The following is a 275,491-nucleotide window of genomic DNA, read 5'->3' on the forward strand; positions in this document are numbered from 1 at the left end:
TGCCTGCCACCTTGCCTTGATGCTTTCCTACCTTGTGAAAGAAGACTCCCACCTTTCAAACAGGTGGATCATTCATGTAACAGCAAGTTGAAGTAAAAACTTAGCTGCTTCCCAGCAAGACATATACATGCATGACATACAAAGAGCATGATTTCTCAAGGATGATGAGTGCATAAGCCTCTGCATGAAAGACATTCAATATTATTTCAAATTATCTCTTCTTAAAAAAATTCCAAATATCTTTCCAAGATTCTGATCTGTTTTGTAAAAAGTAGACAAAAGAGTGTTACTGCGTAAGGTATGACAGCTGTGATTGTGCTTTGTGATATATGAAAAGTGGCATTCAGTCTTCCCTAACTGTTGATAGTTTAAAAAGCAGCATTTCATATCAAAATGGTTAATTTCAGTGACCTTTCCGCACTTACGAAGAAAGATGACAAAACCGACACAAATCATTCTCGAGGACAACTGACAAAATCAGGGTGTAAGTTTTATGAAACTTCAGTGGCTTTCTTAACATGCAATCCCATCAATAAGGACATGAAACTCAAGACATTTCCTGCAAATTCAAGACTGAAATGACAGCAACTATGGAGACAATGTCTGTTTCTATACCTTACTAAGGCCCAGATCTAGAGCTGACACACTGCAGTAAGCTCTTAAGACACAAAATTGCAAGTCTGTGCCAACCAAAGCACCATATCTGCTTTCTTCATTTTTCTAGGGACAGCTGCTGTCATGAGTAGATCACTTTGCTCTCCTATCAAATTAAATAGCATTAGGATGCCTGGTTTCATCTGTGGAAGATGTACACGCTGGGAACACCAGCAAGTCAAGCTGAGAAAATATTAGCCCATACAAAGGTGACAAAGAAGCCTGGCAAAAAATGCTACTATAGTTTTTTAATAGCTACTGCATATCAGCAATGAAGGTGATTCCAGCTTATTGATGGATTGCACAATGTAACAAGACAAATTCATTACTTAAGTACACCCTTGGAACTAAGTGAAATAAACATCAAACTGATGATGTGTCCCACTCTATTAAAAATAAAACAAACAAAAAAAAATGCACATTGCACATTTGTGCATCTCAGTCATGAAATCATCTTAACAATTCCAGGTGTAAATGCAGAAATATTAACAAAGGAAGGAAAAGCCTAAGACTGGAAAACAGTTACACACACACACACACATATACATATGTATGTGTGTGCATACATAAACACAGTGTAACTGTGTTGACTCATGTAAAAAAAACCCTATCATTCATTACAGTACAAGAACTAGTACGACTGAGACTTTCTGCACCATTAGTAAATCAACAGGTGATACATCAGAGATGGTTCGTCCAGTACAAATTTCATCTGTGATTGTTGCTAACCCGTAAATGTCCCCAATCCCCCAATTCAGGAACAAAAGCTGTGATTAAGCTCCCCAAGAAAGACAACCATGTCTGTAAAAGCAATGTACAGCCACTATATTCCAGAAACCTGGAAATCATTCAGGAAAGAGAAAGATGTATCTCCTACTACCTAAGAGAAAAGTCTCAATAGAAAGAGGACAAAAAGAAGTGTATAAGCATTTCCTTTTCAATACAAAAAGATGACTTTTATGAACATGTCCTTAGTGAACTTCTATGTGAACATCTATCTCTAAACATTTGTTTGAAACTATAATAAAAAAAAAATCTATATTTACACTATCTTATACAGTTCTTTTGAAAATCTGGCAGGAACAATGCTAAAGTTTAGCTTGCATGCCATGGTTCCTATAGTGCAAGCATCTTCCCATTTTTCTTTTAGTCGCTGCTACCAGCTAAACAAGCATAAGCATCACTGTGAAAGCCTTTTTAAAAATAATAGCTAACTGGTACTTTTTTCCTTCCTTCTTCCTTTTTGGTTTGTTTTTTTTTTTCATTTTTGCTCAGAAAGGAAGCTTTCAGACATTGAAAGCTGACCTCTGCTGCTCCCCTCTCAAGTTAACATGTACCAACTGTCATCTAGCTGCTTATTTTGATAGAGCCAAAGATTATAAAAAAATGCTGCAGACTTTGACTGTGGAAATAGATGGAAAAGGCAGAACAACACCTGGCATTTACTTTTCTTCCTTGGATCCGTTCTGCTGATCAGGTAAATAATTATTTCACAGAAATTGCTGGAACCAAGTATAAAACTGGTTCCAATTAACCATTCAACCCCCCTTGTCACTGATGACATGTTTAATTAGGTCATTCTCATCACAGGTGAAAAATGTAGTCATTTTGTCAAGATTGCATATAGCTCAGAAACATGTTTGTTTCTTGCATTTTCTACATAAATGTCTTACTGCAAGGAATGTAACCAGCAACAACATCAGGGTTTTGAAGTAAGATGTGGGAAACATTTCAATACAAAACAAAAAAAAAAAAAAGGCAAATGGCCTACACACATAATTAAAAAATTAAAAAAATAAAAGGAAGAGGTAGGGGAGATCTTCAAAGAGATGATGTGCAAAGTAATTAGCATGTAAAACCACATAAAAGCTATAATCAATCACAAAACTCAGCTGTAATACATTCTGATATTTGTATCATGTGCTGAGTGTACCTGTACCTCTGGGGTGCCCCCTCCTCAAGATAATATGACCTGTTATTAATTGTTCTTGCAGGTGTTTTAGGCTTCTTAGCTCTGTTCTTGTATAGCCTTCATTCTCCTGTACAGTCACTGATAGAACTGGGATATTGCAGTTCTACAATATCTCCCTAAGGACACAGACAAACAGTAAATATCTGACTTTTCTCATGTCATTTAAGTCATTTACTAATCACTACCATAGCACTCCTGAGCATTTTACAAATTCAGGGGTGGTAGTTTCAGCTTCACAATAACATCTGGAGGTAACAAAAGAGGACAAGAGGTATATCATTTAAAAAAAAAAAAAAATAAAAGGTTTTACCTTTGAGACCATCCATCTTTTATCATAAGCTGTACTTCATAGGGTGATTTGTTTTCAATAGAATTAATATAAACAAGATATGTTATATGAGCATATGTGGAAAATATTCTTCCATTCTCTCACTGAGCAGCATATTCAATATCAGACACAAAGTTGTTACGGAAGACAATATAATACACTGTATTATTTTGAAGAGATTGATTTCACCAACATGTAAGAGACCCCTGTAGCAACTGCAATTCTGGATCTAGGGTGAGGATGGAAGACTAGGATGCATCTTTCACTGTTCAGCCTTATAATGTGCTTATGATGCACAGAATTGAAGCCATACTCCCAAATGCAAATCTATGCAAGACGTATTTTTAAAAGTTACATATGTGCCCCAGAGTTTGTAAAACAGTTCTTTAGCTTCTTCCTTGGAATACCTATTAGGATTATACTAAATTAGGAGGACCTGTGGACTCCTTTAATGTTAGAAAGGCCTTATAGCGAAATCTGGATAGACTAGACAGCTGGGCAATCATTCATATGACATTTAACAAGAGCGAGTGCCAGATTCTGCACAGGGGAAAAAGTAATCTTGGTTATACATGCAAATTGGAGGATGAGAGGCTGTAGAGCAGCGACACAGAAAGAGATCTGAGGTCTGGGTAGATAGCAAGTTGAGTATGAGGTAACAGTGTGCCCTGGCAACCAGACAGACCAGCCATATCCTGGGGTGCATCAAACACATCATAGCTAGGTGGTGGAGGAAACTGATTGTCCCACTCCATAGTAGACTAGTGCAGCCAACCTCAAGTACAGTGTGCAGTTTTTGGACCCTTAATACAGGAAGGACATCAAACTATTAGAGTGTTTCCAGTGGATGGCAACCAAGGTGGTGAAAGGAAAGACTTAGGAGGAGAGGCTCAGGTCACTTGGCTTGTCCAGCTTGGAAAAGAGAAGGCTGAAGGGTCTGCCTCATCACAGTTTACAACTTCCTCAAGGGGGTCAATGGAGAGGGAAGTGCTGGTGTCCTCTCTGGTGACCAGTGACAGGACATGAGGAAATGGAATGAAGCTGCATCAGGAGAAGTTCAGATTGGACATGAGGAAAAGGTTCTTCACTGGGAGCGTGGTCAGTGAAGACCAGGGAAGTGGTCATGGCTCCAAGCCTGTCAGAGTTCTGGATGGTGCTCTAAGTCATATGGTTTAGTTCTACATAGTCCTGCAATGAGCAGGCATTTGTACTCCATGATCTTTATGGGTTCCTTTAAAACTGATTCTATGATTCTAATTAATAACTAGTTCCAATTAATTTAAGAAATGGACAGAGATTAGCTTGCAACTTAATGTTAAGCCATTGTGACAAGGAAGGAGTTCAAAATTAGCTCAGATGAATTAGCATGAAATGGTTTTCATCTTGACCTAACCTTCTAAATTTAGATATCTTCAGGGTTAGGATCTCCTTCTAGCATATAGAGAAAGTGGAACCTTCTCCATAGGAAAGTGATCCATTATATCCTAGAACAGGTGACGGATCTCCATCTGGAGGTGCATTTCTCTCTAGCAGACAGTGGAGTCTGGATGACTTTCTGATATTAAAAAAATAATCTTACTCAACTAAAAGTAGGTAAAATGAATCCTAGTTGGATAAAAACTGGAAGCTGTGTCAGTTTAGAACAGGACAGGAAATATCAGTTCAGTGCAAAACAGGCTGGTTTTCCCCATCACAGAAAAAAAGCATTTTCAAGGGACATTGACACTACATGAAGCATTTTGAAGGAAAAGCAATGGGACACAAGTACCCTAAGAGTGTATTTACATTATCATTTCAGATGAGTTCAAGATCATGCTTTTGAAACAAATCTGACTGTGCCCACTTTCTGTGCCATGCTTCACATGAAGTGCAAGAGCAGCATTTCTTTCAGATGAGGCCAAACCAGAAGGTGTAGTCCAAGCTCTAAGGTACATTGAGTCACTAGGACCAGACTAGGGTGAGTCCAAGGTAAGTCCCCATAATGCATCTAGTGTGGGCTTCCAGTCTCAGTGCCAGTCCTTTTTTTTTTTATACAGCACCAGCTTTTTTTTTATAAACCTAGTCCCATAAAGATGTATTAATGTTAATTAATGGCTTTTCAACTGAGTCTGAAGTGAGAAGGTCCTCACGTTTGCAAGATACAAAAAAGTTCACACTGCTGCCCTCTGTATTTGTATAGTAGACATGTACAAGTCAAAAGTGACAAGGCACAATTACAGAATAAAAGGAAAAGCTATCAAAATGTTTATTTCAGCTGTACCATACATTACTCACACTAAGAAGACATCAGAATGCTTCCATCTGCTTTTAAATTGCCTTTTTCTCTAACATCAACTTTTCTACATAGCAAGAAAGCTTTAAGTCATTATGAATGGACTGTTTTGTTTACAAGATTTTTAAGACCTGAAACTGTCAATCTAGAACACTATACTTAGGCAAACAATTTGTTTCTCAGACTGTTAAAAATGGTTAAATGTAGCAAATCTATACTCCAGACTTAGTATTTAACAGCAGCTTACAAAATATTCCTCAAGTTACACAGTGAAGGTTTGAAAAATATTCATTATTCATATTTCTGAAACAATAGAAAGGATTAGATGAAATGAAACATACAGTTTAAAGTGCCTGTAAACCCCCATATATTTAGAAACAGATTGTGCTTTGCTACATATTTGCCCAGCTACATGAGTGCTGATTTACTATATTTATTTATGCCTCAGTTAACATTTTTAATGTTAACATTTGGAAACAGTGTATAGTTAAAACTGGGGAAAGAGTGAAATCACTGAGTTTTCCATATAGAGTAAAAATCAAATATTTAGTGTGGTTTTGTTCCAACCCAAGCCTATTCTTATTAAAAAAATCAAAGTCTTAATCTTGGAAACACTGAAACTCTATGTATCAGGGAGATAGACATAACTTTTATTTTTTTTTTCCCCTTACAGTATAGCCTGATCAGAAAGCTCTCCTGAAGCTGAAGTTTCCAACCTGTAAGTCTGGTGGCTATTACTTATCCAAACCAAAAATAGTAAATGAGTCAAAGACTCATTGATATGCTTGGGCTATCAGCACTAGAAATCTTTCCCAGCACTTCCTCCAGTTTCTCAATCCTATTTTGTGAAGCTGGGGTAATAGGAAGGATGCTTCTGCCCTGTTTTTTATTAACAGTCTTTTCTGACATTTATGTTTTACCAGCCAATTCCTAGCCAGGTCTACTGCTCTTTGATTTTCCATGACATTCCTTTGATGAAGTTGTGCCTAATACTAAAAATGCTGATTTGTTTCATTAATGTTTACCTTAGATTATTTCCAGAGAAGCAAAGACTGGTGCTGGACAAAAATCTTTAAAATAGAAAGTAGCTTCAGTGAGATTTCTGGTGATCTCTGCTCCATAGAAGGCAAGAATATAAAATTCCTTGGCTAAGCTAAGACGTATCCAAGACTTGCTGGCAACTAGTTGTCCAAGAACAAAGAAACCTGCATAGGCTTTGATGTTTGATGTATCTATTCCATGAAAGTTTGTTTTATTTCTTAAAGAAAAGGAAATGATTTCACTGTAAAACAAAGCTGCATACAAATAATAGTAATCAAAGCTTATGGATGTCTTCTTCACAAAATCATTGGAAAAATATTTTGCCTAAATTATAGGGTAGAACACTGTCATCTGACCACCTTTGTGTCCCTATCTAGCACTGTATACACACGTTTAGAAGTCTATTATGGCTTAAATCTAATGATTGCATCATTTAGTACAAGAGCTAAAGCCAGCCTACTTTTTTTTTTTCATTTTTAAATCTCACATTCACACTCTCCAGTGGCATAAGTGGAACAATTATAATGAAGTTTCAGAATGAGTTGGTTTCAATCAGCTAGCTGGCGTAAATCTATGACAAAAAGTTATCATTTATCTTTTAGGTTATTAAAGGTTAAATCACTCTGTTTAAATAGCATCCTGTTAAGGCAGACACTGTGCTTGATTTATAGAAGGAAAAGAATGGGACTTTGAGTTAGGCATGGACATATAGGTACTGTTTTGATCTGTAGCGTACTGTTGATATCAGCTGCTGGCTAATATCAACAATGTCCTTCCCATGGAAAGTTTGACTTACTTTCACATTACTGTTTTGCAGTAGTAAGACCTCCTAGAGAAATTAGAGGTTGTATAAAATGCAATTTTAAGAAAAATGTTAATATATATCAAGATTTTCAGGGAACAAAGGTATGTTTAAGTCATCAGATGACTATACCTCGCCCAATGGGAAAGATGAATTTGAGGAAATACCAGTCTTTGATATGTCTTTTCTTTGGTATACATTTATAGTATTTTTTGCCTTGGTTAATACTTTCCAAGATACACAAACTTAGATTTTATGTCTACTACCAGAAAAGTAAAATCTTTTTACATTTCATGAGAGTAAAAAAATGCTCTCAGACAATACTCTATAGAGAGACTGAAGGGTTCTCTGTCAGCCCATACCATTTACTGAATCTGAAATGTGAAGAACAGGATCAGTTGACCAGTTATTCAGGAAAAAACCCTATACAGCATTAGAGAATTACTCAAGTCTCAACCAAATCAACCCCAAATCTGAGTGTATTATTTACAGGGACTTTCAAATGTTACAGCTATGAAATGGGCAAATATTTTTATTTGGTTTTAATAAAGTATGACAGGTTTAGCTTGTATCCATTCATTATGTTTTATATCAGCTTTGTCTGTATATTCTTATTCTTCTGACTTGTAAGAATCAACAGGAGCAGAAATACCCAATACTATAATCCTATCTTTACAATAGAACTCCCATTTGCAATTCAGGCATAAGCCTGGATATGAGCAAGCTAACTTACTGAAGCACAGTTATTACAACTATATATTTTTCTGGTACTAATAATGTGAAGGTCAGCAGATAGTACTTTAATTTAGACTTTGGCATTCAACATCTTACTGCAGTTGCTGTTCAGGCATAGAATACTGTCTCATTATACACTTGAAAACAGCATATTATATGGAGATCTGTTTGTTTGGGGGTTTTGTGGCTTTTTTTTTTAATTCAGTAACAAAAAAAAAGTATCTTCTTTTTTTTTCATTTGCACCTGTAATGAGCCTTTACCGACTAAGCCCCTAATCACTATAGCTTCAGTGTAGCGACAGTAATGAGAGAGCAGTCGAATACCAAGTGCCAAAAATATACCCAAGTATAGCAAGTGCTATGATCATTCATAGGCCTTTAAATCTACCAGGTACCCAGGGATTTAAGCAATTCTGCTTATAAATGTAGAACACTGTTTTGGTTTTAGTTTTTTAGTACATATTTTGGTTTTGGTTTTTTGTTTTTTTTTTTCCAGAATTGTTTTAGGGATGGGCTGTGCTTAACTTACCGGTTTTTAAATACCAATACACAAATAATTCTGTGAATTATCTTTTCTATCATTGATTAAAACCTCTTACATACATACTTAACAACACTTACCTACTTTCCTTAACTGATTTAGGTTTCAACTCCTTAGCATAATCCCACACATACTGGGAAAAAGCCCCACAGAGTTAGGATTAATATAATATCTTGTTTAATGTAATTTCCCAGTGAAAGATCAAGGAAAAAACTTGCTTCTGTCTTAAGTACTGCATTCAGTATAACTTCTGACCCTATTAGTTTGAATGAGATAAAGAACACATACTTGTTTACCAGCAGTCTTCTAACCCATTCTCATTCTCCCCTTTCCCACAAAACACACCTGGATACTGATCATATCTACGAAAGTGAAACTTGACTGCAGGCTCCTGGTAAGCTCTCCCAGCCTTCACTGCCGATTCACACACCCTGTCCAACATCTCTCTGACTCTGGGCTCTTACCACATTTTAGAAATTCTTTAAGCTGCAAGTTGTTAATAACCCATTAAGAAGAAGCAAGTGATGTTATGCAGCTGTTTTGGGTAAATGAAGATTTCTTTTCACTGCCTGTTATCCAAGATAAAACTGCTTGGCTGCAATATGCATTTCCAAATTCTAACAGTGTTGTCACAGAACTGCTCTGGCTGTTCTGCAGAATATATTTGAATCATCGCTCCATTCATTTCTGTATTCTACTTTTCTTTCATGTGTCCAATATTCTGTTAGAGGTAACTGTACCCACTGGGGACTGGTCTTAAGGGATTTCTCCTGTCTCAGAGAGGCTGGTGCAGTTCTGTGCCTACAGGATATAATGAGGCCAAGCAAGTATTCTGCATAGGTGCAGACACACACTCCACGGTGTATGTATGACCAACCACACAAATAGAGACAGAGAGCAGTACCTTTAGGTGCACCAACACAAACACAGGACTTACAAAAACATCAGTGATGGATGACTTGATCCTGTGTTTCTTCTTCAGCTGATCAAGACTGGATTTTGCTAGCTGGTACCCATATCCTTATGTCCTGCAGTTGTCATTCACAAGGTCCTCAAATTCCTCATGCCAGTGATCCAGCTTTGGTAGATGGTACTCAAACCTCTCAACCTCCTTCTCTGCTAGTCTAACTAATTATTTCCTAGTGTTCATGCACACATATAGAGAGGATAGATAGTATACCACCACAGAATATAGAACTAATATTCAATATGAATATAGGACAAGCACAAGAGCTCTGTCACACAAGGTTACAGACCACCAATCTGTTTGAACATCTCTTCTTCCCACTATTTTCCCAAGCCTGTTCCTCCCCAACCCACACGGACCCCTCCTTTTTCCTGCCTTTGCTCTTTCCCCTAAGTATCCCATAATACACTACACATACCCCTAAATCTCCTTCCATAAAATCCCAAAAGTATCACTGCCCCATTGCAAATTGCTATTTCCTCTGCATACTGTAGTAACACCTAACCCTGTTTAATCAATTAGCCCTATCAGTTTAAATAGTAATCTAGGGAGAGCATTTCTGTCCTTGTGTCAACTTGGTGGGTTTCGTACCAGAAGCAGTGGTCTAGCCTCTCTCCTTGGCTGACTGCAGGAGGAGCCAACTGAGTGTTCTCCATTCTCCCCAGTTAAAAAATACTGTACCTTTGATCCTTCCTGGGTGTCTAATTTGCTAAGTATACAGTCAAATAACGTAAAATACCTTACCGCCACTAAACTGTATAACTTTTGCACCACAATCACCACCTTTAAATATGCCTATGTTAACCCTGCAGCTGGTGGAAGGTGCAATTCCTGTAAACTGAGAAAGCAGCTCCTCCTCCTGTATGTGCTGGTGCTATAGTAGACACAAATTAACTCAACAGACTATTTTTTCCCAGGGCTTCTTAATTTTACAGATCATATACCAAACACCAAAAAAAAACCACCATGCTACAGGACTCTACTAACCCAGACTTCTTACCTCTTGACATATCTACCTGATACACCACAGCACTATAGCTGCAAGTGTGGAAAGGGTTATGAAGGCTCTCAGCGCTGGCTGCAGCCTTTCAGAATCAGTTTAACAGGACTTAACATGAAATCCTGTTAAACTTCAGGAGTTTTTTAAGTTTAAGCTTTACGTTTTGACTGACCATGATTATTTATTTAAGATTAAAATTAAAATTTGTTTAACAGAAGATAATCCTAGCACTTCTATTTTTAGTTTGGCCAGATTTTGTATGAAAACAAGATCAAACAACTACAGCTGTTCACTGTCCTACCTAGAATCTTCCTCTTACACTCTGTCTTTTATTCCTAATCTACTTTATTGATCAGGATAATTATTTCATTGCTAAGGAGTCTGACTCTTTGGCAGAGCATACATCACCAAAGCTACACAAGTTTATGGTTTATGAACAACTAAGGGACTTTATTTAACTTATTCCAAGGTTGAAAAAGACATTGTGAGAAGGTCTTTTGCATTTATTTTCATGAACACATCCTGGAATAAATTACCTATATCTATCTAGTGCAGACAGGGCTTTTGGCTTAAAAATAGTTCTTCAAAAGCAATGTGCAAGAGCAAATTAACTACTTACTTTACATATTTTTTTTTTTATTTCACAGTGGGTATTTTGCTTTTAAATAATCGTTATAAAAAATGAGATTGTTTTAGGTTGGGGTCTCAGTATTTACTGTCTCCACCAAAAAATAAATAATTGACCATATTTAGAATAACATATAACATTTATGATTCATTCAAGTAAAATCCTGTGTCTAACTCAGTTTATATAGCATTGTATGGACAGATTTGCAATTAAAAAAATAAAAAAACAAGTTGGTGCAAAGACTATGAGAGTGGTGAGGCACTGGCACAGGCTGCCCATAGAAGTTGTGGATGCTTCCTCCCTGGCAGTGTTCAAGGCCAGGTTAGATGAGGCTTTGAACAACCTAGTATACCGGAAGGTGACCCTGCCTATGGTAATGGTGTTGAAACTAGATGATCTTTAAGGTCCCTTCCAACCCAACCCATTCTGTGATTCTATGAATTATGTTTCACCAGATTCAATATGATACAATGTCCACAGCACTCCAAAAAACTTTGAGCTAGTGCTGAAAGTAGCAAATTTTACTAAGAAAATATTACATACATACAGAAAATATTAAGAAAATATAAGAATAAGTAGCAATTTTAAGATGATGTTACCAATTATGTGGGTTAAAAAAGCAGAAATCAAAAGCTTGAAGGATTTACCCAGGGTCTAATTTCATATTTAGATTTTTTTTTATAAATACATGTAGATCAAAAAGTCCTTGTTCCAAATAGACCATCCATCCCATTTTGTTCACAGTTATTTCACCTAGAAAATAATGATGGTATAAATGGTCATTCTCATCAGGTCTGCATGAGAAGAATACTTTATTTGGCATATACAGCTAAACTTTTCTAAAACACTTGTTTAAATTTGCATATAATCAAAAATTAAATATTTTTTTACTTGCTCTTTTTCATGTGGTTCTTTTACGGAGTGCTTTTTCTTCAGTATCTGCAGCAGTTTTTCTCACAGATAAATGCATATAAGTGTCCTGGTTTTGGGCACAACAGCATGTAAAAAAGACAGTGGTGCCTTTCCTTTCATTCTCCATTTCACTAATCCTGTTGAAGACACACTTCCAAAACTGTAGAGAATTGTATTGCTCCCTATAAAACAGAAATAATGTTGCAGTTTAAAAATGAACATTCAAAATAAATATTCTATACAGCTTTTAAGCAATCAACCAAGAGGATGTTTTTATCATACTTGTTTCAATGTTTTAACTACTATTAAAAGGGAAAAGATTCTGAGATGTGATTCAGAAAAATGTCAGTCAAACTATTCTTACTGCAGAGACTGCCAAAACCACGTTCAGATGTTCATGGTCTCTACTGAAGGTAACTTGCCTTTCACAGAAAAACAATGCAAAAAATACTTATAGCATTAAAATGTACATTAAATCAGATTAACAAGGACTTGTTTTTCAAGCACCAAGCACACATGCAAGGTTTCATCCAGAATATGCCTGTTATTCCATAATATGACAATGAAATGCACCAGGAGTTAGAGATCTCCACCAGGAAAGTGGCAGGGACAGTAGCCAGTTATAAAAATGCTTACGTTGGGGAATTCAGATGCTGTATTTTGCCAACTTTAAAGGTGTCCAAGAACAGCATGTAGAAGGCAGCTCTATGGTGGAAGGAAAGTTACAGTCATAAGACGGCATTTCGGAGTAAGCTACCAGTGCTATCATTATTGCACAGCATTCTGTTGGCAACTGCGATTATGAGTCTGCACATGTTAAGATTCCAGTAAGCAAAATATATTTAAGCATTTGATGGCCATCTAACAGCTGGTGCAGTTGAGTGGTGCGAATAATTTCTCAGCTATACAAACACAGCATATAACATACAAAACTTTGCCCAGCATAGCCTTCTGCAAAGATCTCCCAGATCAATAGGGTAGTAAAACAAAAACAGAGGAAATTACATTCCCATGGGCTTCCAGCAGGCCACTTTAAATGAGTGATAGTGCCTGAAGGTGGTCAGGCCAAGAAGCTGAGTATAAGTTGCTTCTACAAATCCTCTGAGAAACCATTATAACTTCCCCAGAGGCATGATTTCAAAGTGCTGTTGTTCCTGCTATCAGCTGTGGGCAGGAGGTCATTTTGCACACCATGTTGCCACTTTGTTGAGTGAAACAGCCTTAAGGCAAGTTCACCCATAGAAAACATTCAAAGTTCATGAAAGCATTAAATATGGTGTCAGACCAGCACTAACTGAATCCAGAAAACCTTTCATTCGGGTTTACCCACTGTCCTAGCAACCATCATATAGAGACTTTTTAATATGCATGATTTTCAGATCTTTAGTTCCCTTAAAATATCTTTTTTTTTCTTTTTTATTTTGTTTCTTTCAAGACATTTGCACATCAAAACAAAATGTGTAGAGCTTAATAAATAAAAGGAACATATAAAATTTCAAGCCTTGATTATAGATATTTCAACAGATATTTAATGGGAAAGACATCACATAATAACTCTGTGCCTTAGTTTTCATGTCAGTGTATTATTGTTTTCAATTTTCCTCAGAAATCACAATACTGCACACCTACGAGGTCTCATCATTTGAGCCACAGATTCATTCGGTCGCCCCTTATGCTCCCACACCCTCAACAGCCCACCACAGCTTACACCCTTTTTTAATCCTGCACAAGATGTGTAGCTAAAAACCACAGTAGTAACCAACATCCAGTTCCTAGCTTTGCATGGCTAGGATTTGACAAAAGCAAACACAAACACAAAACTCAGTGAGCTCTCTAATATATTTCTCAAAAGAGCTATTAGTACATGGGAATATGTCTTGTGATGGAGCTGCGGGTTCTAAATACTTCTAAAGATGTGAGCAGCCTCGTCTCAGCTTGAGAGACACAGGAATAACAAGACTATGATAATTATAGTAATTTTAACTGCACTGTTGCATGTTAGTTGGTATTTAGATGATATTTCACATTATCTGCTGATACAAGAGGACTTAGGCACTTTTATTTGTATACATTTCTGACTTTTATTTTATTAAGTAATACTTTTATTTCTCTGAGATTCTTGGATCCAAGAATTATCTATAGCTCATGAAGTCCTAACTGCTCACCAATTATAACTGCCTTAACAGTACAAAGTACCCACTGAATATTGCGCATATTCCCCAAAAATAAAATGGGAGGGGGAGAGGAGGGAAGAAAAAAGAGCCCAGGATGCATAAAGGAGAAAAGGCTTGAAGAAAGAGGCAAGCAGAGCATAACCTTCACTGCCATTTATCATGAATTGGACAAATTCATGGGAGGGTGGGACTAGGTAGAAGTTAAACACATGCAACACACTAAAATACTTACACTTACTACTTAGCACTTATTACTTTTCCCATGTGATAGCCTCAAAATGTTTTATTTATGGGCAAAGAGGAAGAATGTAAAGCATGACCTCCATCAATTATAAACCCAGCTAAGCTTATCTCAACGCAAGGGGAACTGGAGGATCACCTTTGTTTTGAACATACAACCTTTTGTATGGCTGCTACAATGTATCATCAACTTGTATAAACAGCCTTCCCTGATATAATTAGTAGAAACTGATGTCTTCCCAGTGTGTTACCAGCCTGGTGTGTGGAGGCGAAAGTGTGTACATGGCTCAACCCAACATAAAGCATAAAACCGAGGAACTAATACAACGATCTTTGAAAAAAATACAATAAATTTGAGCTGACTTCAACCCACATACTCCTTCCTAGTGACTGGGAATACCCGTAATCGGGACACAGAGACCTGTAATAGGAGTCACATTTCTACTGTGATTCAAATACATAGTGCAATTGCTGTATTATGTAATATATTGCTGTATTACTCTGCTAAATAAAAATCCCATGTAATTGCAAATCTATCACATTAGTAAATTTAATACCCTCCTTGTAAACCCATATACATATTTATATATATATATATATATATATATATATACACACCTATATACCCTATACAAGTAAAACCTCCTCGTGGAATATCTCAAAGAACCTAATTAGAGATAATTGTCACTGAATGACAACAGCTTACTCCTCACCTGAAAAAATTCAGACAAAGAGGCAGGGAATCCTGAAAAATGATGGGAAGAACAAACAAGGGCCCCTGAAAGAGAGAACCAGGCCAGCAGCTTCTGCTCAACAGGTCAGAATCCTTAGGCAGAAGTATCACAAGACTTACCTTTCGCAGGATACTGTGGAACCCATCTGCTGACTCAAGACCCAGTCACAGAAAGTTTGTTGCTTACCTGGAGCCAAAGCTCAGCACATCATGGAGGGACTGCCAAAGCTGATCCAACCCACTCTCTTCTTCTATGTGGGCACCAAGGATTCTGCAAAACATGAGCCAGGAAAAAACAAGCAGCACAACAAAGTCCCAAGGGGTAAAGGAAAGATAACCAGAACTAAGGTTGCTTTCCCCTCAGTCTTGTCAGTGCTGGGCAAGGTTGCAGGCAGGGGCAAGCATATTAACCAGTCAGCACCTGCCTGCATGGTTTGTGTCACAGGCAGGTTTTTGGGCCCTGTGACCACAAGATGCTTGTCGAAGACTATTCGAAGTCTTCTAAGAAGAATGGGATCTGGTTACCAAGATGGGACAAGGACATTGTCAATGGGCTGGCTACCAACAGAGCTGGTTAATAGTCAAGGAGGAGTGCTGTCTAAAACCTGGATATGAGTGTAGCCAGGGAGGACAAGATGAAAGCAGGCATGGAAATGCTGGGAAAGCAACATAGACCACTGACCATATGGCTGGCTTCATTAGAAAACACTCCCTCTCATGTCTGAAAGGTCACTGGTATCAAGGGAAGTCCAGATGCCCAGAAAAGAGCCATTAATTTTCCCATCTGCAAATAGAGCAAAAAGAAAGATCCATGAAACTAGTCTGTCAGCCTTACTTCCTTTCCTGGGAAAACTGAGGAAAGTTCTTCCAAAAAGCTACTGCCAGTAACACAATGGACAAGAAGGTGACTGGGAGAAGACATATGGATTTACCAGAAGTAAACTGTGCTTAACAAATCTGGATGCCTTCTATTATGAAACAATTTGCTGAATGGGTGAGGGGCAAGCCATGGATGTCATCTGCCTTGATTTTGGCAAGGCTTTTGACACCTTCTCATACAACATCCTTGTGAACAAGTTGACAGTCTCTAGACTAGACACATGAAACACAAGATTGGTTGGAAAAGGACTAAAATACTTAGCCTAAAGTGTGGTGATGAATGGCTCAAAGTCAAACTGGCAGACATTAGGAATGGAGCCCCAGAGTACAGATGCTCATATTCCTAGTGCTCAATTTTTACAAATCATCTGGATGATTGGATCAAAGGTGTGATCACAGGTTATGTGGATGACACCAAAATGGCAGGAGAAGTAGGTATGCTGGAAGGATAAAACACTATACAGAGAGACAATAAGAGGCTGGATGATAAGAACACAAGGAAAACTGTCTTTCAAGCAGCATTTAAACCCAGGAAAGACAAGGTCAGCTGGGCCTGCTGCTCATGAAGCAGACAACCCAGGGACAAAGGATATGGAGGAGGCAAAGTGCTCCAAGGAGATCAATTCTGGGACCTTCCAACTGCAGGGGACCATAAGGGAAGCTATCAATGCTGAGAGAGCTGTCACGCTGTACTGTAAGGATGTCATCTAGCATCATGGAAAACCAGCTGAGAGATACAGCATTTTGGGCAGTCATTTCTGGGCTCAGCTTATACATCTTCTCCATCTTATGGGAACCTCTGTGATTGTCAGAGGACTTCGAGGATCTCTTCAAGGTTCAGGGTGCCTGTTGCTATTGGTTCACACGGGAACATGGCTGGGTCTAGAAACTGCCCACGACAGGATACAAGTACCCAGCAGAGCTGGTGTAACAACATGGTCCCAGCAGCACCTGGAACAGCTCTCACAGCACACCAGAAACTGGACCCAGAAGGATGATGTGGCCACCAAGTGCTTCTGGTTTCTCCCCACAGTGGAGGCAGATATAGGTGGTATCCTTGCTTGCAGGAGCTATGGGCTTGTGGAGGAGCTGCCTCACCAGGGTATGGGGCTGTAGGAGCAGGTGAGCAGGCTGTGAAACATCAGGGAGGATGAAGAGATCGGGATCAACACAGAAGCCCTGCAGACACAAACACCTTAACTCCCAGCTCCACAGCAGGAGGGCAGACAGAATCTGCAGGTTAGGTTCCTCATGCCAGCAAGGACATACCAAGCTGCAGTGAGTGCCCAGGTAGGCTCCCCCAAGTAGACAGGTGTAGCACAGGACCTATAGGGAGATGCTGACATAGCTGGCTCAGGTGACTCTGAAGAAGAAAGTTCAAAGGAGGCTTTCTCAGCTACTTTCTCCCTTCAGCTACCCTGGAAAGTCCAGGAGAGGACACAGCCTGGATCTTCTTGAAACATGATATTGAAAGCATAAGAGACATCAATCCTAACTGCACCAAGGGCAGGACTATGTTTCTCATCATTAGCCCAGGAGATAACACCCTGTTATTTGACAATAGTCTAAAAATCACTGTAACTTCAGAAAAGATGCAAATGAAAATGGTGAAGGTGTTTTATTCTCTAAAACATAGAATGAAGAAACTAATTCCCTTACTTTGAAAAAATGAACATGAAGTAATCAGGAAAGAATACATGTCATTAGGTACATTTGGGTTTAATTCCCAAAGTCTTTTCTGTGCTTCAATCAACTATGAGCTGACATGAGGGAGTCTGAGTTTCTTAGATCTGAAATCTAATTCATCAGAAAATATACATCCTTCTATAACTGTCTTCTAGATTGTAACCTCTAACTTGAAGAATCTTTGGTGGAATTGTATTTAATGTAAATATATCTATCAGGATTTCCTCTAATCCAGAGTACCCTTGATAAATGTTATCAGGATATTGATTTATGAATCTCGTGCTAATGTAAGGCTGCCTAACAAAGTGCTAGTGATATGTAGATATATTTTTGAAGTGTTAACTACCTGGATAGCTAGCTTCTATTATTGTTTGGCTTCCAGGGTGCTTTTCTTAAGGGGCAGATGTATTCCTTCAAGATAGACTGCTGAGGAGACACTAATCATGTGAGTTTATGACTCTCAATACATTCACTTTTTATGTTGTAAAACTCCACAAGTAGTTATACAAACAGAGCATTGATATGAAATTCAGCTAATTACTGAAATACAGTGGCGTGCAAATGGCTTATCGTGTGGGGTGACTGAATCATGGAAATAGCTGCTTAGGACTCTCCAACTAATTAAAGAGCCACGTCTTTGGGAAGACATGCCTGGGAGTCAGGAACTGGATCCCTGTGTAGTTAGCTTCACAAAGAAACAGAGTTTTGGAAGGACTCTCCTGTGCTCCTGACAGCACCAGGGGTACCATGCCATAAAAAAATAAGAAACAAAGCTGGCTGCCCACTTTCTCCCAAGAGCAGAGACAAAAATCAGTATGTTCACATCAAAACATTTCCTCTGACTGAGAAAGTGTTTTCCTTATGGAAGGTCATCAGTAGTTCTCCCTAAAGTGTGAGGCTATTAATAAATTTGTCAAATGTGTCCTTGGTATTTTCACAAAAACAAGCTCCAAAAGCCTTTATTATAGTTATTCCCTTATTTCCTTCTTGTTTTAGCCTCTCTTCCTGGATCTTGAAGTTGAAAGAACACCACTCTGTGTAAAATTATGCATAAATGTTAATCAGAGGAAATACATGGGGAAGGAAAGCTTAGTTAATTATTGCTTAGAGAAAGATCTATTTTATGGGAAAATTATTTTATTGTTATTACAAGTTAAAATTATAATTAATTTTCATAAGTATTGTAGCAATACTAAATTAATGTCAAAATGTTTTCACTTTGCAGGATTATAACAGAATAAAAACTATATCCCCCCAAAAAAATGGTCTCTTCAAATATCAAAATGTGTTTTTTTGCTAAGAGAACCAAAATCTTTACATAGACACTCATTGAAACATAATGATGTCCAAAAGTTAGGAAAATTCTTAAAGTATATTTGGCTTTTTGCCAAATGGAAAGAGAGACATATAATTAATAACAGCTTGCCCAGATTGATACATAACAGCAAACTACAATGTTATGTAATTTGGTCCCAAGAGTGCTTTATTACAGCTGTCTGAGGTGTGGAAGTCCTGCAATTAGGGGGTGTAGAGTCCCTCCACTTTCTAGGACTATCTTCCAAGTATACGAACACTATTATTAATATATATATATTACATACATACATCTAAATTATTATAGCAATAAGTAAGACCCTTGGGAGCTTGTTTGATGTTTTATGTAAGTAAGCTCCAAAAACTGATGGCAGAGTTAAACATTCAAGGTGAGATGTCAATGTGTTTCTTTATCTTCATCTTCAAATATAGAACTAGAGGCAAATTAAGAGATTGCGCAAAAGGATCATGCTAACAATTCAGGGGACGAGACAAAAAAATTCAGTTTGAAGTTGCATTCCCAGTATCAGCTGCAGGGACAACCATACCAATTCCACTATAAAAAACATCGAATACTGTATTATAGCCCCTTCTACACAGTGGGCTAAAATAAAATCTTTATCAACGTTCTAGAAAAGAACAGTATCAAAAATATTATAGAATGACGCAGCAGAAGAAATACAATATACTATTTTAATTTATTAAAAGTGGCAACTTGGAAATCTTGAACAGGGGAGGAAAACAGCTAAACAGCAAGAAACATTTTTTTTTTTTACTAAGTCAACGATCAAGCCAGGTCATAGCTAAAATTAACAAGCGCACACTCTTCTCATCCTTATACAACTACTGCAGCCCTAAAGAGGGAAAGTGCTTTTTGTATCTGTACATGGAAAATAGTGTTCCTTTACACTGCTATGTACAATAACCTTGTTCATACTGGGAAATTAATCTGCAGAGAATACATGTTAGGGTACACAGCTAGAGAAGAAAGAACATTACACATCATCCTGAAATATTACTGTAAAATTAGGAAACTCTTCTATTTATAGGTGGCATGGTATTCATTTTTAGAGCAGAAAGTAAGAAGCACTTCTAGCAGGAATATCTGCCCAAGATTTGTATTTTCATTATTTGCTGACAGAAAGTACTGAAAGAAAGGGAAGGCAGAAGAGGATACAATATTCAGATATGTTTAAAAGTTTAAAGCTTGGGAGAAAGAAGAAAAAACCCCAAGAATGCAGAGGTAAAGAGCAAGAAGAGATGCATGGGTGATTTTAAGGAAAAAATAACAAGGACAACTGTCAGCTTGTTATGCTACTGTAAACAGACTATTCTCAAGCATCCAGGCTGAAAATCCAGTTGCTTTACACCAGCACATGCTATCTACACGCATATTTTGCATTTCCAGTGGAACCAGACTCCATTTTTTTGTTTCCTAAACTTAATTTTAAAAGCTGAAGTATAAATCCTATGTCATAAACAATATTCTGAAGAAAAGCATTTCTAAGAGAAAGGCTTATGCTTGCATAGTTTGTTGTTTCTTTTTTCCAATTTAATAACTGAAAATTATCTTCCAGCAATTTCAGCACTGCGAAGTCATCTTATAAAATCCTTCATTATCTGATGTGTGATTGGACATGTGGTAGGAGTACAAATGCAGTCAGTTTAAATCAGGTCATCATCTCAGCTCAAATCAGTTAATTCAAGTTCACAAGCTGTTCATCTGACCTTAGAATAGGATGACAGAATAGGGATGACCTTAGGATGAAACATTTTATGGTTACTTCTCAGTACATAAGTAGTACTGTCTTTGAAAAGATAACAGCTTGGACGCAGCACACAAGGACTATTTATGTTTTGCATATAGTCCCTGGAACTGGAATTAAGCAGACAAATCCAGGAATGATTAAATTAGTCTCCGATGCAGATGTGCTTACATCAGCAGTTAAAAGGACTTCTGTTACTAGCATCTGAAGTCCTGTGACTTTTATGATTCCCAATGCATCAAGAAGTTTTAACAACTTTTATCTAAATTCAAATTGATTCCCAAAATTACCCACTCCAGCTGTAAGAAAAAATCCCTCTGTTCCCAGGCAGTACGGAACCTTTCATTGTCTGTCAAAATGTACATTGGGAGAGAAAATACTTTGTGATGCAAGTGTCATTCATTCTCACAGGATATAATAGGAAACAAGTGCAATACCAGAGTCACTTTATGATGGTAGTCCCAGTTCCATCACAGAGATGCTTAATGCCTACCCACTTAACTAAAGCAGGTTAAAGGAGTAAAAAAAGAAAAACATGGAGAAAAATGCCCATTTTCTCTGAATGTTTTTCTATGTTTCAGCTGATCTAAACAAAAGCTGGAGAAGTTATTTTTCATTCAGTATTCTGAACATAAGAACTGTTAATTTAATTGTCTTAGAATTTAAGAGTTCAGAAAAACAGTTGCATCTTACAAAAGCAATGATTTTATGCTTTTTTTTTCTATATTTAATGCAGTGTAAAGCATTGATACTATCAGGTTATTTAGACTATCTTATTCGACAAGAATTTCAGGGAGTGAACTCTTTGTTCTAATTTCATTCTTCTAAGCCTCACTAGCACTGAATTCTTTATCCAGAACCTTATCTGCAGAATTGTTTGCTAAGTTTGATGTAATTTATTTATTTATTCTTGATATTTTGGAAGAAGAAATCAAAATGAATGCAACCCCACCCAAAAAAATAACAAACCAAAACTTTCTGGTTTTGAAAATTTAGAAGCAAGTTGATTTAATAACCAGAGTTAAATCTTCCCCTGTGTCAAAATAAAATACCTTTGAAAACACACTGCAGAATTTCACAGTTCTGGAGAACTCTTTTTCTTTAAGAATTACAGGATATTCATAAAATAAATTGTTTACAGAGGAAATAATCTTAAGCAAGAAAATTCTCACCATAATTTTAGGTTTAATTTTATATCCACTATAAACCGGTGAAATTTTGGAGCTCTATATACCATCTTTGAGTTCCAGTACGACAAAAGTATTCTATTTCAGTATCTCTGGAGTCACCTTTCACTCAAACCTAGAAATACAAGACAGAAAAAAAAAAAAAAAAGCAAAAATTACACATTTACTCTATGCATACACAATACATTGGTACTGCAACAAGGCAGCTGCTTATTGCAGTATGGCTTACTGTAGGGAAATGGCTATCAGGTGCCTCTGATGTGAATCAGCTCCATTTTGACCAAGTAGAATGGTTTTGTTTCAATTTTTAAATAAGTCAGTATGCCCTGAGGAATACAAAAGGCATAGAAGTGGGAATGCACAGAAGTAGACTGCAAGAGCTGCTCCAACTTTTGCTTTCAAGCTTGAGACCTTTTCAAGGAAAAAGCACTTTGCACAGCTACTGTACCACATAAAGTCATTTCAGTTCATTGAATAATATCATTGTTTTCCATTTTCTCAAAGTGATCTTTCATCACTCTACATCATTCAGAGTAGAATAATGGTAAGATTATCCACACTTCATTGTCTTCTAACCATGAGCATTTCTGAAATGTGAACAATTCAGTTAACCATTTCACTGCAAAAACTGCAGGTGTGCTCTTTGACTTGTCTAGGTGAAAACTGTACTCTCCTGAGCCAAAAACTTTTTTGTCCTTCAAACCAGGAGCTTGCAATGCAGTTTCCATCAAGAACAAAACATTATGAAAAGGGGTCCATGGATGACAGGATGTCTTTTGAATATGTTGACATCATTCTGTTCAACTCAAAAGAAAATTACTGTTCAATGTCCCTCTAAAAACAGTCTTCTAATACCGAAACATATCTATTTCTATTCCACAGAAGAAAATTCTGCATGGCTAAGAACTACTAACTATTTTTGATACTTTTAAATAAATTTAAGTCTTTTGTAATTAGTGAGCAAATAGAGCCACATTTTGCATCAGGGTTTTTTGCATATTTATTAGATGACTTACAGTAGTATTTTATTATAAAGACCTACTCAGAAGACTTATTCATATGATGAACTCGATATACGTGGGACTGACTCCACTCATAATAGCAAACACCGCAACAGTTGCTATCAAAGCAGCAAAAACAGCAGTCCAGAAGGTGGAGTCTCAGAAACCTGAGCAGTTTGGTCAATAATTTTATACTTTGAATTACCAACTGTGTCGACACACCAGTTCTGCAGGAAGGAATTGGTGTAATGGTTAGTGGGTTTAGCCCTTTAATAACAAGTTAACATTGGAACATGCTTGTTTAGCTGAAAGAGTATACTCTGTAAAGTGGGCTGCACCAAAAGGAGCATGACCAGCAGGTCAGAGGAGGTGATCCTCCTTGTTTTTAATTTCCCCTTAAGAATTTTTTATTACCGATAACTGAAAGACATTCTATTTCTTACCCGAAACCAGACAGTCCTCTCAATGCTTTCTAAAAGTCTCAGAAAATCATAGACAAGCTTAATTTAACTAATAGCAGAGCATGTACCCAAGCACATTGAAGTTTTTCTTTCATCAGTAAAATACATCTCAACACTCAATTCACTCCATCCTGATAAAAAAAAACCAGGAGAATTCATGATATATCAAATTCTTCAGCTTTGCGTGGTGACCTAGTCAGCTCAAGGAGGCAGAAAAATTTTTGTGAAGATTAACCAAATTGTTATGCATTCCTAAAAGATGTGCCTTTAAACCCAGAAATCATTTCAGGATCAGGTGACCTGGTAACACAAAAGTGAACTAGGTTTGTATGTAAAATATCTAATAGGAAATGAAATGAAAGTAGGATCATTAAAAAAAAAAAATGACTAAGTAGGGTTAGATTCAAATAGACACTTATTTCCACTTCTGTAAAGCTGATCATTAAGCATGTGCTGAATATGAAGCAAGTGGTGCCTGAATAATACAAAATAGTCTATATAGTATTATTTGATATTCTTTCCTGTATTATTATATCCTATAGTATGTTGTTATATTAAAAAAAAACCATTCTTTAATTGCGTTGCTAATATGTGCCAGTATGAAGGCATGAGCTAATGTATACTGGTAAACATCTGAAAATAACCAGCATAAAAACTGCTATTATGGTTAGTAAAGATTATACCTAAAATGGATGTATATAGATAATTTTACTTTTGATCCCACAAACAAAATGTATAGCCTTAAAATCCTATTGAATTCCAGCTGGGAGAAACTCAAAGCACAGGGAAATACCTTGTTCTAGAGTGACGACATACTTTTGAACTTTTTCTGAACAAAGAACCATCAGGTATCATTTCAACAGATGAGGGCACAGTGTGTTACAGACTGAGGCTCTCAATGGGAGGTGGGGTAATAGAGGTTCCAGCCAATGCTCCTCTGAACAGTTATATGCTGTATATCAGACAGTCATTTCTCAGAGTGAAGCTTGACTTTTTAATTTTTTATTTATTCTGAAATAAATACCAGAAGGAGCACTGTAACCCTACTTTACACCTCTCACTGGTATTTATTAAACCTATCTGAGGCTTCACAGTAGATAGCTGAACACTGAGTACGTTTCATTTATTCCCCTATGCTTATTGATTAAAAATTAAAAATCACATCTATGCAAAAAAAGGTAAATTATGTCTTTCAAAAGCAGAATAAAAAAGGCAACTTCATAATGGATTCTGGCTTAAAGAGTAATACAGATGGCTACTTGTAGACAATCTGATCTCCACAGTGAAATTTTCCATTCTTTTCCTACAATCTGCCAAAGTATTTAATTTTAATCGTAGTTATTCAAACTTACAAAAGAGTTATACTGAAAGATATTAACTGACTACTTGGCCACAAACAGTCAGCACATGATAGTCACCTCCTGCTGCACAACACTTCAGGAACACTACACTGAATTGTCATATTGAATTCAAGATGGACTCAGCATAAGCAGAAAGAAAACTGTGCCTCTGATTAGCATGCCACCTCATCTTCAGCTAACATGATATGACTTAGTAATAAACTCATATTGCATTTACTGAAACATCACTTTAGAACATGACTAATTTGAAATACATAAGACTTGTTTGCCAAATTATGAAAGTCATATAAAATTTTTGTCTCAATAGGCTTATTTGAAAAATCTGGAGTAACTCATGAATGGCATAGACCAGTTGACAGCAATTTTTTTTTCTTCAATGAGGTAGTCCACTTGAAAATAATGATTATTTAATTAAGAAAAAAATCCCAAACAACAACAACAATACCCCCCCAGCCACTTCAAAGGCAGTCAAAGACACTAAAGGAGAAACCAGAAGAGATTCACTAGTAAGTATGGTATAGTCACTGATACCTATACTGCAAATAGAAGACTGCATATAAGGGAAGTATGTATTTCACTAAAGCAGAAGATGCTAAGACAAACTGACAGCTCATTTATGTAATTCTTCTATGAATAGAAAGTGTGCATTTTGGCAGGGAATTAGATGCAATCAAGTGCTTATAAATTTTAAGTGCTCAGAAAAACATTTTTTTTTATTAAATCAATACTCCCAGAAGGTACTTCCCCCTCTTTCTTATTGCAGGCTCTCACTCTTCTAGTCCGTTATGCGAGATAAATGAAGCAGTCCAAAATAAACTTACACGGTGATTGAAAACATAATGGCAAGTATATACCTACAAATCTCAGAAAGCTGTGCCAGACTTCAAGTTGTTAATAACATGTTCTTTACAGGATGAGACTTGAAAGAAATGTGCCCTTAGTAAAGGGTTTTACTTATCTCAGATAACTGTATTATGACCACTTTGAAAATGGGGAAGAGGGCAAGAGAGAAAGCAACTCAAGACTGTAGCTTGAAAAGACATTACTTTCAACAAAGGGTAGCAAATTTATTCATGCACTGCATCTTTTGATTTTGAGGGATATTGTAGGAAGATACTACTCAGAAGCTCAGAAAACAAGTTTTCAAAAAACTGTCTATATGAATGTAAAATTGGAATTTACTTCTTTCACTTCAAATAGGCCAGATAGTCAGGGGATTAGTCAAATTGAAGTTTAGAGAATTAAGCCTCTTATCTTACACAAGCTGCAGCACAGTGCACAAATGTAGCAAGTAACATGAGCTCAACTACTCAACAGTCAAGGTTCAGTGTCAACCTTCTGGTTCATGAAGATTTTCTTCCCACCATCCACATAAATGACAGAAATACAAATACCATGTCCCTTCATCACTGCAGTCCACAAGAGCAGTTCGGTAGCTTTGATATCAACTCTCCAGTCACCTCCTTAGTTCCCTTAAAATATGAGCTAAAACATACAATGATGTTTCATTCATCTGGGCTTCACTTAGACCACAGGGTTCTTTGTAGCCACTACAGAACCAGCCTAATGGAACAGATAGGAGTTCTATTTATCATCAGCTTCTGCACAACATCAAAGCTGCTGTTCTCAGCTCCTATGTTAGCCCTTTCTCCATTCAAATGTAAGTCAATATTCATATAATGTAAATCTTCAAATACACGTATGCAACCAATATACAAGGTTTACTTGCATTTTCTAAATACTTCTCACACTGGTACCTACAGAATTCCTCCATATACTCCTGCAGATTCCCCAATGTCTTGAAGATTTTAGCACAACATCTTAGTAAAACGTGTTTGCATAATAGTCCTCCAAGGTCACAGACTTGGACATATAGTTTGCATTCTGAGATCACTACATCAAAGAAACCTTTAAACTGATTTTTTATATGTCCTGGCAGAAATAACAGGAAATTTTCAGCTTTATTATTATCTAGCCATTAATCTCATAGAATTATTCATCTAAGTATGCTTTTTTTTTTTCATAATAAATCAGTTTACTGGGTGCCAGTTTCCAAATTAAAATGAGCAAATGGTAGATCACCTGGTAGGCTTATAATTTGCTCATTTCCTAATGTACAAGTGTCTACTGATTTCCTCAAGGTCTTCCTCTTCCACAGCTAACAGAGGTCTGTCAATTACACCTGTTCATGTAATAGGAATACTGACCACCTCAGGAAGCTCTTGAAGAAGAATTAAATCTTGTTTTTTTTTTCCTTTTCCCTTCAGTACCAGGAAACATCTCATAGCTCCACTTACTACCTCTTAATCCTGACTCTGAACTGCTGAATTTTGCTTTGATTTTATATTTATAAATCTCAATATATAATGTTTTATTGTAACATTTGGATTTACTTTACCAATGGCAGAACCAGGGCATCATCAGCTATCAGTAATTTAATCTCTTTTGTTACTGATTGATTATGGTCTTTCCAATATCCTCAGAATTTTATACCAGAAGCTAGCATGATTTGAGCTCCAGTCAGAGTTCAGACCCTTAAAATTCTACAGTTTTCAGTTTTCTAATATATACAACATAATTTTTTTATATAAATTTTACAAACATGGAATACACAGTACGTTTTTGCAATGCCCACAGCAATTTCCTTCACTTCAGTAATAGTTTCTTTGTTAAGCTACCTGAATATTATTCAAAATAAAGTGTTTCAAAACTTTGTTCTTGTCACTAATTCATCTTTTGGCTATTTTCCTTCCTGCTGAAACCTGTTGTTGGTTGCAAACACAGTATTTAAACCAGCTTCAGTTCTGACCCACATTTTAAGTAAGTGAACTGCTGTTCCAGTGGGACTATTAAGAATAATATTCTTCTGATTGAGATATTTACTTCATTTATTTTATTAGAGATAATATAATTTGTTGAGAAATAATTCAGAGAGAAGAAATCTGTCATGTCTCTTACACTTTCTGGGTTTTTATTGATTATTTCAAGTCTGCATAACAACAACTTCTGGATAGCTCCTACAAGCTGCTTTTATAGATACAGTATGAAATTACTACGATTTTTTAAATTAAAAAAGCAAAAAAAAATAATAAGAGGCAGTGATGGTAGTCTTTCAGTAAAGAAAAAAATAAACCCTAATATTTCTGTATTTCACTGCTTGGAAAGAAATAACGCAGGTGAGGATGCTGCTGCTGCTGCTGTGGAGAAAATTAGTTAGAAACAGTCTGCGTGCACATTCTGTACCAGCACAGGACAGACTCTTTTGCTGTACTGAATCTGGAGAGCTGCACTGACTCACAAATGGTGAAGAAGTCAGGCAGACGGTCACACAAGTTGTCTCCATGGAGAACCAGTACAAATTTTATACTCTGTCACTATCCACGTATATTTTAGAGATATGCCTTCTGAAAATTATTTCATTGGATAATTAAAAGCCAGAAAGTCTGATACCTTTACAAACTCGATTTTCTTACTGAATGAAATCTGACTTCATGATACTCAAAGGAAAAATAGAATACATTAAAGAAAGCTCAAACTGATAGTCAGAGTAGGTGTGGTAAACATAGGAATGCCATCATCTAAGATTTTGGACTATTATAAAGTAATTCTCAAATTCTGACACATAAAAAAACATATGTGGGGACTTATAGTGTCCCCATTGATGAAGCATGATTCAATACACCTATTTCTGCTTTTATGCCACAAAGTAATTTGGAAAATACACTCTTTCAAGGAGAAAAAAAAAAAATCTCCTGAAACAACTTATTGTTGAGAAGTAGCACTTCAGACATTCATGGCATACCTAACTGTGCTTTAATTGAGACTGATCTATAAGTGAGGCACTGGAAAGCAGCCAAAAGGATCAAAATGTATGATAAATACTTCTCAGGTTTACTTCATACCTATTAAAATAATACATACTCTGAGACAGAATGTATGACATATTTTTGTAAATATTATTTAAGAAATCAATGATAACACTTAGTAGACATATATTACTATTTCTCTATCTTAGTCTGTTCCTGAGTACCACAACATGAAATTTAGACAGCTTTGGAAAAGAGGCTATTGTAAACATACACAGACTGAGAATGTAGTTTCCCTGGCAACCAAAATATCTGAGATCAACCCATTCCTTCAGGTTGCAATTCAATTTATGAGCTTCCACATCTGTTTACATAGGAATGAGACACCTGGGTTTACATTTCTAGAATAAGTGAGAAATTAGAGAATAGATATTAAATGGCTAATTTTGTGTTGTGATGAAAATAAGTCTTCTAATGTTCACTGTCATGGACCACCCAGAATATCTGTGGACACTAGGATTCACACCCTAATTAAGCTTCCAGCCTCTTCCCTACTTATCTTGACAGGAGTCAGGACCCATAAGAAAACCAAAGAGGATGCTCTCCTGCTTTGTGCTAACATGGGTTAATGGACTGTTTTAAATAGAAGGTAAGCATTCCTGTCTGTTAAGGAAGAATATAAACCAGAAGAAAGAGGAAATATTGCACATTAGATGGTGATCAGGGAAGAGCAGGCAGTTCTCTTTGCTATTTGCAAGAACAACAGGTGCAAAAAAAGTCATTTACTATGCAATTTTATTTTACTCTCAACATGAACAGTTACATATACTCTACTGGTTTGGATGGAGGAAATTACTGTGGCAGAATATTTTCATTTCCTAATGTCTCCTCTGTAAATAATCACTGTTTGCACTCCTTTTGTATATGCAAATGACTTCAAATATATGCTGTCACTCTAGTAGGGTTATTTCATGCAGCCCAATGTCTACACACAAACTACATCAGCTAGGCTGCAATTACTATGTCTGTGAAATAAGTGATTTTTCAAGACTTGTGTTCAACAGATGTTACTCAAGACTAGACTCAGATGGTCCTACATTAGTTCAACTGAAATTATTGGGGGTTTATTATAAATATTAAGTTTATTATCATTAATGGTTTTGTGGACTAACCAATTTTTGAAGGGTTGTGATTTTTTTTTTTATTTATATTAAAGCCATTTAATATTCTTTCACCAGGTAAAGTGAATGCAAAAATAACTGCACTATTGCTCCTTTCCCTAATAAATGTGTTCTGCTTCTGTCTGAACACCTTTTTGTTGTAGATTTGTAATGCTTAGAAATGTTCAGTAGGGTGTCCATAGTATATACAACCAGAATTATACAAAGAAACTGTAGATTCAAAGATACTTGTGAAGACAAGTATCCCTAAAAATCATTATGGCTTGCTTTTTAGTTCTTTGTTTGTGGTCTTTTTTCAATCCAATATATAGATTTTTTTCTAGCAGTCCTTTAAAAAGTGAGGCTCAAGAATATTTAGAATATCTCCTATAGAACTTCAGTACCAAGTTTTCTAATATAGCCTTCCATGACCTCTACCAAAAAAAAAAAAAAAAAAAAAACCAACCAAAAAACCCCAACAAACCCAACGAAAACCCAACCAAAAAAAAGCCCTCAAAAAAATAAAGCACCCCCCAAATAACCCGCATAGCTTTACAGTCTGATTTAAGGTTGTTTTGAATTTTATTCAAGTGATAGCGTTCCCTCAGTTTTTGACCTACTGCATACTCAGGCTAATTGATTGAAAAGTTCAGACTTCTCAGGGTAAAAAATACATTTGATTTTTAGCTATCAATACTGGGAAAGTTTTTAGGTGAAACTCCGCTCTTAAACTCCTGATATGAGCACTTCATCTGTGACCCCTCTTAACACTCTACTTGATGGGCACTTGTAGAAGCTGAATATGGAGCACCTTTTCATGCAGCAAATGCAGGTGAAACCTTCCACACAAAGCCCAGCTTTAATGCACCTGAAGGTGAATACAAAGTGGTCTTTCTTTCCACTGTCGCTAACACAAATTAATTTTTTCAATGAGAAGTGCAGCTTCCTATTACATAGGCTGCACATCAGCACTAACAGAACCAAGCAAAAATATATTTCTCCCACAACAGAATAAATATTTTGAAAATTTAAGTACTTCACTTTAAACATCAAACTTTGCTGAACCTTTTCATGATTTGGATATCCAGAACCTGTTTCACAGCACCATGTATGAGAAAAAATTACTAATTCTAAAATGTTGCGTTTAAACCGATCTTTGAGAAACGAGTGTCAAGACAAGCAGCAGTGTCATATAGAAAGAAACACTGAATTTTGGAATGGTTTCATAAATCTGTTACATTTTTATTTTCATCTATCAGCAACTTCAAATCTTTCTGCAAGGTTTATCCTCCCAGCATTAAAGCAGTTGCTTGCTTCCTTACATCACTGCCTCCTGTGAGAGACCCTTTATCAGAAATCCTCCACTTTCCACCTTTTAAACTACATCTCTTTACACTGTGCAAAATAAGTAACTAAATTGTAACCCTTACAATTCCTATGGCAGAACAAGGCTATATATGTTCAAAGTAGCTACAAAGTATCTTTCTATCCAGAGCTGATAATTACCCAAGTTTGTCCCTGGCACCATTTCTAGACAGGCCTGGCCCAATATGTCTGTAGTCTCCCATGCTGAGCCCTCTTACACGTCACTTAAGTATTACGTTATAAGCTATAAACACTTACTCGTTATTTCCCATCTGTGTAAATCCTGTTCTGGGCTATACTGTCCACAGTTGTAGGCAAACTTGAAAAGAGGAAAAAAGTGATTCTGAATAGAACTCCCTTTAAGGAACAGGAAGCCTGTTACGTTAACAAATTAAGTACCTTAGATGGAAGAAAAGTTCACATAGCTGGGACTGACTAAGGGTGCTGTCAAAGATTACATCTTTGGCTCAGATCATATGGAAAGAGGCAATTTCATAAAACCAAACAAATAAAGAAATAAATATATGACTGCTTTTCAATGGACAGACCTTTCACTAAGTCTGAAATTAAACCAGGGACATGTAATGCTAAATATAGATTGAGAATAACTGCTCAGAGCTCACTTTGATCATATTAATTAATCTGAGATAAAAAATTATTGGTACCATCAGGACAGAGAAAGAAAACACTAGTAAGGGGACAGATTATAAGATTCTTAGTACATTAAACAGATGGGCACATGATTTCCTGGGGAACATAAAGGTCTAAGTTGATGGTGGGAAGAATTACAAGGTATTATAAAATCAGTAAATGTTAGGATGGCAAGAAGTCTCCTCTAGGTGTTCCCTTGCCAGCAGTAGAGAAAGCAACCCAGGCACCCCCAGCCTTGTGAGTTATTCACAATTATGGTTGGAAAAAACCAGATTTACTGTTCTGCTGCAAGCAGCATTTGTCAGACACAGAGCTGCTCAACAGAGACTCTTAAACCACCCTGATCAAAAGGTTTACTTAACTCTATAGTGCTTTTCCTTCTGCATCTCAAATAATTTCTCATGTTGCCTGCATCCCTCCTCAAATACAGAGCATTCCTCTTTCACTCTTCCCCAGTGGCCTCCCTTCGATTAATTTGCTAGCATGATCTGGTATTTACTATTGGATACCCAGTTAATAATCTGTGTTGGTTGTTAATTCTGTTAAGCTAAATCTCACCTCACTCCCTCCCCCCCCCCCCTTTCTGTTGTCTACAGTACCCTGACATTTTTATGTCACTGTCTTGTTAGTGATGCCATAGGTCAGGGTTGGCCATCTGTACAAATATCACTCGCTTTTTGTAATCCACAGCATCCTGAAACTCCTCATGTTGCTACCTTGGAAGTGGTGCCATAGGTTAGGGTTAGCCATCTGCATAAAAACCCTAATCCATAACCCAAGTGAGTTCCTGAATTTTAGAAACAAACAAACTCAGGCTTTTCAGTGCCCAGACTCATCTCTTTGTACATGTCCCTGAAAATGGGAACTTAAAGGTCAGCAGTGAAGGAGCTGTTTGTGAAAAATGCTCAAATATTGATAAGTGAGTGTGCTGAGCATCATTAATAGCCTTATGCAGGTTATATCAATGGATTTAGCACCTCTGTGTAGCCATCTCAACTTTTTTATTTATTTATTTTCCTGCAGATTGGGCTTGCTTGGTCTTGCAGAAAACAGTTTTCCAGTTTCCTGGTTAAACACAGCTTCCCTTAATTATACCCAGGCAAGGACCCATCTAATCCAAAGCTCCACCCACATCTTGTGAAGAAACAGTTACACCACCAGCTGATCCACTGAACTGCTGATAACTTTACCTAAAACAAAGGTCACCCTCTGGTCCTGTATGTTGAGATACAGACATCTTCTGTATTTCAGAATATCTGTATCACAGCAAGAGCTGTGGTCCAGTTACACCCTGCACTATTCCCTGAGCTTCATGGGCACATCCTCCTCACTCATTTCCTCTGAGCCTTCTTCTATTCAAGGGGTTTATTCAAGGAGTCACATTCTAGCCCTAGGGTTCAGTCAGTCACATTTTTTGTACCTCTGCTTAACTTAATATTTTTTTCTTTTGCTAATGTCATAATGATCATGTGAATTATATAAACATTCACTTGTTTAGTGTACTGTAATACTACCTGTTGTTAAAACGTTGTAGCTTGGTAGCAGGAGGGAAGCTGCCTGTTAGCTTTGTTCTAGCTACTGCGCTCTGGATTGAATTGAAACTTCTGCAAAAGCAGGAGACAGTAACTTGCTTGAGATCAGCTGAGCACAGGTAACTGCAATATATTTGGAGGGAATACCCTGCAAAAGTCAGGGGAAGAAGAAAAGATAGTCGGTGGTAGTCCAAGTGGAAGGCCACATAGAACTAGCAGAAGTTATACAGACTTGCTTGCTCGGTAACTGTAACATTCACTCCAGAACAGCTCTATAAACTTTAACTTTAGTATAAAAGAACTTACCCATTTCCCTCCCCTTTCCACTGACAGTGTTTCCAAAGATGAGTTGGCCACTAATCCTTAATATTTCCATTCTCAAATTGTAAGATCTTTGAGCTGACAGCAGTCCTTGCTAAAGACTGATTTTGGAAACTTACATCAAAGCTGGTGAGTACCTAAAAACAAGCTTACAATGTCATACTGGGTGCTCAGTCATTCCATCAACTCTACAACTGTGAGTCATCTCCTATAACTAACATTTTTTTCTTTGAGCTCTATATGGACCAGTTTCTCTAGGCTTTTGTTTTGAAAGCTTCCTCACTCTGGTTGGAATTGTGGTTTACAGCTTCAGAAAAAGACACAGAGCATGCCTAGTACCTACCATCTCCTTCTCTATATATATACATGCCTGTGTTCTTCTAGATAAAACTAAAAAAATTGCATTACTTATGATTCAGCGAAGATCTATGACCACTGCAGGTATTTCTGAGTCAGTGAACCTCACCACATCATGCACAGAAAGCTAGCCTCTGTCACTGCATTCAACTTTAAGTACTCAGTCTGAAATCCAAAGGTTAAATAATATTTACATTCTTTTACACATATTCTAAAACAAGAGAGTCATATTTACTCACCTGCTGTGCTCATCAGCATTTCCCAAGTCTTATAGAATCAAAACAGGTATGATTACGCATTTATACGCATATATTCTGAATATAATTAATATTTTTTCAATGGAAACTACACAGCTCTGTACTATAAAGTTTAAGCGCCATTTTTTTGAGAACGCATGTTAAATTTAGAAATTGCACTGTTATCACTAGTTTTAACTTTCTGGTCAAATGATTGCTGTCACAGCTATTAATCAAGGTAGGAACAACTGCACTGTATAATTACACAAGGGTTAGGTGAAATTTTTGCTTTATTGTATTTTTTTGCTTCAAATACTGCAAGTGACAACATGTATCACAGCACATATAACTGTGTAATTAAGTGATTTTGAGGGCTTGGTAGCATCCCATCTCTTAGGAAGGGAATTAGATGACCAGCTGATTTATTTTGTGGTTCTTCACTGTGTACACTACTTTCAGTGCATCCCTATCAAAAAACAGCAAAATCCAATGGTAATGAAATGGTAATTTTTACATTGAAACAAATGAAAGATATTTCATTGAAGCAGGGGCTGTAAGTGCCACCTGATGAGGTATGAAAAGGACTACAAGATTCAGTCTGGCTGCATACAACCCTGAAAAAGACAGGAACTGCATTAGAAAGCCAAGACTTTTGGCTGGTTGGTTGTTTTTTTTTTTCTCTTTTAATAAAGCTCCATCTGTACAAAAGCTTTAGTGGTTTCAGGGGTCATTTCTAAAGGGACAAGAATACCACATACACTGGCAAAGAAAAACACAAAATAACACCTGGAACCTTAAATCCCACTCAGGTCTGAAGCACTTCAATAGAGGTAACCTCCCTAAAAGGAAAGGCAATAGAACTAGAAGGCAAAAATATGCAACAAAAAAAAAGGGAAAAAAAATAAAGCTATATATTGCTACTTCCTTAATAAAACTGTGTATTCCTGCATGCCCATATTAAAAAAGTTTCAGTAACAAAGAATAACTTGAAAGAACCAGAACTAAGATATTGATTAACCAAAAGCAAGAAGTTAATGGAGCAGTTTGAGGAACCTTGTTGTCTCCAGAATTCTTTGTGGTTTATTTCAGAAAAAGTTATCTGGTCTCCTGTTGATACTGATAGCGATCTTTCTTCTCACATTTAAAAGTCACAAAACGAGGGTTTTCCTCCATTTCTTCTGTGAAACACAGAACCTGCCCATTTACTGATTCTAATAGAAATATGCATTTTTCTGCTCCCAGCTCCAAGACTAGATAATGATTAGTCTAAAAAAAATATTTCAGAAGTAAAATAAACACAATTTTCCAAATAAATTAGGGGCTTTATATCATCTGGGCAAATTTTTTACGGTTAAAGACATTTTTTTCTTATGCAAAGAAACGTTTTGCTTATTAGAAATCTCTATTTCACTCAGAATTATTTCAAGGATTCGTATTACACAAGTTCTTGCCAGAAATCAATTTGTGTCTTCATTGTAGGTTGCTATAAATAAGTATATTATGCATATATATAATTACTTCTACAGAGCTTAATATTTTATATGCTGTGTTTGTCATCACCTCCAGGAGGAAAGGGCTGTTATTTAGGAAAAGGATGAGTGAGACTGTGGACTCTGACAATTCAAACACTTTATCTCAAGACAAATAAGCTAGATTTTCTCTCATAAGTCACTTTTACAAGGAGTTGTTTATAATATTATTATCAGCAATACAATTTCTGTGAGTTTTTCATACAAATTTTATTTTTCACTTTCACTGATTTAGTTAGCAAATCTGAAAGCTGAATATTAAACTGAATTGAAGAAATGAGTAAATGAATACATGAGTATTCTGTACAGCAAAGCTGTTCAAACATTTATTCATCTTATTCATAGACTCCTAGAATCTGAACCATAGTTTGTCATCGCAGCTATTAAAGACTCTGTTTTACATCTGTACAAATATCAGTAATCTTTTATTGAAATTTTTTTATTCTTGACAGCACTTTTTATTATATTAAGAACTATTTAATGCATTCAGCAATATTTTATGAGTTTTACAATAATTTTTACTGATTTCTGATTTCTTATGTGCTCTCCATGGTCCCACAAAGCTTTTATGAAGTATGTCATAGAATCATAGAATATTTAGGTTTGGAAAGGACCTTAAGATCATCTAGTTCCAACCCACCTCCCATGAGCAGGGACATCTCACATTAAACCATGCCACCCAAGGCTCTGTCCAACCTGGCCTTTAACACCACCAGGGATGGAGAATTCACAGCTTCCCTGGGCAACCCATTCCAGTGCCTCACCACCCTAACAGTAAAGAATTTCTTCCTTATATCCAAACTAAACTTCCTCTAAGTTTGAACCTGTTACCCCTTGTGCTATCACTACAGTCCCTAATGAATAGCCTGTCCCCAGCATCCCTATAGCCCCCCTTCAGATACTGGAAGGCTGCTATGAGGTCTTCACGCAGCCATAGGTGCAGGCAACTTACAGTTTGTTTCATTAGGTCAGTAGCTATTTCAGTGCAGTATTCCACTAAATGACAGACTAGGATGTATTGATGTCAAATTATTAGATTGGAAACAAGCCTGAAGATGCCTAGAGAAAATTTATTGTGCTACATCTGGATAATTGCTCTGTTGAGGAGAGTTACTTGACAACCCTTTAATAGAATTGTTGCTGGAAACAGCTCAAATTTATTAAGCAGAACAAACAACACCCAAACCTCCATGGGACAGAGCTTTTTGTTTATTGTTTTCCTTCACTCTGCAGACATGGGAAAAGAAACTACAGCTTCCCAGGTGGAATATATGGATGCAGAAGAGAAAAGATCTAATAGATAAAGATTTTGTATATCTAAACAAGGTAGGTCTCTATCTTGGCACTGGCATAGTTAATTTACAAGTAGCAGGAACTGTGAGAAAGAGGCAGTATGGATTCTGTCCAGTTTAAAAACCACTGTCAAATGCCAGTTTTATAGAAAGACAGCTTTAGATTCATCAAGCATGAAAATCATAATCAAGCAGAGCTCTCCCTTCAGCAAGCATAGCCATAACTTCCCTGAAAGAAGTAGATTTGTTTTTTTTGTTTCAGTGTTTTAGAAAGTAGGTTTGAACTGAAGCAAGGAAGAAATTCTTTTCTTTGTCTTAGTGATTTATTATTATATCTTTTTAAGTTTTCAACATTTTCAGCTGTTCAACATGCAATTCTTTATGGGACTCTGTTATTCTCTAAGAACATTATGTCCTTAGTATGTATCACATGGTCCTTCATGTCTTATTAACTGGAGATACTTGGCCATCACTACTTGGTGCATTTTATCTGCACTCTGCCCATATCCGTTCCAAACTGAGGCTAACACAGGAATGAAACCAAACTGAGGCTAACATAGGAATGAAATGTTTCTGTTTGTGGAGTATGAATGAAAAAAAGATATTTTCTGAAACTGAAAGCATCGTTATCTGAATTGTAGAAGTTGCCATGGCTTGAAGTGTTACTTTTATAGCAAACGTAATATTCATGGGGAAATCTTAACAGATTTTATAACAGCATTTTGTGATGGAAAGTGACTAGTAACTACCATGGGATAGCAAATACAAAAGAGTAGTAGCATCTAAGACTCACACTATGTGACAATTGCCACATGAAGAAAAAAGACTTCAAGGCTTTCCAAAGCTCTTTTTTTACATGTTCGAGTAGCAGGCCACACAAATGTGGATATTACAGCTCAGAAATATGCTTCAAATACATTCTGAAGCATGCTTGAGATTAGGGTTAATATTTACTGCTCCAATGATGTCCTGGGTTCAGCAGTAGCAGTCATTTTTCTCCTCTTAGTAGCTGGTGCAGTGCTGTGGTTTTGACTTTCAGCCTGGGAACAGCACTAATAACACCGATGTTTTTATTTGTTGCTAGGTCATGTTTACTCTGACCAAGGACTTTGTGAGTCTCATGCTCTGCCAGGGAGGAGGGGAAGCCGGGAGGAAGCAGAGACAGGACACCTGACCCAAACTAGCCAAAGAGGTATTCCATACCACAGCACGTCATGCCTACTATATAAACTGGGGGCAGTTACGTGGAAGGGCTAGATCACTGCTCGATTGGGCTGGGTATCAGTCAGCGGGTGGTGAGCGGTTGTATTCTCTTCCCTTATTGTTTCCCTTATCATTATTATTATTGGTGGTAGCAGCAGCAGTGATCTGTGTTATACCTTAGTTATTTAACTGTTCTTATCTCAACTCGTGGTGGGAGTTACATTCTTTCGATTCTCCTTCACATCCCTCCAGGAGCTGGGGGCATAGGGAGGGAGTGAGCAAGTAGCTGTGTGGTTCTGGGTTGCCAGCTGGGCTTAAACCACGACAAATGCATTTAAATACTGTCTTGATAGAAGTCTGAACTAATCAATGCTGTGGCTCACTCACACTCGTAGACATTATGAGTGACATAAGTAACAAAGCTGAAATAACAGTTGGTTTTCCAGCACACAGGTTTTCCTCTTTATTCAGGAGCCAATAACACTTACTTTCATATGCTCTGCACTTTAGAGTAAGTAAGTCAAGTTCAAAAGGTACCATCCCATTCTTCTAAAATTTGTGACTGACCAGAAAGAGGTTCACTGGAAAAAAAAAAAAAAAATCTAGAAAAAATAGCATTGAGGCAATGAAATTTAGCAGCTATTTGGACAAGCAGAGGCCTCATTCTGCCCCAAAAAATGCCTTAAGAAGTTGTTGGAGTCCAGCTATAGTTTTATCTCAATAGAGTAAATGCTACTGTTAGGGAGCCAAGCAACAGGTGTGCTGTAACCTGACCGGTAGCAGCAGAGATCACATTGCCCTAGGGTGTAACATTTATCATCACAGAGCTGCCCTTCACCTTTCTTCCTCATGGGTTGAAAATTCTCTAAAGCAGTCTATGGGATGGTGGGGGGTTTTTTCCCCTTTTTGAATGGTGAGGAAAAAAACACCTGTATTCACATGGAGTGATTCGGTATTTTATCTCTGTCTTCCATATTTCATTCTCTGCATCAAGCTTTCAATTAAAAATTAACCTATCAAACTTTTTAAAAGTTTTTTTTTTTTTTTATGACATATTGAACAGCTTCTGCTAAAATTGTGGCTTTAGTAAGTAATTCTGACCTAAAATTGACAGAGGTGGAAAGAGGGTAAAAAGAAAGGGGGGGATTTAGCTGATTTCATATGCAGACCTTTCTTCCATACATTTACTTTAATATTAATCCCAGTTTGGAAAAAGTCTTCAAAAATTTTACTAATTCAGAAGATCTCAAATCAGAGCTTTGACCAATGTTTGCATGCCTTAGCTGTGAACAAAAAGGAAATTATCTGTCATTTGATTAATTAAGAGCACACTATCAGAGAAAGCCTTGTCCAGCAATGCAGTAGGCAGAATGTTCATAAGATTTAGAAATCTCTGTTCATAAGATTTAGAAACATTTTTTGTCATCAGATGAAGTAGTAATAATGAAAGCAAAATGCACATAATCATAACAATATTATTTATAAGACACCTCTAGAATCTCTAGTCCAGCCTCCTGCTCAAAGTTGGTCTATCAGCAACTCATGTCACCTGAGAATTTATTTAGCAGTCTCAAAAGGCAGTAGGATCAAGATACCACTACCTGTTCCACTGCAGCGCTGGTTTACTAGTGCAAATATTTTTTCTACTAACATGAACTTCCCAAGGTGCAGCCTGAGGCTATTGTCTCTTGCCTATCCCCTGCCACTGAAGAGAACAGTTTGTCCATCACTTTTGTTACACTTTCAAGTAGCTGTAGGCCACCCCTTAAGGCTCCTTTCTTGTAGACTAAACAAGCCCACTTTCCTCAACCTCTCCTCATGGGACATGTGTACCCCAAATAGCAGTATCTCTCTGACCTTCTCCAGCTACTCGAGATTGTTCTAGAAGTAGACAGCTGAATCTGGACTCAGCAGTCTATGCGCGTCTTCACAAGTTCCAAATAGAGGAAAGTCTTTCAAATCCATTAGCCACACTCACCCTGAGGAATTCCAGTGCATGATTTGCCTTCTTTAAGGTGAGAATACATTGCTGATTCATATTCAGTTTGACATCTACAAGGATATCCAGGTTCTTTTCAGCAGGGCTGTTTCTCAGACAGTCAATTCCCAGCCTGTAACACATGGATTACGCCTGGTACAGACCCTTTCATTTCTTCTGTGCTTAAATTAATAGCTTTCTGTTGCCCCAACCCTCAAGTTTCTCAAGGTCTCTCTGAATTGAAGTTTGACTTTTTGGTATGTCACTTCTTTCACCCCATTTGCTGTCATCCACAGATCTGATGAAAGTGGAGTCTGCCTCATGACTTAGGTCAGTGATTAGGATATTAAATTACCTGGGTTTCAGTATTGACAGCTGGAGCACTCTGCTTCTTACCATCAACCAAATAGATGCTCATCCATTGGTTACTACATCTTAAACATGAAGATCCAGCCAATATTCTGTCCACTTAATTATCCATATTTCCAGTCCATATTTCATGAGCTTCAAAGTGAAAATACTGTGGCAGATGGTGTAAAAATTGTAACTAAAATTAAGGTATATTGCATGTACCACTCTTTCTGCTTTCCCATCCTCATTTCAATAGCAATTATGTCAAGCATGATTTAACCTACGTAAGTCCATGCTGACAATTCCTGACTATCTGTTTTCCCAGACAGCCAAAATTCAGACCGATATTAACAGTACGTGAAACCACTTCATGCAGAAACTTACTAAAGCTGGGAAGAATTTGCCAAAGAGTAGACAATCCAGACGGGTTCTAAACACTGAGAAGAGATAATTAAACCATGAAATCTGTAATGGACTTGTGGGATGTGACTATTAATACAGGATTGTTAAAATATATATCACTTGAGAGAATACTTTTATGCTAATTAAGGTTTATAGCACACTATAATTCTAATGACTCATGGGTCAGTTGCAAGAAGGAAGAGCGTTTGCTAACACAGGCACTTACTCATGCTAAGTCCATCACACAGATAAGAATTAGAAATCATTTACCTCTACTATTAATTATAAGCTCAATTCTATCTTTTCACCCTAAAACTCTCTTTTAAAACTCATTTTCATATATATGGCTGTATGGAAGGAAATTTTTTCCAAACATCGTATCTGCCATTGCCAGATAATGTTATGTCATATAATTGCATTCATATTCTTCTGCATGAAAAGCTATTTTTGTCTTAAACCAGGTGGTCTACCCTCTAAGGCTACCATTTTTCCTATAATAGGGAAGTTAATGAGCAGCTATTAGAAAGCAGGTGTTCAAGTACAGCTTTACTAAGCTTTCTGACTTTGAACACAAAACTTGCTAGCTCATGCTGCTCCACAGACTGTTCCAGAGATTTTGTTCTGATTTGACAGTGCAGACCCTGAAGCATCTTCGTTTTTGCACTGTTCCATAGGTAAGACTGCATATGGCCAGGATTACATCACAGGACAAAGTAATCTCCGTGGGAACTGCAGAGATGGATCTCTTCCAAACGGCTTAGATATTAATCTGATTATGCACACACTTCTCTACAGCCCAGTGGTAAAACTCTCTGGTAGCTCACAGAGGAGCTAGCATTTTGCTAATTGATAGTAGACCTGGGCAAAATCTGGGATGGGCAATTTGAAATTGTCGTGGTTTAAACCCAGTCAGGTAACTCGTTCACTCACTTCCCCCCCTTTCTTGCCCTCCCCCTGCTCTCGGAGGGACGGAGAGGAGAATCAAAAGAATGCAACTCCCACCGGTTGAGATAAGAACAGTTTAGTAACTAAGGTATAACACAAATCACTACTGCTACCACCAATGATAATAATGATAAAGGAAATAACAAGGGAACAGAATACAACACCTCACCACCCGCTGACCGATAACTCGCCCCCCAAGCCCGACCAAGCTCCGACCAATACCTCCTCCAACCCTGCAGTCTCCCAGCCCTTCCGGCTAACTCCCAGTTACATCCTGGGCATGACGTGCTGTGGTATGGAATACCTCTTTGGTCAGTTTGGGTCAGGTGTCCTGTCTCTGCTTCCTCCTGGCTTCCCCTCCCCCCTGGCAGAGCATGAGGCTCACAAAGTCTTTGGCCAAACCAAAACATCTCTATCAGCTCTGTTCCCGAGCCGAAAGTCAAAACACTGCACTGCACCAGCTACCAAGGAGGAGAAACATGACTGCTACTGCTGAACCCAGGACATTATCCACCCCTTATTCCATACCATTCATGTCATGCTCATCCCACATTTTCAATATACCATCACTCTTATCTCGGTGCACTCTTATCTTAGTGCATGGACCAGTCCCTATAAAGCTGCTGCGTCCATCTGGTCCATGTCAGGCTCCATCTCTTGTAACAGTCTTCCAGAGCAGGAGAGACTGTGTGCAGTGTTCACACTCGTGAATAACCTGGGCAATAGTGTCCATTGTTAAGTCCACCCCTCGATCATGAGTCCATCTCTGTGTTGCATCTCTGCTCTGATGGCCTGAAGTGCCATGGGCCCACCAGGCTTAAAATAATTCACTGTCCCCTTAAGCAGTTTCTGCAGCTTGTTGCTGGGGACTCCATACAGCTGCCTTCCATCTCCCACGCTTCCAAAGCACTGGAGGGGCCCAGTGGACTAGATACTTGCCCATACTGTCCCACACACCCTGTCACTCATGACTGTCCAGCCTTGGGGAAAATCTCTTGGTCCCCCTATATTGTCGTCTAACCCCAGACAAGACCCAAACCTGACTCTGCTTAACTTTTGAGATCAGACAAAATGGTTGTGGGTAGAACACAGTCTGTGTGTGTGCCAACATGCTGATCCCCATCACAATCAGCAGGCAGGTCCCAAGGATACCCAAAGGCCATTCAAAACCTTCAGAACTCTCAAACGATGCTGCTGTACTTGTCACTGGGGCTGGTGTAGCTGCTGTGCTTGCCGGCTCTCCCACCACCAGCTTCTCTTTTTCTGAGTCCAGCTCTTCCTCCTCTGCCTTGCTGGGAAATGCTGCGTGGTCTCCTGCGTTCTCCTGGGGCTCGGCGGGCGGCTTCCGGGGAATGCTCTCGGCCGTCGCGGGGCTCGGCTCGGCCGCGGGGCTCGGCTCCTCCGCGGGGCTCGGCTCCTCCGCCGCCTTCTCCCGCTGCTCGGCAGCCGCCTCCTTCTGCTCCTCGACCGCCCCGACCTCCTCCACCGGCAGCCGTCCCCGCACGGCCTCCGGCCCCGCTCCCGCCGCCGCTTGGTCCCTGGGGCCGCTCTCCTGGGCCGCTTCGGCTGCCGCCGGCTCCCGGGGCCGCTCCCCCTCAGCTCCCCGCAGCCTCACGAAGATGGAGAGTAGGGTGAGGGCCAGGACGGTGAAGAGCAGCCGGACGGCCAGGTACAAGTCCACAGCCACGTCCGTCCCGCCCTGCTGCTGGAGCCCGCCCGTATTACAAGCCATTGCCATAAAGCACAGTGAGACAAGAACCTTAGCCCAGGCCCCACACTTGATAAACACTCTCACAGCAAATACCGGCTCTACGTAAGTTACAACATTCTGAAGCTGTGAGATCAAGAGAAACAACTCTGAGAGCCAATAAATCGTCATTGTGATGAGTGACTATTAATCCAGTCAAATCTGTCGTTATCTCAACCCTTCGTGCCCCACGTTGGGCGCCAAAAAGAACTGTCGTGGTTTAAACCCAGTCAGGTAACTTGTTCACTCACTTCCCCCCCTTTCTTGCCCTCCCCCTGCTCTCGGAGGGACGGAGAGGAGAATCAAAAGAATGCAACTCCCACCGGTTGAGATAAGAACAGTTTAGTAACTAAGGTATAACACAAATCACTACTGCTACCACCAATGATAATAATGATAAAGGAAATAACGAGGGAACAGAATACAACACCTCACCACCCGCTGACCGATAACTCGCCCCCCAAGCCCGACCAAGCTCCGACCGATACCTCCTCCAACCCTGCAGTCTCCCAGCCCTTCTGGCTAACTCCCAGTTACATCCTGGGCATGACGTGCTGTGGTATGGAATAGCTCTTTGGTCAGTTTGGGTCAGGTGTCCTGTCTCTGCTTCCTCCTGGCTTCCCCTCCCCCCTGGCAGAGCATGAGGCTCACAAAGTCCTTGGCCAAACCAAAACATCTCTATCAGCTCTGTTCCCGAGCCGAAAGTCAAAACACTGCACTGCACCAGCTACCAAGGAGGAGAAACATGACTGCTACTGCTGAACCCAGGACAGAAATAAAGGTGACAACTTTCACAGAAAGCAGAAACATGAAGCAATGTGAGAAAGAATAGAACAAAGTACAGGAGAACTACATTAATACAAAGCTGACATGCTCTTTTTCTAAGGGGGGGGGAAGTATTGAAATAAAATTTACATTTTTCTTATTACAGAATCGCAGCTTCACTGTGTGAAGTGGTTTCACATAAAGATTCACTGCACTGTAAGCTGATGCAGAAATGAACAATCAAGCATCAAACCTTCAGCACAGAGTTAAAATCTCTTAGTCTTCATGTATGAGCAAAACAGGTGTAAGTGACTACATGACAAGGCCAGCCAGGTCAGAATACACAATACAGGAACAGCAGCAGAACAGCAACATGCTGAGCTCCAGAAGGAGAATTTGCAACATTAGGCAATAAAGGGCCTTATGGCAGAAGCTTTGTTTTCATAATTTTTTGCTTGAATAATTTTAAGAATTTCAAACTTTTTTCTTGGTTGGCAGAGGGAAGAAACTATGGCAATTTTAACAAGAGTAATCTGCAGCACTAACAGAAAACTTTGCAGAATGGATTTTGGGAGTGTCCTGGGTTCAGCAGTAGCAATCATTTTTCTCCTTCTTAGTAGCTGGTGCAGTGCTGTGTTTTGACTTTCAGCTTGGGAACAGAGCTGATAACAATGATGTTTTGGTTTGGCCAAGGACTTTGTGAGCCTCATGCTCTGCCAGGGAGGAGGGGAAGCCGGGAGGAAGCAGAGACAGGACACCTGACCCAAACTGACCAAAGAGGTATTCCATAACACAGCACGTCATGCCCAGGATGTAACTGGGAGTTAGCCGGAAGGGCTGGGAGACTGCAGGGTTGGAGGAGGTACGGGTCGGTGCTTGGTTGGGCTGGGGGAGCGAGTTATCAGTCAGCGGGTGGTGAGGTGATGTATTCTCTTCCCTTGTTATTTCCTTTATCATTATTATTATTGGTGGTAGCAGTAGTGATTTGTGTTATACCTTAGTTACTAAACTGTTCTTATCTCAACCTGTGGAGTTGCATTCTTTTGATTGTCCTCTCCGTCCCTCCGAGAGTAAGGGGAGGGCAAGAAGCGGGGGGGGGGGAAGAGTGAGTGAACAAGCTGTCTGGCTAGGGTTTAAACCACAACAGTTCTTTTTTGGCACCCAACTGTCCCCTTCCCCGCTCTCAGAGGGATGGGGAGGAGAATCGAAAGAGTGCAACTCCCACGGGTTGAGACAAGAACAGTCCAGCAACCAATGTACAACACAAATCACCACCGCTACCACCAATGACAACAATGATAAGAGAAAATAACAAGGGAAGAGAATACAATACCACCAACCAAGAAAAGAGTCCCATCCAGAAGCCCGTGTCCTTCTGCGTAACTCCCCGTTACCCCCTCCCCACGCATGACGCGCTGTGGTATGGAATACCTCCCTGGCTAGCCTGGGTCAGGCGCCCCGTCTCTGCTTCCTCCGGGCTTCGCCTCCTCCCTGGCAGAGCATGAGCCTCACAAAGTCCTTGGTCAGGGTAAACATCACTTAGCAACAACTGAAAACATCGACTTCACCAACATTGTTCCCAGGCTGGAAGTCAAAACACAGCACTGCACCAGCTACCAAGAAGGAGAAAAATCACTGCTACTGCTGAACCCAGGACAGACAGATATGGAAGCACAAAAAAAAATTGTATTTCAGAAGCATTTCTACATTTGATCTTCAAGAATATATCAAAATGCACCACCGCATAATCTTTGATTTTCAGCTTTGTAATCATTTCAGAAGAAAGTTTTACATGTCTACATATGATAGTTTCTCTTTCAAATAAATCCAGAAGTTCACTCATTTTCTTCTGAGGATTTAAATATACAGTTCCACTTCGCAAGACTTTGGCATTCCAGTTGCAATGATGTTACAAGATGTTCCTGTGAACAGGCTGTCAGGAAAAAAAAAAAGAATGATAAATAAAACTCAAATAAGAGATGTGATGAACAGGTTGAGACAGAAATCATCCAGATTTGCAAAAGGTCTTTCAAATATTTGTGTTCTTTCCAAAGACAAGGAAGTCAATAAAAGCCTAAGTGAAAGAGTGGCAGGGAAATAAAAAAGTTTTACTGTTTCTTTATAGAAAGAAGCAGTCTCTACCTATGAGCTGTATGCTGCAGTTCATTCTAAAGAAAAGAAACACATGAAATTATGTGCATTCTGCCATCTGCTTAAAGTAATGATGAGTCAAACATGAAACACTGTATCAATTGTTAGTCTGACAACTCTTAGTTAGACATTCAGATTTACATCTGTTACCTTTATCAGAGACTCCAAATTACACTAGAAAATCATAAAGAGGACAGAAATTATCATTAAAATTTCAACTGTAATGGTAACAATGTTTATAAATTTAGATAATAATAATGCAATCAGTTGTTTTACTGATGTTAACACACGTATTTAAGATAGTTGACACCATTTATATGACTCATCAGCATGTCTATTACACATTTTAACAATAACAAAAAGACATTGTTCAAATAAGTACTTTCATTTCACATTTTAAAATGCAGGCCATTGATAGCTAGCCTGAACCAGATTCTGAAATTGAACACATGCTTTTGGACATTTTTTTCCTCAAATGACTGAGATAAGATTCCTCTTCCACATCTCAATCTCTTCTCTCCTCTCTCCAAAAAATGAAAAAATTGGTGGGAAAAAAAATTATAAGGAAAAATATATAATTTTCCTGAAGAGTTTCCTCCATACCTTCTAACAGAGTAGGTATATTTCATTGTAATAGACTTTGGGGAAACAGACTTACCCTGAGTTTTGTGGAAGAGATAAGACACTTATTTCCTGGATGCCACTATGCCAATTACAATTCTTTCCACCACATTGTTCTACATTGCTCTCCCATGACTTACAAGTGGCCATGACACGAGTACATCTTTATCACCTCCCTTTCAATTGCATTTGAACAATTTCCTACAATAATACTTCTCAAGGACACTTCTCAGCAGAAATTCGCTTCACTGCTCTTTCAGAAGAATTATTGCCATTACATAGATACTTCTTTAGAGCAACTGCAAGGTGTACCTGCACAGGCCTATGGTTTTCATCTAAGAAACATGTGCTCTAGTACATTAACCTTTTTCATACTTCATTGCCATACAAAGGACATTCACTTGGAAGAAAACACTTTATAAACATGGTTTATAACATACACTAATGATTGGAATTGTTTCCAAAAGCTAGAGTGTTTTAAACATATTAGACAACATCTGCCAGGAGAATTGAGGTAGTTGACATGTCTTTAAGATTCTACTGTACAGGGCTTTTTTTATTATTATTTCATTTTATGCTTTGATGGCTGCATGAAAGAACAATAATTTCTTTTATGTGGTTTAGTTTTCACTTTCACAGGATCAGTTGACCTCTCAGTTCACCTCAGAGATTATACTGTGACCCCAAAGCCACCTAAATAAAAAAACATACTTACAAACAACAACAACAAAAAGCCCACACATGCATTTTGCCCAGATAAAAAACCTGGTTCTCCTAAGGTGAGAAAAGTACTAGGATGTAGTAGAAAGACTAATATCAAAAGCATCAAATGATACCTCATTTTTGAAAAACAGCTAAGTGATGCCTTAAGCACTTCTATCCCAAACAGCCTCCTGTGTTCCCAGGTGAGCACACCAAAGAATCACCTTCACAAACTAATCAAACACCACCCTAGAAGTTAATATTGCACCTACAGTAAAATTCATTTCTATTATTAAAAATTGATGAGCTTCTGGTTAGTAATATGTACCGTAAGAGCCCAAACTACTTTTTTATATTGTTCATTCCTTCTATTATTCCAATACTTCATATAATTTACTTTCTTCTGTATGAAATCGTAGCTTATTAATGTACCCTCTTTCCTGTCAAGACAGTAAAGCAAGTATTAAATAATTCCCAGAATGGTCACAAACAAACTTTACTAATCACATCTGTCAGTTCTGATACTTAATTTCTACGAAGCTTACAACCTGTTAACTCCATTGTAGTCAATTCACTACCCATTTTAAAAACAAAGTTGGGATGCTCTATATCCAAATATTAATTTAGAAGCTTCAAAGTTACCTGTGGGCTCTGTGTATTTACAGCAGTCACATAATTTTTTGAATTTGAAAGACAGTAAAACTTAATTATCCATAGATTAACATATTTTACCAAAAATTTCTTAGTTGAGTGTATGTCACAGGCTTTTTCTTTGTTCCGTATTTAAAAAAAAATTAAAATGTTATGGATGCAAAAGTGATGCAGCTCCTTTAAAAAGCTTCACAATGTATTTATGGTCATCTGATCTGCTGATAGCAATAGCTAAATCCATTTCAGGTAGCAACAAATAACACAAAACCAGTCACCTTTTGGGAAGATGATAAATGAAATGGACAAATTTAAGTCTGAAGAAATGGTTTTCAAATATATTTACTAGGTTTTGCGTACATTACATAAAATGATAAATTGAACTTTTTAGAAAATAATTTTGGTAGCTTCATACTGAGCAAAAATCTGTTACAACTTAAGATTAGTTGCAAAAAGGTATATAAGTAGTTTAGCTATAGCTCTGTCATTTTACTACTGGAGCAGTTGATTACTGGGTTTATTCTCATTCCAAACTTCTGATCCAGTCTTCAGTCACTGTTAATAGGCCAGTACAGTTCTGTACATTTTTTTAAGACTTAATTATCTCAAATTACCCATCACTATTTTGAAGGAAAGAATGTACAATGTAATTTCAACTTGCATGTATTATTATAAAACCATTCAAAATAAAAGGCCCTGTAGTTCGTCACATAAAATGCAGCAACTGCTAGTTGCTCATATTTCTATAATTCTATTAGACACATCAAAAACAGCAAGTCCAGTGTAATGATGACATTTAATGAGTGACTCTTCACTCCCATCTGTGCATGTTGTTTTTCCCACACAGTAAAGAAGGAAGATTGACATGTCTTCACTTCCTGACCATTTTGTTCTGATAGATGCAAATAGTTTTGAAGCGGAAAGGCCAAATATCATACCAAATATTTCAGCTATGATGTAACATTCCTATATTTATACAATATGCAACCTTTCTTTGCCAATCACTCTTTTTTTTCTATTACTAAGTAAGTGCACAGAAAGAATCATCAGGTTGATTAAAGGCATACTGTTTTTTCGTCTTTCTGGACAATTTCCTTTGCAAGCCAGGTAAAGAAAAAATTTAGGTAATTTTCTTAGTCTGAAGAGACCAATAATATCTTATTTTGCTATTCAGCCTATTTCCAATTTTAGTGATATTATTTTATTTTAAAGAACCATAGGTTGAAAAAATGAGTAAATAAGGTGGCTGTCTCCCAATCTCTACACTGTACCGAAATAGCTACAAGACTTGATTCTAAATCTCCTCTATCTCCTTGCCTTGTCAAGAGAGTACTAAAGCTGCCATCAGTTTACTTAACTCCATTTAATCTGCTAGTCCATACTTCCATTAGATGGTATTTAAGGCTCTGTGTAGTTGTGTTTACATTGCTTCATTGATTTCCATTAGCTTTAAGAAAGTAAACTTACAATAAATTTTACATGTTCAACATTTTTATTTTAAAATGAAACCTAGAGTTTTGGTTAAAAGACTCAAGAAAACAATACTAATACAACGAACAGGACATATTCTATATCCACCAAAATTAAAATAAAAAGGAAAAAGCTGGAAAGAAACTGAAGAAAGTTGCACAGACACGATTAATAATAGAAAAGAATGCTTGATCAATCTCATAGTGTACTATTATGTAATGAATGGCACAGAGGATAAGGGAAGAGCAATGAGTACTGTTTATGCCAACTTCAGGAAGGCATTCAGCGCTGCATCCCAGAAAGCTCTCACTGAAAAACTCATGAAGTACAAACTAGGTAAGTAAATGGTGAGGTGGGTTGAAAACTGACTGAATTGTCAGGCCAGGAAGGTGGTGATCAGTGGCACAAAGTCCAGATGAAGGCCCATCACTGTGTGCCTGTCCTGGGTTCAGCAGTAGCAGTCATTTTTCTCCTTCTTGGTAGCTGGTGCAGTGCAGTGTTTTGAATTTCAGCTTGGGAACAGAGCTGATAACAATGATGTTTTGGTTTGGCCAAGGACTTTGTGAGCCTCATGCTCTGTCAGGGAGGAGGGGAAGCCAGGAGGAAGCAGAGACAGGACACCTGACCCAAACTGACCAAAGAGCTATTCCATACCACAGCACGTCATGCCCAGGATGTAACTGGGAGTTAGCCGGAAGGGCTGGGAGACTGCAGGGTTGGAGGTATGGGTCGGCACTTGGTTGGGCTGGGCGGGCAAGTTATCGGTCGGCAGGTGGTGAGGTGATGTATTCTCTTCCCTTGTTATTTCCTTTATCATTATTATTGTTGGTGGTAGCAGTAGTGATTTGTGTTATACCTTAGTTACTAAACTGTTCTTATCTCAACCGGTGGGAGTTGCATTCTTTTCGATTCTCCTCTCCGTCCCTCCAGGAGTAGGGGGAGGGAAAGAAGGAGGGGAGTGAGTGAATGAGTTACCTGACTGGGTTTAAACCACGACAGTGCCCCACTAGTCATTAATAAGGCCAATACTGTTTAACCTCTTCATTAATGACTTAGATGATGGACGACAGTGCACCCTCAGCCCATTTGCACACCAAATGACTTTGTAGTCATTCAGGGGACCACAACAGGTTGGAAAAATACTTCAACAAGAATCCCTTGAGTTTCAACAAAGGGAAACACAATGTGCCACTCCTTCAGGCCCTCAGTGCTACCCAAACCTTGACACCTGCATTCAATACAATGGCATATGAGCTGTTTGTTAGCTATCAGTTTTTTCTGGAAGACCTTAGGTCTCCAAATACTAGCTTGCAACTCAAGCCCCAGCACTCCTAGGGATTCATTACAAGTTTACAATAGAATACTGTCAAAACCAATCCTTATTGACTTTATTTTGAAAAAAGTGATTATATATCATCTCAAAGTACACACCACAGAGTCATTTAGTTAGCTTTTCTAATTCATAGCAACATATTGTGAGTACTTCTAAGTAATTATATTTCATAATGGTAGATTAGACTTCCAAGACACTTTGATCACGGAACACAGCTTACTCCTTTATACACCTATAAACCCTTGTCAAGGTGAACACTCACACCTTCACAGATATTATTTAAAACCTGCAAAAAGTGTATTCCACTTCAAACATCAAAGGTAAATTTATGTTATTTCAAATCTGCTCTCTTCCCTTAGCAGGTAGTAAAATTCAAATTACCTAAAGGATAAACATAAATTTTATCTAAATCCTATATGTTTTATACCTAATACATAAAAAAAATAAATTTGCTTTAAATATGCAGTATGTTAAGGAAAGTATCTAGGACTATAATACTAAAGAGGAGAAGCATCAGCTGTTATCTATTCTCCAATTTTAAATTCATTATAAAGGTGTAGTCCAATATTTACACATAATTGAAGAACGATTGTTTACATGCAGTAGTAAAAAGCATCATTCAGGGAGATGCTATATTTTTCATAAAGCAGGTTAGAAGCATGTACACAGAAATATTTTTAAGTACTGTCCTAACGTTTAATTGTATTCACATTGCTATGCAGCTGAGGCTCTTCTGTCACCTCTCACTTGGATGATCTTTTACTTGAGGACATCATACCTATTTCATTAAAATCAAAACAAAACAGAAAAGCTTTTATAAAAATTAGCCTACAAACAGCTCACTAGTAAATGATCTTCAGTATACTTGTATTTGGGAGTCCAAATTTATTGTTTATTATTATTTTAGTCTGACATTTAATTACCACAGTTTATTATCACTATTTTCTGTAAAACACAAATGGTAGTCAAATTTTTTAATGTATTATTCTACTATTATTTTACATACAAATAGCTTCATATCCACATATGCACAGAGAAAATTAAGCAACAAATGTCTTCACTTCTCCTAGAAAATCAGCTGGAGAGTATAATCGTTTTTCAGAAAAATAAACATTTAAGTACCCCCTTGTAAGGGTTATGAGAGTCTACATTTTCTCACCTAAGATAGCTTCAAAATAATAAGCATTATAATATAAAAACTATTGACATGGAAAAAAATGTGGATTGATATATGTCATTGCTAAAAATACTGCGTAGAATTGAATGAGACTCAAAACCATTAATTCTTTTCCTGGCACTTTGTCATCACTATGCAAATTTGGGGTTGAAATCCACTGCAATTTCTTAGTCTTGGTGCTTTGGCAATTTCTTGATAAGGAAATTTTTTCTGCCACTTTCATTTAATCCATTACTTTAACAGAAAATGTTTACATAGATTTTTACTATCTTCCACATAAAAAAATAACCCAAACTTTAGACTCTATATTGTGCAACAAGAAATTAAGAGATCAAGTCAAATGTAAAGAGAGTTACTGAAGTCACAAATAAAATGCGTAGAATCCCATAACCTTTAATGGCTATCATAAAGCTTTGTATGTGCTCACCTTCTATCTCCCTACATATGCTTATAAATAGTTGGGTCTACCATGGTGTCCTAACTATAAAACAGTGACGTAAAGTAATCCACCAGTACACTAGTCCCAAGCAAGTCAATTTATATTTACCATTACTTCCAGTAACTTTCCTGGCTTTACTTATTTTATGAGTCCATAGAACACATCAAATCCAGCTTTAAATTAAAATTAAAATTCTAAGTACCATAAATTACCTTTTGTCATCTGGAATGACATGAAGAAAAAACAGAGAAGCAAACTTTTGAGCAAGATCTCTTCAGAGGCAAATACATAAGGTTGGTCAGCAGGCTGCTTTACATATCCCACCTGCCAAAGTGTTATATCCCACCTGCCAAATTACTTGCCTTTTCTCCCATTCCTTATAATTTCATAACAAAGCCTCAAGAGTAGATGAGAGATCTTGGGACTCTCTCTAAGGTAGATAAGGACAGACAGGGAGGAAAACTAAGGTCATTAGAAGTATCTGGTCTTTGCAAGTGTGCTTTCAAGGAACATACTGCCAAGGGGTAACATGTTTTTCGATTCAAATGTCATGGTTAACACAAAAGTTAAAGACAGATGGACTACTGTATTAAAGATGAACTCATCAGCTTGCTAGGAGGATGGAGGCAGGTCACTTCCAAAAGCAATCACAACCACGACATGACAGATATTTTTGCCTTACTATGGGGCCAGTCCATGTAATGTAGTTTTGGCCCTAGCAAGTGAATACAGCAACTTGCATTTTGTGGCTAGTTACCCTCCTTTTTCAACAGTTTACCACATTGTTCTATGTGCATGTTCTGACTTACAACAAATGCAGTGTTTCTACTAACTTATACAAACACCTTATGCTTACCTCACAGCAGTCTCTGAATCCTCCATTTTACCCACACGTTAAAAGCCCTGTTAGCTCTTATTTGCTAACTGTTATACTGGAGCAGTCTTAGAACAGCACCACTTAGCAGGAGTTTAATCCATCATTGGCTTCCTAATGCTTTTGAAGAGACCCACTATATAGAGGCCCTTTCAGGCCTTCCCTTGCAGCTGACATTAGACTGCCATTACCCTTTCAAGTAGCACAGTACTGTCTTAGGTAGAGATGTAAACAATTGGTAAACAAACTAACAAAATTACAATCATCAGAGCATGACAGCACATTCAAAATCCTCATGACTACAAGTGACCACTGTGATATCATTTCAAACTTAGGTGGAAACTTGCCTATGTGTCTACTTAATATGGTGCCATATTGTCTCTTTGGCCTCCCTAATCAATCTAACACTTTACACTCCTGCTCAAAATCTTGTAACACCTGCTTTATCTCTCTTAATAGAAGACTTTTTAACTAGCAAAAGGAATTTTTATTCTAGGTAAAAATATACCCTGTGCCATAGATTTTTTAATTGGGCAAGACCAGTTGACTGAAATCCAAAAGCAGTTCTTTCCAGGTAAGAGGCATGTCCAAATTTTACTATAAAGGTAGAATCTAAACATGTATTCATGTGTGCAATTCATACTGACACAGTAGAAAGATCAGGTACTAAAATTTTGCAAGTTGTGACCTTTATTTCTGAAGTGTATAGGAAAAGAAATAAAGGTATCTCTGGTACCAGCAATCAAGGCAAAAATTTAGCATATTGAATTAAAAGAAACCCTTATTTGAGCAAAACCAGAAAAAAAAAAAAATCTGCTAGCTGGTAGCTATGTTTTCCTTGAAACTCTCAGTACAACTAACCTTACAGCACAAGCACTTCAAAATCACCAGTGTATCTCCGTGCATACGCTATATGAAAAAAAAAAAGTCCCTCAAATGTTATTCTCCCTTAAAAGAGGAAAAGTCAATTAAGACGAATCATTAACGGAAAATACAAAACTGGAAAATTGAGCAAGCATGCGAAGCAATCACCTTGGCCCATGTCAAAAAATAACTTTAACCCTTCAGTGTTCCAGCTCCACAGAACAGGAGATTAACAGTCATTTAATGGGACATACCAGAAGAAACAGAAGGCGTTTCCTTGTGAAGGAAGTCCAAGCACCACAAGATTTTGAGTGAGAACATGGGGTGCTAGGAGATCAAGACAACCAAGGAGACAGATGCAACAGTGTTGATGCAGAGAGTTGACCAATGTACAAGGGGGTTGTACAAGGGGGTTAGAGGAATTTACTTGCTTAAACAAAAGTACTGTCTGTTGTAAATGCCTGCTAAGCAGAACAAAGGCACCTGGTCCTGTTGATAAGGAAAAGCAGACACTTGGTCCTATTGATAAGCAGCTATTGATAAGGAAATGCAGACACTTGATCCTATTGATAAGCAGCTATTGATAAGGAAATGCAGACACTTGATCCTATTGATAAGCAGCTATTGATAAGGAAAAGCAGATGCCTGAATCTACTGATAAGGGGGAGAAGCAGATGGTTTATGGCTGGGATACCGACCAAACCCTAAGGCCATATGTGAAGACTGAAAGGTGAAAAGTGCAAGAAGAGGAAGACTCATTTACTTCATCTTGAAGACCCCTACCCACAGGAAGAAGACTCAGTTACTTCATCTTGAGACCCCTGCCCATGACCAGAGGGGGCACTGCGCAGGAGCGGAGGACCTTCTGGCTCATTATAATACGAAGCGGGGATAGGACATGAATATGTATAGGCGTGTTCTGCAACCTTATGAATATATATAACTTTAGAGAATAAATGTAGAGGGAAACAACACTGAGGTACGCATGACTTTGAGGAATTATCCCCGTGCGTCTCAGCGCTGAATAAAAAGCACACCTACTTTACAACTTTAACGAGTTGTGGAGTCAATCCGAGCATCAGTGTCAGATTCAACAATGAGCAGTTGAAAGCTATGAAAAATATGTGAAAATCTCTCATTTTCATTTACCTGCAGGAGCCAAAAGAAGACTGGATAGTGAATCACTGCAGAGTCATAAAATCTTAACTGTTCTTGAACATCAGACTCTCAGAGATAATACGGGTTTTGAGACTGGATATTCACCACCTGAATAAAGAAAAAAGAACTCAGATTATCTACTCTCAAATTTGAAAATGGTGCTTTTCAGTTTAGTTGGAAAAAAAAAAAACACTACATATCTACCAAATGTTTCATATGCAGAAAAAAAAAACAAAACAACCAAAACCAAACACAACCCCTGCAAAAAAAAAAACAAAACAACCCAAAACTAGTAAGTAACTAAGATTTGAATAATTCAAGTGATTTTCTTGCAGAAATAAGAAAAATTGTTGAGTGAATACTAATTAAAGCTGTGCTTAAGCCTTAGTAAATTTTGTTTTGCTGAAAATGTTGTCATGCATGTTGCCTGAGGTTATAATCACTCCTTTCTTTCTCTCTAATCATTTGTCACAAACTCTGATGGGGAATGAAGGGTTAGATTCTAAAAGAGTTCCCAGCCAAAGTTTTAGAAGTTTTTTTCCACAAATAAACAGCAATAAGCCAGCAAATTAAGCGCAATACAATATATATAATGAATGTATGAATGTACATAAACTGTAAAAAAAGAGATTAGCACTTAAGGGAAAACAAAATTTGGCAGTGGGTATTGAAGAATTCCCAGTTTTTCTACCAGAAATGTACTTGAATGTGTAATATAAATATGTTTTAAATTATTTAAAAGTATTACAGCATTTTGAGAAATGCTGAGTTATTTGAAGAGATATTGAAGTTCATCAATAATTACACAACTCTTTAGTGTGTTATATTTATCCTAGCTTAAAGAATCTACCAAGTGTAGAATAGTTAATACCTACCTAAACAAAATAAAAGCTTGTTAAGTAAAAGTTCAGGTCTGGAAATTGCTACATTTGACAGCAGCAATGGAATTGTAGATTATAACAAAGTTGTAGATAGTGATTATATAAATAGAAAAATAAGATTTTGGGGTACTTTTTTATGAAACATTTCAACAGAAGGAAAATGGTAATGTTTTTCAAAAAAGCCATTAACAACTCATTAGACTACATACAGTTTATTATTGCTTCTTCCAATATCTAAAAAAACAATAATGACAAGAACCCAACACCTGATGATATTGGTCATAAAAATAATATTTTCTCACAAGGCACAATTTCAACATGAACACAACACTAATATTCAAAGTCTGAACCAGAACTGAAAACCTGGTGAATTTATAAAAAAAAAAACCAACAAAAAAAACCCAAAAATAGAAACCAAAAACAAACCAGCATTGAAATGCTTATAACTATTAAATAGGAATAACTAATAGTGTTTGCTTTAAAGTATTATTTCTCCTCACAGTTTAACTTAGCCCAGAATACATCATCTGATCCAAGGGTAGTTGACATATGCCCTATCAGAGGAGAATACTCTTGGCCAGGAAAAGCCTTATCTAGTCTTCAACATCTCTAAGCAAAGAGAAAATGATGAAAATTTGAAATACTTGATAGAAGCAGATAAAGCAAACAGTTATTGTCAGTTTAGTTCAGACTACTAAGCCAGTGGATCAAACAAACAAGTTATTCCATAGTGAAAACATATGTGAACTCTACCAAAACCTGTTCTAATATTCCTATATAGTTAATTTCGGTAAGTCTTTCTAGTTGATTGCTTTTCTACAGTTTTTGATTAAATTACAGCTTACAAACAAGTAGAGTACAAAAAATTCAAAAAGGTATACCATATAATCAAATGCATTTTTGTTTCAAATATATTTTCAATATGGTTCTGATATATCTTGCAGACCCTGACAAATGCTCTAGAAGAAGTGTTAAGATTTTACTGTCATAATGCCAGCTGAAAAATTGAGGTATAAAGCTGTTTTTCTTTTTTCTCCTCAAATGATGAAATGAAACATGAATCCAAATCACATTTAAATGTGTTTAAAGCCTGGATTGCTATCAGACACTCCAAAAATCTGTAATAAAAGCTCTATGTTAAGCATGATGGCTAGCACACAAGAGGAGGGAGCAAGAATCAAATCTAATCTGTACCAGACTTATTCTTTCTGAAGTGCTGAGTGGTGAAGTTAGGAATGTCTAGATAATCTTAAAAAACAGAAATTAAGCAGTCAAAAAAAGGTGCATATAAACATGAAGCAAAATCTTCTGATACAGAATTCAAAGTAGTCTCCTTCAAATATCTAAGTTATTAAATAAGAAAATAATAAACTTTAAGGTGAATAGCTACCAAAGGTTTAGGAGGACAATAAGGAGAGTTTAGGTTAACTACCCACGGTGGAAAAAATGTTTTTCATCTGAGGAAGAGATGGAAAAAATAACAAAAGCAACATCTAATGTTTTGTGTTCAGAATAATGTTTGACCAATTGTGTTGTAAGGAGAGGCGTTTATTTAGCCAATGAGAAGATATCCTACTAAAGGCGACAATCTATGCTTTTCTTCCCAACACTTTTCAGAAAAACTCACATCTTTATGAATGCCATCATATTAGCTGATCGATGTGAAGCATAAAACGACTTAGAAGTGCAAACATCTTACTCTTTACTTCCATACTATTTTCCCTCTTTTCACTCACATTTAAGCTTCTCATCCCCAAAACATGCAGGATGCATTTTAATTTAAAGTTTGCACAGAATTTATTTTGCTGCTCAGGGCAAAGAGCATGTACCTACTCCTCTTCCACTGAGTTGATAATTTAAATGTCTTTTCTCGGGCAGAAAGGTCACAAAATCCTTGACAATATCACCAGAAATATTTGACCTCTTTGAATTTTTTTTGTTGCTACAGCACATACAATTTACTTTCAGAAGAACAGTTGTACATTTTAGTTTTGGCACAAAATCACTCTATAGTAAAGTTTCTAAGGTATCATATATTTAATATCTCTTCGTATGAAGATGCCAAAATAATATGTATAATTAGCTGGAAAATAACAGTAAATTTATGGAAAGAGAACTCCTAATATTGTGTTCCAGTGATAAAGATTGTAGAGAGCTGTAGATGCACTCTCAGGGTTAATCCCCTGCATAATTGTCAAGCTTCCTATTTCCTGATGTAGCAGCTTTCTACAAATTCTGCAAGAGTGCATATTACTCAAGGCTTTGTTATTTATTCACACTTCTCCCTACCATTCTTCATGACACAGTGAAGAAAAATATATATATAAAAAAAATATTATTTCACACTGCTCTACTTCAATAGAATTAACCCGGTTAACTCTTTTAAATCTAAATTACTTGTAAGAGTTGCAAAAATATAGCCAAAAAAACATGATTGTGTTTGTTATTTTCTGTTAATTGATGAAGACTTTAAAAATAATAAAAAAAAAAGAAAAATAAAAGGAATATTTGACAGTATTTCAAAATTTAGAAGATAAAAGTTACATTCATTGTCACAACTTATGAAATTAGTGATAGGCCAGAATAAATATGCCAGCCTAAAACAGTAAGTAGAAAACAATATTTCCTCCCTGCAAAACACATTTAAATTCATATATTTTAATAAAATACAGGGATTTTTTCCTTTAAATGACATTTGTCATGGTTTAAACCCAGTCAGCCATAAATCAGCCACGCAGTCTGTCTCTCACTCTCCCCCTTTTCTTCCCCCCTGCTCCCAGAGGGATGGGAAGGAGAATCAAAAGAACGTAACTCCCACATGTTGAGATAAGAACAGTTTAATAACTACGGTATAACACAAATCACTACTGCTACCACCAATAATAATAATGATAAAGGAAATAACAAGGGAAGAGAATACAACACCTCACCACCCACCAACCAACAATACCCAGCCCGACCGAGCACCGACTGATTCCTAGTGCAACCCCACACTGAGCTAGCCCTTCCAGGTAACTCCCAGTTACATCCCGGGTATGACGTGCTGTGGTATGGAATACCTCTTTGGCTAGTTTGGGTCAGGCGCCCCGTCTCTGCTTCCTCACAGCTTCCCCTCCTCCCTGGCAGAGCATGAGGCTCAGAAAGTCCTTGGTCAGACTAGACATTTGAACAGTAACTAAAACCGTCAGCGTTATCAGCACTGTTCCCAGGCCGAAAGTCAAAACCACAGTGCTGCACCAGCTACTAAGACGGAGAAAAAATGACTTCTACTGCTGAACCTAGGACACTATTTATGATTTATTATTCTCATTTTCAAACAGACCAGAATAATCTGGAGACACAGAAAATTAATTTCCATGCTTATTCTTAGCTTCTAATTTAAGAAAAATACACCAGTGCCATTAAGCTTATGCCAATAAGTTGACTAATGCTATTGACATGAGAAAGCAGTATTCTGAATTGTTTTCTTCCACTAAGAAAAATGATCAATTCTATTTTCCCATTTCTAAAGACTGCTTGCATTGGAATTGGATCTAAAATCTACTCCAAATGTGACTTCCAGACATGCATTATTTTCGAAGGATGGAACCACATTTTAGAAATCTTTGAGTAATTTTCTTTAACTTTCAGAGCTGAAAGAACTTACATGAAATCCAGTATATTGAATTTACATTACATATTATATTTACACAGAGACTAGTTCATCTGCCTAACAATCTTTTAATTTTTTGAAAATGTCAGATTTTAGCAGGAACACCAGTGTCGTTTCAGACTTAATATGAGGAAGAAATTATTTTGAGGGTGGTGAAACACTGGCACAGGTTGCCCAGAGAGGTGGTAGATGCCCCATTCCTGGAAACTTTCAAGATCAGTTTAGACAGGATCATTGATTTATTATACACTATTTGTTATTGAAATATGTTTTTACTTTCTTTGGGAACATGATGCATCTGCAAACATGTTCCTTGTTTCTAATTAAAACATTACTACTGCAACTGCATGAACATTCTTTCGGATCACTTGGAAGTAGGAATATAATTTTGTGCACATTTACAATATATGTAACATATGATTCAGGCATAGCATGTGTCCCATCTCTTTGAGAATATATAACAGGTATGTACTTACCCTTTCAGTCTGCTATGGGACCTGCTTCATTTCACAATGCCCTCACTTCACATATGCTACATCTTTCCTTGATATATAGCTGGAATAAAAAAAAAAAAATACATTTTAGGTAAAACTCTCATATGGCAGAAAATGAAGAGGGAGCAGAGAGGAATGATCTGTTGCCTTCAGACTCCACCTGGGAACACTTGTCCCACCCTACCAGAAGGAAGCTTTCCCATGGTTATGTGTTACCTCAGGTAAAAGGAAAAGGAAACTAAGAGAGCTCTCAAGCATCATGAGATTCATTCAGCAACATGTTCCCAAGCCCAAGTTTCTCTGCTATTCTTTCCACTTTTTACCATGCTAGCGGCACTTTTTCAGACCTTTTTCCTTCCCTTTCTTTTGCTGCCTTCTCCTCTTTTCACCCATCCTTTATTTTAACATTTTATTCACTGATTCTCCTTTCTCCTCCAGAGAAGCAGATGTGCTTACTTTCCCTGAGTCCTGCAGGAACCAGCTGTGCAAGTCAGACTGCACTAGGAAAAGGCCCCAGTTTTGCAGCTGAGAAAATTAGGCAGGGAGTAACTACCCACACCTTGCTCTGCAAGCCTTGAAAGGACCTTCACATTGAAGAAAATTTGCCGCAGCAAGTTTCTTCAGACATATTCAGGTTTCTGCTTATTAGCCTCCTACTTTGGAGCTGCCACCTCCATAGAAAGAACGATGTGAACACCAGGGTAAAGAGTTTAATTTCTAACTTTATCCTGGACAAGTCTCTGGTCCCCTACTACAAGTTTTTACTGCAAAGTCCTCTCTCCTGTGATACGCGGTTGAAGAGTCTTGTGTGGATGCTGCAGAGCACCTGCCTGCTCTTGACAAAGAGAGATCTTGAAACAAGACTCTCTGAATTCACATTTTGGTGCTTTCTTCTATGGCTATAACCTTTTTCTTAGCCCCAAGAAGAAGATGGTTGCTACAAACAAAGCAACACCAAGAGATCTTCATCTTTTCCATCTGGAAGTCTTCATTCAGATGTGCTTGACACACACACACACAGAGAGCAGTGCAGTTAAGAGTATTTCTAGAGCAGCACTTGATATATGCAAGGGTTTTATATACCACCTCCTGAAAAACTTATATGATCCACTGTGGGGAGTATTGTGGTACTGTGATCCACAGAACAGAAGCAAAGAGAGAAGGAAGTAATGGGCACAACTTACTAAGATGACAGTAATAGTAACCAATGGCAGAAAGGAACACCTTAGTATCACTCTTATGTGGCAGGCACTGGTGTGGTAACCTCATATTTGTAAGACAGGTAGAAAGAAAATACAGCATTTGCCCACACTATGGGGATGCAAAGGTTCATGGGATACCACTGATATATGGACAGCTTACAGACAGCATTGCAAACTAATACCAACCCAAAGTAGTACTCAGTGGGATATGAGCAGTTAGTCAATAATTGTTTTCAGCTCAGTGATTCACCTTGTAAAGAAAATGTGTAAGGTAGATACACCTGAGAATGTTATAGTTGCTGCAAAAATAATGAATAGGCTTGAAAAACATCTGCATTTAAATCCTGAAAGAGTTATTAATTTGTCAGCAGGCAGCATATGTGACAAAGTGAGATATGTTTGTGCTGAGCTACGATTTCTATTTGCATTCTGCTGCATACTAGTCTGACCTTGTCTGAAGAATCTACTCTACTGCAATGCAGTCACCCTGACTGGAAATTCATTGAAGGAGTATAACTGAGAGGCTTCTGGGACTCTCAGATTCACTACTGGCCTACCTCCAAGAAACATTTCATTTTATCATCAGAAGGAGTCAGTAGGGGGAAAAGAGAAAATACAATTAGTGAAGCTGTTGTTTCTTAGTCCCAGCATGCAACACCGAGAGGACATAATATCAAGAAGTACAGTTCTTCTGCAATAGGGGTAACCATTGTAACAAGTGAAAAAGACATGAAGGAAAGTGGACAGAGGAATGAGCTCAAAGCCCAGATCAACAAAGCAATTCCTGCTAGAAGGCAGTATCCCCCAAAATTTTATTAGTTTTCAAGTGCACGTATGAGCATTTAAGTTCAGACAGCTATGCCAGTGACTTATTTGCTCAGCTTTAAATTACATCAAATTTGTCACACTTTTCCAAAATAGATTGTACTAGACATGGAAAGTACCAACACACTGAGTGAAACAGTTTTAGTCAACGTAAAGACTGAGGAGCTTGCACACCTTATTTTCAGGGGCTGGTGTGGGTTTGGTGTCAACATCCAGAGGCAGATACCAGCCAAAAATGCAAAACCTGTGTATGTGCTAGAGTCCTGAAGCTATTGATAGTGCGTATACTTTACCGCAAGGGTAAGAAAAAGGGGACAGATTATACAACTAGAAAAATGGAAGGCAGAAAACATAGAATCGTAGAATCATAGAATAGTTAGGGTTGGAAAGGACCTTAAGATCATCTAGTTTCAACCCCCCTGACATGGGCAGGGACACCTCACACTAAACCATATCACCCAAGGCTCTGTCCAACCTGGCCTTGAACACTGTCAGGGATGGAGCATTCACAGCTTCCTTGAGCAACCCATTCCAGTGACTCACCACCCTAATAGGAAAGAATTTCCTCTTTATATCCAATCTAAACTTCCCCTGTTTAAGTTTTAACCCATTACCCCATGTCACATCACTACAGTCCCTAATGAAGAGTCCCTCCCCAGCATCCTTATACCCCCTCTCCAGATACTAAAAGGCTGCTATGAGTCTCCATGCAGTCTTCTCTTCTCCAGGCTGAACAGCACCAACTTTCTTAGCCGGTCTTCATATGGGAGGTGCTCCAGTCCCCTGAGCATCCTCGTGGCCCTTCTCTGGACTTGTTCCAACAGTTCCATGTCCTTTTTATGTTGAGGATACCAGAACTGCACACAATACTCCAGGGGAGGTCTCACAAGAGCAGAGCAGAGGGGCAGGATCACCTCCTTCGACCTGCTGGTCACGCTCCTTTTGATGCAGCCCAGGATACGGTTGGCTTTCTGGGCTGCAAGAGCACACTGCTGGCTCATGTTCATTTTCTCATCGACCAGCACCCCCAAGTCCTTCTCCACAGGACTGCTCTGAATCTCTTCTTTGCCCAACCTGTAGCTGTGCCTGGGATTGCTCTGACCCAGGTGTAGGACCTTGCACTTGTCATGGTTAAACTTCATGAGGCTGGCATCAACAAGCATGTCAAGGTCCCTCTGGATGGCATTCCTTCCCTCCAGAGTATCAACCGAACCACACAGCTTGGTGTCATCGGTAAGACTGGTCCCAACACCGAACCCTGAGGGACACCATTCGGTACTGGTCTCCAGCCAGACACTGAGCCATTGACCACAACTCTCTGTGTGCGGCCATCCAGCCAGTTCTTTATCCACTGATTGGTCTACCTATCAAATTGATGACTGTCCAATTTAGAAACAAAGATGTCATGCGAGACAGTGTTGAAAGCTTTGCACAGTTCCAGGTAGATGACATCAACTGCTCTACCCCTGTCCATCAGTTCTGTAGCCCCATCATAGAAGGCCACCAAATTGGTCAGGCAGGACTTCCCCTTAGTGAATCCATGCTGGTTGTCATGTGCCTTAGCATGCCATCCAGGAGAATCTGCTCCAAGATTTTGCCAGGCACAGAGGTGAGACTGACTGGTCTGTAATTCCCAGGGTCATCCATTTTCCCCTTCTTGAAAATGGGGTCTATATTTTCCTTTTTCCAGTCTTTGGGAATTTTACCTGACTGCCATGATTTTTCAAATATGATGGCCAGTGGCTTAGTAACTTCATCTGCCAGCTCCTTCAGGACCTGTGGATGGATTTCATCAGGTCCCATGGACTTGTGCACATTCAGGTTCTTCAGATGGTCTCGAACCAGATCCTCTCCTACAGTGGGCCCAAGGTCTTCATTCTCACAGTCCCTGCATCTGCCTTCCAAGACTTGGGTGGTTTGGTCAGAGCCTTTGCCAGTGAAGATGGAGGCAAAGAAGTCATTCAGAACCTCAGCCTTCTCCAAATCCAGGGTAGACAGTTCTCCGAATAGCTTCTGGAGAGGGCCCACATTTTTCCTAGTCTGTCTTTTACCTATAGAATCTCTTCCTGTTATCCGTAACATCCCTAGCCAAGTTTAATTCTAACTGGGCTTTAGCTTTCCCAACATGGTCCCTAACTTCCCGCACAACATCCCTGTATTTTTCCCAGGCCGCCTCTCCTTGCTTCTACCTTTTAAAGCCTTTTTCCTTAGAATTTTCCTCAGCAGCTCCTTATCCATCCAAGGAGGTCTCCTGGCCCTCCTGCTGCACTTCCTTCTGGTTGGGATGCAACACTCCTGAGCTTGTAGCAGGTGATACTTGAATATCAACCAACAGTCTTGGGCCCCTCTGCCCTCTAGGGCTGTATCCCATGGAACCTTACTAAGCATGGAACCTTACTAAGCAGGTTCCTGAAGAGGCCAAAGTCTGCTCTTTTGAAGTCCAGCACAGTGAGCTTGCTGTACGCTCTTCTCACTGTCCTGAGGATCTCGATTTCAACCATCTCGTGATCGCTGCATCCAAGGCTGCCCTGCAGCATCACATTTCCAACGAGCCCTTCCCTCTTGGTGAGCATGAGGTCAAGCATGGCACCTCTACTTGTTGGCTCCTCTATTACTTGCAGAAGGAAGTTGTCTTCCACACAATCGAGGAACCTCCTGGATTGCTTGTGCCGGGCCGTACCGTCGTTCCAACAGATGTCAGGGTGGTTGAAGTCACCCATGACAGCAAGGGCCTGTGAGCGTGAGGCTTTTCCTATCTGTCCGTAGAGTGCTTCATCCACAGATTCCTCTTGGTCACGCAGTCTGTAACAGATCCCCACAGTAATGTTTCCCATCACTGTTCTCCTTTTAACCCTGACCCACAAACTCTCTGTTGACTGATCACCTGTCCCCAGACAGAGTTCCATACTCTCCAGCCTATCCCTAACATAAATAGCAACTCCCCCTCCCTGCCTGCCAGGCGTGTTCTTTCTAAAGAGCCTGTAACCTTCCATTCCAACACTCCAGTCATAGGAGCCATCCCACCATGTTTCTGTGATGCCTATTATATTATACCCCCGTAGATGTGTACACATCTCTAATTCCTCTTGCTTGTTCCCCGTACTACAGGCGCTTGTATAGAGGCATCTGAGACAAGCGCTAAATAAAGCCAGCGCATTGGCTGGAGCAGCGGGAATATCTTTGCATATCATGTAATATCATGTATCAAATCAAGTGCCTAAAGCATGCAAGTATGAATTTTCCAGTGTTTCAAGGGATGAAAAGGAAGTAGTAAGGGAATATGGTAAGACTGACAGCCTGAGCTTTTGAAACACTGGACTGGATGAAGTAGTAGGGCTGGCAGAGGTGGGACTGAACTATGGAGTTTAAATGAGTAGTGGTGGCAAGGTCTAAGGAGGCCCTGACACAGAACATGAGGAACTTAGAGGTACTTACTCACACCTATTAGAAGCCACTGGATTTCATCATACTACTTGATTTCTGAGAATCAAAACAATTTTTGACCAACTTTACTCTCTGTGCCTAAGCTCATTTAGGCCTAATCAACAATTTCATCCATAGCTGCTCAGCTGTTTTACTTTCTAGTGTTCAAATGTAGGCTCAGTTAGGTTGGTAATTCCACGTCTTACTTCTTTTGCTGTTGTTATTTAAGCTCATAGGATTCATTCAGTTCTCCTTTAAGGAGAAAAATTCTAAAACCATGCGAAATATCAGACTGACAGGTCAGCCCCTTCATTGAGTGGATAATGTTCATGCACAACAAAGATTTGACCAATAGATGAATTACATTTAATTTTCTCCTCCATGCGTAATAACATCACAAGCTACTGTATACCATTAGAGGAATATTGGTGAGATTTTTCCATAACGCAACAGAAGCAGGGGAGGAAATCTATGGAGGAATGAATGCACAGTTGTGCTGGTTTTGGCTGTGTCGTGGTTTAAACCCAGTCAGGTAACTTGTTCACTCACTCCCAGTGAGTGGTGCCGAGCTGACAACAATCGAGGTCCGTGTCCCCCCCCACCGGGGTTCTCCCCCACTCCCGGAGGAACGGGGAGGATCGAAAAAAGTGCAACTCCCATGGCTTGAGACAAGAACAGTCCAGCAACCAATGTACACAAATCACCACCACTACTATCAACTACAACAATGATAAGGGAAAATAACAAGGGAAGAGAATACAATACCACCGGCCAACAAAACGAGTTCCACCCAGAAGCCCCTGTCCTTCCGGGTAACTCCCAGTTACCCCCCACCCCAGCCATGACGTGCTGTGGTATGGAATACCTCCCTGGCTAGCCCGGGTCAGGTGCCCTATCTCTGCTTCCTCCCGGCTTCCCCTCCTCCCTGGCAGAGCATGAGCCTCACAAAGTCCTTGGTCAGGGTAAACATCACTTAGCAACAAGTGAAAACATCGGCTTCACCAACACTGTTCTCAGGCTGGAAGTCAAAACACAGCACTGTACCAGCTACCACAAAGGAAAAAAAAACTGCTGAACCCAGGACATTATCCACCCCTTATTCCATACCATTCACGTCGTGCTCAGATCCCACATTTTCAATACACCATCGCTCTCCCATATATATACATCCATATACATACAGACCAAGAGGAAAAGATCATTTTCTTAGTGCATGGACCAATCCCTATAATGCTGCCGAGTCCATTCAGTCCATGATGTTCAAAGTTCATTCTCTGTTGGGATGATGGCTGGAGGGAAGTCAGGGCCTGTCGCTGGTGACCTGGAGACATCTAGTTGAAGGGCTATAAAAGCATTACACAGCAGGCAACAGCATACAATTGAGTTCACTGGCTGTTTTCCCCTAAAATCAAATCCCCTTGAGGTATACATCGGACTTCCCCATCTTCCCGCATTACCCACCAAGTATATCCAGGTCCCTGAGCAAAAGCAATCCCACGAGTGGGTTTGCCTTTACCTGAAGCAGGAATTACCCAGACTGTCTTCCCCAGTAAATTCTTCATATACACCACGGGAACTTTGTCCCCCTCTACAATATGTAAAAGTTCTGACTGGGCTGGGCCAGCCCTGTTGGCAGATCCTCTGGTGTTGACCAACCAGGTGGCCTTTGGTAAGTGCGTATCCCAATGCTTGAAAGTTCCCCCACCCATCGCTCTCAGTGTAGTTTTTAACAGCCCATTGTACCGTTCGATTTTCCCAGAGGCTGGTGCATGGTAGGGGATGTGATATACCCACTCAATGCCATGCTCTTTGGCCCAAATATCTATAAGGTTATTTCGGAAATGAGTCCCATTGTCTGACTCAATTCTCTCTGAGGTGCCGTGTCGCCACAAAATCTGTTTCTCAAGGCCCAGGATAGTGTTCCGGGCAGTGGCATGGGGCACAGCGTATGTTTCCAGCCACCCGGTGGTTGCTTCCACCATGGTAAGCACATGGCGCTTGCCTTGGCGGGTTGGTGGCAGTGTGATATAGTCAATCTGCCAGGCCTCCCCATATTTATACTTCAACCATCGTCCTCCATACCAAAGAGGCTTTAACCGCTTGGCTTGTTTAATTGCAGCACATGTTTCACACTCATGAATAACCTGGGCAATAGTGTCCATTGTTAAGTCCACCCCTCGGTCACGGGCCCATCTGTATGTTGCATCTCTGCCCTGATGGCCTGAAGTGTCATGGGCCCACCGGGCCAAAAATAATTCGCCTTTATGTTGCCAATCTAAGTCCATCTGAGCCACTTCAATCTTAGCCGCTTTATCCACTTGTTGGTTGTTCTGGTGTTCCTCAGTGGCCCGACTCTTGGGTACATGGGCATCTACATGACGTACCTTCACCACCAGGTCCTGCACCCTGGCAGCAATGTCTTTCCACAGTGCAGCAGCCCAGATGGGTTTACCTCTGCGTTGCCAGTTGCTCTGCTTCCATTGCTTCAACCACCCCCACAGGGCATTTGCCACCATCCATGAGTCAGTATAGAGGTAAAGTACTGGCCACTTTTCTCGTTCAGCAATGTCCAGGGCCAGCTGGATGGCTTTCACCTCGGCAAACTGACTCGATTCACCCTCTCCGTCAGCAGTTTCTGCAACTTGTCGTCCAGGACTCCATACAGCTGCCTTCCATCTCCGATGCTTTCCCACAATACGGCAGGACCCATCAGTAAACAAGGCATACTGCTTTTCACTTTCTGACAGTTTATTATATGGTGGGGCCTCTTCAGCGCGCACCACCTCCTCCTTTGGTGACATTCCAAAATCTTTGCCCTCTGGCCAGTCCATGATGACTTCTAGAATGCCTGGACGACTGAGATTTCCTATTCGAGTTCGTTGTGTAATTAGTGCAGCCCATTTACTCCATGTAGCATCAGTTGCATGATGTGTAGAGGAGACCCTGCCTTTGAACATCCAGCCCAGCACGGGCAACCGGGGTGCCAGGAGGAGCTGTGCTTCAGTGCCAATCACTTCCGAAGCAGCTCAAACCCCTTCCTAGGCTGCCAGTATCTCTTTCTCAGTTGCGTATAGCTGGCCTCAGATCCTTTGTATCCCCGACTCCAAAAGCCGAGGGGTCGACCTCGAGTCTCCCCTGGAGCTTTCTGCCAGAGGCTCCAGGTAGGACCGTTCTCCCCAGCTGCAGTGTACAGCACATTTTTTACATCTGGTCCGGTCCGGACTGGTCCAAGGGCTACTGCATGAACTATCTCGCGTTTAATTTGCTCAAAGGCTTGTTGCTGCTCAGGGCCCCATTTAAAATCATTCTTCTTCCGGGTCACATGATAGAGAGGGCTTACAATCAAACTGTAATTTGGGATGTGCATTCTCCAGAACCCCACAGCACCCAAGAAAGCTTGCGTTTCTTTCTTATTAGTTGGTGGAGACATTGCTGTTATCTTGTTGATCACATCTGTGGGGATCTGTCTACGTCCATCTTGCCATTTTATTCCCAAAAATTGAATCTCCTGTGCAGGTCCCTTGACCTTACTCCGTTTTATGGCAAAACCGGCTTTCAGCAGGATTTGGATTATTTTCCTCCCTTTCTCAAAGACTTCTTCCGCTGTATCGCCTCACACAATAATGTCATCAATGTATTGCAAGTGTTCTGGAGCTTGCCCCTGTTCCAGTGCAGTCTGGATCAGTCCATGGCAAATGGTAGGGCTGTGTTTCCACCCCTGGGGCAGTCGGTTCCAAGTGAACTGGACACCCCTCCAAGTAAAAGCAAACTGTGGCCTGCACTCTGCTGCCAAAGGAATTGAGAAAAATGCATTGGCAATATCAATCATGGCATACCACTTGGCTGCCTTTGACTCTAGTTCATACTGAAGTTCTAGCATGTCCGGTACGGCAGCACTCAATGGTGGTGTGACTTCATTCAGGCCATGATAGTCTACTGTTAGTCTCCATTCTCCATTAGACTTTCGCACTGGCCATATGGGGCTATTGAAGGGTGAGCGGGTCCTGCTGATCACCCCCTGACTCTCCAGTCTACGGATCAGCTGATGGATGGGAATCAGGGAGTCTCGGTTGGTGCGATATTGCCGCCGGTGCACTGTTGTGGTCGCAATTGGCACTTGTTGTTCTTCAACTTTCAGCAACCCCACAGCAGAGGGATCTTCTGAGAGACCAGGCAAGGTGGACAGCTGCTCAATTTCCTCAGTCTCCAAAGCAGCAATACCAAAAGCCCACCGGTACCCTTTTGAGTCTTTGAAGTACCCTCTCTTGAGGTAGTCTATGCCGAGGATGCATGGAGCCTCTGGACCAGTCACAATAGGGTGCTTTTGCCACTCCCTCCCAGTCAGGCTGATTTCAGCCTCCAGCACAGTCAACTCTTGGGATCCTCCTGTTACTCCAGAAATATAGATGGGTTCCACCCCTTGACAGCTTGATGGCATCAGGGTACACTGTGCACCGGTATCTACTAGAGCCTTATACTTCTGTGGGACTGATGTGCCAGGCCATCTGATCCACACAGTCCAGTAAATCCGATTGTCCCCTACCTCCACCTGGCTGGAGGCAGGGCCCCTCTAATGGTCGTCACAGCATTGGACACTTAAGTCGTGTTGAAAGGGATTATTCTTCGTTATCACAGGAGCTGGAGTAAAATCAGCTCTTCCACTCCATCTGGGAAACTGCTCACCAGAGACTGAAGCCGTAGCTCTCATGGGACGATCAGTCTTGGCCCTTGCTCCCCTCTTCAGTTCACTCACCCGTTCCTCCAAAGCTGAAGTAGGTTTTCCATCCCACTTTGTCATGTCTTCTCCGTGATCCAGCAGGTAAAACCATAGGGTACCCCGTGGCGTATACCTTCTGTATCTCCTCTCTTGAACAATAGGACGCCTTTTGTTAATAGCTCAGACGTGTGTTGGTACACGTGAGGAGCTGGATAAATCAGATACATCGTCCCTCAATTGTTCGAGGTCCTGGGACAGTTTTTTCACAGCTGAGATGATGGAAGGGGTGAGATTGTCTTCGAACTCTCGGAGTTTATGAACCATTTCATCCACTGTTAGTGGTACTATGTCATTCCAGGTTACTGTTGCCAATGAATGGGCATATGATGATGGTGCATTCCGTGTAAGTTTTCGCCACATGGGTCGTGTACATTCAACTTCATCTGGATCTATAGGTGTATCCCCGTTATTCGGCTTGATGTAATAGAGCATCTCTACGATGGCCGATTCCCCCAGAGACTGGATGCCTTTGTCTATAGTAGTCCACTTGGCCGAACAACTCGTAACATCGTCCTTGTACGGAAACCTTTCTTTCACAGCTACCAAGAGCCGCCTCCAAAGGCTGAGGGACGTTTTCTCTCTTGCGATTGCTTTGTCAATTCCCCCTTCTCTAGCAAGTGATCCCAGCTGCTTGGCTTCTGTACCTTCTAGTTCGTGACCATCGGCCCCATTGTCCCAGCATCGGAGTAACCAGGTGATGATGTGCTCCCCTGGCTGACGGGTAAAATCTTTTCGCATATTCCGCAGCTCGGTTGAGGTCCGAGGTCGAGAAGTTACCTCTTCTTCTTCTTCTTCGTCATGTGATGATGACTCCTCATCAGATTCTGGACCGGGTGGTGAATTCATTGGTTCTTCATCTCGTTTCACCCTTTTTGCCTCCTTTTTACTTGTTCTCTTGCGTACAGGGGCAACCGATATTGGTACAAAGTGGTCCTCTGGTTTGGCTGCAGTGATTATCACTGTGGTTTGAGTAGCAACTGTACTTGTTGCTGGGGGTGGTGTAGCTGCTGTGCTTGGAGCTGGGGTAACTGCGCTGTCTGTTGCAGTTGAAGTTTGAGCAGCTGCTGTACTTGCCACTGGGGTAGCTGCTCTGTTCATTGAGGCCAAAGTTTGAGTAGCGACTGTACTTGCTGCTGGGGGTGGTGTAGCTGCTGTGGTTGGAGCTGGGGTAACCGCGCTGTCTGTTGCAGTTGAAGTTTGAGCAGCTGCTGTACTTGCCACTGGGGTAGCTGCGCAGTTCATTGCAGCCAAAGTTTGAGTAGCGACTGTCGCTTTGCCCTCAGATCCGCTGACATTCTTTTCCTTTTGAAGGTGCTGGATAGTGTTGAACAAGGCCCTGTAAGCATAGGCCAAGCCCCAGCACGTTGCCATGATTTGTCCATCTCTGGTATGGCCAGAATGACCACACACCTCATTTAAGTGTTTTACTAATTCTTCTGGATTTTGCAGTTGTTCGGTAGTGAAATTCCAAAATACTGGAGGGGCCCACTGACCTAGATACTTGCCCATACTATCCCACACACCCTGCCACTCATGGCTGTCCAGCCTCTGGGAAAATCTCTCGGTCCTCCTACATCGTCGTTTGACCCCAGACAAGACCCAAACCTGAATCTGCTTAACTCTTGAAATCAGTAGTGGGCAAAACACACTCTGTATGCGTGTTAGCATGGTGATTCCCATCACCATCAGCAAACAAGTCTCAACAGCATTAAAAGGCCATTCAAAAAATTCAAAACTCTCAAATGTAAATGGTCTGGGGAGATGACTAGGAGGGTAAAAGGATGTCTCCTTCACAGGTTGGGCACCTGAGAAGGAGAAAAAAGATGTGTAATTGCTAAGCACCTCCATCATATACCTCCCAAAGTATAAAGGTGGTGACCACACTGGGAACATAAGCCAGATCAGTTTCATGATCAATGATTCTATTGTATTACAAGTCATTACCATAAAGTACAATGGGACAAAAACCTTAGCCCAAGCCCCACACTTGAAAAACACTAATACAGCCAATACCGGATGGACGTAAGATACGATACACTGAAACTGTGAGATCAAGAGGAACAACCTTGAGAGCCAATAAATCAGCATTGTGACGAGTGACTATCAATCCAGTCAGATCTGCTCTTATCTCAACCCCTCGTGGCCCCACGTTGGGCGCCAAAAAAAGAACTGTCGTGGTTTAAACCCAGTCAGGTAACTTGTTCACTCACTCCCAGTGAGTGGTGCCGAGATGACAACAATCGAGGTCCGTGTCCCCCCCCCACGGGGGTTCTCCCCCACTCCCGGAGGAACGGGGAGGATCGAAAAAATTGCAACTCCCACGGCTTGAGACAAGAACAGTCCAGCAACCAATGTACACAAATCACCACCACTACTATCAACTACAACAATGATAAGGGAAAATAACAAGGGAAGAGAATACAATACCACCGGCCAAGAAAACGAGTTCCACCCGGAAGCCCCTGTCCTTCCGGGTAACTCCCAGTCACCCCCCACCCCGGGCATGACGTGCTGTGGTATGGAATACCTCCCTGGCTAGCCCGGGTCAGGCGCCCCGTCTCTGCTTCCTCCCGGCTTCCCCTCCTCCCTGGCAGAGCATGAGTCTCACAGAGTCCTTGGTCAGGGTAAACATCACTTAGCAACAACTGAAAACATCGACTTCACCAACACTGTTCTCAGGCTGGAAGTCAAAACACAGCACTGCACCAGCTAGCACAAAGGTAAAAAAAAAACATGACTGCTACTGCTGAACCCAGGACAGGCTGTCATAAAATTAATTTTCTTCTTAGCTAGTATGGGACTGTGTTTTGGATTTATGCTGGAAACAGTGCTACTAATTCAGGGATGTTTTAGATATTGCTGAGCAGTGCTTACACAGAACCAAGGCCTTTTCTACTCCTCACACCACTCCACCAGTGAGTATGCTGTGGGTGCACAAGAAGTTGGCAGGGAATCCCACCTGACCCAAGGGATATCCCATACCATATGACATCTTGCTCAACATGCATATAAAGTTGGGGGAAGAAGAAGAAAGGGAGAAGGAGGATGTTCAGAGTTATGGCATTTGTCTTGCCAAGTAACAATTACACATGATAGAGCCCTGATTTCCTGGGCATGGCCGAATACGTGACTGATGATGGGAAGCAGTGAATGAATCCATTATTTTGTTTTGCTTGCATGCACAGCTTTTACTTTACCTATCAAACTGTCTTTATCTCAACACATGAGTTTTCTCTCATTCTTCTGATTCTCTCCCCCATCCCACTGTAGGGAAATGAGTGAGCAAGCAGGTGTGTGGGGCTTAGTTGCCAGCTGGGATTACACCATAACAACAAATGGGGCCTTGAGTAACCTGGTCTAGTGGAAGGTGTCAGTGGCCATGGCAGGGAGTTGGAGCTAGATAAACTTCAAGGTCCCTTCCAACTCTAACCATTCTATGATTTTACAAATCATCAAACCTGCAGGAAGGTTAACTAATGGTGTAAATGAAGTTTGTGCCCTGTGCTGCAACAGCAATTCTGTGAATAGGGAGAAACAGTAAATGATGAAAGCTTTCTATCCTTGTTTCCATGCAAGAAAATTTCACATTTGCAGACTTTCAACCATTATCCAGTAGTACAGTATCTCAGAAATAAGGTTCACAGAAATCATCCATATCCATGTTATAGAATTATGTATTTTATTTTTTTTTTTACTTCATATACAGAAAAAAAAATAAAAATGAGAATCCTATTAACATTTCTGTTTAGCTGGTCAAAAACAGTATAGCTGAATAATAATAATATAACCTACTGTAACAATCTCTGATATATTCCCCCGCTAAGATTCAGAGCAAGTTCTATAGAAGGGCTTGAATACTACAGTGAGATATATAACGCAAATATGCATCCCTTTTCTGTCATAATGCACACTCTACTAATGATTCTCACATTCATATGTGAGACTTACAATACCAGTGTAGATGCCTACTCCATAAAAAGATGTAACAGTAGATGTCAAGGTAAGTCTATTCCACATTTATGTTAGAGATGGTCTGCTTTATCTAGTACCTGATTTTAGGATGTAATCAGACAAGAACTCATAATAAAATTTAAGCATTTTCAAAACTTATTGCCACTATCTTCACATAATTTATGCACTTATAGTGTTAATATAAAATGAAATAAGTTTTATTTTAAAAGCACTGGTTTACAGAATAATTGTTATATTTTTATTTGAGGATTAAATACATTTTATTCTTCACTACACTAGTTAGCACAAGAACACAAAAAAAGCAGAGGTCTGCAGAGATGTTAATCAGAATGTAAGGATTAATATAACACTAGTCCTGCATTCTGCTTACATTTCAATGGATGTCTCTTCCTTTTGAACAACAAGATTGATTTTGAAATATTTCAGAAAGCTGTAAATTTCTATTAATTTGTCCATGTAACAGCTTGGAGAAAGAATGTGTTAGAAAGTAGAGTTTACAGCATGGACTTCAGAGGTTGCATTCTGAATCCTTTTCTGCTCCTGCTTTCCACACTTGTAGGCATAAATAGGCACCTGCTATTTTTTGTTTTCACAATTCTCTAAAAATTGCCATAAGAAAGTATTTTTTGGACATTGCACTCAACTCTCTTTAACTCTTAATTTAACAAGTCACAGAGTCAAGAGCAGGATTAGCTACAGTATCTAGCACCATTTTGGCTCTCCATCTGTCTTAAGACGAATTATGAGTTGATAGTACTCTTTCCACTTTGCATTACCAGTCAACTCAGATATCAATACAGTCTCTTTAAGCATGCTTGAAGTACAAAGGTTAAAACTTCCTGGCTTCTGCAGAAGGCAAATCCAATTTGTCCCTTATTTTTCTCCATGGCTAAGAGCCATAAAAGTTTTTCATTCTATTTTACAATAAAAGCACAAGATCCTGTCAGTGTCACTTGACAGTAGTTTATTTCTCCGTGCACATGTGTGATTTCAGGTATGTTAAATAATTTCCTTTCCCATCATCATGCTTCATCTACAACATTGCCAGATGTCATTATGATAAAAAAAAAACCAAAACAAAAACTTCAAAAAGAACCAGTTCTCCCAGGTAAGGTAGGAAGGTGGAGAGAAAACAAAAATGCAAGCAATTCATACAGCACTTAAAATACTTGCAATATTTTATGTTTGTCCTGTATCACAGCTGTTCCTATATAGGGTAGTGTATAATTTTTCTGGAGGAGGATTTTCAAGGCTGACTGTGTTAACTTTGAAGTATCATTCCCTTAGGTTATAAATTTCTACACATCCAAAGCATGAAGCTGTTTGAAAGAAAAAGAAAAATCCCAGAACTGTAAGCTGTGTAGTAGTCAGGTAGACTGCCATTTGATACTAGCCTTGAGCACACTGTACAGACAGAAATACATCCTAGAACTAAACAGCTCCATTACAGTCTTGAACGTTAAGTCATACATTTTGCATTAATGATCTCCAGGTATTAATACCAACATCACTTAATGCTACCCTTATGATGAACAGTCTTGAATGGGAATCAAATGAACATACAATTGGAAGAGTTCTCCAAAAATCAGAAATGAGAGAGGTGTTTGAAAAAAAAAAAATCTATATTAGTAATCATCCAAGATATGAGGACACTCAAGATATGAAGACACTGAAGCAAGAACAGTCCTTACCTGGTACTTTTTCACCTTCCCTGGAAAGTTTTACTCTCAGGAATCTTTCTGCTTTTTGTGAGCTAGATACAGTTTCTCTCAAGACACTCAGAAATGTTTAATTTTATTAATAGCTTTACTGATAAGCTACCATGGAACTAACCTCTGGAAGACACAACTAATCTAATTTGTCATTTGGCTGAGGTTTAGGGGAGTGAGAGGGGTATGTGGTATTAAGGAACACTGATGTACAAACACTCTACATCTTTCAGAGACTAAAGGAAACCTGCTCTCTCCTAGGCCAAACAATTTATGGCAAATCTACTTATAAACTGTTTTTTCCTCATTTATCCCCACTACATAGTTTTATCCTTTCCACCTATTTTTTCTGATAAAAAGAAAAAGGCAAAAATCTTTATAACCCCAAGCTCAAGTTCTGAGTATTTAATCTCTTTTTCATATCTCTGAAGGATTTATCAACTCCACATTTAATTGTTTGTTGAGTCTTTTTCATGTTTGTTTTCCTCTATGTGTCAACTAGTAACATCTGTTAACAAAAGTTTTAGTCCACAGTATATTGCAGTGCCCCAAAATGCTGCCTTTAAGTAAAGAAGTGAAGCTAGCACTAAATAACTAAAGCCAGGTTTCACATGCAGACTTAAATGACTGAAAATCGGTATTTGGCAGGGGACTGTAAGAAGGACTGTCCTTCAGAGGTAGTTGATTTTGTCTTTAATCAGACCTCTGCATGTATAGTCTTATTCCAAATGTTTTCTTTACACCTCCATAATACTCTATTCAATATCTACCCAGAGTTGTACCCATCATTCAGAAGATCCTCCTTCTATTTTCAAATGATCATAAAGTGTTATTATTAAGCAAATGTGGAGAACCAAAAAGGTCTTCCCTCAGGGAGTCTTGACTTCTTTTTTATCAGGGAAAATTGCTTCTTTTTTCTTTTTCTTCTATTTCTGTAAAGTGAAGAGAATTTTAATAAAATGACGCAGTTCTGTTGGAGGTTAAAGAGCTATTTTTTGACGTATACAGTGCCTGGGCACCTTGCAACTGAATGCTTGGAACTTAAAGACATGTAAAATGACATTTTTAGGATGTAAAAACAAGTGAGACAATTAGCAGATAATAAAGGATTTCTGCAGTCTTGATCTCAGCAGGCCCAGTCAGTAATGACCACTAATATATCCCTTTCACTCTCAGTGCTTGTAGAAAAGTCTTCATCATTTCTTTTTTTGCAAAACAATTACCTATTTTTACCCCCACTGCTTGAAATGTAGGTCAAGACACCATCCCTAGGAATCTGATTTACAAAGTACTTAAAGAATCATCTGAGATCAAATACTGTTAGGAATGTAATCAAGGTAGCAGCAATTCAGCTTTCTTCTTTAGTTGAGAAAGCAATTTCAGTGTCAGAAAAATAAGTTTCCCTTATAGTTTCTTTTAAAATGCAGCTTACATGCTGGGGGGGGGGGGGGGGGGGGAGGTGGAGGGGGTGGGAAGAATGAATAATTAAAAAAGAGGAAAAAAGAATGACTTCTTTAAAGAATGGCTCCAGGAAAAAAAAAAGAAAAAGAAAAAGAATAACTTGAAATAAAAAACGGCCAGAAGTTTTAAAATCAAACTAGTTTCAGCAGCTGTTACATCTTTAATCTTTTTGTATGAAATAAAGGATGCTCAAGAAAAAGATAATAAATTCACCTGAAATGCTCTTCGGCTTTCATAACAGAAGCATCATCAAATAAATGCATTGCTTTACAATCATAAAGTATTAATATAAGCATTTGCCAACAATTTATTATAATTTTTAGTTTGAAACAACTGAAGACCATTCCAAAATCATCCACAATTCATATCATCAGGTAATATTTTAGTTTTATTCAAGTACATCACACATCAGACACAAAGTCAGCTATCATAGTATTATGCAAAACACAAATAACTACAGTAAAAAAAAAAAGTAAAGGCTTATGAACTGTTACATTTAGGAAATGGGAAATTGATGTTCTTCTACAGCAAGCAGACAAATAAGAACTAAAGAACATATAAAACTGATGAAAGACACAGATACAGGACTATAATCAAACGTATTTTGCATGAAAATGTGACCTTGCTTCCTTAATTCTTAACAGAACTTCCATGTGTAGGTTGCCAGAGCAAAAAAACACTTTCACTTCTGATTTCCAGGTGATTGAGCTAAGAATGAGGGCATTCAGAGAGCAACTGTTTTAAAGCCACCTGGTAGCTCCCTGCCTCACCGACCTTTGCAGAACCAAATTTCTGTTAGAAGTGTTACAATGAACACAGTATCACAGTGCATTCTTAAGGTTAACATGCTAATAATTGTTAGAAAAGGACAGTTAATTCTTGTCTAGGAAGCCCTGGGCTAGTCTTTCACTCCTCTAATTCCTTCAGTGTCAAAATGAAATTAAATGTGGAAAACTTCCAGAGTCTGATTTCCTGAGAATATTGGCTTCATCACAAGAAGGATCAGCACCTGGATGTTCTTTGGAGAATATTTTATTTGTTTATGACTATAGTTATGGAGTAAAAAATTGAAAGGCCAAAATGGTTATAACTAAGGAATTTATTTTCAATTAGCTCCTCATAACAGACTGGGTGACCTTTCCTAACAAAAATACCATTAAGTTTATCTCATTGTAGGCCACTGATTTAATAATTTAGTAATGGCTACTTGGTCACACACTGTGTCTTAGCTGAAAAAAAAAAAATACTGCAGACAGTGAAGCTAAACCAAGTAGCTATACCCAACCTCTTTCGTATGACAGAAATACCCTAACAGCAATGTATTTGCTCTCAGATGTCTCCAATGTATACCTGTATAACCACTGATAATGTTTTCAGTGATTAAGACACATGTATCTGTGGAAAATCTACCAGCATCCACCAAAAAAAAGCCCTGCTTTTCAAGTATAGTAAAGCCTTTAAGAAAACATTTGGGAATAAATTAGAGTTTTCAGATGGTGAATATCAGTTATAAAGTTAACTAATTTTCAGATCAACCACAGCTGAACCACAGCACACAATCTCATAATTAATGTTTTAGTCACAACTGGAATATGGTATTATTAAGATGGGTATCAGTCTTCAGTTGCTTGAAGCATTGTCAGTCCTGCACATCCTGCTGAAGTTCAAAAAATGTATGTTCCAAAATTTCTCTCTGCATCAGATATATTTTAGCAGGTTATCCGTCTCTCTCCCACTGCTGAAGGCAAAATAACACATAGGAAGCTTCAATACGAAGGAAAGCATTAAACCTCTGTGAAAAGGTTGGGGAGGTAACAAGGATGAACAGACAGGAGGAATACTCATGAATATTAAGGTAGTGGGGGTGAGGGAAAATGGGTTTCCATTCTGAGTTAAGTCAACTGTACATTAGTGGGACAAGAAAATAGGTAAAAGGAGGAAGATATAACTTATCTTGTGAAGAAATGGAGTACAGATTAAGTGAGAATATTGTGAGATACCTGAACTCTGGGAAGTAAGAAGGATTTGACCATGTTGGAAGCAGAAGTACAGGTCAGACAAAAGGAAGAATGTGACAAAGAAAGTGCATGCAGCAGTCCAGTGCCTCCAGAGTCATGGCTTCCTCCTCAGTCTCAGCACTTTGCCTGTGCTAACAAACAGCAGTGAAACCTACCAGCTCTCCCACTCTGAGGGAGCTTTGATACCACCCTATATTCGATAAAAATATCTGCCACTGTATATTGTGAAGCAGCAAGTAAGAAAGGAAAATTCACTGCTTTCTTAATTACATTGTCATGCCTACAAATCTTTGCAAAGCTCAAACCAAAGACTTTTCTTTTTCTAACATTGTATAATTGTAATACAATTATAATACTATGGTTTAAGCTGACAAGATTAATAAAAATGTCAAGGAGGTTATTGCTATACCAGTACCCTCACACTGGCTGCTTCGTTTTTCTTTTTGTGTGTTTTATTCTTTTTTCAGCATAATATTCTCAGAAGCTGCATTGTGTTTGTTACCATGGAAAATAAAACTGTTTTCAGCACTTTATTTACCTACCCACCCTTTTATTAGTTTCAGTCTAACTAAAATCACTCGCAAACTCACATATCTTAAGTATTGTAGAATCTACTTTGTGAATGTGGCTATTCTAGCTCATATTGTTGATGTTCTCTTTTCCATCCAAGGTAGGTGAAGATGAAAATTTGTTGACTGAGTCCAAATCATTGGATCTGACTTACTGAAGATAAAGCTAGCATAACCAGATGCATAAGTGAGAAGGTATGTATGGATCTTTTTCAAATATGACAGTAACAACTGAGGACCAAAACTTAAAATCTGGGTGAGAAAAACAGGCATTTATATGGTGTTTTACAACTGTAGAGCCTGAAGATGCCCATGACCTCTCTAAATAGAGGGCACTCTTATGTACATACGTTTAACAGCCTGTTTGCCATATGTAGCCTTCTTTTTCTTCATTCTGTGTCTCAGAAATGCTGGAATAGTATTTGCAGTTTGTTTCCGGTTTTAATAACCCAAGAGGGATTATTTTGTGTTTCAGCATAATCTTGGTTAAAGTCTGTAATGATTCCAAAATCATAATGAAAAGTATCCCACTAGAGACTCAGTAACATATTATATTGCAATATTTCAAAGGTAAACTTTGAAAATGTTATACCAGATAAAACTGTATTTCTAAAGTGCAGCTGACAAGATCAGCATAATGTCTTTCCACCTTGTTTTCATTAACTGCTCAAGTTTAACCTTAAAAGTGTTCCAGCATTTACTTTTCTTCTCTTACCAGAAAGAATTTTATTCATCCATCCGCTCAAATAGCTAGCGACTATCTTCAGTTTCCAGGCTAAAATTATTCGTGATCACACAGAACAGTGGGAGTTGTAGAGCTGTCTGAGAAACTGAATTAACACCTGGGCTATTTTCTTATCCTGAACTCTGAGATGCTCCTACAGCACCAACCTCCAACATTACTAAAATTTGTGCTAACTAGCATGTGCCTACGAAAAGCCATATACACAAATGACAGAAGTATATCTTCAGGTTCCCCATCCTAAACCTTTCCTGAACCTGTTCCAATTCTCTTTTTTTATTTTTCAGTATTCCAGATAAGGTCTCCTGACAATGCCTTACATAATGTCATTAATATTTTGCTATTTCTCCTGGAAACATCATTCCCTATATAACCTAAGGTGACAACTACATTTTACAAAGACATCACATGGACAATACAGACTCAGTAAGTAATTGAATAAATGCACACACATTTTTATGCCTTTAGTTATTTCCAGTCTCTTTGTCTTCATATGTAAAAATTCTCTGTCTTCATAGGAATGACCTTGGATTTCATGCCATTCAGCTTCATTTAATTTCTAATACCCAGTTCCTGAAAATTATCCAAGTCATCATGTCAAAAACCCAGTCCCATTCTCTATACATGAGCTTTCTAACTCTACTGAATCAAAAAGTTCGATTAACCTATTGTTAATTTTTTTTTTTCTCTCTCTAATATGGTCAGCCTGCAGTTATTAAGGAATTCTGCTTATAAGTCACGTCCAAATCTGCCACATGCTCTTTTTAGCAGTTTTCACATCTTCTCACCTGCACTCACTAAAACAAAGTTCCTAACAGCCTTCACGTCATCAGACTTGAACTACCATTTTTGCTTTGTGATGCTGTATGATTTGAATTATTGAAATCTTTGTGATTCAGTTCCACCACATTTCTTTCCTCCAGACAATCAGTTATATAACAGATCCCAGATTAGTCTCATACAATCTACATTTGAGTGTATTTAATCAGTTTGCTCCTATTTCTCTTCTTCCTTGCTCTTCCATTATACTAAATTGCTCTAATTCCTTTCACTGCACTGCTCCTACTTAAATATAGTTACCATATTTGTTATTTTGCATTCATTCACCAACACCTGTGACAGGATCTAAAAGTAGCTACAGTAAGAACTATGATTTCACATATTAGTAAATAATGCATTTGCTGAAAACATAATTCATGAGCTAATAGCAAAAATTTAAATGTCTGGCAAAGGCATTCTTAAAGTGATTTGCTGGCACAGACTGGCATTTCTGTTCTTGAAACTAAAGCTTGGAGATTTGGCTAAGAATCAATGGAAGAAATTTAAATTGTTAAGAAATTTTTTTTTAAGAAATTTTGGCAGGTATTTTTCCAAGCTGATGAAAGTAAATTATTCCAAATAAACACTGGGCCTTGTTGCAATTAGCATATGATGAAGACATATACAGGCTTCATGGTTAACATATACATTAATGTCACATGCAGGAACAGTGAAGAGCTCCATACATATTTACCTTGAAGATCAAAATTCGTTTAATGCATTTCATGGCACAGTATGCTGTTCTCAATATCTTACACAAAAAATAACAAATAACACAAATTTCTAAATCTGCATCACAGAGAACTACATACATCCAGATTTTGTAAGCAGGTGACTTCATTTCTTATTCAGATTCATATTTAGATCATACATACTTTCATCAGTGCTAATAAGGCCTAAGGCCACACAATACTAAAAATTTCAAGACTGATCTCTTCATGTGACACATCAACAAGGCAGGTTAAAGGCCAAAAAGCATAGCAAACTTAATAATGATATAATGGTGTAACTCTGTCAGAATGTGTCTCATACCCACTTATATGAAGAAGGTCTTAGTTGCACTTTTCGTTAGCTGTTTGTAATTAAGCAGTGGAGTGCTTAAGAGCATAAACGAAATAAGCAGTTTGTTCCATGCTCAATATTCAAAATGTCTGTGATTTAACAAGAAAAACTTCATATAAAAGAAGGACTTGAAACTATTCCTTTCCTCTCAAGACCTCTGGTAAGTAAAAGCTCTTTCCGCCAGGTCAGTCCAGACAACAGTATTTATGATTGTTCTGCAAACTGCGTTTATGTATATGACTTCAAATATACACTTGTTGAGTCACACGAACCAGACTACAGCTTGAAGTAAAGGAATGTCAAAGTGTTACTGAGCTTAAAGTTTTGACTTTCAATTGTGAATATCAATTTGTATGCCTCTCCTTTTTTGATCTTGTGCCCTTTTCCCTGCTTTAAATGTGGTCACTGAATTTTTCACTGAAAGCAAAGATATCTCTCCTTGAACCATTGAGAAGGAATATGTCAGTGAAAGCAAGGAGAAGTACATCCTTCTGGATGGAAAAGGCCAAATGACATGAGTCAATTTTCTTCTTTAACACACACGCACACACACACACGCACACAAACACACACACTCACACACACAAAGTCTTTAGAAAGAGTTCACATAGCTCCAGGGCCTGTTTCAAGCTTTTCTAACTTTATTACCAAGGTCAGCATTGCATTTTTCATTCCACAAATCCTGTTCCCAGCCAGAATGAACACTGACGGATTTTGTATCCTGCAGTATCCTCATGATTTATTCACCACAGTCTTCCTCTCTCACTTACCTAGGCTTAACTGGCAACATGACTAAGCACTGTGTTTATGAATTTTCATAAATATGCAGACCTTTTTATCTCTAGGGTTTGTGGTGAGTGTCCATGAGGCACTGGGGCTCTTGACAATGGATTGTGAGTTCTGATGATTTAGTCAAGTTTGAAGTAACCACCCCATCTGTTATTTCTGTTATTTATATATAAATGCTTTTATTTGTCACTGTGACTATGAACAAGAAGATACTGACTGAAAAAGAGAGCATGAGGACACATCATTCTGGCTTTGATGATCAGTTTGGCTTCTGTGCTGACCCACATGTACTGTTAAATTTGAGATGGCTTTAGCACAGATCAAATGATTAGTATATTCTGAATGACAAAGGTTTGTAGAAATCATATCTGTCTAAATTATGGCACGACCAAAGGCAAAAGTAACATAAGTTGTGTCCAATTTTCACAAGGGTGAGAGTCTGAAACTTGCAGATTTTGAATTTACCTCAAAGTGGCTAAAACTAGCTTATCGTACTGTACTGAGATCCAACAGCAGTTTTTCTTTTGGGGTTAGTGGAAATAGGAGTGAAAGAGATAATGTTAGACTTAAATACAGAATACCCTTAAAAAGGTTTTGAAGATAGATTGAGTAAATTAATCCAACCATAAAATTTTGGTTTGTTATTTTGGCTAGAAAATTCATTTCCCATTGACAAGGTCAGATTGAAATACGAAACAGATGTTGGACCTTTTTGTGAGTGTTGTGGTTTAAACAAAGTCAGCCACAAGTCAAGCAGTTGCTCTCCCCCCCCCCCCCCTTTTTTTTTGGCCTCCCCCTGCTCCTGGAGGGATGGGAAGGAGAATAAAAAGAATGCAACTCTCATGGGCTGAGATAAGAACAGTCCAGTAACTAAGGTATAACACAAATCACTGCTGCTACCACCAATAATAACAATGATAAAGGAAATAACAAGGGAAGAGAATACAACATCTCACCACCAGCCAACCAATAACTCACCCCCCCCAGCCCGACCAAGCACTGACCGATACCTCCTCCAACCCTGCAGTCTCCCAGCCCTTCTGGGTAACTCTCCGTTACCTCCTGGGCATGATGTGCTGTGGTATGGAATGCCTCTTTGGTCAGTTTAGGTCAGGTGTCCTGTCTCTGCTTCTTCCCGGCTTCCTCTCCTCCCTGGCAGAGCATGAGGCTCACAAAGTCCTTGGCCAAACCAAAACAGCATTGTTATCAGCTCTGTTCCCTGGACGAAAGTCAAAACACAGCACTGCACCAGCTACCAAGAAGGAGAAAAATGACTGCTACTGCTGAACCCAGGACAGTGAGATAATACAAACACAAACAAGGTCCCAGCTCTGATGTTGAAAAGAAATACCAAAGTGGTGTAAATAGTGATCTGAAAACTCCAAGCTGAGTCAAAGCTTCTGCCATCAAAGCAAAGTCAGATATAATTCAATTGGTCAAAGTGTTGAGTTGACTTTCCAGAAATCAGCATTTGACAAGTACTACATAATGCAAATAAATCTATGAGAAAATAATAATAATTAAAAAAATCATTAATTTGAAGGGCATAGATCTACTGATAGATTTTATTAACAAAAATCCACTCTTTTGCAATTATCTTCTTAAACATTAAAAAAATTAAAAAAAATAAAAATTGCTAACATAATATTCAACTCTTTTCTATGACAAAGAAGAGGAACTGGCAAAAGAGAGCAGAGGGACAAATCTGAAATGCTGAATTCTACTCCAAAACCTCTTATCCTTTACCTAATAAATTTCTGCAACACTGGCTGATATCAAATTACTTTCCATTCATTAAAATAATTTATTCTCTTCACTTTAGTGACCATCAAAAAAACGCATCACACATGGATTTTTCACTGGATATTCTTCAGGAGAAAGCAGTGACATTACAAAAAAGATGAGCTGGATAATTTCCAGATGTCTTTTTCTTTCTTTATGTTATATTATAGATTCTTTTTTTTTTTTATTTCATGCTCTGGATAACCTTCAATTTCTCTTCCCCAGAAGTTTAAACTGTGATTTCTTTCATGTAATAACACTACCACTAACGGTGAGCACACATTTCATTCCCTGAAGAATTTTATGCCTCACTCCAGATTTGTACTTCCCAGTCAGCAGTACCGCTTGCTTATGACCAGAAATGCATTAACTCATTTTCTATTAAATGAAGGTCTTGTATAGTCAGGTTAGGGAGATGAAAGATCAGGTAGAAGAAATGAAGAAAAACACCCGGATAGCAGGCAGCTACTAATTATTAAGACCAGAACCATACATAATAATAAATTTCATACATTCCTTTTCTGAGTAACATGGATGCAAGGAAGTTTCTGGAAACCTCATTGCCAGCAGGATACAGGCCAAGCACCTTTTTATGAATCGGCCTGCACATCAGTTTAGAGTGAGTTTGACACTGCACTGTTTGAATAGGCTTTTATGTCACAGATAAATATTCCACGTTTGTAGTATGAGGTAGCCTATAAAGAGAGAGTTATTTCCTTCTTCAGTGAAAAATGGCCAACTAGACCCCATCATTCACCATTTAAATGGCCATCAGCCAGTGACTAACAGCTAGTCCATTTGATCACAGAGCTGTAGCTTACTGATATGAAGTCATATTTCATGGCAGCTGTTGACTGAGAAATAGAAAATGCAGGGCTCACAAGAGGGCTTTTGACAGTTGCTTCCAGGAAATGCTTTCATTTGTCACTGTGACAATGAACAAGAAGATACTGACTGAAAAAGAGAGCATGAGGACACAGCTGTCCTCACCTTTCACTGAGACTTGATCGACAGACACACAAGCACACTTGAGGTTACTTGAATTTTCCTGATTGTCCTTGATAACCTTATTGATCATTTACATTTTAGGCATAACAAACAGCTAACCATATGTCACTGACACTGCAGTCATGCTTACCAAGAATGGATGCATTCCCAATTTCAGTAAAATCTGTATAAAGAATCAATATTTCTTTTAATCACAATTTTGATTAGGACTTTTAGCTTAATTATTTCCCACAGACAACAAAATTTTCCATAATCTTTCTCTGATTTTTCCTACTGTTCCAAGACATTTCCTAAGCTTCTTTTTTTTTTTAATGAAATTCATTTTACATTTCTAAAGAAAACCTCTTTCCCATTCAAGGTTAACAATGTTTTTTTGTTTTTTTTTTCTACACCTGAAGTTGTTACTAATGCAATTTATTCTCCAGATAATGTTTAAATCAATGAAGTAGTCATGAAAGCACTAACCTTAGCCAGGTATAATAAACCTATGGAGTTAAACATGAGAAAGAAAGCATATTATCTCTTAAGTGTTGTTAGCATCATGCCAATAGCAGTATAATACTTACAAATTGCCTTACATGCTCATTCAATTATACTTTGCATTATGCAAAACACACAGCTACTGTAACCCTTAAATTTTCAGTAATATGTCATTGAAAACATTGGTCAAGGTAGCAATAGTCAAGTCCGGTTTCAAAACAACAAAAAAAAAACAAAACAAAACAATTCATAGGCCATTCTTGTTCTGTAAAATTGCAAATAAAAATATACTAATTTTCGTGAAGACAAAAGCCAATTTCAGATGTCATGCTGAGCAGCCCTACTTCTAGAATAGCTTTTACATCCATCAATCTACCACTAACAGCAAGCACTTGCCTATCTCCCTACCTATTTTTTTCTTTTCAAACTTTTTCTACCACACAGATATGATCCTGTTCTAAAACTGATGATCATACCTGATAAGCATTCATTGCTCATCACTGGTATTGAATGGTTATAAACAGCCTTCTTAATTTTCCTGAGAAACAGTAAAAAATGTCATATATTAGCCTGGTAACAGAGGCCTAGGAAAGAAAAAGTCATATGCAGAGCAATTGAGATGGTTATGATGACATGAAAGGGAAATGAATAGACTAATGAGCAGGTCTGAAACATGCAATTAGGTTGTTTTTTTTTTACAGTGTTTCAGGAAATTTCAGTTTTAAAAAAATAAATTAAAAGGAAGTTGTTGCTAACCACTATTATTGTAAATATACATGAACATCTGAGTATTAAATTTACCCAACTATGTCTAGGATTAATATTTGCCCTAATCTACAATGCAGCTCATAGTCATGAAAGACAAAAAATCAAACTGAAAAACAGCCTGGTTAAGAGATGGTCTGGAGGAGCTGAGGCTTCCTTCAGGTGGGATTTTCTTTGGCTGGGGAAAATAATCAGGGATTGTATGTGGTCTTCTACACTACAGCAGCTGTTACTAACACCAAATAATTGAAGAAGTGGAGTTGTGAAGCCTGTCTAAGCAGCTAGCTGAGCATGGCCATAGCCAGAAGAGACAAACAGAGCTCAGACATTAGTAGCTAGCTGAGTGGCCAGCTACCTCTTGGTGCAAGTGATACCTTGGATAAAAGGTAGCACCAGCCAAGAGGATTTGGGATCCAACAATCTCAAGAAGTGAAGGGAAAATATACTCTCCCAAAAGAGTTGATCCATGGCAACACACCTGTAGTGTTGCATGTCACTGACCTAAACCACTTTTCAAATTGTCATCATTACTCTGCCAATGAAAAATGTGGTCATCTCTATCTCTTCATATATTTGCATTTTATTTTCCCATTTCTTCAGATGGTTTTACTCTGCCTCCTGTGCCTGCCTCTGCCATACCTTCATCAAAAACTGTTTTGTTCTGCACTCTTCATTTTCTTGGGTTGTTCACCGTATTAGAGTAGATTTCCATTCTAAATGGAAAGAATATGGGGAATAATGTCTCCATTTCAATAAACACTTCAGAGAAAGCCATTTTAGAATACCAAATTGCTCCCAGGAGCACAGACCACTTTTCCCGCAAATAAAATCTGGTTTAGTAAAGGGACTCGATTTATCTTTAATAACTATATTTATCAGCTGATATATAGAAAAGAAAAAAAAAAGAAAAAAAAAGTTATGCATAAACTAAATATATCTGTATCTTGATTTTCATTTATCTTACCTCCATAAAGAAACTGTGCTTGGTGCCAGTTTTACTATGTGACATGGCTTTTCTTCACATTCAGCAAAAGCTCTCTTGATACAGAGTCCCAGAAGAATATAATATGAATTCAGCTTTCCTCAGCCATGTTACTCATAAACTGCAGGTATTTCCTTTTAAATAGTGTCAAAATCCAATAACTCTAATAAAAGGTGTAAATTTCCAGCACAAACTTATGTGAAATTTAAAACACACACACAAACCCAGCCAACAATACTGTACTGCAAGTTATGATCTGTTACTGGACTCTCTGATTAGTCAACATCTTCCTGTGAATATGGTGATTTTCTCAGTTGTGCAATCAAAAGCACAGATCATTCTTTGAGATTTCTCATTCTCAGCTTAAATGACAGTAGATCTCAACAGAGAACTGTGCTCTGGTTTACTGAATTATCAAAGTGGGGAAGACCTTGAGACGTTCAAAGCCTTGAGAACAGTCAGGGAGTTTCGTGCTGCTAAAGCGACTGAAGACAACCACTTTAAAACTACTGAACAGCCAACGGCCTGACTCAGAAGCTGCATTCCTAGTGAGCAGATTCAGTGACAAACCATTGCTTTGCTGGTCAAGAGCCTGCTTACTCCAGCAAAAAACTAACCCTGTGTTTCCCACTGCAGGGTCCAGTGACTCCCCGCGACCAAGAATGCAGGAGGCTCCTCATGGTGGGTCTTGGCTGAGCCTGGCAGGCAACATTATAATCCCACCGGGATGTTTTAAATTCTGACAATTGAGTAATGCTCTCCCAGTTTCCCTCTAGCTTCCTAGAAACTGGAAAATGTATAAGGTAGCAATCTACTTTTTGCAGTACCGAACCATAGAAAATACTTTAGATATCTCACTGATAAGCACATCAAAACAGATTCAGTATCTTCTGTCATGCAAAAACACGTACTTGGATCACAGTTCCAGTTCATGATATGTCAGCACCAAACTGCATACTTGGAGACTGTGAATGTAGCTTCTCTTTGAGACCAAACAAGAGACACATTTCTTGTTGTTAACACATGATACTTCAAACTTCTTGAACATTATCCTCAGAAAATTAAGCAACAGTCATTACTCATCTACAGCTGCCTAACTTCAGTTTACACCTTTGCTTTATTTGTTATTTTAAAAATTTGCCTTATTACTGGTGTCATTATCAGTGCTGGTAAAAAGAAAAAAAAATTCAAACAAGTACTCAGTCCTTAGAAATTAACTACATAGATGTAAGCAATGGTCATAAAGCTGACAGCAAATCGAAATTGCTTCACTAGACTTAGCCTCATAACATAGTATTTAATCCAATTGCTGTATTCCTTGTGTTGGCCACATCTTCTGAGACACCCACGTCTGCATATGAATAAAAACATTTTGACAAAAGACATCTTGAAATAGCAGGACTGAGAAGCTAATGGAGTTGTAATGAATAGTGCAAAGCACAGACTATTCCTCCAACTGTTTATTGCTAGCTAGAGAATGTAAACATATTTAGTACTGTCCATCATTTTTTTTATGTTCACTGCCAGTCTATTAGGGAATGATAACATTTTTATTAGCTTTTACTCCTGCATTTGTATTTCATTTTAAAATACATATGCCTCATTTTTGGTGTTACAGGAGAAGTGAAAAGTGTCAGTATGTCATTTCTAAAAGGTATAGCTAAACATATACTCTGTTCTTTTGAGGAATGAAAGACTTTTGCTTAAGCCTCAGCTAAAGCTTCTTTTCTTCTGCACTGCAGTGTAGAAGCAATACAAGAGGATAATCTCCATCACAGTCAAAAGCATGACACTCTTAATACTGACAGAAGTACTTTTCTTTAGCTACAACACCACAACCCAATGACAGAGGCAGAATTTCTTAACTTCTGATTCAAAGACGGGGTACTTACAGCAGTCAGCCTGGGTGTTCTGGATGTGTGATCGTGCACCTGTGTTATGAGCAGAAATGTTAAATCAGGAGCTTAATGGTTTTAGAGGGATTTCATTCACTTTGGTTAGCTTGTTGAACTAGATATATGTAAGCTCTGAGGTTAATAAATTTTGAAATGGAGCTTCATACCACTCAATAGACAATACTGTGCCTGTTAAAGCTGCGCAAGAATTACTTCAATACATAGCACATTTTTCCATTTTAGTATGTTTTATTACTACTAAAAGAATATGCTCATTATTGTAGCTTGCTCTTTCCAATTGTAACTGATTATACCTCTATATCTAAAGTGATGGTGCAGTGTCTATATTTTGCCTCTAAACCTGCAGAGCCCAGATCATCAGAAATTCAGCCACCCCCTCTCTGGGGTAACACTACTGGTAAAACTCAAGGATATACATCCACATTTAACATACCCTCCTTGATACAGTAAACTTGCAGTATACTCTTGCTTCTCTCTTTCAGAATCTCTATCATTTAATTATGTCTGTCCTACAAGATAAACACGTATCAACTGCTTTTGCCCCAGTCATGCTGGTTTCTTCATATTCTACTGATGCTGAAAAATGAAAAGATGAAATTTTGTGAAGGACAAATAAATATAAACCAGCTCTGATGAAATCAAAACATCAGTACATGAGGAAGACCATTAGGTTACTGAAGAGTAAGTCAGCTTTTGAGAACTGTGCCTTGATTTAAAGTCTCTCAGTCTCACTCCCACCCTTTACTTGCTTTTTCTTGCAACAGAGTAACATAAGCAAGATTAAGCCATTCTATTTGCTGCTGCTACTCTAGTGAAGGTTTTCCTGTGATTAGTCTTTAAGACAGACTGCATGTTTTCACCAGCCTTGTACTAAAAAAGGAATCGATATAGCTGTTTCCCATCTTTTTAATATAACCGCTCACGTAACCACACACATAAACGACTCCTAATCAACCAGTGTTTGATACTGAATCACAGCACTAATCACTAGCTTTTTAAAACCCCTCTCTCACTCCTGAGTTAATAATTAACGATGCTCATGATAGCTTAATTCATATGTTATAAAGATTTAGCAACGTAACTATCTCAAACCTTTCCTTTTTCCTTGTGCCAATTGAGGCCATCATTACACTCAACATCTGTATCAGTGTTCAGCAGCACAAACAGCAAGAGGCATATGTCAGCAGCATCTGATTTTCCTTACTGCACACCCCATTACTCAGTTTGCTGTACTTGCATCTAAGCCTTTAAATTTGCAAACTTGCCTTTCCCTCTGCGAATTCATTGCCTTTTGCTGTCACTTCAGCCTTGTTTGGTAATCCTCAGCACTAGATAATTGATTACTTTCTTCACTATATCTTTGTACAAAGAGTTATACTTAATCGAAACTGCCACGTGTAAATTACTGTCCAGCCTTCACACTTAGGTACTAGCAATATGTTAAAGTGCTATCTCCAATCTATACTATAAAGTTTATTGTTTTAATTAAAATGCTCTCTGTGCTCTCTAAAGGAGATGATCCTTGCTTTACCCTGGCTGCTCACTCATGAATCATAAAATGTTTCTAATTATCTCATATGAATTTTGGAATTAATTCACATAATTTTAATTGGTCTGTGTACGGTGACTTCATGTATGTACATGTTTGCAGATGGATGCACTTCATCAGTGAAGTGTATTTAGTAGACTATGCCATAATTTACTTTTCCAGAAAGAACCTCAACAGAATGTGCTATTTATATGTGCTGGCATTACAGAGTTCATAGTGATTTTTCACCATGCCTTTTGTCTGGTGCTAACATTTTACTTGCTTTTCCTGGAACTCACTGGCTGACTAAGTGAAATGAACAGAACCAAGGATTAATCAGGATTTAGAAGGAATATTAGTGGTAGTCAGGATTATTTAGTATGCAAATAAGAACCAGGTACCAAGTTCCTGGTGCAACCTTAGTACAGCAAAGAAACATCTTTCATCACTGAGGACTCATATCTGACTTTCCAAAATGACCAGTGTAAACTCTATCCAATTGTTTACATGAGTGTCTGGCTGCTCAGTCTAAAGCAAGATGAATTACATATTAAACAGGTTAAGAATCTATCTATAGTGGTGAGTCCATCAGGATTAACCACATATGCTTAACTGTCAACTGCTGCTGTTTACCAGAGAACTTGAGCAACGAAGGTCCAAAACAGACCAATCCAAATCCTTGTCTCATGACTTTGAATGTTAAGGTTGTAAACATCATCATAATGCAAAGACGTCTGATGAAATATTTTTCTACAGAAGATATCAAATGGACACATTTAAGAGCCTTGGCTGTGGTATACATTTTAGTCTGGTAGCTATTCCTTACCTATTTTTAAGCATTGTGTCTTTTTCCACTTGTTAATATCCCAATAGCACATTGTACCAGACCCACAAGCAAGCACCTGAACATCAAGCCTTGTAAAATCTATTCAGGAGTTTCCCCCACATGAACTCAGGCCCTCACCACTGCAAATGAAAGTAGCGTTTAGAGGACACAATATTAAATTATCAGAAATGGCTTACTTTCAATTGCTGAGATGAGTAGCTTGAGAGAGGACGCCTGCAACACCGAAGTAAAGCGGGGAGAGATCAGCGTCCAAGAGCCTCAACTCGGAGCGACAAAAGCCATTGAGGAGGGAGCCTCAAGTCCTCAACAGGACTTGACCAGGAGCCGGCAGCTCAGCTCTCGCGAGCAGCTGACTCACCGGGGGCGGAGCCAGCAGGCTCGGCGGCAGCTGCGAGCGGTTAAAAACCTGCTCGGGGAGCGCGAGCGACCCGGAGGGCAGCGAACAGAGCGGGCTGAGGCAGTTTGTGAGGGCAGGCGAGTGGGGTGACCGCCTGATCAAGAGGACTCGACTGGAGCGCAGGAGGAGGAAGGACTGCTTGCTTGTGCAAAGAGGCGTAGACGGACCGATGGACCAGATAGATCATGGTCACCACTCGATCAAAACCTGTAGTGATGAATAACGTGGGTACCCAGACTGAGCCTTCCTGCAGACGTGCGGCCGTGCAGGTCTCTGGCTGCAGTGAATGCCTGAGCCTGGTGCTTGTATCAGAGAGAGCCAGTGACACCCCTTGTGTGCGGTGTCAGCAAGCAGATGACCTGCTAAAGCAGGTGGTTGAACTGAGGGAGGAGGTAGAAAGGTTGAGAGCTATCAGAGAGTGTGAAAGTGAAATTGATTGGTGGAGCCACAGGCTAAGGCAAGGGCAGAGGGAAGTGGTTGAACAAGTGATAGATCCCCTTCCCTCCTACCATCAGACAGAAGGAGTAAACTTAAGGGACAAGGAAGTATGGAGGGAGGTCCCTCCTCGGAGAGGTGAGTGAAAACCCTCACAATCCCTTCCTTCCTCCCAGTTGCCCTTGAGTAACAGGTATGAGGTCTTGGAACTACAGGGCCAGGTAAATGGAGATGGAGGGGTAGATCCATCTAATGAGTCACCTTGTCACTCACCCCCATGCCTTAGAACTTCCTCAATGAAGAAGAAAAGAAGAGTAATTGTGGTGGGTGACTCCCTTCTGAGGGGAACAGAAGGGCCCATTTGTCGACCTGATCCATCCCACAGGGAAGTCTGCTGCCTACCTGGGGCTCGGATTGGAGATGTTAAAAGGAAACTCTCTGATCTGGTGCAGCCCTCTGACTACTATCCACTGCTGGTTTTTCAGGTTGGCAGTGATGAAATTATTACAAGCAGGGTAAGGGCAATGAAGAGAGACTTCAGGGCCCTGGGAGGGCTGGTTAGAGGGTCTGGAGCACAAGTGGTGTTTGCCTCCATACCTGTTACAAGCAAAGGTGAAGAGATAAATAGGAAGAGACTGCAGATCAATATATGGCTATGGGACTGGTGCCAAAGGCAAAGGTTTGGGGTTTTCAATCATAGGCTGCTATATGAGACACCTGGTTTGCTGGTGGCAGGTGGGATACATCAGTCCCAGAGGGGGAGAAGGTTTCTGGGGCAGGAGTTAGCAGGGCTCATTGACAGGGCTTTAAACTAGGTAGGAAGGGGGAAGGGGAGATAACTGTTGGGGACAAGCCCAAGAGAAACATGCTAGGGCTTGAAGAATGGCAGACTAGTGAGAACTCTCAATCTATTGTTTCATTTGAGGGAAAGCGTAGTTGTTTAAACCCTGTCCTGCAGGGGAAAAAGGGTACTTGGGCAAGAGTTAGCAGAGCTCACTCACAGAGCTCTAGGTTAGATTCGAAGTGCAAGGGGGTCGTAGCTGGGTTTGAACTAGTGGGGCAATGTTCTAGTATGAATGAAGACCAGAAGGCGTCCCGCCTTCCAAGGGTGCCACTAGCGTGCTCTGCTCGCTCCCTGAAATGCCTGTACACCAGTGCATGCAGCATGGGGAATAAACAGGAGGAGTTAGAAGTCTGTGTACGGTCTAAAGGTTATGACCTGGTGACAATTACAGAGACATTGTGGGACAGTTTCTTAAAGATGATATGTCCTTAAGCCTTTGTTTTCTCTGCTCCATTCCTGTGCTCTCTCTAAAGTCCCTCAATGCAGCAGGATTCATGCAGATGAAAGATAGCTATAAACATCACTGAAATCTTCTTTTACTTCACAGTCTGTGCAGCTTCTTCGGTTTGTGTAGTACCCCAAATTGCTTTAAAATCTCCTATCTCTTCCACAAAGAGTTTTCTTTCAGAATACAACTTCTGCTTGATTGTTTGATTAAACAGGGCTGTTATTGACATCCCAGTAATTTAAATCCTGTCATTTCTCACTATTTTCCCTTCCAGACCTTCAAATACCTCTGATTCTAAAGCTGTCAGGCTGCCTACATTTCCCCTTATACTCCTACAGTGAGTGTTTAGTTGGTTAGGTAAGTCAGGCTGATTAGCCTTTGGATTTGATTTTTCTGTAGCCCAACTTATCACAAGATTTGTACTGAAGAACATTTAGTTTTCATCCAAACCTCATCCCAGGACCCTCTACCATTATCATTAAAGTGCCAATGCATATTAACAGGGTACCTGTTCTCTACCTTTCATCCTAGTTCTGAAAGAGCTCATACAACGGAGAAAATTTTATACCTTAGCCATTTATCTGCGCAAGAAATCAACTATATACTTTTTAAAATGCCAAGATTAATTTAATTCACAGTTTGTTCAATCATTTCTGTATCTATCATCATAACAGAGGAACCTTCTCACTAGTTCGATTAGTTGAAACATTTGCTTAACCTATCACCTAATATCACTCAGCACACCCAGATTAACTTGTAAAATGCTTGGCACTAGGTTAACAACTTAAATCAATTCTCAGAGTTAAAATTCTACATTTTCAACAGCATAATCTAGAGGCAAATTTGCTCATTATGCTATTTTGATGAAAAGCATCGTGCTAATAGAAAAGGTTTCTCAAAGTTGTCAAGAAAAACTCCAGTGTTTCCTCTAGGTTGGAAATAAGGTTTTTACATAATATCAGCATCAATAAAAAAATTATTTTCCTTTAATTAAGAACATCTTCAGAGTTTTGATTTCTTTATATCAAACACTAACCTACTAGAGACTACCACCAGCAAAATTCTTCTGTGGCCAGTAATGTATCAAACATTAGAAGAACAACATAACATTATGATTTTAACATAAGACTTTTAAATAAATATCACTTTAACTTGACAGTAGGTTTCTGAAATAGTGCTGCAGTGAACATTAATTACTTACAAATATTATGCAAATATGTATCTTACACTCTTATAATTTAAGTTTCCATCAAATTTCTGCAGGATTTCTTCAAGTTTTTAAGATTTGAGGAAATGAAATTTGAAAAGACAGACAAATATGGATATCTTTGTGTGTTAGCAGCACTTGCAGACATGGATTGTTTTAAATAAGCAGTAGTACAACACACCTGGAAACTGTTGCCACTATGAATTTGTACAAGAGTCTAGGTATATTGCATAACTCAGAAGATCTGGGTTCACACACCATCTTAATCATGCTTTTACTTCAGAAACGTAGGTAATTCATTGTCAATGTTCCTTTATTTCATACTGTATTCCATGCTAATGCTTTATTATTTCACATAGGTTTTATAAGGATAAAAGCTGATTAATAAGACATTTCTATGGAAAGAAGCAGCTTTAAATACATAACATGCCTTTTCATACTTTACCACACTTGTAGAGAATCAAACATCTACTTCCTAAAATGCTGACTCTTCCTATTGCGAAACTGTTCATACATGCATGCAATATAACATTATCAGAAACTTACAGGAGAGAGGAACTGTAGCATCTAAAAAGGCTGACAGTGCTATTTCCAGGCTCTTGTCCTTGCACATTATGCCACAACCTCATTTTGATTATGATTTCATGTTATTTTGTCAGAGGGTCTGTCTGCCTGTCAGCAGAGGGTTGGGGTTTGGAAGTCTATTAGGTGAACACAAGATATCCATAGTTCATAGAGGAGAAGCATAGTTCATAGAGAATTTCATCAGCGGGCAAGGACACAACAAGTAAACTAACACGTAGCAAGTGAAGTCACACATTGTGATGCCCAGTGATGTTGTGAAGAAAAACAAAAATAAATAAAAAAAATCTGTCCTGCACTACCTCAATAATGGAGATATTGCTGACCAAAAAAAAGAGCACTGAAGAAAACTCTGTCAAAGATAGCAGCTTTGGATGCTATCCATGTGGACAGTGGATGAAGTTATGAACCAGATGTTTGAAAGCTGTTGCTCCAAATTATCTATCTCAACCACAAGTAGAGACATTTCTATGTGAAGCAAAATACATTTTTGTCATCGAGAATGGTGAGCTTCCATTTTCATTATCATCACTCTGAATAAAAGGGCATCAACACAAAGTATTGCTCTCACCAGGACACTGCTATTTCCAAAAGGAACCATTTTAGGTAACAGTGAAAGATTTTTTGCTGACCTTACTTTAGCTTCTGCATTGTAAACTCAGGATTCATTTCATGGCTTATGAATTTCTATTCTTTTCAAGTATTTTCTAAAGCACATTTTAAGCAAAGTATGATCATGTCTTGACAGTGGTTTTAGTGTTTCTGATTAATGCTAAGGTGTCTTCCTAGTTAGTGTATGTACACTCCTTTTCACAGTGTGTCCAATTATTCTGGTTATAATGCATGGTGAGGGTGTCTCTTCAATCAGGATTACAGTTAAGATGCATGTTCATAGATTTTCTAACTTTCTAAACAAATATCTGTCATCTTTTGGTTTACAGGAGCTAGGACCTATGTGTATTTGCTGGGTCCATAAAACTACAGCACATTTTTAAACCTGCTTCTGGCAACATATTTGTTCACATGCATCATGACAACAGGCTTGTCCATATTAAAGCCTCTTCCAAGCTTAGACCTCATTTGAGAAAAACTGTCAAAATATTCGAGTTATGTAGCGCATCATGCTGCTCAAAAATCTAAAGGTCACATTGTAGCTTTTTAATGAACTTCTAAGCCCAAAGCAAACGAGCAACAATAAGCAGTGGATATGGAGTATTCATAGTTCAATAACAATCCTCAGATGCCCATAATCTCAGTGCAATGTGGTCCCTGTATCACTAGGCGTTAATTACACATTTGGCGCAAGATGGCATACTGGCAAGGCTTCCAGTGGGCATTTGTTTCAACTCCTTTGCCGATACTCCAGAACTCTGTTATTCCTAGTTGATCTTACACAGTTATTTCTATTGTAAAACTTTGTAGTAAGAGTTGAGTTTTCATCCTGCTCTAAAACTAAAACAATCTGGGCTATAAGCACCCTTTTCCATGACATGCTTACCCTTCAATCTCTACTCCCCTCTCGAGGTGCTACATTTTGTTTTACATCCTGTCTTCAGAAATGGTGGTTTCTAGTAATTCAGAAGCAAATCTGTATTTTCAGAAGCCACCCCTAAAATGAACACCACAAGTATGACTTCTTTCTGCTGACGGGAAATTCTTGGCATCCCTGAAGTTTCACTGGGCTGAAACTGTCCCTGTGCAGGAATCAGAAATGAGCATGGTGCAAATCAGCTCCTTTCACTTTTGTGTTGCTTCTCCTCTATACTACATTCTGTCTTGGCTCCGCTAGGAATTTTCGTAAGGCATTTTCTCTGTCAGCATGATATTCAAGATGACAAAATTCAGTTTCAGGCTCAAGAACGTTCTAAACTGCAACACTGTGGAATTGACTGATTTAGAAATTCTGCAGCCTGTAAAGAAAACTTGTATAAAAAATAAGAAGCACAACATTTCTTTCTGCTAGTTTGTAAGTTACATTCAGCTTTTCTTGGAATGATAGGCAACATGCATGGCCAAAAGTCAGTGACTGAATACAACACAAAGAGGGAGAAAAGGATTTAGCATGCCAGGTTTTGGTTGTGACACATTCTTCATTTTCTCTTGAAAAACAAGCCATTAACTGTTGAAAGTTTCATGACTCAAAACACTTCCCAAAAGCTTCCTGTCAGGTGTCTGCAAGCCCTTTAGGTGAAAGTACATCCACCTGAGTGCACCCCTGAGAGCACAAGCTAAGAGAGTTCTTTTAGTCAAGATTATTCAGCCATGGCAGGTAACTACTTAACCTGTCTGACTATATAATATTGATTAAAATAATTAAAGGATCACTGCTTCATTTCTCTAGAGATTTTAGATTGATATGCATAAGTGCACACCGAGCAGTAGCAAAGCTCAGGACACAATATTGAGTGCTGTCAGATTTACTTCTCCCCCTCCTTTTTTCCAGTATAGATGTTGGTACCTCATCACAATTAATTGTGCCTTGTTTAGTTAATTACTCTTGATTATGCCGTTGCTAGAGAAATTTAAACACTACAGGGATTTTTCTAACTCAGAAAGCTGTTTCTAAGATACATTCTCTAATCAAGCAGCAATTATGTTATTCCCCACTAACACCATGAGCATGTTGACCTAGCTAGTCATGTTCTGGTAACTACAAAAAGAAAAAATACATAGCAACAGTGACTACTCCATAGAAACGACAGGAACAAAAGGAAAATAAACAGAAACATTTTAAATGCTCACACTTGGTCATTTCAGTGCTTTGAGTCCTACCACTTCAGCAAAAGACGTTCTAGGGGAAAAAACAAAACAAAACCCAAACATAAAGATAAAAAAAATCCACAAAGGTTTTGTCAGAAATAATAAATACATTATTTGTACAAAAATGTTTAAAACATTACAAAAAAAGAAAACTAAAAAAACAACCAAACACAACCCAAACAATAGAACCTTAAAAACGTGAAGCCAGATGATAATAAATTGGGAAACTTGCCAGGGATAGGTTGTCTGGAAGAAACAAAGTGGCACAGAACTCATTACTGGCTCCCAACTGAGACTGCAAAACAGCAGCAAACACTTTGGTGTGACTAACTACCTAGAAATTAACTTTAGGGAATTCTGTAGTATTACAACATTTGGATGTGTATACTTAGTTATAATTGTACTAAGTCCCACTTCCACTCTTCTTCCAATAAATTAGTACCAAGATACAGGAATCATTGGTTCAGACCCACACTTTGCAATAGAATCCTACTGATGCAAATGGCTGCTCTTGTTTCTAGGCTCTTACGCCACTTTTGTAACCTCTTTTATCCACCTGGTCAGCCTCTGTTATCTTCTTCCCTGTTCTTGTCTTAAACCTCTACATTCTCCAGTCAGTTCATAACCTTTCTTTCTTCCCCTACTCCCATCTGCTTTTAATTGTACCTTGGCTCTTTCTTATACTGTTCTCTACCTTTTCCGTATGTCAATCTTGGCTTTATTCCCCAGTCTTTTATTCTTTTCTTTCTGAACATTCTCAGCTGCTCCTTTCTCAGCTGGTACATGTGTTGTCCCACACATGGCCAGAGTACCCTACAAGGAAGCAGCACACAAGGAAGGAGTCACAAGGAATCATTGCAGATAAAGTGTCTTCAGTAAGCATATTGGAGAAGTCAGGGGAAAGCTGAAGACTAAATGGTGCATAAATGCTAATGACAGCCCTGACAACTCAATGCACTGCACATGTAAACCAGTTTCATCCTCAAATGTAAAAATGTAGCCAAGATATCAGCAGCTGCGAAACTAATAATCTGCATAAAATATCAAATAAATTTTGCTATGTGCCTCTTATAAGTGGCCTCTTATAAACTGAATGAAAATATGTTTGCAAGTCAAATTGCCAGTGTCTTAAGAATTTCCTATCAATCAGCACAGTAGCATAATACGCCCCTCAAATATAAGTTGAGACTCGGCTGTACTGCACTTGTTTGAAAATCATATGGGTTTTTTTATTGATTCAAACACATATCCCCCTGATCCACCAGGGTGACCCCACCAGGAGTACTGACTGAACTCTGGAGTCCTCAGCACAAGACATGGACCTATTGGAGAGGGTCCAGAGAAGGGCCACAAAGATGATTAGAGGGATGGAGCACCTCTCCTATAAGGAAAGGTTGAAAGAGTTAGGGTTGTTCAGCCTGGAGAAGTGAAAGCTCAGGGAAGACCTTATTGAGGCTTTTCAATACTTATAGGGGCTTATAAGAAAGATCAGGACAGACATTTTAGTAGGCCCTGTTGTGACAGAACGAGAGGCAATGGTTTTAAACTAAAACAGTAAATTCAGACTAGATATAAGGAAGACATTTTTTACAATGAGGGTGGTGAAATAGTGGAACAGGTTGCACACTGAGGTGGCAAATGCCCCATCCCTGGAAATATTCAAGGCCAGGCTAGATGTGGCTCTGAGCAATGTGATCTAGTTCAAGATGTCCCTGCTTATTGCAGTGGGGTTGAACTAGATGGTCTTTAGAGGTTACCTCCAACCCCAACCATTCTGTGATTCTATGATTAGAGACCATCCAAGGCAGAAGTTGGACTTATTTTTATATATCATTCGAAAACACAAGATGAATACTTGAATTCAGCCTCACTATAAATATTATCAATTTCCAAACATATAATGATTAAGAACTTTCATTTTTTTAAAAACGCTTAAATGTGTGCCTTTCAAGCACCCATTCAAGAAATGGTGAGATCAAGGGGTTTGCCTTTTTTTTTTTATTTTTTATATAGAAGCCATAAAATGATTTAGAATCCTCTATGTATGTTTATTTAATCTGTTACTATATTTCCTTTCACACTCCTGTATCCTATTGTCAATAAAAAAGGGACTGAGAGAAATACGGAATTCTGAAACTTTGCTTTAAAAATAAGATTTCATACTAATCTTAGTGTATACAAAACAACAGCATATTCAGAGGTTTTAGAAACCAGCAACTTCAAGGAACCCTTTCAGGTCAGCATCTTCAATGCAAGCAGGGTTTTGGCAGGATTTTTTTTTTTTTTTTTTTTTCTCTAGAAAGTTCTGCTGCATTCAAAGGTTGTGTGATTTGGGATTTTTCCTTTTTTTTTTTTTTTTTAAAGGAGAGGAATTCTCTATAAAAATATAAGTTAATATTATGCCCAGGAAGCAATCCATGATGTTGACACTGTTCTTCCCTAATCGTCTAGCTTTAGAAAACTATTTTACATGCAATTCAAAGAAATAGCAGCAGAGGCATGAGCCATGCTCTTAATTCACCTCAATATATGTTTTTATGAGCAGAGGTACACTTGGAACACAAACCCTAAGGTTTTATTCTACTATTGTCATTTTCCATTATGACTGTTTCAGCTAAAGCAACTAGACGATCTTAAGGTCCTTTCAAACCCTAGTTATTCTATGATTCTAAGTCAGAACATGCAGCATTTAAGACATATTTTGCATGCAAAAGTAGTGCTGAAAAAAATAAAGAAATCAAGATATTAAAAGCAAGTCAAAGCTTTACAACTCATTATTGCTACCAGTTTATCTGCACCCAGCTCTTCCCTTCTTCCAAAGCTTACCTGCTACAAAGTTACACACACAGGACAAAGCTCAGGTGCCTTTAGCAGCATAAAAACCCTGAAAGGGGGTGGAAGGCTTCTCACCTCAAAAAAATACATTTTGTATGGGATGCCACTCTGTTCATCATGCTCCTGAAACTAAACACTGACTGCTTCATGAATGCATACAGCAACGAACCAAATTCACGAATCCCTGAGAAACCTTGCTAGTGCAGTATGCCTGGTTTCAGTGACAATTATACTCTTGCTTGGGTACTCCTGCATCTTCTGTATAATTAATGATATTACCTCTGACAGCACAGTGTTTCTATGCATCAAAAGCTCAATGGACATCATGCAGCAATCATGCTGCACCTGCCATCTGTTGTTCCTGTTCTCTATTTGTCAGCAAAATCAATTTCAGGCTTCTATAATAATCCCTAGAATATTTTTTACAGTATTAGACATTATTTTCCATGGTGTTCCAAAGTAACTATGGAAAGATAAAGTCACTGCTATTATTCAGGGCACTTGCATCAAAGCCAGATTTAAAAAAAATAAAAAATAAATAAATTACTTTGTGGCATAATAAACAGTGCTAACATGATTTGAAGCCTAACTCATACACCAAAACACTACCTTAGGCCAGAGGAAACAGTGTACTATCCAGCAATTGAGAGGTCTGCGAAGGATACTTAACGATTTTTGTCATTAGTCACATCCCCTTTAAATCTCATGGAGATTAATTTGAAGGTGTCGTGGTTTAAAGCCCAGCTGGTAACTCAGAACAATGCAGCCGCTCGCTCACTCCCCGCCTCCCGCCTCCCTCTCCTGGAGGGATGGGGAAGAGAATCCAAAGAATGTAACTCCCATGGGTTGAGATAAGAACAGTCCAGTAACTAAGGTATAACACAAATCACTGCTGCTACCACCAATAATAATAATGATAAGGGAAATAACAAGGGAAGAAAATACAACTGCTCACCACCTGCCAACCGATACCCAGCCCGACCCAAGCCCTTCTAGGTAACTGCCTCCAGTTTATATACTGGGCATGACATGCTGTGGTATGGAATACCTCTTTGGTTAGTTTGGGTCAGGTGTCCTGTCTCTGCTTCCTCCCGGCTTCCCCTCCTCCCTGGCAGAGCATGAGACTCAAAGTCCTTGGTCAGGGTAAACGTTATAGACCAGCAACTAAAACATCGGTGTTATCAGCGCTGTTCCCAGGCTGAAAGTCAAAACCACAGCACTGCACCAGCTACTAAGAAGGAGAAAAATGACTGCTACTGATGAACCCAGGACAGAAGGGGCCTGAAAATAGGTACACTTGATCTACACAGAATGCAATATGCTACATACAGCTACTTATTTGTTAAGCCTAAAGCAGGAAGTGTCCATACACTATTCCAAACCTGAGAAGATAATTAATTTTTATCAAAAGCTAACGTAGCATGAAAACATACCTCTTGATAAGCACGTTTATGAGCAAGCAAGCAATTATGCAGTCAGATAACAATGCTTTCAGGATACTTAAAAGATATTTTTGTAAAATGAGAAGGGTTTGTTTGGAATTTTTTTATTACCATATTGTTGTGCACACCTAGAGGCACAAATTTATAAGAAAACCTACAGTTCTTACGAAATACACTTATCCACTTTCCCAGTTGCAACTTAAGATCTAGAAGATTTTCTCTCCTGTATTATTGACACTGAAGCTCACATCATTTTTACATTCTCAATAATTACATCACTCATTTTGCATACTGTTTTTTTTTTAGCATAGATGATATTTTTGTCAAAATAAAAGAATTAAAAGAATATCCTACTTTTTTCCATGTTAAAAAGAAAAAGTTAAGTTATGATAAACTTATGAAAACAGAAAACCCATGTATTTCTTCACTGAATTATGATCAAAGCAATTATAGTATCTTGGGGTTCTTCAGTTTCTGGACGAATGTTCCAGACATGGGAAAGGCAAAAGACAATATTTATTCTCTGTCCTATGTACACTAGGACACTTACAACAAATTTTATATGATACATAGCTTTTAAATAGGTCTGTTCCCTCTAATGCAGCAGAAGTTAAACATTGCAGTAGCCTTGTAGAACACTGTCTTCAAAACTGTCTCTTCAAACGTAAGTTAAAATCTAAATATCACGAATTATCTATGATGATAATGAACATAATGAATGAGAATGAAATCCAGTGCTTTACTTCTTTAGAGGATGCATCCTCATGAACATTTGCAGTAGCTTAACATTAAACTGCATACACTTAGATTTGTCCAGCTAACCTTTATTAGGACTCTTTCTTGAGCCTCAGAGGGCATTACTTCTTGCCTTACAGTAACACGTATCTAACTCCAAAAATTCTACCAGACACAGAGGATGAACTTTTCAGCCTCCTCAATAAGCCAATATATATGCTTTCCTGCTTAGACAGTGGCTGAATCAGTTCCATAAATAAATGCAGAAATAATCTCCACTTTCCAAACCAAATTCCCTAAGCCACTTAGCAATTGATTCTACATGGATACCAAAACATCTGTTAGGAAAAAAAACACCCACAAACCAAATAAAAAAAAAAACTCACAAAAAAGTCACTTGAAAGTGTCATATACCAAGTATTTTAAAATCTTAAAAAGTCAATACTTTTCATATACTCATATACATATGAATGTGTATATACTGAAATATATGCAACTATGCACCCTATATGTGGGTTGTATCAGTTACATTGTATTACGTATCAGGTAGTAGGAGCTGCTTGCTCTTCAGGTGAAAGCTATAGCCAGTGCTACAGTAGCTCCAGGTAAAGCTAATTAATGATGATTATAAAAGAGCTTTTCTGAACTGTTTGCTTCTGAACTTTTTGTGTGGCAAGGAAAACCTTTGCAACACCCACACACATACCCATTTCTCCTCCCCCCTCTCCCCAAGAGGAGGCCTAAATGTTAAAAGGCATTGGGAAATAAAGGCAAAGTCTGAGGAAGGCTGATCTACCAGATAATATTTGTCAAAGAATAAAATAAAAACCCACTGTTAAGCCCAGTGTTAGCCAGGGTGTAGCATGCCAGTGGAAGATGACTCCTGAATAGCTGGCAAGCACAATTGCCCTGAGTGCTAAGACAGATGCTATATTCTGTGGCAGAGGCTAGCTGAAAACCAGAGAAAACACAGAAAGTTTTATCAAATAGTGAAATCCAAAACCCCAAAAAACAGGGACATAATTTCTGTGCATCTTTAGATGAAACCACGGAACCTAATAACCCACAGAAAATGGAAAAGAGCTATTCATTACAGACTGCACACCTCACGTCTGAGCAGATAGGGTATTTTGTAAAGCTTACAGAGAGATCACTTTTCTAACTCATTAGAGTATTTCTCATTAACTGTCTGAAACGCAGCACATCATAGTCACTGTTCCCTAGACACAAAGATGATACTTTCAATGTACGGAAAGCAGTAAGACCATGAAATAAAACACAGCTAATGGCATGGAAAGCACAATAACACTGGTTTTCTTAGGTTAACTTGAACTAAACAACCAAATATGCTTTAGAATTTCTTCTACATGCATGAAGTTTTAACTGTCACTTCCTTTATAATTCTCTGGGAAAAGCTCTTTTACTGGACTACTTTGCTGACACCTAGTGAGCCTCTGCTCAAACAGCTTCAGGCACACGAGTTCCTAGGAAAAAAAAACTAAGAGAGGTGATAACAGAGCAGGTGTTCCTTTCATTCCACTTGCAGTAAAATATTTTATACGGCCATGTCTGCAATTCAGCAGAGTGCAGAATCATATCAACTCAGAAAACACTGTAATACTGATGAGATGTAAAAATGAGGAAAGGTGGTAAAAGAGGAGAAGTGATGGTCAGAGTCTTTCTTTCTCAGCCTAAATACCTTTTACAAAGATGCCTGACTCAAAGAAACTTGCCACTGGTTGTGATTTCAATCTTTCCGGTTTTGTGCCTCACATATTTAACTGGAATAACTCAGTGCCTGTAACTTCCAGTTAATGACTATTTTGTTGTTTGTTTTTAATGTAAAATATAAACTACAAACAAGTCCTTATAATTGTCTTAAAATTAATTCTAATCTAATCCTATTAATACAATAGTATAAACACATCACTTTATCCTTGGCTTAGTTTGGGAAAATGGCAATTTCATATGAGATTCTCAGTTTCACTGAAGTGGGTTAATATTGCCTAGGAAACAGGCATCAGTTAAACTACATGGCATTTTCTGACATCAAGAAATTCTGCAACTTACAGTGAACATAAAAGCAGTTTAAAAAAAAAAATCAACCTCCTTTTTTAAATTGAAATTGAACAGCTGAACCTAAATGGTGCTTACCCGTGATAACAAAGATGGATAAAATCACATTTAACTTCCCTGAAAAGGGGCTCCAAGAGTTCATGATCATTAGTCTTGCATAGAAAATAAGACACCACCTACTGCTACCCACTGCCATATAAGTTAGTCTTGCAAAATGCACAGAAATCTGGATGCTTAAAAACACCTATGCAGAGAGAGCTGGACCGCTGTAAATTTTCAATAGAACAAACTTAGGTTTAATTAGAATAACTTCACTGACATAAAAGAAGCCACTAAAATAAACACTAAGTAGTTCTTTCTGTCATAAATAGAGATGCTAAGGAATGCACAGGCTGAATATGACTACAAAACACTAGAGAATACATTATTTTGTAATGAAAGAAATTAACTAGTGCCTGCAGAGTGTGCTTTTCTTATAATGCTCATGACAGTAGATGTGCTGTCTCTCTTCAGACAATGCTCAAGCTGTCCACTGTGCTGCCAAAACAGTCACTGTTACTTTCTTTTCTCATAAGCCTGTTATCTTGGCTTAGGCACTTCAGCCAGTCAGAACTTAGTCTTGCATTTAAATAGAAAGTTCATTCAACTTATTTCTTTCTCCAAGGCACAAAAATCAAAATATTTCCAGCTAGAGAATATACTTAAAATTCTCTGAGATTATCATCTTAACTCTCACATTCTGGCTGCTGAACTTCTGACACTAAAAAGCAGATTATGTCTAAACCAGTTATAACTGTATGTCTATAATTTGTATTTTATGCACATAAGATTACCAATTACCATTGAAAGATAAAACTGTTCAGGTAAAACATCATCTTTCTATATAATTTTATTTTGCAAATATATTGGGGATAGTATATTTGAGCATTAGAAGAGAACTTAATAAAATCTCCATGGTTAAGCAGCTTTTTGAAAACTGAAATTAATTGTTCGGTTAGCTACATCTATGTGTGATTAATTGAACCTTTTGACTTATAGGGCAGACACTACCACATGATGTATTTTGCCTTCATCCATGGTAAATTTCAGATTCAAACTCTACTACATGACTCAATAAACAATTACCCTAAAGTTCCTAAATAAATTCTTTTTCTGCTGATAAACTTCAAAGAAATATCTCTGTTTTCCAAAGGCAAATTAAAACTTTCATTTGTGAAAAAAAAAAAATTAAATGTATACTTTATACACACTTAGTATTTTTCATAACTCACTTGGTTTGGCCTAGGCTGCAAAAGACATGTCTCTTTTTAAAAAGATTGTTGTGGTTTAAACTCAGTCAGCCACGCAGTCTCTCTCTCACTCCCCCGCTTCCTCCCCCCAGCTCCCAGAGGGATGCAGAGGAGAATCGAAAGAATGTAAATCCCATGGGTTTAGAACAGTCCAATAACTAAGGTATAACACAAATCACTACTGCTACCACCAACAATAATAATGATAAAAGAAATAACAAGGGAAGAGAATACAATACCACCCGCCGACTGATACCCAGCCCAACCGAGCAGTGATCTAACCCCTCCAGGTAACTGCCCCCAGTTTATATAGTGGGCATGACATGCTGTGGTATGGAATACCTCTTTGGCTACTTTGGGTCAGGGGTCCTGTCTCTGCTTCCTTCTGGCTTCCCCTCCTCCCTGGCAGAGCATGAGACTCAGAAAGTCCTTGGTCAGAGTAAACATTACTGGGCAGCAACTAAAAACATTGGTGTTATCAGCACTGTTCCCAGGCTGAAAGTTAAAACCACAGCACTGCACCAGCTACTAAGAAGGATAAAAATGACTGCTACTGCTGAACCCAGGACAAAGATGTTATTAGTTCATGACAAAAAGTGGACTATTCAATTTGTTATTTACTAAGATATGTATTAATTATAATTGATATATCCAAAATTATTACTTCTGCATTTACTCTTTACAACAATAATTACTGGTTTTAAAAAGTGTAATCCAGGAAATAATATATTTCCACTAGAAAAAAACAACAAAAAAAAAAACAACAAAAAAAAAAAGAAAATGAGAAGAGAAACAGACCAGGCAAGATTATTTTATCAAACGAGTTCAGGAGCAGAGTGCTTTTATCTGAAATGCTTTCACCCCTTAGCCTTAACCTGGTTTAGATGAATGGCAGAAACTGCTTTGTTCTCATTTCAGTTGTCTTAAACCCTGTTTAGATCTCTCTTATCTCCACTTAATGCAAGGAACAACTTGTTGAGAAAAAGCACAGAGGTTTTCATTGAATGTCACATTGCCATCGTTTGGCTTGTAGAACCCACAAGGTGCAAGATACAGTAACAAGCACCAACGCCCTGAACTGTCTATATATATACATGCCTTTCACTGTCAGAGTCTTTTGTAAATACCAACAATTTAATCCCTGAATATACCTACCATATTCCCAACGTGCCAATACTAGAAAAACAAAACCAGTATGATTAAATTCACTGAGAACTGCATTCAAATTCCAAATACTCTCAGTTCCCCAATATAAAATGTTAAGTGCTCCCACTTTCTGTACTGCCATAGGCACTGTGAATCTACCACACAATAAAGCCATTGAGACAATTTGGAATGGTAACAGAATTCTCAAAGATTTGATATGATAACTGAAAACACATAAGCCTGAAGCTTTCCTGTCTAGTGTGAGAAAAACACAAGTACACTATACATGTCTAACAACCAGCACTTTCATAACATATTGCCAGTCTTAGTAATTGTCTTATAGTTCAGTATATAGGTGGCATAAGGCATAAAGTAATGTATTTTAATTTTATACCAAAAAATACATGGGAAAATTTACAAATTTTCATCACAATGCAGCTGACCACCAATGCCTTAACTACACTAAAGAGACAGGCACACCTCCTCTTTGTACAGAATACATTTTTGATTCATTTGAATAAAAGCTTCTGGTAAAAGCACAACAGTGTAAAGCTGGAATTGCAAGCCACTTAACCCTGACATATTTAAAATATATGCTCTTAAAACACACATACATAGTTAGGGAACCAAATGTATGCCACCTTTTGTAAAAGAAATCTAGCAGAAATAAATCTACAGAGATACTGGAGACAATACAGTGAAGGGCCACGAAGATGATGATCTGGAGCATTTCTCCCGTAAGGTAAGTCAAGTCTGAGAGAGCTTGGACTGCTCAGCCTGGAAAAAAGGCCAAGGGGGGATATTATTTATGTGTATAAATACCTGAAGGTAGAGTGCAAAGGCTGAGCCATTACCCCTTGCCTTGCTGCAACAGACCCTGCTAAAAAGTTTGTCCCCATCTTTTGTATAAGCCCCCTTTAAGTAATGAAAGTTATTACAAAGGAATTGATTTTTGCAAATGATAACTCAGAAAATGGAGATATAGTGAACACATCTTTTTTCACAAAGCATTTCTAGACACTGTTTGCAAACACATTCTCTTGTCACAATCTTATACAGTGCCAGCAGGCTTCATCAACAGTCAACACTTACTTTCTGAGTACCTACTGATCAGATTAGAAAAGATAAGGTGATCCACTTACAGTGTCCTTTCCAAACTAAACTACTGTTACTTTGCTGGAATCACAGTTCATTCAGAGCAAGTGAGGTATATAGGAACTAATTCAGTTATGCAAGTCAGTAGGAGAGAGGCTCTGGGGGAGGAGTTATATATATTGGCTGCCATACCTGTGACAGTTTATCAGTGAAAATGAATGCTCAATTATTTGCAGGCAATTCATGTAAAAAGAGTGTCTTAAGTTACAATGCCTTCTGTTAACCATGTAAAGCTCTTTTCACAGAATGTTACAGTTTTCTAACTTTTTTTTTTTTTTGGTGTAAATTTCTTGTTCTAAGATAATACTTTTTGGAAAAAAGATAGTTTTACATCAGCAGTCAAACATCTGCTGTTTCTCTTGACAAAACCCCATATCTCATGCCCTCTGACAGCAAAACCTAAAATAACTACTTCAGTTTTCAGAGTGAATGCAACACAAATAATAGCTTTACCAAAAAGTTAAAAGGTAGTAACCATTTCAAATCATAGCTCTAACTGAAAAAATTTTAACCATGTTGTTCTTCCCACTGATTCTTCTGCTAGCTTTTCCAGTGTTGGTTTAACAGCTTCTCAGTTTGGTTATTTGTTTTAAAAATTGAATATGCAAGTAAGTACCAAGATATTTCTATTTTGATGTGCAGACTTCACAGGCAAATTTAGATTGGCAATATGTATTTGTTGTTTAGTTTAAAACCCCAGATTTTAATTTCTCTTTTTCTATATTAATATATAGACATGCATAATACATAATCATTTACACTAGGTGCTTCATTATAAGAACAAAAGGTACAGAAAAAGGTAGTTGGAAAAGACTGAGGGAAAGTGCATATTGCAAATTAAGAGATGCCAGAAGTTCCAGTAAAATGTCTGTGGATCCCAAGGTGTACATATCAAGAACTATGCCTATTTTCTTCATCTGTTTAATAGACCTTTAATTTTATGCATCTGATATACAACCTGTCTCCTATGAACCATCCAGCATTGTTTTTTCAAGCCTTAAATATGACTTGAATGCTTTCAAGCCTAAAACCCTTCAGATATTTGTATACAATTAAAAAACACCTAATAGGGAAACATATCAAAAGAATTTAATGAAGATAGTTCAAAATAAGAAATACTTCATAATCCAATTTGTATATATACCATAACAATGTACTTTTGATTAAAAAATCCTTTTCAATAATTACAGCTGTACTTACTATTAATTTGCAACTGAACTGCCTACTGTGATAAAAACTTGGCCTTTTCTCCTGCTTTATAATCTCTGAAAGTGAAATAAATCACAACGAGAATGAAAAGTTCAGTGCGAATGACCTATGAGCTAAAAGTCTTTCTGAAGAGAAGTTCAGAAAACAAAACCTTTCTACACAGTATAGCCTACACAGCATAGTGTACATTTTGAAAGATTAGGTTGCTTACTTAAAAATCCTTACAAAATTTATGAGGAATTTCAAAGGATTCTGAGGACACATTGATATCTTCCCCTTATTCAGAAAGTTATTTTACTATTAATTTCTAAGATAAATTTGTATAACACTCTCCAAAATAGATGTATTTATCATGCCAAATATCAGAAAGAAGAGAATACTTTCTGTATTCCTGCATTTTTCCAGACTCTCGATTTTATAGGGCTGCATGCTTAATAATAGTACAATTCATGTCCGTGAATGATTATTCTCAGGTAATCCGTTCAGTACCAATAGCAGAGCCAAACATGGAGAAAGTACAACAGTTTTATGGCATGTCAGGGCTGGTTATCTTATTGATACTCCTTTCAATAGAAACATTTTATTACCCACTTCTGCTATGAAGATGAACAAAAACAGTTCATTTTTTCAGCTGTTTGAAACAGTATGTCAGGGAGCAGCAAGGGCAGGCTCCTTGGAAATAAAAGTGGAGCTGGGAGCCAAGAGTCACAGCAGGGTGGGCAGGGCCAGGCTCTCTCTGACAAGGGCACAGTCCCATGGCACCTGAACAAAAAAGGAGAGCAGGTCCATGACAGCAGCCAGGGCCAGCAAACATATCGGTGACTGTCAGATGGGACTGTAATAACAAGGCAGATCTGAGGGCATGCCAGAAAGTTTAGTCAGCAAGCCAGAGCCTGACCTGATGACGGTAACCAGAGTGTGCCACAAATCAGTGACTGCCAGGGAAGTCTGCAGTACTGAGGCAGGTCTTATTCCAGCTGCACCAAGTTGGCTCCCAGCCCAGGCAGTGGGATCCCTGGGCCTGTTGTTCACTCTGGCCTCCAACATGATACTGCATGTCAAAAGAGTTTTTCATTGAACTTTCCCTTGCCTCACCAGTCCATCTTGCTGGTGGTTTTGCAGACACCTAAAAAGCCAACGCCAAGCCTCTTAAGAAACCCAGCTAGTGGGACAGAAATAACAGTTACTGCTAACATTAATTGCTTCACTGATCTAACGGTCTTTGGCATAATTAGGATCACCAGTGTGTATTTATTTGGGGGTCTACCCCTTTCTCAACTACCCTCATAGAAAAATCACACTGTGGAAAATAATGTGCACAGTTCACCCATTGAAAATTACCACATGGTTTGACATCTCCACTGCATCTACAACAATAATGGTACAACAAATCCATTGTTTCAAAGGTGGCATTTGAAGTTTATGTGGCTTGAGAATCCTCAGTGTGAATGACTTACACAAGGATGAAGTATGTGCATCTCCTTCAGAGAGGAAGGTCCTAGTGAAAGACACAACTCCACAGCAACTTAGAACTCCACTGAGCATCTGGAGGATCTCCTGGAAGTCTGTGTATGGTGCTCCAAGGTCCAATCATACATTTATTTATTGCCATGACTACACTAAAAGAAAATTCCTAAAGGAGATTTTCGTGCATTTCATTAGCTTCACTGTGAATTATTAAGAAGAAAAAAAAAAAAAAAGAAAAAGGAAAAGAATAATACCAAAATGAAAAGATAATTGAAAGATCTCTACACCTAGAATCAATGTAGCTGGTCTGACTGTAGAAATGAATGCTGAAGTCTCAGTTAAAGACAATTATTCTGTCATCCTTTATTTTTACTATTTTCTTGAACACTAGCTTTGGAGAAGAGATATATTAACATGTTTACTTAAGAAACTAATTGATGCACCCTTCAAATTCCACCTGTCAATTTGACATAAAATAGAAACCAGCTTCTCTGTTATGTTTTGTTCAACATCTTTGTCGCCGACATGGACAGTGGGATTGAGTGTGCCCTCAGCAAGTTTGCCAATGACACCAAGCTGTGTGGTTCAGTTGATACGCTGGAGGGAAGGAATGCCATCCAGAGGGACCTTGACACACTTGTGAGGTGGGCTGATGCCAACCTCATGAAGTTTAACCATGCCAAGTGCAAGGTCCTACACCTGGGTCAGAGCAATCCCAGGCACAGCTACAGGTTGGGCAAAGAAGAGATTCAGAGCAGCCCTGTAGAGAAGGACTTGGGGGTGCTGGTCGATGAGAAAATGAACATGAGCCGGCAGTGTGTGCTTGCAGCCCAGAAAGCCAACCGTAACCTGGGCTGCATCAAAAGGAGCATGACCAGCAGGTTGAAGGAGGTGATCCTGCCCCTCTATTCTGCTCTTGTGAGACCTCACTTGGAGTATTGTGTGCAGTTCTGGTGTCCTCAATGTAAAAGGGACGTGGAACTGTTGGAACAAGTCCAGAGGAGGACCACGAGGATGATCAGGGGACTGGAGCACCTCCCATATGAAGACAGGCTGAGAAAGTTTTGGTTGTTCAGCCTGGAGAAGAGAAGGCTGCATGGAGACCTCATAGCAGCCTTCCAGTATCTGAAGGGGGCCTATACGAATGCTGGGGAGGGATTCTTCATTAGGGACTGTTGTGACAGGACAAGGGGTAAAACGGGTTAAAACTTAAACAGGGGAAGTCTAGACTGGATATAAGGAAGAAATTCATTACTGTAAGGGTGGTGAGGCACTGGAATGGGCTGCCCAGGGAGGTTGTGAATGCTCCATCCCTGACAGTGTTCAAGACCAGGCTGGACGAAGCCTTGGGTGACATGGTTTAGTTTGAGGTATCCCTGCCCACGGTAGGGGGGCTGGAACTAGATGATCTTCAGGTCCTTTCCAACCCTAACTATTCTATGATTCTAGCATTTACGTATGGAAGAATGCAACAGATACATTGGTTCATTCTGCTTCTTCTTCTGCAGTACCTGTTACTGCAAATGACTAGTGGACCTCTAAGATATGTGACTTACTGGACTCAGCAACAAAAAATACCCTAGCTTTTTGATGATCAAATAAACATGCTTGATGTGTGAAGCCAATAGTGTTCAACTAAATGGAGTTGCTAACATTTCTTCCTTAAGATGGGTTTCTACATGAAGTTTCCCATCAAGCTGACACACCCAAATGACTGCAGCACTAAAAGCACAACACCGCAAAATTAGAGAAGAAACAAAGTCAAAATTAATATCATAAAGCCTTCATAGCATAAACCTTGACAAATCTGATGTACCAGCACATGAAAAACTATCCAAGCATTCTTACTGAATATTTTCTTCCGATCCATTACATATTTATAAGTCATAAGCCAGATAGAAAGGAATTTTGGCAGCTGTCAAATGTTTGTTTTCCTACAGAACACCATGAAACTGTTCTCCAAATGGTGAAAGAGGTGTAACATTTTTCCAGTCTCACCTTCTTTATTTAGACAGCAAGCAAACTAGAAGCTATCATCTAGGAGATAAATCTTAGGACATCATCTTGAGGTTTATTAACTAATATGAATGAGCAACTGGGCTTAGCTTTCCAAAGATATACACACATGCACACACACACACACACACACACAAAAGAAAAGCTTTTCATTTAGCAGGTTGAATGTAAGCCCTGATACAAGGATATTTATCACTTAAAAGTAACAACATTCGAGTCAATGAATCTTTATTCAAGATAAAATTGAGCACACAATAGTGAGATGGGAACACTAAATATTTGTCATTATTTTTGAAGACATCAAAGGTAACACTTCAATCTTATTCACCAAAATTTATATCACTCTAAGATTTAGCATTCATAAGCCTATTGTAGAGGTTTATTGAGAACAGTTTTCTAAAAATACTATAACGGAGTCTATGCCTTAGAAAATATATTTTTAGAAGTGATCCGTTATACAGCTAACTACATATTGATGTTTATATTTAAAAAACAGAAAAGAACCCTTAGTAAACTTTCTTTTACTTTACTTGACATCACACAGAAGTGCTACCCCACGCAGTACCCAGTGCTCTGGAGGCTGAAGGGTTTTTAGATCCACAGCAGCAATGTAATTCATATCTGTTCTAATGGTCTTTTTGTAGACAGGACATGAATAAAGACGTGGATCTTTTGAAGCTAAAAAGACAAAAGAGACATAAAACTGAATGAAATTAGGTTGAAAAACCAGAGCCCTAATGGACTGGGCATAAGGCAAATGTAAATTTGAACTAATTCTCTGATACAGAGATTACAGAGTTTAAGTATATAAATATTGATCTTCTCAATCTAGGACAGATATTGTCAATGGAAGACTGAATGTAAACATGTTTTTTTCAGAGGAGCCAGGGAACAGCTCATCTGTAATAGGTTTAAAAGGTTGTTAACACCATTAGGACCAGAAGGTAGAGACTTTTCTAAATATTAGGTAAAAAAAAAATGCCAATTATTAAGGAAGGTTGAAAGCTTATTTTACATGGAAGACTCATAAGTCTCCCCCATTGAAAAAGATGCACTATGTATACAATGAACAGCAACAGCCTCACAAATCCCTAAAGCCCAAAAGTCTTCCATGCAGTTGAATAAAAAGTTGTTCTACCAAAATAACACCCTTTACAATACAGTTACTTACTGTTATTCTCTGCATACATCCTTATAACTGGCATCATCTCAAACACCACCTTGGGCTTTGCTTCAGTCAGTCTCATGTTTCTTCTGTCCCAGCCAGCTCCTTCCAAATACAGCCCATACACATATACACCTTCTGAAGGAGGACTTGTGATATCATCCTTCATCCATTTCGTGACCTCATTGCACAGCACTACACTGTCAAGAGCCCATCCTTTGTTAGCCCTTGTTATTTCCTGACCAAAATGAATGAAAGTATGGAGGTTACATTTTTTCATGAGCCATTTTTCCACAGCATTTATTAGGAAAAAAAGAAAAAAAACAAAAACAAAAACAAAAAACCTCCACACAAAAAAAAACCCACCAAATGCAAACTTCCTATGATATCCATGTTTACAGAAGTTTGACTTCTAAGCTTTTGATGGCATAGTACTACAAGAAGACTTCCAGTACTTCATCCACTATATTTTATTTTCAATCTTTCTATTATATGCAGTATCTGAGGAACATACCAAGTAACACAAACTCTGAATGCCAATGGTAGCTGGCTTTTGCAAATATGAAAATTTCAGTTTTCATAAGATGATAAAACATTAATTGGATGTGCTAAGTAAAACAGTTCCAGTGAGAAAACCAAGATGTTTAATTTGATGCATATTTTCTAGGGTTACATTCCTCTTTCTGTACTTATACTTTCATTAACTGTATCTTTAACAATGAGTAAGAGCTTGCTCAGCTCCAAAGCTACATATAGAGACTGCAAATCACCAGAGAACACTTGAAGATAGATATGCTTAAGATTCAACATATACTTCAAATTTAGTCAGTTGGTGCACTGAACAACACTCATTTATCTTAGAATCATAGAACAGTTAGGGTTGGAAAGGACCTTAAGATCATCTAGTTCCAACCCCCCTGCCATGGGCAGGGACACCTCACACTAAACCATATCACCTGGCCTTGAACACTGCCAGGGATGGAGCATTCACAGCCTCCCTGGGCAGCCCATTCTAGTGTCTCACCAACCTAACAGGAAAGAACTTCCTCCTTATATCCAATCTAAACTTCCCCTGTTTAAGTTTGAACCCGTTACCCCTTGTCCTGTCACTACAGTCCCTAACGAAGAGTCCCTCTCCAGCATTCCTATAGGTACCCTTCAGATACTGGAAGGTTGCTATGAGGTCTCCATGCAGCCTTCTCTTCTCCAGGCTGAACAGCCCCAACTTTCTCAGCCTGTCTTCATACAGGAGGTGCTCCAGTCCCCTGAGCATCCTCGTGGCCCTCCTCTGGACTTGTTCCAACAGTTCCATGTCCTTTTTATGTTGAGGACACCAGAACTGCACACAATACTCCAAGTGAGGTCTCACGAGAGGAAAGTAGAGGGGCAGGATCACCTCCTTTGACCTGCTGGTCACGCTCCTTTTGATGCAGCCCAGGTTACGGTTGGCTTTCTGGGCTGCAAGCACACACTGCCGGCTCATGTTCATTTTCTCATCGACCAGCACCCCCACGTCCTTCTCCACAGGGCTGCTCTGAATCTCTTCTTTGCCCAACCTGTAGCTGTGCCTGGGATTGCTCTGACCCAGGTGTAGGACCTTGCACTTGGCATGGTTAAACTTCATCCCTTGCTATCCCATGCCATTAAGTTATGCCAGACCTGAGACTTATCCCAGTCTTGTAAATGTTTTCCAAGGTCTTTATTTGAAGTAATTTGAATTAATATTTTTCCCCTACTGCACTTAATTAGCTGCTCTAAAAGAACAGGAATCTTCTCAGGAATATCTCAATGGTAACATTAGACATTGCCTCCAGTCTATCTTCATAATGTTATAAGGTAGCCCTTAATATAGTAGCTTGGTCAAAGCAGGAAATATATTTTAATATGTTGGTCATTGATATACAGAAAAATATCTGGATATTTCACTCAGGAAATACTAGACTGTTATGCAGTCATGTATCTTCCCCCCTGACATGATGGAGCCATGTGTATAACTCAGCCTTTATCTCAATATTTATTTTTGTTTTTTTAAAGTGTAACAGAATAAGTAGAGTGAGACTTGAAACACAATTTACCTGTCTCATTGCAGTTAAAAATCCCTGAGGATTAAAAAAACCCGTCATCCAAAAGCAGTTTGGTCGGCTTTCAAAAATCCACTTGTAAAACTGGTGGTTTCTTTCTAGAAGCTCAGTAAACCAGAAACCAAGAGTACTGGAAGCCCAAGATGCCTAAAAATAGTAAACAGGATATTCATTCTTTAGTTTTATTTGAAAGTTTAAAAACATCAAATTCATCTCAAGAAAAGGTAATTCTTCACATGGCAGTAAATATCAATCTTAATAAAGCATATTTAAAGCTAATTTTTCATATCTTAACTTTTAACCAGATAAATGTTGCATCCCACTGAAACCTGAAAGAACTTCTTGTTTTGTTCAAATTCATGCCTACCTTTCCATTTAGCCATGCTTAATGCTTTGTGTGGTAATTGTCCATTTAATGATGTTTTTGCAAAATTAGATACCTATGTAAACTAAGAAAAAATACTATATACATGTCTTTCTAAAGCCAAGGTCAATGCATCAAGATAACAGGCTTTCTGCCAAAACTATTCTGCTCTTTCTGGAAAAATTAGGTAAGGAAAATTGAGCTTAGACTATGTGAAAATTTATGAATATTTTTCTCTTTGAATAGTTGTATCACACTTGTGCTGTGAAGCATCTGCTTTGGTCTATGTTTTTGTACCATTTTATTTTGTCAATAAAAAAAAAACAAGCAAATGCCAAAAAAACCTCCCCATTTTTCTTTTCAGCAGTTGATCTAGTTGTTCCTGAATACAATTTCCATGGGGAGAGGCTGAGAGAGCTGAAGGAGAGAAGGCTCAGAGGAGGTATTATCAATATTTGTACCTCATATGTGGAAAACTGAAGAAGATGGAGCCAGACCCTTTTCAGTGATAGGAGAAGAAACAATGGACACAAGATGAAATATGCTAATTTAATTTAAAGTTAAGATTTTTTGGTTGCTTACTTGCTTGCTTGATAGTCATTCGGGTTTTTTGTTAGGAGTTTTTTACTGTGAGGGTGTCCAACACTGCAACAGGTTTCCCAGAGGGGTTGTGGATTCTTGATTCTGAAGAATCCTGGCAAACCTGGTCTAAGTGACCCTGCTTTCAGAAGTGGGGTTAAACTACACTATCTTCAGAGGTCCCTTCCAGCCTCTACTGCTTTCTGATTCTATGACTACAAGTTGTAATCTCAAAGAACAGCAACAATGTAGTTCACCAGTATGGGTGTTATTTTTTAAAATCTATCATCACATTTTAAGTTATTCTCTACTCTCTAGTTTTTTATCCTGTCAACACGCAACAAGCTGTCAAAATGGGAAATACCTGCATGTCCCACATTCATTTCCATTTTTATAAATGAGAGAGGGCTTGTTTTGTCTGTGTTTATTTTAGCCCAAAATCTATTCCAGCGGTTGCACAGTCCTGGTTGACACTTGTGTTTGAGAAAAGTATTTACTGTGTGCCAAGTAGTTTAACAGATTCATTTTGTAAGGAAAAAATAATAGTTATGTACACTTACTTTTTTCCAGCTAGCAGGAACCCTTCCATCATACATGCAATCTAAAGCATCCCTCAGATTTTCACTCATAACAATTGTCCCATCAATTGCAAGTTTTAGATCATTCAGAGTGCATCTCACTAAGGTAATAACTCTTTGCATTTGCTCAATCTCTTGTCGCAAAAATATGTTCATAGGCTGAAATGGTCCCATGTTCTTTAGTTTCTCTTTTACCTGTAGGTAAAAAAACAACGATCCTTCAGCAGAAGCAAAAGACAAAGGTGGCTTTATGCCAAGGCTAGGCCCCAATACAATTTATAAGACATAATACTTTTATATAGGTAGTTAAATGGTCAGTTTGGCATCTTCCTTGAATAATCTGCAAGACAGATATTTTCCGAGAGAGATTTATGACACTGAGACTGGCTATGGTTTTAGTCTAGCTCACAGTTTAGAGTGTATACCTTTCTATGAGCTAACATTGCTTAAACAGCACGTAGGCTATACCCCACTTCAAGGATTTCAGCTTTAATTCCAACAGACAGTTCTCAAGGTTCACTTTCCACAAACCGATCAAGAGCAATTGCCCCAGCCACTTTGCCTCAGCATAGTAGTGCTATTTATCAGCAATGCCTAAGAACTATCACAATTCCAGGCAGTCTTGTATTCTAATAAAACTTGCTAATATATTTTTAATTAAAAGTGTAAAGTTAGCAAATTAACAACAACTGTATGGACAGAACCAGAATTTTTTGTGGTCAATATGGTCCTTCAGGAAATAAGTGAAAATATGATATGTAACAGATATTGAATCCTGTGCAGGGTAACAGCCTTACTATTATAACTAATTATTACTAAGAACTTAGTAATATGCATAACAAAAATTTATCAGTATCCTGCTAAACAAAAGTAATTTAAATAATTATCACCCTGTGAAACTATTTAGTGCTCCCCATTTGTTTTTATTAATATAAACTGAATTTCAATTTGTCATTTCTGATCAGAGCTGATCTGCCCAAAAATAGCTCTTGTAAACTTAACAGAGTTAAGTACTCCTACACAGTGATACTATATAATATATCTTTATTAAGCCACATATCTATTCCTGGAGATGTCAAGTAGAATTTTAAGAGTTGAACTAACAGCTACCAGGAGATTTAGCCCATCACTGAAGCAGTACCCTTCTGAGAAACTCAGCAAATTGCAATCCTTTGCAGACACCTGGTTAAGCCCTTTGGAGGGTCATAAAGCTCAGACTTCTAGAAGGACAGTAGGTCAGAAACTTCATCAAGTGCAAACTTTTGGAAGACTGCTAGATAGTCAGTATTCCCGGTTCAGATAGATTAACTGACCTGTTTGGATAAAATTTATTATTATTATTCTATTTGAGGGAAGAAAGTTTACATAATACAAAACAGGGTACAGAAAACATAAGACAGATGTAAAACATTAAGAGAGTTCATACTCATGAGCATACCACACATAAGGGAAACTTACTACTCTGCAAATACAGTAAAGAGAGTGTTTGATTGTACAAGCCTTCTTTCTCCTTCTCATAGCTCAGCATCCTGACAGAAGAAATTTGGCATTTATAAGCCACCTAATCCTTGTACAAAGGTCCTCATGCTAACTTCCATTAAAGTCTAAGTGAAGTGGCAGAAGACTAAGGATAAGAGATTAAATTCTCCTCAAGGAGATGGCAGGCAAATTATCTAATTAATAATACATCTTACTGCCTAGATGAGCAGACTACTCTGAGTATCTGTTAAAATACAAACATGGGTGTGAACCTTTTCGCTAATGACTTATTAGGGTGATTCACATCCATTTCCTAACAAAAGTGTTGTAAATGCTTTATTACTGACATATCTAATCTTATTTATTTTCAAGCATTTGTAAATATAATGAAACACAACAGTTCAACATCTGATACAGAAAATATAGGAACCTTAAGTAATTTACTAGCATTTTCTTCTTGCTTATTTGAAAGCCATAACCAGGCTCACCTGGGAAATAACACGGTGGATGGATGATGGCAGAGCGGTGGATGTGGTCTACCTTGACTTCAGCAAAGCATTTGACACAGTCTCCCACAGCATCCTCACGGCTAAATTGAGGAAGCGTGGACTGGATGATCAGGTAGTGAGGTGGACTGCGAACTGGCTGAAGGAGAGAAGCCAGAGAGTTGTAGTCTATGGGGCTGAGTCTAGTTGGAGGCCTGTAACTAGTGGAGTGCCTCAAGGGTCAGTACTGGGACTGGTATTATTTAATATATTCATCAACGATTTAGATGAGGGAATCGAGTGTACTATCAGCAAGTTTGCTGATGACACTAAGCTGGGAGGAGTGGCTGACGTGCCAGAAGGCTGTGCTGCCATCCAGCGAGACCTGGACAGGCTGGAGAGTTGGGCAGGGAATAACTTGATGAAATTTAACAAGGGAAAGTGTAGAGTCCTGCATCTGGGCAGGAACAACCCCAAGTTCCAGTATAGGCTGGGGAACGACCTGTCAGAGAGCAGTGTAGGGGAGAGGGACCTGGGGGTCCTAGTGGATGACAGGATGACCATAAGCCAACACTGTGCCCTTGTGGCTAAGAAGGCCAATGGCATCCTGGGGTGTATTAGAAGGGCAGTGGTTAGTAGGTCGAGAGAGGTCCTCCTTCCCCTCTACTCTGCCCTGGTGAGACCGCATCTGGAGTATTGTGTCCAGTTCTGGGCCCCTCAGTTCAAGAAGGACAGGGACCTGCTGGAGAGAGTCCAGCGAAGGGCAACTAAGATGATTAAGGGAGTGGAGCATCTCCCTTATGAGGAAAGACTGAGGGAGCTGGGTCTCTATAGTTTGGAGAAGAGGAGACTGAGGGGTGACCTTATTAGTGTATATAAATATATAAAGGGGGAGTGTCACGAGGATGGAGCCAGGCTCTACTCAGTGGCAAACAATGATAGGACAAGGGGTAATGGGTACAAACTGGAACACAAGAGGTTCCACTTAAACTTGAGAAGAAACTTCTTCTCAGTGAGGGTGACGGAACACTGGAACAGGCTGCCCAGGGAGGTTGTGGAGTCTCCTTCCCTGGAGACATTCAAAACCCGCCTGGACACATTCCTGTGTAACCTTATCTAGGTGTTCCTGCTCCGGCAGGGGGATTGGACTAGATGATCTTTCGAGGTCCCTTCCAATCTCTAGCATACTGTGATACTGTGATAATGTCAGCATTCTAAAAATTCTGGAGCCCTAAAGGGTAATTAAGAACTATAGAAAGAGCCAGAAACACCACAAATTGTCCAAACACCCAAACTGTAGTCTCCAGAATGAGGCTACAGAATACAGTCAACTGGAGTGTCCATGTATTTAGCCATTAGTAAATGTATTCTAACTGTAAGAAAACCCCCTCACCTTGAGAGACATTCTATCTTCAACACAAACAGATGGCAAGCTGCTCTTTCAGACAAGAAATGACTGCAAGGCAGCAGGCATCCATTACAAATATAGTTACATAGGCTGTTGTACGTTAATAGGGATCCTGAGACACTAACACTAGGCTTCAGTCAATGAAACCTGCCACTTGACAAGCTTTTCGGCATTCACTTCACAGACAAAGAAAGCAGCCTAAAAATATCTCCGGCATACAACCTGAATCCCAAAGTAATACATATGCTAAAGCTGTAATACTTTTAGAAACTCAAATACACTTGCAACATGATCTCAGTTCTTTACTGCGTCAACACCTTTAGTTAAAAGCTGGTGATGCTACCTCCCCCATAGTGCAAACGACAACTTAAGCATTAAGTGGTTTAATATTTTGAAAAAGCTCTTACAGAAGCACTTGAGTGCACATTTAGTGACTTCATCATAAATGTTAAGAGTCTAGTCAGACTTCTTTAAAATGCAGTTTTGAAGCATTGCCAGTATAAATGGATTCATGCATGGTTTTAAAAAAATAATAGTTGCTTTTTTTTTTTTTTTTTAATCCACACAAAACAAGATGGAGCAAATGTTTTTGACAGAATTTCATTAACTCACTTCAAAAGGTACATAATCAGCTGGAAGCTTTTCTAGCATATCATCAGCCAGTCTGGAGACAACTGCCTCTCGGGTTTCTCCTCCTCCACCAGTACTATCTTTAGGCTGAATGTTGAGGATGATGTCCAATACATCCTTGGAAAGTTTAGTTTGGTAAGTGATATCCGCATTGGGGTGCAAACCAAACACCTCTGGTGTGTCATAAGCAGGAAGGCTCTACACAGTAAAATATAAAGAGCACAACTGGAGATAGACTTATAAGCTAATTATTAAAAAACAGACAAAAAAATTGTACACAAACCCCAGAGAAACAAAAAACAAACTACACAAACAAAGCCAACCAACACACACACAAAACACATTGTAAAGAGACTAGATCTCTTCAAACAGTCTTAGGACAACTTGCTGTAATCTGTTCATCATATCACAGCCCAAATCACAGCAAGATGAACAAAAAATTCAATTTTAATCTCTATATGCTATTTTAATAGTCATCTTGTACTTTCATATATTTATATCTCTTATTTCTGTGAGGTTGTACCCAATGTCTAGAGTCCATTCTTTGCCCTCTTTATTAAGGGTGTGCCTTCAACTATGTCTCTCAAGCAAACCATATGATGAAGGAAAGATTCCTGTCATGGCAATGATAACATTGATGACAACAATAAAGTGTGACTAATAGATACATAGACTATTAGAAAGTAATAAACAGTTTGTGAACAAATGCCAAAACACAGTCAGAAGAAAAGTCAAAATACAAAGACTCAGGAACTTGTAAGATTCAAGTGAATTGGGGGGGGGGGGGGGCGTTTTGAAAAGCTTTCATTTACCAACCTGTATGTACTGAAGGTATTGATCCACCATAGTACATTTAGGTATGTTGTATCCTTTGTAGAAGCTGAATTCCTGACTGAATGTGTTTTCATTGAACCAAACCTTTACAAAGGTATTCATGAGTCTTTTGTCATAGTCATCTGTCACACGACCACCATACTGGATCTCACCTATCATGTAACAAACAGTACTCCAGGAGATCCCCTAAAAGCAAGCAGAAAGCACTGACTTCAGCTAATCTTCTTCTCAACCATTTACATCTCTGTTAGTAAGAACAGCTTTCATACCAAGTCCTGCATCTCTGTCCCTTTTGGAAGAAAGTTATCTTCCTATTACTCTTTTTTCCTATAACCCTCAACTCCCAAAACACCTTCAAGGATTTATCAAAATAGAGTTCATTGACAACTAATACAGGAGGCTATTCTGGCATTTGGGCAAGAGTGATAGAGCTACATTCCAATCACGCTTTCAACTTCACTTAAAATGCCAATCACAAAGTGATCTTCCACAGACCTCTATATGACAACTAACTATATGACAACTAACCATATGACAGTGAGAAATGTAAGAGGAACTCTTATGCAATCATTTAAATCCACTTTCTATTTCTTTGTGCTGCCAAGATAGGTTGGAGGAGCCAAATCTTATTATTTTTACTCAGATTTAAACAAAAAATATTTTAAATACCGTGGTCCATTTTAGACTATTTGACTGAATTAGCATTGAAAAGAAGGTCTCTGCTTCTAAAATTTATACTTCTGGTGTTTTCAGGGGAGATGTGTGGGAGGGATTTTTTTTAAATGTGCAAATTAATATAAAAATTTAACATGCACAGGATTAAAAATCTAACCTAAGCCTGTTCTTCTACAGACACATATACTTCAAATGTTAAATGCTTGTGGAAAGAAACAAAAGACTAATTCAAAATCTTGGTTGTGTTTCAGTTATTTGGAACCATGTATATACATTCCACTATTAGAAAGATTCATCACCCTAATCTACCTTCCCCACAAAAACATTCATTACCTTTTTGGCATTCGTGCCATCCAAGTGGTTTTGAATGAATTGCACAGTAGCATTGAAATCAGCTTGATTAAACTCATAGGGTATATTCCAACCCAGAGATCCAAACTTGCGTCTTTCTTGAACAGTGGAGTGTAGAAAGGCTACAGCATACAACATTGGCTTCCATTGTACCATGTCACTGACATCTAGTAAATCCTGGCTGACACCTATTGATATTGTAAGCAGACTTTATAAGAAACACAATAAAAGTACTTTTCAAAACTACTTCAAATCAGAGCTAAAACATCACTCCTAAAGATATTCAGTTGGCTCTCTACTTCTCCCAAAAGTAAATTATTGTCCTACAAAGTGTTCAGTGCTGAAAAATGTTTATTAAATCTCTCAAATTAAAAGAGTAAATTTAAGGGAAAACAAAACCAAAAAACATTCAGTGATAGATGAATTCACATTAAATTGCTTTTTGCACTATTATAAAATAAAACCTTTATTTTATACAATGTAAAGATCACTTAACAGCCAACAAAGATTAATATGTTGCTTTTCTGCCAAAAGACAAAAGAAGATTAAAAATGTAAACACTTTGAATTGAGATATGAGAAGGCAACACTTCAGAAAAGAAAAAGCATTTCCTGTTTTACTGTCCAATTAGTTCTGGCAACAGAACTTCATCAGATCTTATCTTCCTTTTAATTTTCAAAACTTCTAACTCAAACCAAGGATCAAGAGGTGTCCTGGCATCACTGTGATCAGTTCCTCATACTAGTTTACATCTACTACCAGTGGCTACAATGTGACCACACGTAACACCAGAGAGTCCAAATATGGACGAAATTAAATTTAAATTATTACCACTTCAGCACTCACCACTGTATGTTCTCCTTAGTCCAGCTCTGAGTCCTTGTGGTGGTTCATTGGTAAATTTTATAGACATTTGAAGAAGGGTGATGGGGAACTGTTTATGAATGTCAGTTGTCATCCACAGTCGAAAGCTTTCATTGACAGTCTCTGTCTCTATCACAGTGTCCATCAACTCATCCAAAAAGTCTAGTCCAAGGTGGCAGTTTTGTAGAAGTGCCCAACCTCCCTAGTTTAAAAGAGCAGAATATGAAATTATCAATGTTTACAAATTTAAAAACCACCTAAAAATCACTCTATGTTGTAGGTTAGGAACAAAGCAAACACATCTAATATATAACGAAATATAGCATGTTTAAGTGCTTATCGGAGCTGTTACAAGAGGAAATAATCCACAGTCGATTTTGGACCACTAGCTCACCAAATCAAAACCAAGGCCTTAGTCATCTGATTTCATGTACATTTCATGCACAAACAGGGAGCAGTATCAATAGTAAAGGTACACATGCAAATAAAAATATTTTTTTTTTTCCAAAGAAAGCTTATGTGAGCTAAGATGTGGGCCGTTCCTTCTGGAGGTGTTGTTAGCTTGCTTTATCATCTAAACAAATGTTCTTCACTTATCCCACCTGGTCTTCTCAAGTAGTCCCTACCTTTCCCATTTCAGTACATTTAAAACATGTCTGGACATGATTATAGTACTGATAAAAACATAAATGTTGACTTATATAAGGAAGCTCAGAAGTAGTTCCATACAGCAGGCTGCTAAACCGTGTTCCTCACAAGGGTCACAAGCTTGGAAAATAACCAAACATACATACTTAATTAATGTATTGCTATTGATAAATAGATACCAGACTTTCTAACATGAATTACCATACTTCATATAGACATCTCTCATACCTCTTCATTAAGAGAGTATGTGAGACAGTGAGGGAAAGTACTGCATTTCTCTTAACAAAAGGAGCTCCTCTTCCCTGTCTTTTGCTAATTAGCTCTCAATGTGAAGTTGTCAAATGAGAATCTGAAGCACAAATCAGAGGAAAATTGGTTATACAGACAGGAAAGAAGCTCATAACATGGAAGTGTAAGTTTTAAACTGTTCACATGAGCAGGCATAGCAGTACTACCACCTGATGGGCAAAGCTAAATTAGGATATCTCGGTTTTTATCCTCATACAGGAAATTTTATTCTTTAATCCCTACATGTTTCACCTGTAAAATGCTTGTGCTGTCAGATTGTCTATCCCAATTTAAAATCCAGACTATTGAAATTCAAAATATTTTGCTATACAACCAAGGTTATGTAGCTATCAATAGTATATTTGGAATTAATCTTCTTCAACAAAATATGTTTCTATTACTAAAAATAGAAAACTAAAAAAATGTTGTGGAACACTTGCTGAAGAATATACACTATCCATGCAATCCAAGCAATTCAGCTATTTTCATCAGTCAACAAGCTAGAACAAAAATTCCATTTTATGTGAAAAACACTATTTGCTGCACAATATCAAGAAGTTTGTTATAGCCAATTAAATGACTATGAAAAGACGGTACTATTGCTGAGGACATTTGCTTACACAAATAAATACAGCATTAATTACCCACCAAACCTATATTTCATGACAGGAATTTCATTTCTAAGTGTTTAATACAGACAAAGAAAAACATCCAGATTTTTGTTCCTTACATGAGCCATGGTCTGCTGTAGAAGTTTACGAGCATGAATGTCTTGCCCCTGGCCCATGGAAACATAACGTGTCTCTATCTTCAGTCTTTTTCCCAAGGCGATAATTGAGTCCGTAGGATCAGAACCCATGGAAAGAAAGCATATTAGAGGAGTACGTGGATCTGACTCTTCCCATGTTTCCTCCAAGTCCAAGATGACTCCCTCCGCATATTTCTCCCCCATAGTGTCAATAATGTATTTTCTTGCCTACATTAAAAAGGATAAATTTAACCCGTGATACAATCATTTAATGCTGTTTTCTTCCCAGTGTAAATACAACCAATAAATAAACTGACACTACTATAAATTTATATCAGAAATATAAATATGCAATGAATTTATTTTCACATGTTAACATACCATAGAATCTTAGAATCATAGAATAGTTAGGGTTGGAAAGGACCTTAAGATCATCAGGTTCCAACCCCCTGCCATGGGCAGGGACACCTCACATGAAACAATGCCACCCAAGGCTTCGTCCAACCTGGCCTTGAACACTGCCAGTGATGGAGCATTCACAACTTCCTTGGGCAACCCATTCCAGTGCCTCACCACCCTAACAGGAAAGAATTTCTTCCTTATATCCAATCTAAACTTCCCCTGTTTAAGTTTGAACCCGCTACTCCTTGTGCTATCACTATAGTCCCTAATGAAGAGTCCCTCCCTAGCATTCCTATAGGCCCCCTTCAGATACTGGAAGGCTGCTATGAGGTCTCCATGCAGCCTTCTCTTCTCCAGGCTGAACAGCCCCAACTTCCTCAGACTATCTTCATATGGGAGGTGCTCCAGTCCCCTGATCATCCTCATGACCCTCCTCTGGACTTGTTCCAACAGTTCCATGTCCTTTTTATGTTGAGGACACCAGAACTGCACACAATACTCCAAGTGAGGTCTCATGAGAACAGAGTAGATGGGCAGGATCACCTCCTTTGACCTGCTGGTCACGCTCCTTTTGATGCAGCCCAGGATATAGTTGGCTTTCTGAGCTGCAAGCGCACACTGCCAGCTCATGTTCATTTTCTCACCGACCAGCACCCCCAAGTCCTTCTCTGCAGGGCTACTCTGAATCTCTTCTTTGCCCAACCTGTAGCTGTGCCTGGGATTGCTCCAACCCAGGTGTAGAACCTTGCACTTGTCATGGTTAAACTTCATCAGGCTGGCATCAGCCCACCTCACGAGCATGTCGAGGTCCTTCTGGATGGCATTCCTTCCCTCCAGCATTATCAACCGAACCACACAGCTTGGTGTCATGGGCAAACTTGCTGAGGGTGCACTCAATCCCACTGTCCATGTCACCGACAAAGATGTTGAACAAGACCGGTCCCAACACCCATCCCTGAGGGACACAACTCGTTACTGGTCTCCAGCTGGACACTGTGCCACTGACCACAACTCTTTGTGTGCGGCCATCCAGCCAGTTCTTTATTCACCGAGTGGTCCATCCATCAAATTGATGTCCCTCCAACTTAGAGACAAGGATGTCATGTGGTACAGTGTTGAATGCTTTGCACAAGTCCAGGTAGATGACATCAACTGCTCTACCCCTGTCTATCAGTTCTGTAGCCCCATCATAGAAGGCCACCAAATTGGTCAGGCAGGACTTCCCCTTAGTGAAGCCATGCTGGCTGTCACCAAGCACCTTGTTGTTTTGCATATGCCTTAGCATGCCTTCCAGGAGAATCTGCTCCAAGATTTTGCCAGGCACACAGGTGAGACTGACTGGTCTGTAATTCCCCGAGTCATCCATTTTCCCCTTCTTGAAAATGGGGGTTATATTTCCCTTTTTCCAGTCATCGGGAACTTCACCTGACTGCCATGATTTCTCAAATATGATGGCCAGCGGCTTAGCAACTTCATTTGCCAGCTACTTCAGGATCCACGGATGGATTTCATCAGGTCCCATGGACTTGTGTACGTTTAGGTTTTTAAGATGATCCCGAACCAGATCCTCACCTGCAGTGGGCGCAAGGTCTTCATTCTCACAGTCCCTGCGTCTGCCTTCCAAGGCTTGGGTTGTGTGGTCAGAGCCTTTTCAGTGAAGACTGAGGCAAGGAAGTCATTCAGAACTTCAGCCTTCTCCACATCCTGTGTAGCTAGTTCTCCCGATAGCTTCTGGAGGGGGCCTACATTGTCTCTAGCTTCCCAGACAACAACCCTGCATTCTTCCCAGGCTGCCTGTCCTTGCTTCCACCTTTTATATGCCTCTTTTTTTTCCTTAGAATTTTCCTCATTAGTCCCTTATCCATCCAAGGACGTCTCCTGGCCCTCCTGCTGCACTTCTTTCTAGTTGGGATGCGACACTCCTGAGCTTGTAGCAGATATTTTGAACCTTATAAGACCAGTTAAAATTTCAAAAATAATTAGTCTATTAAATATACCTGGATGCATGTTTATATATAATACCTGTAATTACAGTATAATAAAAATAATAACCTTAGTAAACCTTTTGAAAGGTTTTAATGATTTAAAAATTGTATCTCCACTAGGCAGCAAAGCTTCTAACCTTAAAAATCTAGCTTCCCTTTCCAAATACTTAAGAAAAAGGGAGGAAAGCATGGAAGATATGCTTCCAGGACCTTTCCAACCTTCATGCTTGAACAAACAATGAATTGACAGTAGCAATGATGAAAATAACTGCTGCTAAGTAGAAGATTGAGCGGAACATATAGAAGCCATCTCTGTCTTTTCTTATGTATTTCAAAAATTGTTATTGCTCCTGAGAACTGAGAAATAGAAAAAGCTCTTTCAAACAGTCTGAGGTTATATTTCTTGCACTGTTTCCCACTACATTGCTTTTGTCTTAGACCAATCTTCCCATTATTAACTCTGGGTTACTTCTCAGAGACAGAAGATATTTAGCAGTTGTTGTTTGATATAATACCAGTTTTCATAAAATCATCATAGATAGAAGTGTGTCTTGCCCCCATTAACAAAACTGAGGAACTAATTTTGTATGTTCCACTTCAAAAACATAGCACACGTCTGAGAAATTCATCATAGAGTACCATTTACCCTTCTGTTGACTACAGTTACACTAATTGCCAAGACTTTCTCTGACTCTAGTTACAATATCTTAAGTTTTGCCTCCATAAAATTAATACACTTTAGTGACACATTCTGACATGAGTAAATTTCCAGCCATTGCTCTGAAATCGTCAGAAATTGCATAATTCATACTTTTTTTCACTGAAGAACATGAAGATTAAAAATAGTCTTCTAGAAGCTGATTTTTCCTAAAAGTGGATCTAACCATTTAATAAACTTTAATTTTATATTTCTGTCCTTTCTAAATAGCCTTAAACTAAACATTTTGAACAGACCGTAGTGCAGACTTTTAAAAAAATATTTTACTTCAGCCTAACAGGAAGACACTTCTATAATTTGAGTATTATCAGCAAGGACAGTAAAAAATAACTTCTGAACTAATAAAGCAGAACTGAATAAACACATACATTTCCAGATGAAATCCTATCTCTCCATAAAATCACTAGCTAATATATGTTCAATATATTGGGATACTTTTACTAACACTGCCCTTGAATACATTAATAGTCTGAAAAGGATTTCAGAAAATGTAATGTAAAGGTCCATTACAAAAAGGAGTTAAGGAGTTTAGCATTAAATAAAAAAGTACTGAACCGCAATCCTGTATCTATTATTCTAATGACAATTTAATAGACTATGTTGGCTACATATATTTACCTGAGCTATAGTCCTGTCAGGACACCAAGATCTGATAAGAAGAAGATGTCTGAAGCAGTCCAGGGATTCACCATAGCCACTAGGAAGCAGTTCTTCTTCAGGATTCTCACTATCAAACCAGATTTTCCACTGTTTCTCTGCTCTGGAAATCTACAGTTATACCAACAAAGGAGTAAATCTCACTAAATAGATAAGTCACACACACAAAAAAAAAAAAAAAAGAAAAACGAGAAATTTTCATATTTTAAGTACAAAATTGTAGAATGCAACAATGCCCTTAAATATTCATATTCTGAAAAAACTAGCTACTACTCAGTGTTTTCTATTAATGATGTAATGGCACAGCAAGCTAGGCTCAGACATAGCTTTGAGAACACTAGGTATCTATTTACTCCCCACATGACTGTACAGAAAGTATTCTTCACATATACCAATTGCCATTTACTTGATCCATTAACTACCATACACTTAAGTCTCCATTAAGACTATTCATACAAGTGTTGAATTTACTGAACACACTTTCCCTAACTCTTACTCCATATAATCAGACAAATATTGGAACAAGCATCATAACACATAGTGTAAGAAAGCACAGCAGGAATGGAAGACAGTTTAACAATTGGAAGAAGGTTCAAGTTGCATTATGTGAACTGAATAATAGCAAGCTATATCCCAATTTTGAAAGTATTATATTACTATGGGGTGTGAAATGTTGCACTTTCTTCTTATTTCCAGAGGGGAGGGAGGGAGGTGTTAAATTTTTTTGTCAATACAGGTAGCTAAGAAGTTGGGGCTACAGCTGTGGGTATCTGCTGTCAGTTTCATTCTGTTCTGTAAAATAAGGCAGTTTCCCACTACATGCCTTGACCATTACTAGACAATCACTGTCAAACAAAAGCTTTTACTTACTTGATCAAGAATATCTGAAAATTGTTTAAGCTTACTAAGCTCCACCAAGTTCAGCCAAGTCATATCCAGAATCCATTTAGCTGGTTTAGGAGGACAAGCTTTCAGGTCTAAGGAAGCACCACCTGCATGAAATTAAATATCTTGGTAACGTAATATAAATTAATCTAAGCTTTCACATGAAGATATACTTGCATGCAGTGCTTGCATGCAGTTAAGACTAAAGCCATGAACTTGTCACATTTAGCTAAGAGTCTAATATTCTTTTAAACTGTTAGCATCACTTTTATGTTCCTATTTGCTTGCTTGTCCTCCTGCAGTTACCAAATAAACTCTACTCAAAGCTGTATTGTTAGTAAAGTTCACTGCTACAAATCAGAACTGCTATACAATGTGCCGGTCACCAGAACAGAATAATAAACATGTATCCTTTCAATTGACTAGCTTCTCATCTGCAAAAGGAAGAAGCAAGTGGCTAGGAGATAAAACTGCAGCTCACAAAATAATACATATCCTCTACTTAAAATTGCTGTGTATTCCCAACCTTTAATAAGCGTCAGAAATTCTTCGTGTTTTACTCTGTTTCTTTGTATATCAATCTTCAGTGTAAGTAGTAATGTGAAAAGAAATTTGTGCTCTTCATAAAGTCCTCTGGCAGTGTATTTGAACACTTCATATGTCATATGTTCAATAATATTAGTAATCCTCTTGCTTGTTATAGGGCTTTTAGTAGACCTGTTGGAAAAAATGCCTGCAGTTGAATGCCACTATACATAGGTTTCACTAAAGAGAATATTATATAAAAGACAAAAAGACATATTTTAGAACATTCAAAACATGAAAAAGTAATAGGCCTCAAACAGAGAATACCAGATAGCAAGCTATCAACAACTTTTACATTGAAGGAGCAACAAAAACAAATTCCTTTCTAATCAAGGCTTCTGCATAGCTGAAAATCAGAATAGTATGTTTTTTAACTATCTAATTCTGAAGGACTGTAGGTACATTTAAAGTTTCTTTGCCTTGATAACTAACAGACAAAGGCTTATAGGTATTTAAACTGACAACTGTCAAGATTGTAACAAAGAACATGCTTTTTTCTGACATTAGGAACAAACATTTGTGATACTACAACTACCTCCAGGACTGGGTAAATACGAATCCTACTTATTGTTAGCTAAATTACCTGACTAGTGAGTGGTCAAAAAGCACCAAAAACTGCCGAAGTGAAGTCTGGTACATCACACTGACCATGCTCATCTCAGTAATAAGGAAGTACAAGATGCTACCTCGAGTTGCAACTGAAGGACAGGAAAAAAGACTGTGTTCAAAGTAGAAATGCAAAGCAGAAAAACCTCAACTCTTTACAAATACAGTGAGTTTAACACTAATGTTAACTGAAGATCCTTGAGTTGCTCCATTCTTTACCGGACAGAAAAATAATTGAAACATTTATTAATCCTCATTTATATATCAGAAAGAAAAATCTTTTCTATAATTAATACATACTATGTAAAGCCCAGATTGAAAGTATGAACATACCTGGAGAGCATCTGGATGGCATACTGCAACATTCACGTCATCAGTAGAACATATAAAAAGTATGATGGTTTGAAGTACTGTTTGAGTATTCAAATTTCTCTTTACAGACTTTTACAGGGGTCATATAAAATCCAAATGAACAATATTGATTTAACTTAGCCAGAACTGATTTAATTTACTTTCAACAATCATTTAGCTTTAAATACAAATGTTTTACAAAGTCTGCAATGATTTTTGGTATGCTAACTGTACCATTTTACACAATTCATAAAATGCAGGTGTAACATTTTATTCCAGAAAGCATTTTTTCTTCTTCAATTTTTTCATATTTTCACTTGTCAGTTAAAAGCCACAAGACTAGTGAAATGTCTTATAATAACTTAAGGATCTATGATAGAATAACCAAATCATTCATCCAAACAGATATAAAAAGTATTTACAATTACACTGATGCCTGAAAGAATGTCAACATGCGAGCAATGGGAAGCCTAGGGAGACAACAGAAAATCCCATTTTATAAATTCCACATGAAGCATAATATTGACTATTTTCTCCACTGTAGCTCAGTGTGCTGTTTGCAAGATACGTTTTACTTACAGGAAAACACAAATCCTTCCCACCAGTATTATGGTCTTCCTGATCACATCTTACTATTTCTCCTGCTCTAAGTATTGCTGTTTTAACCATATGCTCCAGTCATTTGACTTTCATTACTACCTTCACTCACCAGGTCTGTACTCTTCCCGGGCCGAGTTGATCTGTACTTCAGTGTCAGCAGAAATTTGCAGCTTTTGTGTTACTTCCTCGGCAGTCTTCTTAGTGTTACTCAATGCAATTATTAGACTCTCATCATCTGCCAGAGAACCCTTAGTGCTTGTAAGTCGGAACAAGAGATTATCTTCTAGGTCTTTAATCCTCTTTTTGTTCATAGTCACATCTTCTATAAGATCTGTTCTTTCTTTCTCTAATTCCTGTTGGAACACATGGTAATATTTGGGAAACAGAAGAGTAATTGAAAATAAAAACAAAATAAAGCAAGGTATTTAGTTCTAAAAGTACTTATCCTACTAAAACAGTGTAGAGTCTTTGGGAAAAGAATTCATGTGGTTTTTCTAATGGGTATTTCTGAACCTACTACATAAGTATGCATTAACAAATCTTTTCAATAAATACTATGGAACGTGTTCATATCAGAATTAAAAGTTCAGAATAGTGATTGCTTTTCTTCTTTCCATTTCAGAGAAAGACGAGTGCAAGCACCTTTCCAGATGCACAATTTTATTTCCCTCCATCTCATTTATTTCACATCCTCATTTATGCATTTTTTTCCAATCATCATGTTGAAAAATATAGTCCCAATAACAATGAGCATCCAGAGACACCAAATCAAGCACCAAATATTTCAAGAAATACATCTAAAGGTACTCCTCCATCAAACAGGGATAACTCCAGTCTCCCACTGAAATGCTTCATTGTCTAAGAAAAGAAAGAATGTAGAACTCACACCGAGTTGCTTCACTAGAAGTATTTAGTTTGTTATTTTTACTAATACAAACTGGGTGGTTTATATATCTACTTTGTTTCCCAGCAGTCATATATGAAAGGTGAATACCTGCTAACAGCTTTTCAGAGATTAAAGGCTTTTCAGTTCATTCTTATGCTACTCTTCAAATTAAACTTCAAAACTCATTGCAAATGAATCCCACGGATATAAAACTACTCTGTTAAAACAATACAGAATGTTTTTATACAGCAGAAAAGCAAGAAAGAGGGAGGGGATGGGTTAACAGTCTTTCATAAGATAATATGCATCTGATGAATCAACAGTAAGTGAGCCAGTTGGTAGAAGTATTAGCTATGTCTACAGGAGCATTCCTTCACTGTTTACAAAGGGCTGGTAGATAGTTTTAACTAAGCTGGAACTGCATGTTCACTCCTCCTTTGCCAATTCCACTTCAGCAGTGCAGACAGGCTGTTACTATTTCAAAGAAACAGAAACAACACTAAGAAATATATGATAGCACTGGAGGCATTAAGAACCTCAGACCTTAGCAAGGCTCAAGGAAAGGTTTTACTCCACCATTTGAGTTGCCTTTATACAGATTTGGAACATTGTTACAACTTTTTGAAATTATTTTGTTTTCCCACACTCTGAACTAGTGATTTTCTCACTCACACATACTGCTGACGTTCCGAAGTATTTCAAACATTTAGTATTTGTAAAGAAAGTCCTTCTATCTTAGAAAGGAAATTTTAAAAAATCGTCTTCATCTCATTATTAGATTTAGGTTCTTATCTTGTCACTATACAAAAAGCATATTGAAACATCATCATCAGCTAGAAAAGATTTATTGGACTGCTGTCATAGAATAATGCAAATGTCATATAACTTAGAAGATGTGCATACAGGTTCAAAAGATTCTGAAAAAAAAGATGAAAAAAAGACCAGTAAACTACAGGTAGCTCCACCTCAGTCAACTGATGCCTAATGGAAATAAAGAAAAGTGGGTGGCAATTATGAAGCAACACAAGCATTATGCAAGTTTGACAAAGCAGAAACAATTTTTAAAAGTATAGCATTAAAAGAATGTTAGCATACAATTAAACATAATAATTATCATGTTGAGAAATCATTCTGAGCCAAATTAAATTTCATGTTTTGCTAAGTTCACTTTAAGAGGTTAAACATATTTTAGAGTGCAATGTATTTAAAAAACAGAAAGTTAAGTTTTCCTCACAAGAAGATCCTGAGAAACAAGTTGGAAACAGAATAACCAAACTAAAGCAAGTGAAATATCTTGAGAAGAAAACCTTAGTGAAAAATGCATCTATTTATCTTTTAGAATACTTTTGCAGATCAGGACGAGTACACAGTTGGAATTTTTCTGCAGATCTTCAAAACCTTCCAGTCATAACATCAAGAATAAAAAAAAAAAAAGCCAAAATTAAGCCAAGTTACAATACATATAAATTCAAGAAATTTGCACCAAACAGGCTATTTCAAATCCAGCTTCATGGAATTCCTTTCACAAGCTGATTTCATTTTACAGGCTGTACGAAAGAATGCAAGATCTTGTTAATTTTCATAAAATGTATGTCCTGTTTTCAACTGGGATAGAGTTATTTTTCTTCTTAGTTGCTACATAACTTTTATGATTCTATCCCAAAATTATTCACAAGTACAAGAATTTGTATCAACTGTTTCTTACAAAACTTGAGCCTTTTTCCACCAAAATTTTGAAATATGAATGTGAAACTCAAAAAGCCAGAAACAGTTCTTCTATAACTCCACTAGTAACCTGACATACTTGTTTTTACAACACTAAATAAGCAAGTTTTTGTTAAATTAAATAACAGTAAATGCATCAAAACCATCATATCATTAAAACAGTCTAAGTTATACTATATTCAGACATAAATCAAGTCCCTTAAATCAAGCTATTCCAAGAAATATAGTAGCATTAAATTTATACAGATATACCAGCTACCCTTTGACGTTTTTATGCTTAACCCACATCTTGCAGATTGTTTTAACATTCTGGTGGAAAAGAAGTTAGCACCAGTATTCTTATTCAAGTCCAGAGAAGGGCCACGAGGATGATCAGGGGACTGGAGCACCTCCCGTATGAAGACAGGCTGAGGAAGTTGGGGCTGTTCAGCCTGGAGAAGAGAAGGCTGCATGGAGACCTCATAGCAGCCTTCCAGTATCTGAAGGGGGCCTATAGGGACGCTGGAGAGGGACTCTTCATTAGAGACTGTAGTGATAGGAAAAGGGGTAGCGGGTTAAAACTTAAACAGGGGAAGTTTAGATTGGATATAAGAAGGAAATTCTTTCCTGTTAGGGGGGTGAGGCACTGGAATGGGGGGCCCAGGGAGGTTGTGAATGCTCCATCCCTGGCAGTGTTGAAGACCAGGTTGGACGAGGCCTTGGGTGATATGATTTAGCGTAAGCAGGGGGGTGGGTTGGAACTTGATGATCTTAAGGTCCTTTCCAACCCTAACTATTCTATGATTCTATGATTCTAATCAGTCAATTCTTTGAGATGTATGTCACACAGAATCTACCAGTGGGCATACCAGACAATACAGGTACAGAAACTTAAACTTTGCAGAAACTTTAAATGATGTGCTGTAAACCCTCCTTATTGAATAATCACAATAAAGAGACTCAGAAAGTCATCCTGTAATATGGGATTACAGAGTAATAAATTGAAATTAAACTAAAACCTTCTACAGGTAAATTAAGATATGTAGCCAGGAAAAAAGATACAATTAGTTATTTTACCTGTTTCTCTGTGAGAATGACTCTGCCTAAGAGTTGATTTTCTAGACCTTTCATGGTCACAGTAAAGTCAATGATGGATGTTCGAGCACTAATTTCAGGAGAGTAACCTGGATTTGGCAGTTTTGTAGTGATGTAAAGTCTGAAGCCTTTCATAACATCTACTTCCTTATCACCAACCTTCACCTTAAGAAAAATATGAAAAAGAAGTCTTGACATATCAAGAACCAGCGCACACTCTTTCAGGTGCTGCATGTAGAAACAAAGGTTACAATTTCTGTTAAAATGTGTAAAAATCCAGTGTTAAATTATATGTCTGATGCAAAGTATTTGTTGAAAATATCTATGGATCACTTTAAATTACTCATTCACAGATAATTTTCATCTTTAAAACTCAGCATAATCAAATGGATAAGGAACTCTGTAGATTAAATATATTTACTATTTGATATCTTAAACTCTACTTTTTTTAGTATTCACATTAATCACAATTAAATATTACTTTAATCTTTCAAAGTCATATATTTATAGGAGGTTTTTTATTGAGGGCAAAGGGGTTATATCTGTTTCCACTTATTTCTTCATTTGTTCTATTTTTACCTTATTGGCTGAACCTGTTTTAATGAAGTTTCTTTCCAAAACATTATCAAGTGCTGGGTCTAGCTCTTCTCCAACATCTTCTATCAAAAGAGGTCTTCCCAAAGAAAGGCTGTCTTCTAAGTGATTTCTAAAATACTTGTGATTCAAAGAAGTGATCTAAAAATACAATTATGGACCGCTATATTATATTATGCCCAGTTACCAGGATTTTTATTTTATATTTAAAACTTATTTAATTTTATTTATATTTCTAATAAAAACAATGATCCTATGGTTAGACTAGAATAGAGGCAAAGACTGTGTATACAAGAAAAGACAGCATCAGACTGATGTTGTTGGAGTACTGTCTTCCCTGTAGATTTGCAAAACATTTAGCACCTGAAATCCATGTTAAGACAACACAAATTATCAATAATTCTGATTAAAAGATGATAAAAATATGTTGTGCATCTTCAGTTTCAAACAGTTATATGAACTTGTACTAGTCACTTATTTGGGGGTTTGTAATGCTTATTATATTCTGTAAACATGCTTCAACTCTTCCCAGACATTACCCATCCAGCCTATTTTCCAAAGGCTTATGTTTCATTAAAATAAATTCATTAAACAAATCAAGACATTAGAAATAATAAGCTTGAAATGTACATTTTCATATATAGCCAAATGTCAAATCTAATATATACCAAATATATCTGAAATATCATTCATATCCAGCCCAGGCAATTTAAATAAAAGGCATTTGTTAAGAATTACTTGAATCGTTGAATTATAATATTTTGTGAGGTAAGAGTTTCTAGGGATTATGAAAGCACCAGCACTCCTATTACCTGAAGTTCATTTCTGCCTTCTTTATTTTTAATCCAAATTTTACCCTGTGCCTGTGGATCAATTAATAAAGGATAACGAGATGCTTTAGTGACAATGATTCCATTCTGTATGGATAAGTCATCATTTGGTAATCCTTGTAGGTTCCATTCACTGATAGTTGGTGCATCAGTCAACATTTCTATCAGGTTCAAGTTGCTACTAAAGGGGATTTTCCGGCTTTTCATTTCCTTCTGCCAGTCATTTAATAGCAGGCTGCGGAACTCCTGGTTAAAAGGACCAGAATAGGACAGAAAAGCTGTAGCCAAGAGTGCATCACCTTAAAGAGAAAAAGTGAAAAAAAAAAAAAAATAAATAAAACATTACAACTTTGCCTATTCTCTTAATGAATGAGCTGCTTCCTTCACTAGTTGTATCATTTGGCTTGTAATTGAAGAGCACATTTTGACCCACAAGACTGAGTTGTCATCTCTTTCCCTAAGGCTCATTACATAGGAATAGAATGTTACATTTCAGTAGATGTCATGTCTACTTCATGTTACTCTTTTTACAGCGCAACTGTAGTAATAAAGAGACGGGCATCTGGCAGCCAGGCAAGGTCAACCCAATACACACATAACACTATTCCAAACAACAGATCCTGCACAAACAGGACATGGCAGAATAAACTTACTCATAAATTTCCAATTCCATCATTTCCTTGCACAATCACAAGAGCCAGCTTAAACCATATTTTGGGGGGAGAAAAAAGCCTTTACTTAGGACTACTAATTAAGAAAAAATAAATTGAAATTATTACTACTAGTAATAAGAAATTGTAATAGACATCATTATAGAGGTATTAAGTGTGACAAGTTTTAATCTGAAGCTGCCCCCAAGTTTCATAACAAGTTTGGGGTTTTTTTACCTCTGAAGTAAGAATGCAGGATTCAAACTGAAGAAGATACTGTACTTTTACAGAGTACTAATATTTTTTAGACTTTTCAAGTTATCTATAAAAAACCATAAGTATACGTGGAAGGTATCCTGTAGTTTTAGCAAGTTAATAATACACATATACATCTTATACCAGCAAATAAAATATATATCTACTATAATGCAACCTATACAACCATATATGCTTCTTACAGCATTTCAAGACAAAAGTGAGAGAAGAAATTTCAGTCCACATTAAAGGACAAGATAAATTTCATTTACCTGATCTAACTAATAAATTATTTATTACAAAGTACTTTAGTTTCCAAGTGCGTATTTACAAAATAAAAATTCACTTCTAGGAAACAAGTTTGATGAACATTAATAACTGCATTTAAAAATATTGATTTCTACATATAAATGTCACTGCCTGAATATCAGTCTCATCCATGTATGTTCTCAGTTATAGACATTTTATTGGCACTTGCTAACATAACACTCTCTTTGGACTGCTATCTGCAAACATAAAACATCAGTGACCCAGGTACGCACTGCATGTTATACATGTCAAGTGGAAGCCCATGCATAACATATGCAATTCCTGTATTATTTTTTTTTAATATGAACTTACCCACTAGCCTCTTAGTTTGCATGGCAAATTCTTTACTCTGCTCTGTCCACCTCTCTTTTTCACCTGCTAAACCACTTATCAGACTCGAGGCAGTTTGCATTTTATGACGACAACGCTCAGCGTCTTCAAGCAAAGTCTAGGGAAAACCATAAACCAATAAAAACGGTTTACAGTTATGTTCTGATAGGCCAGAAAAACCTTTACATCTAATTAAGCCAGTAGTTAAACAACAGCCTAAAATTATATTCTCTCATATCACCATGCATCAGGACAAAATAGTAACACTTGCATAAATGTGATTCAACTTGTTAATCTATCTGCTCTTAACTTTCATGTTGGTACACATGTTAAAAGATATGCAAACTGCCTGGTACTTATTAAGCCTCAGAAATTCTGCCCAGAATTTCAAACACATTATACACAGATAACATACATTAATGAAATTTGATGTTACAGTAGTAGACGCTACACAAATAATCTGAATAAAAAACATATTAAGGAGGTAGAAGGGAGAGGATGAAAGGATCAGAGATAAAAGAGAGAGATGGGATCCAAAGAGTCAGTGTCCAAATAATATCGCTCTCTTATCCTTCATCCCTCAACATCCTTTTCAAGAAATAATAGTGAAAATGAGAGAATGCATTCAGTTTTCCTTAAAATGGCAACTTCTTTAGTGTAAAGAGCAGTTAACCTGTTTTTCTCTCATCGCTTTTTCATACTCTGCCTGTACAATATCTAATTCTTCTTGCTTGGCAGCCAGTTCTTCTTGAGCTTTCTGCAGATCCAGCAGAGCAGTGGTTAGCCGATTCTCCTGGATTGCTAAATTAGCCTACAAAACATACAAATATAAGTGTATTCATACATACAACATCTCAAAACAGTTGATATAATGTATCTCAAAGAGTTTTACTGTATTACATTTCAAAATCAAACTGCTCAAAAGAGACTTTATCATGCATTTGAAACCTTTTATTTGAATTTTACAACAAACTGACTTCTTACTGCAGGTAGCTGCAATCAAGCAGTTGGTCTAACATCAATTAGAAAAAGTAATTAGAAAAGCCTCTGGGAACACCAGCCATTCTCCATGTGACGCAAAACGTGAGTCTGCAAAAGAGACTGGTGCCACTAGAAGCCTGTTTGATTTCTCCAACCAATTTGCTTTGTCTAATGAAAAATACTACCTCTAACTACAAATCTCGCTACCCTTTCAGTCATTCCTCTTTATTCTGTGTTAAAGTCACGTTTGACCATGTTCTTCCTGACTTTCATTCTTGCCTTTTAACTATTAATGCTGGGGTTTTTTAACAACACTGGTACACAGACTCTCTGTACAGTCAGTCTTCTTGTGAACTGAGATCCAGGACATTAAAAGAACCAGATGTTGAGTTTTTGCCTAATTAAGTTAAAGCAACTGCAACAGTGAATTAACCTAGATAACAGCTGCCCCAGTAAGAAGACTCCCAGAGGCATAAAACTGCACACTCTTTCATAATTTTGACAACTTACAAGTGGTAGCACATTTCAAATATATTTTATTGTAGACTTCTTATTGTCAGGATAATAAATTCATACAGAGGCATGCACCATATAGAATAAGGCAGCTGATGTTTCCAGTAGACAAAATCCTCAAGTGCACACAGGTGGGGAGAAGGAGCTAAGGGAAGTTGTATGCCTCCCATTGATTAACAGACTTACCTTTAAAGGCAATACTTCTTTGTTGATTGAAAAAAATACAGCCATAGCTTTGGTCCATGAGCAAAGGCCAGCAACATTCCCACATACTCTCTTAGCTGTCTCAATGTTGTAGTCAACCATTTCAAAATAAGGGCTCAAAAGTTCTACCACTTCTTCATTAATTGTGTCCTTTGGAAATTGCTGAAAAAAAATATATATATCCAAAATATGTTTGGTATGCTGCTTGAAATTACATTTTTATTAAGACTGACTAAGTAACTATCTTCAAAAAGAAAAAAAAAACAAAGCTTAGCTCTCGTTCATAAACATACATTCTACAAGACAGTCCTTTCCAAGGGCAAGCCAGCTATCTTCTACTTAAATTAACTTATCTCATTATTGGGGTGTTTCAATTTTAAGAACTTATTTTGATTCTCTCCTTAGAAAAGCATTTTTTCCTTTTTCATTCCTGAAAGCTCATTTTCTCACTCAAGTTCATTTTAATGGTCAAATATTCATTATAAGTTTGCTCTTTAAAGATTTATTTAAAAGGTATAATGAAAGGTCATCACTTACAAATTCAAAACAATAGTTCCCTTAAGCACAAATACATTTATTTATGCACAAGCAATGAAATGCTGAAGCAATTCAGTAAATTAAAAATCCTTAAGAGTGGATGCAATGTGAACATTATAATAAACGGCATCTATGACACTACCAACTACACAAAGTTGGCCAAGCCTGCCATCTGTAATTTCCTGTGGGACAAGAGACAGATTAAACAAACTCAGAAATCAGAACTAATAACATCCAATGGAGCAGGACAAGGTAGGATTTATTCTGAGTAAATTAATCATAATATTATTAGTTTAAATTTTGAGCAGGTATTTATTCACCAATTACTTATCCTGTTTCTCTAGATGCATGCTATGGAGCTGAAGTTCCCAAATTTAAAAAAAATCTGATTTCATATATCCTGATAATTAACTATACTTTTGCAAGCCACTGCACAAGTTGCAATGCTGAAACTTAATTGAATGTTAGGTACCAGAAAAAAAGATGTTCTCTATCAGATTTAATGAAACAGATAAGTAATGGCTATTCAAACCAAATGCTTAAAGCTTTGAATCATTTTGTCACTGAAAGTAATTTCATTGCATTACTTAGGAGAAACTATAATTGATTTATGGCCTGACTTTGCCAGAAGGATTCAAGTTTATTTCATTATGATATACTTATTTCTAAGCCCTTAACATTTCAGATCTATTACATATCTGACTCCCCTTGCACATTTATTCTCCTGTGAATACCAGTAAAAAACTGTCACCTATTTCCTAGTATTAAGAAAATATCAAAAAGGTTGCACAAGCACCTGCAGGTTCTGTAAGAAGTTCCCTGCTGTCATCAGTTTCAAAGATTCTTGCCACGATGGGATGGTACAACATTTTTCCTGATTAATTTTCACGTTGTTCACTTTCCGCTGGAAGAGCAGCAACACACAGTCCATGATACGCATAATGAGGTGAGGAGGTCGACCCAGCGTGCGGACAGTAGCAATATCTGCAGGTTTTATTGTCTGTTAATTTAAAACAAAGAATAGCAATAATTGCTTTACCCTTTAATAAGACATAGACACAATCTTACCAACTGTATTAATCTATTGGAGAAGAAAAAAAATATATATATTCATATTATTTTTTATTGAAACAATGGTAATTGGTGAGGGGCAGGCCTGGTCCTATAACTTGGATTAGAAGCTCTGTTTATTCACAGGCAGTTTAATCAGCCTGAGTACAATAGTGACAAACAGTAAGAAATAGGCTATTGCAGGTGTTATGACACCATGCTTCTAGTCTAGCACATGCCTCCCTTAGAATTCATAAAGGAAGATTATTATTATTTGTATTTATACTTCAAGAAAAGGACTGTAAATTATTGCAGATCATCTTGATCACCTTCCTTCTGCCTGCCTTTTTTTCCCTTCCAATATTTTGCTGCTTGCTGGGTTCAGTGTGGACCTGATAATTCAGCAGATCTGTGTGGAAAATTTAACCAGTGTTTCTTTGTGACCTTTTGGAAGTTGAGGTACATTTAATGTGCTGTTTTTAATGCAGGGTAAAGTGCGACTAGTTTTATTGAACTTTAACAATTCTTACTCACACGTTAAAAAAGTAATCTCACTATATGTTTAAAAATACTTGTAAGCTGTTCTGTACCTACATACCTCTCATAATGTCACATTTAGTAGTCTTAAAATATGTAAAAATTGAGTGAAATAACCAACCACAGGTTTTCTTAGTCTGGGGAGTGACCTTTATATTTATGAAATATTTTAATAGATATTTGTCTACACTGCAAACAGAATTCCATTACAGGAATCCCTAGCTGGAAATTTGTAAATCTGTAATTACCACAATTTCATTTTTTGAAAGATACAATCCTTCACAGTCTCATAATTTTCTCACTTAACGGAATTCCTGAATGAATTAATGCATGTTGAGAATACAGATATGTATGCTGATAGGCTTGCTTTTATGATAATTTTCCCCTTTATGCACAGACAAAGCAATTTCTGCAACAAATGTCAATACTAAAAAGCAAATGCACAAATTTCAATACTAAGCAAATAATGCTAGTGTAACTTTTCATTAAAATCAGATTTGCTTTTCTTAGAATCTTAAATTTCAAGAAGAGCAGTACAGTTTTGGTTCATAACTTTAGCCAAAACCAGAAAGCCAGCAGGACAGCACACTGGTATTTTTTTCATACTTGAGACATTACACAGTTAGTATTGCTTGTTTATGTGCTTGCCAGAATGCTTGTCCACCTTTGGGGTTTTTGTTGGAGAGGTGAGGGAGGAGGAGGTATGTTTCTCCTGTAGCTAAGTATCAGGAACTTATGATCCAGACCTGTTCTCTTATGGCACTTTTATTAGCTGTCATATCATCAGCCTTCATTTAGACATTTCCCCTCTGCCCTTCAAGAATCATGGCAGGCAGAGTTGTTAAGCACCTCTCCCTCGAAGTGAAGTCATACATTCAGATGATCCATGAAAACTTACTTATACTAGATTTTGAAGACTTTGATTTGAAGGAACATCACAATAGTCTTTAACTACTACAATTGTTGGCAGCCCCTCAAGTGGAAAGGAAAACTTTGCAATAAATCTACGTAACCACCTTTGAGGTTTTTGTGGCATAGAATCATAGAAGAGAATCATAGAACAGAATTATAGAACAGTTAGGATTGGAAAGGACCTTAAGATCATCAAATTCGAACCCCCTTGCCATGGGCAGGGACACCTCACACTAAACCATGTCACCCAAGGCCTCGTCCAACCTGGCCTTGAACACTGCCAGGGATGGAGCATTCACAACCTCCCTGGGCAACCCATTCCAGTGCCTCACCACTCTAACAGGAAAGAATTTCCTCCCTATATCCAATCTAAACTTCTCCTGTTTAAGTTCTAACCCGTTACCCCTTGTCCTGTCACTACAGTCCCTAATGAAGAGTCCCTCCCCACCATCCCTATAGGCCCCCTTCAGATACTGGAAGGCTGCTATGAGGTCTCCATGCAGCCTTCTCTTCTCCAGGCTGAACAGCCCCAACTTTCTCAGCCTGCCTTCATACGGGAGGTGCTCCAGTCCCCTGAGCATCCTCGTGGCCCTTCTCTGGACTTGTTCCATCGCTTCCATGTCCTTTTTATGTTGAGGACACCAGAACTGCACACAATACTCAAGGTGAGGTCTCACAAGAGCAGAGTAGATGGGCAGGATCACCTCCTTCAACCTGCTGGTCCCACTGCTTTTGATGCAGTCCAGGCATCATGCAAAGATGTGGGTAGAGCATTATCACTCTCTTAAAAAGCTTTACAAAAAGAATATGTTGAAAAAACATGAAGTCCCCTGATGAACACTAGAAATCTGAGTAATGCCACAATGCATAAGAAAAAAAGAAATTTTTTTGAAGATGGCAGAGAAGAGTGGATCAGAACACTTATTCAAAATGCAATTCAGTGATGAAAACTTAAAACAGGAGGCTTAGATTTGGATGGAATAACAAGTGTTTATATATGGAAGGCACTTCACTCACTGAGCACAAGTTGTTTTATAATGCTATCATCAGTTACTGGTCTAATGACCTGCAACACATCATATATCAACTATAGTTTCAAATGAAAATTAAAACTTGCCTTTTTCTGAAAAAAAAAAAAAAAAAAGTCTATTTTGGGCTTGGTACTCAGGTGGAAAAAGAAAAACAAAACTGAACCTAAAAAGCCTCAAAACCTGTATATTTATTTGCCTATATTTTCTGTCAACTGATGAGTTATGCAACCTTATATTTGTTTTTAAAGAAATCCATCTTCTTAGCAGTAAAATAATGTTACACAGGGTCCAAGAACTAACCTGTAAGGCTGCTTCTGCCTCTTCCAAAGCAGGCTTAGCAGCTTCCAACTTCTCTTCAGCAATGGCTTTGTCAACTGAGATACTGTCTACAATAGCTTGAGCTTTGTCTTTCACTTTCTGAACTTCACCCTTTACCTTCTCAGCAGCCTGTGCTTTCACAGTAACTTCTTTCAATACCTAGAACATGAGAAAACCCACATTCCAAATATTAAAGAAAACACTTAGTTGGAAGAATGTATTCATTTCTGTTGTAAAATTTTATCTGTTGAATTTCAGAACCAGAAAACTCAAACAAGATTTCTTTTGTCCCTGTTTTAAGTTTCTAAGATACATTTTTTCCAACACTTAACTTTTCCTTTAAAAACAAATAAAGGGGGGGGGGGGGGATCAAACAGCAATACACTTTGAAGACTGCACATACCATGTCAGCTTTTACATTGGCAATTTGAAGTTCCTTTTCTTTTACCTCCAGCTCTCTGCTTAGAGCAGACACTGACTCAGAGGCCTCTTTCAATTTTTCCAATCCAGTATTCACTCTGGAGTTGAAAAGTAAAATAAGAAGCATGTAATCCCCCATGTAATTTAACCTCCACTTTTCAAATTATACCATTAATAGAATAAATCAAATCAAGCAAAGACCACTAACAAAAGATGTTTTACACCAAAAATGAAACTTGGACAGTAACTTTCACACAAGTGTCTGATGTCTTCAGAATCAGAAAGTGAACAATAAAGATGAATATGAAGAGCATCTGTGGCTTGAAATTTTACCCACTTAAGCTCAAATAGTATGCCTTTATCACTGCATAAAAATCCTATATGTTGGCTCCATATATGCCATCATCCCTGCTGAGCTCCAGCCTGATACTCAAAGGACTGAATTTGATAACTGCAGAAAGCATTTTCTGCAGACTAGAATGCTGAGAAATATCTAAAAATTACTATGTTATGTTTGAAAATTATATTGCAAAGGCTAATAGAATCAAAATACTGAAATTGAGAGCAACCAAGAACAACAGAAAAATAGCATGAGAAAACAACACTTTTCTCATTCAGCCTTAAAATGCCCCTTCCTTTTAGTCTACCAGAAAGTAAGTCTTAGGGCTTTTCAGACAGCTTTAAGTGGGTTATACAGAGGTTGATATTGCAAAGACTAAGCAGCACTTGGACAACTAAGCAAATACAGGAGGACAGAGTAACACCTGCCAAAGCAATTCAGACTAAGCAACTAAGGTTAAGTGAAACAAGTTGACACACATGAATTAAACTAGTACATTTAAGGCATCAGAAGGTAGAAACAAAGACATTCAAAACTGAGAAGACAGTTTTTCTTAACAGTGTTACCAAATGATACACTAAATGTTAATTTTACATTCTATTTTAGTATTTCTGACATGAAGATAAATCAGCAAATAGACTTTATTAGTTTAATAAAGCATCTGAAAAGGAGAAAGGATATATCAAAACCACTTTAATGATCTACAGCTAAAAAGCTCAGCAGCCTAAATTGGGCTCTATGATCACAAAACCAAAAATGCCAAGGGTGTTTATCAGGAGGATAAAACTCCTGATACAAAAACCAAGTTACTCTCTGGTACAGTAAAAGCTACTGTGAATACATTATTAAATTACATGTAGATGTTTTCTTTTACTCATGAAAAATACATAGAAATAATTTATATTCACCTTTTTCCCCACCACCTTTCCTTTTCATAAATAACTGCCTTTTTTCCCTGTCCACAAATACAGTCTTTAACTTATATACCAAGAGCAACTATAATGTTTGATCAAGTTACACCTTTACACCATTTTAGAAAATAAAAAAAAAAAAAAATCCTTTTGCTGTGCAAGGAGACAAGCCATGCATTGAAACGAAGTATATCAGAATATACCTATCTGGGGAAGAAAACTACCAAAAAACAGTAGTAAACTGAGCAGTTTACCTGTTTGCTAACGTATGCACTTCAACATGCTTTTCTTTGTATGTGGCTTTATATCCCTGAATAAAGGACAGGTAGGATTTAGGAGTCACATGTGTAGAACGTCTGTATCTTTGAAAGTAATCAGAGCACTTGTCTGCCACTCCATCCTGGAACGAGCCCATACACTGCACAATTTCCCTCTTTGTATCAGCAGTGCAGTCCATACCAAATGAGGACAGGAAATGCTCAGATACTTAAGAAAGAAAAACATAAGTGTAAGTAAATATTCAGGAAAACTTCTTAGCTATATTACTATTATATTCCATTATATTACTATATTATTATATTTATATTACAAGGTAATATAAAACATGTCAGTATGTATTATGTCAGCTTTCACCAAGATTCTGAAACCCCAATCACCTTTATTCCCCCACTGTCAGATTACTAACATTATTCCATGTTCTCAGTAAAAGTATAGACAAGGATCTGGTATTCTTTCACCTCCAAAGGGTTCAACTACTTTCTCTCTCTCAACCCATTTAACTGCTAGCTACCAGGGACTGGGTGATCACAGACTTCCTCTGTATGCCTGATCACAAGCACTAATAAATTCTTTCTTTTGCAGTAATTTGCCACCTTTACTAATGTCTTTAAGCCATCTTCCAGGGCATTTTTCCTTCAAACTGTGTTTGAAGCCTTTCTTCTGTTAGAAATATTGAAGCTTTTCTTCTGTTAGAAATATTTCAAAAGCCTAATACAGCAAGATCTGAAGAAGAAAAGAATCTAGAGCAAATTTTAGAACCAAATAAATTTCTTCTGCCTGTGCGTTGGTAATTTAAACAAGTTCCAGAGAATTAAGTATCTGCAAAGACAAAACCGACACATACCTTCCACTAGAGCATCCTTCGGCCATTGACTAAACCAATCTACAGTGCATCCAGAAATAAGAGCAGGGAACTTCAGAGCCCTATTACGGAATTTTTCACCTACTGGTGAAAAGCAAAGAACCACATGAAGGTTCTGACGAACTCTGGTCATGAAGTAGTCATAAAGAACGTCACTGGTTGGAGGTTTACGTGAATGTTCCTTTCTGAAGATGGGCATGAGGTCACTAATGATCTCATCTACTTCATCATGTGCAAATAAGTTTGACACCTTTGAGAAAGAAGAAGATTTTTTCACGCTTTATGAGATGATCCAATAAGTATATAGAATAAGGTTCATTTAATACATAGCATTTCAGGAAAGTACATACATTTCAGACACTGAAGCTATTAGGGCCCTCCCCACGCCCTTAACCAAGAACTTTGACTGAAGTTATTCCATCAAAAAATACTGAAATCTAACTTGCTGTAAATGTAAAACCCACTATCTTGAGCGAAAAAAAATCCAAACCAGCAAACAAAACAGCCACAAAACAAAAGAATCCACATACAATGGTTTTGCTTTCTCCTCTTCTAATAACTAGCAGAAATTACTCTGAAACACACCCCTGACATAATAAATAAATAAACAAACAGAAATTATTAAAGCCATCCCATCCATTCTGGACACAAATTTACCATACAAAACTTGATTGTATACTAATGAAATATTTAACTTAAGAGACAATTTTATCTTTTTTTAAAAAGCTATTCTCATGTCACTAACAGCTTGTCAACACATTCAAAAGGGTCTGACTTCGACAATTTCTCTGTATAGAATGATGATGCTCATTCTTAATTTTACAATACCTTTGACTCACTCTAACCTAATATAATTGATCAAGCCCCCTTTTTATAATACTGTAATGATGAAAAGCACTTGTGTTTTAATGTCTGTCCCTTGAGATATAAAAGAATATTCAAATAAATTTGATTACTTTACTTCAGAATTATAAAATTTTAAAAGCAGAAAAATTACCATGAGAAGGCATCTTACCTCTCCGGATGATAAAACATTGTTCAGGTATTCCAAGAAAGATTCATCTTTGATATCATTGTCTGTAAAAAGAAAACAGATGCCTTTGCCTTGCAGTCCCGCTGTTCTGTACAAGAGTTTCAGATCTTCCATCAAGTTTAAACTGTTGTACGATCTACAAGAAAGGACAGTTGTACTCGCATTCATTCCTTTTAAGAAGGGTTTCCAGTTAAAAGAAAAAGAACAGGCAAATTTAAGTAAAAAACAATATCTTGGAATGTAGGATAAAATGGTACCAAAGTCTGGGAATTTTTATTTAGCCACCAAAAAAGCCAAAACCAACAACAAAAAACACTCCACAAAATCTGAAGTCTTATCATGCTATTTATTTCTCCTTTGCTTGAAAAAGTGAAAACACAGGTATTGTCTCACAGGATTGTGTCAAGTGCTGGGTTCATTAACATCATAGAATAGAATCATAGAATCGTTAGGGTTGGAAAGGACCTTAAGATCATCTAGTTCCAACCCCCTGCCATGGGCAGGGACACCTTAGACTAAATCATGTCACCCAAGGCCTTGTCCAACCTGGCCTTGAACACTGCCAGGGATGGAGCATTCACAACCTCCCTGGGCAACCCATTCCAGTGCCTCATCACCCTAACAGGAAAGAATTTCCTTCTTATATCCAATCTAAACTTCCCCTGTTTAAGTTTTAACCCGTTACCCCTTGTCCTGTCACTACAGTCTCTAATGAAGAGTCCCTCCCCAGCATTCCTATAGGCCCCCTTCAGATACTGGAAGGCTGCTATGAGGTCTCCATGCAGCCTTCTCTTCTTCAGGCTGAACAGCCCCAACTTCCTCAGCCTGTCTTCATACGGGAGGTGCTCCAGTCCCCTGAGCATCCTCGTGGCCCTTCTCTGGACTTGTTCCATCGCTTCCATGTCCTTTTTATGTTGAGGACACCAGAACTGCACACAATACTCCAAGTGAGGTCTCACGAGAGCAGAGTAGAGGGGCAGGATCACCTCCTTCGACCTGCTGGTCATGCTCCTTTTGATGCAGCCCAGGATACAGTTGGCTTTCTGGGCTGCAAGTGCACACTGCCGGCCCATGTTCATTTTCTCATCAACCAACACCCCCAAGTCCTTCTCCTCAGGGCTGCTCTGAATCTCTTCTCTGCCCAACCTGTAGCTGTGCCTGGGATTGCTTCGACCCAAGTATAGGACCTTGCACTTGGCATGGTTAAACCTCATGAGGTTGGCATCTGCCCACCTCACAAGCGTGTCAAGGTCCCTCTGGATGGCATTCCTTCTCTCCAGCGTATCAAGCACCACACAGCTTGGTGTCATCGGCAAACTCGCTGAGGGCACACTCAATCCCACTGTCCATGTCAGCCACGAAGATGTTAAACAAGACCAGTCCCAACACCCATCCCTGAGGGACACCACTCGGTACTGGTCTCCAGCCAGACATTGAGCCATTGACAACTCTTTGTGTACGGCCATTCAGACAGTTCTTTATTCACCAAGTGGTCCATCCATCAAATTGATGTCCCTCCAATTTAGAGACAAGGATGTCATGTGGGACAGTGTCGAACGCTTTGCACAAGTCCAGGTAGATGATATCAACTGCTCTACCCTTGTCCATCAGTTCTGTAGCCCCATCATAGAAGGCTACCAAATTGGTCAGGCAGGATTTCCCCTTAGTGAAGCCATGCTGGCTGTCACCAAGCACCTTGCTGTTTTTCATGTGCCTTAGCATGCCTTCCAGGAGAATCTGCTCCAAGATTTTGCCAGGCACAGAGGTGAGACTGACTGGTCTGTACTTCCCAGGGTCATCCATTTTCCCCTTCTTGAAAATGGGGGTTATATTTCCCTTTTTCCAGTCATCGGGAACTTCACCTGACTGCCATGATTTCTCATATATGATGGCCAGTGGCTTAGCAACTTCATTTGCCAGCTCCTTCAGGACCCGCGCATGGATCTCATCAGGACCCATGGACTTGTGCACATTCAGATTTCTAAGATGGTCTCGAACCAGTTCCTCTCCTACAGTGGGCCCAAGGTCTTCATTCTCACAGTCCCTGCGTCTGCCTTCCAAGACTTGGGTGGTTTGGTCAGAGCCTTTGCCAGTGAAGACTAAGGCAAAGAAGTCATTCAGAACCTCAGCCTTCTCCAAATCCTGTGTAGCCAGTTCTCCCGAGAGCTTCCTGGGGCGGCCTACATTCTCCCTAGTCTGTTTTTTATTTGTTATGTACCTGTAGAATCCCTTCCTGTTATCTTTAATACCTCTAGCTAAGTTTAATTCTAACTGAGCCTTAGCTTCCTAACCTGGTCCCTAGCTTCTCAGACAACATCCCTGTACTCTTCCCATGCCACCTGTCCTTGCTTCCACTTATTATAATAAGCCTCTTTTTTCAATTGAATTTTCCTCAGGAGTTCCTTATCCTTCCAAGAAGGTCTCCTGGCCCTCCTGCTGCACTTCCTTCCAGTTGGGATGCAACACTCCTGAGCTTGTAGCAGGTGATACTTGAATATCAACCAACAGTCTTGGGCCCCTCTGCCCTCTAGGGCTGTACCCCATGGAACCTTCCGAAGCAGGTACCTGAAGAGGCCAAAGTCTGCTCTTTTGAAGTCCAGGGCAGTGAGCTTGCTGCACGCTCTTCTCACTGTCCTGAGGATCTCGAATTCGACCATCTCATGATCGCTGCATCCAAGGCTGCCCTGGAGCATCACATTTCCAACGAGCCCTTCCCTGTTGGTGAGCACGAGGTCAAGCATGGCACCTCTACTTGTCGGCTCCTCTATTACTTGCAGGAGGAAGTTGTCTTCCACACAATCGAGGAACCTCCTGGATTGCTTGTGCCGGGCCGTACCGTCGTTCCAACAGATGTCAGGGTGGTTGAAGTCACCCATGAGAACAAGGGCCTGTGAGCGTGAGGCTGCTCCTGTCTGTCCGTAGAGTGCTTCATCCACAGATTCCTCTTGGTCACGCAGTCTGTAACAGATCCCCACAGTAATGTCTCCCATCACTGTTCTCCTTTTAACCCTGACCCACAAACTCTCTGTTGACTGATCACCTGTCCCCAGACAGAGTTCCATACTCTCCAGCCTATCCCTAACATAAATAGCAACTCCCCCTCCCCGCCTGCCAAGCGTGGTCTTTCTAAAGAGCCTGTAACCTTCCATTCCAACACTCCAGTCTTAGGAGCCATCCCACCATGTTTCTGTGATGCCTATCATATCATACCCCTGTAGACATGCACACATCTCTAATTCCTCTTGTTTGCACCCCGTACTACAGGCATTTGTATAGAGGCATCTGAGCCGAGCTCCAACTGAAGCTGGCTCACTGGCTGGGGCGGCTGGGATATCTCTACATTGCTCCAAGCATTTATTATAGGTTCTGGCAACTGACTGAGTGTGTTGGAATGGAATGATGCCCCCCTCCCCCAACACATCTAGCTTAAAGCCTCCTTGACCAGTCTGGCAAGCCTCCTACAAAACTGCTCTTTCCCTTCTTTATCAGACCAGCTCCACCAGCCCCCACTAGACCTGGCATACAAACTTCGGTCCCGTGTTCAAGGCACCCAAACCCCTGACTATGACACCACCCTTTTAACCAATTATTAACCTGGCTAATCCTCCTAGCTTTTTTTAGGTCCTCCCCTGTACCCTGGAGAATTGATGAAAAGACCACCTGAGCTCCAGAGCCCCTAACCACCTCCCCCAGGGCTCTGTAGTCCTTTATGCTCCCCAGGCTACTACTGTCTATATCCCTAGCACCCACATGTATCACCAGGAGTGGGTAATAGTCCGTGGGACTTACTAGAGCAGGCAGCCTTTCTGCCACATCCCTGGTCCATGCCCCTTGGTAGGCAACACACCTCCCTTGAGACGGGGTCTGGACAGCAGACGAGTGCTTCTGTCCCTTTCAGTGTAGGGTCCCCTACTACTACAACCCGCCACTTTTTCCTAGCAGCACCAGTAGAGACCTTCTTTACCAGGGCACCAGCTGGCTGCTTCTGGCTCGAGTGCGGTTCCTCATCAGCCCCCTGCAGGACAGCAAAGCGGTTCCGCGTGGGGACAGGGGATTTAGGGGGAAGCCCCTCGCTTTTGGTTGCCCTTTTCCTTCTTTTTTTTTTTTTTTCTTGTCTTTTTGTCACTAATTCCCAGCTTCATGAGGTAGAGGCGAAGCTCGAGGCCCCTGCACAGTTTGGGCCGGGAGCAAGCATTCCTGTTTCCTCTCAGCTTCCCTGAGATCTTGCAGCCCATTAATGGCATCCCGCAGCTCAGCCACCTGCTGCAGGAGGACCTCCACCAGGGAGCACCGAGTGCAGTCCTGCCCATTGCGCTCCCTCCCCTCACCAGATCGGTGTAGGCTGTCTACACCCCGAGCTCTGCACTGCAGCCTCCCCTCTCATCGGCTCTGTCTGGGTGCCTACGCTGGACACCGCCGGGGCAGCCAGAGCAGAGCCCCCAGACGGCGCCCTGCCTCATACGACGAGTGCTCACCACACCGCTCGCCTGCCCGCGCGAATTACCTCACCGCACTCCTACTCGCTCGCACTCCCTGGGGCAGGTTTTTAACTAGACAGGGACGGTGCTGCTCCTCCTGGCTCCGCCCCCTGTGAGTCAGCTGCTCGCTCTCGCCAGCTGAGTTGCCGGCTCCTGGACAGGTCCTGTCGAGTACTTGAGGCCCCCTCGGTGGCTGTCGCCGCTCTGAGTTGAGGCTCCTGGACACTGATCTCCCCCCCGCTCAGGTATTGAAGGCGTCCTCTCTCGAGGTACTCACCTCAGCAATTGATACTTTAGATTTTATTGACTGATTGAAAAACTCAAACTATTTTGGCCTTTGGTTAAAGTCATCAGTTTAACAGCAAGGAAAGACAGAAGCAGCAAAGATAAAAGAGAGATTAAAAAAAAAAAAAAAACCACATTAAAAATATTAGACAAGGTGTGGTGTGTTGACTTTGGTGTCTGCGTAGCTGTTACTCTCACGTATTCTCACTCCCTTCTTCCAGCTGCTGCTCCTCAGCAGGTTTGTTTCCTCTTTCTTAACTATGTTACCCCAGAGGCACTACCACCATCACCGATAGGCTCAGCCTTGGCCAACAGTTCGTCCATCTTGGAGCCAGTTGGCATTGGCTCAATCGGACATAGGGAAAGCTTCTGGCAATTTCTCACAGAATCCACTCCTGTGGCTGGGCTGCTACCAAAACCTTGCCACACAAGCCCAACACACATTGTTATACTGAAATGATCTCTCTGGCTGCATAAAGGACTGCAATAAAAGCTGAGGTTTCTAGGATCCACACTGGGAATTAAAGCAGAGAACTGGCTGCATGCAACTTCATTAAGAGTTTCTTGTGTAACCACAGAGATCTCATGGATGACCTGAAATATCAAAACCTGCATTGCAGCTGCTCATTACTAGACAGGAGCTCAGGAAATAAATACAACTGATTTACAATATTTATCTTGATGATTAAGAAGATAATTTTTATACATTTCCACAAAGTCGCCACAATCACCAAGATAAGGTTCCATACATGTGTTTGTAAATAAGACACTTCAAAGACACTACTACAATTAGAAATAGACACAGAAAAGACACAAATATTCTATGTGCTTTTGTTTCAGCTGCAGGGCGAAATAATGATTGGAAGAGTTATTCATTTAATTACTCAAAATTAGACAAAAATACTAACCCGAAAAAACATACTTATAGTTGAGTTAGCACTATGACTATCATCTACCTTGGTAAACTAAATGAAACCATTTAAAATCTTACAACTATTATCTTCTATCTACTCTATCAACTATTATCAACTCACCAATTAACAGAGGGAAAATAAAACATCTATCCAAAAAAGGATTCAAAATTTTTCCCAGAGGCATTTTGGCACAAATGATTAGATGTGTTTCAGATAAATAAGGTTAAAAAGTACAGAGTAAACTCTTAGCAATCAGATGGGATTCTGATCACACTTCTACATTTGCTTGTTGACCCTGAAGAACTACACCTTGAGAATTTGAAGTGGTTTGCAAGGCAGGATTATGTTTTTTCAGAATCTTTGATGAGTCTTTCTTAAAATCATGTTTACTCAAATCTTCACTCAGTCTATTCTTTATGATAGCTTCTTGAAATCATCTGGTGCACACATGAGATTTACAAGCTTTCCAGTTCAATGATTCCCCAGATCTTTTGTGGACTTTTTTTCTTTTCATGGGCTTTATACAGATCCTCTGGCAACTTGAAGTAGAAAGCTACACACCACTTCAATATTTCACCCTCTTGTGGTTTCATAAGTCTTTGTGAATGATACACAACAATTTATTGCTGCTTCTTTTGTGAACTGTACTGTAATCTCTCCTGAAGTCATTCTTATTTCTCAACAAGGTCCTCACCAAAAGGCATTCCTACATGTGAATCTACAATTTCTACTGCAGCCAACATTGCTGCAAAAGAACTAAAAAAATTAGCTTCTCTACAATGACACCATATTTGAGTGCTGAAAATATTTTCTGCACATTGACTTGTCCTACAGGCAATTTGGGAGGCACCCATCCTAAAATATTCAGAGGAGTTACAATTTATTTTTTATATCTTTCATAAGTTATTCTGCAAGAAACCACATTTGGTTGAACAATATTAAATAAAGCAAGATACACTTAGAAAAGACTGCCAAAATACTGACATATACATGAGATCTACCAAATTAATGGGCAGGGATGAGGATTTCATCTCCTCACACAGACATTATTTCAAATATTAAAAGATGAACTCATAAGGCATTATGGATAGATGCCACCTACAACTACTTTCAGTACAGTTTAGTGTACTGTGGAAAAAGACATAAAGTTAACTTGACACTGCAAATAATCCTTCCCATTCTGTGAAACACACAAGACAGTTTATTATTCCAAAGATGGTAATGGCTCAGACTTAATGTAGAAAATCACAGAATTATAGAATAGTTCTATGATTTTAAATCAAGCAAAATTAATAAGTCTCTAAGGATTTTCACATCTTTCCACTCTAGGTAACAGTGCTCAGCCTGTGTTAGCTTGTTCTTTCTCCCTTTGCAGAGACTGGAAGCCTGTTTCATTCTTAGGAAGAATTTAAACACAAAGTACTTATCTACTTACAGTTTGATTAATGCTCACCTTGTTAACATTATCTGGAATGTATCATAGCCAGCTATGAAAGATGCCAATCTTGTCAAGCTCTGTTTTCCTGATCCACCAACTCCTACTAAAAGAGCATTTCCACGAGGAGTGCGAATCACCCGAGAAATCTGTGTAAGATCAGTCATTTATTTCTGCGTGTAAAATTTACACACCTAAAAATCCTATGCTACTGCAGTAATGTATTTACATTAGAAATGTAGAACAAATTAAATTTTCAAGGTTTAATTAAGGGAATCTATATTATTAGTAGTATATTCTCTGGACACTTCCACCTTGCAATATTTTCTGTAAACCTGTCAATAGTATAGCAACCACTTGATACGATCCCTGTGAACTTTTGATTAACAGTGGAATTACATCTCACACTTTCACAAAGCACAAGTAAATCTCAACTGTGATATATTAGTGATGTGCTGTCATAGCATGACACATTATAAAAATTGGGAAGGAAATAATTTTCCCAATACCATACTCTCTTAACAGATTTTAGTAAGCCTCATTTCTCCAGGCCCTTTCATTGTGACCAGGTAGACAAGCTGTCCCAGGCATGTTAAATTCAGAACAGTCTCCCGTATTCTCTACAGCAGGTAATAATACTGCCTTTATAATCAAACTTCTTAAGCTTCTGGTTTTCTTGATTATAAAAATGCACAATATCAGTATGTATATTTGATAACAGCAGAACGTCTCCCAAGTACATCTCCCTTTCTTCTCCAATTCATTATTTCTTTTTTAGGAAAAGGCAGCAGTTACTTCCCGCTCCACATTACAATTTAGAACAGCACAATGTAAACAAAAAGACCCTTTGCAATTCAGAGCAAAAAAAATTTCAGCACTGTGAACTGCATGCAGCACCTGTCCCACTGTCCACAACTAAAACAATGCCAAGAAGTCTGGAAACAGCTAGATGTTGTTACCTGATACTGAGAAAATATGCCTTTAAGCACAGGAGACTAACTTGCTCCATATCACATCAGTTGCACATGGATAGGTACTCATACAGAAAAAACTACATTAATTTCCAGAGCAGCATGGAGCTACTTGACCTTCAAATGCAAGGTAATACCAAACAGCTGGTTAGCAGTTGGTCTCTTCCGCACAAGTAATGACACAGAGTACTGGCTCCTGTTCTCTTTGTTATCTTGAATATCTGATGTCCCCAGAGTTACATTATGCTAATAAGCAGCCTAGGATACTTATTTAGTTGCCTTTTCTCTAACGTACTTTTTTCACGCTTGTAAAAACTTGAAAAATGCCAGTTTCTGCAGTTGTAAACACGTATATTTTAATATTGGGGGCAATGTACTAGTTATTTTTCGTAAGTCAATATTTTATAAGCAAAAATAAAAACAAGTATGAAGGTTTACTCTAAGCATACTTAGTATTTAATCAGAGAAAGAAAATAGGTTTGCACAGCTCCCTTGGAATATTGCTGATCACTTCAATTATGGCTATTAGATGTTGCCAAGCAGAGTAAATAGGCACATTTTCTTTATTCTCTGAGTAAGATATTTCTTAGCTTTAAAATTTTTCCTAAAGAAATCCATAGGAGAGCATGATCCATTCTGGAGGGAAGAACTTCAAGGAAAGGGACTAATTTTTGAGATTACAAGTATCTATGACCAAAATTTTGAAAACTGAATATGCAATATGTTTGCCAACTATAAATAAATTTTATTTGCTTTGATATTTATTATATTGTTAGGAGAGTACAATCCAATATTCAGTTTTTAATAATTTATGATAAGCAGTACAGCTAAGAAAATTGGGGCTGTTTGGTCTGGAGAAAAGAACGCTGTGTGGAGATATTACAGCAGCCTTCCAGTATATGAAGGGGCTTACAATGATGCTGGAGAGGGCATCTTCATCAGGAACTGTAGTGGTAGGACAAGGGGTAATGGGTTTAAACTTCAACAGGGAAGTTCAGGTTAGATATAAGGAAGTTCTTTACTGTAAAGGTGGTGATGCACTGAAATAGGCTGCCTAAAGAAGTGGTAAATGCTACATCCTTGGCAGTGTTCAAGGTCAAGTTGAACACAGCCTTGGATGACATAGTCTAGTGTGAGGCGTCCCTGCCCAAGGCAGGGGGCCTGGAACTAGACGATCTTTAAGGTCCCTTTTAACCCAGACCATTCTATGATTCTATGATAACATCATGGTGTAACTGAGAAATAAAAATTATTAAAAAAAAAAATTCTTCTCCTTTGTATGAAGCCTATTCTGTGTTGGTAATCATATCAAGCTGTGCTATGCTAAAAATTATGATCAGCTCCAATCCACATTCAAAAGAATTTTAAAGTAAACACATGATCTATCTACAAAGGAAATTTGGACTAACTTTATTCCCTTATTTATACTCAGCTGTGCCTACCACTTCAAAAGCAACCAATTGAGTTCTAACCTGAATTTCATTTGACTAATTTCAAAGAGAGAAAGGGATCTCAGAAGAATTAGCAGGAAGAAAAGTTGAAATAGTGTTATAATATTGAAGACCATGATCTCACCGGACATAAAATATAATTTTAAAAAAATAGTTCCATCCAGTACATTTTCAGAAAAGCTGAGTTTTAGAGTGACAGACAAAATATTTACTAGCAATAAATAACTTGCTTCAGTTTTAGAAGTAATTTACCTGGATTTGTGCATACTTCCACTCACAGGTGTTGAGAGCAAGGGAACAACAACAACAAATGGCAATCTAGTAAGCCTGTACCTTGACTAAATGAATCATAGCATCTTCAAAGAAAACCATGTCCATCCCAGCACCACGGACATTCCCATTGTATGCTTGCAAAAACTTATTTAAACGATTCCGCAGCTGATGAAAGGAATAAATTGGCTCATATACTCTGGGAATATCTAAATTAACTTCTTCCGATTTTTCACCTACAACAAAAAAAGAGGTAATAAAATTTTAACAGTTTAAATGATTGACAAAGGCTCAATGTGGGAATGAGTAAGTGAAGGTAATTAGAATTCTCTTTAATCACCCAGAAGCAGGATTATTATACATAACATTACATATTAAATGTATATATGAGAATGCTGCCTATACCCTACCTACAAAGAATGGCAAGTTCAGCTGCTTGATTCTCAAAGACAAAACCAGAAGAAAATAAGGAGCTTTCTTTACATCTGAAATCTGAACGATTAAAAAATGAAATTAACTTAAATGGTAGAAGCAAATGTAGACCCAGTGAATCAATGTAAGTAAATACTGCAGTTAAAAAAGTTTGTGAAGGAAAAACACTCCAAGTTGTTTAAATGATTTCACTAGTGGGGAAAAAAAAAAAAACAAACAAACGAAAAAAAAGAAAACAACCCTACCAAAATGAATGACTACCCCAAAAAAAAAAAAAAAACAAACCAAAAAATAGTATATTCACTGTGAAAAGGCATACATTTGTTTCAGCAAATTATGTGAAAGCAACAAGGAACTCCTAAATCCTCACCACCCAAAGGAAATGAGGAAATAGTACCCTTGTCTCATCTTTCCATTCATAAGCATTAATCATATTTAAAAGACACCACTGAGAAGAGCCCAGCTCTGTCCTTTGTACTCTCCTTTTGTATTTATACATATTGAGAAAATCTCCCTAAGCCTTCTCTTGTGCAGGCCTAACAGTCCCAGCTCTCTCAACCTTTCCTCATGCAAGAGTCCTTTAGTCATGTTTTTGGCTCCTCATTGGACTGTCTCCAGTATGTCCCTGTCTGTCTTGTACTGAGGGGCACAGACCTGGGCACAGCACTCCAGGTGTAGCCTCACCAGTGCTGAATAAAAGGTAAGGTTCGCTTCCCTCAACCTGCTGGCAGCATTCTAATGTAGCCCAGGATGCCACTAACTTTTTTTTCCCTCTAAAGACACATCAGTATCTTATGTTGAACATGGTGTCCACCAGCACCCCCAGGTCCTTTTCTGCAAAACTGCTTTCCAAATGGGTGACCACCAGTATATACTGGTGCATGGGATTTGCACCTCCCACTGTTGAACCTTGTAGGATTCTTGTAAAGGTCTCTCTGGACGGCAGCACAACCTCTGACATAGCATCCATTCCTTGTCCCAATTTTGTGTCATCTGGGAACTTGCTGAGGATATGCTCTGCCCCATTATCCAGATCAATAATGAAGATGCTGAGGATGACTGGACTCAGTATTAACCCCTAGGGTACACTACAGGTTTCTGGCCCTCTGTTAGTCTTTCTTCCAGTCTCTGGGCTCAGCCACTCAGCCAATTTTCAATCCATCTCACTGCTTATACAGCCCATGTATCCTCAGCAAATAACTGACAGACTTCACTGGAGGAGTGCCACAAGCAGACATCATGGTGGCTTTTGATTGGTTGGTTGGTTTGTTTTTCCTCAAAAAATTAGTACACACAGTACAATTTCTCTTTTATTTACATACAAATAGCTCCATTATTTTGAAGACTTCATGATCTATATGTTGCAGGATTTATTTTTCCAGTTACGAGTTGCCATAGGTCAGTCATTACTAACAATCAGCTTCGCTAAGCCTCCTCTTTGTTATCGAATAAATATGTTAACTATTAAAATAAATTAAGTCCTTCCAGTAAAATAAACATTTCCCTGATCTTAGTAAATCACTGGAAGCCAGTGGAAATAGAAGAAAAGGGGCAAAAGAAGCAGGAAAAAAAAGCAATCAAACTGTGTTGTATTTAGAATAGGATCTGCAACATTTTTTTCATTTTAATTTTTCTCCATTTCCCTCTTGCACATTTTACTTTTACAAATTAGCAGTGGTCCAAAAAGAACCCCAAAACAACCAACTAACCAAAAAAAAAAAATTCCAACAAACCCCAAAACTTTTATAGAAATGTTTTTTTTTTCCTGTAGAACAACCAAACCTCTCAATATTAGTTGGTTGTTAATTGTCACTCAGCTGTCCTTTGTATTGCATTCTGTGTATGCCTGAAGTCACCTTAATTTTAGAATTCTCCAGTTCTGTATTGCTTCTGCATGTATGAACACCCTTTTTGATTTAGATCAAATAAAATTAACCAACTTCTTATCTTAACCTGCAAAAACACTGGTTAAAGAAAAGGAGTATTCCAGGTGGAAGTAAGTTTCTTACAAGTTGAATAAGACACTTAAACAACTCAGCTACTGAGGGGGAACTATTAAGGAATACAGCAAAAAGAGTTAAATTGCGGTGATGTTTTTATAGTCTCAAGATACAGAATCACAAGCATTAAATAACAATGGCAAAGCTGATAAAAAACACCTTTGAACACTTTGATGGTCTAAAGAACACTAGCACAACTAAATTTCTGTGAAGCTAAGGTCTATAAGTTGATGTTAGAGGTACTTAATTTCAAGTCTTTGTGTATTTATCTCAGTGACAAATATGTTATTACTGTACAACCCAGAGACAGAGGGGTATATGTAAATGTATCACTAACTTCAGCAGAGGGTTATTGGAAATTAATGTCAGACGTAATTTTTTAAATAATTAAGAGCTCAGATATCCAGTTCCCGTTCTTACACTTCTATTGTAATAGGCAATACTAAATTCCATTAAAAGGACAACTAAAATAACACTTGTTATTCTTTTCACTTATAGCCAAAACAGAAAGGGGTTCTCAAGGCTCTGACAAATATATTGAGGACAACACATACCCTTTCTAAATGAGGGTTAGATAAAGTTTCATGCTAAATGACACATTACACAGCAGGTACATTTACAGTGTAAATAAGAAGCAAGTTAATTGGAAAAACACATACTTCTTTTAGCACTTTTCACTTCAAAACAATGGTTTCCAGTGCTTCACTATTGAATGGATTTAAGGATCTATTTTACTACTTTCTCACACCACTTTGTTTTTTGCTTCTATTTTATTTCTTCCAGTCAAACATTTCCTATCCTTTACTCTCCTTTGTCACTGCCTTCTGACTACTGCAATTATCCAAGAAGATATTTAAATAGCTTTTGATTACTCATGCCAACCTTTTATTGCCTCCACTATCCACCATTACAGTGACATGAATACAAATAATTGAACCATCCAATAGCTTAAATTAATGACCTTCTCCAGAAGCTAAAAAGGCGTTTTATGTTCTTTTTCATCAAGTGACAAATATTCCCAGGTCATTTAGCAAGGTTAATGACACAGCGTTTTTATTTAAAAGACACAAAGACATTGTTGTAAGCCATATGGGTAATTCAAAAGGTTTTAGTAACATTCAGGAGATTTTGAGATAATACTCATTTGTTACGAAATCATGCATCAAGTATTTCCTTAAATACTGGATTAGCCCAGAGCCCGTACTCTTTTACCAGGTTTCCAGGGGATAGTAGTTAGAGTGTTATTCTTTATCTAGTACTGCAACCCTACCACTTCGAGTAATTCATACCACACTCTTTCATAATTTTAGAATAATTTAGACTTTTGCTCACTATTTCACAGTTCTTTCTACCTACCACATTGATGGAAATGGAAGCAAGACTCTCTGATACAGATAACCTGGATATAAATATGGGCTTAAGAATCCCATTAATATAAAGATGTGCCACAGCTGGTAACAGACTACCTTCAAAGTCACTGGACGGAACAACCACCTTTAATGCATAAATTCACTAAGCATTTTTGAAGACATATTTCTATTAATGTCTATTTTATCATATCCCCTACCCTATTCTTGCCATCTCCATGGTTATCAGAGCCCAACCTTACCAGTTCTTTCAGGAGCATCCCTTAAGAAGTCAACAAAGAATGCATCAATGTCAGAATCCAGCAACGCTTTTGATTCTTCAAACTCCTCCTCAATAAGTTTTACCACAGTTGCATCAAACCAATTTACATCTTCTGAAGTTGTAAAACGATCAGCAAGAACACATTTGCATTCATGCTTCCACAGTTTTATCAGCACCTGTACACATATATAAAAAAATTCAGTCTGACATTTTTATTTATTTTAAAATCATACTAATGCTAGAAAAGAAACCGTAGTATGTTGGGGTTTATGTAGGAGAGATACCTTGAGCTTCTCATTCTGACCAACAGTATCTTAAACTAACTTTCAGCTAATGTGCAAGAAGCCTTAATCTAGCATTCTGAACTGGAACGTATTTACTAAATTAAGACTTCACTTCCCTAGCCATATGTATACTTGTTAACATATATTTATGCACTTATCAACCACTTTTTTAGCTGGTCATTAAGCAGAAGGTGGGTGGAAATAATAACATCATGGCATGAATAATTTCATCCCAAACATAGATGTCAGTCCCAATAGTATATCTGAAGTAGTTAGAGAGCAGAGAAAAAAAAAAACAAAAAAAAAGGCATAGGTGCTCATATTATTCTTTCTCCAAATACACCTTTACAGCCCTTCAGTTTGGTCAGAGGATGGAGAAGGAAAACCTGCCAGGTTCTTAATCCTGACAGCACAGGTTTTGATCCTGCACTATCACTACACAGTCATAGAAAAATTTCCAAGTACTCTTTGAAGGCCTCTTGTTTAAATCTACAGCAGTTTGTACAAATGACACATACTACGTCAAGTCTTAGAACTAATATGTAAATTTATACAAATTTTGAGCAACTGTTTATTATACTCGGAATGTTATACTTGGAACAGAATTAATTTAGAATTTATACGCATAATTGTCATGATGAATATTTTTAGCTTTGGAAATGAAAATAAATTCTAAAACACAAATTTTAGATGTAGTAGAATTCAGGAGCTTATTCAACAAGGGAAGCACATTAACCACGAAGTGATTATACAACTCAAATGTATAACAAATTTTCCATCATTATCATAAATGTTGCTTTTCCAACACTTCATGTTTCAGTGCTGAAAACACTAAATGACTTTTCCTTAAAACAATTAAATGAGAAATGATGCATAAAAAGTTGAGCTTTTCTGGAAGAAAGGTTGATTATGAAAAAAAAAAATAATAAATAAATAAAGAGGAATAACTATAACTCATTACTACTATTTCCTTTTAAACTGTAAGTCAGAAATCATTTATTAAGCAGCTACTAGGCAGTGATTGAAAGCCTCAAGACACTAGTGGAGAGAGGGGAACTTTTAATCAATGTATACACGTTTTCATTATTTTAAAATAAGTTCACTGCTTCTGTTTTTTATTTTTCACTCACTTCTTTCAAAAAACACCTGGAATTTGTCAGTGTTCTGGAGTCTCAGTGTTCCAGGTTGAGAGAGAAGTGAGACACAATGTAGAAAAAAACTGTTTATTACTATAGGAAAGGATAGGGAGGAAGAGCCAGCAAAGCGTAAAAGAAACAGTGATGGGTATTTTTGGTGAGTGTTTGTCTTACCAACCCTTAAGACCATGTGATGACAATCAGGAAACCAGCTCCAAGAGATATCATTGCAGTGAGAGGTAGCAGGCTCAACCTCAGCTGGCGTTCCCTTGGAGGCAACACTGACGTTGGTGGTATGAGGGTCTGCCTCCCTGCATTGCATGAGGCTCAAGCTTTTATGCTAGCCAAAGGGCACACTTGTTCCGACGCAGGGTGCCAGCCTACTTCAGAAGGAATAGCCAGCTATACAAAAAGGGCCTCTGGAGCTGGGAACTTTTAGGGGATTTTCGGGGAGGAACCATCACAGACCATTATCTCATGTGTCTTGCAACTGGTATGAGACTCCCTTTTGCTAACAGCAGTGTTAACTCCCCTGTTTTCAAGGTTATGTTCCCACAACCCGTGTCAAACTACTTTTCTATTTTTGTGTGTTTCACTACGGACCATTATCTAGTGTCACTGATGCAGTCAGTAATAGAATGAGCAGATAGAGGCAGTATATAAATACAGTTGTATTTATGAAACACAGTTGTTTCAGTTGGCACTGTAAAAGTTGAACTAAAACACTTCACCTCAAAACAAGCCGAAAAACTTTTTAACCAGAAATGCCAAGAAGATAGACTCTCCACCCTCTTTGCTACACTAATTATATGCTAATTATAACAAAACCACTTACCTTCGGTTCATTGATCACTTCTGATGTAGTATTTAGCATTCCTTGCCAAATCCTTGAGAGGTCTCGAAGGTTGAAGATGTAATGAAACTTGGCTGGCGTGGGCAACATTTTTAGCTTGGTAATCTGCCACAGCCTGCGTGTCAGTGGAACCAGTTTGGCTACTGTTTCATTCACATCTGCTGAAAATCCCCGCTCACTACAATAATGCCCTTCTCCAATTACACCTGTGGGCAAAAAAATTGCCAACTGAAAGATTAGTGCACATTAGTGAAAAACCAAAAGCAACATTCTTAAATTTCCTTTTCACTTTTAATCCCAAACCTTTTTCTAATTTGTTGAAATGGCTTTTCAGTCTTTACTCAAACCTTGATTCACCTGATCTTAACACCATTCTGCTACCAGCTCACTGGGTATTTATCTCTGAATTAACTGTTAAAAATGGTCTTTTTTTTTCTCTATTAAAATATCTTCCCCAGCCTTTGAATAGCCAATCTTTTCTTTGAGACCAATGATCCTGTCATTTGTGAAAGTCTAGTCATTAGTTAGTCACTCTTAGCAACAGTAGACCTTAGCATCTCTCCAGCATCCTCACTACAACTAGGAATGGCCTTCATGCCACTTTTCTAACACATTGCATACCAATAGGTTCAAAGACGTGACTGGACCTGAAAAACTTAAGGATTGATGAAATTGCAGGTGAATAGTGATTACTGAATGAAAATATGCTGGGAAACAAATCAGTGGGGTATTAAGCCTCAAATTTAATCATAATATTTATAAACAGAGGGATAAGGAAAAATCAACTACCATTTTCAAAAATGGGATGGATACAAAGCTAATTTTCCTTTACCAAAAATTTTGTCAATAGAAGAATTAGAAGGCAGAGTACAGTTGAATACAGAAAATTGTCTCTTGAGCCTCTGTGGAATGTCATTGCGACCTCCCCCAGGGTGGATCATGGCAGCCAAAAACTGAATGTCCACAATGTTGGTAAATTCACCAGGCTTTTCCAGGTTATACAATCCTTTCTGTTCCATCAGCTGCCTAACTATCTCATTAGTGACCTGTAAAATAATCAGGCATTATATAGCAGAATATTATACACACGATTAAATGAAATACAAACCACATTTATGCACTTGAAAGACCTAATAAAGACTGTAATATTATTTTCTCACACAAATTCCTGCTTATTTGCTTCAGGAGGAATATGTACTGCTAGGAGTAAGCATATTTAGATTGTCTTCTTCATTGGTAATACCTGTGGACAAAAATCCTGGAGTAGAGGGTAATCCCTAGCTTAGAATTAATCCTTCATACTTCAAACTATTCTTGCTTGTATGCCGCATGATTTCCAATACTGTTATATTGGAAATACTTCTCCTTTTTAGCACAAAACTTCCAGTTGTCCTAAGCAAGCCCAAGATAATACATCTTCAATAGTTGCATTTGCTGTCAAATATTTTTATGAAATTTCCATGTTCAGCAATCACAAATGGTTTTTCAAGCTGCAAACATAGAATTATTTCCATAGAATTCTGTAAAATTACTTTCATAAAATTATTACTATTTCAATTATTGTCCACACACCCAGTTTGTTATCAAAATTTATGTGCCAAATGGGGTTTTTTTGTATTATTTTTTTATTATTAAAAAATGAGTGTTTGTTAGAAATATCATTAAAGTCATACAGGCTTGTTTTAAGGACCACTAAGCTGCTTCTTGTAGTTGGCATGTTTATTTTGACTGAACTCAGGACAATATAAAACTTGATGGGTTCTTTTAGAAGCTTTAAAAATCAAGCACTACATACGAAACTTACCCCTGCTGCCTGACAGAAAAGAGAAGTCATTTTTAAAGCTAAGGAAGGAAAGAAAGAAAATAAGAAAATCTTTGGCCTTCTTTTTCTTTTCTAACAAACTAACCTGATCTCCCCATTCATTTATTATGGGCATATTCACATCATCAATGAAGACTGTCATCTTTTTGCCTGCAGGTGGACCATAAGTTGTGCCCATGCGTTTCTCCACATAACTTTCTATTGTACGCTGTTAAAAAGCAATTATTAGCATAGTTACTAACAGCTCTTCTTTTCATACAAGATTCAAAAGTTTAAACATATTGATGATTTTGCTGCACAGAATTTTACTAAGGAAGGTTTAGACAACACATCTACTGCAGTTAATTGCACTAGTTCAACTAGAGTGCCTGAAATATCATACTATACAGTATTAGGTTGGTAACAGAACAAATGTCTAATGTAGGTGTCTAATAGTTTCATAAATTTGATACCATTTCAATTTATCTGAAAAACTGATAACTACTAGCAATAATTATTAATATTTATTTAATATTTATTAAATTTTAAATATTAATATTTATTTACCAATAATCTGTCAGAGCTGAAATACATGAATCTTGAAGACCTTTCCAGCATACATCAATGTACTTCATAAAAGCATACAGTGATAAGTAAATTCACAAACATAAATACACTTGATGAAATAACTTTACTTAATGCTAGACTTACCACCACTTTTCTTCCCATCATCTTTCCATTAACCCATTTTTCTTAAGGTCCAGGTATTTATTCTATACCAGGTATTTATACTATACCAAGTGAAGGCTCACTTAACCAGGTGTTGTTATTCATTATTGCAAATGTAAATATCTGCATTCTTACACTGTGCTTAAGTTACTGTACAGCAGGTTGGAAAGCCTTCTTACACAAATGGCATCAGTTAGGCCAAGAAAGTCAGAGTAATTTGAACACGCATGTGTCGAAACAGACCGTGCTTCAGTCTAGATTGTTGTCAGATACTTGACTGTTAGACTTGCACATCTATTTCAGATTTCTTTACCATCAACAGACTATCTGCTATCATCAACAAATTTGACATATATTTTATAAAAATAGAGGTACTGACACTAGGTTTTGTTTCTATAGCCCATTCAATAGAAGCAAAATCACTAAGTAAAATAAGACCAAAATTACATGCTCAAATATTAAATGTGTTAACAGTTTCTACTGTGCTATAGAGCCAGATGATACATGATGCATCGAGCCTATAGACAGCACTTCTGATTACAACATAGTCAGTGCATCAGCTTGGCATACCCATCAGGTTAAAAAACCCTGAAATAGCTCAAACTACCTCAGTAGAAATTTGGATAGGCAGCACTGTTCAGGATTTAAGTATTTATAGTTCTATTTAGAGCAGCTGCACTGCATGTGTTACTTTTTTAAGGAGTAATTTACTGAAATTTAAATTGCAGATGGCACACAGTTGACAGATTGTTGTGGGTAGCACTTATTTTACTCAGGGCTTCTAGTGAAATCTGAGGGAAGTCACCAACAGCTCTACCCAGTTAGCGAGAACTGATACTTTTGGCATAAAAACATTAAATGTGATGAAGTAAATAATATGCGTAGTATTGTACTAATCCAAGAACAGCTCAATAACAACTGAAGAAGTTGAAGAGAACATGGTTTTTACAGAAGTCTTAAATCATGTCTTAGGACACTTAGTCGTTTTGAACAGATGCTTTTTTAATTTTTGTACTCATTCTCAATTAAATAAACTGCTTTCAGAGGCATTCCTCTGGCAAATTCTCAGAACAATGTCTGAATCCAGTCACATTGTATTAAAAGGTGAATGACTACTATACCTGGAAAATTAATGGAGTAGTTGCAGATGAAAAGTTCAAACTCTTAGCCATGTGGCTTTCAGGGTTATATTTTGACATAAAACCTTTAATTATAACCGTCTTTGCAGTTCCTTGCTCACCAATAAGTAGGACAGCCTAGACAAAGACAACATCGAAATAATAAACACAAGAGCTGGGTGTCTTGGCAAAGCCTCAGCAATCCCCTTTAGCTTTAAAACTGAAATGAAACTAGAAAAGTTATGAAAAGTGAATTCTCAACAAGGGACATGTGGAAACAAAACAGTTAATGTCTCATAGGCTTTTGCAGGCCTCAAGTTAAAAATATTTACAGTGGTCAAGTCAGTCAGCACAATTTAACTAACCGAGAAGTGGATTATTCATAAAAGGAGTTGATTGTCTGGAAAAGGATGTACTATCGAGAGCCTTCAGCTTCTTTTGGATTGTGTTATTTACCACATCCTGCTTACTGGACACAGCTTTGGTGCATAAGTTGCATAACCTAAAGGTACATAAACGCTGTAACTGCCCCATGTGGAAGGAGTTCATACCAGCAGAGTCTGGCACTCTACTGACCTGTCTGCTGTCTCCTCTCCAAGCTACATGAAAATGTTACTTCACTTCTGACCTGATCTCAGCTGCAATTATGGTTATTTCCACTACAGAAAGGATGGGTGAGTGGAAGACAACAAAGTCTGGAAGCAATGAGTATTCAAGGCTTCAAGTATATTCACATGAATATACTTGAATGGAATCACCATTCTCTCTTTAAAAAATTACTCTTTCCTTTCAACAATATAATACTTCACTTTTTAATTAAAAAACCTGATAAAAACCTGTTAGCATTATTTAGATGTGAAATATAGAAGTACCTTGCCCTGTTTCTCAATGGTTTTGATAAGGAAATCCATTCTCACATTGTCAACATTAGGCACAAGTATAGAGCCATACTCTGGAGTGCTGCTACTGGGATATACATACTCTTCAACACATGTATTCCAGTGTACCCATTTACCTAGTAAGAAAGAAATGAATGTTTTAGAAATACAAGGCATCATCACTTCTTTTATTTTCCACTGAGTTGAGTCATCTGTCAGTGCCCATCTCACATACTGTAATACCACTCTTAAATTCAGACCAAAATTATAGAATCATATAATCAAAGAATCTCTCAAGTTAAGGCTTACTCCTTTTTCCTACATAAATTATGACAATGACAAGGCTTGTCTCTTTTAGTCTATTAAAGTCCATGAAACTTTCTGTAGCAATATATCTACATTCTGATTTCTCACAGGAAACAAGGAAAAAGCTCTATACAACATCATCAGTAAAGTGTAACTGTAAAACAATACTTGCTAAGGAGCACAAAAGCAGGTAAGCTACAAGAAATTTCTAAATTGATTCTGTAAAAGAAGCATAATTTTAACATTACTTTTAAGTTTCACCCCATACCACCCATATGGGTTACTAACCATCAGATGCCACATAATAATCAAACATGGTATCTTCACTGCCTTCTGGGATATAGGGAAGATCAAGTTTTATTGTTGCGTGTTTTCGAAGCCAGTGCTCCATTTTGCATCTGTCTTGCAGCTCTAGTAATGCTCCTACACTCCACATAAGAGAGAAGATGTACAGCCTTTCCAAGTATTTTGGAGTCAGTTCTCCTCCTTGCTCCTGAAGGATTAAGGTTTTTATTTTCAATTGCCTGAAAATTCTACTTGATAATCATAGCAACATCACGTTAAAAGCCTTCGGTCATGTTTAAATTTACTGATGTCTTCATCAATATACAGATTGAACCAATATCAAGTAGACCACAAAATATAGAAAAGTACCTTATAAGCATCACTTTTAACCACCCATTACAGCATTTAATCTGTTTGAATTCCAGTTTATAATCTGATAATAATCCACAAAAAAAAAAAAAATCTGAAGGAAAGATGCAATCTGATGCATGCTACACGTCAGCGCTTAACATCAAAACCAAATATGGAAGAAGGCACATCATAGCTATTACTTTCTAAAGAAGAAGAATTCCTTACTAACCTGCGTATTCATTAATATTCCAAGTTGTCAAAGAATCGCCTTTCTACATAACCTCATGACTTAAAATTATCTCCATTCAATTAAGTAAATACAGAAAAATAATCCACACTACCTTAGGTGGGATAAGACCCTGCAGCATATTAATGCTCTGCATAATCACAAAGACTTCCAGCATTTTAGCCTTGTATTGCAAACACTGAGTGCTGAAGCGGTATAAGTCTGGGAACGAAGAAGAATACAGCTGACGTAGAATTTCAGCTTCTTGGAATGAACGTCTTTTCAAAAATCCCTGTCACAAAGCATGGTGAGAAAATAAATTTAGTTCCCAATGCAAGTATCAGTAAATTTAACTCTAGTAATTAAAAAGGTCCAGGGAGCATGGAACACTGATTTTGGGGGGGGGGGGGTGGGGGGGTGGAAGCCCAGATTCCTTGCCTGTTGGTTAGTGTTTGGCTAGCAGAAGATCAAACTTTACTCAAGTATGTATAATTCCTACTGGCTCTTAAACATGGACACTGGAGAAAAAAGTACTTTAAAGTACTTTTCCACAACGCAAAAATAATTATTCTCAAATATTTTTTTTAATCACAGTGGCTGTTTAATACTGCAAAGAAAGAATTTCATATTCATCAAACACAAGTTTGATTCACTGTGTACAGTGTTAGTGTCTAGTAGTGGTACAGGGTACCCCAGAAACATCTGGCTGTTGCAGAAAAAAGGGATTTCAGGAGGGGATGTCTGCTGGTATGTGTCTTTTTTATTGCGCATCTCAGTATCTGTAATGCTGGATAAACAAAACCCAGTTAAAATTACCTATTTCTCAAAATCATAGGACAGGATTTGTTGTTTCATGTCTTTAGCTCAACATAGTAACCTGCTTCTACAAGTTACCTAGAAGCTTTCTCTCATTTGTGTGGCAGAATGCTTCTCGTTTACATCCCATGAATGTATTTCTTACATGAAATACGCTCATCAGCAAAAATGCTTGTAGATTCTCAAGCTTCAAAATAAATTTGGCACAAATCTAAATTAAATAAATTCCATTTAAACATAAGAAAAAAAAAGGTGGTTGTTTTCAAATGCAGGAACAGGCTTCTCAGTGAGCTTCTGGTGTCTTCATCTCAAAATTCAATAAGACATAGTACTGAGCAACCTACTCTAGCTGACAACGCGCGAGGTGTGTTCAACTACACAGTCCCTAAAGGTTCCTTCCAACTTCAAATATTTCGTGTTTCTGTGATTCCTTTATACACTTTGACCTTTATAATATTTTGAAACTTATCTTTTACTGCCCAAAATAAAGAAGGTCTAGGACTGATTACAAGTAGTTAGATATACAGAAAAGGTTTCTAGAAACAGGTAGGTGGGAAACAAAGTGCCAAAGAATGAAAGGCAGAACTCCTTAAAATAGACATCTGGAAATTCACCAGCTATTCATAAAATATTAGGGGTAGAGTAGAAAAGTTTGTAAGGTCCAAAATAGACTTAAAGAGAGATGTACTGATCAAGATATTTTATTTAGTAGTTAAATGAAACAAAAACCAAATAAATGTTTTTGGCTCAAATGATAAATCACCATAGGTTGCAATTTTATAACAAAATATTATTTGGGGGGGGGGCAAGGGAACAAGAAAGTGACATTGGAATGGTTGTTTCATGGCTGAAATGAGTAAAATTTGTTTAGTTAATCAAAAGCAAAAAACAAAACAAAACAACCCATGATCTGTTTTCCTTTTGACCGTTGCTGCCACCAAAATAAATTAAAAGCATAAAGTCATGGATTAAGTGAAACTACTTGCGTTCAACACTTACTTCAACACAACTAAATTTAGTCTGCATATCGCTTTAAAGTGAGGAGGTAAATCATGAGTGATAAGGCAAAATAAAATGTTTTTCTTTGAGGATTTCTATATTCCTGAATCAGCCTGTAAGAGTAAATTCTTTCTTCTTCCTTGGTCTGAAGCTGTACTGGAGGTTGCAGCGTAGTTGATATTTTGACAACAGAGTTGATCTTCAAGTGTATAAAATACCTTGAATTACAAATGTTCCGTAAAGTGAGATGTCTATGTTTTTAAAAGCGTAATATGTTGACAATATTCCTGAAAAAATACATTATTCACTCTTGTATAAACTAATACCAGAAACATTGCTGTATTAAATGCTGACCTATAAGTTTATACAGTGTAAAAGGTGTTTCGTAGCAAAAATTCACAAAATTAGGTCCTAAAGTAACAACAGTGAAGTGTTGAATAAGTAACCAGTAAAACTTCCAGTACCTAATCACTTAGCTATCATACCTCAAGGATAGGGCTCCAGCTGAGAACTGATGAGCTCATGAATACCATCCCATTCCTTGAAACTGTTGCTGGAGAGGCATTATCAATATTATGAGGTTCAAAGACTATTTTGCAATTTGGTGCCATAGGTATTCGATCTCCATTTGCCAGAGTTAGTGTTCTGTTATCATCCAAAACAGAATTAAGGTTCTCAATCCAAATAGCATCAACTGGACCATCAAGAACTATCCAGATATGGTCACCTATAATAAATAACAGATGAAAATACCTATTGAGGAAGTTTTAGTTTCTTTCAAGGACCAGTTTGTCTCTCTGCAGACAAGTTTTGAACTAATTCCAAATTCATGCACACAGCTACAATCTCATCTTTTAATACAATTACCATTTCCATTCCCAATTTCAATTACTTCATTTCACCACCCACTGATAAAAATTATCCATTGCCAGTACATAAAAGTTTTATCATCATAAGTCATCAGTTTGCAATAGTTTGAAGCAGTTTTATGGATCCAGTCTTCAACATACTAATAAATCAAGTTTATTTCAACTTACACAAAACAACATAAAGAAGACAGAAACTACAGGACTATTTAAAACCACAATTTGTTTGTTTCCAAAGAGGTGGTGTATTGTAGTGAGATTAAATGAAAGGAACTCTTGAAAAAATCACTTTCATAAGTAAGAGATCTGTAAGGGGAAGATTTTTGCTGTTCTTCCTCCTGCTTATAAACTTGATCCAACTTCCTTTGCTGTGCATTGCTAGATAGCCCTTATTCAGAGAGAGTCTCACTCTCATCTGCCTTTAGAGCAAGCCCTTATCATCTAGGTGTAGGTGACTTGATGCATTGCTGCATGTGAACCAAGAAGGTTCCAGATGAGAAACTTTCTCATTTCTGAGGCAAGTAGTTTTATATTTGGAGGTTTTTCATAGCTACAGTCGTGAGATGTTCTGGAATTCACTTCATAAGAGACATTACAGAAGTGTTACAAATAGCGAATCTGAGGAAGTCACATGGTTGTGCTAATTTTTATTTCACATTAAAGGGAAAAACAGAAAAATCAGCAGTTAATGCTATGCTACATTATCAAGGGTGCTACAATTTCTAGATTTAAAACAAAACCAACAAAATCAAATCCTAAAGTATTTTCTATTTTAAAAGTATCTGTATCCTTAAAAACTAGAAAAGACAACATAAGCTAGGATTTTCATCCCTTCTTTTCTTAATTTTAGTCCTTCCTTAAAGGCCTAATGATAAGGTCACATATTAATATTCAGACAATACAAGGAAGAATCCACTAGCACCCAACTATCTTTTAGTTAATGTATCAATCTAAGAATATATGCTAGCATTACTTCAGGCAGAAATTGGTTGCCTAAATAGAATTGTCTAGTGCAATTTGACATGGACTATGGCATGTGCAGGGCTAGCAAGTATGACACAAAGGAAATTCATACCCTTCTAGTACAGCACCTGAATACCAGGTAGAAATCTTGACAGCACCAAAATTTTTTTATAGTATACCATTGTTGGGGAAACAGGCACTCACATTCCCTGTGTTTCCATCAAGGGCTTGTCATTTGAAAAACAGGGATAAGTAAAGCAGTATTTGCTACAATACACAGTTTGAACACAAAGCATTTAAAACAGAGACTATACAATAGACAGAAGGTTTTGCAGCAATTTGCAGCAATATATCCAATGCTTCCATGTATGTACAAAAAAAAAAGTCTGCTAATATGCTTTAGAGAGATGTCCTGAAGCTTGATTGTTTCGTTTGTTTTGAAGAGAACTGTTTTTCATTCTACCTTTTTTGGCTTTTAAAGTTTTTCTCCAGAGCGTTGAAAAAATTCCATCTGTCCAATCATTTGTTGCCACATCAAGACGACCAAACATTTGTGCAGCAGTTATAGCTTTAGGATTCATTCTCATTTCACGATGTGGCTGTCCACAGTCTAAGAAGGCAGATCATTAGTTAGTTTGTGTTTTATTTTCAACAGTCAGAGAACTTTGACAAATTCAAAATCATTACACCCAGATGTACATTTTAATATGCATTCATCATTATAAGAGGTTATGTATTTACTTGGAAAATTTATCTTTTGCTATACATCAATATTTGTTAACTGCAGCCATCAAAATTTCAAGTACAAAAAAGTTCTGAAACTTCTGAAAGTACAATTCATGTTTCATAGATTAACTGAGAACAACAAAATAAAATTGATTCAAGGTTTTGTTTAATATTTTTCAGGCTTACCAAACAATAGAGTTTTAAAGCCTTTTTTTGGATATATATTTTTAAATCCCAGTGACTAAAAACCAGAGAAATGCTCCACATGGTTGACTGTTGTTTCTTCCTGTTGTGTATCTGTATACATTTTGGAATAGAAAAAGTATATCATATTGGCATATCCCTCTGAAGTCTCTTAGGCAGCCAACTTCTATCTAGCCATATTATGATCATATAGCCTTTATATTTGCCTCATTAAGAACAGTTTAAAAAAAATCCTATGCCAGACATCTTTAGAAAACCTAATATTAAAACTTACACAGGAACCAATAATGTTAAAAGAGCAAGGGTAAAAAATGGCTTATCTTAAAATCTTAATTATAATCACAGCTCACTATCATGCAAGAGAGAAGCCTGGCAAATCACTGTAGTTTTACAGTTCTTGAAGTTATACTAGAAGATCAGCTTGAAAAAGAGCATTGTGGCAGCTTTATCTTGGTAGTAATTCACATCTCAGTGTTACAAAAATATAGGAAAACAGTATAACACTACTATGTGTTCTTTCTGTTTTTTTTCCCAAAATGGAACAGTTCTTTACACTGCAATGCAGAGCTCACAGTGTTTCTTAAGCACACTAAGTTACTGCACAGATGAGAGACTGGCAACTGGCTGAGTAATATTTTGCAGAAACTATCCATTTCTGGAAAATTGTATAAGCAGCCCACTGAAGCCTGTGAAATGGGGTAACACAAGCTTACATCAAGTGATGTGTTTTTTCTCCCTCAGCTATGAGCTTTTAATAAGATCAAACAGAAGTTCTTCTACTAATATTTTTGGTTAGAAATACAGAGGACAAGAAGACACATTCCTCAAGCCTCCAGCCAGGACACAAAATTAATATCCCTGAAGATATTGTCACTGCCTAAAACAGGATCTCTTAGCAGCAACACAGGACAGAAGCAGTTGTTTTTTACTGCAGATAAAAACACTGTCTTGTGAATCATGTTCAAAGAGGGCTAAATACTTATGATTAGGGGAGGGTTTCAGCATTACCTCAGCCAAACCTGGGAGATGTTTAATCACTTGCCCAAGCTGTCTACCCAGAAAGTGCGCATCTTTCTCAGTGTTTCTAGAATAAGAACTTCTGATATAAGTTCATAACTTGGAATATAGGATATGTATTGTACGACTTCCAACATCAGACATTTTCAAGCTTTCAAAAGGTACTACCACAAAAATTAGTATCATACAACACAAACAGTTTCTTCCAGTAATATGTTCTCACAGTGAAGTAATTTAGGCTTTCTATGAAAAAACAACATGGTTTAAAGTTTAATAACAGTTTACAACATAAATATTCACATACCTGTCAGGGCTTTCATTAAAGTGTGGATGCAAACAGTTTTTCCTGCACCACTAGGTCCTAGTGTCATCAATCCATGCCTTACTTTCTGGGTTTCAAAAAGTTGGATAACTTTCAGTTTCCAAGGAGGATGACAAATAAGCCCAGCTTCCTCCACCTATAGAAAGTGACAGAAAATCAAATTACTAGTAATTCAGAGCACAAGATATTTTGATGCTTTAAAAATAAATAAATAAATACATAAATCTTCAGCAGAAGACTACACTCGTTGTAAAGTTTTTGTGTATATTAAAAAAAAAAATGGAAAAAGAAGGGATAGATAGAATCAGCTAGGTTGGAAAAGACCTTTAAGATCATTAAGTCCAACCTTTACCCCAGGACTGCCAAGACCATCACTAAACCGTATCACTGAGGTCCTCATTTACATGTTTTTGAACACTTCCAGGGACAGTGATTCCACTACTTCCCTAATCCAACTTCCAACACCTTGTTACCCTCTCTGTGAAGAAATTTGGTACTCAAACATGTATTCAGAAAAATAAAATAAGAAAAATTTTTTTTTTTTTTTTTTTACATCTTCTTAGGGTTAAAACGTTATTTTTTTTTTAGGATTAAAATATAATTTTAAGGAAAAGCCAAGAATTTTAGAAACACTTTTGCTACCAATGTCTTCCATAGCTATACAGCATTTTCAGTTGTCTCTCAGAACAGTTGCTTTTTTATGATGATGATTTGTGTTTCTAAATTCTTACAATAGTCAAAAGTTTATTGTAAAGCATTTTGTTAATTCTCAGTGTACAGGCAGAGCTTTGAGTAACCTTTTAATATTATACTTCTAAGAAAAGACATGATGCTTTAGAATCAGGTATCATATGCTTGTTTACTAATTTTTGCTAGTTCCAAGCTTAAAGAAGTTGTCTCACTGTAATGATATTGCTGTTGCTTGTGAAAGTGACTCAGCTGGAAGTGAAAAAAATAGATTTTAGCCAGTAGAGAAAAGCTAGAACTATTTCTTAAGGATTCATAGAGCACTATATGTTTTTTGACAGTCAAAAATATACTAAAAGCTCAAGATCATGTTATAAAAGTGAAGCTCTCAAAATAACAACTATATTTTAAGTATGATTTCTGCTTTTAATTATGCTTCAAAAATAATCTCAGAAAAATATTATCAGTAAAAAAAGGACTAACTTTTTACCAATAAGACAAAACAGTTTTTAAAATTACCGTCACAGTCAATTGTAACTATGTAACTGGCACTACCACTTCTTATATTATTCACTTATCAAAGCTCATGTCAGTTCAACCTATTTATCTCAATCTGCAAGGAAGCCAAGAACAGAAGGCAGCACAAGATGAATTCACCAACACCAACCATAAAGTATATGCTGTCGCTAACTCCTCATCGTCATGAAGAACACAACTGCTGAAGCAATGGAGCTTGCAAAGCACAACAAAGACATCAGAGGCACCATTTCCATGGATACATTTACATCTTAACAGATCTCACAGCTGACACCAAACCAGTCAAGCTGCCTATCTCTCCACTATAGAATATAGCCTTCTGAATTTTTTCCAGAGACCACATATATACAGTAATATATATCCAAAATCTAATGATGCTACTAATAGAATGTAACTGAACTGATTTCTTTCTTTACATAAAACAAGGCAGTTCCATGCCATCACTGGAGATTTATCTTCTCTTGACAATTTCTAACACTCATGGATTCTACGATAAATGTATAGACTAGATATTTCCCTTATCAAAAAAGATGTTCACAAGTAGACCTGACAAAAGATCCTGTTAACAGTTGTACATATGTACTGGATCTGGTTGGGATGGATCTGGGTTGTTTCTCCATTTTGCCATGTTTTATAATTGTGATCAAAACAATGTTGATAACACACCAGTGTTTTGGCTATTGCTGAACTGTGCTTACACAGCATCTAGACCTCTGTTTCTCACACAGTCCAGTCAGCTAGCAGGCTGAGGTGAGCAAGAGTTTGGGAAGGGATACAACTGGTACAGCTGAGTCTAAATGGCCAAAAGGATACTCCATACCACAGAATCATTGTATGGTTTGGGTTGGAAGGGACGTTTAATGATTGTTTAACTACACTGATAACACCATGCTTAGTAATAAAACTGGAGTGAGTTTTCTCCAAAGTAGCCATTACTCAGAGACTATCTGGGCATTGGTCTGCTGTGAGCAATTGCTTTTGCATAATTTGCTCTTCTTTTTTCTTTTTTTCTTTCATTTATTAAACAATATATTAAACTAAATAATAAACTAACTAAACTGAACTAAATAGTTTATTAAATGATCAAGACCCCTTTCTTTGCTCTCTTTTCCACTTCCCCCCCAACTTGCTAGGGAATGTAGACGTGTTTTTCTAAGTGGTCACAACAAATGACTCACAAGAAAACCACAGGACACGACAATCACAATTCAGTGACACCTTTAAAAACAAGGTTAATAATAATCTACCAGTGGTAAAGATTTATGGAAAAGTTTACTTTTCCTCTAAAGAGTAAAACATATTATTACCAGCTGGGTAGATTCAAAAGCAATGATTTTCTTAGATGTCACATACTGATAGTTATGCCACAGCAGCACAGATCAAGACAAACATTACCTGTTTATCAATGGCAGCTTCCAGTTCAGGATAGCCTACTTTATCAAGCTGGATATCTGGAAACAGATCTTCAATTAGACTCAGGAATAAGGGTTCATCTTCATCAATCTAGTGAAAACCAGGGAGTGGGGTGGGGGGGAACACAGATTAAAACATTATTTATTATAGCATGTTAAAAAAAAAAAAAAAATCCCTAACTATATCAAAGCTGAAGAAATATTTGAAAATGAAAGAAAACACCTATTGTAACACTCCAGGTGCTAAAGACCTAGCAGGAGATGTGATGTTTCCAGTAATCAAAAGTTACAGAAAATAAACCAACTGAATTTATTAAAGTAGATTTTAGCAACAACATTTATACGAATAGTAAGTTATTTGTCTAAGGTGTAGAAAAAAATTATAAAGGAGATGAAGTAACACAGCAACAGAAGAGGTTTTGTTAGCTATTTAAGACAAATATTACTCATTACTATGAATAACAGATTATTTCAAAAGAATTATTAAATACTTTAGGCTAAAAGTTCTCAAGGGGTTACTCCATAAACTTTTGTTTGGTTGCTTATTTCTGCAGGTAGCAAAGGCAATATATTAAAAAAAAAAATTGAACAACTCAAGCTGTTCCCAGGTAGACAACCAAGCACCACAAAACCTCTTGTTCACTCCCTCCCAGCCCCATACAAAGTACAGCAATGAAAATTAACCCAAGCCCAGCCAAAACCAATACCCAACACAGAGAGAATGGAACATTTCCAAGCTAGCTTCAGTGTAAAGGCCGCATCCAATCTTCTAGTGATCATCTCAAAAGATTTAAACAGTATTTCAGAGAAAAACATGTTGTTCCAAAGTGCAAGTTAATTAATTTACCAGGTGCCCTGGGTTCAGCAGTAGTAGTTATTTTTCTCCTTCTTAGTAGCTGGTGTAGTGCTGTGGTTTTGACTTTTAGCCTGGGAACAACACTGATAACACTGATGTTTTTAGTTCTTGCTCCGTAATGTTTACTCTGACCAAGGACTTTCTGAGTCTCATGCTCTGCCAGGGAGAAGAGGAACCCGGGAGGAAGCAGAGACAGGACACCTGACCCAAATTAGCCAAAAGGTTATTCCATTACCACAGCACATCATGCCCAGTACATAAACTGGGAGGAGTTACCTGGAAGGGCTAGATCACTGCTCAGGTCAGGCTGGGTATCGATTGGCGGGTGGTGAGCGGTTGTATTCTCTTCCCTTGTTATTTCCCTTATCACTATTATTACTGGGGGTAGCAGCAGTGATTTGTGTTATACCTTAGTTACTGGACTGTTTTTATCTCAACCCATGGGAGTTACATTCTTTCGATTCTGCTCCCCATCCCTCCAGGAGTGGGGGGAAGAAAAGGGGGGAGTGAGAGAGCAGCTGCATGGTTCTGAGTTACAGGCTGAGCTTAAACCACAACACCAGGACCTTGGAACTTACTAGTTTAGACAGGTTCATGTCTCTTAGCACACGCATGACAATGGTGGACTCAGTATCTGTGGGATTTGCTCTTTTTGCTGCTCCTAATGTTCGTAGCACTGACAATATATTCCGCAAGCCAAAATCATAATGCACCTAGAAGATATGCAAAGTTTGGGAAAATTTTCCCTGCATTAACAAGGATCAAACAATTCTTATTTATCATTTAAGGTGTAGATATGTATGAGAAGTGGTACATGTGGAACAAATGCCTCTTAGAATCCTACTCTTTGGCTGTATGACTATGGGCAACTTCATTCCCCATCTCTGTTAAACAGTAAGGTGTGACAGAGAAAAGAAAGGTAATCACAAGTCTTTGAACCAAGATAAGGTTCTCAAGGACTATTAAGAAGTAAACTAGCAGCATTATTATGCATCATCTGTGGATCTTGGAAGGTGCCTTTATTTGAGAAACATCTAAACAAGCACAGACAGCACAAACCAAATGCCTCAAACCACTCTAGAAGACCAACCAGCATATAAGAGCTTTATTTGCCCCAATCCTCACCATTCATTAAAGATAAATCTTAATAATAAACAGTGTTTTGAATGACTGACCCATTTTGTACAGATAACCTGTAGCAGGAGTTAAACCTGTAGCAGGAGTTAATCCTCCACAACAGCAGAAGGCTGCACTACTAAACCACAGGTGTCATTTAGCTTATTTAGTGGACATGAACTTTTTCATTTTCTTCACATAGATACTAATAAGTCATGACATCATATACAGATTTTCCCTAAGATATTTTTCTTCATATGAAAATAATCACCTGCTTTGACAGTTGTTCTTCACACAGTTTGTACAGTGTAAAGAATTTCCTCGCCAACAAAACATTAGCAATGAAACCACAACTAGCCAATTTGACACGAATTATGATTTGACGATCCGGAACCATCATAGCCACTGAACGGAAGTTGATCTTCAAGTTTTCAGGAAGCTCTTGTCTTCCAGCATATCCTGGATTCTGGAGAGAAGAATGGATTATGAAGTTGACTGCACCTTGCAGAAACAGAAAAATCAGCAAAGGAATGTGTAACCTGGTTTGACAAAAAGCTTTTTGGCTTTGAATCACACCTACATTTGTCTCATAGGTCCCGTTTTTACTGACTACTTTTCCCTATATCTCTTTAGCCATTTTTCTGTACTTGTAGGAAAAAAAGAATACTTTGAGAACTAGAACATAGCATGCAGAATTAATTTAGCATTTAGTTAAAAACTTGTTTTTACAATTTGTTAATTGCATGTGCTTGATGTTGTTGAAACAAGACCCTGCAAACTATCTGTGAAGTAATGCTCAGTGATCTCAAACAGTCAGTGAGTTCTAAGAGCTGAGTAACAAAAGAACTGGCAAGTACATGTAACATACCAGGTTAGAAACAATTATTCTGCAATCATCACTGGCATATTAGAAACCTAGTGAATACCTACCATAGTTAGAAAGATGCCAAATTCAGGATTCATTTCCAAATTATCTCCATCAGTAAAAATAAAGCTTTTTCTACATTCCTTCTTGCACGTCAACACAATTGCAATTTGCTGTGCAGCTACTGATAGTACTGGTAAATCAATACGATTGAATTCATCGAAACAACCCCAGGAGCCAGACTGAGCAAGACCTTCAAAGAGAAAGACAATGAAGCATCTGACCATTATGTTGCTAACCCTTTTTTTTTTTTTTCAATTCATAAGCCAAAATTCAGGGTAATCTACCTTGTGGGTAGGGTGGGGAAGAGGTTTATTTTTGAGGATTGGAAAAGGGACAGGAGAAGAGTTTAATTCTTTTTCAATCAAGAATTCACAAAGTTCCAGAAGCCCTTAAGCTTGTCTAGTACACTATATCCATCATTTTCTTCTCCTTCTCTTAGTATCTTTAATATTTTCCTGTTCCTCTTCAGCCCCTCAAAAAAAATCCCTGTAATCAGTCTGAAAATATGATGGGTTGTCAATAGCTGATTGCAGAGTTTAAAAAGAACAATAGTGCTGCTTTCACCTGGAAAGAAGTTAGGAGTCAGTCTGTGTCAGAACTGCATTCTTCCACATATGTGGGGGAAAACAAAACAAAAATCATCAACACAGTCACTTGCAACAATACAACAGTCAAAGACCTCGACTTGATCTCCAATTCAACATCTGCCATAACTGACACATATTGATTTCAGGCACCAAAAAAAAATAAATGTTGTCTGAATCTAACTTCAGTGAGCTGTGCCAATTTTTTTTAAGATATATAGTGCTTGTCATGCACTTCCTTCAACTGATAAGAACTTTGATATTTGAAGGAGACAAAATACTGAAATCAGAATCAAATGCATACTACTAGTTCAGCAATAAATTTCACAGCTTTTTCCTCTTGTACTGGCAGTAGTCCTTGATTATTTTAAGTGTCTTTATGTATCTTTTCATAAACTGCCTTATGTTTTCAGACATTTACCTTTCTTGGAGACAGTGTTGCAAATATATTTTACATTCCTAACAAGATATTAATTATTTGCATTTATTAAAAGGCTGAAAACCACCTGCTGTTCTTACACTTTTGACCCCAAAACTCACCTTGTGGTGAGGCCACTCCAATGCTGTAAACAGTGGGACAAACATCTTTTCACTGGTTAGTTATACTGCACTTAATGCACCCCAGAATACAGTTGGCCCTTTTGTCAAATATCTTACCTTTGAAGATTCTTCCAAGTCCTCGGAAATCCATCTGGTCTGAGCAGTTGAAGACCACTACATATTTTCCAAGGCACCGTCCCATGTCTTTGATGGTTTCAGTTTTTCCAGTTCCTGCAGGTCCCACAGGCGCTCCACCCATGTTCATGCCTAAAGCTTGAGCCATAGTGATATAACATCTAAAAGGCAACAGTCTGTCATCACTTAATGAGGCTGCAGCACAGAGTTTTCCGTATAGCAACAGGGGAACTTACTCAAGTGTATTACCAGAAGTCTGGTTTTAAGGAGTCAAGAAAACTACCAAAATGACATGCCTCTAATTACGATTTAAGTCAGTAAGAAGGAAAACCCTTCACTCTGCCTTTGATGTAGATACTATTAAGGTTTGTCTCTTCCTACATAAAATGGAAGAGCAGATAATCTTCAATAATCAACCATGTGAACCGTCACAAGAAGGGAAGAGAGAAGATACAGAGATGCTGACTAATCTACTTTGGTTAGCTTAGTTCCTGAATTACTTTAACTGAAGCAGTGCTGAACTACATTATACTGTGGAGTACAGTAATGAAAGACAGCTAAACCTTCCTTTCTCAATCACCTTTAAAATTTGATCATACAGTGCATTCCATTTTCATAAATGAAAATTCTATGTGTAATGCAGTAAAACACCAGCTAACAGCTGTATCGAAAGAGAAGCCCTGGGATTTTCTGTAGGCAATAATTAAAAACAAAACAAAAGGAAACAACCAATGCCCTTATTTTCCAATAGTAGCTTACAAAGTATTCTTTGTGTTATTCCAGTTGGGTAGGTAGACCTCTGTGTTAGTAATACTACAATTCTTTCAACATCTTTCTAGATCAAAGCTCTCCTATCCACTGCAGCTGTATAAAAGTTTTTCCTGTCTATTCTTTCTTAGCTATTCTCATTAGTTTGCCTGTAAACGCTGTATCACTCTCTGCATATTTTATCTGTTGAATGCACCTGATCCTCAGGTACTAGCCTCACATACATGAGAATCAGGGTCCCATACATCACATCTGTGGGGATCATGCAAATATGTGGCAAAAATTAAGCTGGAATTTATTCATGCTGCAAGGCACAGAAACAAAAACAGTCACATATTCCATGCAAAATTATTGTCTTTGCTAAGACTGTGAAAGATATACTCTGCAGAGATTTATTTTGCATCCAATAGGAATCACTCAACTGCTCTTGTTTTGGCATCAAAGAATAAAGAAATAAAATCAGTCTTTTTCACCTGTCTGTAAGAGGCGTTATGACAAGCCTCTCAGTACAGCCCAAGAATTCATTCTGGTACGTGAAACCCACATCAGTGATCTTAATCATCATTTTATCAGAGTCTTCATTAAAGTAAAATCTACATTGTTTCAGCCACTCGAAGTCTGTAGGACTCTTGATATGCATGCAACACTAAGAAAAGAGGGGAAAAAAAAGTCTCTGGTATTCATGGTTAACATTTACTTTTCCAATTATCTCATCTAAGTAGCACTGCAATCACAATGAAAAGCATAAAGAACAGCTCCACAGAATAGTGGAGACCTTATCTATCTTGATTTTTACCACAAAAATCAACCTTTACTCTGGTCTTGTGAGACCCCACCTGGAGTACTGCATTCATCTCTGGAGCACCCAGCATAAAAGAACATAAGGGCCATGAAGATGATCACAGATCTGGAGTAACTCTCCTACGGAGACAGGCTGAGAGAGCTGGACTTGTTCAACCTGGAGAAGGCTCAGGGGAGACCTTATAGCAGCCTTCCAGAACCTAAAGTGTACAGAAAAGCTGGGGAGCAGCATTTTACGAGGGCATGGAGTGATAGGGCAAGGGGGAATGGCTTTAAGCTTAAGGAGGGTAAATTTAGATTAGGTATTAGGAAGAAGTTCTTTAGTGTGAGGGTTGTGAGGCACTGGAACAGGTTACCCAGAGAAGTGGCTGCCCCATCCTTGGCAGTGTTCAAGGCCAGCCTGGATGGGACTTTGAGCAACCTGGTCTAGTGGAAGGTGTCTCTGCCTATGACAGGGGTGTTGGAACTAGATGATCTTTAAAGTCCTTACTAAACCAAACCATTCTATGATTATACGATTTAAAAAAATGCCCTGCAGTTTGTATCTAAAAATTACAGTTTATGTAAGATGATTGTAACTAGAAACAACTCTTTTTAGAAAGAAAATATAGATGCCTGGCTATCAGCAATGGCAGCAATTCTCACTAATTACTGAGGAAAAATAAAACAAGATAAAAATCTCAGTAATTCTTTTTCCAGACAGCTAAATCTCAGTTAGGTCCAGAGCTTCCTATAGGTAAAAGGGCAGTAGCTTCAGCCAACTTCAAACTTTTTCCTGTACTATAACTCTACATTCATTCTATTTACTCTTTGAAACTCACAATGTAGTCCAGAGAAAGGATAATCACTTGTACCACAATGTATGAGGCCAAACAAGTCCCTTAAGTGATCGTGCAATAGAGGCATCTAACTTAAGTGGGCCAACACAAAACACTATAAAATTCTGCTGTTGCTTGTGGGGAGAGAAAACACTGAATTACATCAAGAGAAACCAAGACATGGATTGAAGCAACAACATAATTTTTATAATACAATACTCAAGGTCATATAATCATAGTAGCCCTGAAATTAAATGTTTAGTTTAAGAGTCACGAGTTCATAGGTATAGTAATATTTTCTTCTTGTCCTTTCACATTGTTTATATGTGAAAACCACCTCATACCTCATTGTAAATTTTTCAGTACTTACCAGACCATCAAAAATGTCCCTCTGATGCACATGAATAGTGATTAATGTTTCGTATTTAACTCGCTCAACTGAGCTAAGGTCTTTTGCAGTCGTATCTATCAGCATGTTCAGAAGATCCAGGAAAAACTTGTTCGTCTTTCTCATAATTTTTTTATCATACCTGGCATTAGTCAAAGCTGCTTCTGAGTCTCTTGTCCAAATCATTTGGATCCCCAATAACCCAACCTTAGGAAACATAAAAGTATATGCTTCATAATCTTTTCTCTTTCACCTAAAATGTACATTCACAATCACAGATAAACTAAAGAAAGTGTCCCTCTACTATTCGTAAAAAATTATATTTTCATGCATCCACCACCGTGAGGTCATTCACCCCATGCATTTGTTTTGTGTCCCAACTCTGTTCATAAACACATAGTTAAGAACACACTTCAGTCTTGTATTAGCAGAGCATTGGAGACAGTATCTACAATTGTTCAATATAATTTACAGCATAAAAATACTATGTATAATTAATACACTTTATAATTAATTAACTAGTGAAAAACTAATGCTCTGATTTAAAATTTTTATTTTAATAATTCACAAACTCTTTATTCTCTCTCCATCAACATTCCTGATCAGAAGTGAAGAATCTTCTACCAAGAATACAATTTTCACTCAACAGTACAATCAGCTCCAAATCTTTACCAGTAAATATATTGTTTTCCTGAATATATAAACAAACATAGAATTTTACTACTTTTCCTTCATTAGTCAAGTATTAAGCTTGTAAAAGTGTTAACTCCATTACATTAATTTATTGCATTCAACATTACTTTGGGGGTAAAAAAATAAAAATGAAAAAAAAAAAAAGGAAACAAAAAAACCCTTCAGAGTAAGTTTTCTGCTTTTGGTTTCAGATATGTGAAGTGTAATTTAAAAGGCTGAGTTGATTGAGATTAATTTAAATGTCAGGTTTGCATTTATAACACTGGCTGCAATTTCGATTGCAAAACCAAGAAAAAACTCCGTTAATGGGCTACATATCTGTGACCAGTTATCCACTGATTTAACAATGATATTACCTGGGATGGGTAAGTAGAAAGAAATTCAGTCAGCTGGAAATTACTTTCCTCAATGTGCTCAGCTGCTTGGCGAATAACATGATGCAGGGACAGCTGAGATTCCTTCAACAGAGAATTGAGCCAAACTTCTACATTACCTTCAGCCATTACAGGTTTAGTCAGCTCTACAGTCTCACCCTCTCGTGAATTGATCGACAGTATGCGATCATATATCTGATAAAAGCAAAGCAAGAACATCTTGTGATTGCAGATTTATTGTTAGCTTTACCATAACTATTTGATTTTCCTGACATCATTTCATCAAACTTATTTAGGTAACTAATAAATTATACCAACCTTTTGAAGTGAAATGTAAAAACAAATAAATTATTACTTTTGGTGTGCAGAAAGGCTTTAAGCAAAACACTGTCATCAGAACAAGGAAACAAACCTCAATATGTTGAAAATTCCTGAACTTCACTTAAGTTTCAATGACAGTATCTAACTTCCAGTCACAATAAAGGAAACCTTCCCCCATTACTGGTGGTTTAATATCCTAACAAAATTTGCAGCCTTGCAATGGAAAATTAATGGAAGCACAAAAGGAACATGATCAATTACAGGAATTTCAAATGAATGGAAGTGTTGACATACACAGGAAAAAAAAAGAATTTTTTTTTTTGCTGCTTTCTGTTCATGTAAAAGGTATAAGAAAACGTTCTTCAAGCAGTGGGTTTGAAGGCAATATTAAGAATAACCCAGAAACAAGTGAGAGACTAGGTACTTTTTTGTTACAATCAAAAAATGAATGAAAGTACAATACAGGCAATCTAAAGACACATATCCACATAAAGAGTCAGAAGCTTATTTGAGAGAATGCTAGCCTACATTAAGCCACAGAATGCAGTTCAGTATTGGGTGGGGTTTTTCCGAAACCTAAGCACTGGGCCAATTTTTTGTTTGTTTTGCTATTCTGTATAGAGTTTTCCTATTATGTAAATGAGAACATAAAACTAAATCTTCAATTTCATTTTATATTAAATTGAATAAATAAACAGCTGATGAGCTTGTTAAAACAGCTGAATGCCCTATGCACCCAGGTAGCTTTCTTATTTAACAAGTATCACACATTGTTAATTTGAAAGGATGAAACACTGAGGTATGAGCAGTACATACCTTTTCATGGAACCTGACAGTTTTAATGTTGTCAAAGATATTGAGGAGATGTGCCTGTATGTTGTGAGAGTCTGATGCCTGGCCAAGAATTTCTAAGAGAGCAGGATCTGACACAAAGAAGAATCGCGGAAATAGGAGGCGCTTTTTCTCCAGGTACCTGCATTTAAAATCAAAATTGGTAGGAAGGGGGGTGGGACGTTTGTAGATGGTAAGTGAATTCAATTAGCTTGTACATCCTTTCCTCTTTAAAGCCTGCATTTCTCACAATGCATAATTGCAATTTTTAGCAGTGGTAATGACAACAGCTCTTATCCATCATAACTTCATGTTAAGCATCTGTTGTAATGCTACTCTTTCAGCATCAGAAGTCATTTAATGGAAAACTTTTATTATTTTTTTATTATGTAAGTACCAATAAAAGAAAAGAAACAAAACCAAAATAAAATGCTTTTACATTAAGTCTGTTACATGCTATTTAGGTCTCTTAAACTGAATTTCTCACAGATTTGTGAAGGATCTGAATAGGACATATAAATCCTAGGCTGTCTCCTGGATTGAAACCATGCTGGATCATGCTTCAGTTTCAGCAGAGATAGAGTGATAGCTTAGTTACAAATTAAACATTTCTTTATAGTTGCTACACAATGTCTTTGGAGGATTTTGTATCATTTTGCTAACTTGTTTACTCAGTTCAATTGAATTTATACTAGAACATGAACATCTTTGCAAAGTCCATGGGACAGTATTCAAGCAATTGCTCTTTCCCTAGTTACACAATTCACAATCATCTGCTCAAGACTGCAGTCATGTTGTAATCTTACCCTGTAAGTGATTTCTGACAGATTTCAAGCTGTTCTAGTAAGTGTGGTAGTAACTGTCCCATGATTTCATCTCCAATACAGCATTGAACAACATTGGGTGTTTCATGAGCTCGGGTCATGATCCTTACCCAGGATTTATCAATGTTAGAGAAACGCTTTGCTTCCTGTTGAAATATGACAATGAATGTGGAAGGAAAGAAAGAGATGGAGGCATGACAAGAGAAAAGGGCAAAGGTATTTGCTTGCAGAATTGGCACCCAGTAATTTCAACAGTAATCTTATTAGTAATCTAAAGCCCAACTTCTAAGGATTTTTCAGCTTAGAAAAACACAAATCTTACAGCTTACACAATACAGCTTTATACTTGACTGCCAATCCTGCTGTTTACTTTCTCTTTAAATCATTCTTAGAGAAAAAGACAGAAAACTCTTGCTTGAAGTGCATTCTTTAAATTAGAAGACTTTTTCTCTAAAAATAAAAGTTAATTTTCAATTTTAAAAGCTATTTATGAAAGTTCAAGATAAGGATTCCTATGTACTGCTAGGCACAAAACTTATTGGTTAACAATTTTACAATACAGAAACAAATAGGCCAACTACCTCACACAATGTTATTATTCTAACACAATATTTTTTACCTAATTTCTTAGCAAAGCCAGTTTTGTTAATTACCAAAAAAAAAAAAAAAGTAGCTTATGTTACTGCATGAATTATGACTACAAGGTTAAATTTCATACTGTAGAAAATCAAACTGAAAAATGCATGTCTGAAAACCTTTGGAAGCTGCTTTGCTATGTCACCACCAACAAAAACAGCTTCTAAATAAATCCACAAGTTCTGTACAGTCATCCAGTTCTCAATGATATCTGTTGTGCTGGAAAGATAGTGCACCCATTTCTGAATCTGTGTCTTGAAGGGTGTGTTATATCTAGAATAAAAAGAAGACACTTGTTTTATTTCAAGAAGGAGCAAATCTCTTGAAAGCCAGCATATTATTCATAAGAATGAATAATTTTGCTGCTTACATCTTTGTCTAGTGAAAATATAAAAACCTATACTTAATTCAGCTAGTTAGCAGCTGTAAATCAAATCTGCTCCAACTTTCTGCTTTGTACAGATGGTGTATAGTGCAGGTCTGATCCAAAAGAAGCTAAATAGAAGCAAGATTTCAATTTTAAGTCAAAGTAGTTTCATAAAGGGGCTATACAAGACTCTTGAAAGCTGCAAGACTCCTAGAGGTCCTTATCAACTGAACTGTTGCTTTTGAACATCTGCCTGATGATCAGGTTCTGCGTGCAGGCTTTGGCATGTTGAATGAGACAAATTGAAGCTCATTTTAACAAGGACTTTCAGCATGTTCAGCATGAGACAGTGACCTGTCACAAGGCCAGAGTAGCAGTGTCTGTAATGCCTGTAGTATGCCTTCCACAACCAGGAAATATTCCTTCTTTTGCTCATGACCACTTTCTTCATCAATGAAAACTATCCAGTTGATTATTCAAGAAGTCTGAACTGCATCTACATGCTTGCAAAAGAAGTTACTGGAAGTATAAAGACAATAAGAACTTGCCCATGAGCATTTCAAGGACAAGAAAGTTCTTAGTTTTTATCTAGATATTTATTTACCTTCTCCTCTGTGAAATATATGTTTGTTTAATAAAACAAAGCCTCTTGCTGATATTTTTATCTCCCCCACTTTTCATATTACCTGTTATTCAAGAGAGAGCCAAGAACCATCAAGCTGTCCTCTATGGTGGCAATTGTTTCTGACGCATTGTCACCTCTTAAAAGAAGTTCCCCACGGGTTTTAAAATTTGTGAAGACAAATGTTTTGTTGTCCCATTCAGCTATCACTTGTTTTAACTTCTGCTCAATGTCTCTCTCCTTCACAGCACTCATGCAGATATCCTTTCAAATAAAAAGGATGTCAAAACAAGCCATGAATCGTTCATGTCTCTAATATACAAATCTAACTCATATTTCCTTTAATCCTAGTGAGGCTGACGAGCAAATATTTATTAAGTGGAAAGATCTACAGACATACAAACACCATAGTTAATAATTTGTATACTACATGACCAGCTTTGGGGAATGAAATATTAATATAGTGATTACTTTTAATATCTTTAAGTTGCAAATCAAGGCACCCTCACAAATCTATTCCTGGGCCAAGTTACATGATTTAAAAAGAGGAGTTGACACCACAATTTATTTGTGTCATTTTATACAGGAAGCTGAAGTGATAGTCCATTTCTCTGGGTTTTTTTTAGAAATACTCCATTTTCCTTCTTACTACTATTACTCCTATACTATTCAAGCAGATTGTTTTGTTTCCTGCATCCATTTCTTTTCCTTCACAATACCTCTATTTCATCTTTATATCTTAATAGTGGAGCTTCCATTATATTCCTCAGTTTGAATGTTTCGCTTTCCACATCAAAGTTGTGTTCAGTGAGATCTGCAATCTGCTTCCAGTGCCGAGGCATCATTGCTTTACTTGACATACGCTCAAGCAACGGGCAGCATTCACTGAAGTCCTCAATGGTCTTCTCTAGGTCGAAAAAAGCCTGCCATTCCTTTACACCACGAGGAAGCTTATGGCATCTATGTAGAAATAATGAAATCTTTTTCCACAAGTTTCAAATATTTTTTCTGTTACACATTTAACCACAGACCAACCACATATCTTTCAAATTCAGGTTGCCTGTATTCTGAAAATTCTGTATGTGATTCTGTATGCAAGAAAATCTGTTTCCATACTATTTCATTGACTGGTAGCTGAGCAGCAACCTACATGCTAACCTTTAAAAAGTGTAAGTGCATAATTCGAATATGCTTTGTCCAAGCTATCTTCAAAAATTAACTGAACTGCTTTATATCTTGATTTCACCTTTTTTTAAAGTTTGTGATATGCCCTGATCTGTACTCTAGGGAAAAAAAAAAAAAACAAAAACAAAAAAACAAAACACATGTTCCTCAGAATATGAAGGTTTAATTCTTTAAATCATCTGATTACTGGTTTGATGAAAAGTTCAGCTTCTATGAATGCAGGTATGCAATACATCAGATTTTGTAGGAAAACTTCAGCAAGTCACTAATGTGCCTTAGATATCTATGGTGAATCTGCCTCATGAATAATACTGTTACAACAAACAAGTGAAGTTTCCCTTCAGGAACAAAATAAATAGCAATTTTAACATATATTCCAAACTCATAAAAATAAAATAAAATAAAATAGCCAAGAAGGTCTCCAAGGAACAGTACCTCTCAAAACCTAGAGTCAAAAACTAGCTCCTTTATTTTACGAAGTTGGTAGTGGATGTGTTTATCAATTAAAATTCCTATTTTGCATTATTTTCATATTCCAATGAATAGATACATTATTGGTGTTAATTATTATAATCATATATCAGAAGTAACAAAATTATTTTAGGCATCTTTACCACAGCAGCAGTTTCTCACCTGTTCTGAAACTCCAGGAGTTCATTGTTAATTTTTCCAGTGTCTAATTCTGACCAAAGAATATCATAGTAGCCACTGACTGTGTCAATTACATTGTTATACAGATTATAAAGTTTCTGTAATAGATTCAGTTGCTTCTTTATTTCAAGCAGCTGAGGATACTGAGTTACAGGCAAACCAAAAAGATCTTCTCCACCTGTGTAAGTAATATATTTCCGAAAAAGATGATCAAAACGATTCTAGGAAAGAATAAAAAACAGATTAAACTAAATTAAATATTCAAGATTTGGCATAATGCTTAAAGCTGCATTAGTGATTAAATTCTAGCAAATACTAGAAAGGTATACAGGAGATACTAACAACTTACACTTTTGACAGCTTTGTCAACGATTTTCATGAGAAAAGTAACATTTAGTTAGCTTGGAGGCACATTAGAAGCTGACAGGGAGGCCATTTACTCCCTGTGGCACAGCGATAGAACAATAAATGCTTGCACATTGAAGAGGTGGAGCATGGCATGCAAAGCAAAGGAAGGTGGATGCAGCAAACCCTACCCCTTCAAGTATGCTGTGCAATTCTTTTACTGAAGGGTTGAAGTAAGGGTTGCTACAGTTTAAGCAGCAAAGAATAACAAAATTTGTCAACTGTAATGTGAGGGAATATAGTAGGAAGCCAAATGAATAGCACTATTGGAAAAGAAAAAACATTAGAAGCCATCATTACAGTGACAGAGATTAATCATGGTACAAACAAAACATTTCGACAGGAAAAATAATGAAATAGGCAGTTTAAATGGAAATCTTTAATACTATTAAAAAAAAAAAAAACAAAGGGAAGGGAAGATGGGCAGAGTTGTACTCATGACAAAAAGACAATAATGAACACAAAACCAGTATATAGCGAAATACCCTAAACTTGAGAGTAGGCTGTTATCAAGATACTTAAATCTAGTAATTATTACTCATCATTTAGCCTTTTATTAGCTCCTAAAAAAACTAATTTTAACTAGCATCCCTTGCAAATGCATAGAAAAAAATACCAAATCAGCTCTCAGTAGACCTTGCCTAATCAGTAACCCAATATATCAATGAAAATTAGTTCAACTGCTCTGATTCATTCTCAGAGCCTACAGGTGTTAATTTACTTGCAATAACTGTTAAACAATGCCTTAGAATTAACAGTACCTGAAACACAGTAAGCCTGTCACTGGCTTCCTGAGGCTGTAAACCAACCATCATTGGCCCATTCTAAAAATAAATAAATAAATAAATAAATAAATTATAAATAAATAGAATGTGAATTTAGAGGGTGAATATAGCCACCACTTTCTTCTATTCATCGTTTTCTAAATGCTAAATTCAGAAATCTTTGTGGCTGCAGGATTACATCCCCATGTCAGATATAACTGACACTACAGATCATATTTATCTACTAGAATAAGCATTTTTTTCTTTTTTAAAGAACAAAGAAGGAAATTTATTTCTTCTTTTAATGCAGAAGTTTTCATAACAGTGTAAAGGCTAGGCAAGTAAAAATCAGCATTACTTAGAAGATGATACAAGAGTGGTTCAGCTTGACTCATACCTTACCGAGAAAGAATTTAAGAGTTTAAGTCATTCGTACTTCTATCCGACATCAGAAAATGTTTCTTGCATTCTAAAACAACTTCTCATTAGTCCCAATCTTCACATTTGCTCCTGACAACTAGCTGTTTATCATAAACCCTAAATGTTTCAAGTCTTAATCTTTAAGAACTGTTGCTAGCATTACATACTTTAGTCACATATAAAAAATAAGCAAAGCCTGCCCTACTTTGAAATTCAAATACCACATTAACAAGAGCAAATATAATCTTCAGACAGATGCATATCCCTTTCCCTTTAGTCAACTCCACAATGTCTCCATGTTCCCACTGCTCCTCAAAAGCTCCTCTAATACAGTAAACCACTTGCCTGATTATAATCTGAATAGAACTGCACACAGTCTTCAGTAAAAGTCTTCACAGTGTTAATAAGCTCTCCTCTGAAGCTCGGCTGCAAAGCAATGAGTTCATTCTGTACTTCATTTGCACGGACTAGCAGTTTTTCCCAAGTGTAGTGCAAAGTGTCCACCTTCTCTGTCTCTTCCTTGGCCACAAGAAGACCGTATTTGTTTAACATAGCATAACATTCCTGTCAGAAGGTTCAATCAAGATACTCAAAATGGTAAGTGAAGTTAATTTTACACATATGTGTATGTTAAGTTTTAAAATTTTTAAGAACAGAGATTCATATGTTAGGAAAAGAAAATCTCATCTTTATGCATAGCAATTGGCAAACCTATACCAAACTGAAAGAAACATCAAAAATAAAACTAGCTAGCTCTCCTTAACAGCTCACCTTTTGCATAGCATTCTGCTTTCTGATAGATTATTTGTCCTAGTGCAATCTGACTGTCTGAAAAGCTACTTCCAGTTAAAGTACTCCTGAAGTCTACAGATTTTAGTTTTATTTTAATTAGAATATTTTTCTGATCCATATCATCAGTTATCTGCAATAACCCAAGCTGAATATTACGGGAAGTGAACCATGAGAAAGCATCTAAGCAGGGGCGTTCAAGAAAGTGAAGCAACCTTCTATTCTACAAAACCTTTGAGCTCTGCTTCATGTTTTCAAAAAACAAAAAAAAAAAAAGAAAGAATTAGAAAATCACATCAAAAATTACCACAACTAAGATGTTGGAAATATTTCAAATGTTATAATCATTCATCATTCAGAGTGAGGAATCTATTTAAAAATCTACTTGCTCTTCAGCTGTATCACCAACGTATAAACACTCTACATACTGAAACCCTTAGTCAAGTTTCACAGAAAACACAACTGTAATTCACTTACTCTGAATTATCTTAGGTGGGTAGAAATTAATCTTATGGTATAATAGTCCATCTGGAAAATTTTGTATAGAGCAGAATTATTTTCATTTACCTTTTCCAGTTCGATCAAATTGCAATTTGCAAAACTGTCTGCCACCCCACTATGTGAAAAAAACATTACCTGGCAAATCAAGATATGTCTTACCAGGAATTTCTAAAATTGCCATTTCCCAAGAGATCACATTACCTATGAAAATTTCACAGGAGGTTCCAGATACAGATATGCTTTGCTTTTCACCATAAACTACTTGTCCCATTTTTGCTCCTTCACACAACTAGGGAGTCCCTCACAGTTTATAAGGCTGTGTCCTGGGTTCAGCAGTAGCAGTCATGTTTTTTCCTTTGTGTTAACTGGTGCAGTGCTGTGTTTTGACTTCTAGTTTGAGAACAGTGTTGGTGAAGCCGATGTTTTCGGTTGTTGCTAAGTGATGTTTACCCTGACCAAGGACTCTGTGAGGCTCATGCTCTGCCAGGGAGGAGGGGAAGTTGTGAGGAAGCAGAGACGGGGCGCCTGACCCGGGCTGGCCGGGGAGGTATTCCATACCACAGCATGTCATGGCCGGGGTGGGGGGTAACTGGGAGTTACCCGGAAGGACAGGGGCTTCTGGGTGGAACTCGCTTTCTTGGCCGGTGGTATCGTATTCTCTTCCCTTGTTATTTTCCCTTATCATTGTTTTAGCTGATAGTAGCGGTGGTGATTTGACGCAAATTCGTGAAGCGTTCCATATTTCTTTGGAAGAGAATACGATACCACCGGCCAAGAAAGCGAGTTCCACCCGGAAGCCCCTGTCCTTCCGGTTAACTCCCAGTTACCCCCCACCCCGGCCATGACGTGCTGTGGTATGGAATACCTCCCCGGCCAGCCCGGGTCAGGCGCCCCGTCTCTGCTTCCTCACAGCTTCCCCTCCTCCCTGGCAGAGCATGAGCCTCACAGAGTCCTTGGTCAGGGTAAACATCACTTAGCAACAACCGAAAACATCGGCTTCACCAACACTGTTCTCAAACTAGAAGTCAAAACACAGCACTGCACCAGTTAACACAAAGGAAAAAACATGACTGCTACTGCTGAACCCAGGACAGGCTGAAAGATACATTCCTTCTTAGCTGTACTCTTCAGACTATGGAAAGGCTCTATGCACATTTACATCATTTGCACATACAAGAACATACTGCATACAGATGCTCAATAAATACATTCTAGTAAGTGAACTTCTTTAAGGAATTCAATTTTTTTATGTTTATTTCAGCCCATGATATAGCTGATAATCACTTTCACACATATAATCAGCTTCTTCAGTAGTCTAAACCAAAAAAAAAAAAAATACAGAGAGGAAAATCAATAAATCAATGCTTTTCATACACAGACTTCTTACACAAGAAGTTCCAAAAAGCTCCAGAAAGTGCCAAAAAGGTTTCTTGCATAAAACATCTGTATCCTCATCTTCTTCTTAACGCAATCACTCAATTTGTGCACTATTCACTAAACCACCCTGACCTCAACAAGCCTACATTTGTCCTAATCAGAGTTCCATTAAAAAAAGGTTTACAGAAACACAACAGGTCTGCCACCGAATATTTAACACGTATTTAATCATACCTTTTCACAGTTAAAGCACTGTTAAGGTTTAACCCAGAAAATAATTGCTCTCTGTTGAAACGGCACCCATACATGCAACATTCCTGTTAATTACCTCAATAGGCCCAACTTGAGAGTCTATGGAGATCTGTAGTTCTCTGATCTCTTTTAAAGCTGCCATGGCTATTCTTATATCATCTAGATCCTTGATGCAGCGATTTAACTTCTTATCAGTTTCCTCTATAAAAGTCAAAATTGCTTCCATGTCTGTTCGGTATTTCTTATTACAATGACGCCCCAGCAAAGTCACCCAGGCTTTGGTTTCTGTTCTCAATGCTAGCTTCAAATCAGCTAAAAACATTAAACAATTAAGAGATATTTAGATATTGCAGATATTTTTTAAGATGCGCTTTTAATCTTTCTGTAATATGTGTTCTCTTTGGTCCCAGTTCTTTTCTCAGACTAACTACCCATGTACCATGTACAGAAAGCATGAAATCGCATTGACACCTTTGAGTGGTTTATAGGATTGCTTGCAATTCAGGATTGCTTACTTCCTATATCAGCTCAGAATGTATCATCTTTCCTACTGGAAAGATGGGGATGGACTCCACACTTGCTGTCTTGTTCATGTATCATTATAAAATTTTTGTCCTATACATCACTAACAAATTGGTTCATATTTTCGTCTAAGTCTAAAATCTTTTCAAAAACTAATCTCTAAAAAAAAGAAATAATGCAAGAAGGAAAAGTAAGAGTCTGATTATGGAAGCTGGCAAAAGAGATCTGACTTTTAATGAAACCAAACAGTCCATCAACTATTTACTTTTTTTAAGTTTCGTCTGTAGCATCAGTGGAACCAAGTGGCAAAAAAAAATTTCAGAGAGAAAATTGAAGTCTTGCTGAGTTGCTGCCCAATTTTGCAACAATCCAGTCCATTTCTCTAAAGTTATGACATAAAATACAAACTTCTTCCTTTCAGTTCTCAAAAGTAAAAAATCAATACCAACACAAGCATTATATAACATTCTAGGTGGATATAATTTCAACACTGTTACCTATTCATTCCCTGTGCAGAAATCACTCGTGTCCCTTTTTCACACAGTGCTTACCTTTCACACCCAATAGTCTTTCTGATTTATTAAATATCAGAACTACTTCACCTCCACTAAGTATCAACAGCCAGATTGTTTCTCTGGTTCTTTTCCTTATGATATAACCAAAGACAGTTGATTGACACTCTTTCCTAATGAAGAAATCATTCTGCTCCCTCAGATTTGACATTCCCTTCAAAATCATTTGCATGATTTCTTACAGTCCATCATAGTTTCTAACTGTCTTTGCTGTTATACTGGTGTAAAATGCTCATGCAAAATTTAGTCAGGTGATCTGTAACCTGAGCTATTCGATTTGAAGCCTGGTTTTCATGACAAAAAGAGAATCAGCAGCAGTATGCATGTTTCACTTTATCAGCTGTGTTAACTAGAATGCTTTTCAGCTGTCTCATTACATGGAACCAGGCAAGGAGAAAAGCAGCATAAATCAAATGTAGCATCTTACTCCTATAAAATATGTACCTATGGGGATCAGCGACAGAAGGACAGGCAAACATCTACCATCCACTCTGTAAGTGAGCAAAGTATCCAGATGGGGGAAAGAACTCCAGCTGAAGCTCACAGATACCCCTGCATTAGTGTTTTTTTTGCATGCATTTGCAAAACAGCAAACAGCCATTTCTCCATTCCATCTTTAACCTAGTTCACCCACCCAAAACTAAGCAACATCTCTCCTTCTTTTGCGGGTCAGGAAGCATATATTCTCTAGAGAGAAGTGGAAAGCTGAACTCTACCAGTGTACAGTGCAATAGCTCCCACGCAGATGTACTCAGGCTCAGCACTGATTTTCAGCTCCACGTCTTGGAAATGCAGAATTTCAGATTCAAATTCAGACAGTAATGGGTTTCCCATCATGAATTTATCAATGGTTTCCTCCTTGTCCCTCTGCCATATGTGGTGGTAGCAACTAAAACTCTCCAAAGCTGTAAGAACTTCCTGAAACACATCAGAAGTTCAAAGAAAGATTCTCAGTATTGTATGCAGAAATTCCAGCATGTGCTTGCTGGAATACATTAAGAAGTCTATGGTGAAGCCGGTTGCATCACATCATTAAACATAAGGCAGCTGGTAAATTTAAGCTAAAGCAAATTCCATTAGCAATCACAAACCTTGCCAGGAACTGCATGCTAATCACATTCAATTTGTCAAATCAGTTACATTTTTTCCAATGAAGTGATTCTTCAGTCAAAATCCTAAGAATCAGTGGGAAGTAAAATACTCCATTAAGACTAGGATAGAGTACACTTGTCCTTACCTACCGTTTCTGAACTAGGAACTGAAATGTGAGCTCCAGGGCCCAAAATAGCAAGAGCAGTTATGACGTAAAATTTATTACATGTCTGATATTGGCGATGTCAACATTAAATTCTACACTCAATTCAAGTATCTTTGATTTTAGTATCATTAAGGAGTGTGCAATAATTATTTTTCTGATCCTCAGGAGTTTGGGAATATCAGATAAAGTTACATCATTGTCACTTCAGCTAATTAAACAAGTAAATGAGAAGTGAATGCTACAAGGGATAATCCTCATCATGACTTACGATAAACATAGTGCTTGCAGGCATTTAAATTTGGCTAAATGATAAATTTCCAATTACAAAATACTGAGTATTAAAATACCAAGGTAACTATCTACCATTATCAACTGCACCTTATGCTTCAGCACAACCTGTATGTCATTGTGCTTGCTGTACTTTCATACCACTGAAGTTACAAGGCCTTGGGTCAGAAATTTTCACCTGTAAAGGCTTCACTGCAAGGTTGGACTGGCCCCAGGAGCAACTGATGCAGAGTTCCCCAAAGAAATATCAGTTCAATACCTACAGTTTGCTAGAGAGTGCATAGTATAAGAAAAGGGCAAAGAAATTATGCATATCCCTTAACTACCTTGTAACCTTCAGCAACAAATCCTATGCAGCACTTTACAAATGCCAAGCCAACAACCAGTTTTCCTCCAAAACCCTTCATTAACCCTTCATAATGGGGCAGAAATCATGCTGGCTTCTTTAGAATTTCTATGTAAATAAAACTATTTAACACACTCGCACAATTACTACCAGTTCTATATTAAATACATAAAACTCAACTAGACCTAGAGTTATTTTATGATGTTTTCAGCAATTGGAGGTAAGTTTTTCATCAGATCTGATTTTTACTTTATGTAATATTCGAAACCTCGAATTTGTGAACAGAGTACACAACCCATGTTACACTTTCAAAACATATGTTCAAATTTGCAGCCACATGTTTTCCATCCACCATCCCACATTTTTTCATTTGCATGATTTATCACTGATTTAAATGCCTACCCTTATTGCTCAAGGATGTTAAAAGTAATGCATTAATATCCCTTGGCTAGTGATATTAAATTAACGTCTTTATTGTCTTACCCTTTTTGTAGAATTGATAGCAGTGCTGAGTAAAGAGACTAATTTAATAATTTCCTTGTTCTCTGAAACGCTCTTAAAGTAGTTCTGGCTTTGCACTGGATCAGGCAAACTGAGTGATGATACATCTGACAGACTATCTATAAAAACAGATTCAAATTCAAAAGCGATTTATAAGAGAGATATATTGTTCAGGACAAGTAAATTCTTATAGACAAAACCTAAAAACCTCTTTTTCAATAAGCATGCATTTTAAAGAGTTGTGTTCTTAATCAAAAAAGAAACTAGAAGTCCAGGTGGCAAATATAATTGCCACAAATTAATAAACCTCTCCATTTTAGGAAACTTGCTTCATCTAGGTACTCTGTCAAATTTAGAACAAGTTCCACTCCAATCTTTCAACTATAATCTTTTTTCTCTCACCTCTCCCCAAAGTTTATCCTGTATACTTCACCCAAGTGATTTACTGGTGTCTCAGCATTGAGCAAATACATACATTTTTTTATTTTCTGAAATAATGTGGGATAGATCACAACTGACAGTTTGAAATACAAATTAACATTAAATCTAAGAAGATGATCATAGCCAGTCCTCAAAAGGAGAGAAAAATAAAAGGAAGGTCCACTAGTTAGCAAATGCTCACAAGACTGAACTTGTTATCTTTTCTGATTTCATCTCGTGCAAGAGAAATTTTTAGTTTTGAAAGAACAATTTTATTTCTTAAACAGTTCAAGCATTTCTTTCCTAATTTTAAGGTGTGCAAAAGGGAGCTAACCCAAAAGGACTAAGTTTATTTTTTAAGTACCTGAAGTACAAAGTACAACAATTAATTTGCTTGGCTTCTAAACCATTTCAGGCAAGAAACAAACAGCAATCAAAAATACTGTCTTAAACTTCCTTGAACTAATGCCTTCAATATCTTATTTCCATGTTTGATCACAAAACAGATTAAGATAAAACCGTTCAAGAAATTTCAGTCTGTTCAATCCTCTAAACAATCCTCTCTCCGGCAATGCTGCAATTGATATAAATATTTCTTTTCAGCACCAGGTTGTGTTTAAGTTCAACTTACCCTTTGAATAGGAATTTCAGCAAAAGTTTAACGATGCCATTTGAACATGCCATGTTACAAACCGCACTGACAAATCATGAAAGATGTTTTGTGTAGTGACAGTGACTATAATTATTCTCCAAACTCATTCCCAGTTTCTACTGTGCTGGCGAAGCTGGCACCCCAGCAGTTTTTCGCATGCTTCAAAAAACCCAAAGCAGTACAACACTCTGAGAGGCACAAAAAAAATTCCCTTACTCAAATCCACACAAAGACAAGTATTCTCAGGTAAGCCTGGTTTCTAATCACAAAGAGAAGCCCTGGCACTGTTGTTATATCCTATTTATCCTCCAAGGCAGTTTAAAATCTCTAAAGTCTTCATTCCACCACTTTTAATGCATTTTGTATTTAATATGCTTTAACATATTCTGTATGAAGCACATTAACCTAACATTTAAATTGAGTGATGTCAGAGTTTATAATTACCATGGATACTTTTCTTTCCAGACTCTTTCATTCCACCATCAGAATCGCTGTCTCTGCTCTCACACCGCAACAAAGCCACTTTTTTCTCTAACATTTTCTTCTGAGGAAGAAATAAAATTTCATGTACTATTCACAGTAGTTTTGAAACATTAATTTTAAGTGAGGCAGTTAAAAGACACAAACCTTTGATATTCTCTCCATGCTCCACTGTCCAACTCCTTTCATTACTTTCACAATACTATGTACAGCTTTATTAAGTGTCTGCTGTACCTCATCCAAAGAGGGTGACATGATGATATTAGGGATTGATAAGTTAATACTAGTCCTAATTATAGGATGGGCGCTTTTTTTCTTCTTAGAAGCATTGTGATTTTCTAAACAAAAGACAAAAAAAATAGAAATTAAAAGGTTGTTCACATTTTTCTCAGGATGTCAGACTGTGCACTGCAATGATATAAACCAATATATATTTCTTGAGTATTGAGTGCAATTCCTTAAGAAGAAAAGGGTTCCTGAGTAATTTACAAGACATAAAGTCTACAGCAGCACAAGAGAAAACTAAGTGCTTTGCTATTTCTTTTCATGAAGCTGCTCTTTAACTTGTTCTGTGCAGCTAAACTCTGACAGCAGAAAATTTTGGCTTGTGTTCCCTGTCAGCATATTAAATTGGGCACAATCTCGTAATATTCTATGCCTTGTGTGCTACAGAGACCAAACAAAAAATGTCTTTATATTTGTTTCTTAAAAGTATGGAACAAGAAAACAGAAGAGTGTTTCATAACAATGCATAGAAAGATCTGAAGGTAATTAGTAAGGGATACACTTATGCATCTCTTTCTCTATTGTTTTTTCTTACAGTTTTATGGAAAAGCCAAGGTCAAGTAAGTAAGTACTTATTAAGTCAGCTCCAAACATAATATCTGGCTTCAGAACAATACAGTCAGTCCTAAGAGAAACAGCATTGCAATGACACATTCCTAGTGTCACAAGAAAAAAAAAATCCTTTGGAAATATACCATGTTATCGATGGTGGTTTAACGAGACAGCTTATTGAAACTCCCTTTGTTTTCCCTTCTTTTACATATGTGTCTTCTTTTTATATATATATATATATATAGTTAACGTATATTACATTTATAATTTTTTTGGTTTTATGACCTAATAAAGCAAAGTATTGTAATATGGCCACCTAAGAAGCTGACTGTGGAAGATGCATGGATATGCTTGCGTATGGTCTCCAAAGTGTTTCGAATGACTTTCAAAAGGGCGTCAATATTACAATGATTGAAGTAGGAAAGCAGTTCATTGGCTTCTTCCTCTAATACTTCTAAATCCGTTCTCTTCCTCTTTAATGGAGGAGACAGTCCAGCCCATATCTCACTGGAATTGTGGGATGAAGTCAAAATTTTTGATCTTCTTTCCTCTTCTGTTGCTAAAATATCATATATCTAGTTAGTTAAATCAATTTATGGGACTTAAAACACAATAAAGCAGCAGCTCCATAGGTCTCTGAAAAACAGCTGAATTTTACAGAAGTGCAGATTATACTCATTTGTAATCTGTACTTTGGTGTAGAATTCCTTTCACTCCTATCCATCTTCTTTACTCAGTACAAACTGACATGATTTAGATATCATTTCTTATATTCTCTCTCTAGGAATTAAGCAAAGCCTGCAAGCAGCTGCTTCTATGGCATTAACATTTCAACATTCAAGTTAGCCTGATAATATTGATCTGTTTAGAAGATGATAAATGATTGATAGATGATCCATTATTCAGGGAAATTCAAACAAAAGTCTTTAGACATTAGATACTGATTGATACTTCAGTCAGCTAAGCTACAATAACCCCCAACACATACCATCAGCATGCAAAATAAACATAACCACAGGGCTACAATAAAATCTTCTTACCTGTATTTTTTTCCCTTACTTCACCAGTGGGTACAACTGACTTATCTTCTTTACTGACCTGTACCTCAGTGTCAAGTAACATGTTAATCAGCTCGTTAACAGCATCTTCCACCAGTGAGCTTTTCAAATGTAAAGTCCGAGAACCTCTTATACAGAGCTCCTGTTATAATGCAAAAACAATACATGTTTTTATCTTCCCAGTTCTCATGTCTATTTCACAGTCACAGCAGCCTTCACTAACACAAATGTCAAGGCCTCAGACTTGTGAAAAACAAGATCAATATAGAACATTATTTTTAAATTGGTTTGTTCAGAACTATTTACTGTTGGATTTTTTTGTCTTTCAAAATCACTGTGGCTTTTTTCCTAAATCACATGGCTCACCCAGAGTTAATATAATGAGTCAGTGTTTATAAAGCTTAGTTCCATTAAAGGGCTCCCAAAAATAAGTGCTTCTTAATTTTCTTAACTTTCCAATATAGATGTACAAGATTTATCCTTTCTTTTGATAGTGCCGTTTTACCATTACGTGGCTGTGCCAAAGGAGTATTAGCCAACCATATTTCCCATTTATAAATAGATAGGAGATAAAAAAATGCTACCAAAATCTATTAGAATAAATAAGAAAATTAGTAACTGGGGGATAAGGAATCAAAGAATTAGATTTAATAAAATTCAGAAATGTATTAAAGTATTGTTCGGGGGGGTTTAATACTTCTGGTAAAACTTATTAAGTATGCTTTAGCAAACCCTAACTTTTAACTATAACTGCCTTATATTTTTTGTATTCCTTGTTATCTCCTATTTCTTTAAGCTTAATCAAACCTGGTTACCTCCATTTAATTAAAAATCAATAATTGGAAAAATTATGCCATTAGAAATATTCAGTCACCTCCAAATTTTAAGACAGAATCTTTGATCTTCCTAATGATTCAGTCTAGTTGAGAGAGAAGCCATATCTGATTTGCAGTATCACAACTACTCCTAAACAAAGTACTTTGAGGTTTTTTCCACAGTCTAAATATTTTTGTTACAGCAATTTCTTTAGAAACTTAAAGACACCGGTTATATGATAGAACTTATTTACAGTCCCTTCTAATTAAAACCTACAATAAGCTTACAAATGTTGTTACTGTTTTGATTGTACCCATAACTGGAGTTAGTATACCACTTGTTCTGCTAACCCAAATCAGTTTGCTGCTGTGGTGTTGTAATTGCTGGGTAGCAGCTCACATTTTCTTGCAGATTAAGCAGTATCAGTTGTCGCATAGTGTTGAGAAGGTGTTTATGCTCACACTCACATATTTTTACTCCATTTAATATAGTACCAGACCTACCAGGAAAGCAACAAAGAGTGAACAAAAAAACTTTACAAAAGTGTGAGACTTACAAAAGAACCATTCACTTCATAAAATAGTAAGTTTTACTTTGTATTTAAAAACAATGTGAGCTGTTACAAGGAACAAAAGAGGAAAGGCCAAAAAAGCTAAGTATAGCAAGAAAAAAAACTTTAATTTAAGAGGCCAGGGATAGGGATTATCGACATGATTTTCTACAATTTTTACTAAAGCGAAGTTTATTTCAGGGTAAAACACAAGTTAAACATTATATCCTGAAATGCCAAAATACCTCAGTATTGCCTCATAAAATCATTCTGACGTCCAATTTTATTACAAGCTTAGTCAGCTCTTTAACTGAATAACAACTGCTCACAGCTAATCCTTGTCAACATAACAGTATTTTGATGGGATGAAGGAAGGGGTTATTTCCAGAATAACTCCACCTAGGCACTTCTGAGTATATTTTGCACATCCCATTAGCAACTCAGGAGAGTTTCGGATTAACAAAGATATTCAGTACACAAACAATTGCATAGTATTTACTCTCCCAGGCAACAAAGTGCACTTGTTACAGAGCTATTCACAGGCATCAGATGAGCAATTCCCTTATTTAAACGAATTGAATTAAATAACAAACAATGACAAAAAAAGATACTATCACAGGGGAAAAACTTTTCAGTTGAGTGATATTAAAGCATGAAAGAAATATCATGCAGTAGCTGGCTTGAAAGTAACAAACTCAGAAAAGAACATCTGAACTCCGACCTCTTTGCATTTGGTATTTTTGTTCCTTTTTAAGATTGCAGCTAAGCAAGTGAGGATTCCCTTTTTCACTTTCCCATGCATGCTTCATTAATTCTGCACTAGTTTCGTGTCATAAAAACAGAAAAATATCTTAATTCAAAACTATTGAACTCCTCTTTATGAAATTTTTATCTAATAACCTTAGTCTTTTGGAGAAATTCCTCACAGCTCAGTGGTTCATCATCTGGCAACTTACAGAGTGGCACTCTAGTCATTTCTTGAAGGACAGCATCAATACGAAATTCAACCAAGTCATTCACTCGATCAAGCAATAACTCCAGACCAGCTTTTGAAGCAAACAGAAGATTCAAGACAAGCTTAGAACTTTGAAGCAATAGTTTTTGCGGTGCTCTGCTTAAACTTTTATGTCAACAGTCATGTTTAATTTTGTATGAACTCTACACCTTAACCAGCTTATGTCAAATATCTAAACTTTTATAGCGAAGTTAATCACTGAAATCATAATTAATTTCTTGAATAGCATATGCACCTTATTGTATACTATCCATATTCTAGGATATAACAAGCAGAATATTATAAATGTGTATCAGATGAGCTCATATGTATATGCATATATGTATATAAAAGTATATGCATTTCAAACATAAAGACATTAAAATTCAATTGAGATCCAGGAATACTTCTACAGCTTGAAATCATTACCACTTGGAGAACACACTCACAACAGAAACTTTTGACAAACATCACATCTATCCTTCAAAAAAAGTCAAATAATAGTTAACAGAAAACAATCACTAGAATTTTCACAGTTTAATAGCAATTTGCTTTCAATGCAGAAATTTAAATACCAGCAAGGTGCCTGCTCCAGACTGAAACTACTTGTATTACTCAGAATTAAATGGAGTGTATTGTCAAGTTAGCATCTAAAATGCATTTTAATTTGCTATTTCAACTAATGAAAATTCCCACTATAACTACTTATATCATTTCAAAAAACAAAATCTATTTGATGTAGTAATTAAGCTGAATCAAAAAGAACTTGGTGCTTCAGAAACAATACACATCTCAGCACAATCTTGCAATAATCTTTTGAAAAGACAAGCTCATCTGTTTCCAAAGCTATCGCCCAAGATGTGTATGTTGGTTTTAAAGACATTGATGTTAGAAAACTAAAAGGTTAATATGAAAAGCTATTGAGCAGTAACAGTGCCAACTCAGTTGAGATATTATTCCAAGAACTTGTATTGTACATTATATTAAATGTACCTATTAAAGGTAAGATTAGTAAAAGTCTGAAACCTAGGAGCTCTTTTGAAAACTAGCTATCATTCTTTGAATTCAGAATACACAGAACCATTTGCCCAGCACTTTATGTTTGGTCTAATTTTAACTGCCATCCCTTCCATATTAGTAAAAGTTTGACAATTATGTGAAACAAAGAAGGCGTTTTAAAAAACAAAGGTTTCATAAATGATAGATGGAAATTCTGATGTCTTTCATACATAAGCCAATTAAATTAAACCATATAAAGGACAGTAAATTTAATAATATAGCTTGCATTTATATGGAAACAAACAAGCTGAAGCTAATGGAAAGAAGCAAATGACTTACTTAACTTGTAAAAAACTGAATCAATATACTTCTCAATATTCAAGGATGTCCATGTCAGTAGCATTAGACCTGGCTGGATAGCATCATCTACATTTGCTAACCGAGGAGCCACCAGTTGCTCAATAGGGTGTTGTATTTTCAGTTTAATTCTTCTATATTCTGCCAGCATCATCTGAAATTAACAGAAAATTAAAGTGCTAGATAATATACAATGATTTGTACATCTCTACATTGTCTGGGGTTCAAATGTAACAGTTATTAAACTGGGCTTAAACCAGGACACACATGCACATATTTATGATAAATTAAGAAAATTCCTCTGGATTTACTGATAGGAATTATTAAATTAATTCCTTATTCTGCTTTGTTTATGCATGCTGGTTTTGTTTTCCCTACTAAATTGTCTTTATCTCAACCCACATATTTTCTCTTTTAACCTCCAGATTCCCTCTCCCATCCCACTGTGTGGAGTAAGCTAGTGTCTGTGTGATGGTTTCCAATGCATCTTTAACCAGCTGATCTAGTTTCACATTTTGCATAACACAATCCTTGCAAGAGCTTTGACTTAATATGAATTTTTTTTCTCATTTCAGAATCAAGTAGTCCTTTGAAGATATAGTTTTCTAAACACCTATCTTTGAATCCTCAGCTTCAGTCATCAAGAACCTTGTCTGTTCATAGGCAGACAAAATGACCCACAGGATTTGAAAGATGAGAAAAAGGGAAGTCTGAGCTTCTATTTTTAAACTATTCCACAGATATCTGTGTAAAACACTGGTGCAGCAACTATGCTGCTACTTGCTGGATGCTTTACACTTTTTAAAGGCATACCACCTGCTCCTTCCACTCTCAAAACAAAGTGTAAACAATGTTGACTCCAGTGTTGGATAAGAGATAGATTGCTTATTGTTTAAAAAGCAGACAACAGAGAGAGGCACCTTGTAAGCCTCCTTTCCTTCCCAGCCTCATCTCTTTCCCAAATTCTGTAGAAATTCCCTAAACCCATGCATCTTTGAAATGACTTCACAGAAAATACAAAGTCCAGAAATTCTTTTTAAAAGTGCCTCAAGAAGACATAGAGATAAAACCCAGGTTTTCCAATATTTTCTTAATGCATAATAGTTGAACTTCATATTTTCTCTTCCATATGTTTAGAACCCAGACATCTTAATGTACATTACACATATATAAAATAACTAAAATAAACCCACATGCAAATTGTTGACAATCTTCTTATACCAGTCTTTCTTCTGTTGAATAACACTTGCAAAAGGTGGGATTTCAAGGTGCATGTGAGCCATGCAATCTGTTTCTCTGATTAAAGTTAATATTTCAGGGTCAAAATTCACGAATAATTCTCCTGTTTCTGGTGCTTTTACCAAGAGAGATGCCTCAAGTCCTCTTTTGGTTAATTCAATCTGCAGGAAACAAAGCCATCATTCCTGATCAGGCAAGCCAATACAACGAAATACTTTGTTTTGGACATAAATATCACTTTGGCAGATACTAAAATCAGATATTGCTGACAATAAAGATTGATAGTGTATGAATCAAGATTGATAGTGTATGAATCAAGAACAAAACTTTATTAACAAAATCTGTATGTACTCAAGTGCTTAACAATCAAGTTAACTGTCCTCTCTCCCACAGACATTCTTCTGTTGGTTCTTGTATATCATAAACTGCATTCCACAGTCCAACATCAAAAGCAGAGGCATAGACATTTTTAGTTCAATCCTTTTAAATCTGAACTCTCATTTCATTAAAACCTATTCTACATCCTGCTATAAGGCTGCACACAACCTCTTCGATGAACTCAATTTTTCTTGGATAACTTCTTTAGATATCTTTTGAATATAAACACAACCTCAGATAAGCCACAAACCAATCTTAATGGAACTACCAATTATATTCAACCTCTAGGCAAATTTTTTAAAAAGACAAAAAATAATGTTTATTATGGATTCTGGGTTTAATTCTTAAAAGAAAAGCCTAATCACACTATTGGTTTAACTGCCCTATTTGAATATTAGGATATCATTTGTTCTCCATGTGGTTAGAAGGGACAATATTCATTAAACCCCCACACATAGAAAATTTGGGCTATACCAGGAAGAAGTCATGCCTTAGGTAGGAAAATCCTTTCTACATGAAACAGTTTGCTATTCTTATTTACTAGTTGTCATTTTGCTGACATAATTTTATTGTTCTTTATTTAGTTCTCAAACTTCATGTATCACATTACACTGAGATGGAGCTTGTTTTTAAGCAGTAGTTTCATATCACATTGATTTCTTTCAGTGTACATTTTCTTGTATATGTAACAGACTGAAAATTTGCACCCTCTTTCAATGTCTAAAATATAGTTGACTCTACTGCTTGTTTCAGCTGTATCTTGTATTATCATTGCACTTTACACAGCATTTTCAAGAAATCATCTGATCAAATTCTGTCTGTGAAGTTGTCATGCTCTGTCCACTAGCATCAAAGTCACTCAGCACAGCCGCCATAACTAAGAGCTGAATGTATTTTTGCACAGTTCCCCAGAAAATCTTACTGCACTCGTTGTTATTCCCATTATCTATCTCTTCCTCTCATTTATGTTTTTTTTAAATGGAATTTTCATTATTGAGGTAATAGAAAACAGTAACAGAAGTAGGGGGTAGATTGAAAGCACAAATCTTACACCACCACAAAATTATAAAAACTTTCACAATTCCCAGTATTTTATTATTTTAATATATCCAAGTTGAACATCATTTGTTGCAGCACAAAAAATAATAGTTTTAAATCATACGCTTAAAAAAAAAAAACAAAAAACAAAAAACAAAACAAACATGAACAAGGTGATAACCATCCAGTGACAAACAGGCAAAAGGAGGGAAAAATGTTTGGAAATATCAGAAAGTGCCACTAAGCTTAAGTATTTCCATTTCACAGAAGAATAAAAAAGTAGTAGGAGCTACAGGACTATCTGCGCTTCTTTTGCAATCCCCACTGTACGTTGCCTCCCAGACACCCACGGTTTTCCTTTTGCTCACTAGTAGAGCAGGAGCTCCACCTTGTGTTCTTTGGTGCTCATGTCCACATTCGTCTGTTCTTGCCTCAAGAATAGGGGACTACTGAACAGTAGCCTTGGGGTTTTGCCACACCTGTTAGACAAGTGCACTGATTTTAAAACGGATCTACTTATCCTGTATTTTCAAGGCATGTGTATTCGTATTAAAACTTGAAATTGTGTTCAAATCTACCTCTCTTTGTTCTCGTCTAATAAATATAAGGTTGGAGCAGGCTAAGCAAATTTATATGGCTGCCAATGCAATTTGACCCTGCTGTAGGAGAAACCAGATGTACTTTTAACGTGATCAGAATCAGACCACAGATCACTAGGACCTCACAAGGGAAGGCACCAGTTCAGGGGAGATGACTTGGATGTTACAGTTATATTGTGAAAGGCGAAAGGAGAATGTGGCTGCTCCATCAAGGAGCATGTCAGATAACCTGATCACTACATCATTTAACCAAAGGACACAGATGTAGCTACCAGTGAATCTTCATTATACTTTTCCATAATAAATATTTTTCATTATAACCTTTTAGTTATAATGAAGTATCAGTTCCTCCTAAATTCAGCTACAGGCAGTACAGACACTGTTTATTATAAAATACCTTTTCTCATTTCATCCTTCACTTAGGAGGTATCCTGAGTCTATAGTTCAGTGTACCTGACAACTGTTATTAACCAGAAATTCCTTCACATTGCTCTGAGTGTTTCATTGAGGCCTGAAACAACAGGAATCCAATCTGGACTGTAAAGCTAGATGTTAGTAGTCTACCATCAACAAAATCCACCACATTCTCTTTAAGATATCATGATCAAAACCAGCTGGTTTACCTGCTGAAGCCATCCCCTGTGGTAGATCACCTCAAACTTCACAAGAACTTTTGCTACTTTGTTGTAGTTGCGGATTATGCGCTTCCCATCTGGTGTTTGCAGAACAGCTGGGTGCTGCTGGAAAGACTCCATGGGTTCCTGGATCCTATGGAATAGGTGGCGTGCCCACAAGATCTTACCAGCTATCGGAGGCAGATTACGAGCCAGCGGAGGGTCATGCTTCTGCTTAGTGTATATCTTACAGACTGTTTCTATGTCATGGCCATAGTTTTGGAGTATTTTCTGATACTTTTCATCAATGCCAAGAGCGGGGATTTGTAATCTGCTTAGAAAAATAATAATCACTTAAAAAATTCCTTCAATACTTCTGAAATTCTCCTGCTGCATTGTTGGAAAACACAGTTGTTCCAGATTCTCTTGCATTCTACAGAAAATAACTGCTTTAACAGCTGATTTTTTGTTAAAATTTGAAAAAAAAAAAAATGCTGTCACAACCTGATTCTAAGCAACTGAGATTTAGACCAAATGCTAAAAGTTTCCAAGTAAGCCTACACATTTTCTGTTTTGTCACTGTTTTCAAACACTGAGCTAAAATTATGTGTAGCAAACTGTAACCAATCCACCACTAGCAGTCTACTCCATTAAGCAGAGTATTATAAGAAGAATGATGTAATAAAGACTGAGGCTGCATTGCAACAATGTGAATTTATCAAGAAAAATTTCACTGTTTCCTAATACAAGCATTTATTCTCTGTTAACTGCATTGTGGTAACAAATTAATGCTATTGTTAAAGGACAAACATAAAGTAATTATTCTGGCAGCCATAAAGTATTCCTGCACTTATGTTATATTTTTGAAAGATCAAATATGAATTCCACTTATGCTTTGCATTTTCTGATACAAAAAAAAGATGTGGGGTTTATTTATCCACACTGCTAAAAAGATATCTTTTAACAGAGCTGGACAAGTGAGAGAAAGTTGAGCTGGTTTTTGTTTGCATTTAAAGGAGGTGCCTTCTGCTCAGCTCCCCCCATTTCCCATAATGTTTAAAGTATTATTTCCATTGCCAGGCAGAATTCCAGCAATCTAGATAGGACATACTACCTTTCAAATTTCCTCAGCATACTCAGTGCTCTTTTAGTGTTCAGAATATTTTCAAAGGTGATGTCCATGAAAACCCTTAATTGATCCTAAAAGAGAGAAAATAATTCTACAGCAGAGAACGACATAGGGTACAAACCTCAAACATGCCAGATACCGCCTTACATTTTATCATGCGCTCTATTGGATCATTATTTGTATGAAGCTAACCCCAGTAAGTATCAATTTCCCCTTCTTCTTCCTCTCAAGAATTAAACAAAATACAGTCAACTTTCAAGGTATTGTCTTTCTACATTCCCTCTGAGGCTGTGCAACCAACAAAAGCTTTTGTACCCTCAGATGTTTCACCATCTTCTACAGTTACCCTTTCCTTCCACAAACTTGTGACTTCAGAACTATGAGAAAGTTAATCATTTGACTTATTTGTGCTATGCTCCCAGTCACGCAAGAAAATCATCCATTTTTGTGTTAAACTTGCTAGCAAACTTCCAAATAAAGTGCAGTAATAAAAATTTTTATTTTCATAAGGATGCCTCAGTAAATTATTTGAATCATAAAACCTACCTGAAGGTCATTTATCTCTTTGCAAAATTCTTCATAGTCTTGGTCAAAATGAACGTTCCGCTGATCCAAGAAATTGTAATGCCTTTTCTTCATGATGTCCACAATGCTCTAAACAGTGTCACAGAAAAAGGAAATCACAAAAAAAATTGGCTTACCACAAAGAATCACCACACCAAAATATTTAGTACAATGGGCTGTGCACATTCTCATTTTACCTTTGCCATTAGTTCCCATTTATTTACTGAGCAATATATGCAAATTGCTTACATGATATTTTCAAGTTGTTGTAATGGTCATATGAATTTCATTTATATTATTTACTTCTGTTTCAAGTCAATTAGAACTGACAGAAAGTTCAGATTCTTGCTTTTCCTCAAAGACATTTGTTATCCATTAAATATTCTCTTATGCAGTTCAACATAGAAAAATATTTTCACATTAGCATTTTCCATCTCTTTAAATTAGCTGATTCCATAGAAAAACAGACAGTTTGAAAGACACAGTAAGAAGCATCATATACAGCCCAGAACCTATTATTTCAGGATTCTCTTACATAGCTGCTTTCCACTCAAATGAAATGAATCAGCATCACCCTTGAGCTGAGCCGCTGTTCAACATCCTAGTAGTTTACCACAGTATACCTACAAAGCTCAGTATATTTTCAGCACCTCAGACTTACAACGTTTTATTGTAAGCCAATGGAACTTCATCTTTATTTACTGTAAATAATATTTCCATCTTTTCCTCTAAAAACAAGCAAATCCCAAATAACAACTAAGTGGTAAAGCATAAACACCCGCAACATAATAACTTCCTATTGTAAACATTTTTCAAGTCATGTAATAAGTCACATAACTGTAGCTATGGTCCACATCAAATACTTCAGTACTTCAATTTTATCACTATTAAAAAAGTACAATCACTTTCTGCCATTTATGCATACTATCCAGAACCTTCCATGTAGTATTTTCTACCAAGGCATGTATAATTTCCTCTCACCTACCCACTCCCACCCACCAAATGAAATTGATCTTGTAGCAGCCTTGCAATATCTGAAGGGAGAGTCCAAGGATGCCAAAGAGGAGCTATTCATCAGGGACTGTAGTGATTGAACAAGGGGAAATGGGCTCAAACTGAAACAGGGGAGATTTAGGTTGTATATAAGGAAGAAATTCTTTCCTGTGAGAAGGGTGAGACACTGGAACAGGTTGCCCAGAGAGGTAGTGGTCAAGGCCAAGCTGGACAGGGCACAGAGCAGCCTGATCTAGTGGAAGGTGTCCCTGCCCATGGCAGGGAATTGGAACTAGATGATTTTTAAGGTCCTTTCTAACCCTAACTATTCTACAACTCTATGAACTAGGTCTCACACAAAAGCCCTTATTTTAGGACTTGAGTGCTGCAATGGATAATGCAGTATATCTGCATACACTTTGCAGACTGCATCACAGCCTGGACGATTGGTCACAAGCAGCTTTTCAAATACGAATGCCCCAAATAAATGTCTGTGCTGCAGCCTACCAAAAGAGTATTTTTATAGCACAACTTGAAAATTCTCAGCTACCTGAATTGTGAAGAAAAGCTGTGCTTCCTGGCACAGCTTTAGAGTGGAGTTCTCAGTGAGCAGAGTAAAATTTACAGCAGCACACACCTATCCTGCCCATGTGGAATACTCTTGGACTAAGCTAGCCTTCCACTTGTGCCTAGGTTTCTTCTCAGAAGACTACAGAAGAGAACAAGGAAGAAAACTGACTACTCTGAAGGATGCAGTCAAGGAATCAAAACCGCAGACTGCAACAGGAAAGCTCATATTTGACCCTACAGTTACTAAACTAAAACAAAGTGGCTTACTTGTGGTCATAACAAAAAGACAATGGACAAGGTAAAGCAAATTAGAATGCCTCAGTTGCCTGTACTGCCACTGTATCACATGTGATCTTTAAAAGCAGTCTACAAACTCCACACATTAAATACTTCTGATTTATTTTTATATTTACAAAATTATTTTCTATTCTAACATATAATTTTCATAATTATGGTAATTACAATATTTTTATGTTTTATGCATGTAACATTATAAGTATATATTATAATACAGTATATAATTACCGTAATTATGATACCGCACTAAGAAAGACATAAGGTAAGTTAACTCAGGCTTAGTAAATTCTTTCTAGAAAAGAAAGTTAATCTTGGAAAAAAGGAAGGAAAATAACATGATTTAGCATATTCATATACTTAGAAGAGATCCTTGTTGTTCAAGTCTTTCTCCTACTAAATAAAAGGATCAGGAAAGAACCCTGAATGGTGACACTAACAAGCAAAATGATTTTGCTGTTAATGAAGAAAAAGCCTAAACTTTAAGAGCTGTCCAGAGCAAACCAGCTAAGTCATTTCTCTTCTTCTCCCACCTTAAATATAGCCATCTGTGAAATACTTCTTTCTGACCTCATAAAACACAAAAGTGATGATTGTACTCTGGATTTAGAGTACAGATTTTAAGTAAATTTAATAATCTGTTTTGCTGGAATTAAGCTTGCTATTTCATAGAAACATAAAATGTTTTGGATTGGAAGGGACCTTGAAGGTCGTCCAGTTCCAACTCCCCTGCCACGGGCAGGGACATATTTGCTTAATGAAAAAAAGTCAATCTGAGTGTCCAAGTTTTTTAGGGTTTGTATTTAATTGGTATAGGTTTTTCAAATTACTTTTTTCAAGAAAACAAAATTATATTTGTTTGCATTTATGCAGCACAGAAATTGAACTGGGACTTATTTCGCCCCATACTGCAATTTTGGCCACAGTACACTTTCATAGCCAGCAAAATGTTCATAAAGACAGAAATGTTGCACTTCTCAGTTTTTCTCCTGGTCCTAACATAAAACCACTGCTCCAATGGCTCAAAGAAACAAGTAAAAGTAAACACAGACCTCCTTCACATGCCCACCTGCCCCTCTTCACTTTGTCTGCTCGCTTCCCCAGCAATCACACAGTTATGTCACTAAACACTAATTGGTAATTTTAGCACAACTTGGAGTTAGTTTTCCTCTTGGCAAACACATTTCTAATTTTCATAATTATTTGCTGTTTAAAGTTCAAGTCAGATGGACAGGATATCCAAAATTTACTGTGTACCTCATATTTTGTGATCATTCCTTCCAATCCCTCTATCTTAGACTCCTGTAGAACTGAGTAGGTTTTCACAGTATTGAAAATATCTATTATCTTTACTAGACGTCGATGAAAGGATTCAAATTTTCCAAAGATATACACTTCACTAAAAGCAAACTGTCTTTCAGCTTGATTTTGTTCCAATTTCTCTTTTACCTTGTGAAAACAATTCTGATACTCCTGAAAACAAAGAATTAATTAAAAAAAAAACAACAAAACAGAAAAAAAGAAGTTAAGCATATAATAAAGGGCACTATCTTTAGGTAGAACACTTTATGCAGGCAGATATTTTCCTATCTTGATAACAAGTAGAATTTTCATCAATAAATAGCCATGAGAACTATAAACTGGGTAGCAGGATTTGTCTGAAAACTAACCCAACAATACCATTACAGGATCATACATTTTATCAAATCAGTGAACTGCACATTTATGTATTTGTACATTCCATCCTTAGCTAGCGTGAAATTCAGTTTCCTCTATTTTACAGCAGGGCTTGATATGTTTACTGAATATCCAAGATGACAACCCAGATTTCAGTTTCCAGAGACAGAAAATAATGATTGTGTGCTGAGCAGTTTTATTGAGTAATAGTATTTCAAATTTTCCAAAATCACTTTCCAGAACAAAACCCCTTCTAAAGTCATCAGCTTCCAGTTTTCATTCTGCATTCTTAGCTGGTCACAAACCCTGCTTCAAATATGTTAAAATTAAATTCTTCCTACACACAGTTTTCATAGTCAACAGATTTGCTTGAAATGGTTTCTTTCAAGAAAATAATCCTTAGATTACAATGTTCATTATTTCTTTATCAAGTATACATATGAATAACCCCACTTAGAAATACTAATAAAAAGGGCCCAGAATTTCCTAAATTTGTTAAGTGATTCAAATTTTAAGTTTTAATCTATTGATTTTCTGAAAGCTTTTGGAACTCACCGGACTGAAATAAACTAATCCTTCACCATATTTTAATGCAGCATTTACTATATGTTTATAGAAATACCCAAATTTACTACTCACTGCTGATGCTAAGACATCATATAAATTTACACTAATTTGTACTAGAAGCATGCAAAATTTGCTTCTTCAGAAAGCACCAGGATAAAATTCTAATCTTCCAGTCACATATTATTAAAGAATCAAAAAGTAATAATAGAGAAAATCTAACAAGAACCTTCTGAAATCTACAGGGAAGTTATCAAAAAAAGGCAGAACTCGGTTCTTCAAAGTAACAGAGGGCAAGAGGCAATGGGCATAAATTGAAACAGAAGATATTCTGACTGGATGCAACCTTCAACAGCTGAATTCTCAGTTCACTGAATTGCCCTTTCTAAAGGTATAACTTATCCACATATCTCTGAAGTACTTTCAGCTCAGTAACTCACTCTGTTTTCATTTCTATCATATATCCATCTTCATCATGTAAGAAACTTTCTAAAGAAACTCAGGCATGACAATCCAAGTAATTCTCATATAAGCAGCATAGTTAAGTTAGGCTAACCATTGAAATCCTATTTCTGGAAGGTAAACAGACACTGGTCTAAATTCCCTGTTAGCCATAACATAAATGCCTCAGTTCCTAAGGGTATTTTCAGTTGCTCCTTTTTCAAACATTACAACATTGCTTCCTTGTATAAAATAAAGTTTTCCTAACCACATGCTGCTAAATCACCTTATATTGTTTTCCATGTGCTCTCCCACCTACCTGTTTAAGTTTAATGGCTGCTTGTAGCTTTTCCATAACACTCTCCTGGGGTTGATTCCAGATGGTGGCCGTATTGTTGTTTGTAATGTAAGATTTACATGCTGCAATCATCTGATTGGTCACCTGAAAACAATTTTCATCTTGTGAAAAGAATATTTCAAAATAAAGCAGAACTTGCCCTTCTTTCAGTCTCATCCCCTACCTTTGACTCCACTGGCTTAAAGCCTGCAAGATAGCAGTACCAAACAACCAGACACATAGTCTGTTCCCCTTGTAATACCAAGCCCCCAGACCATTATGCCATTAAAATGTTGTTGATTAACTATGCTCACCTTAAACCTAAACACTTTGAACCAACCCTGAAATGACACTGAGAACTACAAGGTCATAAGACTGAAAAGAAACACTTCTGAAAGCAAAGAGACTATGATCATTGAAGAATAGGTTGTCCTTCCAACTGCATTTCCTTCTTCATGCAAACCTAAGGAGGTTTAAGGGCTACAAAAAACAGTTCACCACAGGTAAAACTCATTGTAACAGAAAGCTCCTCAATCAATTCATGTCAGGGTTGAGAACAGCCCTGGATCTTCAAGAAGCCTGAAAAAATTCTTACAACTCCAAATTACAGACAATAATATAAATTGTAACTTTGAACTAGTTTTATCACTATTTCTGCTTCTTTAAACGTTCAAAAAGCATCATTAAATTGACCAAAAAGCTGCCTCTTCAATTACTTACTTCCTTTATGTATTCTCTCTCATACTCAAGCAACAACACACAGAAAAATCCCTGAAAGTTTCCTTTCATGCTGAAGCACCAACCTTCACAAACAGCGACGATATCTTTTCAGATGTGTTGTAATATTCAGAGATACTCTGAATCATTTTTACTGCATTTATGAGTCCTGGAATAGCATCCACCATGGACACCTGGAAAGAAATACAGAGTCTGAACTGTAGTACTTCTGTACTGAGTACTTCTGTTGCCATGCATTAGCTCAACATCTAATTAGAGAACACAGGAATATTACGAACATGGTCTCCTTAACATTTTTGCCTCTCTTTCCCTGGGCCTCTTCTACTTCACCCTCCAAGTTCTCCAGTTCAATTTTAGGTAAAAATTTTCACTAGTCTTGGTTGGAAATGCTCTGATATCAAGTGAAATTTGATAAAGACCAAACGTACCACTTATTTTCACCGAAAATTGCATGTCTGTACACTCTTTCACTAAACCTGATGTAAGCTTGTATATAAATAGATTCACAAAAAAATTACATTAAGCCTCATAGCACTCATTTGAAAAAAGGAACTACAGCCAACTTTCCTGTAGTAGTGGCATTTAGGTAATAAAAAAATTAATATAGTAGATGAAGTGTCTGGGAGGAGGTGATCTTCTAGGCCATTTTTGGGGTGCAGGTCTGCGGGTGCTGGAGAGAGAGGCAGCCCTTGTGAGGGGAGGCTGGTCCCAGCCGGCTCTAATGACCCCACCGCAGGACAGAGCTGAACCCCTCAGCCATGGGCAGGCGCTTCAGAGAAATCCTGGGTAAGGGGAGACCGCTACCCAGCAGCCAGGGCTGAGGGGATCCCGGTGAGAAACAGCCCTGTGAGCCCTGAGGGGCCCCAGGCCACAGCAGGGAAAAGTGTAGGACGAGGAGCCATACAGGCTGACTGCAGCCCCCCCAGTCCCCATCCCTTTGTGATGCTCTGAGGAAGAAGAAAAGAAGACAGGAGTTGTGGGGGGAAGTGGTGGGGAGATGTGGGTTTAATTTTTGTCTTTGTTTCTCACTACCTAAATCCATTTTAACTGTCAATAACTTGAGTTACTTTGTCTCAAGTCAAGTTTGTTTCATCCATGGTTATAATAGATAAGTGAACCCTATGTCTTTGAAAAAATCCATGAGCTTTTTCATGCTATGTTCTCCCCTCATCCTGTTGAGGAGTGGGAGAGAGTGCTTAACCCATAGCCAAGGTTGACCCACCACACCATTTTAATTCTCCAGTGCGCTATATGGTTTTCAGTAACTCCTGTGTACCAAAAAAATGCCTTTTGCTAAATACTTTGAAGAGAAGCATCATTTCAAGACCCCAGCAATCCTGTCTTCAGCCCATGAAGAGGCCAGACAAAGATTTTTGAGACAGGTCCTCCTCGCTTCTGAATTTCAAAGAAATGTCAGTTTTACTCTACTGACAAACTGCTTCTCAATATTTTACTGATAAATATCAGTAAGGAAAAGATACACTCTCCATACCTCAATGGCTTCCCCCCATACTCTCCTCAAAACTAAACTTCTCTGAAGATGGCACTACTTCCTCCTTGGTAAGAGTCATTATGGGGAAGCACAAAGCAGATCAAGTTGAACAGACCCTGCACAGTGCCAGTAGCAAGCATATTTAACTTCAACTGTGGTTTCTATGGGTATCATACCCAACCTTTCACCAGAGAGACTCAAATATCATACTGGAAAACACTGAAAGAATACACTGTTCTAATAGCGTGTATGTAGTAAGTGGAAACAAACAGAGCTGCAGCATGGTTGCCCAGAGCACTGTTTGGAAGCAATTTCACTTTGGGAAAAGTACGGAGAGAGAAAGAAAGGTATCTTGGATGATCAAAGCTTTGAATCTTCATAGATACTCTTCATGCATCTCTGACTATAAAGATGCATACATTCAGTTGAAAAACACGTTTTAATAAAAGCAATAATTTGCCACCTTCTTTAGCCTATAATGGACAGTAAGAATCCTTCCTCCTATCTTGTCCTTTAGGTTGGCTAGTTTTGTTTACTACTTGTTATGCTTGTAATGTCCTGTTACTATGTTACAAGAAGGTCCTTTATATTTACACCTGAACATTTGCATAACTGTATTTGTTTTCCTAACCCAAGTAGCTGAAAATTGCGTTATAGATGTTTGGCTAAGCATGACCTGGCCACCAACACAAAGACAAAAGCCCAGCCTTTGTCCTTAGCATAGCGCTAGGTTCACTTACACACACACACCATTTTTTATTTCTTTTTAATCTCAAAAATTTCACTTCCTCCCATAGCACAGAATTCAGTCCCATCATCAGACCAAAAGCTGCATAGATACCACAGCAACAAAATAACAAGTACTTTATTTTGTAATCCCACCAGGCTACTTTCAACATAACTGAAAAAAAGTCAATCTGGAGACGCATACCACAAATGCTATGTATGTAATTTCCAAACTGATCCTGCAAAATACATTAATTTTAGTGGCCTCAAGAGATTTATGTTAAGAATTAAAAAGTTCTGCTTACAGGATCACTATTGTATAATGGGTCATAATATTTTTCCAGAGAATAGAGGTATTTCACATTATCTTTAGCTTCATTTGCTGCAACTGTGATGCGAATATCCAACGCTTGCCAGTTCTAAGAATAAAAAGTTGGGAAAGAAAAATAAACCCAAGCTGCTTTGTTATTAGTCTTTAACCACATTTGAAAGTACAGATCTATTACTTGAGAGTTACTTGTTTGCCCAAAATGAGGAACAAGTCATTTTTTTGCTTCAATTACTTGACTTTGAACATAGTTTAGACCACTCAGCTCAACAGATTACACCAGTAGCAGTGTCAAGACAAGCTGCTCTAAAATACACAGACATCACCTGTTAACTATTTTTGCTTGATGGACTGATGAACATTTGTCTTATGTCTTATTCACTTATTTTTCTATTTGTGGTTTTAACTTCATTGTGTCAATGTGAGAAGTTATGACCCCACAAGCAGTTTAGAGAGGCACTGTAAAAGCATGAGAAAGTGGTGGGGTTTTTCTTTTCATCAAATATCCAATTCATTAAATCAATGTCCAATTTAATAATCAACTTTTCAAAGATATATAAGTATTTATTTCTGTTGAACCATGTGGATGCAGAACATTATCAGCCTTTAGACAAAAGGGATTTTCAGTCTTCTCCAATAAATTATGATAGATTTAAATTTTATCTACTCAAGATGAGAAATAGGAAGAGACAAAGAAAGCAAAGGCAAAGATGCTTTGATATTTTCCCCAACAGCAATGCTACACACGTTGCCAAAATGAACTACAGTATACAGAGCATTTCTAGTCTTTGCATCCATCATAAGTCAAAATAGTAACCTTCAGCAGCTTGGATTTAGCAGCAGTGAGTACTCCAAGCACTGCCTTCACATCTGGGCTCTTCAGTTGGTCTGTAAGGTAGTTGAATTTTGACAATCTCTTTTTCCAATAATCAAGCTCTGCTCGTGGTCCAAGGTCATCAGCTTCTTTTCTCAACTGATCATTTTCTGCAAGAACCTTTTATCATAGAATAATATTATTGAATGATGCTAATATTTTTTATCTGCATGGATACTATGGATTAATTCATAATTTAACTTCCAGTATTAACCTCCCACAATAAATTACTCAACTCAGCCACCACCTCACATCAGAGGCCTCAATTTTGCATGGCTTTTCTACTTCTGGGTCAAAAAGGGAGTAGTATCTCAAGGGCACTGTTACAGAAAATTACATTTTCTGCAAATAACCTGCAAAGTATGTTTCAAAGTGAAATTTTGACCACTGAGAATAGTGTTCAGTGAATTATTGTGTTCCTTTTGTTTCATTAAATCCAATGAGAATTACTGTTTTCTACTTTAAGAATAGATGACTAGCAAAAACAGAGCCTAAGCTTCCAAAGACACTTATATGCTCTATTTACCAGTAGATGGAAAAATCTCTCAATAATATTCCCATGCAGAAGTAAAAGCACACAAAATGCAAACAATGCTTTAAAATACAGGGATTGATCACATCTAATTATATAGAAAGGTAGCTATACACCAACAGGATTAAATTCATCCTCTGTCAATATGCAGATGTTGTCGTATTTTACAATTTCTCAATATTATCACCTGCTCAATTTGTTTGGTCCATCCTTTCATGTAGACTTCTATTTTTTCAAGAGCATCTGCACTGTTAGCAACCACCAAGTAATCTGAAGGTCCTCTTAGAGTTTTCAGATCATATGTTTCACAATTCTTCAGATTGATCTAAAACACAGGTTAAAAGACCCTGAAATGCTGAAATGTTCATAACAAATAATCCAGGAGCATCAAAAAGTAACTGATTGCCCCACTTAATATTCCCACTTCATCTTAAATTAAACTGGTTTGAGTCAGAACTGGACACTAGAATCTGGAGAATTCACCAGCCTAGCACCTTGTGCTGTCATGCTCTTTCCTTCACAAAGGCTGAGTAGAAATTAACTGTTAAAGCAACTAGCTGTCAGGCATTAATCATTCTTGATTTAAGAGTGGACACAGCCATTGGAGAGTCAAGTAATTAATAGCTCAAATGGTTAAAGGCACCAGAACAAACAAGAATAGAAGCACCTGCAGAATTATTTAAGCCACAGATCAACATGCAATTGATGACAACAAAAAAAAGGGTTGGTTTTGTCCAGTTTAACAAAAGCTATTTTTATAAGTATTCTACAACAGCAGTTAATTCAAGTGCTCCAGAGCAAGAGACATTCTTCAGCTAGCTCAATGTCTATTTGCCATGTGAATATACTACCTTTTCTAACAGAGTTTGCCGAGTTCCGGATAGCACACTAACAAATGCTTCAAGAGAATAAAGGAAGTTCTGCTTAACACTTGAAGCTAGTTGAGGTTCAACAAGTTCAACCCAGCTATGGTCCATAGTCTGTAAGGCTGGAATGAAGATTTCCGATATCAACTGCTCAACACTTTTTAGTAAGCCATCTCGACCTACGTTCATCACATTAAAATTTACTTCCTGTAAAAGAAACACAGTGCAAGTTAAAATAGAAAACAAAACTTTGCCATCATTGTATTTATTCCTGTCCTACTGCCTTGATTACTTCAAAAATTACAAGGGCCCTTCAAACGCCACCAGCACAATTCTTGCTAACAGGGGCTGCAATATTTGCACATGGTCACAGTTTGTCATTCTGAGGAAACGAAGATCTGAAAACACTTCAAAATACAATGAGAGTATAAGAGACTGTTATTTATAAAGTTCAGCTTATATGGGTGAATAAAATTAGTCTGCCATTTCTAAAGCTATCAGAATTTTATTTTTTAATGTATTTGGATATATATGCCTATATAGGCAGAGATCAATGCATTTAAAAGGCTTAAATACCAGAGGAATTATGAACTATAGTTAAACCCAATTTGCAGTTGCCCAAAGATTTTGGTCCAAAAAGAATACCTTTATCCAGTTTGAGAGAGACATTCTGAAAATTACTCTTCTGACTTCTAAAGTAAATTACATTAATCTGCCAGCCATATTTTGCTTCATTAGAAGGTACCACATGATTTTTTTTCAGTAACATAATTTAACACCAGACAACTTGTATTCAAGTGTCACACATTAGATGCATCCTCACACATACCAGCTTTACTTTACAGCTTGTCTTTCCTAGCTTTAAGGTATCCTTTACTATCATCAAGGGCTATATCATTACTTGTGAAGAAGTCTGATTTACACATCTTTCATTTGCATATACCAGCTTGCAAGCACTATTAATAAGAAAAAAAACCTTCAAACATTAAATAGTATATAACTGGTTAAAACTCTAAGCCAGACCTTTCAAAATCACAAAAAAAAAAAAAAATTAAGAAGTTAGCATAAAACTTTAAAGCATACATGTGTAAAAATCATAATAACCTGATGACACCGGCTCACCCACCCTTTGCTCTTCTATTTCTTGCCTATCTGGGCAAAATACAGTTTTAAAGAGGTTTAAAGGGTTTGGTTTGTTTTTTTTCCCACCCTTAGAAGAGATGGGGAATGTTAAAACTTGCTGGTTTAGAGGTTGTACTTGAAAACCCCTATTTTAAAGCACATTGAAAGTTTTCCACAACACTCTGATAACTTACAGCTGTGGGATACCCCACATTTTACTCTGTTCTCATTACTGCAGCACTTGATCCAGCTTTGTTCACTTCAGATTGTCATAGATTTAAGGAGTATTTCACCAGTAAATACTTGTTTGTATATAATTTGCATGTACACTCTCAAAAACAAAGCCATTCTTGATTTTTTTTTTAATTGATTTGCTAGCACTTGTTGAGATTAAACAGTTTATTATTTAGGTATTGACTAATTACTCTGTTATTCTAGATTATTATAAATTTTCTTCCTTAGCATCATTTCTTCACAGCAATAATACAATTCAGCCCTACATAATGTTGGAGTTTTTCCCTTCCCCTGCTGTTTTGCCTTGTGTTTCACATAGCCAAACTGTGTCCTTTTGCTCATTCCTGCATGTCAAAGACTGTCATATCACATACTGAGAGCAAATACCCTAAGATGAAATTTAAACAAGATTATGTTCAGTGACCAGCAGTCACTGACTCTTACCTGGCGAATATTCTCAGTTGTGATGTGTTTAGAAAGACCACATCTAATGAAGAAAATGCATACACCAGTTAAAGCAACTTCTTTTCCTTCTGTCACAAACACTTTAGGTTTCTTTTTCTTTGTCAAATGAGAGGTCATTCCTGTTTCTGGAAGGCCAAATTGCTCTATAGATTCAAATTAAAGGAATATTTAAAACCCACTGATTATTTACTCAAATAAGAGTTTTCTAAACAAACAGTTCAGTCATCATTTGTGTATCTCTTGAGTCCCAGCCCCTGGGAACCACCCCATGGGACTACCCACTCACAGCATGCAGCATCCAGAGTCCTCACAGCACAGTAAGAACTATTTAATCTAACTTTCTAATTCTCACATCAAAAGCCTTTTATTTCTATTAACTTATTTCTTTTCTATTCCTTCTAAGCAAAAGTTCAGGATTGCTGAATATGCTGCTCCCACATTTAGGCTGTTGGGAACATTTGTAAAGAGTCAGCAAGTAGCAGCAGTGTCTTCAGTTGAGGTGGAAGGGAGGAGGGAATAAATATCTTAAATTGTGGTTTTCGACACGTTGCTTCTCTGATACTAGTTTTCTAATGTTCCTTTACAGTAGAATTGCATGCATACACATTTTAGTGAGACACTGCAACAACAGAAAGATCAAAAAGTGAATTGCTGACACCGACACCAGTAGTTAAAGGACAACATCCAAAACAATGCAAAAAGTGCCAGGTCCCTTACCCTTTCTTTTCTCAGGCATGTGACTATGTGCCCAGAGATCCTTATTTTTGGATCAGGTGACCACCCGTAAGTCCCCCTCCCCACCTTATAGGCTTTCCCCAGAGGTGTGATAACATGTGGGCACTGGGGAAGGAAACGGGATATGAGCAAAAGGGAATTCTGGGATAATGGCCCTACTACACATCCTGCAGGCCTCCTGGGGCCATTGGTAGCAGGACACCTGGATGAATGGTAAAGTGTGAAGAAATATGAAGAGGTTCTAGGAAAGACTGGTGGCATGACAGGGAGGGGCAGAGCACCTATCACTGCTCACCTCACGTTAAAATCATCTTTTAACTGTTGAAAACCATTGTTCACCCCTCCAGACAAGATTTGCTGGGCTCACAAGGGAATTACTTGCTGCTGCATACAAGCAATATGTGGAAGTACACTGACAAGCTTCAGTAATTTTATCAATCCTCATTTCATGAACAAGGATTGGTGTCCCAATACAACCGAATTTGATCTGCCTTAAGCCTCAGCACATAAGAACTTTACTAGTTGCTTTTTTCCTTGAATACTTGCTCAGTACAGTGATTACATGCTGCTGGAGAACCCAAGTTTGTTTACCTGTACCCGTCGTCTCCACATCTTGAAAGTAGAACATCAGATGACGCAGACCTCCAGGGGCCAGGAATTTGTCAATGCACTCTATCTGTTTGAGATAATATTGAGATTATGCATAGCATACGCACTATTAAAAGGGGGTTTTTGCATGAAATACAGTCACAGAACTTATTGTACTAACTATAACCACTGGAAAGCAAAATATCTAATCAATTTCAAAATCATCACAATAGGTTCTGAAAGTAAGGACACTTTTGTTCAACTTAATTACAAACTGCTGAGAAATATTTTTTTTAAGAGAAAACTAGAGTAATCTCAGACACAAAGTCTGATAAATATCTCACAGAGTATGATAATATCAGTTCTAAAGCACCCTATGAGCTTCACTATCAAATTCATCAGATTACCTGGTCACCATCAAGAATTTCATCTTCTACTTCTGCTTTGTCCAGGTTTCCAAAGCAGGCAATGGTGTCCAGTAAGTAGTCATGCCTGCCATCCAGCCTGGCACGTTTAGCCTCCCTTTCTTCCTTAAGCTTTTGCTGTTACAAAACACAAAGTGGACAATGAATAATTCGCAATCTATTTTGAAGATAAAAATAAAAATTCTAAAATTTCTTTTAAAAGGTAAAAATTATTACATTCCTCCATACTTATGGTTTATATTCCTAAGGCACACAAATGATTATTTTTATAAGCTACCCATTACAATGTTACAGTTGACTCCCTGGGTTCTATTTTCAGATTTAGCACAAAATCTCTATTATCAGCCTTTTGCTCAATACTATTTGCTGAAAGCCTGGGGTGGGGGAGGGAGGAGAGAGAGGGAGCAGAGAGAGGGAGCAGAGGGAGGGAGCAGAGGTGTGCGGAATGCTGCACAAGAAGCTGCGCCAGCAGACCTGAAAGAGAGCATGAACATCCTGACCATCATCAGCGGCAGACCATGGGAGTCAAGAGGAGTCAAAGTTAGAACACCCAGATAATCTCTGAGAACTGTAGACATTGAAACAAAGAAGCTACTGAAGACAAAGATGTAATGTTGTAGCTGGGACTTTCCCGGGAGCTAATGAAAGTCTCCAATGTGGACTGAGGGGACAAAAGAATGTGTGTTTAAGGGAAAATGGAAAGTGATAACAGAGAAATGTGCTTATACATCCGCGAACAAATAAGTTGTTCAAGCAAAGGCATGTGAACAATAATGTGATTGGTTGAGAAAAGCGTATGATGTTGCAAAAGGTACTAAAAAGAAACTAGCAGATACTAACAATTACTAACTGCTAGGCAAGGGTCTATCAAAAGCCTATAAGCTCACTCAGTAAATGATTTCAGCTGCATCACAACTGGAGTCCATGCCTCAGTTGCCACAGAGAGGGAGAGGCATTTTATGTGTACAGCTCCATCATTCTGCAAGTTATCTTCAACACCCTAAGTACTTAGTCCCAGACTTTTAAGTCTGATCATGTATGATCATCAAGATAGGATTCGGACCCATCTTTGTTATTTGTGGAAGATATTGTAAGCTTTCTCTAATAAAGACAGATGCTGCTGGAGGGTACTGAGGTTTCATACCTTATCTCTTTGGTATAATGAGAAGTAAAACAAGCCACAAGCTTCAAGGTACACAAGTGTTTACAAATGTGCTTAACTATAGTTATTATACCACTCTTCAAGCAGTATGCCTACTCTACTAATTGAATTGAATTCCCATATGTGATACACATCATTACATCATAGACAAAATAGCCTTCTGGAATAGTTACTGGCATTGTTGTGCTTGTGGATTACAAGATTTAATATCATTTCATTTAAAAAAAAAATTTAGAATTATGTTTCATTGGTGGTAAATACAATCTTTATTTCCCCCGTGATTATGAAAAAAAAATCTAGTGACTGTTTAAAGTATGCACAAGTGATTTATCCACAAGCTTCTGCAGAGCCAATAGAACTTGCATAATACAGTTTACACCCTTATGTAAGCATCTTTCCTACTTTCTGGAGGAATTTTCAAATATTTGGTAAACTCATAATTACTAGCACACTTTCATAAATGCTGAATGCACTGGAAATGTTTTACCCTGTGGAAGACAAACACACACAGACACACCTGATGAATGCAGTAGCAGATTAATTTGTACATGTACTTCATGCTATTTTAGCTCTGTCATTCCCTACAGCAGTCATCACTTTCCCAAAAGTGAAATGTCACCACAGGATTGGTCTTTCCTACATGTTCTCAAATCAGAAAATTTTCCCCCTAGTTAGGCACACAAAAAGCAACCATTTTAGGCTGAATCAGCTTCACACTAGATTATAACAGCAGAATCCTAAAAACTGCTGTTTCAGTAATTTGAGCACAACTGATGATGCATCTTTAACATAGAAAATACAACCAATACTCTGACAATTAGTTAGCTTCTACTTTATCTAGCAAAAAACCCTTTGTTTTACTTTAACTACAGAGAATACTTCTATATTCTGCTGTGTTTCCAGTATAGAACTTCAGATACATTGCTACACAAGGTATTCATCTTATGTTACCAGTTCCCAACTCCACCTATACAGATGGCCCTGTGATATGTTCATAGTCTCCATTTCTTCTACAAGTTGCTGTTTATGTAGGCTGAAATCATGAGCACCTTCTCAAACTGGGAAATCATGCTCCAACATTTGTTTCAGTTCTTTTAATGTTTCCAATCCTTTAATTGCAGTCTCTCAAGCTTTATAACAAATACAGTAGCTACTGTGTGTAGCTGTTCGCATAGCGTTATGCAATATTTTATGTCTAAGTCCCACAAGAGTTTGTTGTTAATATGTCACAAAACTGTAAAAATCTAGTTAACTTAAATTCTTTTAATGAAGTCTACCTAGAGAATCCAAGGACTTTTTATCTCAATAGTAAAGGTATCGTTTTATGATTATTAAAGACATTAACTTGCATTTATCACATCATTTCTGAAAGGCATTTGCATTGTTCCAGTGGACACCCAATTGCTACAAGTTACATGCATGTTTTCCTTCATAGCTGCTACAATGCAAGTCAAGAACACATCCTGCCTGTCTTGCTTCTCTATTATTTTGATGATCTGCCATTTCTAAGAACTTCTCCCCAAATGAAGTGTTTCCCAGTCACAAACTCTCACTTTTCACTTGTTGCAGTCAGATGAAGACAATTCTGCCTCACTTTTAGGATTCAGTTGTCCCCCAAAAAGTAGAAGAAACCGAACTTAAATGCTTTCTATAGTATGTCATTAATTTAAATATTTGAAAACACTCAAACTAGACTGGAAGCTGATCAAAATATCAGTTTCCTTTTACATATCACTAAAAAAAAATAAATTTTTAAGATATTCTTTGCTTAAGATTAGGAATCTCAATGAATGAATTGTAAGAAAATGTTGAGCTTTCTACCTCTCACTCTTTCCCTCCCATCCATCTTTAAGGGTCAGATGTAAATAAGCAAAAGGCTCATGAAGGAACAAGTAGATTTCTGATCCACATTTGTTTCCTTTGTGATTTTTGTCCAGTGATGCATTTCAGGCCCTCAACCCTTTCATATCAACCAGACCTTCAGTGAAGGAATTCACCAACCTGTTCCAAAATTCAGTCTTTGGACTTCAAGACACTAACTTTAACTACCCCCCCATCATGCTTTAAACAAGCAATGTGGTCATGGCCTAGGAGTTTCTGTGTATTTGTATTTTACATCCTGCAGGATAAACTACAGAAGTACATATCCCCAGACAGCCTCTGTACACACACACAAAAAAAAAAACCAAAAAAAAACACAAAAAAGACAGGCAGTTTTATGTAATTTGAACAAACAATATTTAATAGAACACTGGAAGACTAAGATTTGAAGATGGAAGGATTGCTAAAGCACAAAAGCTATCATTTATGCAGGTAAGGGAAACGTTGATGGTAAATGCAGTGACATTTACATGCAAACCCTGAAAAGTATCAGCAACAATTCTGATCAAGGTCATAAAACAAAGACTCCTCATAACGACCCATGATTTTGGAAAATCCAGGTGGAACAGTAGTTGCAAAAGAAAACGCTTTCTCACTTAGATACATGGAAGGACTGTCCAAGTTTAAATTATACTGCTTTACCTCAGTTCTTGATATAAAGAAGAGCAACACCACCACATTTAGTTTTGGGTTTCTTTTCCGCCTCTTAGTTAGTTACAAAGGTATGAAAGGTCATCCTTTCATGCACAACAGATGTAAGCCCAAAGCTAAACTAATTAACTGAAAATTACTTTTGATGATTAATCTGGTTATAATAGGTAGCTTGGTTTATTTGTTCCATAAACCCTTAAAATTTCTAATACAAAAAAAAAATTAGCACAGAAAATTAGACATCTTCCCCTGAAGCTGAATAAAGGGAAGATTCCTAAAGCCCTTTTAACATACTCCTAAACCCATGGACATCACATCATCAATCTGAAACAACAAGTGGGGATTAAGTTATGTTTTGGTTGTTTGCTTGTTATTTTAAAAGTATTTTCTAACTATCACAAGAGTGTATAAGTATATATATTTAAGCAGAATGTAGTAAAATATCAGAAGTCAGAGGTGCTAGGGGTCCTCCCTTTAAAACAACAGACTTAGAAACCAAATATTGACTATTGCCAACTTCTCCATTACAGTGGGCAGTTGCTAATGTGTCTGCAGACATTCTAGAGTTAGCATGAATGTTTAGTATGCAAGTCATACCTGCACAAGTTAAAACTTGTTTCTGAGCACAGTTTATTCAGCAATGCTGCACTTGGCTGTCAGAATACCATGTATTACTGAATTTAGACACACTCAGATCAAAGCCTGGTGGATAAGCAATGCACTTGAACTTTATTGTGAAGTTCAATAGTAAAAGAGTCAAAAAGAGTACTTTACTGCTAATTTACTGTCTTACCCAAAATCTGTCTAATCAACATGGCATTCCTCTGTCTCTCCTTTAACTTTTCTCTCATTTTACTTTAATGTTTTATATTGCCTAAGTATTGCTCATTGATTTACCTGTAAAAGTAAACTGGAAAACATTTTATGCTTTCCAAGCACCCTGAGTTTTCAACAGACACACACCTTTTTATTCACTCTTCTCCAAAAAACAAATACCCTACAGAATTAGTGCAAGCCCCTTAGTGGCTTTTAAGTCTCAAACCTCAAGCACAGCTTTCCCATTTGTTATGACATTGCATTAACTCAGGAATAACTTGTTCAAATAACCAGCTTTTAAAATTAGCCTAAGGGTCTTAGTGGCTTCTATATTTTATTACCGTTTCTTAGTGCTACATAGTGTCCTCAAAACTCCATTCCCATTTTATAGTATGGGAAAAGTAAAGATAAATGAAAGTTTTCCTTGGTGGCAGAGGGAGGCCACCCCTGTTTTGTTGCAAGATCTAGCATCAAACTCTTTATTGCACTGGTCTAATGTTTGTGAAATTATACTATTACCAGACCAGTGCAATAATACAGACAAGATACAAGTACCAGTAGTCAAATGCATAAGTATCTCCAAATGCAAATCTATCTTTCAAAGTCTTGATTGATACCTTATCAACTAACTTATAAGACCAGCTACACAAAAAAAACTATTTCTCGTGACAAATACCTGTCCCAAAATATGTTTTGCTTTAAAAGGCAAAGTTTATCCATTTTTATGTAATTAGAATGCTTTTTGAAACCAACATTACCCACTTAAACCATTTCAAAACAGTTTTTACACCCCCCCGCCCCTCATTTCACACCTTTATTCAAACTATGCAGTTACTACTCTCTACCTAGTCCAAAGTTCAGTTTTCCTTACCTTTATAACTCTGCCAATGCTCTGTTTCCAAAGATGCTTTCTTCCAGCTCTAAACATTGTACTATTTGATACAATCATTAAGTACTGTTTTTCAGCAATAAGCCTTAAACCATGGAGCAAGCTTCTCGTTTCATTATTTTGCTCTCTCCCTCCAACCTTTTGTTCTTATTTATTTCATTTCTCATCTGTAGGAACACCAAAATAACTCTAAGAAAACACAAGAAGGCCCTAAAAAGTCAACAACTATTGACTTTAGCTCTGTATTTAAAATTCAGCTCTAATGTGCATTTAAATTACTTGAAACCTAAATTGGACTCCCTTAGAAACTAAAGGTCTCTAAGCATCAGAGTTCACTGCCTGTAGATTAGGAGCTGAAAATTACTGCTACCAAGCACAGTGTTGTTAAGGTGATATTGTTTATATGCAAACACCACTCAATACAATCCATCATGTTGAAGGGCAACATAACCATTTGCAAAAATAAATTTTATAACTGCTTGTCTGATTTGTGTTTCGCCTTCTTAAGCAATCCTCCTGTCAATAGACATCTTTTTCCTTATCACACGACTGTTTAAATATATAGCAACAACAGTCAAGCAGCTTTCAGATAGCTTTTACCTACAGACTACTAAATTACCCAATTTTTCATTCATATTTTTATGCCAGCACACTCAGTCTCAGTTATTTTTCAGTTACACAATAGCTACTTAATTTTTATTTTTTTTTTCTCCAGCAAGGATTGTTGAGATTTTTCTTCTTAAAATAGCCTTATTTATTTCCATTTCAGTGACAGAATCTAATCTGATGTCCTCTTGAAAATGCCAAGAAAAACAAACTAATGATCCAATATTAGGAACAAGAGAAACTAGATGTTTTACAGCTATTTCAGGCTTAATATGTCCCTAAATATTTCTGTTTCCACTCATACCAATGTGAATCATGTCTAAAATCACTTGACAACCTCAATGTTGATAAAAATCTCATGAGTAAAACATTTTCCCCACATTATCTAATTTTTCCATACAATTTTCCCCACCTACTATAGTCAAATCTGATTGCATATACATGTTTGAAAGAGAAAGACTGAAAAAAAAAATTGCATTTAGTGCAAAAGTAAACACCCATAGTTTTTTCTGAACCCTTAAACATGCAATTAAATATTACACATATAGTTAATTCCTGGACATATTCAGAACACTGAGGAATTATTTACTAGCCTAGACATCTAGTCCAACCCTCTAGTCCTTCATGGGATCCTTTCTAGCAGGTCCCTGAGGAAGTCAAAAATCTGCTGGCCTGAGGTCTAAGTCTGTGACACTACTGGTTGTCTCGCTCACTTCTCTCAGGGGTTTTAAACTCCACAGCCACATCATTGCTGAAGTCAAGGATTCCCTCAACCTCCCGGTCTTCAACTGGTTCTTTCTTACTTGTGAGTGGCAAGCCCAGGAGAGCTGTCAGCTTATTTATCATCTGCAAAAAGAAATAGTCTTCAACAAACTCCAGAAATCTTGGTCATTTAAGTAACTTGGAATGTGGAATTTTACATTAAGTCAGAGGCTGGCAAAATTAAAATGACTGGGAATCATAACAGGGAACATTCTAATCTGTGAAGTAGACCCATATATGTGTTAATATCAAATAATCACAAAACATTAACTTACACAGAAAGACTCTTTACAGCTGTAATACATCTTCAGTTAGCTGTCAGCCAGAACCTTTTAAGTAGACTGCATTTACAGTGATAGATGATATACTGGTCTTGCTTAGAGTCATGGAAAGATTTTGATGCTTATGGAAAGCAACTTCCTGTGGTCTTCCAACTCATTATGTGTTAAAAAAAAAAAAAAGAAGTGGTTGAGACAGTACTGCCATTGTCAGGTCACTGTTGTTCTCCAGTCAAAAGCCAGACTTCCAGCAAAGCCAATTAACACACCATTAATACAATCAACCCAGAAGGCTAAGCAGCAACCTTTTGGTCAGTAACCATATGCAAGATATCACCTGCATTGCTTCTTTGCCTTGCAAGTCACAAAAACAAATAACACTCAGACTTGCTTGGCATAACAGGAAACTGCTGAAATGGCTATAAAAATATCACTTCTCCACAGAGCTACTTTCCAGCAGGTCAGCCCCCAACCTATACCAGTGCATGGGGTTATTCCTCCCCAGAGGCAGGACCCTGCACTTGCCTTTGATGAACTTCATTAGGCTCCTCTCTGCCCATCTCTCCAGCCTGTCTAGGTGCTTCTGAATGACAGCACAGCACTCTGGGATATTAGCTACTTCTCCCAGTTCTGTATCATCAGCAAAGACTTACAAAAACATTTTTATCATTTGAAAGAAGTTTTCTTGCAGTTTTAATAGGCTTCAAAACAAAACAAACAAAAAGAAAACCCTGCCCTTTTACCCTTCATTTTACTGGTGATCCACAATCTGATCTGTGATTTTAACACCACAGATGTTCCAGGAGTCTAAGATCCGTGGTGAAGTTGCATTCTTTTTAATAATGTAATACATACATGAAGGAGGATATGCAATTTTGTGTTATAACTCAGCATTGTCAGATTAATATTAGCCTGTCATGTGTCTCTGGATACCCTTAACTATGTTCAGCCCCCTACAAACCAGTAAGCCAGATTTGGGGTAAATTGCCATTATGCAGATCAGTAAAAAACCATGAAGAGCAGAAACAACTGCATTAGAGTGAAGCTTTTTAGGTTAAAATATTAAGTAGTAATATTAGTTTTGGAATGATGAAAGTTCATTACACAATGTCAAAAGATTTTTTAATCGCGCTACACTGCACAGCTTCGGCAAAAAGGTTTCTTCTACGATGGGTAATTACAGGTAGTAGCTAGCTACCATCTAGTGGTTAAAAACTGAAAGAGCGCATTACTTTTATGCCGGTTTTGATGAGACCAGTCTATATAAAATTTGGCAACTGAAATTGGCCTTTACAGAGATGATCACTTACACATCTCAAATGAAAATACACACTGAATAGAAGTGGAGAAACTTAAAGAAAGCATATCCTACTCTGCTGTATTTTCTTCATACAACTGCAATGATAACAACCAAAGCTGTTTTCCTCTGTCACTGAAAAGTTCTTAGCAGTCTATGTCAAAAAGGAGATTCAGCAAGTCTTGGGTTACAATTAGGAAAATCTAACAAACATTTGGTACACATATGCATGTATACACGCACACATGCACACACTGCCCATTCCTACAAAGTAGCTCACAGATTCCTATACAATGCTGTTGTATAGTGACAACATTATGGTGACAACATTTCATTATGGTGACAACATTTCATTATAGTGACAACATACAGAGACAACACTGTGATACTACTTGCAATGAAAATACAAATGATGGTATTCGGTAGCTGCTGTCTGGCGTCTAGCATTAAACAATAAAAAGATTCTTTTTACCAGCTGCTGCATAGCAAACAAAGTATCACTGTAACAACAGCTCATAGACTAATTAACTTTTTGCTCATTTAACCTTAGAAGAAAAGGTGGTTTTTTTCCTCCCTGCAGGCCCCACGAGGAAGCTAAGATAGGGTGTCCTTATGAACTTGGCAGAATATTTTAATTTTTAAGATTAAATCAGGATTGCTTAAAATCAAGTCATGCATCCTAAAAGTGAGCTTTAAACTCATATTCATACCCATACAGCTCTATATTTTTTTCATTAATTGTGTTAATTTATACCTCAAAAGTTCAAGGACCAGATCTTCAGAGATTTCCCTGGTGTGTTTGGTTTTTTCCTTAGGCAAATGCATAGTCCATCTTAGAACCATTGTCTCAGCAGTCAGCAAGGAAGGCTAAGAGTCTTTTTATTTTCCATATTGTCAAAAGGAAGTATCTCCCAGGTCAAACTGTATATTAACCCAAAGCTTAACCAGAGTGGTCATGAAATTTAAGCTGTCCTTTAGCTCCAGCTACACACAAAATCTTTCCATGATTTAATATTATTACCTCTTCCTTTAGAAAGAAAGGATCAAGCCTCCTATGTCCATATATCTCTACATATCAGTAGATAAATATTAGTCAAAACATAAATTGACTTGAAAACTGTTGCATCCCTGTGAGACCTAAATTAGAATGCAGTGTAACTTCCTTTCCAGTTGCCTATGGACTGTTTTAGAGTTTCAAATTGCAGTTAAGTCTTTGGTCCAAGAAAAAAAAAAAAAAAGAAAAGAAACAACTCTTGCAGTTTCATGCAAGAAATCCGAGCCACCTGCCTACTAAAACACTGCACAGCAGGTATTCTACCACGTCAAGGGTTTTCCCACTGCCCTGAATTCACACTGAGCAAGTTAACCTTGCCTCTGAATCACTATGTAAACTTGTTTGCAGTAAAAGTACAGTTGACATTTCTTTTGATCCCTAAGAAAGGGATGTGCTTACCTGTTTTACAAAAGGCCTAACATTATGTCTATCTTTAGTTTAAGCAGTCATGCCTACACAGCTGGGTCGTTAGTATTATCAGAACACCAGATCCAAACAGTAACACTGAAAGCCTGACAGCCATCAAATACTGTGTTTGATAACAAAGTGAGGCTTGTGCTCTGATCTGTAAACCTAACTATTCTATGACTGCAATTGATCTGTTCATTCAGGATTCTAAACCACATTATTTTACTGCCTCTGTGAGTCACATTTGTATCTTATTAGTAACCACCTCCAGATTATTTTATTTTTTTCCCCCAAAGTGTCATTCTTGATAAAAATAAAGCAACTGCTTCCACCTTACTCTTTGCTATGTACATAGCTACTGAATGTACAGGAAGTTGCTGAACCGGAATTCTGCAATAAGGCAGAAGTAGCCAACATAGAAACTTCTCAAATAGTGACTTATGAAGCTTGCCAGCAATCACAACAGCGGACACAAGTCCTGGAATAGATAATACTGGGAGGGTGGGGAATGCGTTTCCTGTCTTAATTGTTCTGAAAGGCTTTTCCCATCTAGATGAAGACATTTATACATTCCATTTCAAAACCATCAGAAGATTATTTTTAATAAGCTCACCTCCAGTAATTAGCTAGCTGTAAAAAGGCTGTATATTCACATGTACATTTTTATAGCATCTTGAGTGTTTTCAATTTACACTCCAGTAATGAGACTTTGGCCATTTGCATTAGATAGAGACCTTTCAGAGATACTTTCCTGCAGCTTGATGGACCTCTTGATGGAGCAAGGAGCAATCTGTCAACTCACTACAAATGCATTAAATGTGATTATGTCACCTCTCAGAGTAATTCTTCTGTACTCAACACATTCATTTTTTATATTGAAAATATAGTTCCACTCAAGAGAGCAAAGCCTCCAAAAGTCAAGGCAAATATTTCTGTGTCAGTAGGAATTTAATACCTCTTAATACCATACAATCCTCTGAGTATCCCAGAAACAAAACAGCATGTGAACCAAGCTGTTATTTCCCAGAAGTGTTGGTGTTACCATGCTCAGTTTCGTTGTGCAGTTAAACTGGACAAGCTGCAGCCTTTCAGCAGTCCAAATGCATGGAGACAGAAAGCAAGCACCACCGTCCCCTGCCCCACTGTTCAACCCTAGATCCTCACCCTGACACCCATCTGATATTTGAAATGCCTACTCAGAAACCTAGGAACAATTATTTGCCAATAACCAAGCACTTCCCTTCACATAAGTTTTGTGTTACAATAAGTATAGATTTCAAACTTCAGTATTACATAAACAAATACTGAAACCATTTAGCTCCACAAAAGTGGCAATAATGCAAAGTTTAAGTTATCCTGGCCTTCCAGGCTATACATGGGCAGCTCATGCCTATATCAAAGAGTAATTTACTCCTTGGCGATAAATGAGACCTTTCTGGAAGCAGCAGCACCACAACTACTGCCTTCAGAGGCACATTGTTGCTGAGCAACAGGAGCTGTGCCACTGCTACTTCTTCAGCTTTCCATCTCTCTCCTATATGCTCAGAGTGGAGGAGATGCAGGATGCCCTGTAGCTGCCAACCTCATTAAACCTCTTTCTCCTGTGGTACATTATTATTTGTCATGAAGTGTTATTGTTCTTGATGTGTTTGGAATACAACAAATTGTCTGATTTAGATTAAGTGACAGAGATCTTTCTAATTATAAATATTCTGCATAATAATTGCAATGATGACCTAATCCTTCATTACCACAGTTCGTTCTTAATAGGAACAGGAAGCATTTCCTGTGCCTAGTAAGCAAATATATTATCTGGCTACAGAAAACAAATCAATAAGGACCTGTGACATTCTTTTAGCCAATTACAGCTTGCTTGTGCCTAAGAAAAATCCTTCTTTCTCTTCTAAACATTTGATGTCATGCTTTATCCAAACACGTGTATCAAAAGCAATCCATATTTACATATAGCTCTACCATCACTGTATTCTAAACAAGACAGCATACCTGACTTTTTGTTTTCTTTTTATTAGAAATGCCTGTCAGAAAATTAAAGAAGTCTACCCACGGTTCTTGTGCTAATGCATTGGTTCCTCTTTCCATTGCTGCATACTCCTCTAGCTTCTTGTAGTACCCTCCTAGTGACAAAAACAAAAAGCAGCTTTTCCTACCCTCCAGCAGGTTAGCTGTCATCAGACACTGTTAAGATTACTTTGGTCATCTTATACTACAGTAATAGTTGTCCCATGCAACTTGCTGCATGCTTTGATAATCAGTAACTGTATCTAATGGTTTGTCTGCCACCAGCTACAAGGATACTTTTTAATCTGATCAAAGATATCCAATCATCACTTAAAAAAAAAAAATAAAATAGAAGCACAGAAGTAAAAAAATTTCTCCTTTTACTGCACATTAAAGAAGCCATTCCACTTGTTCATCCACTCTTTCCTTCCAATTCCCGCACCTTAAACTAGCACTTGCTGCAACTTGGCATGCATCCTCAGAAAGACAAGAATTATGCAGCTTTCTGCCCCTGTTCAATTTGATGTACGTTGCTGAATGCAGGAGTTTCCTTAGCAATGACTCCCTGGCTTATAACTGCTGCAGCACATGTATATTAATTCAGTGACTTATAGCAACCTGCGTCTAGCAGAGGCTGAACACATGATCTCATCTGTATTTGGCTGTTTTGAAACAGAAATACCAAGAAAGTTTAAGAATAATTTCCTATCAGGACAATACTGAAATTATGGCATATAGAATTAGAGAGAAATGTTACCTTTTGGAGAGGAGAGCATTTTTTTCTTTCAATAAAGCTACTGCCAAACAGCTGCCACTGTCTTAATCATTTTCCTATGTTTTCACTGATACGTCAAATGTTTTTCCCTGTTTACATTACTCTATACCTGGTATTGAGCAATTCTTAGCATCCTAATACTGTTTTCCTGGGTGAGTGCCAACACTGGAGAGGCATTTGTTACATATCTCCCATTATTACTTTACAAAGCCACTGTACCTTTACCAGGGAAGCAATAAAAAAGGAATCTTTCTTTCCATGGGGGCTATTGTGCCTGAACATACCCAAATTTAAGGTAGAATTAAGGTAGAAGTGTTGGTCTGCTTAATAAAAATTCCCATTAAGGCAGGTCACCCTGTACAATAGCAACATAGCTTTGTGCTTTCTTGTCCTGAGTGGTTAAACTGTAAATTGCTCAAGCATGGAAAGAATCCTCCTTCATTTCTACCTTCCCCAACCCCATTCCCAGCAAAATATAGGCTGCTAAAATGTAGGAGGATATTTTTGGTCATTGAGAAGTTAAATCATCAAGCCTCATTTAGAAAAAGAGGCAAAACAAAACACATATACTTACCAATAGGGACTTAATGCCCAAGTTACACAAGAGCAAAAGTTTCCAGCCCGTGAAGATGTCAAATATTATCAAACTGCACACATTTTAGAAAAATTCTAGCTACTTGGTTTCAGAAGCACATATCCATGAAAACAAAATGAAAAACCAGCGAATTCTGAACTGAATAATGCTATGATCAAAATTTGAATGAATGTTAATAAAGAGGTAGAGGCTTCATTTTTAACCTTAGCTCCAGATATCAGCTAATCAATTATATTTTCTTAATTTATCCCTTGCAAACCGAATAATGTCTTTCTATGAAAGTTTAGGGTATTCTAGATGGCTTTGTCACAGCATTAGGCTGATAGTCTTTACCTGGAAATTTTGCTTCAGTAGGAGACACCTCAGGTTAACCAGCTACTGTTACAAGAGACAGGCACGATGACCTGTACAGAAATATCAGCCCAAATGGTTTTGAAATGTGTGCTGGAAACTACTGAAAAAAAGTTAAGAGTGGGAGGTGTTTGTACTGCTGCAACATCACGGAAATCTAACAGAAGCCCCAGCCATCCTGGAGTCTACTAACTACAAACTGCACACCCCACCCAGGAAAAGGTAATCAAATTCTCTTCCATTAGTAGCAAAATACCATACTGCAGACTTTCTTGCTCTTAGATACATTGAAGACTCAGCCAAAATGCAGGGAAAACAAAGAGTTTACAAAAAAAAAAACTAGTTTCATTAAACATTAACACTTGAAAAGGTGGTGTGTAACTGTGTGCTCCAACTCAACAAAGCTCCTAACAGAATCATAATCGGGGTAGACTTCCACTGCGAGACAGGAAGCAGGATTTGTCAGTGCACTTTGTATTACTCCTCCTTTTTCACGGCGTGTCTCAGGAGCATCCTCTGCCACTGTCACTGAAAGAAGAACCTGAAGTGTTTCCTTAAGTCTTGTCACAAGACAAGTAATTAACATTACAAACAGCTCCCTCTCGTAAATACAAGAGCTCAGGCTTTGTTTCTAAACAACAATCGTTTATTTCACCACCTTCTCAGAGGAGGCAGCAGGAGAAATTACCCCGAGTTGTCTTCTACCAACGTACACAGGTATCTCGGAACAACAGAGAGATGCCCAGTAACCGCTGTGTCACACAGAACGGGCACTGAACCCTAGTGACTGTCGGGGACGCCCCGTCCCACAGAAGCCTGGTGGAAGCACTGTAACTAGAGAAGAGCAGCTCCAGAGCCACGCAGGTTCCGACCGATGGGAAGTTCATCCTATCCTCACTGTCGCCTTCAGATATGGGAGCTTCCCCCTCCGGCCACGGCCGCGCTCCCCTTCTCGCTCGTTTGCCCGCCACCTCCCTCCCCGCAGCACTGCCCGCACCCGCCGCACCTGAGCTTCCGTGCCGCTCTCCGGCGGTGTCAGGGACTGCCCCGGCCCGTCGCGGTGGCGGCACGCTCCGCTGAGGCGCTGAGCCCCGGGACCAGAGGGACCCGAGGCGGCTGGGCCATGCCGCTGCCCCATCGCGGCCTCCATCGCCTGGAGCCGTTGCCATGGCGAGGAGCCGCCGCCGCTGCCCCCCGGCGTTGGGCTGTGGCTTTTTTAACTTCCCTTTCCAGCCCGCGGCCAGCCCCGACTTCCAGAAAACACGGGCTGCAGCGCCGCCCGGAAAACCGCTGTAGTCGTTGCTAGACGGGAATCGGCATCACCGGCTCCTTCTGCACAGAGAGAAACAGGCGCCGAACCCGCAGCGATTCCCGAGTTCCCCGAGGCCGTGAAGACGTGTGAGGGCCCCCGGCCCGGGCCGCTCCCAGCCATCTCCCCGAGCAGCTGCTGCGGATCCCCCAACAGCCACCCTGTTCCGTTTATTTTATTAGTGACAAAGACCTGAAAAACCACGCCTTGTTACTGAGCTAAAAACTTGGGTCAAGTGAAGCCGTAGCATTCAAGACATAGCAAAAATAACCTAACCTTTAACATCTCGTTTTCAGTAGCTCCCAGAAGCATGCATTTGTGCACTCCTCACAGCTGGCCCTACTGGAGGAGACAGGAGAGAGAAAAGTTTCGAATGCTGCTCTTTTAACTGCACTGTGAAAGGGCAATGAAATTCAATACAGCTAGATGCCACAGGCGCACATAATACACCTTTCTCCTAATTGGATAACACAGTAAAGGCTGCCTTCTTAAATGACCAGAGAACATCCTTATTGCTAGGTTTTCAGTACTTCTTACTTTCAGAATGTTGCAGTGAAAAAAAAATTATAAAATCTTTGTTAGACATATTTATCATTTGTCTATAAATCAAATGTGTTAATACACACATCAATCCCCAAGGAAATCTCTTCCTCCTTAACTTCTCACAGAAGATACAAGTCAGGGTGGTAATCACTCCATAGCAAATGGTTACAATGCATACATGAAAGCACTGAAAGCTGCCTAAGATTAAATATACATGAAGGACAGACTAAATATGCATGAGTTGACACTGAGGCATCAGCAGCTTTTGTTCACCCGGAATCTATGTTAACACATCCATGGGAACATGAAAGCTGAATACTAGGAGGAAAGCACCGATAATTCAGGAGCAAAAACCCTGAAATTCTTTATAGAAATGTGTAAGAAAGCCAATACCCAGGCTTGAAGTAGGTATTTCACATTGGAATGCATTTCTTTTCTGCTCCTTTTGATGTAATTTAAACTGTGGACCAGGGAACCTTCTGCTAGCCTTTTATGGAAACATGCATACACAAGACTGCAAAAAACCTGCAGAAACTTCGTGTCTCAGCCCAACAATTCCTAAGCATTCCTTAACAGGATGATTTTTCCACCTGCTCGTAAAATCTCTGTGAGACAGAATACACAAACCTCTTGGGGGACATGGTCCATTTCTCATTTACCCATTTCGTTATTTTTTCTAATATCAATTATTATTTCAAATTAAACTTTTTCTCATCTGCCCTTCAGTGATTAGGTAGATAAAAATGACCTTTATACAATTATAGAATGGTTTGGGTTGGAAGGGACCTTAAAGATCATCTGGTTCCAACCCACCTGCCATGGGCAGGGACACCTTCCACTAGACCAGGTTGCTCAAAGCCCTGTCCAACATGGCCTTGAACACTGCCAGGGATGGGGCAGCCACAGCTTCTCTGGGCAACCTGTTCCAGTGCCTCACCACCTTCACAGTAAAGAATTTCTTCCTAATATCTAGTATAAATCTACCCTTTTTCAGTTTAAAGCCATTCCCTCTATCACTACATGCCCTTGTAAAAAGTATCTCCACAGATTTCTTGTAGCCCCCCCTTTAGGTACTGGAAGGCTGCTATAAGGTCTCCCCAGAGCCTTCTCCTTTCCAGGCTGAACAAGCCCAACTCTCTCAGTCTGTCTTCATAGCAGAGGTATTCCAGGCCTCTGATCATCTTCATGACCTCATTGACTCGCTTTTTCAGCTCCATATCCTTCTTCTGTTGAGGGCCACAGAGCTGAACACAGTACTGCAGGGGAGTCTCACAAGGGCAGACTGGAGGGTCAGAATCCTATCCCTTGGCTGGGTGGCCGTGCTCCTTTGCGTCTGTTGTGGATTAACTCTGTAGACAGATAAGCCCCACACAGTTATTTGCTCACTTCCCCTCAGTGAGAAATGTCTTCTCCCTCATTTTGTTCTCTCTTAGAAACAAGCTGTTTCAACTAAAAGCTATTTATTTCATCATTTCCTTGATATTCATAGTTTCTGTTTATTAAGATGTTCCTGTTTGTTGGTAGTGTTACCAAAATGTGACATGCAAAACTGGATATAAAACTATTCCAGTGGCCTTAGAAGCCACAGAGCAGAAAAAGGTTTCCATTGATGGTTTGAACACAAAATTATAAAATGCTGCCAGACAACATTTATTCTTTTTACTTCGATTTTTTTCATTATTCACTTTGACAGCCATGGGATCTCATATCACTTTGATACACTTTTGTGTTTTGATACTTATTCTTTATACTTGTTCATTGACTTTTCCTTCCTTGAATACCAAATTTCTGAGTTTTGCTTTCATGCTTTGCTTCTCTAATGAAAACTAGTTTCAGTTTCATTCCCATTCTATGACCCACATCTGGATCAGCTCTCCCAGCCTGCTGCTGTACATGAATACAAATTTTCAGTTCCCTTACAAGCAACATCTTGGAAAGGCAGGCTCCTTGAAGACCTCATACAGTACCTTCACAGAGTTCCTCTGAAAATCATTTACAGCTTGTCTTGAGTGCAGTCTTTCAAATCGTTGCTGACCTCCATTGTATCATCTTTGTTGAAAAAAGTATAAATTAGGAAAAAAATGTGAATTGTCAGAGTTGTTTCAGAAACTTTGCTAAAAATGAGGGCCATGCTAAAAGCATTAAATCCCAATAGGGAAATGCATACCTGTCAAGCAGCTAAACTATCAAAGAAGATAATTAGATAGATTTGACCCAAATGATTATTTTTTTTAATCCAAGTGGTACATTTTCTTTCCCATTCTTGCCTCTAAACTATTAGAAAATAACAGCATAATTATTTGTTCTAGTAATCTTAAGGATTCTTCTTCCTTCACTTTTAAGGAAAGGTGATGTGTCTGATGTTCAAGATCCTGAGACTCTGCCAATCATTAAGTAGTGCTCAAAAAAACTGATCTTCTTTGGGAGATTGTTCTCAGCATTCAAGGATGTATTTGGTTTCCTGTTGTCTTGAATAGCTCTAAATGATTTAAACATTTCACAGTATTTCTTCAATCTGATGATTTCCTATTCTTTTTTTTATTATTATTATTTTTTACAGTCTCATCATAAATACCATTTTATTAAGATCAAAGAAAAAAGCACTAAGCACTGTGATTTTACCAAGCTTCCCACTATTTGTTTACCTTTTGCTCATTCTGCATGACCCCTGATTTTATGCCTCTACAGGCATAAAATCAGACATTTTGCTTATTATAAACATCTCTATATTTTGTGTTCATCCTTCACATTAATATTCTCCATATGATCATTTTTTAACTTGCAGGAAAAACACATCTTAGTGAAGGTACCTCACTGAGATTTTAATGTCATTAAGATACTGAAGGTGCCACTGTAACACAGAATCACAGAGTAATTGAAGCTGAAAGGGACCTCCTGAGAGCACTTAGTCCAAAACAATAAACAGCCCACTTCGGTCATCACTATCTGACCTAAATGATTCAATGATTCCATGAGGCTCACCCAAACACCCCACCACCACCCCACACCCCTACACCCCCCCTCCCCCCCCCCGGAAAAAAAAAAAATACAGTAACACTGAATAATCCCAGGTTTTGTATTTTTCTACAAACCAGCCACTAGAGGGGGAGATAATCCCAAACACTCAAATACAGCCGAACTATCAGAACAGCTACTTTTGAGTCTACTTTCTATGACCATGACCACAAGCCCCAAATCTACTTAGTTTTCTAAAATACAAGTATTCAGCTACAATGAATAACACTGAGTTTCTTGTTATTAGGTTGCTCAGCAGATGAATCAGGAGTGCTTTGCCAGATTCAAAGGCCTTTGAAAAGACCTTTGAAAGACCTTTCCTTTGATGACTCTATTTATTCAGTGATAAACAAGCCATTTTTAAATTGTAATTTCTCTGTAAATTGATTCAATTTCGACACTGTAAGCTTCGGCAATGTTCCTTTGAGTAATCCTAAATTCATAGGAACTACAGCAATCTTAGATTTAGTAACTATAGCGCACCACGAAACCACGACATGTTGCACACATGGAGTAGTACCCTTATTAAGACAATAAAAAAGCATATTATAAGTTTAAGCAGCCAGATTATGACACTTAAAATAAATGTCAGTTTATTAACCAAACAGAAAATCAAACTGTACTATTGTGATCATAAAAAAAAAAATCCTAGTAATTTGTTAGTGATGATAGTGATGCCAACAACTTCTCCATCTCTGTGTGTCGCTCACATCTGAGTACCCCTATAACTGTTGCTAGCCCACAGTAGTCAAGATAATGTTGTATATTTTGTATTGTATCATGACATAAGACTTATGGTTCTCCACAGAAGAGGACCATAGTAATTATCCACATCTACAATGTTACTGGACTTTGTCAAACACAACATAGCTATGATAAAATCTTCATCTGAGGCAGCCAGGGTCACACTTGATTATCAGAGGAATTACTTTATATTTTAACTTGTTGGGCTAATTTCTGAGGCTGAGGTGAGACTGTGTTATTACAGTTCTGGAAAGGCAATCTGTCAAGAAAAACTAAGGAAGATGTGCCCCAGCATAGACGTGTACATCCACATACTAACTCCAGGAGTTTCCTGGTCCCCCATCCATGAGAAAGGGGAAATGGGAGGCCTGCACAGACTGGTTACCCACAATACAATTATAACCAAGGTGAAGAAACACAAGAGCATTTTGTGTCACAAATTGAATTGTTTTTATTTTTTTTGTTACTTTTTCCTGGGTGATGTAAGCACCTGGAACTATTCTATGTTCCACTTGGAGATAATCCAGTAATTTACAGAGGCATGAATATCATTAAACAATATGCATGTCTAGATATAACTGCACATTATAAGAATATATTCCCTTGGGCATGACTGTCAGGTAACAAAAATTAATGTATATTTAGTTCTCAAGGAGGAAAAATAAATATTGAGGAAAATGACAGATCAAGGCAGGAGGTCCAAGCAGTAATTATAAAGAGAAACTATAGCTGTGATACAGATCAAAAGGACAAGAAGTGGCAACTGGAAATAGTAAGTGTTATGGTCAACGTCAGAAACAGAAATATTTTGGTAAAGAAAGTTTGGGCTTACAGGGAGATAACTAACTCATAAAATAAAAGAAGAGACAGGAAAACTAACCCATTGTTGGAGTTATAAATCTGATCTCTTTTTGAAAAGCAACCAATGAAAAACTTACTCAATTTTTCTGGAGGCAGGAGACCACATAACTTTCCCATGCCCTTTAGTGGGGGCGTGGCCTACATTGACTAAATTTGACATGGTAGGAGTGTGGAGCATTGATAGCAATTTAGAGAAGCAGCATTGCTGTGGGAATACACTCTCCTGTCTCTCCTTACTGGGTCTCTGCAAAGGAGGAGCCAACAGCTGGAGGAAGGAGATGTGGTAGAGCAACAGGAGCAGCAGCAAAGTGCCAGGAGGACTGATCTGATATTGCCCATGCTCAGAAAGATGAAAGAAAGCCTTGAAATCAAACAGCATTGTTCATGAGGGGTGGAGATCCTTTTTATTAGGAAAATTGTCTAATAGGTGGAATGGCTAATGTTATAGAATTGCTTTCCAGCTGCTAAAGCAAACCTTTAGAAAAATGAATTTTATCAAATTCTAACAGAGGAAAAAATATTTAAACATCTACATGGAAACAAATCCCATCACTAAAATCTTGGTCTTTCATTGCTGAGAAAGGTCATACCAGAACGAATAACATGAAGTACTGGCTTGAGTGAAACTCAAGAAACCCTCAGAAAATTAGAATTTAACTGGAGATAATTCACATAAAGTCACAGAAAGGATTTAATCTTTGACAAATTTTAATAAATCAGATGGCTTTTGAAAAACATAGCTGAGTAACTGTGCTCCTAATTTACCTGGTCTTTTAGAGTACTTTTGCCTTACAACCTCTTTAAAAAGTTCATCAAAGACCTCTTTACAAAGTAGATAATTATATATTGCAAGTGTCAGTTAATTGCACAAATAAAGGACTAGTTTGGATAGGAAAGGCAGAGACCAGTAGCAAAAAATAAGAGTTTGGGGTAGAAAAATATGAAGAGCTATGCGCACAGAGACCAGTAATGACTGGGAGTGACTTCATTCCTTGCATGCATGTCTCTGGCCAGGGCGAAGGAATATGGCTGTAAGGGAGTGGAGTCTGCTTATGACACATAACTGGGCAGAGAGTCAGCACAAAGGAAAAGAGTCATAAACATCAGAAGGTCTCTGGCCGAGCAAGAGCAACAGGATATGAGTTACTTGTTGCTTTAAATGGAAAAAATGGTGATATTAAAGACAGGACAATAAAAACATCATAGCACTGCCCCAACAGTGTGCTTCTTACAGACATTTTACTGACCAAGTACAGTGAGGGCATGGGACTACTGACGCTGAGGTAGGGAGTTCTGAATTATTAAGCACTAGACACAACTCAGGGCAGATACAGTCATTTCTCATTTCCATCACTGTTTCCAATTTTTTTGAATAATATTACAGACATAAGCTTGTTTGTTTGTTTGTTTGTTTGTTTCAGTAACAAAGGCCAGGCAAAAAAAGAACATTGTGCCGGAATCTGAGCAAGCTCTCACTGGATGCTTTGGAATAATACTTACTGTATCTAATATCACTGTTTTACACAGATGAGGCTACACCAAAAATGAGGAAGATGTTAAAGTAAAAACTTAATGTTAAGGATGCTACCTTGAAGAGTCTTTATCTTTGGCTGTTTAAAACTACATCTGCTTGCCTTTTAACAACTGGGTGTAGAACATGTCAGCAGACTTTTTAAGGTTCATCGTTGTGCCACAGAGGCCCCTTTGTTCCTAGTTTTAGATCTTCCAAATATTTATTTACACATTTCCTGTGAAAAACATACCTTCTGTAACACTGATTCCTCACTGGCCCACTCCTGATTTATTTTAGAATCCCCCAGCTGATGGGGGACAGATGGGTGAGGGCTGGGAGCAGAGGAATGCTGCCCTGCCTCTGACGGCCATGGAAGCTATGCAGTTTGCCTCCCCCGGACAGCTCTCAAACGTCTTTGGGAAAGAGGCCAGCATGACTCTCCTGGTCACCAAAAATGTTAGAGACCTACAAAAGACTGGAGGTGAATCAGTTTTTGGTCTTGACCGGCTGACACAGGCCACTGAGAAGCTGTTGCTGAAGATTCCCATCCCTCAGAAGCTGTTTAGGATTGAGGGAACAGGCACACTTTAGTGAAATAATGCAACACTAATTTGAAAATTAGTGTGCAGTTTGTGCTGTTTACAAACTTTTCCTACAGTTCCCGTTGTCACCATGTCTGGCTACAGAATTTAAATTCAATTATTTTCTCAACAGTCAGGGAATTGCAGTTTGGATTATCACATTCTGGATTAACACCTTGTAAAATTAACAGAATATAATCTGCACCGATGTCTGTGATGTTTTGTATGTGCAATACAAACCAGTTTTTACTATAATCCCTTCTCTTTCCTGACCATGGTGGTACAAAATCCATCTGTGCTGAGATATGCTCATCTGTGTCTCCTGATTCAAAATCCTTATCCTCCCTAGTCTTGCAGGAGGTTGCAGCAGCCATCAGAGCTGTCACGGAGGTGCCCTGACCCAGCCATGCAGACACGGTTAGGCAAGGCAGTGAGCAGAGAGACCTCTGGAAGCTTTACTCAGTGCAAGCCATTCAGATGTGGACCAGTGAATTCCATTAGTGTGACAGAAGTCAATACAAAGGGAAATACTCTAACCCCAAAGCTTTCTTTGCAAAATGTGGACAATCTCAACGATAAATGCTATGGAAACTTGTGGGTTTAGAAAACAATGAGTTTTAATCTTGAAATTCTTCTAAAGCACTGCTTGCAAATTCAGCTTATATTCAGTGATTCATGCAATGTATTGTGCTTACCAGTGAGTTTTTTACCTTTAATGAGTATAACATGTTGTTGTAATTCCAAATGGAAGGATGGGATAATGCTCTAGGGAATAAATCCCAATACAAATGCAGGCAGCTCTTAGTTCCCAGTATGTGGACATGGATGTCACACCTGCCTCAGCTGCAGATCATGGTATTCACCAGTGAGGTTAATCAGTATAAACCGAGGCTTATAATTAGGCCAGGTCCACCGGGACAGTCTCATAATCCTGAATTTTCAGACCCCTCACTAAATCTATTTAGGACTCGCACAAGCTCCTGTTTCTGACTCCTCCGCTGCTTCTCCCATATCCTCTGGAAAGCCATCTGAGGGCAGCTCTTTCCCCTGCTATGGTGGCTTTGTCCCTTGACAAATGACTCAAACTTCCTGCTGTCTTCTCCCCTCATGTACAAGATTTCAGTGCTCAGACAGAAGTCCTGCTGGCTGGCTGTGCAGTCCTACATGTCTTTCTGGGACTGAAAAACTCCCCTGCTTTTCTTTACAGCTTCTCCCCCTCGCAAGCATGTGGAGACGCCAGTGGAAGGACTTGGGGAGAGGAGGCTGTGAGGTTCAAGAGAAAGGAAAGCTGACAGATTAATAATAGTTGATCATTTGCCACGTGTCTAGTGGGAAATGAAATTTTATAGAAAATGTTTTGTGGAAAACAGGAGGAAGTCATTTGGGGAGGGAATAAAACAGTCAATATCATGAAAAAAATGGAGAAGGAAAGATTTCATTCCTCATATATTTCACAGTTCCCATTGAAAAGAAGACATCTTAGATGCTCCATACCACCAACTGTAAATACATTGGAAACAAAGCATTTGCTGATATTAACTTCCCACACTCATAGGACCTTGTTCTGTGTCAAGAGCATAAAACACTGCCTCAAAAGGTAAATTGTATATAAACATTTTTACAGCTTGCTTTTCTAGGACTGTTGGGGTTTGTTGGGTATTTTTGGGAGGGAGGGGTTGTTTTGGGATTTATTTTGAGTTTTTTGGTTGGTTGGTTTTGTTTAGGTTTTTATTCCAGAAAGCTGAGCATGTACAAAACCCTACTGTTAATGTGCACATTTCTTCACCAGTCTCTAGTACTCAGAGCGCTGATACATAACCATAACAAAACAAAGCTTACATGAATAATAATTGTCAATTCTTTCTACTATTTTACATGTTAATTTATCCCTTCAGTTTGCCTTATAGTTGTTGCTATTAACATCACTTGTGTTTTTCTACTTGAATAATTTGTTTTTCCCTAGACCAAGACCTCTTTGAAAATAAAAATTTAGTGTTGGTAAGTATAGCATTAATTTCTTATTATTAACTAACTAAGATCTTCTTTATTTGTCTGCAATATAAATACATGTTAATAATGCCAGTATAGCTTTAGGAAATTACAATTATAACAATAAAACACTCCACCAAGTAGAACAGTATGTTTCATGTTTACAGAAGAACCTGGGGATAAAGTATAAATGCTTGATTATATTAACATTTTATATAAAGTGTTTAGAGGCCATAATTTGTTGCATAAATGTTCTTGAATATTAATGAAATGTTGAAGGCTGCAGAACTGATGAGCAACTCACATGAAATACTAATACAGAACTTAACAATCCTTTTCAGAATTTTCTTTGATTTTCCAGGACTAGACCTATTCTCCCAGTACACATGCGAAAGTATTCACTGGCAGCAATATCCCAAACTGAGGGCAGCACAGGTTTTGAATACAAAACCACTTAGGGTTTATAGATACTTTTATATGAAACAATCCACAGTACATTAAAAAGGCTGAGAATGCATATATTGACCACACAATTAAAAATCTGATCCCAGTGTTTGTCACTGACAGAAATATACAGTAAAACAGAATTATTCTGAAGCCTGACATCTGTCATATGGCTCTGTGTGTCAGTCTGACCAGAAGCACTGCTCTGGAAATCCCATGGCTACACAAAGCCACACCCAGCGATTTGATGTATTCTGAGAATCTGTAACATGCAAGATTAAGAGAGTGGTCAGTAATAACAAAGTTATTCTGACTGAGTTCATATAAATTGTACCATACTAAGTTATTTCTGTTTTGCAGCTACTACAGAAGGATAAAGCAGTCTGAAATTTGCTCAGTGTTTTCCTTATTGTTCTTTGGTTGGGACAGGAAACAAAAACCAGTAAGCTATCGTCTCAAATTGCACTAGCAATTGCATTCTTTGAAAACCATTATCTGCGTGAAATCTTTCACGGCAGGAAATTACAAACAGAAAGAAATTCCTTCACAATATGAGAAAAGCATAGACCATTTTCAATACTTGTTTTAATGTACAAAAGTTGCTGCGAACATTGATTTGGTTGCTGCTGTGATTCCAGATACCTGTCCTGACAGTAAACTGATTCCTTTAGAAAAAGACTTTAAGTAAGGAAAAAGAGAATTGTCTGAAATCCTAATACCTGAACTTTCTATCAAACGATCTGTAATTTCTCACAACTGATCACTGAAGAGAAATACAGAGAAAACAGAACAGGTGCTCATACATGTATTTCTAGTTCAGACTTGAAATCAGTGTTGTGAAACAGTGATAAAAAAGGCCTGACCATTTATATAGCATTTATGACTGCTTTGGAAACATTTGCCTAACAAGAGTAATGGAGCAGAAACTTTGATTCACACTGGCACAGAATACAAGTCAAGTTACCAATGAATATTATGTTGTGACTCACTGCAAATGAAGCTAAGTGGCAAAATAAAATTTAGAAAATATGATAGCCTAGATTCTAAAAATTACCTCTTTTTTGAGTGGACTTTTTAAAGCCATATGTTTAAAATGATTCATCTGTAGGCTGGTGATTTGTGCTGAGTGACTGATCGTTTGAAAAAGAGAGAAATACAGTAACTGGCATTCTACCACCTCAGTAAGAGGCAGAACAGAAACACCTGAGAGGAATGATACAGCAAAGAAGTCACCAACTGCTTTAAATGCTATTTGTCATTAATGAGCCAGACTATGTTTCTTCATGCTACATAGCAGGATGGTACCTATTCCCATCATTTTTCCCTTTCACCTTTCCTTGCAAAACTCCCATTTCATGGCGCCAGTTCTAGGAGCTGCTGAAATTCATCAGTAACTCCTCACTCTATAAAAGGTTTGTATGTTAGATGAATATAATGTACCTAGCTCAGTGAATTTAATGAAAAGCAAAGACCACACTAGAAACATTATCAAAGCAATTGTCCGTAAGTGTCTGCAGATGATCCTTCCCTCCCAAAAATATCTAACTTTTAGCTCCATTTAAAATGAGTAGATAACACTGAAGCGAGAGGATCAGTGAGTCATTCAGGCTGCTGCGGACAGTTGGAGGCTGTCTCACCTTCTTGAGCTGAAGTGGGATATTCCAGGAAACTCCACGTTTCTGGAGAAAAAGAGCTTTGCCATCTCCAGGGCTGGATCACATCCACATCTACCATACTGCAAAGGCAGTTACAGCTATTCACATGATACTTATAAATTAATAACAACAAACAATAAGAATGCCATCCATATAAAATATCTTGTGTATCAGGTTCATAAAAATGGTGGGTTTTTTCAAAGTTAAAGCATTCCTTGCTGTATCAAAGAAATGTACATATTTTATCTCTGTTTTCTAAGCTGATTCTCTAAAGATGACAAAATGAGGAATGTTGCTTTTACGTAGGACTCCGGGACAGCCTCACCTCCCTTTCTGGATGCAATCATCTTCCTCTGCTCTTTATGGCCCTGTCTGCCAGTATCTGCTATTACCTTTTTTAACAGCACTGCAGATTTCTAGTAGTCATAAATTACAGTCTTTACACTTAATCATGACTTCTTTGATTCATCTGTGTCAATGGCATAATTTATATCACCCTTTTTGCCACCACAAGGGTTGTCTCAGTGTCCAAAGGAGCAGACATTTTGTCAGGCTTTTTTCTTACCCAGTTATCAAGCTAGAATAAAAATAAGAAAACGGTGATTTTCTGTGCCCCTTTTTCTTTTCTCCTGTCTTCCAGCACCCTTTATGCCTATTACACTATATAGCAATACTTTTTAATAATTTATTCTATTATAATTCAAAGTGTGTCAACGAGTTGCAGTGCAGGCAACTAAGCTAATTCTGAAGGAATGCATGCCATCTGCTTAGTCAAACACTGCCGGCAAGAAGTGTCTCTTTCACACCTGTATTAATCATAATTTATACATATGTGTTCTGCCCTCAAATATCAGGAGAGGTATACCTTTCCATAGATGTAATTAGCTTGGTCTTGCCTGTGGCAAAGCACACAGCGAGTATGTCAATCTCTTAAGTGTCTGAGCTGGCTAATTTGTGTCCCTTCATGGTGCTTCCTGGACCTGGGAGTGCACACTCAGAAAATATTACATTTTCAGGTTATGCTTCTGGGCTTTCTTGGAGAAAACAACCCCTGAACTGACACTAAAATAAAAGCTGCTCTCAGTGCAAAAAGCAGCATTCAAATGCTAGGAGTACCTAAGTCCTGAATGTGTAAGTTATCAGGTACATTTTTTGTTTTGTCTTATACAAGCTTCCAGAAGAATACTGAATTAGAAGGTTTTATTCATTTTATGCTTGGAACCTCCTTTTGCATAAATACAAAATTACCCCAATATTTGGGAGATAAGGCAGCAAATAAATTCTTGAACTCCTCACCGTTAAGTGATATGATACACAGCTATTTTTGCTATTAGATATGCTTTGTTATGACTGATCAGAAATGCTGGCAAAAGTGTAAGTAACTGGTGAAAAAGATAACTACATTGAGATGGCTTTTGTCTTCTGTGACTGGTGTTCACAGTCTATGTCCTTTCTGTTTTTTTTGGCTTACTCCTGTAGACCACACCAGTGTGGATATGGCAATGTGAAGCACCAAGAAGTTCATTTGTTCATCCATCTGTCCATCCAGTGCAGTGTGGGGCTCCACAGATGGCTGGCACAGCCTGGGGGACTCAATGGTGAAGAGAAGTCAGTGGGTACAGGGTGGGCACTGGCACCATTACCACAGGAAAAATACTCCTGGAACAAATGCTTTTACTACACAGGCTTACACAAAATGTCCCATTCAGCTCAGCAATGAGGGAGCAAACATCTCATTGTGATGAACATCCACTCAGTTGGTACAAGAAAACTTGAAGAAAATATTTGACTAAAAACCCTAGAGTTTAAGTAAAGTAATAAGAGCCTCATAGTTCATTCAAGAGCTCAAAAATACAGGAGATAATTCTGATAACAGAAAGTGTGCGTAGCGTTCAGAATTACACAGCTCCCTTCTCTGGCTCTCTGTCTTCTGAGCTGCAGAGAAATGCAGCAGATTTCTTTAATAGTAGTAACTTTGTACTGAGGTGCTGGAACATCAGTGGGAACACACGGATACAAAGGCACTTTCTGTCCCACTTTCACCTTAAGCAAGGCTAAAGTGGTTATTTAATTTGCATATTTAGGAAATGATTGTGTCCTTATACAACTACAAATATCTCACTTATGTACAAGAAGGCTTTTATTCTAACATCCAGAGAAAAATTCCTGTGGGACAGTAATTCCACAGACTGTGGAATATTATTAACAGGGTTAAGCACAACTAAGAATGTTTGCTTATTTCTTTAAGCTATTAAATTAGATGGACACATATTACAATACATACCATGTAATATAACTTGAAGAGAAAAGGAGAAAATGGAGAAGGGGCTATACATTTTATATACATTTTTATTTCAGAAAACATGGAGATAAAATAAAAATTTCAGTACAGCATTACTATTTATTTAAACAGGCCTCTCATTTTGTAATTATACTTCAGGTCATAATTACCAGTTTAAATGTGATATATCTATCATTTATCAGAGAATTATATATCAAATATTATGACCAGAGACTTGCATGTTATATAGCAAATATCACTCAAATTCTCTTCTTGGAAAAATGGAACAAAATTAGAACTATGAGATAGATAGATAGATAGATAGATAGATAGATAGATAGATAGATAGATAGATAGACAGACAGATGAAAGATACGTATGTGCATACATATATACATAGTACTTAGAATCATAGAATAGTTAGGGTTGGAAAAGACCTTAAGATCATCTAGTTCCAACCCCCCTGACATGGGCAGGGACACCTCACACTAAACCATGCCACCCAAGACTCCGTCCAACCTGGCCTTGAACACTGCCAGGGATGGAGCATTCACAACTTCCCTGGGCAACCCATTCCAGTGCCTCACCACCCTAACAGGAAAGAATTTTTTCCTTATATCCAATCTAAACTTCCCCTGTTTAAGTTTTAACCCGTGACCCCTTGTCCTGTCACTACAGTCCATAATGAAGAGTCCATCCCCAGCATCCCTATAGGCCCCCTTCAGATACTGGAAGGCTGCTATGAGGTCTCCACGCAGCCTTCTCTTCTCCAGGCTGAACAGCCCCAACTTTCTCAGCCTGTCTTCATACGGGAGGTGCTCCAGTCCCCTGAGCATCCTCGTGGCCCTCCTCTGGACTTCTTCCAACAGTTCCATGTCCTTTTTATGTTGAGGACACCAGAACTGCACACAATACTCCAGGTGAGGTCTCACGAGAGCAGAGTAAAGGGGCAGGATCACCTCCTTCAACCTGCTGGTCACGCTCCTTTTGATGCAGCCCAGGATACGGTTGGCTTTCTGGGCTGCAAGCGCACACTGAAGCCGGCTCATGTTCATTTTCTCATTGACCAACACCCCAAGTCCTTCTCTGCAGGGCTGCTCTGAATCTCTTCTCTGCCCAACCTGTAGCTGTGCCTGGGATTGCTCCAACCCAGGTGTAGGACCTTGCACTTGTCATGGTTAAACTTCATAAGGTTGGCATCAGCCCACCTCACAAGAGTGTTGAGGTCCCTCTGGATGGCATTCCTTCCCTCCAGCGTATCAACCAAGATATCAACGGTGTCAACTTCAGATCTATCAAACAACATGCCTTCTAAAAAAGCTACATACTTAATTTCCTTTGTTAAGATGTCATTGCTTTGTGGATCATATATTTAGAAAATATCTAGAAAAAAGGGGGAAATTGTGTAATTCTGATGCTTCATCCATGGGTTTATGCAAATAAATGTAGAGGTGGGCCTATTTGCAATCTCTTGTTTCTGGGGCCAGTAAGACCCACTAGATCCCCCACCAAGTAGGCGCTTGGATACTTCCTGACCTGTGGTGGGTAAAGGAATGCTCTGAAAGCCCCCATCCTGAGGGCAGGATGAGGATGTGCAGGCAACAACTCAGCTGAGGATGAGCAATTTTGTCCCAGAGCTGTAGCAAATGGACTGCCACGCAGTAAAGCCATTGCTTACATCCAGGCTGGAGTTGAGTTTTCATGTGGCAGCTGCAGCAGCTTGAGCCTTGCAAAAACCCATGTGTCCTCTAGACCACTTGAGGATCTTTGAATTTATAGTGGTATCCAGAGGTATGAACTGGACTTGGGAGTTTACCTGGGTTTTGGCTGTGTTGCAATTGTGGACAAAATTTTGCTCTGCCACATTAATGCCATAGGAGTTATTTCTGTCATTCCTTTGGCTATAAGCAGAGCTGGTGGTGTTTAGGTGTAGTAACTACTGAAGTTTTATGCTGAATATTTGTTTTTCCCTGTTTTCTTATTTTTCTGTGTTTGTTTCTTTGGATTGCAAGCCCTCTCATGGCATAAATCAGCAAAACATTTAAGCACTAGCCCTGACTGAATTCACTAAGATTTAGCATTTGCTTAATGTCAGGCCCATCAGAACAGCTCAGTCCCACAGCAAGCTCTGAGCGGAGCCCCAGTGGCTATGTCACAGAGGACTCAATGTCTCCATGACATGAATCACAGAATTTTATATTCTGACTTTCTGCTGCACTGAGCCCTACAAAGAACTTAATTCTGCAATGCTTTTATGATAGAGTTCCTTGCCTGTCTTTTACTGGAACCAGAACTAAATGTGTGTTTCCAAATGCACTTAGTTCAATGAGTATGTTCATGAATAAAGAAACTAGCTGTTTGCTACTGCATTCCAACACAGATTGTAAGCAAATAGACAAATTAAAATGAATTGGAGCTTTCAGTCCCTTCTCCTGTGCAGCTATCCCTAGTGAATTTAACTGAATAAATGAATAAACTTCTTCTTTTAAATGAATGTTGGAAAAGAGAAAATCTTGAAAATGTACCAGTGACCGACCATAGTTCTCCTTTATTCAGTAGTTCCTAATTTACTCTGAGGCTGTAAATGGGCCTCTGTGTGTTTCAAAAAGGACTCTTTGAAACAATAAGGAATTCACACAATTCTATGAGGTCTAACGATAAATACGAGGCAAGATATATGGGATGGGATTTCATTTATCCTATTGCCCTTTTACATCTCTCCAACACTTACTAGTGCATGGAAAACTTTGTATCTCCATTATCTGTGGCACTGTATAGACCCCCTTACTTAGTCAGATTGTTACAAAGGGATTTAGTGTAATAATGAATAATAATACAAAAAATTAACTACATGACAGAGGCACACTGTGTTTCAGGGTTGTAGGTGGCAAATCTTCAGTTATGACACCCAGATAATTGCTGATGACAAACTGTATATTCTGAAGCTGCTGCCCTCCCACAAAGGGACCTTTGTTTGGCCCTGTGGATGGCAACAGGACCTCCTGCCACTCTGCTGCCAGCACGCTGTCAGCACGGAGCCCACACTTCCAGCGAACACTAACCCACCCTCACACAGAGTGAGAAGTCAGAAGACCTCACACCAAGAGTGCACAGAGAGCCACTGTACACAAAACTTGGAAGAGGAAGTTTGCTGGAGCCCCACAGACCATTATTGGAAAAAGATAACCTGAATCTAACTGTGTGCTCATGATGCCATGATCTAGAGGCAATTCCATAGGAAGTAAACGCAGCGCTCTCCAAACACATCAGTGCATTGCCTGACTGTGTTGAGGAGACTAATCCTGTTTCTTCTAAGTCTCACTTCCAGATGACATTACCGAGAATGGTATCAGAAATAACCAACATTTACAAAACCAGAAGGCTAAAGGCAAACTTCTCCCTCAAGAACATCATGCTGATGTCTCTCAAGCGCGTATATTCAAGTGGTTTGATTTTCAGCAGCTTTGAGTGCATGTCAGTTTCTACACAGGGGACTGCAGTGTATTCTGCTCTTTGAAAAACAGGACACAGGTATATAGGTATCTGTGTATATATATATATATATATGCACAGACATACACACTTGGGAGTCTAATTTCATGCTTTCAGGTGCAAATATTTTGACTCCTGTCTTTTGTACCCACATATCCCATGAGGTGTATCTACACAACATACATACACTAAATAAACACATAGCGCTGCTAATAGCCCAAAGGTGTTACTTCCCATATAATAGACACTATTTGCCACACTGTATAGAATGCCTGCCCTAAACCCCATGGTTGCTTTGTATCTGTACTGCAGTGAATCTATCTCACAAGGCTGAGGATGAGCACCACGCCATCCTAGCAGATGGATCTGACAGCCAGAAGACCACGGATGTGCATCCAGTGTGGGTGAGACCAATGGGATCCTTTGCCAGGGTGATCTAAACAGCTGTCTGTTTTGGCTGTATCTATTCCAAGGAGAAGGATGCAGGCTTACATTACATGAGGTCTATGCAAGCACAGACATTGGCAAGGGAGCGTCACATGTGTAAAGAAAAATCCATTCAAAGAACTACAAATCAAAGACATTCACTGCAAAAAAGTGAGGCAGCATTATGTCACTACACACCCCTTTGCCCCTCCTCAGGAAGACCAAGCAAAACTCGTCACGACAAGTTAATTTGTCTGAACACGTCTGCAAGAGTGCAGAAACCTGTTCCGCAGGCTTTCTTCCTGTCCCTGAGGCATATAATATTTGGTAAAACAAAGACTTAACTTTCAAATACCATGCAGACACTGCTCTTCTGTATGGCATAAAAATCTGCTGGATAAAGGAACAAGTCCTTTCAGGACAAAGAGAGTGAATTTAGCTTATGTCTTATAAAACACAATTTAAAACACCCTGAGAACAATTAGGTAATTGCATAAGTAGAAGTTAAAATACTACTTTCAAAAATTATCCCCTTACAGAATTTGCATCCTCAGGTCAGGCCTGTGTGTTAGTACAGAACTGAAGAGAAACACTACACAAGCTGTATTTATAAAGTGCCCTGAACAACTGAAGCACAATCAGTGTAGTTTTCTTCATTGTCATGCATTTCAGTCATACCCACACCCAGAAAACCTACATAAAGTCTGCCATCTAAAAATAATTAAGCGGTACTTCAGCTATGGTCTTGAACTATTTTTAATTCAAGTTTAGACAGCGATCAAGGATTTAGCACAGTGCATGGAGTGACCAGTGCAATTAGATTATAGAAAAACACACCTCAGTATAACATACACATTTTTTAAAACACTTCGCTGCCCAGCAATGCAACTGAAACAAAAAGAAGAGGGAAAGCATAGTGATACAAAGGTGAATCAGGTGCATGAGGAAAGTGATGAAAGTCCTTCCTACACAAAAGTTTCGGTGCCAGGTAGAGCAAGGGAGCTGGGCATCATGAAAGAAGCTGGTATAAGGTGTTGTCAGCAGTTTTAAAAATATCCATCAGGTTTTCTTGTAAATAAAAAAGCCAGATTCCTGTCCTTACAGACATTAAAGGAAAGTTTGCAACCAAGTTGCCTAGAATGGCTGTTTTGCTCCATCCCCCAGTGGTCACCTAAGATGGACGATACTTTCCAAGGAACATCTTCCCACCGTGAGTATATAAGCAATGAAACTTTTCTGCCTCCTCCTCCCACAACAAGGGCTCATGCTTTTAGGACTGATGTATTAGTTCTTATTTACACTTAGAAATAAGAAAAATAAAGTTAAGTTCTAAGCCAGCTGTAGCCACCTTGTTGAAAAATGGCAATTTATTACACTGGCAGCATGGGAAACCAAGGAGCAGTAAGCCAGCTTCCTTCCTGCTCCAGACTTTTCAGTAGTTCTTATTGTGTTTTGTTTACTGAGTTAACCCTTGAGAACAGTGAAAAAGAGAGGTGTTTTTGGAGTGTGCTCAGTATTAAAGAACTCAGGCACAATGTGAACATGTTGCACCAATGCAACTTGGCCTGTGGGTGTAAGAAGAGGGCAAAGGTGACCTAGAGGAACTTTATGCCTTCTTATTTGGTGTATTGATGTAGCCACCAAAATGAGCTACCCTCTACCTCAAGGGTTGTTCTGGCTTTTGAGGACAGATGAGATATTTATACATTGCAGTCGGTCCTTTTTGTCTCCTGCTTGTGAGGTATGGAGCTGCCACAAGAGTCCTGCAGGTCCATTTATTCCTTGTAGAGGAAATTTTCTCAGGAAGAGAGGTGATCCTTACAGATTCACTGTACAGATTTATCAGGGCAATGCAGTCACAAGTGTGCTGGTGTATATATCGCCTATTTTTAAGTGCACCTTTTAAACTAATGTACTTTAGAACTTTTTGATACCTGAAAAACAGTCATTTTAGTTCTCGAAGTTTCTGCAAACCTCCAAGTTCAGGAACATGCTGTATTATTATCCAGATGATATCAGTACATTAATATCCTGTCTTCTGCCATCTCAGATATTTTTTATTTGGTCTTTGGAGCCATTTTATTATAAACTCAATTCATCAAATAAAAAGTGATTCTCTCTATGTACCCTTCAAAATTCCGAGCGTTCTTCGAAAAGAAGGAAAAGCACAATCTAAAAGGCATTACATTTTTAAATATATTACATTAATACATATAGTGCCTTATAAGTAATTACAGAACCTGCTATTATAGACCTTGCAGATATGTAAAAATTATTTGAAATGTTAATATTGAACCACATATTACCACTCATATTGGAAATTCATGGTTACATTGGGAGAGGCAAGTAAGGAAATATTTCCAATAAAAATAATTCACATAGGCTAAATGATTGTACCATTTAGAGATTCAGATAAATTGCTTTTCTTTTGTACATGAACACGTTTTACACGTGACAAAGCAGACATGTTAAGAACAAGCTAGTGGTGTCATTCTTTGATGTTTGATTTAACCCTGCATACCTAATTCCTAAAATACCTTGCATTATTCAGTAAACTTTACTTCAAGGGATCATTCACTAAAATGGGGGGGGGGGGGGAAGCATATTTTTCCTAAATTTCACAGTGAGTCCAATGTATTATTTCCATCAAGAAGAACTTCATTAATAATGGGCACTCTTGGAGTTTCACAGGTATCAGGCTACTCTCATTTAAAAGATAAGCAAGTTGGAAGGCTGTGAAATAAAAACCTACCAAAGTGCCTGGTAGGAAAATAGTTCTTTGGAAGTTAGAGAGTGCTCTGTAACACTGCCTTTGCTTCCCCCTCACAAAAGGAAAAAGAAAGCTTGCAGCTCCTTGATGCTGTTGTCCAAAATCTTTATTTTATTAATGCCTGTGTAAGCACTTTCTCATGGGAAAGTATTTTTAATAGGCTGCATGTGGCACAAGTAATACTCTCATTGCTAGTTGAATTGCAGTGGAAGCCTCAAAATGCAACCAGTGTTGGACCTTGGTCCTGGGTGCACTAGCACCTTCCCTCTCTCCAGTCCCAGAAATATACTCAAGGGGCCTCTGCAAACCATATTAGAACAGCTCCTAGGACTGTTTGCTTCTTTTGGGCAATAAATTTGACTCATCTCCTGAACTGATTAAAAAAGAAACAAAACCACAACACATTGTGAACGAAATCTTTCTTACGTTTGCAAATATGGGTTTTTTTTCTTTCCCACTGTGCTGCCCAAACCCAAAGTTGAACTAAATACTAGAGAATAAGAGAAAATAGTGTCAGAAACAGGAAAGTGAGTGGTGTCACATGGTATTCTCAATAAAAACAGTGAATATTAGAACCGTATCAATTCATAAGAACAGTAAGTGTGTACATTTCATGTTTAATAGTTTCAAAAAACTTAATCTATTTTCTGGACAAAAAAGGTTCTTTTTTTTATATTCAATGGATTTGTGAAAACAAATCATCTCTCAGCAGTAAGAGAAATAGACTTTCTGCTATAGAAAAGAGAGGAAAGAAAATGGAGTCAGAATTAAGAGTGAGCATTATAACTTAGAAGAGAATTTGTAAAAACATACTTATTTTCATGTTTTATTTTGAAAATATCGCATATGTTCATATTGATAAAAGGCAAAACCACCAATTGAACTTATTCATAATTCTTACCCTGGTATTCATTTTATCATCTCCAGTTGCCACTTCCTGACAGAACATAGCACATCAATTAAGAATGGTAGTAATTTCTAATGGAGTGGAATCATTTTTAACAGGAGCAAAATTTTGAATGCTTCACTAAGAGTATCAAAACTCATAAGGTACCAGATGTTCATCAGTAGGCTCCCTGTGTAGTAAAGCTTGATCTCATTATAAAATCAGGCAGCATGTAAATAATCCTGAAATGGTGAAAAATTTAATAAAGATAGCTCATCAACAGACTGATAGGAGTGGGAGTAATGTTATGCAAATTAAGTTCACAGTTCTTCTACATCAAAGAAACTATCAAAGCCAAATCAGAAAGGAAGGAACCATTACCATCTGCAATTCAGATCATCACTTGTGGTCCCATCAAACTTAAGAAACATAGGAGAATCCTATTATTAATTTGTAACAAGTGAAGCAGCACCACTTACCCTGTTAAATATTTTGGCTCACATGCCAGAAGTTGTTGAGAGCAGAGAACACTAAAGTGTTCTTAAGGCTGGGGTCTAAATATCCCATTCTGGGACTATAAAGGAGAATGAACATAGGCAGCTTACCCTTCTTTCTCCTCTTCCCTTACCAGCTAAGAACAGATAATTCTTATAGTTTCTTTTAAACTCATGTCTAAGCATGGCAGCGTCCCCAGCCAAGTCTTCTGTCATGAACTCCAGCTGTCTCAGAGCATTATCACATAGCAGAGTTCTCCTGCAAGCCCTGAACACGTAAAATAGAAGAGATTACCCCACATCATGACCCTGCCCTGCCTGACAGGCAGAACAGTATAACAAGTATTTTATGCCTTGTAAAGTGCCTGAAGTAGATCAGCTGTGGAAACATGGGAACTTAGGGAGGAAACTAATAGTTGGTCAAGTCTGTGTAATTAAGCTACTTGCAGTATTTCATACTAGTTTCAGAGGTTTTGCCTCCCCATGTGTTTGTTTTTTTCTGGATGTGCATTGCTGTGCATCACAAGGGCGGTAGAAAGGAGGCAGATATTTGTTCTGGAAGGGTCCTCACCATGTACTGTCAGTTAGCTAATGAGCTGTTGTGAGAAAACACTTCTTTGCTACAAGAGGAATGTGGAATTGTTTGTCAGAGTGTTTTCATTTCACAGTGAGAATGGCTGAGCTCTTCCCTGTTGCCATCAATTGCTTAGTGCTATCGCACCCACATGAGACTAATGTAAGAAAGCATTTATTCTGTACTCTTAAGTTAACAGTACCTCTCTTCTGGCCATGAGAGAAAGCACTGATTTAGGTATTATGGGCAACATCTCAATGGTGTCGATAAAAAGACGCTAAAAGTGCAAGATCCATCTCTGGGATCTTTTATCAACTGGTAGAAATTGCCTCTACCTGGAACTTTTACATGTCCATTTGATCTATACCTTTTCAGATGTCATCTATCTCTGCTGTGATTCAGATACTGTTAATTAAAAACTCACCAAGGAGTAGATTGTGACAGCTGCTAACACAGCAATGAAAAACCTGTTCAAATATTAGTAGTAATCAGTGAGCAAGATCACCTCTTTATATGCTGTTCTTGTGACCTAAAGAAGAGGCAGCAAAGGGAGGAAATCTTTACACATACTGGTACTTCAGGATAGCTTATTTTTGGACCTCTTTAGACATCTCTTTTTGGCCTGCTCTCAAATGCACCCACTATAAATCGTATAACAGAAAAGGTTCTGTGTATGCTGGAATATTTTACTGTTTCTATAGGAACAGTTAAATCACTGTACATTTTATAGTGATATTGCTAAATCAATATGCAGCCATTAAAATGGCATCAATCTTTGCATGGCTGTGATTGTTCTAGTTTTAAAAGAAGCCTTTTCACTGTAGTTAAAATTCCTTCCAAAGCAACATAGTATAAAGTGAAGAAAATATTCTGGTTTTACAAAAGGAATCATGCTGATACAAAAACTACTGTATAAATTGACATGTTAGCACACGCAGCAGTATTTTTCATGTGAAAAAATTCTTAGATAAAGTCCATGAAAGAAGAAAAGAAGCAAGTTACAGAATAAAGGGCACTTAGGAAAAAAGGTAAACTGAGGAAGAGAAGAGAAAGAATAAGAGGAGTCCCTGTTCAACTTCTGTTGTGCTGGCACTTGATTTGAATGAGGAAAGACCACAGTTAGCTACTCAATTTATTAGCAATTTGAAAGAGAGATTAGTAGAATGTAAATCTTCATAAATTACTTAGATTAATGCATGTGCAAGGCAGAGTAAATATTTTAATGATGTATTTCATTCTGAAAAATTACAGGTCTGGAAGGTACCTTAAGAGGTCATCCAATTTAGAACACCCTCCGAAGGCAGAGAGAGCTAAATCTGGTTCACTGTTTACACTTATTTGTTCAACCTTTCCCCAAAACTTTATATGCTTATGGAGGTACAGATTCATGCCCATACCTCTTTAGTAATTTTTTAAATTACTGATTTATTTCTAAGGTTTCTTAATTTGTTGGTATTATCATATCAAAACTAAAAAAAAATGCCCACAAACAAACAAACAAAAAAGAGCTTAGGAAAATGTAGTACTTATTCCTCCACCAAGCTTAATGTAATAAATCCACATTTTTGTGCAAATATAAGATAAGGATATAAGGTATAACAAATGTATTTGTGTTAAGTGAACTTTTTAGATGTATTGACCGTAACTCACAATTTAGACTAAAGTAAGATTATGTCACCAATTTGTATGACACTAATACTAGAATTTATAAACTACTGCATAAATACATAGGGAAACCCTCAGCTTGAGATAAATGATGAAATATGTTCAGCTTTTAGTACACCATCTGATACAAAACATAAAGGAGCAACAGAGTCCAGGAAAAATACACAAAATTGTCTAGAAACATAATATTGTACACATAGGAATGCATGTAAAAATTTAAGACCACTTAATTTACAGAGAATGATAACTACAAATAAGGTCAAACTTTAATTTGGTAAATGGCACAGAGAGTAAGAAAGACTCATACCTGTACTGCTTCTCTAATGAAAAAGAGAAAAGGAATAACCTACTTAATTGAAAAGGAGTATGTTCAAAACTAATCAAAAGAAAAAGTATATGGACCTCATAACATTTTAAAATAAGATTTTTATAGCTATGATTTTCTAAAGATGTAAGAGAAATTCAAGTTCTACTGAGAAGAAAGTTTTTTAAGCCCACTGATGTTGCTAGCAAAAAAAAAAAAAAATAAATGTTAAGACATAATAGACTACTTGAACTGGTTTGAAGAACATGTGTGTCTAAAAGCTTGTCTGACTTTTCCAGTTGTACCAGCTCATCTGATCAAAGATAGCACCTTTTCCTACTTAGTTTTCCAATTAACTTTTATCACCTACAGGTACAATAGTCACAATGCATATATATATGTTAAAAGATAGCGATACTTGTGGGTTAGGACTTATAACAGTATGAGGCCAGAAAGGAAGTTCCAATGTTGGTAAAATTATTATTTATTTCTCTGTAGCATTTGGTATCTCTTGCTCTCTGAAACAAGACGGGACTACATTTCAGATCAGCATTTTCACTCTATGGCACGTGACTTGTGTTTGGTGAATAGAGAAGAAACCTTGCATTGTAATCGTACTGCTCACAATTTCATATGAAACCCACCAGTCACTGAAAAAGCAGGCAATTCTGTCATTTATGACTGTTAATTTTATAGAAAACATGTATATCAGTTGGTTGCATGTTTACCCCAGCATAGTCAACTACCTTATCTCCCCACCTCGTTTCCCACCCACTTACCTAATTCATTCATTCAGTGTGTTATGAAAAACCTTCTGACAGCCTTCTGAAGCAGTTCTCTAACTCCAGTGTTGGTCCTTAGCTTCAGCTTCCACTACATTCTTCCACTGGTAACACTTCTGAGAGTAGTTTTGTTTCATCTATTCATGGTGTTCTTACTGGCCTTGTTCACAAAACTTCAATATAAATAAAAGCAAAATTTCATTCTTTGGGATGTTTGTGATATTCTTTTTTTTTTTTTTTCACAGAACAGTTTATTACCTAGTTTAAAATAAAAAGCTTATGACAGGTGAAAATATTAATACTATTACATACATGAAAATATTAATATTTAGGATATGACTATTTTGTGAACATCATTTAGAAATAAAAATACAGCTGTTTAATAGAGAAACAATAACAGATATAAACATGTTACAAGGAACAAGTGTGCCTCATGAATGAATAATGGAGTGAATTCATTTCATTATGCATGAAAAAGAAGGAAACTAGATTTTGATCCTGCCAAAGCATCGTGGTTGGAGAGAACTGATGGTTTAAAGGTAGTATAGAAAAATGGCATAAAAGGAGCAAAGGCTTGATTATACTTCAGTAAAAGTAAATAAGGAATATATTTCTGAAACGCTCCTTGTATACAAATCTTCATTAACAGATACAGGAAACTATTTTGAAACCTTCATTTCTGGGCTTGATACCATATTTAGAGAAAGCCCCTAGAAAAGATCAACAGATGTTTTGAAAATTCAGTATAAGTATTTCCATCTTATGTTATATATAACAGATTTAAAACAGAATGGTTGCATCACATAGCAGTTACATTTATCAAATACAACAGTGAAGAACAAAATCCACAGTGAACCACAGAATTTGGGAGCTTATAAGCACTTGTAATACTTGCAGTAGATAGTATGGAGTGAAATGATTGGAAATACAATTTTTTTTTTATGAAATAGGATGAAAGTTAAGCCAATGAATTACGAATACAAAAGAATTTATGAATAAGTACTTCATACTGTGATTTTAGCATAAAAGTTGATCTTTAGCATAAAAGTAGGATCACAGTAGATCTTCTCCTAAAGGTCTTGCAATCCTAGTATCTTAAAGCTTAATATTACCTTAATTTGTAAGAAAGAAAACATTTTTATGGTATGACAGACTTCTCAGACCTGTACAATCCCTTCTGATATTTACCATGCTAAAAGGGGCAATCAATTAAATCAGAAATTATTACTTTTAGGTGAACTAAAACTTCAATAAAACTAGCACCACTCCCACGATGGCTGACTGGGTTTGCTCTTCTCTTGTAGCACAACAGGTTTTATGTTGTATTGTTGTTAGACCTGGTATTTAATTATTACTGAAGCTTAAAGGTTAGTCACTGTAATCAACAGCAGAAATAGACAATAATTCAAAGTAATTAAATTCCACATAACAGACACGAATGGAAAGCAAGTAAAGTGTCAAAATGCAGTATGTATTGCATCAAACTCAAAAAAAAAAAAAAAAAAGGGCTTTTTTACTGACAAAAAGTAGGGGGCAGGTTGTGATAGCAGCGGTATTGATTAATGGTTCAACTGGCAATCAGTCTATGAAGAATGCTCTAAATGAGTAGACAGAGCTTGAAGAACAAGTTACCATGAAATACCCAAATGAGGAAAAGTTGCTTTTGTAATGCAATGGCTGCTCTATAGTGTGATAAAGATGCTAAAATTCCATATTTGGCTAGAGGACACAATTTGGTCCAAATCTGCACTGCATGCCTCAAAGACAAATCATCACATGAGCTGTTGTAGTTCCAGTGGAAGGCACCTTTGTAAAGCCCTTGCAGACATGACAAATCAAAAGCTTCTTAAAGGTTGTGCAAATTTCCAAACTATCGGACAACTGTCTAAGTCTCAGGGAAACCTGAGCAAATACAGTCAGCAGGTGTCATGCAGGAAATACTTCTGTTAGGTGAATGCAGTAAATAGGAAAGAAGCTTAGGCACATAATTTGAATACCAAAATTTCAATTGTTTCCTGAGTTTTAATATGAAATCTTTCATATGAAATATTGATAATTTAGATTTTAAGCCTTAAGTAAAAATATTAAACATTTGATTTGTAACTGTAATGAGTATTCTACAGCATCCCACTTGCTGCTGATCTGGCTGCTCTATTGTTAGAGATTTATTGTCAAAAGGTCATTTCCTACCTCTTATCAATATGAGCAAGAAACTCAAGGTGGTGAAACTTCAAGGTTATGCACTAATAACAATGACAGCTGGGATGACTGGATGTAACTTTCTACCTGTAGAAGAATTATTTTGGGTTATTAACTTGGACCAAGGGGCAGAATCACTTTAGTAAAATGCAAAAATAGCTTTTGTCCTACAATTATGCTGAAGCCCAGAAGAATGTAGGCATTTCCTTGGAGTGCTGCCAACTGAATACAGCTGCTGTCCCACATTATCTGCTCCTCCTCTGTAAGAATTGAGAGGTAGTGATACAGAGTAAGCCATGATGAGTATGTGATCTGTAAACTCGCTTCACGTACAAACTGAACAGCCCTTTATTCCGGAATGAAAGCATGCACAGATGATGTCTTTAGTCTTGTGTACAAGTATTGGCAAAGGGGCTACGGACTAGAAAGACTTGGAAGCTGAAATTCTGCATTTCTGTCTTTAGAAACAGCAGCTGAGACCCCAAAGGGAATGTGGAGCACCACCAAGAGACTCCACTGATCATGAATGGTCTTGCAGTTGCTGAACATCTTAGGAAGCAACTGGCTCTAATAGGGGCTAACATGTTAACAGCAGTATGTGCTGGATATTTTTTAGGGTCAGCATCAAAAACTTATCAATATTGTGCCCAAGGGTTCCACTCTGAGTACCCTATGCAATTAAAAACAGGAAACTGGGACTACTCATAAAATTAGCTGCTAAACAGAAAAAAGAAGAAAGCAAGCACATGAGGAACAAAACGCTGGCAGTAGTTGTATTCTGTTTAGCTAGCTGCCTGTAGTACAATGGGGAGAAGGGGATCTACCAAGTAGGATAAAAGAAAATAAAAGAGGACTTGTCTTCTGATTCAAAAATTGGAGAGGATATAAAAAAATAAAACCACTTTATTTACTGTCCTCTATCCACAGAGCATTGCTGCAGCTGCTGCTTTTTTGGTGCTGAGAGCCAAGTGGCTTCCCAGGCGTGGCAAGGAATTTGACATTCTAATTATGAGCAAAGGAAACACTAGGAAACTTTGTTCTGCATTGGTCAGTTCTTTCCTATCTCAGCAGCTCCTGGAAGAGGGCAAACCTGGCAGTTCATGGCTTTGCACCCTCGCAAAATTCATTAAGACTAAGCAATGTGAGGAATAGCATCTGTTGCTGCTGTCTAGCTAATAACATAATCAACCAGGATGAGAATAATGGCCAACTGGTACTAAGGAATGATAAATCCTCACCTAGAGGTTGACCTCCCTAAGCAAAGCCATCACTTACTGATCTGAATAAATCACATATTATGTATAGAGACCATGGACAATAGTGAGATATCTGCATAAAGTGAAGGACATACTAAGAGGATCAACCTGGAGACAAAGCCTTGATAAAACCAAGGGAAAGGAGTAAATGTATTGTAAATGTATATACCTGGAAATAGCAAATTAGATTGCAAAATGTGGCTTTGATACCAGAGATCACCTCTTGCAGCAGCTGGTGGTACTAGGGAACCATGCCATGGGTCTCAAGACTCCTTGGGAATTTGGAAAGCATTTTTCTGATCAAATCTATTCTTTCCAAATCAAACAAATCTTTTTGGGTAATCACACAGTCTAGATCTACTAGAACAGCCTTTACTGGTGATTTGACTGAAAATCCTGGATGTCTTGGAAGTGCCTCTTTATTGAGCTCTCAAATGAACCTGGAAATCCTCAAGGTCCAGCTGTATCACCTGTCTGAAAAACCTCTATTCCACTTTCAAAGCAGTAGAGCCAAGCAGGGACTGAGCGCATTCTTGGGGAACCATCAACCTGTGAAGACTTAAATCATATAAACCCAAAAACCTCATGAGTTACATAGGTTGCTATCAAAACTAACTCCCTAGCACCAGATGCAAAAGTACGGTAAATATTTTTTTAGACATTTGACAGTTTTTAAATGACCCAAACTGCAATTCAGTTCTGTGTATAGAAAAGGACTCATGCATTTTTGGTTTGTTTGTTGCATAAGCAATTACTCAAATTTCTTCAATCCCTGTTTTAAGATACTGATTGACAGAAGTGATACAGACATAGCCATTCAAGATGCTTTCCAATCTGGGCAACTATAAACTGGCATGCTGATGGAGATACATGCACACAAGTACACAAGCAGCAGAACTGATTTAAATGTCCTCTTCTAGAAAATAACTTTTGAAGCAGGATGCCATTTGTTTTAAGCTTCATTTTTGATCGACTTTACTTTGTCTAAGCTCATAAATTACAATTCTGTTTTCCACACAGCTTTTGTGTGCTGCTCTATGCCAATCCTTGCACACTGTTTTCGACAACCGACTGTAGGCAAGCCAGTACAATTAACAGACTATTATCATTAAAGCAGAAGGATAATTGTCAACTGGACCTAACACCGCTTTGATACTAAGTGAACTGTTTTCTCAGAAATATAGTATGGGGTTCATCAAAACCCTTGGTATAAATCAGTGTCATAACATAAGGCTGTATGCTGATCTATTGGCAAACACTAGTGTAATAGTTTAGCTTAATTGGTGACCAATTTTTCTGAGTGTCCATCACAACAATACAAAGCAGCAGTCTGTGTTTAAAGATACACATTTTTTTCTTTATGTACAGTGCACTTTTGTCTGTGGACATGCTAGTGCTTTTTAGGCATGAAGGACAGAGGCTGCTCCTACAAAAGCTATCTGTACAACATGATCAAATAAATTGTCAGTGATGCCTTCATTGCATAAAATATCATGATGTTGGAATACTGTCCAGTAGCAGTCATACATACACAGATGTTGATAGTGTTGGTAATATAATTTTGACAGGGGCCCATCCACAAGAAAAAACTCCACATCCCT

At 37.8% G+C, this 275,491-nt stretch overlaps 1 protein-coding gene across 1 annotated transcript; it reads right to left on the bottom strand.

The window, feature by feature from the left end:
• Nucleotides 1–115,688: 115,688 nt before the first annotated feature.
• Nucleotides 115,689–236,245, bottom strand: DNAH5 (dynein axonemal heavy chain 5). Its single transcript, XM_061449235.1, has 79 exons — nt 235,945–236,245; nt 230,546–230,680; nt 230,142–230,226; nt 228,795–228,958; nt 226,980–227,201; nt 226,316–226,453; nt 225,540–225,716; nt 224,700–224,813; nt 222,242–222,349; nt 221,421–221,543; nt 219,677–219,892; nt 216,545–216,652; nt 215,984–216,069; nt 214,879–215,200; nt 212,195–212,401; nt 210,984–211,155; nt 209,552–209,697; nt 207,268–207,427; nt 206,544–206,786; nt 205,538–205,728; nt 205,355–205,454; nt 203,821–203,957; nt 202,162–202,363; nt 200,428–200,663; nt 197,778–197,996; nt 197,010–197,072; nt 195,826–196,064; nt 194,727–194,967; nt 194,072–194,271; nt 193,138–193,291; nt 192,365–192,528; nt 191,544–191,700; nt 190,389–190,601; nt 189,322–189,546; nt 187,806–187,978; nt 186,547–186,725; nt 185,308–185,495; nt 184,649–184,843; nt 183,840–183,974; nt 182,389–182,496; nt 179,752–179,905; nt 177,964–178,110; nt 176,157–176,398; nt 173,972–174,148; nt 173,283–173,487; nt 172,683–172,825; nt 171,814–171,948; nt 170,070–170,192; nt 168,995–169,208; nt 168,145–168,368; nt 165,870–166,065; nt 161,892–162,064; nt 159,155–159,285; nt 152,007–152,160; nt 150,974–151,241; nt 150,105–150,336; nt 148,583–148,697; nt 148,162–148,338; nt 145,128–145,331; nt 143,777–143,956; nt 142,770–142,907; nt 142,079–142,214; nt 140,535–140,851; nt 139,708–139,863; nt 139,111–139,293; nt 135,553–135,796; nt 134,470–134,584; nt 133,828–134,018; nt 133,287–133,408; nt 132,378–132,527; nt 128,637–128,882; nt 126,953–127,172; nt 126,089–126,294; nt 125,063–125,266; nt 124,229–124,444; nt 120,227–120,439; nt 118,718–118,870; nt 116,649–116,880; nt 115,689–116,155 (listed from the first exon to the last, which is right to left on the bottom strand). Exons 1-79 carry the CDS (start codon nt 236,020–236,022, stop codon nt 116,004–116,006), a joined length of 13,911 nt encoding a protein of 4,636 aa, XP_061305219.1. The 5' UTR covers nt 236,023–236,245; the 3' UTR covers nt 115,689–116,003.
• Between the last annotated feature and the right edge of the window lie 39,246 nt (nt 236,246–275,491).

Source organism: Pezoporus flaviventris, unplaced genomic scaffold (genome assembly GCF_033815535.1).
Source record: "Pezoporus flaviventris isolate CSIRO_AGI_PZ_B2104156 unplaced genomic scaffold, CSIRO_AGI_Pfla_v1 ptg000007l, whole genome shotgun sequence".
In the NCBI taxonomy this organism is placed as follows: domain Eukaryota; kingdom Metazoa; phylum Chordata; class Aves; order Psittaciformes; family Psittacidae; genus Pezoporus; species Pezoporus flaviventris.

Excerpts from the sequence above, each read along its gene's own strand:
- DNAH5 (XM_061449235.1), bottom strand. The coding sequence starts at position 236,022 with ATGATTGTATCAAATAGTACAATGTTTAGAGCTGGAAGAAAGCATCTT. Across the intron at positions 216,070-216,544 it reads AAGAGATAAATGACCTTCAG|GATCAATTAAGGGTTTTCAT; the intron begins GTAGGTTTTATG and ends TCTCTCTTTTAG. Across the intron at positions 211,156-212,194 it reads AGATTGTCAACAATTTGCAT|ATGATGCTGGCAGAATATAG; the intron begins GTGGGTTTATTT and ends TGTTAATTTCAG.